At 45.3% G+C, this 288,358-nt stretch overlaps 1 protein-coding gene and 1 long non-coding RNA gene across 4 annotated transcripts; both read right to left on the minus strand.

Annotated features, from left to right (window-relative positions):
* Positions 1-47,114: 47,114 nt before the first annotated feature.
* NTSR1 (neurotensin receptor 1) lies at positions 47,115-207,217 on the minus strand. Its single transcript, XM_014575093.3, has 4 exons — positions 206,116-207,217; positions 94,651-94,852; positions 63,657-63,747; positions 47,115-56,801 (listed from the first exon to the last, which is right to left on the minus strand). The coding sequence occupies exons 1-4, from the start codon at positions 206,788-206,790 to the stop codon at positions 56,552-56,554; spliced, it is 1,218 nt and encodes a 405-aa protein (XP_014430579.2). The 5' UTR covers positions 206,791-207,217; the 3' UTR covers positions 47,115-56,551.
* A 41,167-nt stretch (positions 207,218-248,384) lies between these two features.
* On the minus strand, positions 248,385-279,092 carry LOC112546293 (uncharacterized). 3 transcript variants are annotated; one of them, XR_003089956.2, is made up of 6 exons: positions 279,001-279,092; positions 277,398-277,531; positions 269,393-269,464; positions 262,891-263,018; positions 249,082-249,307; positions 248,393-248,475 (listed from the first exon to the last, which is right to left on the minus strand). It is a non-coding gene; the product is annotated as an uncharacterized LOC112546293 (long non-coding RNA). The 3 variants fall into 3 exon arrangements; XR_003089957.2 differs by lacking the exon at positions 249,082-249,307 and having other exon boundaries at positions 248,385-248,475; XR_012896425.1 differs by lacking the exons at positions 249,082-249,307; positions 277,398-277,531 and having other exon boundaries at positions 248,385-248,475.
* Positions 279,093-288,358: the final 9,266 nt, after the last annotated feature.

Here is a 288,358-nt window from a genome sequence, read left to right on the forward strand (position 1 = left end):
ACCAGACCATAGGCAGGAAGAAGCTGCAGAGCAGACCTCAGAACTTGCTGTTTTTGCCACTTGGATGGAAGGCCTGGTCCCCCCTCTGTCTTCTGTCCATTTTGCAGGAATTTAACGCCATTGACTTCAGAGCAGTCACTCCGGATTTCCACTGGTGTTGGGCCCAGACTCAGCAGAGGCAGGTGAACAGCAAACTCCTCCTTTCCCAGCCTATTTTTGCATAGAGAGGGACTGGGGAAGGCTGCTTGTCATCCCTTCATTTCTAAAGCAGATTGTTCATGTAGACGATTCAATCCATTCAGATCCAGACAGAATGGCAAGGCGTAGCAGAGCTGACAATCATTCCTCTTCTAGAGACAGACCACGAGCCTGACTACACAATAGACACCTACTCGTGAAGTTTCAATAAAAATGACACTGGCAGTTGCTAAGAAAACCTCCGCATGGGACAATGGAAAAAAGGAACTTTGCGCAAAATCTTGCCGCCGGTCTACACTGGCTGCGAGAATTTGCGCAAGAACACTGACGTTGTAATGTACAAAATCAGTGGTTCTTGTGCAAATACTTCGACGCTCCCGCTCAGGGATAAGCCCTCTTGTGCAAGTTTCTTGCGCAAGAGGGCCAGTGTAGACAGCCACGTTAATTTCTTGCGCAAGAAAGCCTGATGGCTAAAATGGCCGTCAGAGCTTTCTTGCGCAAGAGAACGTCTACACTGGCACGGATGCTTTTGCATAAAAGATGTCTTTTGCGCAAAAGCATCCGTGCCAGTGTAGATGCTCTCTTGTGCAAATACTTTTAATGGAAAAACTTTTCCGTTAAAAGTATTTGCACGAAATCTTGCCAGACTAGTCACAGCCGCTGTGTGTCTTTGTGATATGGCCGCCCATCCCCCAGGAACTGGATGGTTATTAACAGTAGAAAAGCACTGGGGGGTGATGGTGGCCCAGTTGAAGAAGACCTAGCCCTTCTGCTTTGACTGAAACATCTTGCTGCTTTGGATAGAGTTAAAAGGAAATCTTTGCCAGAGAAAAGCCAAGGACCAGGTTAGGTGGGTTGGATTATGGTGCTGAAGAGAAAAAGACAGTGAGACAGATAAGGAAGGAATGCACAGTGTAGAGGTTTTGTTTTTCTGGGTGAAATATTGGATCCCCACTTTCTCTGCATATTGATCCAGCATGGTTTGGGGCTGACCTGTGATAGACATCCTCACAGGCAATCCTTTCAGCAAACACTGCTCCTGCCTGAGAAAAGCAGGAGGGACAAATAGAAGAAAAGGTGAATGGCCCGGGGAAAGCAAAGCCGTGTCTCCTGCCCCCTTTGCTACCCTCCACAAACACTGTTCAGATCAACATTGTGTTAATTCCAGCTACTTCCATTAAAGTTGCAAAACATTAAACGGCTTTATCATCTTGGAGAGTCAAATGCTAATGGTTTGTTTTCCTCCAGGTTCGCCTAATGGATCTAATGCACGTCGAATGAGCCAAGTGAATGGCAGAATGCTCCAGGGTTCAGCGACTCTTGCTAAGACTGTCACCAGGAATCTGAGAAAGGCAACAATGCAGAAAGACAGGCTGATAGATGATAGAAATTTTAAAGGGCAACACTTTCCACTGATGCAACCTGTCCATGGTGGGCCCACCTTGGTCTCTGTACTCGAGTCTGGAGACTTTGCAACATGAAGCAAGATGTTTTTATTATATTGAGCGATTAAATCTTGTTGCTTCATACTCTCAGGGTTTTAATCTGTGTAATTAGAACATAGAACTGTGGCAGAGAGAGGCATTACAGAAATAATAATAATCAGCAATTTCACGGGCCAACCCCAAGATATGCTTAGTGGAGTAAATAATTGTGAATTAGGTTGGATTTAATAGACGTGGACTTGACATTTGCATATCACATGAGACCTGATGTGATGCCTATTGAAACCAGTGGGAATACTGACTTCAAAGGCTATTGAAACAGCCCTCGGTGAATGGGTTTTAGACAGAGCTATGCTAGCAGCACATGTTTTCAAAGGAACTAGTAATGATGCAAAGAGAGGTTTTAGTGCAGCCACGTTACTGAATCGGTACAAGGCAGACCCAAAGACATGCCTGGCAAACACTTTTCATGGGGGATACAGTTTCAAAATTGGGCCATTTGTTTGTTTGTCCACCACTTTGCTCATGGATCACTGTTCCTGTGGCAGACCCAGGCCCAGTGGAAATCTAGTGCCAATGTGCACATATTTGCTGCCACGTGCATGAACTAGTGTACAAAAGTTGTACGTGGATGTAAGTGATACTGCGCTGTCTAGTCACAACGGCTGAGATAAGCCCCTTTGACAATTTGATCTTAATTCCCTCATCGACAAAAGCTGTGCAATGTTGGTCCCCCCTAATATGATGTCTGCAAATAGAGGAATTGTTACAGTATGTGAGGGGCTGAAGGATGAAATAGTCAATCCCTGATCTTGTGCAGGGTAGGCAGAATAGAGCAGAACATAGCTGAGAAGAGCCTGGAGAATTTTGTCAGGATGGTCAAAGTGCAGCTATGAAGGCAATGTTGGTTGTCAAAATCAGGCAAGAGCTCGCACATTACAGCATATTGGGCAATCGTCTCAATTTCTCTGTCCAGCTAAATGGACAACCCATCTGAGTTGCCAAGGCCATGAGCGCCACTTGGTCTGTTTTTCAAGGTGAGATCTGAAACCAGATCACAACCCACAACCGACACAGAACATTGACACAATATTTCTGTGAGTAAAATGCGACAAGCCATCTCATGTTCCTCTTCACGTTAACTAAAAATCAAGCATCTTCTTTTCTTGCTCCCCTTGACTTTTGATGTGTCTCAATCTATTCAGCCTGCTAGAAAATGAGCAGGATCTTTTCCAAGAGACTAAAGAAACAGAAAGAGCCACAGTGACACACATACACACAGAGGGTGTGTCTAGACTACAGGGTTTTTTTTGAAAAAAGTGGCCTTTTTTGAAAAAACTGTACCTGCATCTAGACTACCGCCGTGTTCTGTCGACAGTAAATCAAAAGAACGTGGTGGTTTTGTCGATAGTGGTAAACCTCATTCTGTGAGGAATAATGCCTTTTTTCAAAAGTTATTTTTTGAAAAAAGGTGCTATTGCTTGAAAACAAAGCTTTTTCAAAAGAGAGCGTCTAGACTTTCTTTTGAAAAAGCGAGCCACTTTTTCAAAAAATCTTCTTGTTGTCTAAATGCTTTTTTTCAAAAGATACTTTCAAAAAAGCCTCTTTTGAAAGAGGCTTGCAGTCTAGATATAGCCAGAGTGTCTAAAATGCCATTTTTCCACAGGAGCAGAGCAGAGAATAATTTTCATCCCGAGACAATGCTGGGGGAACATCCGGTGAGAAACCTCTTTAGGTACAACAATATAATGATAATCTGACTGGAAAAAAATTGGCTGCTGTCCTAATTAGTAAGCAAATCCTAACTGAAACTGCACACGGCATTGCCATTTTGCTGTATAACTTGCCAGATGCCAGATACCTGCCTTAATGCAAATTGGGCCTGATCTAAAGCCCATTGAAGTTAGTGGAAAGAGGTCAATTGACTCCAATGGGCTTTGGATGAAGCCCGTCAGGAGCTGGTCTTCTACGAATGTCATGATTTCAGATAGCACAGTTCACGGCTTTGTATTGCATCCTGACATACTAGCTCCAAGCCTGACTCGGTACTTGCTAATATTTACAAAAACACACACAGGACTCATTATATATTTGGCTGCAGTCCTGAATACGAGCTAAATAAGCAAGGAGATAGCTATCCTAAAGCAGCCACTTCGGGATTCTTATGTTTAAAATGGTACAAGAAAGAGAGCCTCATCGGGCAATTTTGTGTTACGCTGCTATCAGTCAGAGCCACTTGGTTATGGGCACTTCAGAAAGCAGGTTAAGTGGTTGGGTGGAGAAAGCGAGCAGGAGAGAAAACAATAAAAAACCCAGGTAGAAGATAGGCATAAAGACACAGAGCCTTGGGGAAAATATGATAAATCTTAACTCTACAATTCCACTTTTCATCAAATTGCTTTACAGGCTTTAATGTATTTTCCCTCCCGACACCTGCTATGATGCACCTTTTACAGATGGGAACTGAGGCTCCAGGTGTGTTTACACAGTAAAGAGATCACCCCTGGCAGGGAGTCTCCGAGCCTGGGTCAGCGGATTCAGGCTAAAAATAGCAACATAGATGTTTGCGTTGGTGCTAGGCCCGGGGCACTGAAACTCCAGGAGGGGGAAAGATCCTAGAGCCCAAGACCAGGCTGAGTTTAAATATCTTCACTGCTATTTTCAGTCATGTAGCATGAATCCAGTGAGCTGGAGCTGGTGGACCAGGGCTCCAAGATTCACTGCTGTAGGGTTTGTTTTGTAGTGAAGATTTACCCTCCGTGACTCAGGGTGTGTCTAGACTACAGGGTTTTGTCGACAAAAGTGGACTTTTGTCAACAAAAGTCGACGTAACGTTGACAGAACTCAGCAGGTTTGTTGACGGCGGTAAACTTCATTCTACGAGGAATAACGCCTTTTGTCAACAGAGTTCTGTTGACAGAAGACGTTATCGTATCTACACCGTCCTTTGCATCTACACTCTCATGTCGACAAAGCGGCTTGCTTTGTCGACAGAACTGGATGTAGTCTAGACGCTCTTTGTCAACAGTATCTGTCAACAAAGCCTCTGTTGACAAAAGCCTGTAGTCTATACATACCCTCAGAGAGACTAAGGCCTAGTCTACACTACGCGCGGATTGATGCTGCAGAGATCAATTCACCTGCCATTGATTTATTGCGTCTACTTAGATGTGATAAATGGATCTCTGAGTATGCTCCTGTAGATGCCAGTACTTCACCAAGACAAGAAGAATAGTCACAATCCATGCCAGAGCAGCCCCCCCAACCTTACCATAGGCAAGATGCCGTGGTGAGTATGTTGACTTCAGCTATGCTATTTGAGTAGCTGAAGAAGATTGACAGGGCCAGTAAGTGTAGACAAGGCCAAAGAGAAGAAAGTGGCCGAGCGAGGAACTGAATCCAACTTCCAAGCCTTAACCTAGTGCCCACCTTTCTCTTCAGTGAGAGACTTAGAGAAAGAAGCAAAATTGAATGTCTTTGTGTCAGAATTCTGAGCCAGAGTGAGTGCTGGGTTTCTCAGCAGAGCCTTCTGCATCTCTAGTATTTGGCATCCTGAGGTACAGAAACATTTGTTTTTCAACTCTGATAAAATGTTATTGAATTGAGACGTAGCTTCAATTTTTGCCCAGATGGTGAGATTAATGTGGTGTTTGAGCAGTCTCATCCCAGTGTTGGTCTGTCATTCCAGCATCCCTTGAAATGGCCCTGAAAATAGTTAAAATCTAAGGGATAGTCAGGGTAGCAGAAAAAAGAATATGGAGAGTTTGTGGGCATATGCTTCTAGGCTAGAATGGGGAGAGTGAACAGAGCTGATAAAAGATGTACTTAATTAGATCCATGGCATGGTAAATCAGGTAAAAAACAGACCTTGTCCCTGAAGCCTTTATTCTTATTGGAAAAGAGAAGAGAGATTTGATGTAATTCAATGTACTGCTGTATTTAGTCACTTTTCTGCTCTTCACCAACAAATACACACGTGCCAGCTGTTTCAGCTGAAATAGGAACATGTTAACTGCATTTGTAATGCACATCAAAAGTCAAAATTCTGGCATTCCTGTAACAAAAAAGAATCCAAAATGTCTGTTTCCCTTCTGCATAATTAAAGTCTAAGTTTAGAAAGCTGACTTTTTCTCAGAATTTCCCCCAGGGTGGCCTCCAGCTGGTTGTTATGGCAGTGCATGCATCTCAGATAAATTCTATCACTGTGGCAGAAGTTAATTAATTCCCTCCTCCTTGTCTGTGAAAGAATATAGAACAGTGGGTTTGTCATTTGTATTGCACCTGATCTGTGCCACTGATATCCATGGGAATTTGGCCTCCTGGATCAGGTCTGCTAAAACACTGCTGATTCAAACTGGGCCAAGGAAATTGCTAACTCTCTGTGAAAGGATAATGAGCTGTTTTGATATCAGTTTTGTTGCCAAAAATATGAGAAGTCACCACACTCAGTCAATGCACCAAGGCTGGGTCTATACTAAAAGGGAACAACGAATCAAGATACACAACTCCAGCTACATTAATATCATAGTTGCAGTCAATGTAACATGTATCAATTTTCCCTGCCATCCCCATTGTGGTAGGCCGACGGGAGCAAATGCTCCCGTCGGCTTCCTTTATGCCTTGTGCAAGCAGGAGTACTGGCCACTGGTGGGAGCACCCTCTGAGTTTGATTTAGCGAGTCTTAATTAGACCCACTAAATCAAATTCCGGAAGATCGATCGTGGCAGCATAGATCTTTTGTTTAGTGAAGACATGGCCCAAGAGTATAGACCTGCACTACTTCAAAATAGATATAATAGGTAACAGGCATGTTCTAGTTAATAAACATACACAACTTTCCTTAGTGGTTAATGTGTTATAGTCGTTAAATATATGGCAAACAAGTGGTGGTAGACATCAGCGGTATGGAGTCATGGCACAAGAACCTGATACTATAGTGGTTCTCTTGTGATGGGTAATGGTAGTGTCTGAATCATTACCCTTCGTTTATGCAATACATCCTACAAAGGGCAGCATCCCATTTGTTTTATATGGTTCATGGCAGAGTGACATGTCGTGACATATTTAGACATGTTGCATGAGGTTTTCTAATAAGTGCACATGGCTTTCATGGCTTCGTGTGTGTGCTTGGTGTGGTGTGTGTGCTGTTACTTCTTCACAGGATCACAAGGCTTAATTGATAATATCAGTGATAAACACTGTGTAAATGTTTAGTTATTAAACAGATGACAGCTGTAGCCTCTGCCTGGAAGTGTAGGCTCTTATTCCACCATCCATCATGCTGAACAATATTCTCTCATTGTTCATTTGTATCCTCTCATCTGTCCCATCCTATTTTAGACTCAGACTACAAGCCCCTAGGGGTGGGGTCAGGCACTGCCTTTTCGTTCTGTATTTGTACAGCACCTCGCACAATGGGATCCTTGGCTCATATCTAGGGCTCCCAGGTGCTACAGTGATGCAAATAATAAACTAAGATTTCCCTGGCATTGCTTGAGTCCTTAACTAACTGACATTATTCCAAACTAACGAAGTCCTTGTCTACACTACAAGCAGTTATTTCGACATAATGTCAAAATAATGTCGCGCTGAAGGAATTCTTACTCTGACTCCTGTAACCTGCATTGTACTAGGAGTAAGGGAAGTTGGAGGAAGAGTGCTCTTCCTTGGACTTCCTGCGGTGTAGACAGCGCCAAAAGCTGAGTGAAGCAGTTTTGACTTAAGCTATGCAATTGATGTAGCTCAAGTTGCATAGCTTATTTCAGCTTTAGCCCCGCTGTGTAGATGGCCCCTACAGTACAACTGTCCCTACTACCAGAACTCTCCTTTCCATTTTATGAGAAACAGTCGAATTCCTGGCAACTCCCATTGTCTTGGCACAACCACATCCTTACTTTGCTTTTAGTTATGATAAGAGTAAGCTGCATACCTATAGTGAGTCAGCATGGCCTCCCACTGACCCAGATGAGGAAACTCCCCCAAGGACCCCTTGGTGGGCAGTGCCAGAACCACCCAGTCCCGCCCACAGGAAACAGGAAGGCAGGGCTGGTGGTATAAAAAGAGGAACTCCCAGCTCAGTTGGAGCTTGGCTGCCGAGCAGACCAGAGGTTCTATCCCAGCCCCAGAGGAGAAAGGCTTTGCCACGCTGCCCCCAGAGCAAAGACTGGGTTGGGCTGCAATTTGAGCTATGTCAATTGCGTAGCTTATTTTGAAATAGCTTATTTCAAAATTGGGAGCGTCTACACAGCACTTATTTAGAAATAGAGCACTCTTCCTCCGACTTCCCATACTCCTCATGCAATGAAGGTTACAGGAATCGAAGGAAGTAGTCCTCCTACTTGACAGTATTTCAACATTATTTCAAAATAACTGCTGGCTGTGTAGACGCGAACTAAGTTATTTTGAAATAACGCTAGTTATTTTGAAATAATGTTGCTGTGTAGACGTACCCTGCAGATTTGCTACACATTTAAACAGTAAATAAGAACTAAAGGAGAAAGCAACATAGTATCATTGGCAAGGGAGAAAGGAAATGTCTAAAGTGCAGATCTGAAAATAGATGGAGAAATAATTAAAAACAGCACAATTAATTTTATGTAGTGTCCTTCACACAGAGGATCAGAAAATATTTGGCTGAATCAGTGTGTAGTGAGTTAGGCAGTTTTGAGAATTTTACATCTCATTTTCTGGGGCATTCTATTGTCAGGAGAAAGCGGGAAGCTATAAGAATAGAATCTATTTCCAATGAGCTCTCGCACAGATCAAGGTGAGACCACGCTATCATTAGCAAAGAACTATAAATCAGGCAGCATAAAGAGGTCGCAATTAAGGACTAAGTCAATGGTAAAAATTATGCTTCAGCCGTCATGATACAAAACCAAATTGCTCTCATAAACCCTTCAGCAATCATGTACGTGCTCTGGCACGTGCATATAGTCCTTCATAAGTGTGTACATGTACAGTGCATGTACAAACCACATTGTGCACATAAAGTGGGGTTTGCATCTGCACACTTTTGAATGCACATACTGGATAATTTGCCCCTTAATTGGAAGCACACAGACCTAGGAATGATTTTTCTTTTCTCACTTATGTAACAAATCTATTCTTTCAATTGTTGGGCATTATCTGCACTAAGACAGTGAAGTCAAAGCTGTGCAGTGGATTCTTTAATTATTTTTTGCCTTTGAGTGAAACTAACATCCTTCCCATCAGATTAGCCACTGGGCTCATGTTCAGGGGTACCCGGCCAATGGGGGGGAAGGGAAATCCCTTGTGTTCTGACTCTGTTCTCCAGCAGGAGCACCTGATGGGCAGGGGGAGCCCCTGAACCAGCACCCCAGCAACCTGGCAGCAGTGCCAGGTGGAGGGAGTGAGGTGCCAACCCCATCTCCATGGCAAGAGTACCAGGGGAGAGGGAGGGAAGGACTGCAGGCAGAAGAGATGGGGAGAGACCCTCCCACTTCCTCTGGCCCAGGGCTCCACAAAGTCCTAATCTGCTTCTGCTCCCTACATAAGTCACCCCCAGGAGTGTTTAAGGGTGTGGTAACATGGTGCAGGGAGCAAAGAGTTTGTAATGAAATTTTCGTTTTTAGGGGACTCCATAAATAATATTGTTTCCTTTCTCTCTTTCACAAAAGCAGCCCAGATACTAATTCCAGACTTGAAATCGAATGGCATTTGGGGCCATCGTGGGGGAGGGAGAACTGGGTGGGGCATGAGAAAGCTCGCAAAGCTAGCACACAAGATCCTTGTGAAAGCAGCACAGATCATTTTGGATAGAAAAGAAATGGCTTTTCATTTTGGATAGAAGCGAGCCCATCAGTTCTCAAACTTTTGCAACCTGAGCACCCCCGTTTTGAGGTACATTATTTTTGCAGACCTCAAGCCTGCTTCTAATTTCCCCCAGGGGTGCGTAAACCCTTCTCAGCCCCAAGTCCCACCTCACTCCACTCCAAGGCCCCATCCTTACCCCTCCTCTTCCCCAACTCTTTCTGCTCCCCCCAAGTTCCATCTGTTTCTATTCCTCCCCATCCCTTCCAGCACATCCTATATGCTGCTGAACAGCTGTTCCGTGGCCTGCAGGAGGCACTGCAAAGGAGGGGGAGGAGTTGATCTGTGGGGCCAGTAGCCCCTGACATGACTCACAGACCTCAGTTTGAGAACTGCTAATGAGACAATGGAGAATAATCACTAAGGCTACGTCTAGACTGGCATGATTTTCCTCAAATGCTTTTAATGGAAAAGTTTTTCCATTAAAAGCATTTGGGGAAAAGAGCGTCTAGATTAGCAGAGACGCTTTTCCGCAAAAGCACTTTTTGTGGACAAGCGTCCGTGTCAATCTAGATGCGGTTTTGCGCAAGAAAGCCCCGATTGCCATTTTCACGATCGGAGCTTTTTGGCGCAAAACAATACCGTGTTGTCTACACTGGCCCTCTTGCACAAAAGCATTTGCACAAGAGGGCTTTTGCCTGAACGGGAGCAGCATAGTATTTCCGCAAGAACACTGACAATCTTACATGAGATCGTCAGTGTTCTTGCGCAAATTCAAGTGGCCAGTGTAGACAGCTGGCAAGTTTTTCCGCAAAAGCAGTTGCTCTTGAGGAAAAATTTACCAGTCTAGACGCAACCTCACTGTTCCAGGGAAATGATCAAGCAGAGGTTCTTAGGCCTGGCTTTTCTTTTGGGGATTGTTCTTTGTCCTTTACAACATTGGCACCCACCTTTTGGTGCCTGCACAATGAAGGGCGGGTACAAATTGGAGCGCTTGTATCTTTAGGTACTCAATTTACTTGTGCAAACTTGGTAGCTGTGAACTGATTCCCCTGCTTCTATGTTCCTGGATATTTTTCTCTCACATGCTTGTTTCTTTTTGTGGCCTGTTAGTGTCTTATGACATCCGCCAATTGCACAGGGACAGTCTGAGTCAAGACATGCTCTTTGTTGACCCACAATTTCCATTTTTCCAAAGCAGGCTTGGCTTTTCCTTGGCTACCTAGAGACGACTTCCTGGGAAAGGAGGCTGTCGTGATCCACTGTTTCAGAGTCTGCCTTCAGGAATAACTTGGAACACCCATCAAAGTTTGGTATCTCACTTCATCCACTTCCACCGAGACATCCTACACAGGGTAGTACTATGGTCCATATTACCACTCCCTGTCCTAAACCACCTTCATTTGCTATAAGGACTCTATTCGGGGTTTAAGGAACTTCATGCTTGACTGATGTTAACCTCCTAATTCATCCCTTTCACAGAGGTTCTTACGCATGCCAGCAGATGGAAAGTTAGCTCCTGGCTTCACAGTCTGTGACTTACATCTGAATGCCTCTCTTCATGGAGGCAGTTCAGGGTTCAGACAGTATTATGTAGTTTACAGGAGGGAGGGAAAAGCAATTGTTACAAGCCATTTATCTGCTGTCATATTCAATATAATCAGACTGACTTCCTCAAACCCTAGAGAGGAGGGGAATGGGATGAAAATGAATTAGTACAGACTCGGAGACATGGGCAAATAAAGCCTCGTATCCATCATTATTTGACAGACCCTGTTTCAGGAGGCGATGGGCAGGGCGATGCTGTGTGACTTGCAAAGAGGCTGGAAGCGTCAGCTGGAGGATGCAATGACAAGGGAGACACGGGAGCCATCCTACGGAGCTTTGCGCAAAGGACAAGAACGTCAACAATGACATTTTTGCAGAGGTGATGGAGATGGATTCTCTGCGACAAAGTGTCTGAGCAGACTCAGGCACTCCGAATGTGCAGAGGTCTTCATGAGGGACCACACAGAGACTAATGGTTTCGTAATCATTAATTTGGCATCTTAATCATCTACTTGTGAGTGAGCATGGCTCACTTGGTAGCATGCTCACTAAGTCTGGAAAAGAGGATGATGGAGGAAACTCCTGATCCCAAAGCAAAACACACAAGTGTGGCAAACCCAGTGGGGAGAAAACATGTCTTTGAATCCTTGCTGTTTCACGTGGGTTAGAAATCCAGAAACTATTTGCCAAAAGAGCCAAGGGATTTTTTTTTTTTTTGCCATGGGCCTTCCATGCCAAGGGATCAATCTGCTTTCCAAAGACCAACGCATTATAGTCCCAGTCCCACTCGCAGGCAGGTACGTCTCATCATCCTTATTTGATCGATGCAGAAACTAAAGGAGTTACTTGGGTTGCCCAGACCTCAAACGGAATCCATGGCTGAGTCTGAAATAGACCTCAGGACCAGACCGTTAACAAATATCTGGGCCCAGATCTCTCTGACTTCCAGTTTTATGCTTTAGCCATGTGACTCTTCCTGTCTATTCCACCTAGCTCTTGTTGGGAGGGAAAAAACTCATACAGAAGGCAGAGTCCTGTCCAGTCTGGCTGGGTTAGTGTAATGGTTGATGCTGGTGGTACCTCTCCTTTACCTGGAATATCAAACCAAGGCCATTTCGATTCATCTCTGGTGGGGTGTGCCGGCATCATGGGACTTTATTAAAGAGTAGGTGACAGGCTTGATTGTCTGGATAACATTGCCTTGTGGAGTAAGGGTTCCGTCCTGCAAGGATCTGAGTGCCCTTAACCCACACTGAATGGGAGTTGAAGACTCTCAGAATCTTGCAGGGAAAAGCCCCCAAACTAGATTTTAAAATTCAAGAGTGGCTGTGGTTTGCATGTGCTGTCCCAGTAATTTCACATACAATATTTGGTTATGATGGCACGTGCCTTTGACACACACAACTACGTACTGAACTAGCCTACAGACCTAGTCTTTGAAGGCGGCTGTGTGTGACACTCTGTACCTCGGGGGGGGGGGGGGGGGAAGGTGCTCTGTAACCCTCGTATTCATCATTTGTATACAATTGTGGTATGTCGTACAAAGCATGCCAGGTCAGGCAGCGTGGGAAAGGATATGAGCTGCTGAAAGCCATTGTTCTATGTAAATATGGAGCTCATTAGTGCATACAAAGTTATGCGATTGTGTTGTACAGTTTTCACTAAAATGGGTTGAGAGCTGGGGAATTGCCTAGATATTAGATCCCCCAAGACAAAATTAAGGATCAGCTAACCAACATCCCGGCAGCTGTTGAATAACCCATTGATTATTCACTATCACAATTCAATGACTCACTTGCACAAGGCCACATCAGGGGAATTGCTCCAACCTAGTGGCTCAGCAAGGCTCACCAGACATGCCTGTGCATATGTTCCAAGCACATAGAACAAGGATATAACCCAGGACACTGTGGCCACATGCTTTGTCCTTTCTCTTCTCCCCTATCTGCGCTGAAGGAATGAGAATGCTGGAGCTGAAGAGATGGATCCCCAGGCTAAGAGGAGAAAGCCTGCATATGAGAAACTGTAACCAACCTGCAATATCTGGTGGGGTGAGAAAAACTGCTTAATCTAGGACAGTGTTTCCCGAATGGTGTTCCGCGGAACGTTGGGGTTCCACAAAGTGAAAATAAGTGTTCAGCAAGAAAATTCCATGACAATCACATTTTATGATTTAATAATAATAATAATAATTAATATTTAAGCATTTATGAATTTTATTGAAAACAATTTTCATTTGTGTTTGCCATGAGAAGTGTCCCTGTGTAATGCCAGCTTTAGCCAGAGAGCGGGGACGAGGGTGTCAGTGGTGCGATCGCCTGTTCCATACCACCGTAAATCCCTGTGCTCACGCTCAAGGAGCATGGAGCATGTGGGTGACTGAATAGGAATATACCAGTGTCGTGTCGGACGAAGTCGAAGCTTCAGCTGTCAAACCGGTTGCTTGTATGGGAGCGCTCAAGCAGTGCTCTTGCGAATACTTTACTTAAGTATAGTCACATGATTTCCTGTATTTAAAAATTTAACTGTGACAAATATAAATTCACTACAATCGATTAATCTATGTGCAATTAAACTAAATGTTGATCTCATGACCTTGTTTAGCATTTGTTTATTATTATCCTTACTTATTTGTGGTCTACTTTTTCAGCTCCATATATCAGACAATTATTAGGCATTCTGCAAAATTTAAAAGGGTTCCGAGGCCAAATTAGGAAACGTTGATCTAGGATGTCACCTAGTCTATAGGCTGCAAGCTTAGACGACATGCTTATATTTTATTTTATTTTGGTTACTGCTCTGACTTTTTCCCTATCTCTTAAAATCTCTCTCTTGTAATCAGTATACTTGTTCGACTGTTTCTGTTTGCCAGTGAGCTTGCCTGGAGTGTCTGGTAAATCTGCCCAGATTACAAAGGCTGGGGTATGCCCACTTTCCAGGGACGAAGTAGAGAACCAATTAAACTTGCATTGCTCAAGAAACATTGAGCAGAGGAAGACAGTATATTCCTACGGTAAAAGGCTGGGATGCGGGGGGATCTGGCTGGGGCGTTTCTCATGAGCGGTTCTGGGAGCGTTCCTGCAGTCTATCTGGGAGTGGGGTCCACATGGGGTCACACTGAGTGGTAACAGCACCTGGTGGGGTTTGCTGCTTGCCACTAGCAAGGCTTTGTGAGAGGCAACCCAGAATAGTGAGTAATGAGGGCCCAGAAATCGCACAGTCCCAGGTTGCAGGCCAGACATGCCATCGTGCCATGTTTACTTGCCCCACCACGGCTCCAGAGATCATTACTGGGAAAGTTCTGTGGGAGACCTTGCTGTGAAGGATGCTATCTAAAATCTCCACTCTCTCCCCGTCGACGAAGGAGCCCACCCACTCATCTTCTGAGACTGCTTTCTGATGCCCTCTCCAGGGGGTGGATTTGCTGACAGGCCTTCACTTTCTGGCACAGCCCTTACACCTCAGAGCCTTTGCAGCTTCTGATAGAAACTGAGGTTTTCAAATCCAACCTATGCCAGCTTGTCACACTCATCTTTGCCCAAGGTGTATCCCCTGGTAAATAGTGTGATGAGCCAACGAGAAACAGTCTACATCTTCCTGGGATATTTCCAGGCTCTGGTTAGCTTTCCCTAGGAAAGGCTTAAGGGAAGTGATTGAAACTTACCCTATAGTCAACCTATTGATGGTAACATCAAATGGTTAACATGCAGCGGTGGAGGGGGAAAAAAAGGGAGTAAATTCTCTTTCCAGACTGGCAAGGTAGGTAGGAGCAGGAGTGTTTTAATTGCTGTCAACTTGTCAGAAATGTCAATGGCAAAAATGGATATTTGAAAAGAGAAGAAATTCTCTCTCCACCCTTTCCACCAGCCCATCTCTGAGGGCTGACTTGATATTTGAGAATGTTTATTTCAGCAACTACTGTCACCAGGAATGGAGGAGTGTGTGAGGACAGGCATCCCACGGCCCTGCTTCCTAGTTTATATTTTCCTCTCCAATTTATGTTAGGGAGACATTTTGTTCTAATGCTTTTAAAATATGTCATTATTCATTTTCAAAGACACATTCCCCTGTAGCTTCCAACGAGGCCGGATGCTGTAACTACAGCTTTGTCAATATTATACGAATGAGGCAGGATAATCCATCAATCTGAAAAAAAGTCCCAAACAGCAGCAGCACATATTTGTTCAGGGTTTTTAATACAGAAATATCAGAGAACACCCAATACAGCAAATGTAGTTCCTGCAATATGAATAGCGACAGTATTTCTCATATACAGATTCCATGGATACAGAAACGGGACTAGCCAATGGAGGCAAAGGAAGGTGGGATGGCTCGTGGAATAGTAATTATTTCTAACAGAGATAAGATCAGAAAGCACAGACTGTTGTGCAAGAAGCTCTGATCTGATTCTCTTTTCCTAACTCCTAAGTATACGTGTTTGGGTGCATCTGCACTTCAGGGCTTAACTCGAAATAAGCTATGCAAATTGAGCTATGTCAATTGCACAGCTTATTTCAAAGTGGGGAGTGTCTACTCAGCACTTATTCTGAAATAGAGCACTCTTCCTCCGACTTCCCTTACTCCTCGTACAATGAGGGTTACAGGAGTCGGAGGAAATGACTAGGGGGCTGGAGCATATGACCTATGAGGAGAGGCTGAAGGATTTGGGTTTGTTTAGTGTGCAGAAGCAAAGAGTGAGGGGGGATTTGATAGCAGCCTTCAACTTCCTGAAGGGAGGTTCCAAAGAGGATGGAGAGAGGCTGTTCTCAGTAGTGACAGATTGTAGAACAAGGAACAATGGTCTCAAGTTGTGGTGGGAGAGGTCCAGTTTGGATATTAGGAAAAGCTATTTCATAGGAGGGTGGTGAAGCGCTGGAATGGGTTACCTAGGGACAGGGGCAGATGATCATTTTGTGGGTCCCAGGGCAGCCCAATTTCGCGGGGCCCCCCTTTGCCATGGCACATGCGCGGGACTTCTTGAAGCACTGGGCCCGGGGCGGCTGCCCCACTTGCCCTGCCCTATATCCGCCCGTGCCTAGGGAAGTAGTGGAGTCTCCCTCCCTAGAGGCTTTTAAGTCTCAGCTTGACAAAGCCCTGGCTGGGTCGATATAAATTGGGATTCGTCCTGCCTAGAGCAGGGGGCTGGACTTGATGACCTTCTGAGGTCTCTTCCAGCTCTATGATTCTATGAGGAAGAAGTCCTGCAGCTTGACAGTATTTTGACACTATTTTGAAATAACTGCTGGCTGTGTAGATGCAGACTACATTTTTTCAAAATAACACTAGTTATTTCGAAATAGTGTTGCAGTGTAAATGTACCCTAAGTCTGGCTATGTACTGTGGAGCAGGGCTGTGAGGAGACTTTATGTATGTTCTTTTTTCTTTGCTGTTTTCCTTATCTCACACACAAATTATCTAGTCGGAGAATCCCATTTTTAGAGGGAAGGTTATGACCAAAGATAAATGATGAGTCTTGAGATGGGATCTGAAAGGAAGGAATAGGACAAAAGGAGCTCATCTATTAAATCAGCATATGCAAGATATCACCAATATTTGTAGCTAACAGACTTCTTTGCACTATGAAAGTGAGAGAGAGAATGATTGAACCTTATTGGGAACCTTAACGTTTCAATGTAAAACATACAACAAAGACTTGCACAACCTGCCAAAACAGTAACAACAACAAATCTAACAAAGTAGAAGAGCAATAACCCACAGTCACTGCTCTAAAACTGTTTGTCAGTCTCATGATATGTCTGTCTTCTGATTGGAGAGTAAAAGAAAAACAAGTGGAAAACCTGGAACAGAATCAAGTCAAAATCCCATGGAGGATTTCAGGAAAATAAAGAGAAGTCTCCCTCTTCTTTAGGTAATGCATCTCATAAATACACTTAGAAGGACTCTTTTATTGATAAATGGGTTTTAAATGTCAATTTCACCATACTCACAAAAACTGACAAAAAGTATTTCCATGGATAATAGTTACCATTTACAGAGAGGCAAAGTAAGAACAATGCTATCTGGGAACTCATTAGAGTTTGATTTAAAGATATTTACTTTGCATCTTCTGACATGTGACCTTGACAATTTGTGTTTTAAGACTTATACAACTTTAACTACAAAGCCAAGATGATAAACTAACATATTTAAAATTTAAACACGAGTCTTAGGCTCCAAGTCACGAAAGCATCTCTTCTCAGAGCAACACTAAAGCGTGTGTAATGAGACTTACTTAAGGAGATGCCTAAAATTAAATATCTGCTTACGTGCTGTCTGAATGATGGATTTAAGAATTTAGGGCCAAATTTTAGATGTAGTTAGGCACCTAGTGGGATTTTAAAAAACACCTAAGTACTGTATCAAACTCATGTGCTTCTCTGCATCTTTGGGTGCCACTACATTTAGAAATATGGTACAAGTGCTTTCCTGTGTTAGGCCTTTAATTATTTATAGTTTCTAAGATTAAGAACAATCAATATGTAACCTGGGCTATGTTTTCCTAGCTAGCCCATGCTGTGGAGCTTTTATTGAGGTCACATGGTGGCATGTCTATGTGATCTGAAGGTGCAGAGATTCAGAGGGGAACAAAACCCCGGGGCCCAGACATTCAAAGGAGCCAGAGCTCCTAGAAACTGCTACTGCCAGAGCCTGGAGCCCCTTTGAATTGCTGCAGAAGTGCCACTCTGTATGGCTCTAAGGCAGGGCTGGATTAAGACCTATAGGGTACGTCTAGACTACATGCCTCTGGCGACAGAGGCATGCAGATTAGACTACCCGGCATAGGAAAATGAAGCGGCGATTTAAATAATCGCCGCTTCATTTACATTTAAATGGCTGCCGCGCTGAGCCGATCAGCTGTTTGCCTGCTTAGCACGGTAGTCTGGACGCTCCGCGGTCGAAATCAAAGGCATTTGTCGACCTCCCATCAAAATGCCTTTGATGTCGACCGCGGAACATCCAGACTACCGCGCTGAGCCGACAAACAGCTGATCGGCAGCCATAAAACAATAAAAACAATGCTATACCATAAAATCTCTTCTTTTTTTTTTTGGTTCCCCTGCTTTGCTGGTACCCTAAGCACATGCTTAGTCTGCCTATAGGGTAATCCAGCCCTGCTTGAGGCCTAGTAGGGGATGGGCCATGATGTGGGTGGTGCTAAGGGCTGACTGCCTTAAGCCCTGCCCCCTCTGCACAAGACCCCACCCCTTCTGGAAGCACACAGCTTCCCCTGACACACAAATTTTGCTCTGGGGCCCATGATGGCTGCCAGCCCTGCTGTGCGTGCATATTGCATTGGGAGATCATGCAAGTAGGAATCTGCCTAAAAGACATGCAAAGCAACAGCAAAATCTGAAGCAGAGCTCAATTTGCTCCCTCATTCAGGTCATAGTCAGAAAGTTTCAGAGAGTTAAATTTAGAAACAGTCCTGCCACCTTGAGCTGCAGGGACACTTCACCTTTTCTAAGAAGAATTCATTCATCCCACCATTGCAGGGAAGAAGCGTGTAGTTCTGTGAGTCAAGGCACTTATGACTGAGATGTGAATGGCCCCTGCAAGCAGAATGCCTGTGTAAAGTGAAGAATTGAGCTGAGGCACACAGGGCGCTTTAGAGTTATAGGTTACGGTGGAATTGTCAAATTGCACAATTACCTCCTTAGACTCTTCATCCTATTCAGTAACGTGATGGTGCCGAGTGACTCACTCATCTTTGTCTTGACAGTTGCACCATGGTTTAGTAGCTATTCCTCCCACTCTAGAGAACAGCCAATTTTTACTCCCATATGTGTCTGGGGCTAAAGGTATGGTTGGTTCGAGATGGTTTGTTCAATGCTGCCAAACACAAGAATGGGCCTTTCCACTCCCTTTTGCCCATTAGCTGACTGTGTACATAATATCATCTCTGAAGAGAAGAGCATGCATCTCTGAAGAGAGGCGGCCGTATCTTTGGCTATGTCTAGACTGCAGCGTTTTTCCAGGATACCTCCCGGAAATTCCAGAAAAACCCTGCTGCATCCAAGGAATGTGTCGGCTTTTCTGAAATTTTTTTTTGGAAAAGCAGACATGTTTTTTCAGCATTCCTGTAAACCTTGTTTTACAAGGAAGAAGGGATGTTCCTAAAAAGGGGGTTTTCCCCCCGACATTTGGCCCAGTGTAGATGGGCCAAATGTTGGAAAAGCCTCTTCCAAAAAAATAATTGGAAAAAGATATGCAAATTGTGAACCGCAATTTGCATATACAGTTCTGATAGAACAGTGTAGCCTAGGCACAGCCATTCATTTTAATCACAAATCCCCATAGCTTTCAATGGGATGATCTTGCAAATAGATGTCATAGTGTGGCCAAAGGGAAGTTTCATATCTGGACAAAAATGTTTTTAGGGAATTTGGATATAGATCCCGGCATTGTGTCTTGAGCCTATTTCTAATCATTCACACATGTTTTCATACTGCGTAACATCATTGAGTAATGCATTGAATGGCACAGGCAGTTGTTCATCAACTTTATTGATTTTGAAAAAGCCTTTGACAGCATTCATAAGGATAGTCTTTGGTGTATTCTGAGAGCATATGGAATACCACAACAAGTAGTGCAACTCATTAAGAGCATTTATAACAATTTCACATGCAGCGTGGAGAACAATGATCTATGCTTCGAAGTTAAGACTGGAGTAAGACAGGGATGCATCATGTCTAAAATGCTCTTTAACTTAGTCATAAACTGGGTTATGTGGCTTACAACAGAAGATGAGCCAAGAGGCATCAGATGGACTGTCTTCTCCATATTAAATGACCTTGATTTTGCTGATGACTTTGTGCTGCTCTCCCATACGCAGGGCTCGACAAATAATACAATCTACTCACCTGTGGCAAGTAAATTGTAACCCAGAAGAGCTGGGTTCGGGCAATCTGCACATGTGCAAATTGCCGGACAGCACGGCTGGTGAGCGGGGTTCGCCGTGGTTCAGCGAGCCCTGCCCATACTCATCGTCATATGCAAAAGAAGACAAATTGACTGCACCTTCGGAAAACAGGTAGGACTAAGAGTTAACCAGAAGAAGACAGAAGTCATGACCCTAAATATTGAGGCACCAGCATCAGTTAAGATCGATGGCCACGACCTACCTATCACAGAGAGCTTTACATACTTGGGTAGTATTATCAGGCAAGATGGAGGCGTCAGAAGTGATATCTAGAGCAGACTCAGTAAAGCCAGAAATGTCGTCATGAGTCTGAATGCTGTATGGAAGTCATCACAATACAGCATCCATACCAAACTGAAGTTTTAGCAGAGCGGTGTTTTATCAACACTATTATATGGATCAGAATGCTGGCAGATGACAGAGTATGACCTCAATAAGTTGTTGACTTTTCACACGAGAAGTCTTCAGAGGATTCTCCGTATCTTTTGGCCAAAAATAATTTCAAATCAGGACCTGCTTGTGCAGTGTAAACAAGATGACATGGCTGCCATCATTATAAAAAGACACTGGAGATGGATTGGGCACATGCTCAGGAAAGATGGAAGCTCCATCTCAATGACTGCTGTGCACTGGATCCCTGAAGGGAAGTGGAAATGAGGACGACCCAAGACAACATGGCATTGGATCGTTGAAGTAGAAATGAAGAGCATGAATTACATTTCGGGCACTATTGAGAGGCTGCAGAGACAGACAGAAATGGAGGACCTTTGTTGCTGCCCTTTACACCAATGGGTGTGAAGGACGATGATGATGACACATGTTTTGATCTATGCAGACATTAGGGAGAAAATCTTACAATGTATATGGCCTGGTTTCATAGCTGGCTTCATTGATGATGGACAACAAGTTACCACTTCATTGTTTCATTGGGCTTTCCTGTAGGTAGAGCATCTCTCTGGAAGCTAAGGGTCTGATCCTGCCAACGCAGATGTGAATAACTTGAGCAGGGTGAAATCCTTGGGTCTGTCATTTTTTGGCTTAGTTGCTAAGTGTGTGTGTGTGTGTGTGTGTGTGTGTGTGTGCAAGCATGCGTGCCCCTGTGATGAAAATATGTTTGCAGTTCAGCAAAATGGCGAGGGACACTTCTCCCTAACTAAACAGATTTTTATTACCAGCATTGGCAAATCTTCGGCGTGCTCCATCTGGAGTGCTTTTGGGATGGAAAGTGGAAAACATTAAGGTACTTTTCTAAAACGGGATGTGCAGCTATTTTAAATGAAAGACATAGTTAGCAGCTGAATAGAATCTCCTTTTGTGGCTGCAGAAGTAATTGCAATTGCAGTTAAATTGCATTTCAGTGCATTTTATGGCAGATTTCTTATGGAGGAAATGTACTTTATAAAATAAATAATTTACTCAGGACCAGAACGAATGGGTACAAAACTGCGGGGCGAGAAGAAGTGAGTTGGCTAATGTAGCATCATCTGCTTGACTTTGTTGCCTTGACTGAACACAGCTCCTGTGATGCTCTGCTATTTCATGAGCATAAAACTTTGAACAATGAGTTTCTAGCTTTTCTCTTGCATACCTGAAATTCCAGTGCTTTCTCCCCTCTTCCAGCCACATCATCTTAGGAAATGGGATTTACCTCATCTCGCAAGCTAAGTAAGGCTTGAGGCAGTTGGTTCTTGGCGGGAGACTGACAAAAGAAAAGCCAGACTGATGTAGGCGATTGAGAAAGCAACATCCTCGGATTGCATGTCTGACTTTCAGTACGTAGAGGCTCCTGTAGCTGCTCCCACTGAAGTCCATACTATCTGTTCATTTTGGCAGAAATCCTCTCCTCCCATATAAACGCCAAAATAATCAGGTTCTGCATAGAAGTCATGGGGAGATGAACTCTATTCTCACCTATGGGTTGGCTCAGCAGCCTTGGCTTCTTTCCAGGATACTGGGGGCACTGGGTCATCTTAAAGGTGGATCTCATGGCCTTGCAGCCCACTGTACTAGCTTGTAGGCCTTTTCCACGGTGCCCAGGGGTTGCAAAAATACCTCTAGTCAGCTGCTTTATCTTCTGCACCAGTGTGAAGCCACAGTGTGTGCCAAGAGTGGTGCAGGAAGCCTTGTGCTGTCTCTGCATACACTGTGTGCCTTTCCTTAAAGTAGTGTTTCCCAATTTTATTTGGCCACGGAACTCCTAGAGTTGCCTTAAAAAAAAAAAAGGCCCCTGCCGTCTTTCGTTTAGCAAAAAAAAAAAAAAAAAGCCCTCTCCATGGCTCTGTCTCTTTAACAGGGAGCAGGGAGAGTGCTGGCTCTTCGCAGAACCTTTGCTTTTGCTTCGCAGTTCCCCAGGGTTTCCCGGAGCACCAATTGGGAAACACTTCCTTAAAGACATAGGCTCTCTTAAGGCATCTAATTAGGGTGGCCACATGGCTGGTTTTCAACTGGAAAGTCTGGTTCAAAAGGGAACCTGTCGGTGTCTGGTCAGATCGACTGGCCGGGCATCCAGAGCCTAGTTTCTGTGCTGAGAGGAGGAAGTGCTGAGTCATCACCTGTGTCAGTCCCTCCTCAGCTAGGGCTGCCGCCTACCTGCATGGGGCAGCTGCAGTGCCCAACCCTGGCTCTGCAGGCAAGTCCCACACAGGTAGCGGGTGAGAGGCTGAGGGAGGGGAAGAGCAGTGAATGACAGGAGGAGGGGGAGAGAGGAGTGACTAGGGGGTGGGGCCTCAGGAGGAAGGGGCAGAGAAGGGGTGGGCTTTGGGAGAAGACAAAGGGTAGGGATGAAACCCGGGAGAAGGGCTGGGGTCTGTATGAGACAAGGTGAGGCAGGGTATTGGGGGGAAAGAGTGGGGCAGAGGAGGTTCCAGCCCTCCTGCTGGATTGTCCAGTTTTTATATTTTACAGAGTTGGCAACCCTAGGTACCCTGTATCTTTAATGGCAAGTCAGACCCAATATAATAATAAATAATAATAATAATTAATAATGGATCTGCCATTAAAAAAATCTCCTTATACATGAGTAAACTCTGGTCTCTGCTATGATGCTTAAAAATGATTGTGAAGGATGGAAGAGAGGGGCTAATCTGGAATAATGTTTGAGTGCTGTCTATGACTTGGTTATTGAGATACGGTATACAGTGAAACTTTTGTTATACAGCACTCTGTTAATCAGAAAACTTTGTTAACTGGCATTGCCCCCAGCCACAATACTGTCACGTCTTCAGGTGCATAGGCCTGGCTTGGTTTACCATGATTGACTTAACAATTTTTTATTTAAGAAGTACTAATCATCTTTAACTCAAAATAGAAATGTGAGACCAACTGCCTCACACTACAAAAACGACCAATATTAAAAACTTGAGTTCTACTATTATTGTCCAATGGTTTTTCCTGGGTTGATGGGACCCTCAGATAAGTGGAATTTTTAGATAACCAGAACGCCCTTATCCCCGAATGTGCCAGATAAAACAGGTTTTACTGTAGTTATCTTAGGCTCCTGGGCTCAGCACTGTACACACTAGTTTAGCTTAACAACAGGACTGTTGGTCAACTAGCATATAGGTAAATGCAACAGATTCGTTGCCTCCTGGTAAACATTTCAAGGAGGGGAAGAAAAACATGCCATATGCTACTGGGGCTACTTCCAGGTACCAGCAGAATTACACGACTTGTTTTGCCCAGGCTGGGGGTTAGCAGAGTAAAAGGAAACAAACCTGTAAAAAAGTGGTTCCCTAGAGAGAAGTGAAGGCTGTCAGGGGCTGTTTGGGCGAAATAGGTTGACACAGAGACAGGCCCAGCAGAGATGACTGGATTCTCCTAGACTTCCAGCCAGCGATAAGACTTAGGTGAGATAAACAAGCATTTAGACTGTCTTAAAATCCTTTTTCTCTATGTTTTGCTTTCTTCCTACTGTTAAGATTAATTAATCCGGTCACTATACTAACCACTGGTCACAGCTGCAGAAAGGAAGGTTTGCAGGTACTGAGCCCTGTCCAACCTGCAGAGAAATCACATTAGGTATATACCATCAGGAGTTCTGTGGTACCTTACAGACTAACAGATGAATTTAGGCATACAAGTTCATGGGCAAAGACCCTGTAGGGTAAACTGAGGCAGCCTGGATGTGCTAATAGGCCCCTAAACAGCATGACTCCATCCTGGGAGTAGGCCTGGGAACACCGCAGTCAGGATAAGAGCTGCAGACAGGAAGATGACCCTGGGCACCATAGCAACCACATTCTAAAACACTCGGACAGGACCCCCGTTGGTAACGTAACACATTTTGCTGAAGATAACATTCATAAAATGTGCTTAACTGTCTTGCTTCACTCCTAGATAATGAGCCTGAGAACCAAGCGCTGCACCAACTCAAGGCCATACCCGCCTGCTATATTCAGCTAATTCGAGTTAAGGGCTTTACTTCGAACTCCCATTTCACTGCTGCGTGTAGACGTGGGCAATTATTCCGGGCTAGTCAGTTTCTAAAATGGTGACCACCTGGGAACATGCTAATGAAGCACGGGATATTTAAATCCTGCACTTCATTTGCAATTTTGGTCGCCCTCACTAGCCTTTCTAGTTCAAACTAGGGGGCTAGTGTAAACGTACCCTTAGCCTTTAAGGTGCCACAGGACATGGATACAGTCTAATGTGGCTACTCCTCTGATACTTGGTGTACAGGGGACTGGAGCCTGAGCTAAGTGTGGGAGGATCCACTCCAAGGCAGGTGACCATAAGAGGCCTAATATCTTGAAAGAGGTGGGGAAGAGGGGCGCTCTCAGAGGACCAGGAAGTGGTTGAAGGTGCCATTACACTTTTGGCAATGACAGGGATGAAAAGGGAAGCTAGAAGAGCAGGTCTGATCTTTGTGACTTGTATTCCTGGGACCCTTTATACGCAACTTGAAACAGATCTGACTGGACCAAACACAAAAAACCAGAAAACCATAGCCAGGAAAGGGAGAAATCTAGAAATAAATGAATAAAGTCTCAGCATTCCAGTGATGCTGAAATCTATGTTCTGCCACCCTGTATCCTATCCAGTGATGACATGCGCAATCTGAAGGCAGGAAAGGGGAGATAAGGATTTATTTCAGCTGAATGCCTAACATTTTTTTCTCAGTTCTAAAATAACCTTGTGATAACACTGAGAACAAATTTGCTTTGGGATGCTATTAAGAAATACCATTTGTGATATCTGTTTCACATGCCAAGTACTACGGAAAGAAGTATGAATGTTAACTTGAAACATACAGGTAAATCTTTAGCTTATTGAATACAGAGAAAATCATAATCCATGAATGCACTGCTGATATGAAGCACATCTACAAGAAATCAGTATATTGACTAGTTTTTCTTTGAAGGACATCTCTGTGTATAGAGATTCAACATGGCTTTTTGTTAGATCTTTACAGCTCTTTGGTTCCTCTGTGAAATCCACAAAACACACATGGACATGGGTATGTTCAGTAATCCAGTCTGTGCAAATATGATATTTTTGATGCCCCATCAATACACATGCATTTTTGCGGGTGCACCCATTGTAACACGGCTTTGAAATTTGGCCCTTGAAACACTAGAATATGTATCTTAGCAACACAGAGCAGTTTAGATGAAATGAGGGATGTTAGCAATGAATATTTATATGACATTGGATCCTTAGAGTTGAATTGTGTTTGAGATAGCACTACATCTATTGCTGTTAGATAACAAAGGGGTGGCAGACAATGTAATATAAATATTGCCTCGTCCAAGTTTAGGCCCAGAGAAGAGAATTCATCAACAGTCAAATATGCAGTAGTTTTCATTTTTAAACAATTCCTATTACAGTAACAGATTTGTTACAAAAAGGTAGCAAAGCAACAACAAAAAATCCCATGAACCTCAAAAAGTTGAAGAATAACCCAGTCCTTAGTGTTAAGTCTTACGTTTTCTGCACATAAAGAGCAAAATACACTCTTCCAGTCTGGCTGAATTTTATTTACTATTAAAGAAAACAACAAATATGAGACTGTGTTACTTTGTGTCCAAATGTGTGTCAGGCACCTTGAACTGACTTACAGCCCTTCCCTACAGCAGACAGACTTACATATAAAGGTGCGATAAACAGAAAGCCATTGAGTGATTTAGATTTGTATGTTCATTACATTCTTGAAACTAAAACAAAAGCTGTCCAGGTGATTAGTGATCCTATTGATTGCTAATTACAAATGCTAATTGGAAAACGTGAACATTTCAAAAGAAATGAAAATACTCTTAAGAAATTCTTTTTTTATGAAAATTTCTTTTTTTTAATGGAAAATATGGAATTATATAGCAAGAATAGAAAAATTCTGATTTTTTTATAAAAGAGAAAGGTCATTTATTGTCTCTCGCTATATACATTTTTTTCCTGATGGGCGACAGAATGATATCATCATGTTCTTACGCTCTCTGGCCATGAAAGCAAAAGCAGCCAGAGAGAGGGGTTGGCAAGCACAACAAGCACAAGGAGCAGCCTGCTAGTAAAAATAATTTAAAAAACCCAGATCTATTAATTGCAATGTATTAGTGATGAACAAATGTATAGATCTCTTATACAGCATGTCCACACTGTAGTTGGGAATTCAGTTGGGATCACATGGGCTGAGGATATCCACCGCAGTACATACCCAGGGAGAATTTGTACTCAGCTGGGTAGCCCAAGCTGCGGTCCAGCTCTACTGCTATTTTTAGCACACTAGCTCAATAAGACTTAGCTCTTGTCTATCTATCCATACTGAGAAGAATCCTCCCAACTGCAGACATACCCAAAGACTAGGGCTGTGTCCACATTGGCACCCCTTTCCGGAAAAGGGATGCTAATGAGACCAGTCGGAATTGCAAATTCCGCGGGGGATTTAAATATCCCCCGCGTCATTTGCATTTACATGGCTGCCGCTTCTTTCCGGCTCGGGGTTTTGCCGGAGAAAAGCGCCAGTCTAGACGCGATTTTCCGGAAAATAAGCCCTTTTCCGGAAGATCCCTTATTCCTACTTTCAAGGAATTTGCAATTCCGACTGGTCTCATTAGCATCCCTTTTCCGGAAAGTAGGAATAAGGGATCTTCCGGAAAAGGGCTTATTTTCCGGAAAATCGCGTCTAGACTGGCGCTTTTCTCCGGCAAAACCCCGAGCCGGAAAAAAGCGGCAGCCATGTAAATGCAAATGACGCGGGGATATTTAAATCCCCCGTGGAATTTGCAATTCCGACTTAGCATCCCTTTTCCGGAAAGGGGTGCCAATGTAGACACAGCCTAGATGTTTATCTTAACCTTTTTTAGTCATCTCCCTCCCTTCCTTGTAGGCTATTCTTCTTCCTTCTCCTAGATCCTTGTTCTGTTTCCTGGTCCTTTTGACATGAACTTGGATCCTCTCTTTCCTTTGTGTCCCAATCCCATTTTTTACCACGTATAACACTACTTTCTGTGAGGGTTGAAACAAATGTAATGAAATGATTGTCTGTAAGCTTGGTGCATTTCTGCGGAGACCAAGGAGGGATGGAATGCTTTAAGTTGGTCCAAAGAGCTATTGTGAAGTTAAGCAAAGATCATTAGATGAAAATATTGGTAACCTAACTGTCTTCTGTGCTGGAAAAAACAAACAGATCCTCTTGTCAATAGAACATATATAGAAACACTAAGGCTGTGTCTACACTGGCACAATCTTGCACAAAAACGGCCGTTCTTGCACAAAAACTTGCTGCCTGTCTACACTGGCCGTGTGTTCTTGCGCAAGTAAACTGACATTCTAATGTATAAAATCAGGGCTTCTTGTGCGAGAACTCTGACGCTCCCGCTCAGAAGAGGCCAGAGTAGACAGGCAACATGAATTTCTTGTGCAAGAAAGCCCCATGGTTAAAACGGCCATCAGTGCTTTCTTGCGCAAGAGAGCGTCTACACTGGCATGGATGCTCTTGCACAAAAGCACATCTCTTGCGCAAAAGCACATGCCAGTGTAGACGTTCTCTTCTGAAAGAGTTTTTGCACAAGAACTCTTCTGCAAAAGAGTTTTTGTATGAGAACATGCCAGTGTAGACGTAGCCCTATAGAAGACTAACCCAGTGTCCAGGTCCTTTAGGGCAGGGGTCTGGTAGTGTGGTGTGTGTGCAGGAGTCAGGGCAGGGACTTAGGGATGTGGGGGACTCAGGGCAGGAGGCTTGGGATGTGGGAGGTACAAGAGCCAAATGGGGGTCGAGGAAGGTCTCAGTACAGACCTTCCAATGAGGCTTTCTCCCTTCCCCCTCTGCCCTTGGCCTGGTGGGGCTTTCTCTCCCTCCACCCCAATTTGCTACTCTTTTGGTGATGCAGCTGCCCCTAGTGGTCACTCTGCACTATGACTGGCCCTCCTATCAGCCCCTCCCCTCTCCATGTTATGGAATACAGTCCCATTTCAGGGATATCCCATTTTCCTGGCACAACCGAAGCCTGACCTTGCTTCAAGTTAGGAGAAGAAGAAGCTCATAGCAAACTTGGTGGCACTAGCTCTTATAATTTAGGAGGAGTTCTTGAACAAATGGGCTCACAGATGGACAGACCGACAGATGTAAATTTCTAAAATATATAGTTAGATTATAAGCAAGTAGAGTATCATTATGCTTTCTCTTTCTCCCACGCTTTTCTATGACAGAACGTAGAATCCTTTGTCCATGTTGTCAGCCAAATATGATCATGTAGTGAAATATCTCCTGGTGGTAGGCACAAATTGGATCCAATTTTCAAAAACAACTTCACCTGTCTGCAAAATTTCTGGCCTGACACTTGATGATGAAAAAATAAAAAAGGAGTGGGTTGGAGACGGAGAGAGATGTGTTGTGATTGTTTAGCCTTATCTCTGCTCTAGAGCACTCATTAACAAGTCTGGGGAGCCAAAACCTCATTTGTGCATTGATATTAACAGGCATTGCAAGCATTGCTCTGAGAAATAGACACTTTGGGTGTGTCTAGACTACATGGCTCCGGAGCCATGTAGATGAGTTTACTAGACATAGCAAAATGAAGCGGAGATTTAAATAACAGTCTAGATTGGGATCAGCTGACCCCAGCACCCTTTGTCGTCAAATCCTGTAAGCCTTGTTGTACGAGGCATAAAGGATCTGATGACAAAGGGTGCTGGGGTCAGCTGATCCCCGTCTAGACTACCGCGCTGTGCCAGCAATCAGCTGATCGGCACAGTGCAGCGGCCATTTTGATGTAAATGAAGTGGCGATTATTTAAATCGCCACTTCATTTTGCTATGTCTAGTAAACTCAGCTACATGGTTCCATGATGGAGCCATATAATCTAGACACACCCTCTTATTCTCTTTCTCTGTGGCTCTATCACTGGGGTAGGTTGAGGTTATTTGAGGTTTAGATCTAAGGCCTATTCTACACTTTGGCTGACCTAGCTACATGCCTGAGGGCTGTGAAAAATTTATAGTTAGGTCGACCTAACCCTCACTGAAGAAGGAGACAGTTGGATGGATGAATTCTTCCCTGAACCTACCAGCCACCTCTTGAGGGGGTGGATTAACTACAGAGACAGAAAATTCCCATTCACTGTTGACACTACAGTGTGACAGCAGCATACCTGCAGGGATGCAGCTCTGCCACTGTAAAGCATGTAGTGTAGACAAACCTGAGGCTGCAAGATGGTCTAGTTGCTATGGCAGTAGACTGGGAGTCAGGAAACCATGAATGGAACTCCGGCTCTGCCACACCGAGCCGTCCCATCCATAGACTAGTTTGGGGCAGCCACCCCCCAGCCCTGTGCTTTGGGAGGCTCCATGGTGGCTGACTTAACCATCATATAGATGGGTCCCAAGGAGACCCAGAGGGTTGTCAGGGGGCCTGATATGGGAGAGCAGTAGGGGTCGGTCCCCTCACACTCACCGTGGTGACGAGAGCCGGAGCAACCTAGCAGCCTGCTTTACTCTGCCCTTCTATCATCCTCTCCCAGCCCACTGTGCTCTGCTTTCTGCCATTGCAGAGAAGTGGGGCACAGTGGGCAGGAAGAGAGCCGTGGGGTGGAACAGAGTAGTCTGCTGAGCTGCCCCAGCTCCCACCACTGCGGTGAGTGAGAGAGAGTGACCCCTGCTGCTACCCCACACCAGGCCCTCCTGGTAATCCCCCAGCCCACGTTGCTTGAGGAAAGGGGCTTGGGTTAGGGGTGGAGTGGGGGCAGGGCTTGTGGGAAAGGCTGGGGCAGGGCTTCTGGAATAGCCCTGCTGCCATGGAATTGTTGCACCGCCTCGGGCAAATCTCTTTTCCCTGCCCCACGCGCCCCACCTCCTACCCATTCTCTGGCAGTTTGTTTATTTATAGGGCAAGTGCTTCAGGACTGGATGCATTTGCACAACACCTAGCACAATAGACACCCAATTTTAATGAAGTTATATTACAGCTGTGCCATCATACTAACCACAAAGAAGAAGAGAAAGAGGAGATTTTAGCTTGCATACATGGATCTGTCAAGCCAAACTGGAAAGGTTAAGTGTGGAAGGAATATTTAGTCTGACCTTGTTTGAAATTCTTGGTTGGCAAGTTTTGCGTGTTACTCGGTACTTATAGAATTGGCTTTAGTGATCACCATGTGAATATTAACAGTACACGCTGTCTTAGGTGGGAATGTGCTATTGTGGAGAAGCTTTCTATAGACACAGGAAACTGCAGAGCTATCGTCAAAAAACCAGAATAGATGCACTTCAGTTAATAATGTCTTTTCTGCCTCCTGATTTCATTTTTTTCCAAGGCCTTGTGTACACACAAAAGTTGTACTGGCATACTTAAAGCAGCACAAATTCCTCAGGGTACACAGTTTAGGGAGTTCTGGGATGGAGGTTAGGTGCAGAAGGGAACTCAGGGTAGGGGACTGGGGTGTACGAGAGGGTGTGGAGTCTGAGTGGGAGTTTGGGTGAAGGAGGGGGTTGTGACCTGCGGCAGGGGACTGGGGTGCAGGGCCCTGGAGAGGATTCTGGCCTGGGGGGAGATATAGAAGTGGGTGCCGAATCTGGTGGGGGAGGGGAGTTGTGACTTGGGGCAGGAGGAGGAGGGTGGAGAGGTGGATGGTGGCCTGGAGCATGGAATTGGGGTGCAAGGTCCAGGAGGGGGTATGGAAGCAGAAGAGGATTCTGGACTGGGGGAGAGGCAAAGTGTGTGGGGGAGTGCAGGGCCTCAGAGGGAGGTTAGTGTGGGAGGGGTTGGGGTGCCAGAGGCAGGTTTTGGCTGGGAGGCACTTAGGGTATGTCTACACTGCAAAGTTATTTCAAAATAACTCTCCTAGCGTCTACACAGCCAAACCGCTATTTCGAAATTAAATCGAAATAGCGGCGCGCTTATTTCGAATTTGGTAAATCTCATTCCATGAGGAATAACACCAAATTCGAAATAGCTAATTAGAAATAAGCGCTGTATACATACTTATTTCGAAATAGGGGGCCTCCAGCCCTTCCCAGGGTGCCCTGGTGGCCACTCTGGGCACAGTCAGGAAAACTTCCTCTCCTCTCACCCAGTCCCGGAGCCCTTAAAGGGGTAGAGTCTGGCCACAGTGCCTGTAACAGCTCCAGGCCTGCCAGCACAAAGCCAGCAGTTGCTGCCCCTGACCCAGTAGCCCTACCATGAGCCAGGCAGCCAGTGCCAGCCAGCCCTCCACTGCTCCCCGGGCCCAGTCCCCCAGTTCCCAGGAGCCTGCCAAGGGCCAGAGAAGACGGGTGCCTTCCTAGTCTAGTGCGGAGATCGTGAACCTCATTGAGGTTTGGGGAGATCAGCCATTGGGGAAGGTTTGCTCTGCACTAGCATATTATTTCAATCAGGAAATTCAAACAGGCTTTTACTGCTACTAGTTCCAGAGAGTTCTGCTCACAGTGCGGGTTTTTTGTTAATTGCAAGCAGACGATCTTCTCCAAGGCAGTCCAGGCAGTGCAAAGGAACCAGAATCTGCCTGTCATACCCCAGCTCAGAGTTCTCCCGGTGGAAGGAGAACCCTCATTGTCACAGGCTGCGGGGTGATGCCAGGGAAGGGGACAAGGGGACATATTGGTGTGAAGTACAACGGTGCCATGGCAATCTTCAGTTCTGCAGGCTGCTTTAACTTACACCAGTGCAGATCTGCCCATGGGATCAGGGAGCCCTTGCTGGCTTCCTAACAAAACCCACCCCTAGTCCTGTCACTCTTTTCTGTGCTGAATTTCTCTTTGTGGCCCACGAGTACAAACAGAACCATGTTTGACTCTTAGCCCAATGAAAGCCCATTGAAATGTAATGAACGGCATAGTCTGCTCAGCCATTCCACTTTAGTGTGAATGGCTCCCTTCCAGACAGAGCTGTCAGTTTTTGAGGATATGATTGTATCAATTGACAGGCATTTGCTTGGACAAGGCAATGTACTGGAGTGAATGATTCATCACTGGTAGGGTGATGGGCTAGTGCTAGGCCTTTCTCCTCTCCAGTGGCTTGGATTGCTCTGTTTGCCTGCCAGCAATACAGCCCAGCAGCTCTGGAGCATTGAAGTTGCTGGATAAACAGCATGACCCGTGTTTTCTTTTCTCCTGAGGTTGCCTCATCTTTTTTGTTAAAAAAAACAAAACACCAGCCCTGCAAAGCTAGAATCCTCACCTGGCCGGGTCAAGTGTTCTTGAGCATGGGAGACTGGGGTTACAATGAAGGCCTGGATCTCCTTGGGGCTATAATGAAGACCTGGGACTTCTTCTCAAAGTCCAGTTGAAGACGGGTGTAAGTAAATAGAGTCAGCTTTGGAAATCAGATTTGCTCTTTGTCTCAGGTGACTTGTCAGCCCAGCAGCTTTTGCCTCAATCTGACTTCACATTGAGAATGTGAACACTGGTGTAATTAGCTCCATGACTCAAGTGCAAAGTGCTTACCCACCCACAGGTCTATCAGTGATGTGCTGCAGTAGCTCACACTGACAGCACATCAGTGTCCTGGTGTGCTTCTTGCTAGTCAAGTTGTGTCCCATTCCTCCCATGCTGAAAAGACGCACCAATGGGCAGCAGTCCTCTGCAATTTTGTAGGCCTGTAGGCTGGCTTCATGGAGCAGCTTGTAGGATCTGGTCCTAATGGTATGTTTGATGGAATATGTGAAACAGGCTCAGTTTGCAGTAATTAATTCTATTTTTAATGCGTATTAGTTGGTTGTACTGAGGTTCCTCTTGCCATAAGTGTAGGATAAGGATTAATTTAATCAGGACCCTGTCCACTCACCCTATTACAGCTAAGGCCAGATCTACACTAAAGGGGAAAGTCAAATTAAGACACGCAACTATGTTAATTATGTATCTGGAGTTGATGTACCTTGATTTGAGTTTCCTTGCAGAACCCACAGCAGGAGGCTGAAGGAAAAAATGCACCCATTGACTTCCTTTACTCCTCGCAGGAGTACTGGCCACTGATGGGGGCATCCTCTGAGTTTGATTTAGCAGGTCTTTACAACACTCGACAAATCGAACTCTGGAAGATTGAGCACAGCAGTGTCGATCTTCTCCGGAGTGAAGTCATGGCCTGAGAGTTCATTTATACTCTATGCTGCTTACTGAGGAGCCGTAACCCCAGAAGAAACCTGGCACTGATGCCAAACCATACAAAATGATTGCAGAGGAAATCACCCCATGGCCATTCCAGAACCGACGCTGTTTGTCATTTTCATTGTTCAACTGGAGGTAAATATCAAACCACTGTGATAAAATTTGTGCATGACACATAAATTGGCCGAAAGGTTAACAATGATGGGGAACGGGCTGTCATCAAAAATGATCTAAATTGTTTGGTTAAGCCAGACCCACTTCGAACCAAATGCGTTTTAACACAGACAAGTGCAAAGTCAGAAGGAATGTATGCTGTACCTATAGCATGGTAGACTGTATCCTGGAAAGCAGTGAGGCCGGAAAGGATTTAGGGGTCTGTGATGCAGGAACCCCTGGGTGCCCACTGGTAGAGTATATAGGATTTTACAGGGATTCCCTGGGGCAGATTTGTTCATAATAGTTTACCAAAGGGTGGCATGTAGAGTCCCTTAGTATGTCCCTTAGTATGTCCTCTTTCGAGAGAGGAATGCAAATGCAGCCGAGCGAAATTGCAAATGAAGCGCGGGTTTGAATTTCCCATGCTTCATTTGCATAATGGCATCCGGGCGCTTTTTTGAAATACCCTATTTAGAAAGAAAAAACCCAGTCTAGACGCGGTTATTTTGAAAAACAAAACCAAAAACCTTCTTTCGAAATAATCCTTACTCCTTAAAAAATGAGGTTTAAGGGTTATTTCGAAAGAACTGGGGAAAGTGCAACAAAGAATTACAAAAATGATTCAAGGGCTGGAGAAAATGCCCCACAGTGAGGCTACGTCTACACTGCAATGCTATTTCAGAATACCGGAGTACCTTGAAATAGCTATCCCGCATCTTAACAGCAAGCCCGTTATTTCAGGCTCACTAGTCCAATGTCCCAGTAAACCTCATTCCACGAGGAGTAAGGGACGTTTCAGAATGGTGGGCACTAGAACTCCATACAGTGTTCTGATGTGCAGTGTTCTGCTACCAAATCAGCTCCCTACTTCTGCTTACTACTCCTCTGTGTATCTGCCTTCACACCCCAGCTCAGAGTTCTCCCGGTGGAAGGAGAACCCTCATTGTCACAGGCTGCGGGGTGATGCCAGGGAAGGGGACAAGGGGACATATTGGTGTGAAGTACAACGGTGCCATGGCAATCTTCAGTTCTGCAGGCTGCTTTAACTTACACCAGTGCAGATCTGCCCATGGGATCAGGGAGCCCTTGCTGGCTTCCTAACAAAACCCACCCCTACTCAGAAGCTGGGTCACTGGGGCTTACATTTAGTTGTCTACTCAGTCCTCCTCTCTTCTACTTACATTGCAAGCCTCCTATACAAATAAATACTATTAACTGACATCCCGAAGAAGCCAGTTAAAATAAACTTAGGCCTGGTAATGATTAAGATTTAAGTAACTTGCTCCAAATCCTTTCCTTCTCTTCTCTTCTCTTCTCTTCTCTTCTCTTCTCTTCTCTTCTCTTCTCTTCTCTTCTCTTCTCTTCTCTTCCCTTCCCTTCCCTTCCCTTCCCTTCCCTTCCCTTCCCTTCCCTTCCCTTCCCTTGGCTGTCCTATTACAATTTGCCTTCTCTGGGTTTGCTTTGAACCTTGTAAGCATTTCTTTGGGAGTGGATGCCTTTATTTTTTATGGATACTTTCAGAGGTAAGTGCCTAAGTCTCTTAGGCTAGATGTACATGACCCTGCAGTTATGATAACCCAGTATTCTGGGGACGTGAGAGCAGCTATCCGGTACTTCTGGGAATGGAAAAAGCCGGCCCACTTTTCAAAATGGCACCTCCTATCTGCTCCAGTCTTGTTTTTATCTCAGTATCGGACAGGGGACAAAATTAGAAAAGCAGGTCAGACCTCAGGGGATGAATTACCGCCCACATTAATGGTCTGCTTTTCAACGTCCCCTTGCTCCTGGCTTGAATGAAAACATACGGTTTGTTCTTCTTTCAGACAGGACTATGTTTCAGACAAGCTCTGAGGCTGCAATGAAATTCACAGCCTTTATGCCAGGGGAGGCACTGAGCACGCTATTGTTCCTTAACAAATAAGCACCAGCAACAGTCAGTGTGCATGGGAAGCAAATATCTGGAATGTGAGCTGGTCTTATTTTATTGTAACATGAAGAAATCATTCTGTGGCACCTTAGAGCCTAACAGATGAGTTGGCGAGGAAGTGGGTTTTACCCACAAAAGCTCATGATCCTATGAATTTTTGCTAGCCTCCAAAGTGCCTGTAGCTGTGTGGTACTCACCTCCCACATGCACCCCCTGTCTGGTCAAGTGCGTTTGCCTGCACTGCCTCTTTAAAAGCCTTTTTGGGTACTCAGTCCTCTGGCTGAGTCACACTCTGTGAAATACTCAACCACCTTCCAGGGTATATACTTTACCAGGGGCCCATCTTGGTGCCCCTTGTAGTATCTCTCAGTTCAATCCATTCTCTCCATCTGTTTCCCTCACTCAATAGGGGAGTGGTGCCTCCTCTCCTAGAATATTTTAAACAGCTCTTTACTCTAAGCTGTCTTTGGTTCTGCCTGCCTGCCTGCCTGCCTGCCCTGACCTTCTCCCTTCCAGGTCTGGGCTGCAACTGAGCTGCTGATAGTCCTGCAGCTCCTTTTGTAGTCCCTTCTGGCTCTTGATTGGCTGATTTCTTCTTAGCCACTCTAGCTGCTGGAGGACTTATGACCTTAGGGCCTAGCCCTGTTTCAGTGTTCTACCTGTTGTTTTTAAAGTTACAGATTAACAGGGCTTCCTCTTTGAGACTATAAAAAGAAGGATATTGCTATTGGGTAAATATTCACCTTATCCTCACCAAGAGACCAGTCTTTACAGGGTGATTTTGCAGCACAGAAATAGCAAATATTCACCCCCATCTCTTAAAATCAATGCAGACTTATTAAGGCACCAAAACAATACAAGGAGTCTACACCTTATATTAAGAAAGCACCGAACCGTGCGCTGATAAATGACCTTCCCCTTTCCTTTGTAATGCACACAATGAAGGGAGAGAGAACGTCCTCTATTCAGTCAAACTGAGGACTGGAATCTTTGTTCTTTCTAAACACCAGCTCCAAAATGTGATTGCTGTTTTAATCTGGTAAGTGCCTCCAGCATTTAAGACTGGCAGAGGTGCTGCTAAAATAATGAACTTCTTCCCCCTAAGTGGTATTTTAAAAAATTCTTTGAAAGAGGAACAAACAGAACCAGCCCAGGTTACTAAAAGAACTATGATCTGTAGATCTCCCAGGTTATATACACTGATTTTCAGCAGTTGAGGACCTGGGCCTGTACATTACCAATGCTCAAAGCCATAGTTATTTTTATTCATCCTAAGACTCTGATCCAGGTAAGTCAGAGATTCCTATCCTGAATCAGCAAAGCACACTAGAAGGCAAGCACTGCTGAATCAGACCTCAGACAAGAAGATCTTTCTATTAGCCACGGTAACTAACAAACCTGTTTACCTGCCTGATACTAGTGAAAGGTTTATTACCTGATACTTTTCACTTCTTACAAAACCATACTGAGGGGCCAACATGATATAGACTCTTAGTCCAAGAGAGAGTCACCCTGCAATTATCTGAGGCAGTTTTTCAGAACGTTTCAATGAAAGCACAAAATCTGATCAAAATGCAGGACAATGTAGCACTTTAAAGACTAACAAGATGGTTTATTAGGTGATGAGCTTTCGTGGGCCAGACCCACTTCCTCAGATCAAATAGTGGAAGAAAATAGTCACCCTTTACTATGGGTGTAGTAAAGAGAAACAAGCAATGTTATTTGCTAATAGAAAAAAGTCACCCTGTCTAGAAGAGTTTACTCACTGCTGACATGCCCCCTGGTGGCTGGACGTGGCATAGCAGACTTGCCTCATCTAGTGCCGGCTACTGACAGCCACTAGATCCTTCAGTGGTCTGCCTCTTCTCTTGACTCAGCCTTCTAACCAAGTTACTTATTATCCCACTCCTCTGGAGGTCGCTGATTATATATCAAGCCTGGGACCTCTGACTCTGGGCCTTGTGGCCCTCACACCATCTTGTTCTAGGCCATGCCACCTTCCGAAGCAGGGGTGTAATTTCAGAACAATTCCTGGGGCAAGGGAAAAGTTGCAGCAGCATATAGAACATTATACGTGAATTATATACAATTATCACATAGCCTGCAAACTTGGGGCTGATGGGAAATGGAACATATACACCCCAGAAAAGTAATCGGGGGGGAGAGGGGAGGGCACCAGAAGAGAATTTTAATCTGGGGAAGATACACTAGATCTGTGGTCTCCAACCTTTTTACACCCAGGATCACTTTTTAAATGACAGACCAAGCCAAGCTCTACCGCTCCGCCCCTTCCTTGAAGCTCCGCCCCTTCCTTGAAGCCCCGCCCTCTCTATTCTCCTCCTCTCCATCACTTGCTATCCCCAATCCTTATACTGCTGCTTTTTAAAAAAAGGTTTTTCCAACATTTAGAAGAGGTTTTTCAACATTTGGAAGTGGTGCTCAGCCAGGGTGCACCACGCTCCACATGGGCTGGTGTAGAGAAGAAGCTGCCTGGCCAGCTAGCTGTGGCCTTCAGCCCGGAGGAGGCTGAACCGCGCTCCAGCTGATCGGGAGGCTTCCCCTCTGCACCTGCCCACGTGGAGCTTGGTGCACACTGGCTAAGCGCCATGGCCAGCTGGCCGGGAAGCCGCTTCTCTTCGCTCCTGCCCGGCTGCCCTGCGCTCAGCCCGGGAAGCTTGCTCCAGCACAGCTGGAGCTAGACGCAGCCTACCTGGGCTGAGCGCAGGGCAGCCGGGCTGGAGGGAAGAGAAGCGACTGCCCGGCCAGCTGGCCATGGCACTCAGCCAGGGTGCACCAAGCTCCATGTGGGCAGGCGCAGAGAAGAAGCCGCTGATCACCTGGAGCACGGGGCAGCCTCTTTCAGCTGAAAGCCACAGTCAGCAGGCTGGGGTGTTTCAGCCCTCCTGATCTCTCAGCTCCCACCATTCCTTGCAGCCACTCACCTGTGTTGTTGCTCGGTGAGTAGCTGCTCCTCAAATGAGTAAATCTAATGTAAATGTACTGTGCAGGCGCGCAGTTCAGAGAGGGCTCAAGAGCTACTCTTAGAGCCCCTGAGATCTACCGGTAGATCACGAACTACTGGTTGGTGACCACGGCACTAGATGAAAATTTCCATTTGAAGATTTGGGAGTACAGGGAATTATTAGTTGGATATGGAAAAACGAGCCTATACATTAAGTATTGTTTGCTAAGCTGGATGAAAATTTGTATATGAAATTTTTTTTCCAGTGGAAAAATGCAGATTGGGAAATACCTGAATGTTTCTTGAATGCATGTACATTTTACTGACTATTTCAATTAGAAAAAATAAACTTAAAAAAAATTCTGAAAAAATTAAAATGGTCAGTTTTAGTTCTTTCAAAAGGAAATGTTGTAATTTTTAAGTTTGAAATTACTTTATTTTAAAATTTCCTTTAGTTTTATTTTTCTTAAACCAGAAATGTTTAAAAATATAATACACATTAAATATTAAAATTCTGTCATAAATGGGTTGTTTGACCTGAAACAATTTGTTCACTTTTTGAAACTGCCCCTTGAACTAAAAAATTCATTTTTTGCCTAGCTGTAATTTTTATTACTGTGATGGTAGTTTCTGAGGGCCATCCAAGATCAAGGGCTCCTTATTACTATGCTTAGACACAGCAAGAGACAGCACACAAAGAGCATACAATCTGAATTGACAGATGAAAGCTAAGAAGGAAACATAACAGATAAACTCACTGGTCAGCTTCTGATGTGACTCCAGGGAACTTAACAGAAAAGGCAAAATAAAGTACTTTTCCTTCCCCCTATTTTCATACCGTGCTTTGCCAATAATAGTGTAGACGTAAATTTCACAGTGTATTGTACCAATCTGAGTGAGGGAAAGAGAACATCAGAAAGGATCTCTCCCCCCAGGAGAGAACTTTTGTTTAATATTTATATAAAAGGGAACCCGCCAACATTTGCGGTTCTTTTAGTGCAATCGAAACATCTTCTCAAGGCAATACATTCAGTGCACTCAGGGTTTTTTTCAGCTTTTGTTTACAACAGTTCTAATAGATCTCAGATTCTAAAGTGGATGTTATACTGCAAGGAGCCACAACGTGAGAGCAAATTTAGTGGATTGTTCACAGTTTACAACATGCCTTTACTTTTTTATAGAGAAAAAGGGGACATTGCTTTCCTGTCCTTCAGACTTTCATGTTTTTACCAACAAGCAGCCAAGTGATATTAAAACTTGATGTATTTGTAACTAGAAAACAGATGAGCCAGCCAGTTTTTTCAAGCGAGAGGAAGAATGATTCACTTGAGGAACCAAAATATTATAGTGACTGTATTACAAGGTAGAAGTGTTTGTGTTACATCCAACCAGCTCTCATTGACTCGCCATGCTGCATATCAAATGCTAGCCTTACTTGTCTTTCAATGAGAGTTAGGCACTTAGCTCCCCAAGGCCACCTTGAAAATTCCTGACTTGAAGTATTATGAGAAGATGGCACCACTAATACAGCACCGATAATCAAAAATGTGGGTAGTCCCATAACCTCAAGTTGCATAGCCCCATTGTAGACCATGGAACGTATCATTGACTTCAAGTGGGGTTTCACAAGGCACGTGCCAGGACAGAGGTGCTGGGAGCACCAGGGCCTCAGGAGAATAATTTACACTGAAATCTAGTAGGTGAGATTTATTTGGGGTTTACCAGCAGTGATCCCTGTAAACTGTGCACTTGGGCAGCCACCACGGAGAAATTAGCAGAGCGCTCACAGCTAGGTTTTTTTGTTTCTACAGGTGGTGCACATCCACACATGCCTCAGTGCACACAACAACATTTATTCCACACACGAATGGAAACAATTAGAAGGAACATTGTTTCCCAGTGGTGGAAAGTTTGCAAGACAGCATCAAGCTCTCCACTTTCAGGAAATTAAAGTGGGCCAGTGCAGATCAAAAGTGAGTAGAGCTACCTGATGGAAGAGCAGAATACCACTCTTAGCCTCTGCACCATCTGTGAGTGGAGCTCCTAAGGAACTGTACAGGTAATTAGAAAGCTCCTTTGAATCCTAAGTGGAGACTTCAAGGGAAGTAGCAGGCAAAACAAATCTGCAGGGTCAATCCCACCACACACAGCCGTCCTTGCCCATAGGCACAATATGCAGCTGTGTAGTTGCATAGGGCACCCGAAGATTTGGGGCACCACTGGGTCTTAATGTCCACTCACTTGCCGCTTCCTATCCCATTTCTGTGGCTCTGCTTCCCCCAGGGAGGATCTAGTGAATGTAAAAGTGAAAAGGCCTCCAGACCTATTAGCAGAATTGGTGGAAGAGTGGCAATGAAGCCATTTAGCAGACTGTTTGCATCATGCAAGCAAGATACTAACAAACTTCAACAGGACTGTGACGGGGTGGCGCAACCCTGCACTAACCCCCCAGAGGGCCAGGGGGACGTGGAGCAGCTTTCCCGGCCACAAGGGAAGCCGCTGGGGGGGCGGCAGAGACGCGCTGCCCGGCAGGCAGCTTAACCGGTGGTTCCCCAGACGCTGGAGAGGAGGCTTCTCCTGTGGCGATGGAGACAGCGGCAGCGGTGGGGATACTACGGCCCGGCCGCTTCAGGGTCGGTGCCCCCACTGACCACCCACTGGCAGCCTCGATACCCAGCAACGCTGGCCGGGAGGAGAACCCTAAGAGGGGGCGGGGACAGCTGGAGGAAAAGGGGAGGAGCCGCTTGTGGTACGCCGGCGCAGGCACCGGGGCACCGACCCGGAAGCGGCCGGGGCGGAGTATCCCCGCCGCTCCCGCTGTCTCCCCCGCCGCGGGAGAAGCATCCTCTCCCCTGGAGAGGAGGGGCGGCACTGTCCCTGGGATTAAACTGGCAGGAGCCATAGGACTGGGAAGGAAGGAGGGAGAAGGCGGATGAAGGGACTGAGAGCCTCGAAGAAGCACCGGGACAGAGCGGGAGGGTGGTGAGCGGGAGGGTGAGGAAGCAGCCCAGGGCGGGTGCAGAGAGGAGCCCGCGGGCTGATGTGTTGAGGAACCTTGCCCCGTCAGCCAGGTGAGGGGAGAGAGGTAATTCTCCCCCGCCTTAGGGCCCTGGGCTGGGGTCTGGAGAGAAGGAGGGCCTGGACCCCCCTCACCTCCCCGCTCAGGTGATGGTCAGAGCGACCAGAAGGAGGTTCAGCAATCCTCAGCTCAGTGGAGTCAGAGGAGACTGGGGCAGCAAGCGGGGCAGAGGGACATGACCAGGGCGGTCGGTGTCGGGGGCCCCATGACACGGACTTTATTTACCAAAAGTGGAGTCTCTTTACAAAGCTGCTGCATCCTCAGTAGCTCTCACTCAGCCCCTGCCAATCTTCTTCCCACTCCTTCCTGTTTCCTGTGCTTCCAGACTCCCAACAGCCAATGCTCCTAGTTCTAATCATTACAAGCAGCATCTAAAACACCACATTCCCTCCTCTCTTAAGAAGTGCTCTCAATTACAAAATCAACCTTGTTGTTCTAACCACTGCAACAAATATGCAACACAGGCATTTGCCAACCCTTGGTACAGGACCTTAGTTTAAAATTAATTTTTAAAATATTTCATTAGTGTGTTGCTGAAGACTGTAAAATCCCCCCTCTAAAAATCATCTGCGCCTCCCCAACCCAGGCTGCCATCACCCTTACGGGCACCAGTTTAACAGTATTGCGTAGGGACCCATAAATCCTAAGGATGGCCTTGCCACCCAAGATGCAGCAGGCCAATCATGAGCAGGGTATGCATGCACTCAATCTGTATATCCCTGCATCAGAATGAATAAATCAGTCATGAAAAAATCTGAACTGATTAAGTCTCGAAACCACGTGTTAAATATGATTGTATCCATTTTACAGATGGGCAAACCTAGTCATCAAGTAGTTCAAGGACTTGTCCACAGCCACAAGGCATGTCAAAGGCAGGGAAGGGAATAGAAGATAGAAGGTCTCACTAAATCTGGACTCTCATCTTAAGGTATGCAACACCAGCTACGTAGAACTCATAGCTGGAGTCGGCTTACGTTATGTCAAGTTTGGCACCGTTCCCACAGAGGGATGTCAATGGGAGCAAACACTGACATCAGCTTCCCTTACTCCTCACCAGAGCAGGAGTACTGGACACTGGCAGGGGCACTCTCTGAGTTTGATTTAGTGAGTCTTAACTAGACTCGCTAAATTGAACTCCCGAAGATCGATCGCAGCAGTGTTGTTCTTCTGCTGAGTGAAGAGAAGACCTAAGAAGTCTCCTGCCTTGCAGTCCCCTACTAATACTAGTGGATGTGCTTCCTCTCTGGGACTGGCTGGCATTGACGTTTCACCCATAGGGGGCACAAGTCCCTTTGCTGGCACACAGCTAGCATTTTGTACAATTCAGTTGAACAGTGCATTTCTCTTGGAGTTTTACACTTGAGTGCACAAACACACTTCATGCTCTGTTTCATATTTCACAGCCCACCCGAGGCCTGCAGTAACATCTTCTCCAAGACAGGCATCCTGACATGGCTTTATTGTTTAAATACCCTCATAAATTTATTCCAACCTGATCTGCAGCTCAAGAATAAATTCAATAAGGCAGAGGGGGATTTAAAAGCATTGTAAATACATTAACTTCTTGATGAATGATTATTACATTTTATAGAACCATTTAAACACCAACAGCATTTGTTTCAAAAGGACAAGGAAAGTTCCCTCTTGTAAAGCATGCACATTTGATAATTGAAATGGAAATATAGCCTGATTCAAACTGTTCCTCGCTCCTTGATACTGATCTTTCCCCATCTCTATGAAAAGAAATAGCAACTTTGATTGGCCTTCTGGTTTCCTTCATTTTGATTAACTTGATTCTTGATTGCGCGCATCAACAGGGAAGAGGTTTGCATATTATGAGCCTTGTTCTGTATGTTACATGTATTTTGGTATTTTATAGACTAAATTAAATATGTCGAACCACACCGCTGCAGCCATTTTGTTACTTGTACAGGACAGTATTTTCAAAGGAGCAGGAACCTGGTCTCTATTGTGCATGTACGACTTTCCCAAGGCACAGACTCTGCAAGCTGCATTCTTCCATTCAAGGAAAAGTCAGTCCACCGAGAGAGAAGAATTTTGTTTTATACTTGAATTGCTAAAAAAGTTGCTGTCAATTCCTTGTGCACTACACTGAAAATTCATATTTTTAAAACAGAATTTATTGGACACTAGAAAAATCGATCTGTCTAATAAATTATTGATTCTTTAATAACTGTTGATGTTGGTGGAAATAGTTGCTTCTTGCTAGCCTGCTCATAAATCAGCCGTGAAATGTGTTCTCCCAATTCCAAGTAGCTGCTAATTTCAACCATGATTTAGAAGTTAATTTTCCAACTCTGAATGCCGCCAGATGCTTTTCTTTTTTATGCTTCCATCCAATTTTCTCATGTGCAGAACTCAAATCATTAGGATTGACTGGCTGAAAAAAATGAAGCCTTTACAGGTTTTTGTCATGCATTGCTATGGGAATGACACGGCATGTGAAAGAGACAAGACCTGTAAGATACCTGAGGTGGAAAGTTGTACACTTGGCATTAGGTTTAAGGGCTCTGTTTAGCATATAGGGAAATACATGAGTGCTTTGCGATCACAAAACAAATGTGTGTTATAAAAATTGCTATCCAAAGGGTGAAAACAGAGAATGAGACTGGGGAAAAAAGCAGATTAATCAAACAGCTGAAAGGACAGAGAAAGTAAAGATGTGTTGGTGTTGAAGGCACTCGACAGAGACAAACAAGAGCGGGTGCAATTTCCACAGAATTTCTGTGTGACTTCAGGCAAATTACTCTATTTCTCTGCAGCTTGGCTCTACACAATTCTAAGTCAAATCTGCCTGCCCACTTGATGCCGCTGCGTATGGCTTTGGCTGTCTCTGTCAAACAGAGTCCAGTTTAGGGCAACAAAAATAATTAGGGGTCTGGAGCACACGACTTATAAGGAGAGGCTGAGGGATTTGGGCTTATTTAGTCTACAAAAGAGTGAGGGGGGATTTCTTAGTAGCCTTCAGCTACCTGAACGGAAGTTCCAAAGTGGATGGAGAAAGGCTGTTCTTAGTGGTGACAGTTGACAGAATGAGATGCACCGGTATCAAATTGCAGTGGGGGAAGTCTAGGTTGGATATTAGGAATAACTATTTCCTGAGGAGGGTGCTGAAGCATTGGAATGGGTTACTTTCGGGGTAGGTGGGGGTATGTGGAATCTCCATCCCTAGAGGTTGTTAAGCCCTGTCTGGGTTGATTTAGTTGGGATTGGTCCTGCTTTTAGTAGGAGGTTGGAGTCAATGACCTCCTAAGGTTTCTTCCAATCCTATGATTCTAAATACCTATGGGTATGTCTACACAGCAAAGTTATTTTGAAATAACAGCTGTTATTTTGAAATAACTTTCCTAGCATCTATACAAGCCAACTGCTATTTCGAAATTAATTCGAAATAGTGGAGAGTTTATTTCAAAATAGGTAAACCTCATTCCACAAGGAATAGCACCAATTTTGAAATTACTGTTTTGAAATAAGTGCTGTGTAGATGCTTATTTCTAAATAGGGGGCCTACAGCCCTTTCCAGCATTCCCTGCTGGCCGCCCTGGCCACAAGGTAACTTCTGACCTGATGCCCTGCTGTAAGCAGTTCCGGCTGGCCTTAAATGCGATTCAGCATCCAGTGTGGACGCACTATTTCAAAATGCATTTTATGTGTAGATGCGTTATTTCGAAATAAGATATTTCGAAATTAGATATTTTGAAATAACGCTGTAGTGTAGACATTCCCTATCACTTGCAGGCTTGGGAGTGGGGAGTTCAGACTTGCCTTTCCTAAATAAAACACTCCATCTATAAAGGAGAGAATAGATTCATCTAAGGCCAGAGGGGAACACTGTGCTTGTCTAGTCTGACCTCCTGCCTACCACAAGCCAGAAACCTGCCCTGGATTAATTCCTATTTAAATGAGAGCTGATCTTTCAGAAAAAAGATTCCATCTTGATTGAAAAATTGCCAGTTACAGAGTCCATGATGGCCTTGGTAAATTGTTCCAGTGACAAATTACTTTCACTCTGAAAAAATCTGTCTCTTATTTCTAGTCTGGATTTGTCTAATTTCCACTCCCAAGCATCTGCTGTCATAATACTGTTGTCCGGTTGACTGAAAAGCCCATCATTGAATGGTGTTCTTCATGTAGGGATTGATAGCTAGTAATACAGTCACCCTTTAGTCTTAGAATCATAGAATCATAGAATAATAGGACTGGAAGGGACCTTGAGAGGTCATCGAGTCCAGCCCTCCGCCCTCAAGGCAGGACCAAGCTCCGTCTACACCATCCCTGACAGATGTCTATCTAACCTGTTCTTAAATATCTCCAGAGAGGGAGATTCCACCACCTCCCTTGGCAATTTATTCCAATATTTATTCCAATATTCTCTCGTCTATCAGCCATGTTTCGCAATCCTTTAGTCATTCTCGTGGGTCTCCAGTGAGCCCTCATCAATTTATCGTTCTTGAATCGTGGGCACCAGATCTGCACAGAGGATTCCATCAGCTGTCACCCCAAATGCCAAACATGGAGATAATATAATCTCCCCATTTCTACTTATACAGCCAAGGATCATGTTAGCTCTTTTGGCTGCTGCCCTGCCCTGGGAGCTCATGTCCTCTTCATTATGGTCACTCCTCTACCTGAGTATTTTTGTCATCTGCAAACCTTATCAGTGATTATTTAATGTCTTTTTTTAGTGTGTTGATAAAAAAGTTAATAGCGTAGGGCTAAGAACTAAGCCCTCTGGGCCTCCTCTAGAAACACACCTGGTCAGTGATGATTCCAGGTTTACATTTACATTCTGAGTCCTGTCGTCAGTTTTGAAATCCACTTAATATGTGCTGGTAACTGTCTGGCTTATAATCACACTGTTGCCGGGGAGTCGAGAGCCTCCATGGACCCCTGGGCAAGGAATGTGGGGGGGAGCTGGCTCCGTGCTCCTGAGGGGGATGGGCCTCAGGCAGAAGGGGCGGGGCCAAGGGCAGCCAGCCCTCAGCGCTGCCCTCACGATGGCACATCACACCCCAACTCTCAGAGCCGCGGGCACAGGGCTTCAGCTGGTATCATTGCAAGGGCGCCATTTTGGGTGGGTGGGGGAGGGGGGACCAGTTGTGTGCTCTGGGCCGCGGGTTGCTTTTCATCCTGTTGCATGGGACCATCAGAGAGTGAGGGGAAAGTCCTTGCATTCTGTGCTTGCGTCGCATACCTGGCTGGTGAGCTCCCAGGATGAAAAGCAAGCCACGTCCCAGAGTGCATGGCTGCTGCCCCACACCCCACCTTCCCGAAATGGCGCCCTTGCACCACCGCCACAGTAGCAGTGATGGTGGCCAGGAGCCCTGGAGCTCTTTGAATCGCTGGACCCCAGGGCAATTACCTCCTTCACCCTCCTCCACCCTCCCATCGGTGGGCCTGCATTGTTTTGTGTGGTACTAAGTCAAATACCTTAAAGAAGCCTAAGTATATTATATCAACACTATTATCTTCATCAACAAAATGTATAATGTCATCGGAAGAAGATATCAATTTAGCTTTATGAAATCTATTCTCCATAAACCCATATTGATGGCTACAATTATATTACCCTCCTTTAATTCTTTATGATTAGAGTCCTACATCATCAATTCCATTGTTTTGCCTGGGATTAATGTCTGGCTGATTTGCAACATTGGGTTGAAAGCTACTTGAATTTCACATGCCTAGACCAGAATTGAATATCCCTCTACCACTAGTAAGCAATCATAGAATCATAGAATATTAAAACTCAACAGGACCTCAAGAGATCATCAAGTCCAGTCCCCTACCCTCACAGCAGGACCAAGCACTATCTAGATAAAGTAAGCTTTATCATTAACCAAGATCTGCCACTCAATCATGAGCCTTCAAAATCTTAAATTTGATTATTTATTTTTAAGATCAATGAATTAAAAAACAAAACAAAACAAAACCAAAAAATCACCATGCAATACAAAGGTTAATATCAGAAAGTAGCCGTTCCATTATAGTTTGGTCATAAAATACAGTATAAATAATGGCATGTTACATTTAAATAATATTTTCAATTGCGACGGGGGGAGATTTCACATCCCACTCCTTTCCCCTTGCCAGAGTAACTTTTAGAAATGAGACTGACACAGTCTTAACATTCATTATTTTTGACACATAAAATAAAGCACATACAAATTCTGTTTTTCCAAAAAAAATCACTTTTTGTATTTTCACCACAAGTACAACATGTCAAGTTGCACAGCTTAAGAGATTCTTGAGCACAAAGCCAGGCGATCATAATGAGATTTTGGGTTCTGCTATTTAGCTGCTAAAAAAAAAAAATCCAGACTAGAACAGACAAACTTGTTCAGCTGTAGCTTCATAAAGGGAAATAATTTTAATACCTTTTTTCCCCTAACAGAATTACCTTACAATTCTATTATTGGCAAGATAATACTCAAATTATTGCACACACAAACTCTGCACAGTCATGCTGTATGAATGTCTCTTCTGTTCATGAAGGGTGTATGCTCTGGTAATCAGACAGGCTAAAGGACCTACCGTTTAAATCTAACAACACAAATTGGCTGCAGTAGTAACACACCTTTCTTTTATCTTTGCTTATACATTCAATGCTATGAATGAAAAAGTTTTGGTTTGCTAATGCTTCCCAGATGATCCTTTTGTTTGGTTCAGTTTTTAAAGGGTGAAGTCATTGAAGCAGAATCTTATGCAGCTTACAGAAAGACAAGATCAGCAGAGCATTAAAACACTGTTGAGAGCTGGACCTTTGGTGATAAAGTCCCATCTCGGGGATATTTCTGACTAGAATAATGACTCTGGAAATCTGATTTCACACACTGAGAAAAGGGATGACACTGCTAAGAACACTGTGAAGATAAATGAAACCTTAAAATTACATTTAAAGAAGTGGCCTGGCAGAGTCTCATTAGACTCCAGTCACTTTGAATCCAAGCTAGCATTTCACATCTGTGGGTTCTAAGGCTTCTTTGAATGAAAATGAGCATTGCACCTCACTTGTAGGAAATCTACTTAAATCCAGTATGTCAGACACTCTCCCCTCTACTCCAATAATGTAGCAGTAAAGAAGTATTACAAATAATATGACAAAAAAATAAGTGTGAGTGAATTAATTGTGCTCATTGTTAAGCTCATTCCACCTTAATCAGTTTTAGAGTTCAGTTCATCCCCAAATTTAAGGTTAGCCAAGACTGTAGCTAAAAAGGAGCACAAAGGGAAACAGAGAAAAGTACTAATAAAGATCATTTGTATGTACCCTGAAGTCTGTACCATTTTCTTGTGCCTGCCTGTGTTCTTCTCTCTGGAAGTGTGGGCTTCTCTTTAGCTAGAAAAATGTGCATGCTTGTTTTAAATTGAGTGTTTGAAACTGCCTGCTCACTCCTATGAGTTCCCATAGGCTGTGTCCAGACTCAGCGGTTTTTCCGAAAAAAGTAGCCTTTTTTCGAAAAAACTTCACCTGCGTCTAGACTGCAGCCGCGTTCTTTCGAAATTAAATCGAAAGAACGTGGCTTTTCTTTCGACGGCGGTAAACCTCATTTCACAAGGAAGAACGCCTTTTTTCGAAAGTGCTCTTTCGAAAAAAGGCATTCTTGAATGCCAACAGGGCTTTTTAGAAAGAGAGCGTCCAAACTCACTCACTGCTTTCTTTTGAAAAAGCGGCTTGCTTTTTTGAAAGTACTGCTTGCAGTCTAGACGCTCTTTTTTGAAAGAGGCTTTTTCTAAAGACATCTTTCGAAAGAGGCTTGCAGTCTAGACATAGCCATAGAGTCCAAACCTGGGTCTAAATATGCCAGAGCTTTCACAGAATCATAGAATACTAGAAAATAGAAGGGACCTCAAAAGATCATGAAGTCCAGTCCCTTAACCTTGCAGCAGGACCAAATACCATCTATATCATCCCTGATAGATGTCTATTTAATCTGCTCTTAAATATCTCGAGTGATGGAGATTCCACAACCTCCCTAGGCGATTGAGATTCCACAATCTCCCTAAACAATTTATTACAGCGTTTAATCACTCTGACAGGAAGTTTTTCCTAATGTCTAATCTAAAACTCCCTTATGCAATTTAACCCCATTGCTTCTTGGCCTATCATATGGGGTCTGAAATCATATTCCAAAGTGGAACAGAGTTTCTAGACATTCAAACTTGGTGAGTTGAAGAAAGAATTAGGTTGCAATTCAAATCAGGGTTTTTGATTTAGGCTTGTCTCTGGTTTAGAGTTCATGAACAAAGGTTGATGAACCAGAAAAATGCTTAAGAAAGATCACGGGGTATTTTTAACCTCCTCAAGATTAGTCCTTCCCTGCTAAAAATCCTTAAAGATGTATCCAAATGTCTTTGTTTTCAATTGAGCTCTTTCCCATTTTAGTTCCAACTCATAGATAAACCTAGAGGCAAAAAAAAAAAAAGCCTCTTGCACAAAAATGCCCTCTAATTAATTATGCAAATGAAGTGTGGCAATATGCTAATCTGTGCTTCATTTGCATAGGCTTTTGCACAAGAGGAATGCAGTGCACATGTAGTCTAGGAAACTGACAGGATATACCTGGGGTTGGCAAATACCTGTTCAATGGCTTCCTTACCACTTGAATGGCTCTTTCACAGGTTCGATGTTTTGCTGGCTTTGTTAACTAGATTCTCTCTGGAGGAAGCAGAGGCACAGAACAAGGATAGAAAGAGGCGAGTGGATGGGCATTAAGATGCAGTGGTGCCCCAAATTTTTGGGTGCTCTACCTAGCTGCATATTCTGCAAATGAGTAAGGATGGCTCTGGCACTTATTCTCCTAACTCTCCTATGTACTTCTGAAATCCCATCTTTAAATGGTGTAGCTCCTGTTAGAAGTGTGATTAAAATAATCCTGAGGATCCCACTCCCAGGATCATAAAAATGGTCTCTTTTCCTATCAGCCCAGAGTATGAAGCTGTGGATCATTTTCCCTCTATGTAGGCAGTGTAATAGGGAGGGCAGGTTTTAGATCTGCAGGCTGAGCACTGTATATGGTGATTTGGGGAGATTCTACAGAGAATATGGCCACAGCCAGTGTGCAGTTCACGTTATTTCTGCAGATCAGAACTCTTAATCATCTGGAAGCAGCTTCTAACCCATGATGTTGGCGTGGCTATAATACATCCTGCTATTGTATCATTTCTGCCTGTCCCTGGGGTAAGGCCCAGCTGCAGGTCTGGTGAAATTCTGTATACTGTCACTGTCTGTTTACGTCAATGGAAGTTTGAGGATCGCTAATTTCCACTTTCTGTGCCGACTGCTGAAATTTCAGAATTATTTTTGTCAGTGTTAATTTTTTCTAAACATTCTAGATAGAAAGATTGATCAGTCATTCTAGGACATGAAATGATACAGTCAGACAGACAGGAATCCTGCTTAGATCTTGACCTGCATCTTCTGCAGCCTGAACTTAACTAAGCCTCTTTCATGGAAGCAAATAATATCTTACTGCCAGTTATTTTTGGTTACAAGTTAGGTCCTTCAGACATTAAGTTACTGGCTTTGATAGCATACATGAGTTAAATTGTTCATGCAGCCAGAATTATTTGCAATTAGAAAGCCCGACTAAGCTGAAAATTTGGATCATTAGGTTCATTTCTGATCTGGAACAGATATCCATAGTGCACCTTGTGACTTGAAAACGATGATTTGATGAAAACTTGTTTGAAGCTATATGTGTTCCCTATCTCACAGAAATGCTGCAATGATTAATTATTCAGGGTAAGATTTTCAAAAGCACTTTATGATGGTCAGCAATCAACTATCCATTGAAAGTCCCTATATTTCTATTGGCTAATAGGGATTGGGCTTTTCCTTTATTTTTTTTACTTGGCCCTATCTCCCTTAGTTATATCATTCTTAAAAACCTAAGCATTATTATAGAAAGTTTCTTCAGGTCTCCTAATGCTTTTAAAAATTTTCATAAAACGATTCCTAACCTATCATGGTCATATTTTATATTAAGGTCCTATTTGTACATAGTTAATAAAGGGTAATGAACAATGAATGGACATTTTAATAAATGATGGATCGATTGTTAAATTTTGTTACAGAATCCATTAGAGCAATAGGTTGCTTATCGCTTTGGCTTATAACCATCTGCAACACCTTCTACTAATGTAGATCACATACAGCTCATGTCTGACACATGCTTTTCATAATCCATTTATAAATGAAATCTTCACGTAAAGGGAAACCACCCTCCCTTTTGGTTTTTCTAGGTAAATTTAATAAATTGTGTTTCTAACTAGATAGAAGACCACTGTACATAAAAAATAGACGATCGATCATTCAAAAGTAACTCTCGCACTGCTTCCGGGATTACCATGGGAATGAAATAAAACTGGGATGGGGGAACCTTTTCTGGATCAGGAGCAGCTGGCCCACACAGTGGGAGCACCAGCTCCCCAATGCTGGGGGTGAGGGGAGTCCCATGGGCAAGCTGGGGGCTGGATTCAGCCGCCAGGCCATAGGTTCCTCACCTTGAAATAAAAGAACACGTAAGAGAGCAGAACGTATACCTGGGCGGAGTCAAACGAACCCACAGAAATGTCCATTCTAAACTGAGATTTTCAAGTGGATTTGAACAGCCGGGGACAAAGGGGGCAATTGTCCCAGGGCCCAGTGATTCTAAGGGGCCCGGGGCTCCCAGCTGCTACCGTTAGAGCAGCAGCTGGTGGTGGACAGAGCCCCAGGCCCTGTAGAATCACCACTGGAACACTGCACTGCACGCTCCAGAGCCCCACACCACGCCAGTCAGGGTGGCACCGGGGGAGGCTGTTTTAGGCCTGCCCCTTCCACCCGAGGCCCCACCCCTTCCAGGACCACAGAGCCGATGCCCCCCCTCCCATTGCCTAAGGGCCTAGTAATCCTGTCAGCTCCCCCGTGCACAGCTATCATTTATTAGCCTCTGGGTAGCTATGATTTGCAGCCATGCAGGCATTAGCTCTGTCACCTAAGCTTTAAGGAACACTGGTTCTATATCAGAAAATCTCAGTGGCGGTCAGAGCACTGGAAACTGAGCTTTATCAATCAGGTGGGATGTTTAACTAGGAAAAGGAGACTCCATTTTCAGGATTTTCCTTTTGGCTCTGTAAAGTTAAAATGGGCAGTCTCTTCCATTTAGCAATTAATATTGTAATTAGCTGGCAAGTGTACCTATGTGTTTAACGATTGTTGACTCAGTGAAGTCAGAGCTGTGCAGCTGTTTGTCATAGCCCCTAAGCTGCAGTGAGCTATTGGTGATTCTATTTTATTTCAGAGGATAGGGGATTATGCAGCAGGGAAGGGAATATGCTTCTGAAGCAGATTTAATTCTGTCCTCACTGCCAAAGGAAATTCTGAGTGGCCATGGTGTGCCACGGCATAGCAGCAACTGTCACCACCAAGAAATAACAGTTCCTAAGTGACACTAGGCTAGTTCAAGAATGAACCGTGCTTGGAATACCAGCCAGGCTTCCTTTTAATATGATCTGGCCTGCTCATTTTTCAGAACAAATCTGCAATTTACCGCCTTCTTACAGCCCAGTCATATCGCCACAGTTAATTTGAGCACCACGGAGAGAAAATCAAAACTTCAAAGTGTACTTGCTTGACCTAGATTTTCCTTAGATTTTCCTTTTTCTTACTGGAATTACTGGTCTGCTGGCCAGGTTCTGCTATAACCATTTGCTCAGGAGACAGGGCACCATGTCTGGCAACGTAAGTGATTTTGACAATGTGCAAGTGGGCATGGGCAGTATTGTGTTAACTAGTGCATGGCTATGATGTGGCTGATCACAAGAGCCTGGCACAAGTTGCACAAATCCCTGTGCTGGCTCCATTTCCCCCAGCTCACCAGTGTAATAGCAGAGATTCTCTTTTAGTTTATTATATGGGGCCTGTGATGTTGGTGTATTTTGTTGCATTTGATGGCTGGTAGGTAGAAATGGGAGCATAATTCAAATCCTCAAGCGACATAGCCCATTTGGATAAAAGGTTTGCAAATCCAAATCTAGGGTTAGCTCTGATCCAATTCCCACTTTTCATCTGGCCATAGCTTTGGTTTGCTGCCTGCATGCAGCCATGGTTAAATACAGATTAGCTCCTCACTGCTAGGCTGACCTTTTGCATTAAGCACTCCTTCAACAAAGAGGATTTAAGCCCTAGAATGATGTGCATGCAAGCACCTTTTGTTGGATTGTAACAAGGCCAACCACCTTCCGAGCACCTCTTTGTGGCCAAACCTCACTCTGTGGTGGTGTATGGCTACAGTAGGAGCTAAGCCCCATATTCCCAGGCATTACCTGACTGATCCTCAGCCCTCTTTAGCCCTCTGACTCTTCCAGGCCTAAACCCTTGTTTCAGTCAGGCATCCTGCCAGGAGCCTCCAGATTATGGCTTCATCTCTCCCCTAGTTTCAGAGTCTTTTGTGCAGAGACTTTCACTCACTACCATTCACTGCACTCCAACTCCTCTTTCTACATCATTGCATCCTCTTGGTGCTTTTATAGGGCAGTCACCCTGATCTTTCCCAGGTGCGCCTCATTCCATAATCTGGGTCAGTTAGCTCCAGTCCTTAAGAAGCAAACCATCTGGTCACACTGGCCCATTCAGACCCAACAGTTCTCTCTGCTGCCCCATCTAATTGGTCACAAAGGCAGCGTCTAGACTGCAGGATTTTTTCAAAAAAAGTAGCCTTTTTTCGAAAAAACTTCACCTGCGTCTAGACTACAGCTGCATTCTTTCGAAATTAAATCGAAAGAACGTGGCTTTTCTTTCGACAGCGGTACTCCTCATTTCACGAGGAAGAACGCCTTTTTTTGAAAGTGCTCTTTCGAAAAAAGGCGCTCTTGAATGCAAACAGGCTTTTTCGAAAGAGAGCATCCAGACTGCCTGGGTGTTCTCTTTCAAAAAAGCGGCTTGCTTTTTCGAAAATACTGCTTGCAGTCTAAACGCTCTTTTTTGAAAGAGGCTTTTTCGAAAGTATCTTTCGAAAAAGCCTCTTTCGAAAGAGGCTTGCAGTCTAGACGTAGCCAAAGTGTGTCTACACAGCAAAGTTATTTCAGAATAACAGCCGTTATTCCAAAATAACTATTGAGTATCTACACAGCAATTCCATTACTTGTTTCAAAATAATGGATAGCTTATTCCGACATCTGTAAACCTCATTCTACGAAGAATAACGCCTATTCTGAAATAACTATTTCAAACTAAGGTGTGTGTAGACGCTCTACTTCCGCTATTTCGAAATAGCCCCTCACCAGGGCCATTCTAAGTTATTCCTCCTGGGACTCTAAATCAAGATAGCACATGTACATTAGGGAAGCCTGCCTTGGACTAATTTTGAGGCTTCTCTGCAGTGTAGATGTGCTGTTTCGAAATAAGCTATTTTGAAATAACTATTCCGGAATCGCTTATTCAGAAATAATTGTGCAGTATAGATATACCCAAAGGGACCAGGTTTTGGAACTGGGAATCCATCTTGTTATCTATTAATTCTTCAGCTGTGTTGTCGGTGGCTAGAGCTTGGTAAAGACACCAGTTAAACAAGGTCAGGAAATACAGCTCATTACATCCCAGAACAAGAAAACTGCCCGAGAGTCTTTTTTGTGGTCTTTGTACCTTGGACTTAAGCTTGCCCGTTGGGGTATCAGCAAACTCTCAAATAAAAAAAACCCTGCAGATGGAGAAAAACTGGATAAAGAATGGCAAAGAAATCAACAATCTGTACCCTGCAAAATTCACACAGGGGACTCTGGGCCTCTCCTTCATTCATTCACAGTCCTCACTCATCACGGTCCAGGCATTTGCTCATCTCTTGATAGGGCTCACCTAACTTGTTACCTTTTTCCAGTGGAAAAAAGGATTTGTCTACAAAGCACATGTATAATTGCCCTCTTGTTTGTATTTGACAATTAGATTTGCCTCTATTTAAGCCTTCTAGCCTTTGTCCTTATTCTTATGTATTATGCTATTTATTTGTGGTATGACTTTGCTGAAAGAACCCAGCAGGCTTTGAGGACCCACTGTGCTAGGCACTGTACACACAGCTAACAAAAAAAAGATCCTTGCTCCTTAAGAGCACTGAACGGTATTCTCGAGAGTGACCCTCCCTGCCATCCTACTCTAGGTAAGGCATTGTTATTTCATTCTTTAATTGAGGGTCACTGACGTAGCTTTCCTGGACATCCTGATCTAATTAATCAGATTTCAGAATGAGTTGTATAAATAACTGCCTTGCTCCCTGAGTGCACTATTCCCTTTGGAGTTCCTTATTCCCATTCCTCTTTCTTTTACCACCTCTCAGATTATTTACTCACACACCAACATTCCTTCTAATCTTTTCCATCTACGTGCAGATTTTTCCATGTGTGTTGAATAAATTTTGTTATGTGCACTGAGGCATGTGTGAATGTGCACCACCAGAAGAAACACAAAGCTAGCTGTAGGCACTCTGCTAATCAGCTGGGTGGCATTGGAATTTCTCCTGAGCAGCTGCACAAGGACACAGTTTATAGGGAATGCTGCTTCCCCCCTCAAAAAATATCCCTTCCCTCCCAACTCCCTTGCTCCTCATTAAAGTCTCAGCTCAGTGCCAACTGGAGAAATGAGGTTGAGTCCACAGACTTTTGCATGGCACCTCTGCATGAATAAAAGGATGAAGCACAATATGAGTTGCCTAAGCTTGACATTTATAGGCTGAAGACGTGCTATGGCTTCCCAGAATAACACTGCATCAGAATCTATGCCAGACTGAAGTTACAAAATGCGGCAACATTATTCACAAGAGGCAAGGCCGATGCTTTAAAATAACCCCGACATGACTGGCGGAAGGAAGCCTATTTGTTTCAGCACAAATGACTCTGCTAAACACATTCGGGCTATGGTGAATTTAGAGACCATGCATTAAGGTCCCAGAGGTCTCTCTCACATCTCAAGTCCACATTGAAACACATTCTCTCTTCCTTTGGCTTCACTCGGGTCTCAATATGTAGTTTCCCTAGTGACTTGACTGGAAAACGTATGATTGCTAGAGATGCTGTTGGACTTCCGGGTGAAGGTGGATCTCTTTTTCTTCTTTTTCCACGGCAGGCACAGGAACATGAGCGTGGAGAGGAAGATCTGGCGGAAGTTTGCAGACACCAGGTTGTAGAGGATGGGGTTGATGGCAGAACTGACGTAGAAGAGGACATTTGTCAACATGTAGAAGTAGTGGTAGAAGTTATAAAGGAACCTGATGGAACACAACAAGACAGAAGAAACTTGAGCGGCAAGGAGAGTGAACAACTTGCAGTTCCGAGACTGGAGAACCTGGAAGCCAAATTTGCAATGGTTGGAACACAAGGACTGCCATACTAGATATCATCTGTGGGCCATCCAATCCAACAGTGGCCATCAGTAGATACTTTAGAGGACTTTTAACCCTTCCCCTCTAGAATTCCTAACAGTAGATAGCGATGGAACACACACCTCCTCACAAACATCTCAGTCTAGTCCTTTGACCGTCACACCTGCTCCTGTTTTTCTTTTTATTTGTCCCCCATTATCAACTAGACTCCAGGGTTCAGTGGATCTTCCCATAGGCTGGGAGAAAGCCCCGCCCGTGTCTCGCCCATCTCCCGGTTTCCAATGGGAGTAGAGTACTGCAGGCAACTGGTTTGGGTCTGTCACATTAGACTATCTAAGGTTGGTCAATATTTTTTTTTTCACAATTTGTCTTCCATTTTAGAAAAAAAATGTTTTTTTCTGAAAATGAAGCTTTTTGCTGAAAACTTGACATCGTTTTTTTTATTTTGTCACACTTTCCTCAACATTTCTCACCAATATCTTCACTGACTTTTTATAAAATAACTCATTTTCAAAATTATTCATGAAAAATGTCATTTATCAAAATCCCATTTTTCAGCAACCCAAAGTTTTCAATTATTACTTTGAAATTTTGTGTGCTATTTCTTGCTGATATTTTTACCAAAAGTAATTTCACAAAAGCGAGATAAGTCCATTTCAAACCTGAAATGTCAAACTCTTTAGCTTGCAGTTTTAGCAGTGTCAGTCCCAGGATAGAAAAGACAAGATAATATCATTTGATGAACCAACTTCTGCGGGTGGAAGAGACACCTGAAGAAGAGCTCTGGGCAGCTTGAAAGCTTGTTACATTCTCCAACAGATGTTGATTCTTTAAAAGACAGTATCTCTCCAAACTTCTGAGTGAAATTGTCAACCTGTTTTTCAACCCAATCTAACTATAACCCATGCAGGAGTTCTATCCTCTTCCCATTTTAATCAACTGCAAAACTTCCATTTCTTATAGGTATATAAGAACCAGACTATGGTTGGATACTCATCAACTGGATAAGAAAAGGGTGGTTTTAGTGTGATGTGCAAACACTGTGCACAGAAATGTCCACAGAACTGTATCTCAGACACTGCAACTGCTGTCTCTCATTGCTTATGAGAGTTGTCATAGGTATATGCCATGCTTTGTAAACTCAGGACAATTATTTTTAGTGGTATGGGAGGTTGTGCACCATTCTAAAGCTGTCAACACAATAGCATGAATCTCTGCTGAAGGGCTTTGCTCCATGTAAATGGTTTTTAAGAGTTAAGCCACAGACCTCTATAGAAAACCACAGTCAACCACAATTGCAGAAGCCACATCAGTGTCTCTGATTTAATGGCTACAAATTGCGAGGATATGTCAGCAGTTTAACGCAGCCAGAGGTGCTTGTTTGGGAAAGTGCACATCTTCCAGACTGAAAGAGCTGTCAACAATTATAAAGAAAATGTGAAATTCTAGTAGCTTGCAGTGCTGGTCCCCTTTGTTCTGGCTAAAGGAAGTACTGTGAAAGTAAGTGTCCTTTCAAGCAGTTCCTTCCTAAACATTTTTAAAGATTAACAAATGCTAACGTTGGTCTATTCAGTCCTCTTAAACTGCAGTAGGAAACTGTTAAAATGTCTTATCCCTATAGAAATGTACAAGATTTCGGACAAACATACAGAACATCTTCTGGTTCCTGTTCAGTAAGGTCTCAGTTTTCAAAAGTGACTAGCAATTTTAGGTGCCTTGATTTTTGGTTGCCAACTTGAGACATTGTAAAGGGGCCTGTCTCAAGGATGGTACCCACAAACAGATCTCTTTTGGAAATCTTTGGTTTCTAAAATCAAGAATGCTGCTTAGGGTCATACTTTATATTAAGATTCCCTTTCATAAAGAGGTTAATAAATGATTAATAAATGTTTTAACAAGTGGATAATCAATGGCTGTATATTGCCATAGAGTCTAGCAGGTCAATAGATTGCTTATAACCATCTACAACAAATACTACAGGTTGAACCTCTCTAGTCCGGCACCCTCGGGACCGACCCGTGCTGAACCAGAGAATTTGCCAGACCACGGGAGGTCAAGATTGTCTAGCAGCATTACCAACACTTCCACTGCTTACTGGGCTCTTAGAAGACATTTAGGGGTGAATTAGAGCTAAACAACAGCACAGAACATTGAGAGCCAGGACTGGTGGCTGTAAACAAAGTTTATGGGACCGTGGGAAACTTGGCCACACCCCGGATAAGTGGACATCCAGTTCACTAAAATCATGCTGGACCATGGATATTGCTGGACCAGACAGTGCCGGACTAAAGAGGTTCAATCTGTACCTATGTCTATAACTTGCTTATAACACCTATAAATCATTTATGAAACATCTGTAAATACCAATTACAAGTGAGGTTCTTTGCCTTCTTTTCCGTTTGTTTCTGTAAACATTAACAGAAAAAGGACCCTGCCTCATCTCAGACTCAGTTCCTCTGTACAGGCTGCTGCAGAAAAATGGATGGATGTATTTAAATAAGCACCATTCCCACAGTACACGGAATATCAAGATAATATGAATTAAATGCATAACCATTATGCTGGGAGATGCCATCAGGGTGCAAGCCAGCTAAGATGAGGTAGGATTGGTGGGAGATGTGTTCTACCAGGGTGGAGAGATTATTTTCAATATGAAGGGTCCAACCACTGGATCACGCTCCCTGGATTACTCATTCGTGATTTGGCAGAATTCCTTGGCCAATATGGCTATGTTACACTATGAGCAAGGGGTGTGATTCCTTTGCTGGTGAACACACGCTTGCACTAGCTCAGTGAGAGCTAGCATGAGTATAAATGGCTGTGTAGCGACACGGGCATGGCTAGTGACAGCAGCTGCATAACTGAACTGTGCTGAACACACTCCCCCACCGGTTTCAAGAGGGTTTGTACTCAGCACAGCTCAGCCCTGTCTCTGCAGCCACAGCCTGTCCTATCACAGCTACACTGCTATTTATACTCACCCTAGCTTATGCTGAGCTCATAGCATAGATGTAGTCTAGATAGGATGAGCCTCATTTGCACAGGTGCAGACTTCTCCACTGATCTCCATGGAAGTCTTTCAGCATCCTTGAAAATCAGACCTTTTGCTCTTCTGCCTAGACACAGAGGAAGGATAAAAAGACCAACGATTGTGATGCCTTACCAACCCCAAACCCAGTGGCGGATTTAGAGTTAGTGGGGCCCTATGCTCTGCCTCCTTTTTGCGCTCCCCACTCAGGGACCCAGCCAAGAAAAAGAACATTCACTCTTCCTGCTCCTCCCATTTTTCATTCTTTTGTCTTTATCCTCCTCTATTACAAGCAATAAGAAGTAAATGAAATAAAGTGAGGGGCCTTGATTGTTGTTGTAATCTAACTTTTTTTTCATGGACCGCTAGAAAATTGTTGCAGGTCTCGGGTAGACCACTTATTGATCTGTCCAAATATTGTGTGTACCATTGGCTAACTATTGTAAAGTGCTTTGGATAAGAGCGTTTTGTAAAAAAAAAACCCCATAATCTCTCTGGCCGCGGAGCGCAGCGTCAGGCGCCCCAGTGGCCCTGTGCTGGCTGTCCCAGAGAAGTGGGCAGAGACCCACATGTGCTCTACCTAAAGGTGGGGAAGGGCAGTTCCATCATCTGCTTGAGACTCCCCTCCCCTGGGCTCTCCATTCCTTGGCTGCTCTCCCCCTAGCCCATTTACCAGGTAGCAGGCAGCAGCATGAACAGGGGCTGAGACGCTTCAGAGGATCACTAGGTAGCCACACAGCTGTTGGCTGGGGATAAGTGGTGCTTTCCCACTTCGAAGTGCCACTTTTCTCTGGTTGGCTGTGCGGCTGCCCCATGCTCCTCTAAAGCCTTCCAGCCTGTGTTTGCACTGCTTGCCACGTCCTGCAGGTGAGCCTCCCTGCCCTCCTGCGCCTCCCCCCACAGCCCTTACTGCGGAGGCACTCCTCCCTCCCCCCAACAAAGCTGGACTGCCCCTCCAGGGAGGCCCTGTGTAAGGGCACGGTATGTTTCATTGTAAATCTGCCTCTGCCCAAACCCTTAGCACTGTGTTCCAATCATTACAAATGCATCCTGGGTCTGTAGCTATGAGGTATTAATTGAACAGATTTCTCTTGTTCAGACATGGGCATATTTGTTCATGATCTCATGTCAAACCACCATAAGCAGTTAATTCACCAGCATTACTGATAACTCCCCATTCATAAAATAGCTGTCATTTCAGAACTTTCTCAAAATGAATCCTGGATTTTAAAAATATATAAAAAATGCGAATGGAATACATCAGTCTGTGTTAACTGCTGACAAAGTTGTCTCAAGGCAAATGTTATTGTTACATAACCACTTGCTCCTTTAAGTGCTTTTCTTATAGTAAAGTCAACAAGAAATAACAATTTGCTTCAATGCATGCCTAGAAGTCTATTTTCAAAATTAAATGTAAAATCCGGTTGTTACCAAGCCAGGATATACAATTTGTTTCAGGGGATTGCTCTACCGTAAATCACTGCTTCTTGAGCTTGGAATTTATGAAATTTTAATAAACTCTTAGTTTAGTGGCATTTTAGCATTGTGGAAATGTCCTCCGCTCCTCCCTCTCCCTTTCATCACAGGAAACAGAACTTTTTCAGAAAACAGAGGATAGAATATTGTCAAAGAATTACCAGAGTAATGGTTAGATTCTTCAATGAACATATCTCTTGCCACCTACATCTCAAGGAATGTGGGGCTAGATTTTCAGATTTTCAGAGAGTTTAGGTGCAGAATTGCATGTGCAAAATGCATGCTCTATTAAATACCTGATTTGTATGTGCAGTTGCCATGACTATGCAAAAAAATTGGATTGTTGCATGTACATATAGCTAGTTGGATCTATTTGCATGTGCTATTTTCATCTTTTATTTGAGCAATGTGCATACAAACTAGATGTGCAAGTACAAGTTTAATTGCCCACCTAAACTGTCTGAAAAAATCTGGCCATTGATTCCTGTATGTCAATTCTGGCCTTTTACAACTAACCTTGATATATAACCTACTCCAGTCTTATAAAAGACTATAGACTTTAAGGCCAGAAGGGACCATCTTGCTTTAGTCTGAACTCTTGCCCACTGCAGGCCACTGAACCTCACTCACCCACTCCAGTGGTAGGACCATGACCTTTGAGTTCCTGGAAGCCATCAAATAATGATTTAAAGACTTCAGGTTTACAGCAAATCCAGCTTTTACTCTCATCCAGACCAGCAAATGATCTGTGCCCCACACTGCAGAGGAAAATGAAGAACTGCCAGGATTTCTTCCCATCGGACCTGGAGTGAGGGGGGAATTCCTTTCCAACACCAAATATGGTGCTCCTTTAGATCTTGATTGTGCGATCAAGAACCAGCAGCTGGACAGCTGGGAAAGAATTCTCTATAGTAACTTACAGCCCCCTCCCCTTCCAGTGCTAATAGAAGTCACGGATTCCCAACAATGGCCCACCTCATCATGTCTCTCATCATCCCTTCCATAAACTTGTCGAGCTCAGTCTTAAAACAAGCACTGTGTTCTGCCCCCTTTACTTCTCTTGGAAGGTTATTTTAGAACTTTGCTCCTCTGATGGTCAGAAGCCTTTGTGTAATGTCAAGCCTAAATTTATTGATGGCCAATGTATATCCATTTCTTCTTGTGCCAACATCGGCCCTTAAATGACTGTTCTCCCTTCTGAGTGTTTATCCCTCCGAGACTATCTTATCTCACCATAGCCTTCATTTTGTTAGGCTAAACTAGCTATGCTTGTTGAGTCTCCTCTCATGAGGAGCATAAATATGAAACATTTTATTCACATACTCCCACTTTTTTGTGCCAACTTCTTTAATGTAAATGTGACATAAGCTTGGTCCTAAAATCATTCATTGAGGAATTCCACCAGTAACCTCCTTCCTGCCTGACATTTGACCTTTCAATATGACCCTCTGTAGTCTCCCCTTTAACCAATTCTTTATGCACCTTTCACTGGTTTATCCCCATCTTCTCCAATTTAACTAATAATTTCATATATGGAACTGGGTCATGCTTTACTGAAATCCAGGTAGATTAGATCTATTGCATTTCCTTTATTTAGAAAACTGGCTCTCTTCTCAAAGAAAGAGATCAAGTAGGCCTGGCATGATCTACCTTTTCTAAAACCAAGTAGTATTTGTATTCTGAAATATGCAACCATTTTCCTTTCTGTGGGTTCTCTCCTATGATCTAGAAAATGTAGGATTTTTCAAACTAACTTGTGTTTTGATATGAGCTGCTCTACCTTACAGCTAATGTGCCTCGCTCGGTGTCTGAGATACATACCAACCATCCACACAGTATGGATAAAAATGGACCAATCAAGGATTTCTTAGGGACTGCCAGAGGTGAAAATTGGTCACTCTATCAATGACAGGTGGTAACTTTAACAGGTGATTGCCAATAACAATCAGATGCTACTTAAATACAAGCTAATGTTTTCCATCTTTGGGATCCAGCTATTAAAAGCTCTAATAAACAAATCAAGCTGAAGACAATTTTGAGACCTTCTGAAGTTCATGTTTTCCCTGTAAAACTTTGGGAACAGGTTCTGATCTCCTTATTAAATATCACCATACCCTTGATTGACCTCAAAGATGCTAGTAGTTGAATAAGGTGGTACTCAGTGGAAGTAAAGTTTGGTCCTAAGACTTCTGCAATGGCATGGTACAATTGCATTCTACTTCAAAATACTGACTCACTCTGTCCAGTGATCTGCTGGAACATAGCAAAACATGAGCCGCCGTACGTGATAAGGAAGCCAGCAGACCACAAAGGCAATCACAACAGCACCTGCAAAGTACAAAAATTGTCCATTATTCTTAGCTAGTGGTGTGCTCTTCTTTACTAGAAATAAAAAAGTGATCATGTTTTGTGCACATTTAACACTGTTTTACTTTTAAAAGCACCACAATGTTCTGATGTGCTATAGTTAAAATCAGTTAACAGCTCCAGAGTGATGACCATGGCTTATTTTCTTTTATGGTAGAGTAAAGGTAATGGAAATAATAGAAACTGATTACAACCTATGGTGCAATAGCTGGGTATAAATATATGAAAAGAATTATAATGCATGAAAAGGCAATAAAGGAAGCCTCACATTGTCTAGTTCAGACTCTACTTCAGATCAAGCAAAATCTATCTCCCCACCGATTGTATTTGTATTTTACCTAACAGAAATAACCATAGCACTTTTTCATCCAGTAGCAGGAATACTATGATTTCAGTAGTTCATAGCACATACCTATGTCCCACCTGTATACAGCCATTGAATTACCAAGAGTCCCACTGTGTTAATGATCTTGAAAGGAAGATTTAGCTCTTTGGGGCAGGACCAGTGTTTCCTGTAAGCTGAGCATTTAGGTGGCCACAAGGAGAGATTCTAATGCTGCCCAGATGATTAGCAGAGCACCCACAGCTGGCAGCAGGTGTTTCTACTGGTGGTACACATCTGCACTTGCCTCAGTGCACATGACAAAATGCATTCCACACATATATGGAAAAAAATTGGAGAAAACATTGGGTGGAACCCATCTTTTTCTTTTAGTTGTACATCACCGAAGGGTCATGGTATATGATGGAGGCTCCTAGATGCTACCGCAATCCAAACAATGCATGATACTACTACTACTAAAATCAATAATCAGGCATATTTACCAATGGTAATGTTTTATTCCCAAAGGATTCCTTTTCAGCAGGAGTTTGCAATATACCTGTCACCACACATGACGTTAGATGTGTCAAAGTAGGAACGTTGACAGTTCGGATGGAAATCTTGTGACATGAATGCAGTGGCACAGAAGGAGTGGGTTTTTTTCCTCCTGAGCACAGAAGTCCATTTTAGGATGTGATCCTTCAATTTGTTATTTTAGCAGAAATAAAAATACAATTATTCCAGATCCACTAATTGACTGAGGGAGTTCTGGGATTGTGACCCTAACGGCATCCTAATGCAAGAGGGCAAGGAGCTATTGATATTTGCTAGGGAGTTTCAGCAGGTGAAAGTTCAGTGTATCCTAATTCTTGAATGTCATAAACTGTGAGTGAGGTGTCATGTAAGCAGTGCAATCACTTTTCATGTAGTGGAAAAGTGATCACACTGATCATTTTCTTCCATTCTGTGCGTCCAGTAAATGACCAAGGAAGGAAATGTGGAACTAATCAGACAAATATGGGGAGTGGGGAAGTAGGTTTCTTCCTGACAAAAAACAAGCCCATACTTCCAGGGAGGTGTCATCAGAGTCGATTAGCAATCACGTGGCAAGCAGCCATTTATTTCCAACTTGGAGGGCAGGAACAGAACAATTTATGTTTCAGCAAACACCAGTGTGGAAAGAAACCAGATCAGAACTTCACTCCACACCAGATTCCCTGCCTACTTCCTCACAGCTGGAATGAATTTTACTTTTTGGGAGGGGAACCTTCAGAACAATTTATTTCAGAAGTTCCCTGAACTACGCAAGAGAGAGAAAAAGAACCTTATATTATCATTCACCTAGGAAGACCTGGGAAACCAGCACCTTTACTTTTGCGGGAGGTTCTGATTAAGAGACAGTCAGCCAGTCTGGACAAAGAGTGATTGGTGAGAGAAGCCATCGAAACAAAGACTGTGCCTTGCTAGATTAAGTTTTAGATTTTGATGCATATTCTTCACTTTTGCTTGCTTGTAACTATCTCGACCTTTATTTCTTTTATTTGGCATTGTTTGACCTATGCTCTGTTGTTAATAAACATGCTTTGTTTTAATCTAAACTAACCCAGTGCTCTATTTGAATTGAAGCGATTATTAATTTGGTTCATGAGGCAAGCTGCTGGGTACTGACTCTTTAAAAAGCGAACAGTCCCATATAATTCCTCTGAATGGTTCGGGAATGGCCTGGCCATTGCAGAGCCCACAGGTTTGGGGAAATTTGGGACTGGAGGTGGGTTGGCGTCACTTTGCTAGTAGAAACCATTGTTGAAATGTACGGAAATGGGGCTGGCATGTAATAAGCAAGCTGCTAGAAAAAGAGTGCTGAATTAGCTGTTTAACATCAGAGCTGCCAACAAGGGAGGGAGGGACAGAGGCAGCTGGGGCTAAGAATTTAAAAGGGCCTGGAGCTCCCATCTGCTGCTCCTGCTACCTTAGCAGGAGCAGCAGCCAGAGCTCCGGGCCCTGTTACTCATCACCAGAGGTAAGTGCCTGGTAGTGCTGAAGGGCTGGCTGGGGGAGGTTGTCCCCCCAGCCTTGTCCCTTCCACCTAAGGCCTTGCCCCTCTGGGTCCTGGATCTGGGGCCCCCCAGAGCCCAGAAAATCATGTCCTCAGTCCTGCTTAACACACATACACTCAGTACTCGCTTGTTTGCTGACTGTACGCAGGGCCGTCCCACAACATTTTGGCACCTGAGGTGGGGAGCTCAAATGACGTGCACATATGCACCAGCAGCAGACACAATTTTCTACACTTTGGGTCCTAGTGGTGCCGCCCTCTCCTCCCACAGCCTGGCATCTAAGGAAGCTGCCTCAGTTCTCCTCATGGTAAGGCCAGCCCTGACTGTACGTATCCAGAATGTGATACGTAGCAGCAGAGCATGGAAGGCACCCAGAGTCCCAGGCAGGCAGTGATTCAACCCCTTGCTCATCTGGATCACACCCGAATATAACGAGGCGCCTCTGGCACCTTAGAGACTCCCAGGTGCTGCAGGACTGCACATTGTTTTTGCAGATACAGACTAATATGGCTACCGCTCTGAGACTTTACCTCAGAATATGACAGTGGTTCACAGTATTTGTCTGATTATTAAGAAAATGCCTCTAGCTCAGAAGGAAATCCCAGTGTGGCATGTAGAACCTCTCCAGCAGTATCTCTACTTATATGATAGAAACGATGTGTGAAAATCCAGGGACCCCCCTCTCAACCAGAATGTGTCTCATTATAGGGATAGTCTAGGGATAAATGCCCAGACAAATTTTTAAAAAACAACTTCCACCAAGATACACAGTTAAGGTTGCAAATTACTTTTAAAAACACCTTTAATAGCATGTTAGGGCCTAGGTCTCTCCTCCCTTTAGAGGACTTGATCTACACTGGTAGTGGGACTAGAATCACACCCCTGGAAGTTTTCCAAAATAAAGCAATCAGATGTTCCAGAAATTAATGAAATTTGCAGGTCAGATTCTAACTGTTCGCCATAATTCACTTTAAGAGGCTTCCATTGACACCTTTATCCAAACTCCATCCAAATCAATGGGGTCTTTTAACGGACGTGGATGGGTTTGGCTCAAACCCTTTATCACCTGTCTGAAAGTATTTCTTCATGTCAACTCAGGACCTTGGTTGCTTGGTATTTTGCTTTATGAAGCCCAGAACTATGGCTGGTAGTCAGTCAGCTTTGACTTCACTGATGCTGAAAATGACACACTTTCTATCAGTCCCCAAACATGTTCTTTGTTCCTACAACTCACTAGTTTCAAACATATGACAAAAAAAAAATCAACTGAGAAGCTCCTTCCTGCCAGTAAGATGCAGCAGCGACTAATTCCTTTGGTCTAGCCCCGTCATGTCTCCTTATGCTTTGAAGAGGCTTCCAAAGCGGAGTCGGTCTGTTTGCAAGCTGCTGCAGTGGCCGTAATCAAGTTATGAGGTTAACTGGCTCCGTTTTGATCCATTTGCTGACACTTGTAGTCAGAAAACCAGGATTAGTCTCTAAAGTGCTGCAAAGTCCTGTCTTTTGTTTCAGCTAGACCAGACTAACACGGCTGCATCTCTATCAGGATTGTTCTCGTGAGTCTAGCCTATAAACAAGGGTAATGTAAATGTAGAAGTTGGATCTGCAATCATAAGCGGAGCAATTTTTATGCATTGAACAATAGGCTCTCACAGAGTGGAGTGTGACAGGGAAAGACTGTCAAATAATCAGTGAACCGATGACAAGACAGCAAGAGGGACCAGAAAATCAAAGTGGCTGGGACTGGAAGAGTTCTTGAGATCATTTCCTCCTTGAACCAACTTCCTATCCCAGTGGTTTTCACATGATGGGTCGAGACCCAGTACTAAGTCATGGAATATCAGGCACTGGGTCTCACTGCTGCAGAGGGATGAGGTGACCAGTGGGGGTGCTAAGGCAGCTACCTGCCTATACTGGCACTGCAGACCATGCTGCACCCCAAAAGTGATTGGCAACAAGCTGGGCTCCTAGGTTGAGGTAGGAGGAGAGAGTGCACAGGGCTCTGTGCACCGCCCCTGCCCTGAGCACTAGATCCACAATCCCATTGGCTGAGAACCTGCTGCTGGCTGTTTTTGGGGAATGGCCTGGTCTGCAATGCCAGGAAAAGCAGGAAGCTGCCTTAGCAACACTGACTGGCAGACACTCAAGATAAGCTCCTCTGGCCACAGCTCTGAACCCCCACCAAAACCAGAGCCCCCTCATACAGCCCAAAGCTTTCATCCTCAGTCCCACCCTGGAGCCTACATTCTAGTCAATTATGTTGGGCCACGGACATTTTCTTCAACTGGGTCATGAGAAAAAAGTTTGAAAATCGCTGTCCTATCCTGAACAGTGATTATTCCCCTTTATTCGGCTCTGGTGAGGCCACATCTGGAATACTGTGTCCAGTTCTAGGCCCCCCACGATAGAAAGGATGTGGACGCATTGGAAAGGGTCCAGCAGAGGGCAACCAAAATGATTAGGGGGCTGGAGCACATAACCTACAAGGAAAGGCTGAGGGATTTGGGTTCGTTTAGTCTGCAGAAGAGAAGAGTGAGGGGGGATTTGATAGCAGCCTTCAACTTCCTGAATGGAGGTCCCAAAGAGGATGAAGAGAGACTGTTCTCAGTAGTGACGGATGGCAGAACAAGGAGCAATGGGCTCAAGTTACAGTGGGGGAGGTCTAGTTGGATATTAGGAAAAACTATTTAACTAGGAAGGTGGTGAAGCACTGGAATGGGTCACCTAGGGAGGTGGTGGAATCTCCATCCCTAGAGGTTTTTAAGTCTTGGCTTGACAAAGCCCTGGCTGGGTTGATTTAGTTGGGATTGGTCCTGCCTTGGGCAGGTGGCTGGACTTGATGCCCTCCTGAGGCCTCTTCCAGCTCTAGGATTCTATGATCTTTTAACTGCTCCAGTGGCAGCCAAGGGGGAAATTCTCCTTGATTCATCCAGAGTAGCATGAGACCTACAGAAGTGCTGGTTCACGTGTTGCTGCCGTTGTACCAGGGCCATCTACAGCTCTGTCGCAAATGCAACATTCAGTCTGAGGTTTTTCAAAGTTACTTGCTGGGTTTCCAAGCCCAACTCCTACTGTAATCGCAGCCTCGGTGCCATTTTTGGGGCTCTACGCTCATGACATCGCTATAACGGAGGCGTCTTCCTTTACATGATTTGAGCTACTGATTCGACACAATTAAACCACAAACGTATCACCCTCTCCTTGCACTGAGAGTGTCGTAGACGCTTCCCTCGACCCCACAGTGCCGACAATTCTCTCCTGTGCTCCTCCCAGCCTCAAGTCCTTGGGGTGGCCTTGGAGACCTAGCAGAGTACCTCTGTAATGACCAATGACAACCTTTCCCCATCAGCTGCTGAGGGATCATTCTGAGTCAGAGGCGTAGCGAGGGTGTTATGCATCCCAGGGGCAAAGGCAAAATTTGCAGCCCCTCTTCCTCGCTGCCATGTGGCGGGGCCCTAACCTGGCGCACGGCTGAGCCTGACCCTGGGAGGAGTGGGGGAAGCTTGTACTGCATCTTCCCCTGCCCCCTTCAGTGTGGGGCCGGGCCCCTGTGCACAATAACCCACCAGCAGAGATGGAGGGTTGGGCTGGGGGTGGAGAGGCAGGGAAGAGGCTCCAGCCAGCAGCAGGTGCAGGAGGAGCAGGTGAGCTAAGGGATGACAGGGGGAGCGGAGGGGGGCTAAATTGGCACTCCTCTAGCATGGCACCCGGGGGCAACTGTCCCTCCCCCCCCCTTGCTACGCCACTGTTCCGAGAGCCTATGGAGTGCTAGGTGCCCTCCGCCCACCTCTCGGAGGCACCGCAGTCAGAGACGAGAGTCGGCAAAGGGGTTGCACAAGCAGCTGTAGCAGGAGAGGGATCACTTGATGATTCCCTGTTCAGTTCACTCCCTCTGGGGCACTTGGCCGCTTTTGGAAGACAGGTTACTGGGCTACATGAACCTTTGGTTCGACCCAGTATGGCCATTCTTATAGACTGACAGATGCTGATGATTGACTGGAAAATTGTCTCTCGGTTACTGTGCACTCTGGTCCCCTCCTTCATAGTCGCCTCACTTCAAGTTTACACCAGCCTTATCCCTCTTACCCTCTTTCTTCCTGCCCTAACCCTACCAGCTCCTTCTCTTCAGTGCTTCCCTCCCTTCCTTTGTCTTTCTGTCTATTAATCCCGTCCCAACCCCCAGCCTCCCCTCCCCCCGAATCTTGGCACTTATTGCCATTATCCGTCAGCTAACTCTGTTTGGGTGTTCTTCCCCTCCCCCGCCCCAATGTCTGTCCTGCCTATTTGGATTGTAAGCTCTTCGGGACAATGCCTGTCAGTGCAGTCCTGATCTTGGTTTGGCCTCAGCCACTAGCACAATAAACATGACTAATAATTGTTTTTTAAAAAAATGAGCAGAGAAAGAGCTCCCCTCCCCCCTTCCCAGTTTTAGCCGAGAGATAATGGCAAATAAAATGGGGCATTAATGAATCACGGGCGATAAAGCCCTGTGGGCAGGTGCTGTTGTTGATCTAGATGTTGTTGAAGTCTGAGAATCAAGGGAAAGATTCTTTTCTTACAATGCCTATTTCCAGCACTGTGAGAAATGGCAGGTGCCTGGCAGAATCCCAGCAGGGAACCTTAGTCAAAACTGCATAAAATAACAGCGAGAGAGAAAAATCAGAGCTAAATATAACCATCATATTGCTCTTCATCCCGAATGTGCTTCACAGATGGCAAGGGCAAATTGTTCCTGACCTTTAGGAGGACTCCTATGGGGAGGTTAGTTGGGAAAGTTCCCTTTGAGACCTACAAAGCAACCAGGTGCAGTCTGCAGCCTCCGTATTCAGGGAAGCTCCCCCCTTTCCTAGGTGTGAACAGTGCCCCAGTCCTGAAGACTGGGGGCTTGTTCTCAGACCCCTTCCCTCTTCACCAACAGGGCTGGTGCGCAGAGGGGAGTATGCTGTGCCTCATGAGAAGGCATAGCACTGGGCTCCTTCTGGGGAATGGAGCGCATGAGGAGGAATTCTGCTTTTTGAATACAGATTAATCCTCCATTCAAATCACCCCACATTTGGGCCTTCAGCAACTAACTGTCTTCATGCTCCTGTGGAGTGTGCAAGATACTGCTTGTATCTCCATTGTAAGGGTGGATAAAATGAGTCAGAAACAACTTGTCCAAAGCCGGCATCTGAGCTGGTAGAAGAATCCAAGAGCACCTGCTTCCCAGCCCTGCGTGCAGAGCATTGGACCAGGAGCAGTGCCAGCTGTAGGATTTGCAAGACCAAGACTCAGGTGGGAAGGAGTAAGGGAGAGCTGCGTTGCCAAATGGGGAGATCCGGCCCTGTCAGATGGCATGCTTGCGTGAGGCCTTGCATGTAGCCTATTGTGTTGGCTGTGCCTATGGACAACAATCCCAGCAAATAGACAGGCTAAGGAAACAGAGGAAAGTTCATGAAGTGTAAACTTGAATTAGAGAAGTCCAAGAGATGAGACTGAAAAGTGGAGAGGTCAGACGTTAGCCAAAACTTTGCTCCATTGGGTCTGAGCTGGGGATAAGCTGGCTCTCGACTGTCGTCTCAGTGTACACACAACATGGCACAGGTCCACGATTCATCACCAAGTTAGGACCGATGGGGCATTAGCTTCCCCGGCCCAGGACAGGTACCTCTGGGGAGCATGCCATGATCCCTGATCTTTGCTCTCCCTCCTGCCCACACTCTTGATACTGTTCTGGCATCCAGGCTTAGAGGAGATGGTGTACATCAGTTGGAGGCATGTGATTTTCTTAATTAAAAGTTCAGCTGCGAGATACATGGGGGTTGGAAGAGGGGCACATTTGCAGCGGCTGGCTGTATTCCTCTGGTTGTATGATCACCGTTTGCAACTGTACTTCCAATCCACTGTTAGGGCACCTACAGCTTTGTGATTTAAATCTAAAGAAATAATACAATTAATAAATCCAATGAGGGCCTGATCCTGCCTTGCAGGCCCCTGACCACAGGAGCTGTGCTCCTTACTTTGGTGGCTGCTGGCACAGCCCTTAAATAAGATGAGGTGAAGAAGAAAGTAAGGCCCTCTTGCATCTTTTTAAAACCACCCTTAAAGTCTTCAAATGGGTGCGAAGTCACTTATTCTCCTGCCAGGTCTACACTAGAGGGCAATGCCAAACTAAGATACACAAGTCCAGCTACATGAATAACATAGCTGGAGTCAACATACCTTACTGTGACTTACTGAGCATCCCCATTGTGAAGGTCAATGGGAGAAATTCTCCCATCGACTTCTCTCACTCCTCGCAACCCAGTGGAATATCAGAGTTGATGGGGGCTCCATCAGTGGTCGATCTAGTGAGTCCTTACTAGACCCACTAAATCGAACTCAGAGAGATCGTTCTCTAGAGTGTCGATCTTTTGGGAAGTGGAGATGAGCCCTCAATGGATAACAGCAGGTGCTAGTTCCTCTTAGCAACCCTGCCTGGGAATATGGCAGTGCACCCAAGAAAACAATATTTGAAGAGCTGCAAAGTTGGGAGTGACATTGATAACACCTATGGAATTCACAGGAGGACTGAGACACTAGCTTCAGTTCATGCTGCGGTAATAGTTTAAAAAAATCCAGTAAACACAGACATTTTTGTGCATGAAAAGCAAGGCACATCACATCAGCCAGACCTGCTTTTTTATGCAGCGCTGGGGCTATTTCCCTCCACTGAGCCTTTTCCTTTATTAAACAACATTTACTAAAGTCTGAGTCACAGCTACTGCTGTGCTCCTTCGAGCTCCCCGCTCATTCAGGATGGGAGCATTCTGCCAGCTGCAGCTGTACAGGACCATCTGTATTAGGAGCTGCCCTCAGCAGAGCAGAGAGAGAATGAGACTACAGGGGACCTCAAAGCCCATAACAGAGTGAACCGAAATTCTGTAGCAAAGTGTCCGGACTCTAGTGTTGCAGATGGGAAATTTTGTGTCAGCTTCTCTGAATAAAATAAAACAGGTCATTTTTATTGCATACAAAAAGAAATGATTTGCTCATTTATGCATCCTCTGTGCTATTCATTTTGATATTAAATTCAATGTATTTATACGGCCAGATAACAGCACTGTCAAAACGGTCAGGAAGAAAACAGAATTTTTGTAAAGGGTCTCCAAATAGCATAAAAGGTGCTATCTGCATGCATGTTTTACATACACACACATGCATTTCTCAGGTGCTAACAACTGTACCTGCTTTAGAAATGGTCCCCAGTAGATTCTTTTGGAGAAAAGTTTAAGACTTAGAATCACAGAATCATAGAACACTAGAACTGGAAGGGACCTCAAGAGATCATCAAGTCCAGTCTCCTGCCCTCACGGTAGGACTAAGCACCGTCTAAATCATCCCTGATAGATGTCTGTCTAGCCTGCTCTCAAATATCTCCAATGATGGAGATTCCACATCCTCCCTGGGCAATTTATTCCAGTGCTTAACCACCCTGACAGTTAGGAAGTTTTCCTAATGTCTAATCTAAATCTCCCTTGCTGCAATTTAAGCCCATTGCTTCTTGACCTATTATCAGAGGTCAAGGAGAACAATTTTTCTCCCTTCTCCTTGTAACACCTGTTTAGGTACTTGAAAATTGCTACCATGCAGTTGTACACACAATGGTTTTATACTTATTAAGAGACACTTGTGCTTTGATCTTAAATTGCAGTTGTGCAGCATCTCAGAAAAAAAAAATCTCTACTCTGTTATTTATGATATGTGGCTTTGTGCAGCTCAGCTTAGAAGGCTCTGTCCCGTATCTGACACCCTGAATCCGTATGCTTCAATTTTATTATCAGCTGGATCAAGAATACTTGGGTGACAATCCAGGCCAACTCCATCCACTCCCTGGAGTCCAATTCCGAACAGAGGTCCATGTCAGTTTTTATCTAAAAACATTAAGTTAAAAAGCCTCCTCTTTTATCTCATTCTCTTTTTGAAACCTCTTTCTACTGCCCCTTTTCTTTCATCACACTTTGTTGAGCCAGGTTCTTAGCAGGTGGATTGTAAAAGGACAAATATTGAAACTATTTCTATTGGATCAAAGGAACAGCTACACACAATCCTTTTGGGTTCTTTCAGGGATTTCCTCGTGGACAGGCAGAGACTGTTGATTACCCTGTGGCAGTTCAGCTTAGGTGAGCCTCTAACTTTTAAAGAGAAATAAAGAGTTCATTTAATATCACAGCAGAGTGACAAGTGCACATAGGGTGACAATGTCCTAGGGTCTGATTCAACAGGAAAAGTTACCGTGGGGTTGATCTAAAGCCCATTAAAGTTACTGGGCAAAGTGCTTAGGGGATTTGGATACGATGAAGAGGTTCCAGTTTTGCCTCCAATGAACACAAGGGCTCCTGTTAAATTGAGTTTCATAGGCTCAGGCTTGGACCTATCAAATGCTGATATTTCCACAGTGGAAAAATAGGATTCAGCATCTGTAAATAAAACCATGGGGAACCAGATTGGGGAGAACACAAACACAATCCCCCCCAAACTAATAAAGCCTGTGACAGATTCTTCTATTTATTTGGCCTTCTGTTTTCTTTCTACCGTTTCTACATCTAAACTATTATTTGGTCCCTAAATTATCACATCTGAGGTTTTCTGATATTTCTAAACTTATGACAGCATTATTTTTCTCATCTGTTTGAAATGAAGTGCAAGAGCTCAGTGCTGTTGCTGCAATATTAGCAGTTGGCCATATTTTACTTCAGCTTATTTTTATAAACTAAATCTGCAGTTTTGAAAGATACCTCAGAAGGATTTAGATGGTCAATTCCTATTAAAATTCCTAAGCAGAGGAAGAGCTGAGCCTATAGCAGCTTCCTCTGCTTCCTAAGCAGTTTTAAAAATCTCAGTCTAAAAGTTTATTAAATCTTGTAAACAAAATATTAGATGAACATAGAAACGCAGTTCTATAAAACTGCCTTTGACAGTAAGACTGAATGTCTAACAGAGTAATGGCTGATAAATGTTGAGTGGACAAATGCATACAAAATGTAGCCAACCGTTTTTCTGCATTGTGAAATCTAAAGTGTTTTAAGACACAGTAATACATTCTGTTTTCCATTACAATTTTAACTTTGTAGTATGTATACCCAACAAAAAACAAACAAACAAACAATACTAACTCATGTATCAATCATCCTATTGACAAATCCTACATAAGACAAATGTTTAGATGAAGAAAGAGCGAAAGAAAGAGCAAAAGAAAGAAAGAAAGTGCGATAGAATGAGCAAAAGAAAGAAAATGCAATAGAATGAGTGAAAGAAAGAAAGAAAGAACAAAAGAAAGAAAGAAAGCGCAATAGAATGAGCAAAAGAAAGAGCAAAAGAAAGAAAGTGCGATAGAATGAGTGAAAGAAAGAAAGAGCAAAAGAGCGAAAGAGCGAAAGAAAGAAAGAAAGAATGAGGTTGTTTACTGTGCAGGAAGCCTGCAGCGGAAGCTATGACTTTTGATGGGCATTTTTTTATTTTGAAAAAGAAGATTTAAAAGATGCCATTCTTGATTTTCTCTATAACATGCTAAACTAGATATGAAGTCAATTTTGGGAGATAATTGTATTAGATTACACACAGTATTTTATCTTAGCCTGCGTGGCTGGGAGCTGCTCTACATGACCTAGCCAGTCTAACTTCTAGGAGTATTCACATTGTGTAAGTATAAACGTGGACAAAAGAATGGTTTCTAGAATGGCCCGGACTGCTATTCAATGACCTGAATTCTCACTCAGGCTATGTCTAGACTGCAAGCCTCTTTCGAAAGAGAGCGTCTAGACTGCACGCGGAACTTTCGAAAGAGCAAGCTGCTTTTTTGAAAGAAAGCACCCAGTGAGTCTGGATGCTCTCTTTCGAAGAAGCCCTATTTACATTCAAGAACGCCTTCTTTCGAAAGAAGCACTTTCGAAAGAAGGCGTTCTTCCTCGTGAAATGAGGTTTACCGCCGTCGAAAGAAAAGCTGCGTTCTTTCGATTTAATTTCGAAAGAACGCGGCTGCAGTCTAGACGCAGGTGAAGTTTTTTCGAAAAAAGGCTACTTTTCCCGAAAAAACCCCTGAGTCTGGACACAGCCTCAGTGTGCTGAGTGCAGGGAATTACAGGCGCTATGAACCACCTCTGTTCCCCTCCTGTATTCTGGGGACTCTGGGAATTGTATGGTTCCAGTGAAATCAACCTCAGGGCTGTTCTAACTGATGCTCTGCCCCTAAGGTTTGCTATGGGCTCTGGGAGCCAGAGAGTTGTTGGAGAGGAGTGTGTCTTGGTGCAGCTCTTCCAGACCTCATCCTGCCACTTCCAGCTCAGTTTGCCACCAGGCTCTCTGCACTGGGGGGGGCCACAACTCTATACTCTGCTTGTGGGGGAGGGGGGAGCCCACAACTCTATACCCCACTTGTGCTGTGGGTATTTCCTGGACTTCTTTCTGCCCTTTTAGTGGCCCTTTGTACCACCAGATTGGTATAGAGAGGCCTTAATGGACTAGGGATCTTGTCTCTATAATGTTGTTTTATCATTCTCCATAGCTCCATAGCCTAAGGGTGTGTCTAGATTACAGGGTTTTTTGCGAAAAAAAGTGGCCTTTTTTCGAAAAAACTTTACCTGCATCTAGACTACCGCTGCGTTCTGTCAACAATAAATCGAAAGAATGCGGCAGTTTTGTCGACGGTGGTAAACCTTATTCTATGAGGAATAATGCTTTTTTTCAAAAGTCATCTTTCAAAAAAAGGCGCTATTGCATGAAAACAGGGCTTTTTCAAAAAAGAGCATCTAGACTCTCTTTCGAAAAAGTGAGATGCTTTTTCAAAAAATCTGCTTGTCTAGATGCTCTTTTTCGAAAGAGGCTTGTAGTCTAGACGTACCCTAAAGGAGCTCAGTGTTTGTTTTCTTTACTGTCTCTTTTTGGCTGATATTGGCAAACCTGGATTGTTTTCTTTCTTTGAAATGAATGTGGCTGGTGGACACTTGAGCAAAGGACGAAACACTTTGGCTACACAGCCTGTTTCCCAGCCTTATCTGAACTAAACCTCTCAGCCTTTGGAGAACCAGTCACTCAGTAGCCATCCATCGACAACCACCATTCAAAGGGCTTGTCTTGACTTTCCCGGAGATTGACGTGTGGGCGATTGATCTCATCGGGTTCGATTTAGTGGGTCTAGTAAGGACCCGCTAAATCGAGCACTGATGGCATGCCTGTTAACTCTGGTACTCCACTGGGTCATGAGGAGTAAAGGAAACTGATGGGAGAGTTTCACCTGTCTACCTCCTGCAGTGGGGATGCTGCAGAAATTCAACGTAAGGTACATTGGATTCCAGCTATGCTATTCTCGTAGCTGGAGTTGCATATCTTAGGTCGACTTTCTCCTGTAGTGTAGACCTAGCCAAAAAATGTGAACTCTGGTATGTAATAACATCTCATAGTGTGTAATGGGGCTTACATTCAGGATTTACTTAATAATGCGGATTTCTGGAGAGATGGCTTCAGAGGTGCTGGAACAATTTGTATAATGGGGTTGCTGAGAACCATTGAGCCAAACTGTAAACCCTGGCTATAATGGAAACCACTTCAAGCCACAGGGTGCTGCAGCATCCCCAGCAACCATAGTCCCAGTACCTATGGGTGGCTTTTATATATTCCAGGCCCCTGGTTTTTATATGCTTATTTAATTGGTGCCTACAGAAGTGTGTCACAGGTCCCTCGCTCTGCCGATCTACATGGGATATGATTTGTGACAGCCCCCATTGTGGCTCATTAACTCAAGCTGTGTCAACCCATGCTTCTAGTTCGGGAGATCCCAGTGGGACAGCCAAGACGGTGGCCATCACACCACAAGAAGAGAAGATATTACACAATGGAGAACAAATGCTACCATATTCTTTCAGACAAAAGACAGTCAACACTGTTAGCGCCTGCAGCAGCTAGGCAGTCACTGAATACCACCGCAATTCTTGGAGAACAGGTCGGACTCACGTGGTGCAGTACATTACGTGCTTCCTGTAATATTTACCCAGTTGAATTAACGTCTCTATGTGTGGGCATGACACCGGAAGAGCTGAACCTATAGCAGCTTCCTTTGAAGTCAGCTGGAATTGAAGACATATGGCAGCTTACAAGAGACAACCCTTGCAGGCTGCTTTAGAGGGTGGTTCGCTGGAGTAAACACCAGGTTTGACAGCTCTAAGTGCACCTGAGATGCTGATTTCAGTTCCAGCAGGTTCAGCTCAGCTCTTAATCATTCCAAAGTAGATAAACTGAGATGATTTTGGGTAGATAAACTGTTGTCATATCTTTTGGAGAAGACCTTAGAATCCAAGGGCCCAACCCTCTTCGACCACAGAGGGCCACTGATCTCACTGGGACAGCTGGTGTAAATGTTTGCTTGGATTGGGCTCAGAGTTGCCCAGTTGGATTATATCACACATGAGGACCATCAGTTCTCATTGACATCCATAAACTCAGTGGTGCCGCTTGTCACTGGTCTGCACTTTGGGCCTGATCTGGACTCTGATGGAGTCAGTGGAAAGACTCCTGCTGACTTCAGTGGGCTTTGCATCCAGCCATATATCAACTATCTGCATGGCAATTGCATTTCGGTGGGGAAATGATTCCTAGCCATATGCATCTTATAAAATAATTAATTAATAATGTAATAATTATTAACAAATAATTAATAACCACCCCTCATTGTGACACAGAGGCACATTGGTAGTTCACTATTCCATGTCAGCAACTCTTGTCAGACCTAATATAGTCAGTACACCTAATACCCTGTTGTCATGATATATACCCCAAAAGTGGCATAGAATGTATCACTGGGGATACATCTAACCTACATGGCTCCGTCGACAGAGCCATGTAGATTTGTTTGTTCGGCAAAGGGAAATGAAGCCGCGATTTAAATAATTGTGGCTTCATTTAAATTTAAATGGCTGCCCCGCTCTGCCGATCAGCTGTTTGTTGGCAGATCGGGGCAGTCTGGATGCTCCCCTGCTGACTTGAAAGCCCTTTATCGACCTCCCCGGTAAACCTCATCCTGCGAGGCATAACGGGGAGTCGATAAAGGGCTTTCAGGTCGGCGCGGGAGCGTCCAGACTAGTGTGCTGAGCCAACAAACAGCTGATCAGCTGTTTGTCGGCTCAGCTCAGCAGCCATTTAAATTTAAATGAAGCTGCGATTATTTAAATTGCGTCTTCATTTCACTTTGCCGATCAGCCTAATCTACATGGCTCCATCCCTGGGATACTAATTGATCACTGATAATTAATATTCTCATGTGAGGTATGTACAACGTGCTTAAAAAGAACTGTGTTTATGTGCTAGCGCATTATGTTCTTAAAATGTGTTTGGCAAGCAATACATAAGCACAGTCAATAACAGCCCAGAGTGATAATCTTGGCTTTTATCTTTTATGGTAGAGCAAGGGTAATGGAAATAATAGAAATTGGTTACAACCTATGAGGCACTACTGGCATATAAATAGAAGAAAAGAGGCATAATGCATGACAAAGACACCTCACATGGTCTATTTCAGACTCTGCATCAAGCAAAATCTGTCTCCCCACTGATTGTAGTTGTATTTTATCTTACAGAAATAACCATAGCACTTTTTTCATTCAGTAGCAGGCATATTATGATTTTGAAAGTTTATAGCACATACCTATGTCCTACCTGTACAAAGCCATTGAATTCTCAGGAGTCCCACTGTGTTAATGATCATCAAAGATGCAGAATTAAACCGTAATGCAACAATGGATAACTTAGGCTACTGAGTGGGCTACAAGAATGGCCCTCCATCTCAGTGGGCTGCAAGATTGTTGTAATCAAGATGGGATAGGATAGTTTTGCTCACTGTACTTGCGTTCCTAGTATTTTGGGGCTGTGCCGATAGAACCGTAGCAGCGCTTTGATTGGATGCAGGGGGAGTGCATGGCTCTCACAGTCAGTGTTTATTTATTTATTTAAAACATTTTTACCCTGCCTCACTATTTAAAATATTCGAGGCAGCTTACAACATTTTAAAAACACAGTATAAATATACATAAAAAATTAAAATACGAGACCCCAGGGAGACATAAAACCTAAAATCTGCGAAGACATCTCAAGAGGAGGGACACACACACACAAACACACGCACACACAGACTCAAACACCAATAAAAGCATGAGTAAAAAGGGTTGCTTCAGCCTGGCACCGAAACAATGCTAGCATTGGCACCAGGCTAATATCCCAGGGGAGAGAATTCCACAGCCTGGGAGCAAAAGCTGAGAAGGCCCTTGCTCCATGTAGATGTTAATCTTATCTCCACATGTGGAGGAACACGAAGCAGAGCTTCCCCAGCTGACTTCAATCCCTGGGCAGGTTCAATCAGCGCATACATCACTTCACATGCCCTGGCTTTACGTGTGTGTCACATTAATGATACTGGTAGGAAAAAAACCTACATGGACGGAAACCAGAGGAATCCAACAACCCTGGGCAACAGAAAAGAAAATGTCTTATGAGCACAGAACCCAATGAGCCGCATGTGGCCAATGGGCCACAGGTTGCCTACCACTACCCTAAAGGCTCAAGCAAACTCTCCCAAGAAGTGGGCCGTGTCCACGAAAGCTCATACCATCTACATGTTTTGTTAGTCTTTAAAGTGCTACCAGACCATCCGTTGTTCTTTAAATTTCTCCCAAGGCGTACTTCACCCCACACTTAATAATATTTTTTTGTTTGTAAGAACCCACTTGGAGACATGGAACTGAGAGCTGACAATTTTTTATTGTGTCACTCATCTACTTACTAGCTGGTTATTGTGTCATTGATAACACCAGGAGGTCTGACCTGGTGCCCTGGTTTCTTTAAAAGGGACAGGAGCATGGGCTGCATTCCCCACCCAACCCTATTCTGGCTGAGCCCACCTAGTACAGTATCCAACATAAGCAAAGACTTTATCTGTGTTCACTGGCATGTTTTAAATATCAGGTACTAAAATACCAGTTGTTATTGTTTTTAAAGCATATATTATCTATGTGCATCAGTCAATATGCAAGTACTTTTTAAATGCTGAAAATATTTTTAAAAAATGAAGAATGAATTAAAAAAGGAGGTACTGAATGGTGAAATGTAAGAATTATTTAGCCTGTTACTTGACTAAATTGGCTAAATATATTTGGAAACAATTGATGTTACTTTTTATTTAAATCAATGAATTAACAAATTAATTACCTAATTAACAAATAATTGAATAAATTAACAATTGATGTTAGTTTTTCTTTAAATGCTTGCCGCATTTTACCCACCCCTGACTTAACATCAAGCCTGGTTTCATGGTTCATTCCAACAATTTCTAACCTACTCCTTCCTGCTAACCCTAAATGGCCTACTTCAGACTCCTTTTCTGTTACTATCTCACTTTATTGTCCACACCATTTCAAGTGACCACTATAAGCTGTGTTATGCCTTATCCTTAACAATCTGGCCCAACTTGTATTTAGCTCAGACAGTTTGATTTCCTTCCCATGCCCTGATGAAGAGCTCTGTAGCTTGAAATCTTGTACCTTTAAGCAACAGAAGTTGTTCCAATAAAATATATTCCCTCACCTACCTTGTTTCTTGCAGGAGCGGCCCTAGACGAGCTGTCGGCAACTGGTGCCCTAGGCGAAATGCACGATCGGTGTGCGATCGGCGCTCCCACCTCCAAAGCCCTCAAAGGCCGTTTATCTCGGCACCCTAGGCGACTGCCTAGTTCGCCTGTATTGACGGGCCACCATGGGTTTCTTGTAATGGCTTTTACATGAGAAGAAAAAATAATCTGCAGCTAACAGATGGCAAGATTTTACACAGTGCAGGCTGGATATTAGGAGTGTGTGTGTACACACACACACACATACACACACACACACACACACACACAAGTCTCAGGTCTTACTTTGCTGTTGGCAGATAGTGGATTTGTTTAGGCAAAAGATTACTACAGAACAGAGCTGAGCTGGGGACAGACTTACCTGGGGCCTGGGCAATGTCAGGGGGGCCTGGCTCCAGGCCCCTGGAAGGGGCGGGGCCTCTGGTGGAAGGGGCGGAACTATGGGCTAGCCTTCCCCAGCCAGCCCTCAGCACTGCTCAGACCACACTATGCCACAAGGTGCTCTGGTAGCAATTTAAAGGGCCCAGGGCTCTGGCTGCTGCTGCTGCTATGGTAGTAGAGGTGGTGGCCTGGAGCCCGGGACCTATTTAAATCGCTGGGCTCTGGGCAGCTCCCTACCGCTCACTGCCGGTGGCCTTGGAAAAGAGTCAAATGAGTAGAACACCAGGCAACAAAGCTGCACAGAAGTTTCCCACTTCTTAGAGCATCATTCAGTCCTCATAAGGTGACACTTTTCAGCACCATTTAATAATTATTTAATAATTGTATTTAATAAACAAACAACTGGAAGGAAAATGTTTGCAAGGGGAGGCACAACTCTATACATTCTATTCAAGGAGACTGAGAGTGAACATGCTGACATGCGGAGGAAATTACCCAGAACTGTCCTCATAAGATATTGGAAAGGAGCCAACTCCTTGAAATTTGATTCTCACACCCACACTGGCAGCTCGGTAGGACTAATAGATGAAACCCACGCATTTAATGAAATTTCAGTCCGGTCTACACAACAGCCCGGCTCATACATTCTTTGGCTCTGAACTTCCTCATTAGTTAGGACACAACTGAAAGTAAACGTAGCCAAGAAAGGATGTAAATGCCAGCAAAGAGTGTGAATGATGTTCTAATCCATGAGATACTGACTCTGAGCTCATTCACGGTTTCCTCATAGACAAGCACTGCACGCGTTGCTGTCGGTTCAAAGCCGCAGTGCTTTAGTTTTGAGGTTAAAGCCCCTGCAGGCAGGCAACCTAATGGCATGGTGGGGGAGTGGGGAAAGCTGAAGAGACGGGAATTAGGCGTGGATGTTTTAAGGAAGGAAAATGCAGATGTTGATCTCTATGGCTGAAAAAGGGTTGCAAAACCTGGACCTGGGTTTTACAGAGTGGGAGACACTCAAGATAAACCCCTCCTGCCCCTGCCCTGCAAAGCTGGAACCCCTTCTTACACGCCAAAGCTCGAATCCTCAGCCCCACCCCAGACCTCACACTCTAGTCACATTATGTTGGTTCGTGGGTGTCATGGAGTGTGGGAGTCCATGGGCCCTGCACCCCCCTCTGCAGCCAGACGTGACTCGCAGCCAACAGGTAGAACAGGTTTATTCGTTGACAGGGACACAGTGTAGCATAGGGTTGATGTAAACATCGGGACCAAGAGCAGCCAGTATTATTCCTCTCAGGGAATGTCTAGACTATGTGCGGCTTCCAAAAGAAGATATGCAAATTCGAGACAAATTTGCATATCTTCTTCCATTTTTTTCCCCGGAAGAGGCTTTTCCGATATTTGGCCTGTCTACACGTGGCCAAATATGAGAACCCCCCTCTTTTGAAAGTCCCCAGTAAACCTCCTTTTAGGATGGAGGTTTTTCTGATATTTGGCTCCATGAAAGAGGGATGATAGAGGGTTTTTTCTGATATTTGGCCCCATGTAGACAGGCCAAAGAGTGGAAAAGCCTCTTCTGGGGGAAAAAATGGAAGACGATATGCAAATTCAAGCCGCATTTGCATAACTTCTTTCAGAAGCCGCATGAAGTCTAGACATGCCCTCAGGGAGACGGGGTCTTGGGACCTTCTTCCTCCCCCCTTCCTATTCTAAGCCCTTTTTCTCATCCTAACAGAGCCAAGACTGGCTCATCCCCCAGGCCCTAATCCCTAGCCTGGTGTCAGCCCTGCCTACCCCTTTGTCTCCCTTCCTGGGCAGGAGTTATCTCCTATGTCTGGCCCTAAGGAGTGAGAGGCCAAATACACTTCTGCAGTGAGTCATCTCCCCTCCTCCAGACAGTGTTGCAGTGGCCAGGACAGTAGGAACCACACACAGCACAACAAAGCAATGCAAACCCCGCTACGTCAAATCTCAGCAGTACAATCCCCACCACGTCACAATGGGCATCAACAATTTTCTTGAAAAAAATGTTTGAAACCCATTGGTGTAGACCTACAGGGTCCAAAGAACAGAAGCCCAGTGTGGTTGAGCAGGTATGGATGTGAACTCTGCGACATCTTGTGCACTCTGCCCCCCAGGTTGCATCTAAAGCAAAACAGTTGCATACTTCTCCACACTAAGTGCCGTGATTCACAGATACACTTAGACCCTGACTTTTGGGGGAAGGGGGGGTCTACCTTAAGCCAACCCGAAATCAGACCTGAACTCCTAACATGAAACAGCTTCTCTGAGCGTTGGCCCTAAATCTTCAAGAAGAAAATTTGCCTGGAGAATAAAAATAAAATAGTAAATAATAAAAGCTTCTTTACTCGGAGAAAAGAACCACGCTTAAAGTGCCCAGTGTATTGGAGACACTTAGGATTATTCTAAACTACATGGCTCCATCGATGGAGCCATGTAGATTAGGCTGATCGGCAAAGTGAAATGAAGACGCAATTTAAATAATCGCGGCTTCATTTAAATTTAAATGGCTGCCGCGCTGAGCCGACAAACAGCTGATTAGCTGTTTGTCGGCTCAGCGCTCTAGGCTGGACGCTCCCGCGCCGACCTGAAAGCCTTTTATCGATCTCCCCGTTATGCCTCGTAGGATGAGGTTTACCGGGGAGGTTGATAAAAGGCTTTCATGTTGACAGGGGAGCATCCAGACTAGCGCGCTGAGCCGACAAACAGCTGATCAGCTGTTGGCTCAGCGCGGCAGCCATGTAAATTTAAATGAAGCTACGATTATTTAAATCGCGGCTTCATTTCCCTTTGCCAAACAAACAAATCTACATGGCTCCGTAGACGTACCCTTAGTTCTGAACATATTCTTTTATAAGGGAGTCACTTTTGGGAAATGAGAGGTGTAAATTTAGTTTTTTGCATTCATTTTCATGAAAAATCCACTTTCCTTCATCAAAAAACTGTAATTCAGTGCTGGTAAAGGGCAATGCAAAGTGGTGGGGATGAGGGAGAAAAGACAGAGAGCTGGTAAACAGAAATAGGCAGAAGTATTAAAAATAGAACCAAATGTTAATCCATTAAAGTGCTTATATGGTTTCCACCGCTGTAATATCTAAATGTCTCCCACACACGAATATGTTTCTCTTCCTACGAGCACTGTAAGGTATTATTACCCATTGGTTAAGCGAGGTATAGAGAGATTCCATGGCTTAACTGTGGTCAGAGAGGAAGACTGCAAGGAAGCTGGGAAGTGAACAATGTTGCTATGCCACCGGATCCTGGCTTGTTGCTAAGCCACCGGACCATCTTTTCTGTCTCACCAACTGCTAGACAAGACAGTGTTCTGCATGCCTCAGCTGCCATCGGAGCCACCATCTGTTGAGCTGCATCTCTGGGAACAATGGACCTGAAAAATCCTAGGGTGACAGATTGGTTCCATGGACATCACTAGGAGTTTTGTCTTCAAGGGGGCTAGGATTTCACTCCTTGATCGACAAGACCTATCAGACCTCATAGCAGCCACAGTGTTTCAACTTCAACCAAGGTCATGATGAGTGTTGCTGTAGGGAAAACCCTCAGAAAAAGGTCACACTCACTGGGCCACACACCCATGGCTGTCCCCATGTCCAATAGGGGAGAGGCTTCTTTTATTAGAATGTTTTATGTGTCATTTTTGAATGGAGTTTACACTCTCCCCATTTAGACTTCAGATTCCTGTGTTCCATTAAGTTAAGATGTCCATTCTGCCATTGGCCGCTCTATTTCCAGGTTTGGGATCTTTGATTTGACCTGTGTCTGAACCACAGCTCTGCACAGAAGTAAAGGGAAGAAAGCAATCTCTGTACTGCCTCAAGTGTTATTGACTAAGCTATTTTCCATTAAAATGCTGTCAGCAGTTTTGCTCTTGGCTTCATTTATAAACTCTACCGCCAAGAGTGTGTTCATGTGAGCACATGTGCTGAATAGATTTATGGAGTCTGTGCAGAAAGCAAGAAGATAAATCGTGTTAACCACAACCACACAACAATGGGCAATGAGAAACTCTCAGCATCAGTTCAATAGGCACCCACAATAGCCTAATTTCTCCAGGGAATTATCATGAACACACCTGCCAATGATAGGTTAGACATCATAGGCCCTCCGACATATGGCAATTGTCTGTGTAACTGAAACAACTGTGTGCAAATTGGATCCCATTACTGCACATGGAAATTTGCCTGGGTCTGTTTACAAAAGCTGGGCCTGGCTATCTACCTGAAACATATTTCAATTATTCAGACCACTAAGCGTTGCAACATTTGGCTGGAAATCATGCAAGTTTTTCCAGATTTCTGATGCATCCCAGGTTGGTTTGGCAGCAGCAATTGTCTTTCTTGTGGTATTTTGTCTGTTGCTGCTCAAAAGCATCGGAAATGTAATAAGCGCCACTCTGCAAAATCGTGCAGGAGGAAATGCAGGGAAATCTAGATTTGACACATACATTACCTCTCCGGCATGGCTTTCTGCCCCCAGTGTGGACTCACCCTAAGAAAAAGCAGATATCTTGTGGTTTCCACAAGGCGACCAGCTCTGGGTTGCAGCAGGAGCTCTCTCTCTAGCCGGTGCAGTCTGCTCAAAGAATGCACTGATTCAGCACTTCCCCAGCTACTGTGCTCACACATCCTGTTTGTCTGGTATTGCCTGTTTATGGGGCAGGCTTTCCTGTGGCAGGGAGGAAGTTGCTGCTCCTTTCTACCAAGGCATTCTAGATACACTAGGGCTGTGTCTACATTGGCCCCTATTCCGTAATCGGGATGCAAATGTAGCACTTTGGAATAGGCAAATCCGCGGGAGATTTAAATATCCCCCGCGGCATTTGCATTAACATGGCTGCCACTTTTTTCCGGCTTCTAGATAAGCCGGAAAAAAGCGCCAGTCTGGACGCGATCCTCCGGAAAATAAGCTCTTTTCTGGAGGATCTCTTATTCCTACTTATTCCAAGTAGGAATAAGAGATCCTCCGGAAAATAGCTTATTTTCCGGAGGATCGCGTCCAGACTGGTGCTTTTCTCCGGTTTATCTAGAAGCTGGAAAAAAGCGGCAGCCATGTTAATGCAAATGCCGAGGGGATATTTAAATCTCCCGCGGATTTGCCTATTCCAAAGTGCTACATTTGCATCCCGATTACGGAATAGGGGCCAATGTAGACACAGCCTAGAGTTTAAACAGGAATTATTTCATGGAAGTTCTACGGGCCCATGCTATGCAAGAAGTCAGACTAGTTGATCATGCTGGTCCACAGAATCTGTGCCTCTTTCGCAAGGAAAGGTACTTAGGTGGGACCAAGTCCATCCTGGTGTAACTCTACAGTTAGCCCATGAAATCCTATTCCCCCAGATACTGTGTCCTCACCAAATCTTTTCCAAGTGTTTATTGAAGCTCACTGTTAATATAATATAATACATGGAGATAAACCATCTCATAGAGCTGAAAGGGACCTTGAGAGGTCATCGAGTCCAGTCCCCTGCCCTCACAGCAGGACCAAGTACCATCCCTGACAGATTTGCCCCAGATCCCTAAACAGCACCCCCAAGGATTGAACTCACAACCCTGGGCTTAGCACTGAGCTATCCCTCAAAGCACTGAGCTATCCCTCCCCCCATTTATTGGCATGCAACCAGAGTGGCTGATTTTATTAGTGTCATGGCTCAGACTATGCTTTTCCTGCATATGGATACACAATGTGGGCTGTGGGAAAGGGTGCAAAATGCAATCTTTTGCTTGCCTGAGCACATGGAGTGTGTGGGGCTACAGCTGGCCCCATTTCCAAAGGGAACAGAAGAGGATGGGTAGGAGGTGTAGTCTATGACACTTATTAGACCCATTCCACATGTGTCCTGGGGAGTTCTGGGAGACGCACTGAGTTGGCTGGCCTTGCAGATATCATGACTCAGTAAAACCTTCAGTACCAGACTGTAACTATATGGCACAACTGAACTGTGAGTGGCATTAGAGTAAGGGTACGTCTACACTACACACTTATTTCAAAATAAGCTATTTTGGAAGAAATACTCCGAAATAATGTTTTTTTAAATAGCACATCTACACTACAGGGAAGTCTCAAAATTAGTCCGAGGCAGGCTTCCCTAATGTGGATGTGCTACCTTGAATTAGAGCCCGAGGAGACACTGGAGAGTAATTGGTTTGAGTGGCCCTGGGGAGGAGCTATTTCAAACTAGCAGAAGTGAGGCGTCCACACGACAGCTATTTTGAAATAGCTATTTCAGAATAGCGTTATTCCTTGTGGAATGAGGTTTACAGAAGTCGGAATAAGCTGTCCATTATTTCAACATTATTTCGAAATGATGGAATCGCTATGTAAATGCTCGCTTTGGTATTTCAAAATAACGCTAATTATTTCAAAATAACGGTGCAGTGTAGACACACCCTAAATGTGCTGATGGAGCCATTCCTGAGATGCTCCAGAATGTCGTCCCTCCTTCTCCATCCTGATATCAAGTGAATGCTGGAACTCTGCCCAGCCACAAAACCAATTGACGTGACTCCCAAAGCGAAATCTCAGCAGCACTGAGATGTGGTGGGTGATTCGATCATTAGAAACATAGATAGTTGGGTTTGTGATGACCGGGAGAACCGTATGGTCACTTGCCTGCCTGGTGTGAAGGTTGCGGATCTCTCGAGGCATCTAGATAGACTTATGTGTAGTGCTGGGGAGGAGCCGGTGGTCGTGGTACATGTTGGTACCAATGACATAGGGAAGGGTAGGAGAGATGTCCTGGAGGCCAAATTTAGGCTGCTAGGAAAGAGACTGAAATCCAGGACCTCTATGGTATCATTCTCGGAAATGCTTCCAGTTCCACGCGCAGGGCCAGGTAGGCAGGCAGAGCTTCAGAGTCTCAATGTGTGGATGAGACGATGGTGTAGGGAAGAGGGGTTTAGATTTATTAGAAAATAGGGACACTTCTGGGAGAGGGGTAGCCTATACAGGAAGGATGGGCTCCACCTAAACCAGGGTAGAACCAGACTGCTGGCACTAAACATTAAAAAGGCCGTAGAGCAGTTTTTAAACTAAGAGATGGGGGAAAGCCAATTGGTGCGGAGATGCACGTAAATCGGAGGGAGACTTCTCTTAGAGGAGAATCCATTGATAGAGATTCTCTAAGCTGTAGTCAGAAAGAGAGGAGGGGAGAGGACAAACCATGGGCCAGAGCAGACAAACAACCACATTTTAAGGAATCCAATGCATCAGGGAAGGGCAGACAAATAAGCAGTGGTAAATTTTTAAAGTGCTTGTACACAAATGCTAGGAGTCTGACTAATAAGATGGGTGAACTGGAGTACCTCATATTAAATGAGAAGATTGACATAATAGGCATCACTGAAACCTGGTGGAATGAGGAAAATCTGTGGGACACAATCATACCGGGATATAAAATATATAGAAAGGATAGAGCAGGCCGGGTGGGTGGCGGAATGGCACTGTATGTGAAAGATAATGTAGAATCAAATGAAATAAAAATATTAAATGAATCAACACGTTCCATAGAATCGCTATGGATAGTAATTCCATGCTCCAATAATAAGAAATTAGCAGTAGGGATATATTACCGACCACCTGACCAGGACAGCGATACTGACATTGAAATGCTGAGGGAGATTAGAGAGGCTACCAAAATAGAGAACTCTATAATAATGGGAGATTTTAATTACCCCCATATTGACTGGATACATGTCATCTCAGGAAGAGAAGCGGAGATAAAATTTCTCAATGGCTTAAATGACTGCTTCTTGGAGCATCTGGTGCAGGAACCCACAAGGGGAGAGGCAATTCTCGATTTAGTCCTGAGTGGAGGGCAGGATCAGGTCCAGGAAATAACCGTTACAGGACCACTTGGGAATAGTGACCATAATATAATAACATTCAACATTCCTGTGGTGGGAAGAACACCTCAGCAGTCCAGCACCCTGGCATTTAATTTCAAAAAGGGGAATTACACAAAAATGAGGAGGTTAGTTAAACAGAAATTAAAAGGCACAGTGACTAGAGCCAAATCCCTGAAAGCTGCATGGAAACTTTTTAAAGACACCATAATAGAGGCCCAACTTAAATGTACACCCCAAATTAAAAAACATAGCAAGAGACCTAAAACAGTGTCACCGTGGCTTAACTGCCATGTAAAAGAAGCAGTGGGGGACAAAAAGGTATCTTTTAAGAAGTGGAAGTCCAATCCAAGTGAGATAAATAGAAAGGAACATAAATACTGTCAAATTAAGTGTAAAAATGTAATAAGGAAAGCAAAAAAAGATTTTGAGGAACAGCTAGCCAAAAACTCAAATAGAAATAACAAAATGTTTTTTAAGTACATTAGAAGCAGGAAGCCTGCTAAAAAACCTGTGGGTCCCCTAGATGATTGAGCTATAAAAGGAGCAATCAAGGACGATAAAGCCATTGCGGAGAAACTAAATGATTTCTTTGCTTCAGTCTTCCTGGCTGAGGACGTTGGGGAGATTCCCGAATCTGCACCGTCCTTTCTGGGTGATGAATCTGAGGAACTGTCCCGGATTGAAGTGTCATTAGAGAAGGTTTTGGAACAAATAGAAAAACTTAATGTTAACAAATCTCCGGGACCGGATGGCATTCATCCAAGGGTTCTAAAAGAACTCAAATGGGAAATTGCTGAGCTATTATCTGTGGTTTGTAACCTATCCTTTAAATCGGCTTCCGTACCTAATGACTGGAAGATAGCTAACGTGACACCAATATTTAAAAAGGGCTCTAGAGGCGATCCTGGCAATTACAGACCGGTAAGTCTAACTTCAGTACAGGGCAAATTAGTCGAAACAATAGTGAAGAATAAAATTGTGAAGCATGTAGAAGAACATAATTTGTTGGACAAAAGTCAACATGGTTTCTGTAAAGGGAAATCCTGTCTTACTAACCTATTAAGAGTTCTTTGAAGGGGTTAACAAGCATGCGGATAAGGGGGATCCAGTAGATATAGTATACTTGGATTTTCAGAAAGCCTTTGGCAAGGTCCCTCACCAAAGGCTCTTGTGTAAATTACATGGCCATGGGATAAGAGGGAAGGTCCTTTCTTGGATTGAGAACTGGTTAAAAGACAGGAAACAAAGGGTAGGAATAAATGGTAAATTTTCAGATTGGAAAGGGGTAACTATTGGTGTACCCCAAGGGTCAGTCCTGGGACCAATCCTTTTCAACTTATTCATAGATTATCTGGAGAAAGGGGTAAGCAGTGAGGTAGTAAAGTTTGCGGATGATACCAAACTGTTTAGGATAGTCAAGACAGAAGCAGACTGTGAGGGACTCCAAGAAGATCTCACCAAACTCAGTGACTGGGCAGCAAAATGGCAAATGAAATTTAATGTGGATAAGTGTAAAGTAATGCACATTGGGAAAAATAACCCCAAATATGTACAGTATGATGGGGGCTAATTTGGCTATGACAAATCAGGAAAGGGATCTTGGAGTTATCGTGGACAGTTCTCTGAAAATTTCCACGCAGTGTGCAGCGGTGGTCAAAAAGGCAAATAGGATGCTAGGAATTATTAGGAAAGGGATAGAAAATAAGACACAGAATATCTTACTGCCCCTGTATAAAAAGTATGGTACGCCCACATCTTGAATACTGTGTACAGATGTGGGCTCCTCACCTCAAAAGAGATATTTTGGCCTTGGAAAGGGTTCAGAAAAGGGCAACTAAAATGATTAGGGATTTGGAACGGGTCCCATATGAGGAGAGGTTAAAGCGACTGGGACTTTTCAGTTTAGAAAAGAGGAGACTGAGGGGGGATATGATAGAGGTCTATAAAATCATGAGTGGTGTGGAGAGGGTTGATAAAGAAAAGTTATTCATTAGTTCCCATAATAGAAGAACTAGAGGACACCAAATGAAATTAATGGGTAGCAGGTTTAAAACGAATAAAAGAAAGTTCTTCTTCACACAGCGTGTAGTCAACCTGTGGAACTCCTTGCCAGAGGAGGCTGTGAAGGCTAGGACTATAATAGAGTTTAAAGAGAAGCTAGATAATTTCATGGAGGTTAGGTCCATAAAAGGCTATTAGCCAGGGGATAAAATGGTGTCCTTGGCCTCTGTTTTTCAGAGGCTGGAGAGAGATGGCAGGAGACAAATCGCTTGATCATTGTCTTCGGTCCACCCTCTCTGGGGCACCTGGTGTTGGCCACTGTCGGTAGACAGGATACTGGGCTAGAAGGACCTTTGGTCTGACCCAGTACGGCCTTTCTTATGTTCTTATGTAATAATGGGGAAGGAGCTGGCTTTGATAACCGTTCACCACCACCAGGAGCAATAAATGAAAGAGAAAGTAACCTTGTCCCTCAGAGAGAAATTAGAACACTGGCCAATCCCTCTCAAGATTAAAAAACCAACCAGTCCTCAGGAATTTAAACAATCTCCATCAAGACATCAAGTCCGAAAGTAGAAGCAGTAATGAAAAAAAAAAGAAGCCATATATGTTCCTGGTGAAATCAGTGAACATTCTTGTTTCAAATGTGCTGTGAAAATGCAAGTCAATTTTTGCAGGTGGAAAAAATATTTCATCAGATGTCTGAATGCATGAAAATTCATGATTTTGTCACAAGTTTAGGATTCTGTCATTTCCCCCCACAGAAATGGTGAAATGGCAAAGCTGAACCCTGGAGCAAAGCTGTGAATATCTGTCAAAAGACAAAGCAGGTGAGGTGATATCTTTTACTGGACCAACTTCAGTGGGTGAGAATTAAAAGATATCTCCTCACCTACCTTGTCACTATACTCTCCTGCGACTGACAAAACTGCAACAACACAACACCCAATATCTGTCAAAGTCTCTTTTCACACACATATGCATTTTAAGTGAAACATTGATTCTTCTGTACAGCTCCAGTAAAGTGAAGAAAAAGTTAATCGCAGTTATTGATTTTATTCTATGGTAAGGAAAATTAATTGGACTAGGAAATGCCAAGGGATGGATTTTGAGAAGATGCTTCAAGCAAAAATCTAATTGCTTTTGCCTGCACAATTACTGTAACTACATACACAAACAGCATTAACTTTACATGCAATTTAGATAATTGTTCACATATTTTATATTCACTGTCTCATGTTTAGGCTAGCCAAAGTACAGATCAAAATTTTTGAGAGTACAGATTATTCTTAGCCTCTTGCTGCTTAGCTCTTGATCTGCTGGTAAAACTTCAAGTTATAATTAAAACGGCTTCACTATTTACACCCTGATTTTGGAAAGCACTCGCATTTGGGATTACACTTTAGCACTGGCTTAACTTTCAGCATATGCTAAAGTGCTTTTCTAAATAAGGATTGACTTAATGATGTTCTTAAATGCTTCTGCAAATTATCTTGCAACTGTAAAAACTTAAAGTTTGTCATCTGCTAGCTAGCGGTGAGACACAGAACAAGTAGCCTGATCAGTCAAAAATGGAAAAAAATAATTCTGCAGAAAACTCAGAAGTTGTTTCCACTTCAGAATATTTTTTTGCTTTTTTAAAACTTGATTTTTAACCCCGAGCACAGTAAGACTAAATCTAGACTGCAGAGTTTTTGCACAAAAACTCGCAGATCATCCACTCCTCAAGTGACAGAATGGAGGGGTTTTGTGCAAGAGTTATTCCTCTTTCTATGAGCAAGAGCTCTTGTGCAAAAAGGTGCATGTGGTCAGGGAACTGCCTCTTTTTGTGCCAAAAACCCCTATCGAGAAAAGCACAAGTGCCATGGCGGCCATTCTGTGAATACCTATCAGAGCTTTCTTTCGAGAGAACATCAATGCAGTCTGGACACTCTCTTCTGCAAAAGCGCATTGCTTTTTCGACGTGCTTTTGCTGTGTGGACGCTCTCTTGCGCAAGAAATTTTTGCAAAAGATCCCTTCCAGAAAAAGCTTCTTGCACAAGAAGCCTGTAGTCTAGACATAGCCTAAAAGAAGTGATATCCAGGAGGCTGGTTTTCCTTATGTTACTCCAGCTTTTCTAAACAACTCTAATTTTGAATACCCACTGAGCAGCAGTTACTGAGTTTTATTTTTTGTGTGTTTGTGTCTCTTCAACTTTTCCACGGTTGAGAATTTGGAAAAGATAGTGAATGTGCAAAAGGAAAATGAAAAAATAAAAGAATGAAAAACTCTCAAAGCCCTAGATACCATTCATTCTACTGAATTCATTGGGAAACATGGGGGAAAAGGGAAAGGAAAAAAGATAAAGGAGAAAAACAAAACAAACAAATAAACTAAAAATATGGGGATTTAATGAAAAACTGGAAAATGTTGTAAAACCAAAAACATTTGGTGGAAGTTTTGGGCTTCAAAAGATGCCATTTTTCATTAAAAAATAAAAAAGATTTGGAGAAAAACTGCAGCCAAAGCTAATGCTGGTATCTGCAGTTCTATCAGGCTGGTCCCAGAACATGTTACTAATTCATTCAATGTTTAACATCACAGATACATACGCAGGACTCTCACTCCGTGCTTCAGAGCTTGCACACGGCTGGGCTCCATGGACATGCTGAGCATTGTCTGCTGTCCTCCAATAATGCAGACCTGGTTTTCTTGTGCCGCTTGCTTGAACATGACAATGAGCTGGTTGGCAATGATGCTATTCAGGATCGAAATGACGACCATTGGAAACACAAAGGAGATGAACGTGTTCACCTGCAGGAGATATAAATGGCAAACCCACATGGGATATCAATGAGGAGATCATATTTGATTTCACACGGTATCAGCTAAACAGCCATCTACTTACGCTACACATTTAGCTTTTGCAATGCAGGGCTTATTGCATAGCGGGGAAACTTAACCAACAGGGAGATAAATTCACTCAGGTGGCAGAAAATTGGATGCAAATAGCTAAATCAATCTTTCTCCCATTATGGTGCCTTGCCTCTATATCAGTGAAATGTATTGATGGAAATAACCTATTGATCATTTTATCCATATGACCAGTGGGATACTTCTCAGTACATGGTAAGCTCTTATCAATGTTTTCTGAACAGCAGTTTCTGATTGCATTCTTTCCTTATCATGGGCAATTCGTGGGTTCATTTGTCATCTGTCTCATTCAGAATATCGGTGTTTCCGTGTAGATTTAATGACAGTTTTTTTGGTTAGCAGATGATCAAATTATCCAATAACCCTTGTGCTCTAAAGGATTAAAATTGATCTCAATAAATAGTGGAAGCTGTATTGTTTTTAATAGAAATTATTTGGTTCCTGGGGTTTTGATAAAATTAAATGGAAGATCAAATTAACTGGTGATTGACTCAAGTGGAAGGCGCTGTTAACGTCAAACAGAAACATTTGTGCATTCTTACTCGAGTAGCCACAAACTCAGTCAGGAAGTAAACTTAACAAGCAACAGCTTCAAGAAAATTAGAAGCATTTTCACTGGGGTGGGGAATCTTTTTTGGGGTCAATGGCCGCTAACCCACAGAAAAATCAGTCAGGGGCTAAACACACATGAGAAGCAGAAAGAAAACACCTCACTGACCTGGCCCCCAATTGAGAAGCAGAAAAGAAAGAGAGAGAGAGAGATTCATCACACTCCTTTTGTGCTCCAGCCTCATGGGCGAGGGTGGGGGTTCTGAAGCTCAGGGCTTACCCCCAGGGATGGATTAACTCTTCTGGGGACCTGGGGCTAGTAGATTTTGTGAGGTCCTTCTTGGCTTTGGAACTGGGCCAAAAATGAGGGATTCAGTGTGTGGGGAGTAGCTGCTGGGGAGTGAGATGGGGTGCAGGGTCTGGATGGGAGGCAAGGTGCAGGAATGAGGTGGATGGGAGATAAGGTGCAGGAGTGGGATAGAGGTGGGGTTCGGGTGGGAGGTAGGGTAAGGAGCGAGGGGGGGCCTGGATAGGAGATAAGGAGCAGGAATGGGATGGAGGTGGGGTTCGGGTGGGAGGTAGGGTATAGGAGCGAGGGGGGGTGAGGTCTGGGCAGGAGTTAGGATGTAGGTTGTCCTTTGATGATAGGACAAGAAACAATGGGGCTTAAATTTCAGCAAGGGAGGTTTAGATTGAACATTAAGAAAAGCTTCCTAACAGTCAGGGTGGTTAATCACTGGAATAAATTGCCTAGGGAGGTTTTGGAATCTCCATCACTGGAGATTTTCAAGAGCAGGTTAGACAAACTCCTGCCAGAGATGGTCTAGATAATACTTGGCCAAGATAATAAAGTGTGCAGGGGGCTGATCTAGATAACCTCTCAAGGTTCTATTATTCTTTGATTATTATGGCATGACTGAAAGCCAATTGAGGTCAACTGGAGACTTTATACTCCTAGACTATGGCATCTGTACATTTGTACTAACTGAAAATGTCATAGTTCTAGGATAGATAGTTAGCATTTATATTTAACTCTACATGGTTGGTAATATTGCACGAGAAATGTGTAGCTGTTCTGTGATCATGCTTGGATCTTTTGAAGCCTTTGTCCAGAAAGCTCAGATTTTTATTTGCCCTTTTTATTTGGTGAAACCCAGAACGGAAGATGAGCTACAGCAATTACAAGGAAATAATTTAAACAAGGATTCTATAGCTATCATAAGCCATAAGAGCAGTGTCCGAGTAGTTTAAGATATCTACATGGAATTGTTTCCATCTTAGTCTGCAAAGAATCACAGGCCACGAACCTTAAAAAAATTAATGGATCCAAAAGTTTTAAAATTTCAAAACATTTACAATATTTAAACCCTTTGCTATAAATGATTGAAACCATTAAACCCGTTTTGTTAAGACTAAAAATTATAGGGATTTTTGCCAGTGTCAAAATTAGTCTTTTAACAGAGATAATTCTGATTTGATTTCCCAAAATAGTCAGGTCTCTATCACAGCTAATGGTCTAAAAAATTCAAATTCCATCATTTCAAAGTCAAACAAATGGATGGTAACTTATTTCAAGAGTGGTTTTGTAGGCTGTTATTTTCGTCAGCTATATCTCCATCCAATTCAGACACAGTGACTACCCACTTGAGTGATGAGTGCCTTATAAATGTCACGAAGGGATAGACAGATACACATGCTAGTTAGTTTTATGAATTATTTATACCAGCAAAAATGCAAAACAAAATCCTACATAAATATTCAGATACCATTACATTTGATTCATAAATATAAGAAAGATAGAAGTTTACAGGTGGAACCTCTCTAGTCTAGCATCTTTGGGACGTGACTGGTGCTGAACCAGAGAATTTGCAGGACCATGGGAGATCTATATTGTCTAGCAGTATTACCAACACTTTCACTGCTTACTGGGCTCTTAGAAGACATTTAGGGGTAAATTAGAGCTAAATAATAGCACGCAACACTGAGCGCCAGGACTGGGGGCTGTAAACAAACTTTAAGGGACAGCGGGAAATTTGGCCACACCCATGATAAGTGGACAGCTGACTAATCCAAGACCAGAGAGTGCCAGACTAGAGAGGTTCAACCTGTAGCTTTGGAGAAGAGCGACATAATTGTTCTTATGTATTTCTCTTTAGCTGGACCAAAACCCTATATGCAATGCATAGCAATTAGTCCAGAACCTAATGTACTGTAACAAAACTGTTTTGGGGCCAGCTCTGTTCAATATCTTCATCAACAATTTAGATATTGGTATAGAAAGTACGCTTATTAAGTTTGCAGATGATACCAAGCTGGGAGGGGTGGCGACTAATCTGGAGGATAGGGTAATCATTCAAAATGACCTGGACAAATTGGAGAAATGGTCTGAGGTAAATAGGATGACGTTTAATAAAGAAAAATGCAAAGTCCTCCACTTAGGAAGGAACAATCAGTTTCATACATACAGAATGGGAACCGACTGTCTGGGAAGGAGTATGGCAGAAAGGGATCTAGGGGTTATAGTGGACCACAAGTTAAATATGAGTCAGCAGTGTGATGCTGTTGCAAAGAAAGCAAACATGATTCTGGGATGTATTAACAGGTGTGTTGTGAGCAAGACATGAGAAGTCATTCTTCCGCTCTACTCTGCGCTGGTTAGGCCTCAATTGGAGTATTGTGTCCAGTTCTGGGCACCGCATTTCAAGAAAGATGTGGAAAAATTGGAGAGGGTCCAGAGAAGAGCAACGAGAATGATTAAAGGTCTAGAGAACATGACCTATGAGGGAAAGCTGAAGGAATTGGGTTTGTTTAGTTTAGAAAAGAGAAGATTGAGGGGGGACATAATAGCAGTTTTCAGATATCTAAAAGGGTGTCATAAGGAGGAGGGAGAAAACTTGTTCATCTTGGCCTCTGAGGATAGAACAAGAAGCAATGGGCTTAAACTGCAGCAAGGGAGGTTTAGGTTGGACATTAGGAAAAAGTTCCTAACTGTCAGGGTGGTCAAACACTGGAATGAATTGCCCAGGGAGGTTGTGGAATCCCTATCGTTGGAGATATTTAAGGGTCGGTTAGATAAATGTCTATCAGGGATGGTCTAGACAGTATTTGGTCCTGCCATGAGGGCAGGGGACTGGACTCGACCTCTTGAGGTCCCTTCCAGTCCTAGTATTCTATGATTCTATGAAAACAACCAGCTGTGTTCCATCTTTAGCTATCCATTCAATGAGGTCTTACTTGGCTAATGCTAGCAATAATAGGGTATGTCTAGACTACATGGCTCCATCGATGGAGCCATGTAGATGAGTTTACTAGACATAGGAAAATGAAGCGGCGATTTAAATAATCGACGCTTCATTTACATCAAAATGGCTGCTGTGTCGTGCCGATCAGCTCTTTGGCGGCACAGCGCAGTTGTCTGGATGCTCTGCAGTTGACAACGGAGGCCTTTGTTGACTGCTCTGGTAAATCTCATTCCTAGATATACCTCATTAAAGACTACCTGCTAATTTGTCTTGTTCTGAACATACAGTCATTTTCTACGAAAAATTCCTGTATCTTGTAGGGAAAAAAGATGTCATGTTTTGTGGGCTTCCAAAGTGCCTCACCTTTTGAAATCTACTCCAAAACCTCAAAGTGCCCATAAATATTAAAGGTCAGATTCTCTTCCAGTGCCAACTGGCACAGTTCCATGGAAATAAATTGAGTTGTGTAGATTAACATTCAGTAAGCATCTGGATCTACTTCGGTAAGCATCCTCATGCACCTTTGAGGTAGGGATAAATGTGTGGCATAGAAAGGTAAAATGACTTGCTCAAATTCTCAGGGCAAGCCACTGGCAGAGCGAAGAGAAGAACCCAGAGTTCCTGATTCCTGTTTCTGTTTCTCTAATCAGAGGTAGGGAAATTATTTTGGGTTGGGGGCTGCTGATCACAGAAAAATCAGTCAGGAGTCACACAAAAGTAAGAAACCCCCTCCCAAAACCCTGACCGAGAAGCAGAACAAAACTCCCCACATTCCCCTTGCACATCAGAGCCTGGGGGTGGGGGGGAGGCAGGGAAATAGATTTTGTGGGTGTCCCTGCACTCTGGGGTGGGACCAAAATGAGGAGTTCAGTGTGTGGGAGGGGGCTCCTGGGAAGCAGGCTTCGGGTGTGGGCTTTGGGTGGGAGGGAGGGTGCAGGAGTGGGGTGGGGGTTGGTGAGTCTGGGAAAGATGGTAGGGCTCAGGAGCAGGCTGGGAGCGGGCAGGAGATAGGGTGCAGGAGAGGAGTGGGTGTAGGGTCTGGGTGGGAGGGAGCTGCAGGGCTGGAGTGCCAGCTCCTCAATACTGGGAGGGGAAGCCCTGAGCCTCGGGAACCAGATTCAGGAAGCTGGGAGCCAAATCTGACCCTTGGTTTGTAGGTTCCCTACTCCTGCTTGATGGAAACACATCTTTCTTACCTGATGCATGGATACTGCATTCACTAAGGGGAAATATTTTACCTGCCTATCTGAATTTCAGAGCTGACTAACTTTAAGCTAGAAATATTTGTTTTGCCCTTAAACTGGCCCTACACAGAGCAATCATGTAGGAATCATGTAACATCTTGATTGAGCTTTTTAAAGTCCTATTTCTTTACAAACACCTAATTGCCATTGTACACTCTTCAGAAAGCCCGAGGGACTATCTGGAAACTTATTGATTTTTTCCCTTTAAGAATTTATAGTGGCAAGACAAGAAAATCAGATGCTTGGCGAAAGGCAGTTTACTTGAAAGATTATTTTTTCCTTTCTCGATGCATGTCAGGTCTTTGGTAATAAAAAATAAAAATAGAGACAGAATCGATGCTTCCCCCAGAGGCAAATGATTTTAATTTCTATCCAAAATTATTTACAATCACATCCTCCTGAAAGCAGTGAATGCTGCTAAAAGCCCATCTCCTTCCTCTTAGCCCTAATTATTCTGTAGTTTTATTCTAATTGGGTTTCTTTTCAATCAAATTCTATGAGCTCAGCCCCAAAACTGAGCTGAGTGGTTGTCCAGTGCCACCTCGTTTCAAGAGAAAGAATGAAATTGCTCATCATGCTTGGTCCAATTCTTGGAAACCTGCCATTATCCATATGTATCTGGCTAGCTTGCCTGCATGCATGTTGGGGCTTATGCATCCCAATTGTGCTTTGGGCATGCATGTTAGAGCAAGAAAAGCCGCCTTTGAACATTTGGCTGTAAGTGAATGAAATATTTCTCCAAGCATACGTCTTCTTTAGGGGGGAATTCTCTTCCCCGGGACTTTCGCCTGGTGCCAACGTTGGCACTATTTTGGTGCCAGGCCAAGGCCACCTATTTCATCTGTGCTTTTATTGGTGTTTAGGTGTGTGTGTGTCCCTCCTCTTAAGGTGTTTTAGCAAGTTTTATACCTCCCCCCCCCCTTTGGGGTCTTGTATTTTATTTTATATACATTTATTAGACTCATAGACTTTAAGGTCAGAAGGGACCATTATGATCATCTAGTCTGACCCCCTGCACAATGCAGGCCACAGAATCTCACCCACCCCCTCCTAGAATAATCCTCTCACCTATATCTCAGGGTATGTCTACACTACAGCGCTAATTCGAACTAACTTAGTTCCAATTAGTTAATTCAAACTAAGCTAATTCGAACTAACGCATCCAGACTAAAAAAACTAGTTCGAATTTGCGTTTTGCTAATTTGAACTAGCATGTCCACATTAAGTGGACCCTGAACCGGGGTTAAGGATGGCCGGAAGCAGTGCCGGCAGGGCATCAGATGAGGACTTAGAGCGTGGAGCTGCTGCCTCAGGCTAGCCGAGGGCTGTGCTTAAAGGGACCCGACCCCCACCCCGGACAGACAGTTCTCAGGGGTGCCCCGCTTGCAAAGCAGTCCTGGCTTGGAGTGCCCTGAGTGCCCACACTGGGCACATCACAGCACTCGGCCATCAGCCCAGCTGCACTTGCCGCAGGCTGCCATCTGGGGAGAGGGGACAATTGGAGGGCTGCAGGAGAGCTTCTACCCCCAGAAGTCCGCAGAGCCAGCCCAGTCCTCCCCATCGGGGGCTCGTACCCCATTCCTCTCTCACCTCCTTTCCCTTACCCTTCCCTAGCCCCCCTTCCTGATGTACAAAATAAAGAAAACATGTGGTCAAAAATAGAATCTCTCTTTACTGAACAAAACTCGGGGAGACTGGGAAAAGGAGGTGGGAGAGGGGAAGAGAGAGGGTGGGAGAGGGGAGGGCAACTAAAATGATCAGAGGTTTGGAACAGGTCTCATATGAAGAGAGGCTAAAGAGACTGGGACTTTTCAGTTTAGAAAAGAGGAGACTGAGGGGGCATAGGATAGAGGTCTATAAAAACATGAGTGTGGTGGAGAGGGCATCAAGAAAAGTTCTTCATTAGTTCCCATAATAGAAGGACTAGAGGACACCAAAGGAAAGGAATGGGTAGCAGGCTTCAAACTAGTAACAGAAAGTTGTTCTTCACAAAGCAAATAATCAATCTGTGGAACTCCTTGCTGCAGGAGGCTGTGAAGGCTACAACTAGAACAGAGTTTAAAGGGAAGTGAGATCAAGTCATGGAGGCTGGGTCCATGGAGTGGTATTAGCCAGGGGGTAGGAGTGGTGTCCCTGCCCAAGGTTTGTGGAAGGCTGGAGAGGGATGGCACGAGACAAATGGCTTGGTCACTGTCTTCGGTCCATCCCCTCCAGAGTCCCTAGGGTTGGCCGCTGTCGGCAGACAGGCTACTGGGCTAGATGGACCTTTGGTCTGATCCAGGACGGCCATTGTAAGCTCAGGGCTCAGGGTCGGGGGTCTCAGTGGACCACCTTGATTTTCATGCACACCTGTTCCTGGGTGGCCAGGCTGGCAGCTATCCTGCCCTAAATGGCCACTTTCCTGTGCCTAGTGCGGAGGTCGTGGACGAGGTCCACGATGTCCGCACTAGACCAGGTGGGTGCCCACCTCTTGCGGTCCCGGGCAAGCTCCCGGGAGCTGCCAGCCTGGTCCCAGGAAGAGGGGGAGGGCTGGGGGGCATCGGGTGGCTGGCTCGAGCCATGCCAGGTGCAGGATCTGCTGGCTGGGTGCTGGCAGGCTTGCACCTGGCACGGGCACCGTAGTCAGCCCGTGCCTCTTTAAGGGGTTTGGGGCCGGGAGGGGGGCAATAGAGTTTCGCTGGTGTTGGCCAGAGTGGCCAGCAGGGAAAGCTGGGGAGGGCTAGCCTCCCACTAGTTCGAATTAAGGGGCTACACACCCCTTAATTCGAACTAGTAAGTTCGAACTAGGCTTAGTCCTCGTGGAATGAGGATTACCTAGTTCGAACTAAGTGCTCCGCTAGTTCGAATTAAGTTCAAACTAGCGGAGCGCTAGTGTAGCGCCTATGAAAGTTAATTCGAACTAACGTCCGTTAGTTCGAATTAACTTTGTAGTGTAGACATACCCTCAGATATTAAAGCCTTCAAATACTTTGAAGACCCCAAGATGCAGAGAATCCTCTAGCTGTGATCTGTGCCCCATGCTACAGAGGAAGGTGAAAAACCTCCAGGGCCTCTGCCAATCTACCCTGGAGGAAAATTCCTGATTGTGTTTTTAAAAAATGGTGTAAGCCACCTCGAATATTTTCAATAGAGAGGCGGGGTAAAATATTTTAAATAAATAAATAAAATAAATGATGCCCGCTGGAAAGTTCTCATTGACTCTGACAGAGGCAGGGTCAACCCCAATGCTGATTCAACACAGTTGAATGCACACACAGCTCAGACTCTGATGCGCTATACCCAGGCAGCATGTGTACCACTATTCTTGAAGCCATGCAAACATTCCTGCAATGGAGCTTCCATTCTTCCCCACCTCTGCTTGTTGGTGTGCCACACACAAACACCCTTTTATCTGAGCTCACACAGAAGTCTCTCTTCAGAATAGGAGCCGATAAAAACAGGCCTGGCCTACCACATTTGGATCTAAATTCAAATCCCCTCCACCTCCAGCCCTTAGCACTTCCTGGAGCATGCTGTGCAGTGCTCCGGTGGGGATTTTAAGGGTATGGGGCTCTGGGGGCCATCACTACTGAAGCAGCGGCAGTCAGGAGCTTTGGGCCCTTTTGAATCGCTGGGCCCTTTATGGGCCTGACTGTTTCTCCCTGCCCTATATAAGACACTGAGGAAAGCAGTTCAATCCTCGGCCGCATCAAACTCGTGACTCAGGGTATAGTTTGGCAGGATTGTCCAACAGACTGGGCCCTGAACACAGATGCATAGGATCTGGTTTCAATTCCCAGCTCAGCCACAAACTTCCTGGGCAACCTGAGTCTACGAGAGTGCCACTAAGGGCAATGAGAGTCACATAGAAATGGCTGAGGAGGAAGGTGGCAAAACTGGCTCGAAGCCTTCAGTTGGAGACTGAACTGGCATGTGGTCCCAGTTAGAGCTGCCACAGGGCTCTCTTCTCTGCTGTAGCAGCATTCTAAGAAAATCCTCGCTGTGGAGGCAGCCTTTTTTGGTCCACAACAGGAACTTAACAGCTTTATCTTACCTCTGGAGACAGGGCTGGCCTTACCACGAGGGAACTGAGACAGCCGCCTCAGGGGCCAGACTGTGGGGGGGCACCACTACGACCCAGAGAATTGAGACCTTTCAAAGTTTTGGCCCAAGCAAGGGGACATAGGTGTGTCAGTTGAGCTCCCTGCCTCAGGTGCCAAAATGTTGTGGGCTGGCCCTATCTGGAGACTAATATCTGTTTGCCTAGCATCTTGTGTAAGAAAGCCCAGTTCGCTCCTGTAATGCAAATGGTCGTAATCATAAGTACGGTTAAACAACTGGAAACTAATGTCATTTGCTGCATATATTAACTCAAGAGAAGAAAAGCTGTAGAAGACCTCCAGGAAAATTATTTTCTCTGTGCTTTGTCACTATCCTGGGTAACTGAATACAAGAACATTTTACATAAGGACAGAAGAACATAAGATCGGCTATACTACATCATACTAAAGATCCATCTAGCCCTGTATCCTGCCTTCTGACAGTGGCCAATGCCAGATGTCCCCAGAGGGAATGAACAGAACAGATAATCATCAAGTGATCCATCCCCTGTCACCCATTCCCAGCCTCGGACAAACAGAGACTAGGGACACCATCCTTGCCCAGCCTGACTAACAGCCATTGATGGACCTATCCTTCAGGAATTTATATAGCTCTTTTTTGAACCCTGTTAAGTCTTGGCCTTCACAACTTCCTCTGTCAAGGAGTTCCACAGGTTGATTGTGTGTTGTGTGAAGAAACACTTCCTTTTGTTCGTTTTAAACCTGCTATCTATTAATTTAATTTAGTGACCTCTAGTTCTTGTGTTAGGGAAGGCATGAATGACTCTTCTTTATTCACTTTTTCCACACCAGTCATGCTTTTATAGACATCTATCATATTCCCCCTTAATCTTCTCTTTTCTCAGCTGAAAAGTCCCAGTCTTATCAAATCCCTCCTCATACGGCAGCCCTTCCATATCCCTAACCATTTTTGTTGCCCTTCTATGAACTGTTTCCAATGCCAAGATATCTATTTTGAGATGAGGCGATCTCATCTGTATGCATTATTCAAAATGTGGGTGTACTATGGATTTATATAGAGACAATAAGATATTCTCTGTCTTATTCTCTTATGTCCCTTCCTTAATGGTTCCTAACAGTCTGTTTGCTTTTTTGACTGCTGCTGGTCTAAAAGTTAATGCTACAACTTTCTGTATTTGCTTAAGTTGGTTTTGGACTGTCTTTTAGAGTACAACAAATGAGTCTATTGAATTGCTTTCCCTCCTAACACCACCTTTACTCTCCTGATGACATCCCATTATTTTCCATTTAGTTGCTCTTAAGCAGATTTCAACCACTTCCTTTCCTAATTTAGTAGCATTTTTGTTCCTTCTCATTGGGTCAGACTTTGTTTTCAGCCACACCAGTGTTAAATCCCGAATCACTCCATTGAAATTAATTTATTGTGGCGTTACAGTGGTTTTATGAATAGCAGACTGTTGGTCTGGTGATGGACTGAGGAGGGGGTCCAACCCGTGGAGTTGTACATTAATCCTTCTCTTTACAAAATACTCTTTAAAAAATGGCGAAGGAAAATATACTCACTAGCAGTATAATCCTTAGCAGGAAGATATGTCTACCGTGATGAGTCTGTTTGCTGAAGAATGACAACTTCTTAAATACAGAGATGAATGTCTGATTACCTGATGTGTACAAATACCTGACAGTCATAGTTTTAGGTCCCTGTTTGTCAAAGTCCTGGCTGCGACAATTTAGCTAGAGTTGGTCCTTCTTTGGGCAGGGGGTTGGACTCGATGACCCCCTGAGGTCTCTTCCATCCCTATGATTCTATAATTCTATAGTTGTTCTGACTCACCGAATTCCTAAAAATATTGCTTCCCAAGCCCATACAGACTGTTATCGGTCTCTAATGTTGTGCTTATGGCCTGTTTTCGATAGTTTAGGTGCTTTTAAAAATCACAGTAGGTGCCAATTTGTATTTCCCGATTCCCATTTCTGTTTCACTGATCGGGGTGGGGGGGGGGGGTCTAAATACCTTTGAAAATCTGGCCCCTTTTCTTCCTACATGTTTGTACCGTGCTTACCACGTGATGTCCCAACCTGAATGGGCATTATTGCAGCTCAAATGATAACGGAGTGATTTGTTTAGTTAACCTTTACACCCTTCCTGTTAGGTGCACCTGAAATTGACATTTTGGAGACCCGATTTTCTCTTCAGCCCCTAACTCCCACATGTACAACAACATATTTCACAGCTAACAGCAGCTTGACAAGAAGATGGAGGAGCTGGCTGTGGCTCCATATGCTTAGGAGAAATAAACCAGATGGAAATATATAAAAATGAAATCAAATTTCTGATAAAAATAGTTCATCAGCCCAGCACAATCACCTCAATAAAATCAGGCTTCTTTGAAGTTTCTTTGAATGCTGCTCATGCAGCCGTGAGCATGGGGTTTCATAAAGGCACAGTGATGCTTAGAAGAGACTAGCAAACCCACAGAGAAACCAGATCAGGGCCCCATCCAGTTCTGTTGTCGGGATTTTTCCTGTAATTGTGGTTGCGAGTCTAACTCTTCTGTATTCAAAACAAAAACTCCACCGGTCCCTGCTGAGGGTTATTTTGAAGCCTTGTGCTTTTGCATAGTCTTCCACTGAACTGTTCTGCTCATGTGGTTTCCCTGGGATACCACTGAGGCAGACTTGAATTTATTAGTGACATCAATAGCTAAGATAGACACATCACTTCATTTAGCGACCCTGAGCAGAAATGGATTCTGTAATTTAGAAGCCCTGAAAGGTTCATTAAATGACCCTGCCCCCCTCCCCCCGGCTAGTCCCAGGATGGCTTTGATGGTGCGCTCCTCTCACAAACTCTTTGTTGGGCTTTTCTATTTTTAAGGGGAGGTGGCTAAAGAAATCATTTTGCTTGGACATATTGTGCATGCATGCACGTAACAGAGGGTGCAGTGGGTTGCATGTCTACGCCCGAGGTAAAATGGATTCAGCTGAGCCAAATGGGGAGCACATGGGAACCTGTGAGTGCTTTGGTGTGGTGACCATGACACATACCAAGAGGCAGGACAAAAACCTACAAGAGGAGTGTGGAGCTTAGCAGGACACTAGCAGCTGTGTCCTCAGCAGGGCCATCTCTAGTCATATGCAAAATACATGGCCAAATTTTTGGGTGCCCCCAGAGGTGAAAGGAAGCGGGTGCACCTGGGTGCACAAGCTCCAGCAAGAGCTGGCTCAGCTGCAGCAAAAACCAGCCAGGAGCTTTTTAAAGAACTGGCAGGGACCCAAGTTGCAATAGGACAGTACCTGTAAGAAATTCTAAATTACTTGTACTACTGGGTACCCCTATGCAGCTGTGTGTGCTTGTATGCCCTCGGATGCTGCTGGGCTTCTCCCTGCCTCTTCCCCCCATGTGCTCGTGGCCAGTAGGAGCCGGCTAATGAGGGCTTCCTTCTGCCAGACTGGGGCCAGAGAGAAGCCCCCAGCCTCTGCAGCTCTGCTCTGGCTCTAGGGAAGCCCTCAAGTCCTGGTAAGCTGTTGGGGGAGGTGGGGAAAGCAGGCTGGGCGGGGCAGGAGGGAAGCCCCAGTTCTTGGTAGGAGCAGTGGGGGGGGGGGGGGTCGGAGGGAACCCCCAGATACTAGGCCCCTGGGAGGAGCCACACAGAGGGTGTGTGTGTGGGCGGGGAAGAGACTCTGCAGACACCTGGCAGAGGCTGTGCAGTGGGGGAAGTACTAGGACCTGGCAGGAGCTATGTGGGAAAGGAAGTGCCAGGTGGGCACAGGCCCTTGGCAGGTAGGAATCATGAGGGAGGGAGGAGGGAAGTGCCTAGACCCCGGCATAAGCTGAGAGGGCCCTCTGTTGTGCAGGGCCCCATAATTTGTAAGGACAGCTCTGGTCCTTAGATGCACAGTCATCTACCCATACCCCATCTTTTAATTTTTTGTAGACATGAGAGGCACAAAGAGAGTTTGAGAGTGTCTGTTGTTCAGTTCAAATACTGTGTCCAGTCTGACTCACAGCCACATTAAAACCAGCCTCACGGGGCACAGCTCAGCCACAAGCTGTTTGGCCTACTGCTCTAAGCAGCATAAGAACCATGCAATGGTTTGCTCCCAAGAGCAGCATGCTAACACGGCCAGGTCCATCTGTGACAGACAATGTTTCCATCCTGGGACAACCCTGAAGCATGAGCCTCACCTGTGACTTCTCCTCTTGACAGGCAGGTACCAAAGGGAGAGAATGCCTCTGCATGAGAGAAAAACCAAGGAGGGGGATTTTCAGCCGCTCGGGGTTGTGGCAGAAAGAGATGCATTGCTGTTAGCACTGAGGATTAGCCAAAACGGTGGACGAGGTCAGAATGGAAGCAGGTAATTCACAGAGCCACTCTGTCCAGGTAGTAGCACTAATGAATTATGGACTTGTTTTGCAAGATGCTATGTGTTCCTTTCCATGCATTCAGAATCTGGACCTCAGGAATCACATCTCCTGACAAAGCTGCCCAGCTATCCTATATTTTCAGTTGCATTTCATTTTCCCTTTAAACAGCCTCCAGCCACAAAATCTCTTCACTGACAATCTGGAACATGAAGCACTTTTTCCACGGATGCAGCCAATGGAAGTTCCAAGCGGATATTCAAAGCAAGAGGCATTAGCAGGCATTGCAGTACTTGGCTTTCACCTTAGGCCATCCTCCTCTTCATTTTTGTGACATTTGGTGACTGTTGTTGTTATGTTTAAAGAAGAACCTCATTGCCCTACAGTGGTTTCAGGAAATGTAGTTGACTTGCTGGGAGGAAGATTGTGACTAAATTGAGATAAGTCAGCTTCTCTGGATAGAAGCCTGATAAAGTGCCAACCCAAGTTGCTTGAATTACATTTAAGTGACAAAATCCAGAATCTTTTTTCCAAGCTTGATACAGTCTTAAACAGTTCCATTGTCTCTGACTCACAATTTCCTCCTGCCCCCAAAATGGGTCTCATAAGCCCACTTGCCACATAAAACCAATTGTATTTTTAAACAAAGCCTTCAGAACGGATCTACAATTCTTTGCAAATTCTCTTTGCCGCAGGACCTTGCTTATTTATAGTTCAAACTAGTCTGGTATCATTTGGACATGGAAAGCTGAGGCATTCGAAATATGGCCGAGAAAAGCCAAGAACCATGAGCATGAAGCAAGTTGGCTTGAGATGAAGCATAAGTGAGAGAGAGTTGAAAATGAAAACATTGCTATAATAGACCAAGATAGATGGCTAATTGGAGCCTGAAGTTACGATAACTTTATCCTGGCAGAGACTCGGGCTCCTATCAAGTCGCAGTAATAAAGTTCAATGAAGTGACTCAAGAGGAAGATTTGCCCCTTCCCCCTTGTTACATGATGAAACATGGAGGTCACAACAGAGACAAACATTTCATTTCTCAGATGCCAAAGCAATGAGACAAGGACACAGTTGTCTGCCATGTCAACTGGCTGAAAATAAAATAGGGACAAGGAATGGGACATGGCCAAAATGAGGGATAATTTCTGGCAGTGAGTTCTGAGACTTGGAGAGACCCAATTTTCTTTCTTCTTTGAATGTGGGAAGTCTGATGACTGAAATAGAATATGCTGCAGAGGGGAGTGAAAAACAGTGAGCCACTAAGAACATACCTGGAGAGGCAGCTTTTTCCATACCTACATTTCCTCACATCAACTATCTCTTCCGGAAGCCTTCAGCTTTGAGATAATCACACATCTTGAGGGGTGAGAGCAGCATTGGCTGAGAAGCTCTTGATTTTCTTTCAGCGAGGACATTTTGGCATTGATTCTCTACCAATACATCAGGACAGTGGTTAGAACACAGGACTGTGGGAGACGTGGATTCAGTTCATGCTCCAACAGAAATATCTAGTGTGACTCTGGGCAAGTCCTTTATATACTCTCTGTACCTCAGTACAGATAATAGTGCTTCTCTACCTCACAAGGGTGTTGTGAGGGTAAATGAATCAAAGAGTGCATCTACACAGCACCCTAAACTTGAAATAAGGTATGCAAACTGCGTATCTTATTTCAAATCTATTTTGAAATAGCTTATTTTGAAATTTGGCGCATCTACACAGTGCCAAATGTCAAAATAATGTGCTATTTCGAGCTATTCCTTATCCCTCGTGCAACGAGGTTTACCAGGATGGTGAAATAGCACACCCATTATTTTGAAAAATATTTCAAATAAGAGGTTGCATGGCTATTTGTTTCTACCCAAGCCATGTAAACATACCCAAAGTGTGTGAGGTGCGTAGATATTACAGAAATGGGCACTATATAAATATCTAGCATACAAGGGCCCTCTTGAATTCCAAGAGTACAATTTGTGAAATGATCATTAGTGCTGCTCTGTTTAAGGGCTTCTTGGAATATCTGAATGTGCTGCTAGACTCTGCCAGTAATCCCGTCATTCACTTTTTGTTTCTTAGCAAACCAATTAAACCATATATCTGAAATCAAATAATCTACCACATTCTGGCAGCTCACCTAATTTCCAGTGGTAATTAAAAGTAAATTAGTCTCCTTCTGATAGTGGAGTCTTTTATTGTTAGTGTACGTCAATCAGAAAAGCATATTCTCCTAGATCAACGTTTGGTTGCTAAGAATCTTGATAATTTGATGCAATGAATTTTCCAGTTCTCACATATGGGTCATAATTTATTTTTTTTAACTGGTGGTGATTATCAGCCCTTAATAATTAAAACAAACTGCGATATTTCATGCTATGACAATCACAGGATGACACACTTCAAGAAAAAGAAAAAATACACTTGAATTACAAAGGAAAATTCATTTGAGAGGGTAGTGATTGTCTCATCTCACCCACATAGTTGTTACTGGGGATGAGGTACATCCCATATTATGACAGGTGTGTGTAGGACCCATAGATCTTGAAAAGTGTATTGGGGCTGGGTATTGATCACCAATGGAACTCACACAGAAAAATGACAAAAGACAAAAACCCCCATGAGAGATCACTTTTCAGAAAGTGGTCACTCCACATCTGACCTCGCAGTCCTCATCTTCAAAGGAAACGTGCACAGCACCTTCAGACAATGAGCCTGGAGCTTAAATTCATCATTTGGTAGACACTAAAATCATAGACTTAATGAAGACACTGAATTTATGGGTTCTTACGACAATCTATAACCCAGTCTCCCCTCCCACCCTTTTGTGCTCTGACTGCGTAGGTGTTATCTGTCTGCTTCACTTTGACTGGTCTCTTACAATACATGCTTACTCTTGTGCAACACAATCTGTTCCACCGTGTATTTAGCTGTGATACACGGAGTACCATTCCCAGACCTGAAGAAGAGCTCTGTGTAGCTTGAAAGCTTGTTCTTTTTCCCACAGAAGATGGTCAGTCCAGTCAAAGATATTACCTCCCCTACCATGGCTCAAATGGGAATATGGACTTTCAGGAACCGTTAGAATGCATCTCCGTTATTTCCTTCAGCAATTCTCGTAAGGCTTATTTTTGGACTTTTCATTATAGAACAGTGTGTTTTAGTACAAATTTGTCAGGTTTTATTGAAACTGTGTGTCCAGATCAAAACCACCAATCTGGAAGGCTGGAACAATGTAGGAGATTCACAGAAGATCTATAAACAGAGAAGCCTGAGATATTCAATCAGAGTCTAATAAATACCAACAGGAACCTGCATAGCTGAGTGAATAAGGGCACTGGCATTAGTCTGTGGGAATGTGAAGACCTGTATTCCAGACCTTATAGGTTAGCAGTAGAAATGGAACCAAGTCCCAAAATGTACTTAGGGACTAAAAACTTTAAAGGGATGGTTGGATTTAGATGCTTGGGTCTGGACCCATCTCTAGTTATAACTTAAATGAATTTGATTGTCTCATTCCTGATATATGCTTGTCTAGAACACCCAGACGTTTTGATGCACATTGACGTGATTGTCAATCTCGGATCAACAGTGCCTCCGCACTAGACAAGGGATTGCTGTGGACAAGGCTCAGCGTTCATGGTCATGAGGTAATTGAACATGTAGAAGCTATGTTTGGATAATCCCATTCCTATCATTTCACTAACTGTATCAAAAAGTGATTAGCAAATTAACAAAATGGTTGATTATAATGCCATACAATTACAGTGCTATTAAAAACAATGCAATTAACAAACAATGTAACAGGTTTATCCAACTAGTGACACTTTATAGAAACCCACTGGTAGGAAACCTTCAGCACTTGGATTATATGGGAAGCCATTAAAAATAGCAGAACGTAGGTGTACTTAATCCTGCACCAGCACTAAACAATGAACTAGGTGATCTCTTGAGGTTCTTCCAACCCAATATTTCTATGTTTCTATCCTCCTCTTTGTGGTGTGATTTAAGAAAAACCATCCAACAACTTTATGCCTCGGTCTCCCCCACCTGTAAAACAGTGGCAATAATACTTTACCACTTTTGAAGTACTTAGAAATATAGCTGCCAAATATTATTGTGAATATAACCCTACAGATACTAAGATGTTATAACTAAAAAACCTCACATCAGTAGTGTCCATGTTTTGCATCCAACAAAAAGACTCTTCTGAGAACTTGAATTTCTGTACAGGGATCTCTGTAGTCCAGAAGAGTTCCTTTAATTGTTTTGTTTTGGGAATCATATGCATAGACCAAGAGGGTTCAGGAGAAACTTAATTCCACCCAAGCTAAACCTTCTCAACAGAGTGTTAAATATCATCTGGAGACATTTAAAATAAAGGTTATAATGATATGAAACATTGTTCACATGCACAGCCATCTGATGTCAAAATATTATAGTCTGCTCTCAGTTACAGATGTAACCTTTGAAGTTATCACACGGCACAGATGTGATAGGAGGGATATACAATAGCATCATGCTACATATCTTAAAGAGGCGGGGGGGAACTAGTGTTAGTTTTGTTTTTGTTTTTTCTTATTTTATCTATAGGAATTAGTCAAAGAACCTTCTCATAATTATACAGCAAAGTACAGGAAATGTTTTAAGAGTAAACGAAAGGCCTGATTCTTCTATTGCTTACACTCATGTAGGGGCTTGTCTACACTATGGAGATCAACCCTCCAGAGATCGACCTTCTATTATTTGATTTAGCAGGTCTTGTGTAGACCCCACATCAATGCTGAGGGCAGTCCCCACCAGTTTCTGTTGGCCTCTCGCAAGTAGACACCATGGTGGCTCGACTTAAGGTAAACTGAATTCAGCTATGCATTTTGCGTAGCTGGATGGTGTACCTTAATCTGACCAGCCTAGTCTAGTGTAGACCAGCCTTAGATGAGGAGAAATTAATCCCCTTGAGGTCAATGGAATTACAGTAATGTAAAACTTATTTAAACTCATTTAACTCCTTGCCAGAGGATGCTTTGAAGACTAGGACTTTAACAGGGTTCAAAAAAGAGCTAGATAAATTCATGGAGGTTAGGTCTATCAATGGAATGGGTAGGAATGGTGCCCCTAGCCTTTGTTTGTCTGGAAATGGATGACAGGGGAGGAATCACGTGATGATTACCTGTTGTGTTTATTCCTTCTGGGACACCTAACAGGAGAGCTAACAGGAGAGCTAACAGAACAGCTAACAGGAGAGTTTGGAGAGGGAGTTCTCCAGGTAAAAGAGGAGTAAAAACGGGACCCTTGTGGTAAGTGGCTGTCTGGAGTGTGTGTTTGTGTGTGGGGGAGTTATTTGCAGTGTGCTGAGCTTGTGTTTGTCTGGTTGGTTGGTTTGTTTGGTTTGTTTGTTTGAAGGAGCTTCTAAAAGGTTTGAAATCTAGAAGCCTCTGTTAATTGGCTGAGCCTCAGTCAGGGGGAGGGGCTACCAGAGCTATATAAGCCTGTGACTCAGCGACCAGGGAAAGCGCGACCAGGAACAGCTAACAGGAGAGGGAGTTTAGAGGGCACTAGTGACTTCTGTCCTTCTTTAAAACCTAACTCTTAGAATAATCTATACTCCAGATGTTTAAAAAGAATCCCAGTTTATACTTAAACTTATTCATTACAAACATGGAGACAGAAGCCCAGCAGCAGAGTGGGGGCTATCCTGTTTATTGTGTCGAGTGTAACATGTATGATTACCTGCCCTGTGGGCGGGTGGTGTATGTGTGCACCTGTTGCAAGGAGCTCCTGATCCTCAGAGACAGAGTTCGGGCTTTGGAGGACAGGGTGGCTGAACTGGAGGAGCTAAGGGAGGTAGAGAGCTATGTTGATGAGGCTTTCCGGGACACTGTAGTACTGTCCCACCTCCAGTCTGAGAGCCCCAGTGTTCTTAAGGAGGATGAAAGTCTCAAGGGAACAGAGCATTTAATGGGAGCAGAGGGAAACCATCCCGTAGTTGGGACCCTCCTCCCAGAGGATGTTGCGGTATCCTCTCGCACTGAGGATACCTTTGATGGGGAGGGAATGCCAGTTAGGAAAAGGCAGGTGTTAGTAGTGGGTGATTCGATCATTAGAAACATAGATAGTTGGGTTTGTGATGACCGGGAGAACCGTATGGTCACTTGCCTGCCTGGTGTGAAGGTTGCGGATCTCTCGAGGCATCTAGATAGACTTATGTGTAGTGCTGGGGAGGAGCCAGTGGTCATGGTACATGTAGGTACCAATGACGTAGGGAAGGGTAGGAGAGATGTCCTGGAGGCCAAATTTAGGCTGCTAGGAAAGAGACTGAAATCCAGGACCTCTATGGTGGCGTTCTCGGAAATGCTTCCAGTTCCACGCGCAGGACCAGGTAGGCAGGCAGAGCTTCAGAGACTCAATGTGTGGATGAGACAATGGTGTAGGGAAGAGGGGTTTAGATTTATTAGGAAATAGGGACACTTCTGGGAGAGGGGGAGCCTATACAGGAAGGATGGGCTCCACCTAAACCAGGGTGGAACCAGACTGCTGGCACTAAACATTAATAAGGCCGTAGAGCAGTTTTTAAACTAAGAGATGGGGGAAAGCTGATCGGTGCGGAATGCACGTAAATCAGAGAGAGACTTCTCTTAGAGGAGAATCCGTTGATAGAGATTCTCTAAGCTGTAGTCAGAAAGAGAGGAGGGGAGAGGACAAACCATGGGCCAGAGCTGACAAACAACCGCATACAAAGGAATCCAATGCATCAGGGAAGGGCAGACAAATAACCAGTGGCAAATTTTTAAAATGCTTGTACACAAATGCTAGGAGTCTGACTAATAAGATGGGTGAACTAGAGTACCTTGTATTAAATGAGGAGATAGACATAATAGGCATCACTGAAACCTGGTGGAATGAGGAAAATCTGTGGGACACAATCATACCAGGATATAAAATATATAGAAAGGATAGAGCAGGCCGGGTGGGTGGCGAAGTGGCACTGTATGTGAAAGATAATGTAGAATCAAATGAAATAAAAATATTAAATGAATCAACACGTTCCATAGAATCGCTATGGATAGTAATTCCATGCTCCAATAATAAGAAATTAGCAGTAGGGATATATTACCGACCACCTGACCAGGACAGTGATACTGACATAGAAATGCTGAGGGAGATTAGAGAGGCTACCAAATAATAATGGGGGATTTTAATTACCCCCATATTGACTGGATACATGTCACCTCAGGAAGAGAAGCGGAGATAAAATTTCTCAATGGCTTAAATGACTGCTTCTTGGAGCAGCTAGTGCAGGAACCCACAAGGGGAGAGACAATTCTCGATTTAGTCCTGAGTGGAGTGCAGGATCAGGTCCAGGATATAACCATTACAGGACCGCTTGGGAATAGTGCCCATAATATAATAACATTCAACATTCCTGTGGTGGGAAGAACACTTCAGCAGTCCAGCACCCTGGCATTTAATTTCAAAAAGGGGAATTACGCAAAAATGAGGAGGTTAGTTAAACAGAAATTAAAAGGCCCAGTGACTAGAGCCAAATCCCTGAAAGCTGCATGGAAACTTTTTAAAGACACCATAATAGAGGCCCAACTTAAATGTACACCCCAAATTAAAAAACATAGCAAGAGACCTAAAAAAGAGTCACCGTGGCTTAACCACCAAGCAGTGAGGGACAAAAAGGTATCTTTTAAGAAGTGGAAGTCCAATCCTAGTGAGATAAATAGAAAGGAACATAAACACTGTCAAATCAAGTGTAAACATGTAATAAGAAAAGCAAAACAAGATTTTGAGGAACAACTAGCCAAAAACTCAAAAAGAAATAACAAAATGTTTTTTAAGTACATTAGAAGCAGGAAGCCTGCTAAAAAGCCTGTGGGTCCCCTAGATGATTGAGCTATAAAAGGAGCAATCAAGGATGATAAAGCCATTGCGGAGAAACTAAATGATTTCTTTGCTTCAGTCTTCACGGCTGAGGACGTTGGGGAGATTCCCAAATCTGCACCGTCCTTTGTGGGTGATGAATCTAAGGAACTGTCTCGGATTGAAGTGTCATTAGAGGAGGTTTTGGAACAAATAGAAAAACTTAATGTTAACAAATCTCCGGGTCCGGATGGCATTCATCCAAGGGTTCTAAAAGAACTTAAATGGGAAATTGCTGAGCTATTATCTGTGGTTTGTAACCTATTCTTTAAATCGGCTTCCGTACCTAATGACTGGAAGGTAGCCAACGTGACACCAATATTTAAAAAGGGCTCTAGAGGCGATCCTGGCAATTACAGACCGGTAAGTCTAACTTCAGTACTGGGCAAATTAGTAGAAACAATAGTGAAGAATAAAATTGTGAAGCATGTAGAAGAACATAATTTGTTGGACAAAAGTCAACATGGTTTCTGTAAAGGGAAATCCTGTCTTACTAATCTGTTAGAGTTCTTTGAAGGGGTTAACAAACATGCGGACAAGGGGGATCCAGTAGATATAGTATACTTGGATTTTCAGAAAGCCTTTGACAAGGTCCCTCACCAAAGGCTCTTGTGTAAATTACATGGCCATGGGATAAGAGGGAAGGTCCTTTCTTGGATTGAGAACTGGTTAAAAGACAGGAAACAAAGGGTAGGAATAAATGGTAAATTTTCAGATTGGAGAGGGGTAACTAGTGGTGTACCCCAAAGGTCAGTCCTGGGACCAATCCTTTTCAACTTATTCATAAATGATCTGGAGAAAGGGGTAAGCAGTGAGGTAGTAAAGTTTGCAGATGATACCAAACTGTTTAGGATAGTCAAGACAGAAGCAGACTGTGAGGGACTCCAAGAAGATCTCACCAAACTGAGTGATTGGGCAACAAAATGGCAAATGAAATTTAATGTGGATAAGTGTAAAGTAATGCACATCGGGAAAAATAACCCCAACTATACGTACAGTATGATGGGGGCTAATTTGGCTACGACAAATCAGGAAAGAGATCTTGGAGTTATCGTGGACAGTTCTCTGAAAACTTCCACACAGAGTGCAGCGGCGGTCAAAAAGGCAAATAGGATGCTAGGAATTATTAGGAAAGGGATAGAAAATAAGACCCAGAATATCTTACTGCCCCTGAATAAAACTATGGTACACCCACATCTTGAATACTGTGTACAGATGTGGTCTCCTCACCTCAAAAAAGATATTTTGGCCTTGGAAAGAGTTCAGAAAAGGGCAACTAAAATGATTAGGGGTTTGGAACGGGTCCCATATGAGGAGAGGTTAAAGCGACTGGGACTTTTCAGTTTAGAAAAGAAGAGACTGAGGGGGGATATGATAGAGGTCTATAAAATCATGAGTGGTGTGGAGAGGGTTGATAAAGAAAAGTTATTCATTAGTTCCCATAATAGAAGAACTAGAGGACACCAAATGAAATTAATGGGTAGCAGGTTTAAAACTAATAAAAGAAAGTTCTTCTTCACACAGCATGTAGTCAACCTGTGGAACTCCTTGCCAGAGGAGGCTGTGAAGGCTAGGACTATAATAGAGTTTAAAGAGAAGCTGGATAAATTCATGGAGGTTAGGTCCATAAAAGGCTATTAGCCAGGGGATAAAATGGTGTCCTTGGCCTCTGTTTGTCAGAGGCTGGAGAGAGATGGCAGGAGACAAATCGCTTGATCATTGTCTTCGGTACATCCTCTCTGGGGCACCTGGTGCTGGCCACTGTCGGTAGACAGGATACTGGGCTAGATGGACCTTTGGTCTGACCCAGTACGGCCGTTCTTACGTTCTTATGTTCTTATCTTGCATTGGCCACTGTTGGCAGACAGGATACTGGGCTAGATGGACCGTTGGTGTGACCTGGTATGGCCATTCTTATGTTTTTATGTAAATGAGAAGAGAATCCAGTGTCTACACCTCAAGAAAAGGAAACCGAGCAAAAGAATGTGTTCCCTTTCCTCCACTAGACATATCCTCAAAGCTGTGAGTGTGGGAAAGCTGAGTAAGAACTGCATATTCATATGCTGATTCAGATCCCTTCCATCTGAATAACTCCATTGGCTTCCCCGATTTAAACTGGTGTAAGTGAAAGGAACACCAGGATGAGTATGTTTAGTTGTACATCATATGTTTCAAGAGAGGCACTACCTTTTATTAAAAAAAAACAAAAAACAAAAAAAAACAGGACTATGTAGCACTATGTAGCTGTTTTTTGTTTCAGCTAGACCAGACTAACACGGCTACATTTCTATCACTACCTTTTATAAAGGCTGAAAGGCTTTTAACACTAGACATACTTCTCTATACTCCTGGGGTAGAGAGTTTGTCTAATATCTTGACACAGCAATCGGTATTAATGGTCACATCCCTGCTACTTCTACAGAATACCGAAGCAAAACACACCAATCACGGCCGACGGAAAGCAGGCCTTTAGTAAGATGCAACATGTGGTACACTTCAGCTCACTCTGGTAACCAATTTGGGAATGGGGCATCTAGATCAGTAGCGGCATCTGGACAGGCTCAGCCATGGAGCAAGTGTAACCCACATCCCTGCTGGGTGCCATTCGCTGACCCAGGGAGTGGCACTTAAGACCACTTACAGAGAGAATAATGAGTCTGCTCTGCGGCCTTAGCTGAGAGCCAGCTGACTTTTAACTCAGACTAGAGAAGCTCATGCACTAACCTCCAGAGGTCCCAGGTTCTGTTCCACCTGTCGGGGTTACACAAGCAAACTAATTTTAATTTGTATCTGCATGAGGAAGGGGCAGCACAGTGTCTTTCAAAGGAGTCTGAAGACAGTTGCCTGAAGACAACCTGTTAGCTGACAATCTGTAGCCTCCAAGTCCCATCTGAGTTCCAGTGGTTTTAATGGATTAACTCACACTGGCATCCAAGGGCCCAGAATCTGATATCCGCTTCTCTTTGTATGTCAGTGTAACTCCACTGGCCAACCTCACTGGACTGTTAACATTTTCCCAGCTCAGTTGACATGGTTTGCACCACATTAACAAGTCTCTTTTGCATGAAAGATGGAACCACCTCACTGGGTTTTATTAGAAGCATTTGTTGATCCTGCTTTAAAAATATCTTCAGTAATTGGGTTTTTATGAGACGGACGATTTATTGTATATTCATGCTAGCTGATTGCTTATATCAAAGTATTTTCGTCTCTTTTGTCTTTTTGGTTGGTTGGTGTTTAAGGTAGGTTTTGTTTACATAATACAAATCTGCATGTCTCTGTGGAGTTTAATGGTATTATGCAAATATTTCCAAACTTCACCTATGTGCTTTAAGAATTACAGCAACGACCACATAGAAGAGAGGACATGCTGCACGGCAGGCCTTGTTCTATGTGGCTGGAGATGCAGGGGAGCCCTGGATGGTTAACGACCCTCTAAGTTTGAATCTGTCATTCAGATATCTGCTCTATTGTCTTCCAGACGCTGACCCTAAGCAACTGCTCTGCCTATGGCTCCCACGTAGGCTTGTTCTGTAAGAGCACTTGAATATGAAAGGAGAGAACAACATGATCCAGTGGATAGAAAACAGGGATGGGTGTGGGGTGAACCTGAGAGATGCTACTGACCATCCACAGACTACGACCTTGAATGAGGCCCTTTCTCTATGAGTCTTCTATAAAAAGGCTACGAGCCTGCTTTGTAAAGTGCTGGAGGTAAAACCTGGTATATTAAGTGCCAATTGCTTTTAAATGCCACAGACGTTGCTACTATGCACTAAGGGGATATTAAAATAATTTAATTAAGTAATCATGTAACTGCTTAAATTTTCAGCAGTTACATGCGGGAGGGGATGGGGGAGGAGAGGAGGGAGTTGGCTTTCCAAAGGTGGTGCACATGGGAGCCTGTTTTTAAGCCAGCTATTCATGCATACCAGCTCCTGTCTTACCCCGCCCTCCTCCCCGCCTTGCTGCTGCCTCTGTATCTGAGGCAGCAGAATGGGAAGGGAGCAGGCAGCTCCCTGGGAGCCATTGCATGTGGGGACATGGCTTTTAATCCAATTCTCCATGTGTATTGGGAGCCTGCATATAACCATGAATGTTAACCAATGAGCTCAGGCTCATTGGCTAACCCTGTACACAGGTTACACTTTCACATCCCTACTGTGCACCTGTGTATAGTTTTCTGTACATGCTATCTCAACAGGCACAACAGCTCACTCGGAAGAGAAGCAGTTTTCATGACCGAAATGGAAGACACCGTAACAGCGCTAGGGCCCCTGGAAGTTGAAATTCAGTTCAGAGCAAACACTAGCTACAAAGTTTTTGCAAACCACACATCTGGTGTCTGTTTACCATGTGTCTGCTCCACACACGTTAGTTGCTCTGGGATCTGCTTCTGATCCATTGGTGGGATACTTGCATTGCATCTTTATCAGTGTGGCTTCAGTACAGTGTTGCTTTACTGGTTACTGTAGCTTATCACTTTACAACAATGAGCAACCAAAAACTGAGTGCCTGGTTGATACCAGTTTAGATACCGTTTAAGAATGCACAACGTGGAGTATTTTAAACCCCCTCTGAATCCTGCTTGATGGGAATGCAGAACAATTAACAATCTGGAGAAGGAAACTGAATTATACATACAGCAGGAGTTAATTATATGCAGAGCACATAGAAATAAGCCACTTTTCCACAAAGGAACCAATATGTCGGTGGTTTTGCCAACCTTCCCAAACCTGTCTCCCTTCATGGAGAATTCACTTGAGTATCTGAAACAGCAGCTGATGCAAAACAACTCCAAGGTGCCACTTACTAGGAATAGGATTTACACAATCATCCAGGTGCTGAAAAGTGGTAGCATTCTTAGGCTTGACTGAATACCTGCGGACATTATTTCCTTGTGTGGTCAAGATCTTGAGGTCTGATGCATTTTCGCATAGGTAGTGGCAATATTATGGAATGATGATAATTATTTTAATCATAAATGATGGTTGTATCTGAGTTATAATTGGGGTGATTAATTACATTGATCCTATTTTGCTTGCAAATATGAGTAAAGACTATAGGACATAAGACTACCCAAAGGGAGGGCCCAAAGAGGAAGGAGCCAGGCTATTCTCAGGGGTGGCAGATGACAGAACAAGGAGCAATGGTCTCAAGTTGCATTGGGGGAGGTCTAGGTTGGCTATTAGGAAAAAATTATTTCACTAGGCGTGTGGTGAAGCACTAGAATGGTTTGCTTAGGGACGTGGTGGAATCTCCACCCTTAAGAGGTTTTTAAAGCAAGACTAGGATGCTTTAAGTTGAGATTGGTCCAGCTTTGTGCAGGGGGTTGGACTAGATGACCTCTTGAGGTCTCTTCCAACCCTAATCTATGATTTTGTGACATGGCCAATAGGTTAATTAGCCCTTACTTTGTTTCTCAGGGTCTTGTTGTTGATAAGCTATTTGCTTACATTTGTTGCGTTACTTTTGGCTGAACTGAAGTGTAACATGAACATTTCCCCTTTGATGATGAAAGCCTTTGTTGAGACAGCTTTTTTACAAATAGCCACATGCTAGTCTGTGGGGAAGGGGAGGAATAAACATGTGCCTTCAAACGATAAACGAAAATTATACTTTAAATAATACATCAGTGCAGTGGGCTTTCACTTTTCAAAGCCTGCTGGGAGTTTGATCTGTCCACCCTTTTGTAAAGGGGCTGTTACTCTTCATCCGTCACAATGCATTTAATTTTTTATCCAATCTCTGCTATTTGTTTTCTGTCTATATATTTTAATGAACATTCATGTGACGGTCAACACTCATAACATTTAAACAATCTAGTCTGAATACAGATCCCTATGGACTGTGGAGTTATAAGACAATTTTACATCTTTCCTTTCTTCTTTTTTCCCTTTGAAATAGGTGGAGAAAACCAGTGTCATTCAGAGGGTGGCCACTTGTCAAAAACAAAAATCGACCAAACAAAAAATCCCTACCTGTTCATTGTGCTCCCTGAAGTTCTGACTGATTCTGCCTTGCTGATGGTAACTAATGATGTCTTTGTGAAACCCGAGGCCTTGTCTACACTTACTGGGACATAGGTGCTATGGAGATCGATCTCCAGGCAGTTGATTTAGCGGGTCTAGTAAAGACCTGCTAAATTGACCACTGATTGTGCTCCTGTTGACTCCAGTATTCCACCAGGTCAAGAATAGTAAGGGGAGTCAATGGGAGAGTTTCTTCTGTTGACCCCCCCTCAGTGGGGACTTGTCAGTAATTCGAGTAAGGTACATTGACTCCAGCTACGCTATTTACATAGCTGGCGTCGTGTACCTTAGTTCAACATCTGCCCCAGTGTACACCTGGCCTGAGAAGAAAACCCGCCTGCTTCTTATGCTGTTAAACATGAGTGCAAGCTTTCTGTGAAAACTGACACATTTTTTTATTGTATGGGCTTTGTAAACAGATTGGTATAGAACACGAGTGAGCACACTATGGCCCGCAGGCTGCATCCAGCTCATCAGCCATTTTAATCTGGCCCTTGAGCTCCCACTGTGGAGTGGGATTGTGGGCTTTCCCTGCACCATGCATGTTGGCAAGGGGGGGTAGTGCTTACCTCCATGCAGCTTCCAAAGTAGTGCCATGCCCCCCCTATGATTCCTACGCATAGGGACAGCCAAAGACTCCACACGCTGCCCCACCCCAAACACTTCCTCCACAGTTCTCATTGGCTATGAACCATGGCCAATGGTAACTGCGGGGGTGGTGCTTACCCATGAGGCAGAGAGCAAAGCTGCCTACCAAAGCCTCTGCATAGGAGCTGTGGGGAACATGCCAAAGTTCCAAGGAGTTGCTTAAGGTAAGTACCACTCAGAGCCTGCACTCCGACCTCCTCCTATGTTCCAACCTCCTGACCCAGCCCCAAACCCCATCCTACTCTCCAAACCCCTTGATCCAAGCCCATAGCACTCTTCTGTCCCCCAACTCCCTCATCTAGTTCCAAGCTGCAATGACAGTCAATTATCCTTTTTTCCTCTCATTCTCTGAATTATTTATTCCTGAAAATAATCAGCATAACGACATTGCGCAAGAGGGTTTTTCTTGCGCAAGGGATAGTGTAGACAGCTCCTTCTTGTGCAAGAGCCTCTTCCGCAAAATGGCGGCTCATTAGATATGCAAATGAGGCTCAGCAATATTCCATGCTTAGCTTCATTTGCATAGCTCCGGTGCAACATTGCACCAGTGTAGACATAGCCCAAGTGGTACAGGGAAGGAAAAGGGGTACAGGGCAGGAAAACCCCTGTACCAAAATCAATCTTTTTCCTGTGCAGAAATGAGGAGTTGGTGAAAGGGGGAACCTGGGCCACCCTCTGCTCTGGGTTCCAGCCCAGGGACCTTGTGATAGCAGCTGTATGTAAATGTATCTTATCAGCTGCAGGACAGATTTAAATCCCTGGGTCACTTTCCCAGCATGTTCTGTACCACAGGTTCTTCCTCCTGGTACCTGCATGCACTTTCTCCTCCCAGGCTCTCTACAACACTTTCTCTCCTCAGCTCCTTCCTCACACTGAGCTAACAGAAGGGAAGCCTTTTTAAACCAGTTTCAACTGGGTCTTAATTGGCCCCCAGGTGTTCTGATTCATCTGACTCCCTTGAGTCCAGAAGCCTCCTAATTGAATCCAGGAGTTTTAACAGGCCTTACTTTGATTGATTCTAGCAGATTCCTGCTAGTTCTGGATCTGTCCTTGTGAGTCTACCTTCAGATCAAGGACCTATATAATCCAGGGCTCACCTCTATCACTCTCCTGTAGCCCTCTGGACTGACCCCGTCACAACAGTAATTTGCTGTTGATATAGGTAATTTCCTTGGGCATACAATAAAACCACTAGTAATTAAGAAAGCAGTAATTTGCTGGTGGTGTGCATTATTTCCCTACTCTGGTTGTACAATAAAACCATACTGTAGCCCTAAACACATAAATTTAATTACTGGTTTCACTCCCTTGTCAGCCTTGGGGTCAGATTAAGGTTTTACAGGCCCAGTCCTACGCTCTCAGTTTGGGGAGTCATTTGTTGAGATCAGAATTCCAGGCTCCATTAAAAATATTTCTAGCTCTCAGAGCTGTAAAGAAAAGTTTGAAAACATGAACTGAAGGGTGCCCGCTTGAGTGTGCAGGTGATCTGAAACAATTGGTCCAAAAGATATGAACTGCCGTTCTTGCGAACTCTGAAACTTTCTGCTTCCACAAAGAACAAAGTGTTGTTTGTGTGCATGTTGGGGTGGGAAGCATGGGATGTGTGCGTACAGCCACTGATTACTTTAATTGGGCTCTGGTTGGTCTGCACTGGTGTGGTGAATTAAGCTTGTGCCTAAATTCTTTTCACAAAGATGACAGTAGAGATGCCAATGAGAAATTCAATCAAAAGGAGGTCCCGGAGGAGCGTTAGTAAAGAGTGGGAAACAGAAAAATTGACATTGGGCATGATTCTGATCTGCCAGATCCTGCTGCAATGGAGCGCTTACTCCAATGAGATCAATGGTGTTGCACCAGTGTAAAATTTGAATAAGTGAGATAGGAAAACATGAGACATGTGAGACCAACTACCAAGAATGCCAGGGATAATTTATCTGTTGGTTTGCCTGCAGGATGAAACATTTTAAAGCTATTTGAAATGGTTCATCGATGATTAAGAGTCACATTAATACAGATGGTAAAATACCACTACATCAGGATGAAATTCAATAAGGAACAATAAGGAGCAATCAGTTTCACACATAGGCTACGTCTACACTAGAAGGTTTTTGTGCAAAAACCAGTGGAGTGTCCACACCTCAAGCACGTTTTTGAGCCAGTAAATCAGCAGAACAGAGGGCTTTTGCCAGTAGAGTTAGTGCTCTCCCCACGAGGAATAACTCCTTTTTGCACTACGGCTCTCACGCAAAAAGGCAGGCGTGGATGTTCTGGAGGGGTTTTTGTGCAAGAAACGCCTATCAGCAAAAGCACAGGTGCTCTGATGGTCATTCTGTGAACGGCCATCAGAGCTTTCTTGCGCAAGAGCGTCCATGCAGCGTGGACACTCTCTTGTGCAAAAGCACATCGTTTTTGGGATGCACTTTGAGGTCTGGATGTGCTTTTGCACAAGAAGTTTTTCTGGAAGATCTTTTCTGCAAAAGGCTTCTTGCACAAAAACCCTGCAGTGTAGACAAAGCCACACAAAATGGGAAGTGAGTGTCTAGGAAGGAGTACTGCAGAAAGGGATCTAGGGGTCATAGTGGACCACAAGCTAAACATGAGTCAAGTGTGACACTGTTGCAAAAAAGCAAACGTGATTCTGGGATGCATTAACAGGAGTGTTGTGAACAAGACACGAGAAGTCATTCTTCTGCTCTATTGTGTGTCAATTAGGCCTCAACTCCCCTTCTGGATGCCACATTTCAGGAAAGCTGTGGAGAAACTGAAGAAGGTCCAGAAAAGAGCAACAACAATTATTTCAAATCTAGAGAGGGAAGATTGAAAGAGTTGGGTTTATTTAGTCTGGAAAAGAGAAGACTGAGAGGGGACATGATAGCATCTTTTAAATATCTAAAAGGGTGTAATAAAGAGGAGGGAGAAAAATTGTTCTCCTTAACCTCTGAGGACAGGACAAGAAGCAATGGGCTTAAATTGCAGCAAAGGAGGTTTAGGTTGGACTTTATGTAGCCAAGGTTCAGGGTGTTTCAGCAGCAGCCCTGGGAACTACAAATTGTGGACTACAAACTGTTCTACTCTGCGGTCAGGCTACCCTGGTACCTTTTGGTGTTACAGTAATGTAAATGGGAGTGATTTTTTAATATGTATATACTGGCAAAGCTCCTACTGCAGATACAGTTAGGCCAGCAATAAAAGTGCTTTGGCTAGTGTAGCTTATTTCTTTTGGGGAGCTGATAAAAACTCAGTATTGTCCTTACCCATATGCAGAATATGCACCTGCGTAGGGCAGCTGAAAAATTGGGGCACCACCAGGTCTTAATGTTCACCCACCTACCTCTTCCTATCCCTGTTCTGTGGCTGCTGCAGTCTTGTGAGACTCCCTCCAGAGAGGATCTAGTTAACTGAAAAGTGAAAAAGCCTGCCAGATCTCTGAGCAGTACACAGAACCTGTGAAAAAGCCACTCAAGTGGTAATGAAGCCATTTAACAGGTATATCCTCTCAGTTCCTCAATTTATGGTGTTAGTCTACAGGACCTTAGTTTTAAATTTGCTTTACAAATATTTCATCACTTTGTTGCTGAAGATTATCAAATCAGGAAAGAGATCTTGGCGTTATCGTGGACAGTTCTCTGAAAACTTCCACGCAGTGTGCAGCGGTGGTCAAAAAGGCAAATAGGATGTTAGGAATTATTAGGAAAGGGATAGAAAATAGGACCCAGAATATCTTACTGCCCCTGTATAAAACTATGGTACGCCCACATCTTGAATACTGTGTACAGATGTGGGCTCCTCACCCAAAAAAGATATTTTGGCCTTGGAAAGGGTTCAGAAAAGGGCTACTAAAATGATTAGGGGTTTGGAACGGGTCCCATATGAGGAGAGGTTAAAGAGACTGGGACTTTTCAGTTTAGAAAAGAGGAGACTGAGGGGGGATATGATAGAGGTCTATAAAATCATGAGTGGTGTGGAGAGGGCCGATAAAGAAAAGTTATTTATTAGTTCCCTAAACAGAAGAACTAGAGGACACCAAATGAAATTAATGGGTAGCAGGATTAAAACTAATAAAGGAAAGTTCTTCTTCACACAGCGTGTAGTCAACCTGTGGAACTCCTTGCCAGAGGAGGCTGTGAAGGCTAGGACTATAATAGAGTTTAAAGAGAAGCTAGATAATTTCATGGAGGTTAGGTCCACAAAAGGCTATTAGCCAGGGGATAAAATGGTGTCCTTGGCCTCTGTTTGTCAGAGGCTGGAGAGGGATGGCAGGAGACAAATCGCTTGATCATTGTCTTCGGTCCATCCTCTCTGGGGCACCTGGTGCTGGCCACTGTCGGTAGACAGGAGACTGGGCTAGATGGACCTTTGGTTTGACCCAGTACGGCCGTTCTTATGTTCTTATGTTCTTATTATAAAATCACATCTCTAAAAAATTGTTCCCTCCTCTCCCCCGGGCTGCCATCAGGCATAGGGGCACCGGTTTAGTAGAACTGTGTAGGACCCCATTAAGCCTAAGGACAATCATAGGACAAGACAGTCATAGGACTGCTGAATACGGGCTGTGCCTACAAGAAGCAGGTTTGCCAATACAGCTATATGTATAAAACCTTTTCTAATGCAGACTAGGTCTCGCGACTGTTATGAACCCAGTGCAAATCTCAGCTTCCCACAGAGCCCTGCTTACGAGAAAAGAAATCTATGCATTATCATCTAAGTCCTATCATGGAAGAGCAGTGTCTGTTTCAAATAATTTTATCTCAATATAACACTCAGTGCCTAAATACTGTGGTGTTGGCTTCCTATAAATGCAGATAGATTTTGTGACAGTATTAGGTGATTAGCCATAGCCTAGACAATGCTACCAATCACTATGCCAGGGAAATCTGTGCTTCCTGTAGGACAGTGTTTCTTAAAATTTTTAAGACCGAGGACACCAAACAATAATTTTTTTTATGAGGAACACCAAGGATTTTTTGTTGAGGGGAAAAATAAGGGTTGCCTGCCCCTTTAATGGTAGCCGTTTTGAACTGTTGTTCTCCACGGCACGCCTCCGACTGCCTCGTGGCACACCAGTGTGCCACGGAACACAGTTTAAGAAACACTGCTGTAGGACAAAAGAGCATTTTAAACTCTCTTAAGTCCATGTTTCCATTCTAGTCCCTCTCACGAGTATATTCAGGTCACTTTTCTCAGTGCAACAGCATTTAACAGAGATTTGTCTCTTCATAGAGCTGTTCTGTAGTTTTGACAATAAGCCGACCACAAACTTCATTCAGGCTTCTCTGCAACTTAAGAGAATCAAGTTTACATTGTAACTTCCAGTATTCCAGATGGTGCAGCAACAAATTTAATGCAAACAAATGTTCTAGTAACGCAGACCTTACCACTGGTCCCCATCCAGCTGACAGCATGAGTAAGCCTCTGGCAAATAGCTGCTGTGATAATTGGGCCTAATTCTGAGCGCAGTTGGGAAAAGTGAATGGGCTGTTCCACCCCTTTGGGGTCCTCAAAAAAAACCAATGGACCATTACACTCACTGGCTGATTCCAAGAAGAGAAAGGAGTGAGTCTGCCAACATCGCTGCCCCCGGGCACCAGTGTTCCCTGCAAGCTGGGCACATAGGAGAGATTCAGATGCTGCTCCACTGATTAACAGAGCGCCTACAGCTTTTTTTTGTTTCAACCGGTGGTGCACATTCACACATATCTCTGTGCACAAGCAAATTGATTCCACACAAGGATTGAAAAAATCCATACGTGGACGGAAAGGATTAGAGGGAACATTGCTTGGCACCATGGATCTTCTTTATCATAATCATGGGAAATATCATGACGAGACTGGGCCAGAAGGAGGGACCCAGATGACATCACCACCTCCACTGGCTCCAGCTAAATCCCTACCACAACCGGAGATCAGACTTTGTCCCTCCATACCTCATGTGTCCTTTTCCTTCTCTTATTTCTTTTTTTCCCCTATCCTTTCGCTTTCTCTCTAATACGAGGCTGGTTCAAACAGCCCAGGCCAAATATTTCTCAACACTGCTGTAAGCCTGTGACCAGGGAGGCAACTAAATGGTACGCTCTAAATAGCTTGAGGCTTGTACAAATTTGCCAGGCCCTGGAGTGTCTGATAAGACTGTTACTGGCCCTGTGTTTTTCCGCTCTGCACAAGTCAACAGCAGAGACTCATGTGCCTCTTCTGTCTTTGCTGTTCTTTTCGCTCCCCTGTTTGAGTGTGTTTGTCCTGTTTTGTCTTCTAGGAAATAGGGCAGCACTTTCACAGCAACAGCTCTGACAGCACCAGCTCATTTCAACTGACTCCTTCCTCAAAAGGACTGTTATTACCATTTTAATACCATCTAAAAATCTGTCACACAAAGGGCTATTTCCTTCTAAGGGCTCTCTACAGCCAAAGAGAAAGGGAACATGGGATGGTGTTGAAATTAAAGCCATAATGTTTTAAACAGTTTCACCATCTGTTCTTTAATAAGGTCACATCTCCACTTCACAGAAGATCACCACTGCCACGATTGATCTTCTGGAGTTTGATTTAGAAAGTCTAGTTCAGACTGGCTAAATCGAACGCACAGTGTGCCCCTGCCAGTGTCTGGTACTTGTGCTCTTGTGAGGAGTAATGCTACCATCATCCTCCCACTGTGGGGACACCACCAAGCTTGGTTTAAGGTAAATCGACTCCAGCTATGAGCTGCCGGGTCTAGTGTCAAGCTGGCCAAGAGGTTAACAGTATCTGACTGGTTTATATGTATAATAGAGTGTCATGGCAATATGCAGGCTGAGGGCTCTGCACGCCAAACCTTTTAAAAACTATTTCATATAGGGCTGTACCTGGGTTAGGCTAACACTTTTGGCCCATATATTCCATCTACATTCATGCAACATTACATAAGGTATGCACTGATTGGAATTCCAGAATTTAGACTTCTCTCATCTAGCAACATGTGTGGGACCACAGATGTTGATAGACCAGAGAATACTGGATTTGGGAGGTTCAACCTGTACTATTAGGTTGGATTCTTTTGCGCTGTTTGGGCATTTCCTGTCCTGGACATCATCAAGAAGGGGACAATCCTGTGTCTATTTTGAAAGACATGGAGGGTCCCCAACTGCAAAACCTGAGCAGATCCAGTGTGTAAGAAAGTCCAGGTCAATATGGAAGCTATTGTGCACACTGGCTCCCTGCACAGAATGTTTCTACTTCCACCTCTTAGGCTCCGTCTGCAAGAGGAAATGAATTGGCCGGGGAAACCATTTTCAAATCTTCAGCTAATGGTTTTCCAGTAGGGGCTCTCTTGCTTATCGTCCTTCCACCTGGACATGCAAGACCTCCTTCAGCCTCTGATCTCCTCAGGGCAAGAACTTGTGGCTAGGGCCTAGTGGATGGTGTGTGCTACTGTAATCAAACAGCAGCAGCAGCGGTGGACAAGATCACAAGTGATGTTGGAAGAATTGATTTGGCATGATGGCCAGTGGGAATCTGTGGTAATAATGCTCCAGTTACCACACTGCCAGTCATTACTGCATTCTCTTGACAGTGCAACTGTAGAACAGCATATGAATGCCCTGTACCACTTCCCATATCTACATTCAGCTGCAGGTTGCCTTGAGATTACTGTACCCATCCCACCTGGGTTATGAGAGGGTTGCTTCTGCAGCAATATCCCCTGACAGGTTCCTGTGACTGACTTGTTCAGAACCTCAGTGGCTGTATTAATCTGATATCACATCCCTGCTGAACACAACCTCCCTCAGTTTGTATACGGGTGTCATTCAGAGCCAGAATCTTGGTTCTTTCTTCCTTTTCTCCTGTCGCCAGTGACCAAAACTGAATCTATCCATTTGATACAAAGATGATCACTTGTTTTTCATACCGACTACTACTCTTACCGCCATCTGAATAATATGCTCATTACATAAAATAAGCGAATTAAAATTAATTAATTTTTGTTACATATTTTTGGATACCATGATTCATTTGGGGGTACAAACAATTAAGTGTAAGTTAAGCCCCATTGATCTTTAAAGAAAATGTACGGTAATGCCGTCATGCTGTTACAAAGCATTTTCCACTGATTCTGTAAAACCATTTCACTTTTTAGCGCTCACTTTAGAAAAGATTTTTATGCGCATAAATCTGAACAAAAGTGACAGTATGTCAAAAAGGGTGCTTTGTGCATTAGTGGGGGCATTTACAGGTCTCACACGTCGCTGCTGGAGAATGATGGACATGTACAGCGAGAGAGACAGAGTATTCAGGTCTGTCGCTCAGATGATAGAATGGAAATGGGTCTGATTTGGAGGAAAAAGAATTGGCTGCCATTTAAATGTCTGTATCCCATTTTATTTCTTGTGTTATATAAAGTAAACTACAAATGGCTCTGACAAAAAAATAGGGAGGAAAATGTGAATGCACAATTGCTTGGGATGCTTAGGGCCAATTATTTTTTTTTTTAAAGAAGGCTCAAGGTCCATGCACAATTTTGTACTTACTTTTGAGTGAGTGTTTACTGTGATTGAAGGTGCAAAACAGGTGGCTGCACATGCAAATAGAATCTTAAGCGTCTATGTGTCATTTGCATGTGAAATACACCAATTTGCATAATTACTCATGCAAATGTGCACAGACCTCAGGACTAGTTTTTTTTAAAATGTGCCCCATTGGTCTTTTATGGGAATGTAAACGCACTCTCTGCAGCGGCTACTAGAGGACTGCAGAAGGCATCAGTCCGTGTCAAGAAACCTCCTAAAGAAGCTGTACACAGCTGTAGAGATGGGAGATAGGTTAGTTGTACAGAGGCGCAGGATCTCTTTAGACCAGCAGCCTCCAACCTTTTTAACTACAAGATCACTTTTTCAATTTAAGTGCAATGTAAGATCTACCTAAACCCAAATACCCTTGCCCCACTTCTTTCCCGCCTCTTCTTTGAGGCCCTGCCCCTCTCCTCCACCCTTTCTCCGAGGCTTCCTTCCCCATCCTCACTCACTTGCACCAGGCTGGGGTAGTGGGCTGAGGTGCAGGCTCTGGTCTTGGGCCAACGGGTTTGGAGTGCGGGAGGAGCTCTGGGCTTAGCCCAGGGTGAGGTATTGGGGACCAGGAGGGGTTTCAGGGTACAAGTTTTGGGAAGGAGTTTGGGTGCAGGGGGACTCACGTCTGGGGCAGGAGGTTGGGTGTAGGAAGAGATTCAGGGCTGGGATAGGGGTTCAGGAGCAGGTTCAGGCTGGGCACCGTTTAACTGAGGTGGCTTCCAGGGTGGTGGAGCAATGGGGTTAAGGCAAGCTTACTTCTGCCTGGGCCCTGCACTACCCCTGACATTTCCTATGGTCCAATACCCCACTGAATTCCATGACAAAAGCTCACCCAACTTCAGTGGTGTAGTGCGTAAGAGAAAATGCAACTTGCTTTTCCTAAATTAATTTTTTTTAAATCTGTTTAAATTAGAGATGGAGCCGACATTATCCTTTGATGCCAAACTCTCCACTACTTAGGCCACTGCAGAATCAGAAGCCTAACACTGCAGCTCATGCCTGTGTGGAGTAGCTGTCTGGGCTGTGTAAGGATCTGGGATGCAGCTGCGGCGAACACAAATCATTCTCTATTGGGCAGAGTGCGGCTGGGCCCAGACTGCAGCTGGTTGCAGTTCACAAAAGGCCCTTGTTGTTGTGTTATCTAGCGATATCTGTGTATTTTAGAGGTCTGTGTCTGTGTACGAGTCTCTTTGTTCAAGAACTCCTCCTAAACCGGGGGTGGGGAACCTTTTTAGTTGGGGGCTGCTGATCCACAGGCCTCCCCCCGATACTGGGGGAGGACCTAAGCCTCAGGAGGTCAGATCCAGGCAACCCAGGGGTCGCATTCAGTCCCCAGGCCATAGGTTCCCCACCCCATCCCTAAATGCTCAGCTCTAGGATCACCAAATTTGGGATGCAGATTCCTTTTCTCCTAGCTTAAAACAAGGTCAGGGTTTGGTTGTGCCAGGACAACCAGAGCCCCAGCACATGGGAATGTTTTCCATAACATGCAAAGGGAGGGGCTGCTGTTCCGAAGGACGTGATATGAGAGTGGCCACTGGGGGCAGGGAGCCTGCAGGGGAGAGCTCTCCTGCGGAGTGTCCACTGGGGGAAGCCGTACCACGAAGGGAGTGACAAGCAGGGCTGAGGCTCCTCCATCTTGCCTGCCAGCTCACTGGGTAAGTAGCCCCATTCCCTAAACCTTTCTCCCCATCCTGGCCTTTGGCCACAGAGCAGCAGGAATGAGGAGGGGGACCAGAAAAAAGGCCCTTGGTGGCCAGGGAGAGGACTGGGGAGGGGGGGGAGAAAACACCCTGGTGGCTGGCTGGTGGGTCTGGGGAGAGAGGAAAAAGCCATGTTGGATTGGATTTCTTACCCTAAGCCCTTCCTCCCCCTCAACCTTCACTCTTGCAGCATCCCGCCCCAGCATCCTGCACTCCTCCCCCCCCCCCCACACACAATCCCCAAGGACTTGCCCTGGCTCCTGCACACCCCCACACCACCAGCTCCCTTCCCGGAAGGACCTGGGCAATGCCAGATAAATCTGGTAGTATGATCTATAAATGAAGATAATACACTTTTTCAATACAAGCTTTAATGCAAGGGCTCGTTACTCATTAGAACAATGGCTTCCCCAAAATAGAAACAGATGCTGGCCCGGACAAAATAGTCTGGGGAACAGAACTCTAGAGGAGAAGAGGTGACCTAGCATCATCAAGTATGGAGCCAAGTTTTTCCAGCTAAATACTCAGTCAGTTTATTTTTTAATACAAGTAATTGTCATTGTCCTAAAATATTTGGCTTAAAGGCTGATAGGACAAAAGCGCTATTCTTCTGGGGAATTTTCTGAGGACCAAAGAGGCTTATGTTTTAGTGTTATGATGGCTAATCAAGAATTGTTCTCTGATTTATCCTCTAAAGGAAAGCCTATACACTATGACATTTAAATTATTCCAGATTTGCAAGTCCAATATTGCCATAAATATTCATAACTCCCAATTTACTATGTGGGGCGGGAGTTATTTTTAATTTATTTTCTCCAACTAACAAATAACTTTAGGGCATGCAAATGCAAAATAGAAATGCCTTTGTTTGTTGTCTTTGTTGCCCCACAACAACTAAGTGGCAAATGACATTTCTGGATTTTATTTTTATTTATCATCTTGCATGCCAAAAATAGATGGTGACTACCTCCCTGATCCACTTCATTAAGGACATTCATGAAAAGCTTGCATGACATGGATGTTGCTGGATGGCTCCGCCATAATTTTGTCAGTTTGTCATATCCATTACTTTGGGAAATGAGAGAAATTCAGTGCCAATTTCTGCAAACTACTACTACAAATCAACACAGAGTGGATGGCAACCAATGAGTGACCCATAACTGCAGGCTATACACTGGATTGCCCATTCTATTTTTCACTACCGGCCAGTGATAGCATGTTTGCTTCCTCGTTTGCATAACAAGGAGGGTTTGGAGTTGACAAAACTGTCTTCATATGCACTAAATGTAGCTTGGCAAAGACAGACAGACAATATTTTGGAAAATTAGAAACGGTGCTGTAGGTATGGTTACAAAGGAACTTATGAAAGTGTCCTTAAAACCCTGGCCAGTTTAGGTTTGATGCTGAATGGGAGTGAAATTTACATGGAGGAGATACATTTGCAAAGCACAGCTTGAAATCAGGACTTCTCTGCAACTTCCAAAGCAGTTTACAAACTGTGGGTCCAAACCTGAGGTCCTCAGGCAAAACTCCTGTTGACATCTCCAGGACTGTTGCCTGGATAGTGATTCAGGATTAGCCCACTACTCACACACTATCCCTGTAATACAGGCATCCCCGCAAACAGGATCCGCATCATGCTATAGTCTAGTTCTGTGTAAGGCTATGACTGCCCTGGGAAAGTTTGGCAACAAAAATGCTGTCGAAAATTCTCACTTGGGAATCAGCCAGAGAAGCCAGGAGGGCATTAAACTAACAGTGCAAGAGTAGGACCCTCAAGAGGCAAATGTAATACAATCTCCAATGCAGGTGGGTGGGGAACTTTTGGCACGCTGGACACACACTGCTCGTCTGGGGTAGCCCCTGGCGACCATTGGACATTTGTTTTTCTGAGTGTCTTCAGGCACAGCTGCCCACAGCTCCCAGTAGCTGTGGTTCACTGTTCCAGGCCAATGGGAGCTGTGGAGAGGGATGGCCTGGCCCAGGCTGCTTCCCATAGGTCCCATTGGCCAGGAACAGCAAATCGCTGCCACTGGGAGCTGTGAGTGGCTGCACCTGTGGATGCTCATGTAAACGAAGCATCGCATGGCCCGCCAACGGCTCACCCTGGCAAAATGCATCCAGCCCCTGGCATAGCTGGTGAATTATATGAATGGGAGCCACATTTTAGCATAGTGTAGAGGCTAATGTAATCCACACACCTAGGCTACGTCTACACTGGCATGATTTTCCGGAAATGCTTTTAACGGAAAAGTTTTCCGTTAAAAGCATTTTCAGAAAAGCGCATCTAGATTAGCAGGACGCTTTTCCGCAAAAGCACTTTTTGTGGAAAAGCATCCGTGGCCAATCTAGACGCGCTTTTCCGCAAAAAAGCCCCTATCGCCATTTTCGCGATCGAGGCTTTTTTGCGGAAAATAAATCTTAGCTGTCTACTCTGGCCCTTTTGCGCAAAAGTTTATCGGAAAAAGACTTTTGTCCAAACGGGAGCAGCATAGTATTTCCTCAAAAGCACTGACAATCTTACATGAGATCGTCAGTGCTTTTGCGGAAATTCAAGCGGCCAGTGTAGACAGCTGGCAAGTTTTTCCGGAAAAGCGGCTTATTTTCCGGAAAAACTGGCCAATCTAGACACAGCCCTAGTGTGGTTCACTGTCCCATGCAGTAGCACCTAGACCACAGCAACACATAAGAATAAGAGACCTCTATAGCAGTATTTCCCAACTGTATTTGGCCAGCTCCACCATTGCACTTCATCACCAAAAAAAAAAAAAAGCCCCACCGCATCTCTGTCTCTTTAAGAGGGGTCGGAGGAGTGCTGGCTCTTTGCAGAACCCTTGCTTTTGCTTCGCGGAACACCAGAGTTCCAGGGAGCACCAATTGGGAAACACTGCTCTATAGCATGGGCTGATAGCCCGTTGGCTTTTAGCTCAAAGTGTAGAGGCTCCTGTACTAAGCTCCAGAGGTGCCAGGTTCAAATACGCCGGTTACACTAACACATTTAGGAATGACATGAACTGCTTCGTGTTGACCTAATGCTGTAGTGCAGACCAGGCCTAAGTAACTAAATAGCAACTGCTATAATCTCATGAATAATTCAGTTCAGCCCTGCATGTCTGTATTTGTACATTGACTCTCACAAGCATCTGGCCTCTTGCACTCCATTTCAGTAACCAAAAAAGTGAGCTGCATTTCTTATCAGAACATTTGTAAGACAAGTTCATTTTACACTGGGTTTTTAGAGACCTGGAGTCACTTTGCTGATCATGAAGTGGCAAAAAATTTAGCCTGAACAGTTCAGAACAGCGAGAGATCTGTTTAAACCCTATCAAAGGCAATCCAAGCGAACCTGACAGGCAAATATCTTTGTACACATCAGTCTCAATAAAGGCAAATTGTTTTTTCAGTGAAACATTCTTCTCATTTTCCTGCTGGATCATTTCCTCAAATTTCACTCTGATACCTTTTAAAATGCAATTAATTTCACTACTTTTCTTCTCAAGAAGAAGGCAGAAATGAAAAACCATCAGTTTTCATTTTCGTGTGTCCAAAATGTACCATTTTTTTTAAAGGCCAATAAGCTGCAAAAAGAAACAACACTCATATTGGCCCCTTCTGCCCTTAAATTGAGGATTGATTTCTAAGCCTAAGGAGATATTGCTACTACTAGGAACTGTCAGTGCTTTAACTAACACAAGAGACAGGTAGCTGAATGCTAATGTTCACAAAAACATTGTAAAATAACCATTTAACCCTCCTATTTCACAATGAACCACAAAACCAGTGCTAGACACCACATATTCAAACTGGATCCTGGTTTTGCTTTGGGTGCTGAAAGTTCCAAATTTCCAGGCATGCGGGGTTTGAGGTTCAGGCTTTTCGCTGCCCCAAAACAAGACAGAATTATAGAATACTAGAACTGGAAGGAACCTTGAGAAATCAAGTCAGTCTCTTGCCTCAGGGCAGGACCAAGCACGGTCTATATTATCCCTGATAGATGTCTGTCCAACCTGCTCTTGAATATCTCCAGTGATGGAGATTCTACCACCTCCTTAGGCAATTTATTCCAGTGTTTAACAACCCTGGGTATGTCTACACTACCACCCTACACTACCACCCTAGTTTTAAATGTCCACTAGTGCGGACTCTGTGCCCGCGGCTACACGCGGCATGAACTAGATAGTTTGGACTAGGCTTCCTATTCCGAACTATCTGTATGCCTCATGGACAAAAAATCTTCCCCTGCATCTAGACTGCTGCCACTTTCTTTTGAAAGTAAATCGAAAGAACGTGGCAGTTTTTTCGACAGCGGAAAACCTCGTTTTACAAGGAATAATGCGGTTTTTTGAAAGTGCTCTTTCGAAAAAAGGTGCTTTGTAATGCAAACTGTGCTTTTTCAAAAGAGAGCATCCAGACTGCCTTTGAAGTAGGAATAAGAGATCCTCTGGAAAAGGGCTTTTTTCCGGAGGATCGGGGCCAGTTTCTACAAGCAGGAAAAAAGCGGCGGACATTTTTATTTAAATGCCGCGGGGGATATTTAAATCCCCTGCGGATTTCCCTATTACGACCTGGAAAATTAGCATGCCCCTTTCGGAAAAGGGGCCAGTATAGACGTAGCCCACTTGTTATGCCCTTCCAGCATGACTGTGAACTGTTAATAACTACACCTGGAGGCAAAATTTACCTGAAGGTAAAATCTTGGTCCCATTGAGGCCAATAGCAAAGCTCTCATTGATTTGTCAAATAAACTTTCACCCCTGGAAGAGGCTAGCTGGCTGGTGTCTGAGAAACTTTTATGGATCAGGGAAGAGTTTCAGGTGACTTTCTGAGCTAACTTTTGGTGAAACCCAGAAAAAATTGGGTGTTTTGGTCAGAATTTCATAGTGGGCATTTGGATTCATTTGACCCCCAAGCTCAAAGCAAGACTCAGCAAGACACAAGAAAGAAAGAAAGAAAGAAAGAAAGAAAGAAAGAAAGAAAGAAAGAAAGAAAGAAAGAAAGGTTGTCAGTTGAGCTCTGCTGATTTACACCATCTGAGGATTTGGCCCTGTACATTTACACACAAAGCAATGTAGCAGAAACGGCCTCGAGAAGAGCAACAGAAGCAATTAGAGGCTTAGATGAAAAATCACTGTCTGAGCAGAGATTTCAAATATTAGGGATTGAGCAGATGGATACTGGAGAAATCTGTCCACAGCTAGTCAGTGAAGAGATGTGAGACTGGTTAAAGGACTGGAAAACATGTTTATTGATGATAGACTCAAGGAACTTAATCTATTTAAGTTAAACAGGAAGTTGATGGGTGACTTGATCACAGTCTATCTACAGGGAGAACAGAAAATTGATAACAGGCTCTTCAATCTAATAGATAAAGGACAAAAGTCTGAAATGGCTGGAAGTTGAACCTAGACAAATTGAGACTGTAAATAAACTGTAAAGCTTGAACAGTGAAAGTATTAACCATTGGAACCATGTACTGAGACGCCTGGTGAATTATCCATCGCTGGCTATTTTAAAAATCAAGTTTGGAATTTTTTTTAGCGATATGATTTTGTTAAAAATAATTACTGTGGGGAACTTGAATGGCCGGTGTTATACAGGAGGTCAGACTATATGATCACAGTGGTCTCTTCTGGCCTTAGGATCTATGAATCTAGGCATGCACTTAAGGGCTTTGCTGGATCAAGGTCTTTATGTGCCAAAGCAGAGTCACTGTGCTTAAATCAATTTGAAAACTGCAGTGCAGACAGCTTTTGATTATCTTTTAACCCCCGATCTTAATGCTTCTCTATGATTTGAAGAGCCATAATGAAATGTTGACCTTTCAAAAATATTGACAAGAATCGGTTTGGACGGATTGTGTCTGAACTACAAGTTCTACTTGGAATATTAAAGATACTCATTCAGAACTTCAGTTTGAATTCCCATCTGTTTTTCTAGTCAACCTGTCCTATTGATATAGGAAAACAGACCCTGGAGCCAATACTCTTAGCAGAATATTAGAACCCTCTTTAACTTTTGAGTCAGTAAAACATATGAAGAGCCTTTCAAGTGACAAGTTCTCATAAATAATTCTACCTAATAGAAGATATTTTGGTAATTGCAGCTTTTTAAGTTCAAACGTCAAGTGTGGAGAATTCTCATTAGCTCACGTGTTCAGACACTAATGAATTTGCATGGAGGAATGCAGGCCAGGTCTACACGAGGGGAGAAATTCAATTTAAGATATGCAACTCCAGCTACGAAAGTAACATAGCTGGAGTTGATGTACCTTAAATCGAACTTCCGCAGCTGCCCCCACTGCAGGAGGTCGATGGGAGAAAATTTCCTGTCGACTTCCCTTAATCATCAAATGCTGACGGCACTATGCCAACCCCGATACTCCACAGGGCCATGAGGAATAAGTGACCCACTAAATTGAACCCTGGAAGATTGATTTCCAGAGCATTGATCTCATGTAAGTATAGACAGGACTGGAGAGAAAGGAGAGAAAGACTGAATTTATTTAGCACTTTACGGACAAGGATTTCCGAGAATTTCCAACCATTCATTAAGCAAGCCTCACCACTCCGTAGACGTGAAATAGATCTTATCATCACATTTTACGGGTGGAGAAGAAATTGAGGCACAGAGAAGCTAATGGAGCTAACGGAACAAAACTAGATCTGGTCAAAGACATTTTTGTGCAAAAGGTTTCACAAATCTTTTATCTGGTTTTTGTCATTAAAGGAAATTTTTCCATCTGGTTTTAAAGAGAGGAGCCCTGAGTCCAAATGTCTTGCTCTAACCTCTAGCTACCACTGCTCTTCAGAAGAGCAAAGATACAGCTAACAAGGTAGAAAACATACCATAGGCAGGAACGCGGATCATGCAGATTAGCCACAAATCAGTATAGGATACAGATGAGTATATGTAGAATGTAAGTACTGCTTACTAAGGGTATGTCTACACTACAAAGTTAATTCGAACTAACAGACGTTAGTTTGACTTAACTTTGATAGGCGCTACACTAGCGCTCCGCTAGTTCGAACTTAATTCGAACTAGCGGAGTGCTTAGTTCGAACTAGGTAAACCTCATTCTACGAGTACTAAGCCTAGTTCGAATTTACTAGTTCGAATTAAGAGGTGTGTAGCCCCTTAATTCGAACTAGTGGGATGCTAGCCCTCCCCAGCTTTCCCTGGTGGCCACTCTGGCCAACACCAGGGAAACTCTATTGCCCCCCTCCTGGCCCCGGACCTCTTAAAGGAGCACGGGCTGGCTACGGTGCCCGTGCCAGGTTCAAGCCTGTCAGCACCCAGCTAGCAGACCCTGCAGCTGGCACGGCTCGAGCCAGCCACTCGATGCCTCCCAGCCCTCCCCCTCTTCCCGGGACCAGGCTGGCGGCTCCCGGGAGCTTGCCCGGGACCGCAAGAGGCGGGCACCCGCCTGGTCTAGTGCGGACGTCATGGACCTCATCCACGACCTCCACACTAGGTACAGGAAAGCAGCCGTCTAGGGCAGGAGAGCTGCCAGCCTGGCCACCCAAGAGTAGGTGTGCATGAAAATCAAGGTGGTCCACTGAGATCCCCGACCCTGAGCCCTGAGCTTACAATGGCCATACTGGGTCAGACCAAAGGTCCATCTAGCCCAGTAGCCTGTCTGCCAACAGCGGCCAACCCTAGGGACTCTGGAGGCTATGGACCGAAGACAGTGACCAAGCCATTTGTCTCATGCCATCCCTCTCCAGCCTTCCACAAACTTTGGGCAGGGACACCACTCCTACCCCCTGGCTAATACCACTCCATGGACCCAACCTCCATGACTTGATCTCACTTCTCTTTAAACTCTGTTCTAGTTGTAGCCTTCACAGCCTCCTGCAGCAAGGAGTTCCACAGGTTGCCTCTTTGCTTTGTGAAGAACAACTTTCTGTTACTAGTTTGAAGCCTGCTACCCATTTCTTTCCTTTCTGTCCTCTAGTCCTTCTATTATGGGAACTAATGAAGAACTTTTCTTGATGCACCCTCTCCACCCCACTCATGCTTTTATAGACCTCTATCCTATCCCCCCTCAGTCTCCTCTTTTCTAAACTGAAAAGTCCCAGTCTCTTTAGCCTCTCTTCATATGGGACCTGTTCCAAACCTCTGATCATTTTAGTTGCCCTCCCCTCTCCCACCGTCTCTCTTCCCCTCTCCCACCTCCTTTTCCCAGTCTTGCCGAGTTTTGTTCAATAAAGACAGATTCTATTTTTGACCACATGTTTTCTTTATTTTGTACACCAGGAAGGGGGGCTAGGGAAGGGTAAGTGGAAGGAGGTGAGGGAGGAATGGGGTACGAGCCCCCGATGGGGAGGACTGGGCTGGCTCTGCGGGCTTCTGGGGGTGGAATTTCTCCTGCAGCCCCCCAATTCCCCTCTCCCCAGATGGCAGCCTGCGGCAAGTGCAGCCGGTCTGATGGCCGAGTGCTGTGATGTGCCCAATGTGGGCACTCAGGGCACTCCAAGACAGGACTGCTTTGCTAGCGGGGAACCCCTGAGAACTGTCTGTCTGGGTTGGGGGTCGGGTCCCTTTAAGCACAGCCCTCGGTTAGCCTGAGACAGCAGGTCCACGCTCTAAGTCCTCATCTGATGCCCTGCCGGCACTGCTTCCAGCCATCCTTAACTCTGGTTCAGGGTCCACTTAATGTGGACATGCTAGTTCGAATTAGCAAAACGCTAATTTGAACTAGTTTTTTAGTCTGGATCCGCTAGTTCGAATTAGCTTAGTTCGAATTAGCGCTGTAGTGTAGACATACCCTAAAGGAGGAGCTAGAATCTGGCCCAGTCTCAATTTATTTGTTTTTTTTTAATGAATAAGCAATTGCTCAGAGATGTGCAAATAAGTTCTGTTATTCTCAATATGAAGCTAATTGTGAAGCCTAATCATGGGAATTTAGATATCAGCCTTATAAATTATTTCATTGGTAGTATGTTATTAAAAACATAAGAATGAACATACTGGGTCAGACCAAAGGTCCATCCAGCCCAGTATCCCGTCTGCCGACAGTGGCCAATACCAGATGCCCCAGATGGAGTAAACAGAACAAATAATTATCAAGTGATCCCCCTCCTGTCATCCATTTCCAGTCTCTGACAAACAGAGGCTAGAGACACCATTCCTACCCATCCTGGCTAATAAGTATTGATGGACCTAACCTTCATGAATTTATCTAGCTCTTTTTTGAACCCTGTTAAAATCCTGGTCTTCACAACATCCTTTGGCAAGGAGTTCCACAGGTTTACTGTACGCTGCATGAAGAAAAACTTACTGTTGTTTGTTTTAAACCTGCTACCTGTGTTCAAGAAAGAAGAGAGCTGGCTGCAGATTAGCTGATGTCCATGTACACAAAGGCATAAGGAAGAAGAGGGAAATTCATAGTGTGAAGAACTGCACCTTTGACTATAAGTAGCAGTGGTTTGACATCTCAAGTTGGCAGAGTTGGGTTTATGGGTGCAGCTTGTTTTTTGGACAGAGCGTGGCAGAGCAGCACTCCATTCTCCCCCCACACCCACAATTCAATCCTTTCTTTTAATATAGGGTTGCCAACTTTCTAACTGAACAAAACTGAATACCCTGACCCCGCCCCTTTTCCGAGGTTCTGTCTGTTCCCTCCATCCCCTCACCCTCCATCACTTGCTCTCCCCCATCCTCACTTGCTCATTTTAACCTGGCTGGAGAGGGTTTCTTTTCACTCAGGTGTTCAGTTGAAAACTGAACACTTGGAATTGCTCAACCCTTCCTCTTTGCTGCGCCTAAACGGGACTAGGATGTGCCTGTGAGGGAATAAAAAGGAGTGAAACATTCCCTCCATTTCAGTTGCCTAGAATTACAGGCTCAGAAATACCTGCATCCTGCTTCAAAGACATTTTAACACCAGACTTGAAAGAGAATCCTCTGAACTGTCATGAATGCTTACATTTGACACTTTACGCCTAGGTCTTAACAAAGACATTAATTATCTTACCCATTACAAAGATAGCTTCCCCAATTATCACCTCTAATATCATTAGCTCACAGACATTTACCTCCCCCCATCCCTTTTCTGTTCTGAAATTTGATTTATCCTTTTCAAATGTGTTCATTGTTTTGATTGTATCCTTTTGGTATATGTGGTCATGCCAATTTTCTTCCACTATTTGATCTGAGGAAGTGGGTCTGGCCCACGAAAGCTCATCATCTAATAAACCATCTTGTTAGTCTTTAAAGTGCTACATAGTCCTGTTTTTTTGTTTCAGGCTCAGAAATGTTTTCCAGATTTGCTCCCTGCTGCGTCTTTGTTTATAATCAGCCTGTGAGTGATACTGTCAGGGAAGAGGAAAGACACCCAAGCAAAAACAAATTTGTGCCAACCCAAGGGAATTTTCTGTGCATCAGTTTTACTGCTGCTGACAATGTCTCTCTTTCAGATGCTTTTCTAATCATTCTGCAGTCTCCCTGCTTACACTTCCAATGAAATGCAGCAGAATCACCCCAGTCCGGACAGCCCCACGTCAAGAACCACTTCAGACTTCCCCTCCTTCTCTTTAGCCACTGTGTCCTTCATCCACCTGGTCTCATGGACTTTGTCTCCACTTTCCCTTCTCTCTTTTTTTCTTATTTGCCACCTGTCTCACCACTGCTCTATTACATTGCTGATGCAAGATTCTGCACCTCTGCTTCCAAACTATCACCCCAAAAAGCCTCATTGTTCCTCATCATGCCTATTGAGTCCAATCTCATCTGAAAACTTCTCTTCCCCCATGCTTATAGCTCTGATGTTTTTTCCTCCATGCAGTACATTTTTAAGGCCGGAAAAATGTATAGGGCAATGGGACCACACCCACTGATGCCAGCACAAGATCTGGTCCACTCTTTTCATGACAGATGTATTGTATGTATGTTCTTTATATTGAAAAACTGCATGTCAGTGGCTAGTGCCACAATAACCCATTCCCCAAGCATGCTTTCCACCTTCCATGTGAATTTCTGCCCATCGCTACCCACCGGAAGCAAAGGCAAGCAGGCTCTGGAGTAGCCTTACATAAAGAATCTGAAAACTTGTCCTCAGAACTTTGAAACAACTTTTTATTTAGAGTTTGCCTACGCATGTAATCCAAGCAATCCTTGTAATCCCGAAGTCAGAATTAAAAAGCTGAATGAAAATGGACTGAAATCTTTCAAAGGCAGGAGATCTACTTCTGGTCCATCAAAAAGACATAGGCAATCCCTGCCCCTACCTCACAACTATCTGTAAACCAGGGAACAGACAGGAATAAAGGGGAACGATAATTAATGTAAAAATAGAGGCAATTTTATCCCCCTATGATTTAAGAATAAAAATAAGGGCCTGATCCAAAATACACCAGGGAAACAGAAAGACTTCCAGGCTGTGTCTAGACTGGCCAGTTTTTCCGGAAAACCAGCCGCTTTTCCGGAAAAACTTGCCAGCTGTCTACACTGGTCGCTTGAATTTCCGCAAAAGCACTGACTTCCTACTGTAAGAAATCAGTGCTTTTTGCAGAAATACTATGCTGCTCCCGTTTGGGCAAAAGTCCCTTTTGTGCAAAACTTTTGCGCAAAAGGGCCAGTGTAGACGGCTGAGATTTGTTTTGCGCAAAAAAGCCCCAATCGCGAAAATGGCGATCAGGGCTTTTTTGCGCAAAAGCGCATCTAGATTGGCCACAGACGCTTTTCCGCAAAAAGTGCTTTTGCAGAAAAGCGTTCGTGCCAATCTAGACGCTCTTTTCCGAAAATGCTTTTAACGGAAAACTTTTCCGTTAAAATCATTTGCGGAAAATCATGCCAGTCTAGACGTAGCTCCACTGATTTCAGCTATGGATCAAGCTGCAATATTGTTGTGCATCTGGAGTACACCACTTGCGTGGTGGTTTGCTTGTTTGTGCTATCTATGAAAAACGAAGCTTCAGAGAGGAGGAACCAGAGAATTGTTCGTACTAATAAATCTCTCTAGCTTATGTATATAGTAGAGACAAGTGAAAGAGTTTGGTTGTCAGCAGCAAAGAAATATGAGCAGAGAGAGCGATCCATTAAGACTGGTATGTTAAACAAAAATTAAATGACAGCAAACACAGAGTGGATTGCCTGCTAACTTTTTAAAGTACATTTTGTACCTGTTTCTACTTGTTAATTTCCCTTCTGGCAAAGGTACATTGTTAAAAAATGAACCTGATTCCCTTCCATCTTGTGTTGATGTTAATGACACAGTCCTCACCTGAGCTCCAGGATCCAGGATGAGAAAGGTGTGAAATAGACCAGCTCGTGTCTTTCAGTGATTTGCCTGCATTAGCAGATTTATAAGGAGAACCATGGCACCCCCTAAAGCGAGGTACTAATGGGTTTGTTTATATACTGCACTGCAAGCATAAAAAATACAAGACCTGACAAACAGCCATGTGTTATAAGGATACATTAGTAAAACGGAGTGGTCTAACTGGCTAGATTAATCACAGGAGGAAATCTTGTGACAGCTGGATTCTGAATTGTACTGATCTATGCCTTGTAAGCCACTCATCAGAATATGCTATAGGGCCCCCTTTATGCCCCCTCTAGAGAGGATGTGAGATTGTTGCAGACACCAGCTACAAGGCCTGGCTGTTTAGCCATGGCTGAAGCAATTAATGCTGTTTAGTTTTTTCTTGTTTTGTTTTGTTTCAGAGGTCCCCCGTATCTAAACCAAGATGGCAGCTAGCAATAGGATCTAGTAAGGGTGACTTGACAGACTGAAAACTCAGCATTCTGCCCACCTCTAGGTACATGGAAATGCTAAATGGGGTGTGGGGGGAAGGGGAGGAACCGCGGGAGAATGCTGATTCAGCATTAAATCAGTGTGGGGGAGTGTTAGGATCCCAGGGTACGTCTACACTACAGCGCTAGTTCGAACTAACTTAGTTCGAATTAGTTAATTCGAACTAAGCTAGTTCGAACTAACGCATCTAGAACTAAAAACTAGTTCGAACTAGCGTTTTGCTAGTTCGAACTAGCAAGTCCACATTGAGTGGACTCTGAACAGGGCTTAAGGATGGCCGGAAGCAGTGCCGGCAGGGCATAAAAGGAGGACTTAGAGCATGGAGATGCTGTCTCAGGCTAGCCGAGGGCTGCGCTTAAAGGGTCCCGACCCCCACCCCGGACAGACAGTTCTAAGGGGTGCCCCGCTTGCAAAGAAGTTCTGGCTTGGATTGCCCGGAGTGCCCACACTCAGCACATCACAGCACTCGGCCATCAGCCCGGCTGCACTTGCCGCAGGCTGCCATCTGGGGAGAGGGGGCAATCGGGGGGCTGCAGGAGAGCTTCCACCCCCAGAAGCCCGCAGAGACAGCCCAGTCCTCCCCATCGGGGGCTCGTACCCCATTCCTCCCTCACCTCCTTCCACTTACCCTTCCCTAGCCCCCCTTCTTATTGATGTACAAAATAAAGATAACGTTTCTTCCAACATTGACTCTGTCTTTATTGAACAAAACTGGGGGAGACTGGGAAAAGGAGGTGGGAGAGGGGAAGAGAAAGACTGGGAGAGGGGAGGGCAACTAACATGATCAGGGGTTGGGAACAGGTCCCAGATGAAGAGAGGTTACAGAGACTGGGACTGTCCAGCTTAGAAAAGAGGAGACGGAGCGGGGACAGGATAGAGGTCTCTAAAAGCAGGGGTTGGGTGGAGAGGGTGCATTCAGAAAAGTTCTTCCTGAGTTCCCATAAAGAAGGACTAGAGGACACCAAAGGAAGGGAATGGGTAGCAGGCTTGAAACTAGTAAGAGAAAGTTGTTGTTGTTGTTGACAAAGCAAATAGTTAACCTGCGGAACTCCTTGCTGCAGGAGGCTGTGAAGGCTACAACTAGAACAGAGTTGAAAGGGAAGTGAGATCAAGTCATGGAGGTTGGGTCCATGGAGTGGTATTAGCCAGGGGGTAGGAGTGGTGTCCCTGCCCAAAGTTTGTGGAAGGCTGGAGAGGGATGGCACGAGACAAATGGCTTGGTCACTGTCTTCGGTCCATCCCCTCCAGGGTCCCTAGGGTTGGCCGCTGTCGGCAGACAGGCTACTGGGCTAGATGGACCTTTGGTCTGACCCAGGACGGCCATTGTAAGCTCAGGGCTCAGGGTCGGGGGTCTCAGTGGACCCCCTTGATTTTCATGCACACCTGGTCCTGGGTGGCCAGGCTGGCAGCTCTCCTGCCCTAGACGGTCACTTTCCTGTGCCTAGTGCGGAGATCGTGGACGAGGTCCACGATGTCCGCACTAGCCCAGGAAGGTGCCCGCCTCTTGCGGTCCAGGGCAAGCTCCCGGGAGCCGCCAGCCTGGTCCCGGCAAGAGGGGGTGGGCTGGGGGGCATCGGGTGGGTGGCTCTGTGCCGTGCCAGGTGCAGGGTCTGCTGGCTGGGTGCTGGCAGGCTTGCACCTGGCACGGGCACCGTAGCCAGCCCGTGCCCCTTTAAGGGGTCCGGGGCCGGGAGGGGGGCATAGAGTTTCCCTGGTGTTGGCCAGAGTGGCCACCAGGGAAACCTGGGGAGGGCTAGCCTCCCACTAGTTCGAACTAAAGGGCTACACAGCCCTTAGTTCGAACTAGCTAGTTCGAACTAGGCGTTAGTCCTCGTAAAATGAGGTTTACCTAGTTCGAACTAAGCGCTCCGCTAGTTCGATTCAAATTCGAACTAGCGGAGCGCTAGTGTAGCACCTATTAAAGTTAGTTCGAACTAACGTCCGTTAGTTCGAACTAACTTTGTAGTGTAGACATACCCCCAGTGATTTTCCTGGACACATTATGGCATTTCATAACCAAGATATTCCTTGCTGCAGCCCTATTTCCAGTATTTCATTCTCCATTATCATTTGATAGGTGACTGTTGGAAGAAGGTCTTAGATTTGGGATGATTTACATTTCGAATTACCCTTAAAATGGCAAAAGGTCTAAATCCGAATCTCAGCTTGGCTCTCAGGCTGTTTAGACTCCTGGAGCAATCTAGAGTAGACAGACTCACTGCACCTCTCCAGTGTGACTACAACTAGGAAAGTAATAAAACAAAAACCAGGAGGAATTTACACGAGAGCCAGGAAAGGGAACATCGGCAACTCGCAACAAAGTACACTAAAAGTTGAGAGGAAGGGGGAAGAATTCTGTGCTCCACTTTCTGCTCTATTCTATACAGAACTACGATGTTCTGAATTAGAATTAAGAAGAAACCTCTATAGAAGCCTCATCCGGACAGGTGGCAGTTGACTCCTGACTAATGAAAGCCTTGCAGACAATCATGACAACCAACTGTTTAATAAAAGAGAAATGGCGGTTTCATAAGATGAATTTTAGTGATGAAGAATTTAGGCTATTTTCAAGGTATAATGTTACCAATTAGATCCTACTCAGTACAAACTTCTGGGATTGCAGTCAGAAGTCCTTGTGAAGGCACCTCCAACCGGTGCTCCTCTCACAAAGCAGCACTAATTTATGCTAAAATATTCCTGCCAAGATTTGCTTTGTTTGATTTATTTTAAAAGCTATGCTGATATGTGACTCAAACAGGTGATCACTCAGCTGAGTTCCTCAAAGTGGCACCCTGCAAATCAAAATAATCATAACCCAAACACCCACAGTCCATGTAATCAAACCCACTGTCACAATTCACTGTGTCATTGGATGTTGCAGCTCAGAGTCTAAAGATTTCCTGGGTCTGTGCATTCAGCTACCTCTGCAGCTCTAGAGGCATTCTCTCTGACACACAACAATTTACAACGGTCTCATTTTATGAGCCAGTAATCTGGCAACTTTCACAGCTGCTAAAATCGATAGGGACAAGTTTTTTTTTTAATTACAGATTTTAAATGCCTCAATTTTGGAATGCCTTTGGTCAGACACATTAAAGAGACCTTATTTTCACAGGTATATCAATAGTGACTTTTGAAAATCTTGGCCATAAAGAAGAATGAATGAAAAATAATATTAGAATTAAACTTTGCAGTTTACAGATGTTAGAGGGCTCATTAGTCATAACACTGAGAAGCGTCTAAGCACTGTCTAAAGCCAGATCACTTTTTCCGTGTGATCTGCCTGCTATTTTGAGAGCAATTATATTATGTTACTATAGCATCTTGGCAGTCATTGGTATAATCTGAGCAACTATAGAAAAGCCCCGTTGTAACTTTATAATTTATTTGAGGAATGTAATCAAATTTTACTCACTTCAGTACACATGAAAATGAGAGGCTGATTGCCTGGCACTTACTGCATCTGATTTATGCTCCTTGGCTTTACCGTCACCTCCTATCACAATTTACCTCCTTTCTGTTCTGTCTAGCTTCCTTTTGTTCCACCTTTGCTCTCCTTTGCTCACCCCAGCCACTGAATTACCATCGACTTCAGTGTCCTCTTCCTACTCTCATCTCCATGCAGACTCCAAAACCTTTCGGTGAGTCTATATCTCCTTCCTCTTCTTCATGTCCATCCTCAAAAGCTAAGAAGGAAGGAAAAAGTTCTCTGTTCTTTTAGGAGGTTTATCAACCTGGTCCTCCACACCTAGATGTCTACAGTGTATCCTTGTAGCCAAGAAGACTAATGGCATATTAGTGTGCATTAGAAGGAGCACTGCCAGCAGATCTAGAGAAGTGATTATTCCCCTTTATTCAGCACTGGTGAGGCCACATCTGGAGTATTGCATCCAATTCTGCCCCCCCCCCCCCACTATAGAAAGGATGTGGTCATATTGGAGGATGTCCAGGGAAGGCAACAAAAGTGATTAGGGGGGTGGAGCACATGACTTATGAGGAGAAGCTGAGTTGATTTGGGCTTGTTTAGTTTACATAAGAGAAGAGTGAGGGGGGATTTTATATCATCATCATCATCATCAACCTGGGCTCAACTCCCATTGGTGTCTGATGCCTCCCTCACTATTTCCTTCCATCTTTCCCTGTCCAGTGCGGAGTGGCTTAGTTTCTGTAGATTAGCTTCGCACCAATCTACTATATCATCTACCATCATGTCCATCCTCAAAAGCTAAGAAGGAAGGAGAAAGTTCTCTGTTCTTTTAGGAGGTTTATCAACCTGGTCCTCCACACCTAGATGTCTACAGTGTACAGATGTCTCTGTGGGGTCTGCCTCTCCTATTTGGACCATCCATTATGCTGAATACCAGGGTCTTAACTTTTCGCTCATCGTTCATTCTGCAGATATGCCCACCTTTAACTAACTGAAGGGGGGTTCCAAAGAGAATGGAGAGGCTGTTCTCAGTAGTGACAAATGACAGAATGAGGAGCAATGGTCTCAAGTTGTAGTGGGGAAGGGGGGGGGTCTAGGCTGGATATTAGGAAAAACTATTTCCCTAGGAGCTGGTGAAGCACTGGAATGGGTTACCTAAGAAGGGGGTGGAATCTCCATCCCTAGAGGTTTGTAAGACCCAGCTTGACAAAGCCCTGGCTGAGATGATTTAGTTGGGGTTGGTCCTACTTCGGGCAGGGGGTTGGACTTGAGGACCTCCTGCGGTCTCTTCCAACCCTGTGATTCTATGATTCTGAGATTCTAAGTGTTCATAGAAATTGAAATAACAAAAGAAAACCCATCACACTAAGGCCGTGTCCAGACTCAGGGGTTTTTTCGGGAAAAGTAGCCTTTTCCTGAAAAAACTTCTCCTGCGTCCAGACTCAAGCCGTGTTCTTTCGAAATTATTTCGAAAGAACGCGGCTTTTCTTTCGATGGCGGTAAACCTCATTTCACGAGGAAGAACGCCTTCTTTCGAAAGTTCCTCTTTCGAAAGAAGGCGTTCTTCAATGTAAAGAGGCCGTCTTCGAAAGAGAGCATCCAGACTCGTTGGGTGCTCTCTTTCGAAAAAGCGAATTTCTCTTTCGAAAGATCCGCCTGCAGTCTAGACGCGATCTTTCGAAAGAGGCTCTTTCGAAAGATGCTTTCGAAAGAGCCTCTTTCGAAAGAAGCCTGCAGTCTAGACATAGCCTCAATGTGCACATGATAGGTCATTTCCCTATTCTTAGGGCCAAACTCTACTCTCACTTACTTGGGTATGAATCTGGAGTATTTCCAATGACTGCAATGGAATCATTCCAGGTTTACACTGGAGTAAGTGGGATTAGTATTTAGACCAAATTCTGTTTATTTAGATACTCTTTTTGGAGTACTAACCTCTTTCTATGAACCTTGTCTCTAATGTAAGAAAATTGGGACCGGCAACTCATCAGCAACTGCGGAAGTGCAGGATAGGCAGGGCACAGAGATAGACAACACAGTTGTAAAAGAACATTTGAGACATTATCCACAGCTACCTTGGTGGAGATGCCCTTGTTTCCTAGCAAAGATGCAAGCAAAGCCTACCTCGCAAACTTTTGCTGCTCTATAATTAATCATGGACAAGCAATAATAGAAGCATTGGAAGGAACCATGTAAACTCTGCCAGCGCCCATGCATGGGTGAAAATCTTGGCCCTATGAAATCAGTGACAAAGCTTCCACTAACTTCAGAACCTGGGGGCAAAGCTCAGCTCCCCTGAACCACAAGCTGCAAGCATCCTCACTCTCTCCATCCACAGCCTCTCCTGATCTGAGACCATCCGTTGTGCCAAATGAGCAATTTTTTTAAGCTTACACTTAAAGGAGGAAGGGGCAGTTGCCCTGGGACTTGGCAATTGAAAGGGTCTTGGGGCTCCTTGCCTTTGCTGCTGCTACAGCGGCCAGAGCCCTGGGCCCCTCTGAAGGCTCAGACCCACCTCTTTTGCCTGAGTCCCCGCCTTTTCCAAGGGTGTGGAGCCACCGCCACCCCCCTCACACACACACCTTGCCCAGTGAGGCTGGTGACTCCTCTGCATACATTGATAGCTACCCAAGGGAGCTAGGTTGAAACCTTCCATCTGTGAAATAAAGTTGCAGCCAGTTTTCTGGAAGCTGTGAGCTTTATGAGTTAGCTAATTCAGTCATACAATCTGTATTGCCTGTACGTTCACAGTGCATTGCCTCCTCCCACTCTTTGCCTAGTATCAAACTAAAAAGAATTATTTTAAAATAGTAGCTAATGGCAAAGACTTCCTGCTGGTTTCTTCTGACTTAGTCACTGAATGATTGCAGCTGAGAAATCTGGCATCTTTAAAAAAAAAAAAGGCGATGGGGGCGGGTTGAGGGGGGGAACTGGCCTGTAAAATAAAAGATATGGGTATCTAACTAGAGACCCGACAAGCTAATCAAACAGCAAGGAAATTTGTCTCATCTTCATCTCAATCAGCAGCAAGGCAGATCTTCATTTAGACACGTATTCATTGCTGAGTTACTTCAACAAAGGAAAAAGTGATAAAGGAAGGTTGGAAGACAGGTCTGAAAATGAGTTTTATTCATTGCAGGCTGATGGAAAAAGAGAAAGCACTGATTATTTCTGGCATATGACAGTCCTGATGTTGGCTTCCTAAGGACAGGAAATAGCCTGTATTATCAAAAAATAATTACACAATCAAGGGCTCCGAATGAGACCAGAACCTATTGTGGAGAATAAGAAAGCATCATTATGGTCATTCACTGGGGCTATGTCTAGACTGCAGACTTCTTTCAGAAGAAGCTTTTCTGGAAGAGATCTTCTGAAAAAACTTCTTCCGAAAGAGAGCATCCACACTGCCAAAGCGCATCGAAAAAGTGATCTGCTTTTCCGAAAGACAGCATTCACATTGAATGGATGCTATCTCGCATTTAAAATATCATTACTGTGGACCGAGTAGCCACCAGAGCACTTGTGCTTTTTCCTCTTTCCTCTTCTTTTGAAAGAACTCCCTCTTCCCCATCCACACACGCCTTTTTGCGAAAGAGCTCTTTTGGAAAAAGGCTTCTTCCTCGTAGAAAGAGATTTACCAATATCAGAAAAACCCCTCTGTTCTTTTGATTTTTTTTCAAAAGAACGCGATTGCAGTGTGGACGTAAGTGAAGGGTTTTTTTTGAAAAATGGATGTTTTTCAAAAAAAACCTCTCTAGTGTGGACATAGCCAGAAAGAAGGAAAGAAGCAGCATGGTCTTATGAACTAAACCAAGTTCTAATATTGAGGAACTACTACTAAGTCCTGCCCCTGACTCTCTGTGTGACCTTGGGCAAGTCACTCAATCTATCTGTGCCATAGGTTCCCTGTCTGTAAAATGGGGATGGATAGGATGGAAATGCCTCTGAGGGACTCTGTGAGGATTCACCAGACACAATGCTTGTCAATCCCTCTCAATGTAAGAGGCCAAATGCTTAACTGGTGTAAACTGGTGATGTGTATAGAAATGTCCAGTGGAGCTGAAGATGTGGCCCATAAAATGCTGTTCATGTACAAAATATTGTAATATCTGCAGTAGAGGCAGCCAGAGACTTCACACAGCAACACCTGCGTTGGAGCATTAAACAAACCGTGCCACTCACAAAAAGAATCCAGTTCTCTTCTCTACCACTGCCTAACAGGTAGCTCATTACAATATTATTGGGGCTCTTAGAAACAGACTTTCAGCAAAGAAAGGTCTTCTCTTTACCCCAACCCTTATTTTACGGCTTGCATTTTAAGACATTGGCATGCACATCTGACTGTTTAGGTTGCCTCTGCTGTTTTCATTATTGTATGTGAAGTTGCAATAATCTCTCTCTATATTTTAGAAATATGTGTATTTGTCTGTCTGTGAGTCTGTTTGTTCAAGAACTCCTCCTAAATGGTAAGTTCTAGGATCACCAAATTCGGTATGCAGCTTCCTCTTATCCTAACTTAAAGCAAGGTCAGTATTTGGTTGTGCCAGGAAAATGGAAAGTGCCTTGAATGGGACTGTTTTCCATAACATGGAAAGGGAGGGGCATAGAGATGAGGGACGCAATATTGAGAGTGGCCACTGGGGGCAGTGAGCTCAGGGGAGAACTATACTGCATAGAGAGCAATGGGGGCCACTCCCCCTCCAGCTTTTGGCCACAGTACCAGGTGGGTGGAGAAAGGCCTATGCCATCCAGGGAGACTGGAGAGAGACAGAAGGCCCCTGGTGCCTGGGGGAGATAGTAGGCCTCTGGAGCCAGGATGGCTGGGGGGCAGACAGAAGGCCCCAGATGGCTGGGGAGGCTGGAGGGAAGACAGAAGTCTCATCGTGACCGGTGTCGCTGGGGGGAGACAGGAGGTTCATGGTGGTCAGGGAGGGAGAACTGAGGGCAGACAAAAGACTTCTGGCAGCTGTGGGACCTGGGGGGGAGGAAGGGAAGACATGTTCGCAAGCTCCCTAGTCGCTGACTCACAGCTTTATAAAGCCCTGGTAGCCCCGCCCCCTGACTAAAGCTCAGCCAATTAACAGAGGCTTCTAGATTTCAAACCTTTAGAAGCTCACAGCTTCCAGCTGCTGGCCACAGCACACGCTACAAACAAACCAAACAAACACAAGCTCAGCACACAGCAAGTAACTCCCCCCCCCCACACACACACTACAGACAGCCACTTACCACAGGGTCCTGTATTTACTCCTCCTTTACCTGAAGGACTCCCTTTCAAAACTCCCTGTTTGCTGCTCCTGTTTGCAAGCTCCCTGGTCACTGACTCACAGCTTAATGAGGGACTCATTTGCATGAGTCATTATATCATTTGCATATTTTCTGCCAATCCGTTTTTGCGCTAGGGGTTTTTGCGCAAAAACAAGCAGTGTGGACGTTTTCTTTTTGCACAAAAACCCATTTTTCCACAAGATCAGTATACCTCCTTTTTTGGGGCATAAGGATCTTGTGGGAAAAGAGGGTTTTGCGCAAAAAGAAAATGTCCACGCTGCTTGTTTTTGCGCAAAAACCCCTACCACAAAAACGGATCCACAGAAAATATGCAAATGAGATCACAACTCATGCAAATGAGTCCCTCATTCGCATAGGGAAAACTCGTAGTGTAGACGTAACCTCAGTGTAGACATGGCTATAGACTATGCAGTGGTCTATCCCAAAAGAAACAGGTTTAACAGAGACTTGGACACAGACCATCTTTGTTGGTGGGCTCCTTCACTGTTTCTACCTCCCTGAGAGCCATGCAGATCACTCTGAGGTGACAAAGGAGACCTGGTACCGAGCATCAGTGCAGAGGTGGAGAATAAAGAACCAGTCGTCTAAAATGACTACAGACGCGGCTAAACAAGGTGCGACACCAACACTGCCATGCTTGAGATGGGGTGGCTAGAATCAGCTCATTTGAGTGTCTCCTTGCTGCTCTAGCAGGTGTTTCTGTAGCCCTGAAGCATGTGTGCTTTTATAGGGTATTTTTAGCAAGCTTAAGTTTACAGAAGGTGAAAGAGAAGGAAAGCATCTGCATCTGGAAGCAGTCATTCCAATTCCAGACTAGCAGGAGTAACAAATTGACTTATTCATGCGTGAAGCCAACTTCTTTCTTTTTGTGTCTCTCACCCTCTTTTAACACTTCCTGGATGTTGGGAAATCATTGGCATTGTCACCAGTTATTAAAACTCAGAAACCAAGGCTGTGGGAGACAAGAGTCATTCTCAGACCCCTTTCTCCTCCCACCCCACCACACTAGACTGCTTGCAGAGTCTGCCTCGTGCATTATTTAAGCCAATGCACATCAGTCACTTATCATGACAAAAGGACAGAAAGGAAATCATTTCAAATGTCAGGGAGATCATCAGTCGGACCACAAAGCCTCAGGGATTTATAGTTGAGGACTGGTCCCCCACCACTCCTCCTAATGAGAGAGAGAGTGTGTGTGGAGGCGGGGGAGGGGGAGACCTCACTGAAGTCTGGCAGTCCACAGTTTAACATTCTTTCCTGCAAACAGATTCCACTTCAAGGTGGGGAGGAGGTTGGGTGCACAGACACTGTCAAGCAATTTCAAGACATCTCGCAGGACGGCATCCTAATATTTTGAGCCCAGCAGGAGATGTTTACTCCACTACCTGGAACCTGCTGGTGTTAAGAATGGCAACTCGAGAAGATACCCGGAAGTGGAAGGGGAAGATAGTAGAAACGCTTCGAAATGGGGTAGCCATCCAAAATGGTGGCAACTCCTCAGCAAGCAGTCTATTACCTTTGCTTACTGCATGTACAAACACCACAATAGCACCAGGAAAAGTCTGTCAGAAGATATGCTGATAATTCCCTGGGCTACTCTGCATGTAGGCAAACAACAGGCTCTCAGTGAAATGCACTGTTGGGGAGGCAGGGTTTTTGCATGTGTCATTCTGCCATCTTGACACTTTGATTTGCCAAGGACCCGAGACTGCTGACTACCCATCATTATCTATGGATCTCACTCACTTTGGGGTTTTTCTTATGGATGTTTGACAACAGTCCCTTTTTCTGTGGACAGAATTTACAGGCCCTTGACAATGAAATAAAGTTAATTGACATTATTCTCATGTGTTTAAAATGAAAACTAACCAAACAAAACTCCGTTCACTTTGGGGTGATGATTAGGTTCCTCCCTGGAGTGCAAGTAGCAAGTGAAGCAGCTACAAACAAGATTGTTCTGCCTTTTCTCCAGCAGAAATGAACTAAATAAACAATTAAAATGTACTCAAGACCCAGCCTGTTTTCTCTTCATTTTGCAGTTTAATATCCAAGATGCGTCACGCCAAAGAAAACGTAACACTGAAGTCACAGTCTGATTATTGTTTATTTTCAGTTGATACTGTAAATTACCAATCTGATACTATTCCTAGTTCTCAAGGAAACTAAGGACTTCAACCTCTCTTTCTTTAAAATCCCAACTGAAATGTATTGAGCAACAATGTTTTAATGAAATGGAAATGGAAGGGCTACTCAAGAGTGATGGTGTTCTGCCAGCGTTGGAGGTTACTCAGTTCCTTATAATTACTTTGATAGAAAATGCCTGAAGGAATGGTCAAGCATCACTGCTTTCCTAACAATATTTTATCTCTTCCACTCACTCACATTAATGTGAAGCAGGAGCATCTAACTTCTGAAGCAAACAGCTGCCACTGCTGTTAAACTGGCCTTTGGGAGCTCTGAATCAGCTTCTGGCCCCATCTTTGTTGTATTGTTCAGGGCTATCTGCCCTTGTTCAAAAAGCATAGCAAGTTCCAGCTGTGGTATAAAACTAGTGTTGGCAGAACCTGGCACAAACCCTGAAATCTTGACTCCACTTTACCGGAAGATCAATACTCCAGCGATCGATTTTCTGGGGTTCGATTTAGTGGGTCTAGTAAATACCCACCAAATCAAATGCTGAGGGTGACCCTGTTGACTCCAGCTAGGCAATTCATGTAGCTGGAGTTACGTATCTTGCATTGATATTCTCTTCCAGTGTAGACCTGGCCTGAGAGGTATAGAAACACCTCCTAAATACTTCATGACTGGATGAAAATTAGACAAGAACCAAATTCACAAAAGTGGATCGATCCTTTTTCCTGGATATGGTAGAAGGCTGGGTCATGGACCAATTCTGAACTTACAGCCAGCCTCTCTTTCTTTTAATGGACTGAACCAACACCTACACAGTGGTTGTCCATGAAAAGGCTAGTCCACCTGAAAGATAAGAAACAACTAGTGTCAGCTAAAAGTGACTCTTTTAGTCAGAGAGAAGATATTCTTGCTTTTTGCTGCACACGGTGGAAAGTTTTACCTTTACTGACTTTTCCTGGCAGGGGTCATTACACAAACACTCCAGAATTATAAGGAAGCTCAGATCTGGATACGTATAGTATCCAGATGTTGTTGGTAGAGCCAATGGCTACCACATTTAATGTAAGAATGTGAAAACCTACTGTGAATCTTGATAGAAATGACTAATGTTCTGCTCACCAAAGAGAAGTTCATTGACTTTCTCCCTTTCCCAAAAGGGGAACAAAAGGTCACTTCATTAATTTAGTTGGAATACCAAGCATTTCCGCCATGTCTCAACAACACTAATAATCCACAGCCTGATGGGATCTCTGTTTATTTTATCATTGAGTTTTCGCTCTGGAATTGATAATGTGGTTCCAGACATGCTTGTTTTGTTCACCTTGAAACCAGGCCGACTTATCCATTAGGCACAGTAGGCACAGTGCCTAGGGCCCACGATACTTTTAGGGGCCCACGAAAATGTTTTAATTTCTTTTAAAATCAGAAGAAAAAAAATGAACTTTTAGGGTCGAAGAAAATGATTTAATTTTTTTCTCACATCAGAAAAAAATGAAACTTTCAGGGCCCACGAAAATCTATTACATTTTGCCTAAAACAGAAAAAAAAATGTTGAAGTGTTTAAAGTTATATCAAAAATAATTTTTAATATTGATATTGTGGTGGGAGGGGCCCACGAAGGCAAAAGTGCCTAGGACCCACGAAAGTCATAATGCGGCCTTGCTTGAAACAGTATAAATGGCAGCAGTGTGAGACCGGAAAGCTGGGATGAACTGCTTTCATAACTTCTTATTTGTACTGTGGGGTGGCAGAGACATAGTGTAGTAACCACGTACAATACAGCAACATATCAATTTTGAACTGTGAGTTACCACAGGTCTAACCTTCACTAAGTACAGAGAAAAAGCTGTGATTACAGTAGAGTAATTCCTGGTAAATGGTGACTTTTTACATGGCAATCAATGTACTTTTTAATATCTCCCCAGCTGTATTTTTCCTTTTGCAGCCTAATCAACTCCATTGCAGCCGGATGTTTGACAAGTCATAGTTAGAAGTATGAATGCAAGGCAAAGGCGGGTTTTATTTTCAACCATATCTCTGGTCTTTAAGAAGAATAGCTGTGCTTTTTCCCAGCAGCCCCAGCAATTCATTCGTTATGATTCACTGTATAAAAAGCAGCTTTAATTGAGATTACTTATCTTCATCTAACCTTCACAGAATAACAAACAGTTGTATGAAAACACAATACAAAAATAAGCACTATCCCTGTGTGGAAATTAATTTCCCAAAGCTTTCTGGTATTTGTCAATACTAATTGCAAATTACAATACTAATACTCAAACTCAGTGTTTTCTCTCCCACGGTATCCTTCAGCAGCGATGATTACATGCTCTTACACAGTAAAAACAATTCAGCTTAATCTCGGTGTTACAGCTACCTTTACAATAATGCAGAACGTATTACATCGGCAAGCCTGCCAGGAGGTGAAGTGTCTACAAGATGATGGATATTTTACCATTGCTACAAACTACTAATATTTTAACAACATAAAGCTGTTTGGCTCAGGGACAGTCTCAAGGTCTCCTAGACAATCTCCTCGTATTAAGGCAGAATTGAGTATAACTAGTCCATCCCCTTGTGCTACGGTAGAAATTAGTGTAAGTACTTCATCCCTGAGATGGTATACTTGCTAGGGGGTGTTGTGAAGACCAGGACTTTAACAGGGTTAAAAAAGAACTAGATAAATTCATGGAGGAGAGGTTCATCAATACTTATTAGCTAGGATGGGCAGGAATGGTGTCCCTAGACTCTATGGGTGTGTCTAGACTGACAAGTTTTTTCGCAAAATCAGCTGCTTTTGCGCAAAAACTTGCCAGCTGTCTACACTGGCCGCTTGAATTTGTGCAAGAGCACTGACTTTGTAATGTACAAAATCAGTGCTTCTTGCGCAAATACTTTCACGCTCCCGCTTGGGAAAAAGCCCTCTTGCGCAAGAATACTTGCGCAAGAGGGCAAAGGTAGACAGGGAAGAACTGTTTTGCGCAAAAAAGCCCCGATGGCTAAAATGGCGATTGGGGCTTTCTTGCACAAAATCGCGTCTAGACTGGCCATGGATGCTTTTGTGCAAAAGCATCCGTGCCAATCTAGATGCGCTTTTGCGGAAATACTTTTAACAGAAAAACTTTTCCGTTAAAAGTATTTCCGCAAAATCATGCCAGTCTAGACGTAGCCTGTTTGTCAGAGGCTGGGAATGGATGACAGGAGAGGGATAACGTGGTCTATTCGTTACCTCTGGGACACCTGGCATTGGCTGCAGTCGGAAAACAGGATAATGGGCTTGAAGGACCTTTGGTCATTCTTATGTTCTTATGAGTGGTGGGTTTTTTAAACCTGTTCTACAAAATCTCCAGTACCAACCTTGTTTGGTAACCTGTTCCAGTACTTACCTCTCCTAATAATTAGAAAGTTTTTCTTAAAAGCGAATCTGAATATTTGTACAATGAACAGGCACTGGAGGAAGGATTATCTGTTAAATGTGGTCTTCCAAAGCCTCCTTCTAAGGGTATGTCTACACTACAACGTTAATTCGAACTAACTTAGTTCGAATTAGTTAATTCGAACTAAGCTAATTCGAACTAACGGATCCAGACGAAAAAACTAGTTCGAATTAGCGTTTTGCTAATTCGAACTAGCATGTCCACATTAAGTGGACCCTGAACTGGGCTTAAGGATGGCCGGAAGCAGTGCCGGCAGGGCATCAAAGAAGAACTTAGAGCGTTGAAATGCTTTCTCAGGCTAGCTGAGGGCTGTGCATAAATGGTCCCGACCCCCACCCCGGAAAGACAGTTCTCAGGGGTGCCCCGCTTGCAAAGCAGTCCTGGCTTGGATTGCCCGGACTACCCACACTGGGCACATCACACCACTCGGCCATCAGCCCGGCTGCACTTGCCGCAGGCTGCCATCTGGGAAGAGGGGGCAATCGGGGGGCTGCAGGAGAGCTTCCACCCCCAGAAGTCCGCAGAGCCAGCCCAGTCCTCCCCATCGGGGGCTCGTACCCCATTCCTCCCTCACCTCCTTCCACTTACCCTTCCCTAGCCCCCCTTCCTGATGTACAAAATAAAGATAACGTGTCTTCCAAAATGGAATCTGTCTTTATTGAACAAAACTGGGGGGAGACTGGGAAAAGGAGGTGGGAGAGGGGAAGAGCGAGGCTGGGAGAGGGGAGGGCAACTAAAACGATCAGGGGTTGGGAACAGGTCCCATATGAAGAGAGGCTAAAGAGACTGGGACTTTTCAGCTTAGAAAAGAGGAGACAGAGGGGGGACAGGGTAGAGGTCTCTAAAAGCATGAGTGGGGTAGAGAAGATGCATACAGAAAAGTTCTTCATTAGTTCCCATAATAGAAGGACTAGAGGACACCAAAGGAAAGGAATGGGTAGCAGGCTTCAAACTAGTAACAGAAAGTTGTTCTTCACAAAGCAAAGAGTCAACCTGTGGAACTCCTTGCTGCAGGAGGCTGTGAAGGCTACAACTAGAACAGAGTTTAAAGGGAAGTGAGATCAAGTCATGGAGGCTGGGTCCATGGAGTGGTATTAGCCAGGGGGTAGGAGTGGTGTCCCTGCCCAAAGTTTGTGGAAGGCTGGAGAGGGATGGCACGAGACAAATGGCTTGGTCACTGTCTTCGGTCCATCCCCTCCAGGGTCCCTAGGGTTGGCCGCTGTTGGCAGACAGGCTACTGGGCTAGATGGACCTTTGGTCTGACCCAGGACGGCCATTGTAAGATCAGGGCTCAGGGTCGGGGGTCTCACTGGACCCCCTTGATTCTCTTGCACACCTGCTCCTGGGTGGCCAGGCTGGCAGCTCTCCTGCCCTAGACGGCCACTTTCCTGTGCCTAGTGCGGAGATTGTGGAGGAGGTCCACGATGTCTGCACTAGCCCAGGCAGGTGCCCACCTCTTGCGGTCCCGGGCAAGTTCCCGGGAGCCGCCAGCCTGGTCCCGGGAAGAGGGGGAGGGCTGAGGGGCATCGGGTGGGTGGCTCGATCCGTGCCAGGTGCAGGGTCTGCGGGCTGGGTGCTGGCAGGCTTGCACCTGGCACGGGCACCGTAGCCAGCCCGTGCCCCTTTAAGGGTTCTGGGGCCGGGAGGGGGGGCAGAAGAGTTTCCCTGGTGTTGGCCAGAGTGGCCACCAGGGAAACCTGGGGAGGGCTAGCCTCCCACTAGTTTGAATTAAGGGGCTACACACCCCTTAATTCGAACTAGCTAGTTCGATCTAGGCTTAATCCTCGTAAAATGAGGTTTTCCTAGTTCAAACTATGTGCTCCGTTAGTTCAAATTAAATTCGAACTAACGGAGCGCTAGTGTAGTGCCTATGAAAGTTAGTTCGAACTAACTTTGTAGTGTAGACATACCCTTAGTGTGGGAGCAAGTTTTGACTCTCGGGAAAACACGCTGTGTTAATGTCAGGTTACTGCCTTATGCAAGGTTACGTCCAAAGGCAGCATCAAGACAGTATGATTTGCTATAGTTTGCACTCTTCTTTGGGATCCGGTTAGAGCCGGAGTGGGCAATAATTTTTGGTGGGGGTGTGGGCACCAAGATTTTGGTAAGTGGTTAAGAGCCACACTTTTTGGTCGAGGGGGTGCAGGGTTTATGGAGGAGGTTAGGTGCAGAAGAGCCCACGAGGTAAGGAACTGGGGTGCAGGAGATGGTGTGAGGTCTCAGGAGACGGTGTGTTGGTGGAGGAGGGGGTTGTGACCTGGGTCAGGGGATTGGGGTGTAAGGTCAGGGAGGGAGTGTGGGTACGAGTGCAAGAGAGGGTTCTGGCCTAGGGGAGGAGTGTAGGAGGGGGTAAGGGTTTGGGAGGGAGCTGTCACCTGGGGCAGGGCCGCAGAGGGTTTGGATGCTTGAAAATGCAGGTCACTCCCTCCACGTGGCTCTCAACTCAGGCTGCCCCATCTCTCAAGCCAATCTCTCAGCTCCAATTGGCTGGCTGTTTCCAGCCAATAAGAGCTGAGAGATTGGCTCAGGTCAGTTCTTATTGGCTGGTTGTTTCTGGCCAATAGGAGCTGAGGATTGGGCTGGGGGCAGGGAGATCACATGAAGCCTCCCCCTCCCAGCAGAGCAGAGAAACACAGCATCTGTGTTGAACGTGGCAGCCACATGTGCCCAAAGGTCCCAGCAGGGAGCGCCCGCGGGCCAGATCCGGCCCCAGGCGTATTTTGCCCAGCCCTGGGTTAGAGTCAATTCTTGAGACACAGTTGCTTCCTGCGAACTGGGCTGAGAGTCCCGGAAGAAGGGACTGCCCTGCATGAGGTTTGGTGGCCCTCTATCAGGACTGGTGGGCTACGTCTAGACTGGCATGATTTTCCGCAAATGCTTTTAATGGAAAAGTTTTTCCGTTAAAAGCATTTGCGGAAAAGAGCATCTAGATTGGCACGGACGCTTTTCCGTAAAAGCACTTTTTGCGGAAAAGCGTCCATGCCAATCTAGACACGCTTTTGCGCAAGAAAGCCCCGATCGCCATTTTCGCCATCGGGGCTTTTTTGCGCAAAACAGTTTTCAGCTGTCTACATTGGCCCTTTTGCGCAAAAGCATTTCCAGAAAAGGGCTTCTGCCCGAACGGGAGCGTCAAAGCATTTGTGCAAGAAGCACTGATTTTGGACAGTAGAATGTCAGTGCTTTTGCGCAAAATCCAGCGGCCAGTGTAGACAGCTGGCAAAACTTGCCAGTCTAGACGCAGCCGTGTTGTATGTGTGTAAATAAAACAAGTTACTTTCGGAATATACCCGTATGCCACATCACTGGTTTCTTCTTCTAAACTGAATCTAAGGAGTTGGTGTGCACTAGTCCTTTGGAACAGCAGGCCTGGTATTTCCCTGAGAGTGTTCAGTGGCTAAGGGCTGGACACTTGGAGGATCCAGGGTTGGCATGCATCTTTTGCTTGCTGCACAGAAAAAGCAAAGCCTGGAAGGTAGTGAGTGAGCAGCCCAGAGCCTGGTGGTTACAGGAAGCAAATCCACAGCAGCTTCAAACACAACAGCTTTACACTCAGGGCAAGTAGTGGTAAGGTACCCTGGAGGAGCAGCACAGTCAGTTTCATCCCATTGCTCCTAATTACACTCTCCCCAGAATGATTTGTCTGCCTGTTGGGTGCCAACACCTTCATGTACTAGTAGGTTATTATCATTGTAGCAATCTGTATCCAGCTTGGAGGGAGGAGCCTAGGCTATGCAGGAGGGTAAAATCTGGAGGAGGTACCAGGAAGTCTGTAACCACAGTTGATTTAATAAAGAGACGATTTAGTATTACAAGAATGGATGCCTCTTGGCTGTGTCTAGACTGGCCAGTTTTTCCAAAAAATCAGCCACTTTTCCGGAAAACCTTGCCAGCTGTCTACACTGGCCGCTTGAATTTCCGCAAAAGCACTGACTTCCTACTGCAAGAAATCAGTGCTTTTTGCAGAAATACTATGCTGCTCCCGTTCGGGCAAAAGTCCCTTTTGTGCAAAACTTTTGCGCAAAAGGGCCAGTGTAGACAGCTCAGATTTGTTTTCCGCAAAAAAGCCCCGATCGCAAAAATGGCGATCGGTGCATTTTTGCACAAAAGCGCATCTAGATTGGCCATGGATGCTTTTCCGCAAAAAGTGCTTTTCCGTTAAAAGCATTTCCTGAAAATCATGCCAGTCTAGACGTAGCCCTCGTGTTACTACCTAGCATACAACCAAGAAATTACCATTTCTCCCACATCTTAGTCTTTAATTACACACTTCTTCTAACTAATTATCAATTTTTAAAATCTTTTTTCCTTAATTTCAGTTTGCTTGGTACTTTGCTGACTGACCCATTTTCCCCTGCCCTAAGTAGTCCAGAGAATGTAAGGTAAAGTTTCTTATTACTGATTGAAAATCCTAAGGCTTGGGAATCTCAGAATATTAGCTGAGGTGGCCTTTCGGACAAGAACAATGAAATATGAGCTATAGTAAATAAGGGTCACGCATTAAAGGAGAATTGCATCACAGGCAGTAATTAACATATGGCATTTAGTACAAGAGAAGGTGATGCTAGATTGAACATGAATTAGCAGGACTCTGGAGCCTGCTTTGATTAAAAACCAAAATCTCCTGAATTAAAATGATACAGATTTCTCTTTGTGTTGCTCCCACATCTTCAGTACATTAGTAGAAGCTGAAAACGCCCCTATTTTTAAGTGCATGTAATGGTGGAAAAATCATGTACTGAGCTGCAATTTCTCATGCTTATTCTCACTGTGAGAGGGACGTGCTCAAGGGAATGTGTGTGCACATGGGGTTGCACTTCTCTATTACATTATGGAGAAGCTGAGGCTGGGCCACTCATGACACGAGTGAGAGGAAAGCTCATTTGCCAAGCCTACCCCTAGCTGGACCTCGATGCAGCTAAAATCTGTACCCCCTGATTAAATAGTTGCAAACACATCTTTGCCCATTTCTTTTCCTAGGGTTTCCTGACCACTTTTCTCTTGGAAGGGATTAATGTCACCAGGTTAGAAAGGGAACCAAAAACATGCTCCATTTGCCCATACAAATGAATCTCCTGTGTAAACACTTCTGAACAAGTATGTTTAAAAGCCCTATCAATGTATATAGTTTTACCTACTGTTTGCAAGAGAGGGTGGGATGTTAGCACAATAACTTCAGGCCTGTTCCCAGGAATTCCTATTTAAAGTGCTATTTGTTGTTTTTTAAGTTTAACTCAGCTACCCCCTGAAACTTTCTTCCTGTTAAGGAGATTTCTCCCTTGGAGAGTCTGAATTTAAAGAGGGCACTTTTAACTGATTGGGGCAGGCTGTCTTATAGGAAAGAAGCACCAGGGCTCAGAGTGTTCTGGGAAAGTAGCTCTCTAGAACAGGAAAGAGTTTTCACACCTGTTTTCAGTCTGGGTCTGACTACAGGGGGGATTAACCAGTACTAAGGTTAGGGGAAGCCTGTCTAAACATTATCTAATCAGGTCACAACGTTGCTTTATGTTTTCAGTTGAAACAGCAGTCTTGAGGGAGTTGGTGACTGTTTCACACTGCATCTAAGTTCCTGTGTTAAAGTGGGAGACAAGCTGGAGATTATGTTTGTGTGCTTTTTACAGCACCCAGCAAGGACTCATTAGGTGATGAACTTAGATGACCTAATAGGCCTTTTGCACTTAGTTCTGTGATTCTTATGGCCTCAAGAGTTGTCAAATGCCTTCTTATGTTGCCTTGGAGGACAGTATCTATCGGTCATGCTGTTGAGATAACACAGGAAGAGAAAGCTCCTCTGTGGCAACATGACATCAGACAGCAGCTGGCAGACTAGGAAGATTTTCTGATATTTGCCAACTGTTACCCAGGTCACTTCAGTTCCACAGCAGGACGCAATCTGTCCCAGACACCACATCCACTCTGAATGTCTGACAAGGGGGGGCAGAGATCTCAGTCATTTGTGAGAGCTTTGCCTTCCCATCCCAGCAGATGGGGGTCCCGGGGCAGGTATTAACTGCTTTATACCTGCCTTCAGCTCTGAAGCAAACAAGGCCCGTGAAAGAATCATAGGGTTGGGAGAATAGTGATAGAAGTGCTACATAGTCCTGTATTTTGTTTCAGGGTTGGGAGAGACCGCGGGAGGTCATCGAGTCCAGCCCCCTGCCCAAAGCAGGACCAACAACAACTAAATCATCTGAGCCAGGGCTTTGTCAAGCCAGGACTTAAAAATTTCTAGGGATGGAGATGCCACCACCTCCCTAGGGAACCCATTCCAGTGCTTCACCATCCTCCTAGTGACATAGTTTTTCCTAATATCCAACCTAGACCTTCCCCATTGTAATTTGAGCCCATTGCTCCTTGTTCCATCACCTGTTCCCACTGAGAACAGCCTCTCTCCATCCTCTTTGGAACCCCTCTCCCCCCCCCCCTGTAGTTAAAGGCTGCTATAAAATCTTCCCTCACTCTTCTGTAGTCCAAATAAGCCCAAATCCCTCAGCCTCTCCTTATAAGTCAACAATGGCCTGCCTTCCACCCAGTGGTGAGGGGGAGGTTAGTGGTGGCCATACCCCTCTGTAAGTAACCCTTTAGGGAGGCCGTAGATCAGTGTTTCTCAACCTTTTTTTTAATAAAGTACCCCTTTTTTTAAAAATGTACCCCCAATACCTACAGTTTTCAGACACACAATTTTTTTACCATTGCATCACATTTGTTTAAACAACTTAATCATAGCCAGGTGGGTGATGAAATTTTTGGGTGTAAAAAGTAAAAAAATAACAAAGTGCTGAAAAACTTAAAACAAAAATTCAGTTTTCTCCAAATTTCAGTTGTGTTGACGTACCCCCCAAACTTCTCTTGAGTACTCTAAAGAGGCTCGTACCACTGGTTGAGAAACACTGCTGTAGATCAGTGGACACCAACCAGCAGATCAGGATGGACTGGTAGATCCTGGAACCTCTGACAGGGGATCTTGACTGGTTTGGCTGGATGGCTATTAAGCACTAGCACGTTAGCTGCCCATTTCCCCACTGCTATGTTTTTTCCTGCCCTTTGCCTTGGAGCTGCACCCCGGGATCCTTCTGCTTGCTCTGCAGGATGGGGGAGGCAGAGAAACAGGCACTGGTGTCAAGGTTTCCCCCTCCCCCCGTACCTTATGTCCACAGGGTGAGCAGAGCGGGGCAAGGGTATTTGGGTTTGAGGTAGATTCTGGATTGACAAATTAAAACAAACAAAAAAAAAGATCTTGTGCTTTAAAAGGTTAGTCCCGTTTTATCCAGAATAGAACTTTTACTGGGTAAATTTTGGCTTTATCCCTCACAGGGACTCAGGGGACACTCCTGTCCTGGACTGGGTGTCAGCCCAGAGATCAAGTGACACATGTGCTCTTTGACACTGACCCTGTTATGGAGGCCAACCCGTTTACCTTTTCTGAGCCTCAGTTTCCCCATCTTTGTAAAATGCATTTAGGTCAATGGTTGAGAAGCACTACCAGTGGGTCCCAAACTTTTCAGCATCATTCCCCCTTTTTGATTTTTGAGACACCCTCATCTCCCCCCCCCCCCTCGGAAAAATAAATAAACAAATAAATAAATACATAAATAGCAAAACTTGTTGAACAAAAAAAACACTAACCGAGGCCAAAAAACAGTCATGGATCCTTGAATTCCCAGGACCAGTGTAAAAAAGGGTGCTGGTACTCCAGGGGAAAAGCTGTGCATGTTCCGGTGGACACCCGAGCCAGGAAAACCAGAGAAAACTGGACATTTCACATGGTATTTTCTGACTTTTTTTACTGGATGGATCGGACTCTTTCTTGGGGAGGGGACTGATCAGGGGAGGGCTGGGTCACCTAGCACTCCCCTGGAATTTCTTCACTCCCCCCCAAGGGGATGCGCCCCCCAATTTGGGAACCTATGCACTAGAGGAAGTGAATGACAGAACCTGTGACTGCACATCTTGCTGATCTGACGGTTTAGACTGGAAATTCTTCGGGGAACTTTGTGCTGTGATTGGACAGCACCTAATACGATGGAGTTCTGCTCTATGATGGGGGCTTCCAAGTGCTGCTGCCGCACACACACTAATGGTTTTACAGAGCCGTGTGTGTGTTGGTTAAAGAAACTGGCTACATTTGTGCTACTGACACTGTGGGTTAGGTGAGACGGCTTTTTATTTCAGGGCTGCATTTTTGATGGGCAGACATCAGTGGCAGATGCTGAGGCAAGTTTCCAAGTAAGCAGCGATGCCAACATCTTAGAGAGGTCCCCTTTTCTTGTTTAGTGCAGGGGGCCCCAGGCCGACCCTGTGTACTGGCCTGGAGCACAGTACATCACCACACAGGGCCGCGTGGCATCCAGTCAGGCCATGTAAAAACTCCTGCTATGGACTTGTAATGGATTAGGATGTGGTGCTCCCTCACAACACATTAATTTACTCTGACCTGCTTGAGCAGGGCTGTTTTGCAGCCCTCGTGGCACTGAGGAATAAAAACGGATTAACCGGTCGAATGGAGAAGCCCACGTTCTTTGCCATGCGGAGCAAAGCTTCATCTAGCAAATGCGTTTCAAACTGTTCCAGAAATGCCGTGCTGGCGCAAGGAGGACAATGTAACAGTACAAGAGAGGCAGGCTGTGGAGCAGGTAACTGGAAGTAAAGGTAGGGAGAGAGGGATGCAAGCGCCTGTGATTCTGCTGGTGCTGAGCGTCTTCTGTTCAGTCAGTGCTGGCAAAAAGCAGCCAGAACCTCACACGATTGGACCCAGGCAAGGAAGTTTCTGCATCCATCTCCCCTGTGAGGGCAGCACGCTGTTTACCAGGGAGCACTCACAAAGCATGAATCTAGCCCACCCTGGTGTCCTGGCTTTCTTTAGATGAAAGCTACACATCCTGCAATGACACAAAGTAACTCCCCGCATGGTCTGGCTGTGAATATGCCTCCTGTAATATCATGCCTACAGATATTGAATATGCCTCCTGTAACATTATGTCTAACATATATTGGAGAGTTTCTCTGTCGGTCTGTTTGTTCAAGAATTCCTCCAAAAGAGGAGCAGCCCTAGACTAGCTGCCAGCAACTGGCGCCCTAGGCAAACCATGCAATCGGCGCCCCCACCTCCAAACCCTTCAATGATATTGTGCCACCATTTGGCGCCCCATTTAACTTGGCACCATAGGCGACCGCCTAGTTCACCTATATGGATGGGCTGCCCCTGCTCCAAAACACTGGGGCTATGTCTACACTTGTGTGATTTTCTGGAAATGCTTTTAACGGAAAAGTTTTCCATTAAAAGCATTTTTGGAAAAGCGTGTCTAGATTGGCAGGATGCTTTTCTGCAAAAGCACTTTTTGTGAAAAAGTGTCCATGGCCAATCTAGATGCGCTTTTCCGCAAAAAATCCCCGATCACCATTTTTGTGATCGGGGCTTTTTGGCGGAAAACAAATCTCTGCTGTCTACACTGGCCCTTTTGCCCAAACGTTTTTTGGAAAAAGACTTTTGCCTGAACGGGAGCAGCACAGTATTTCTGCAAAAGCACTGACAATCTTACATGAGATCGTCAGTGCTTTTGCGGAAATTCAAGCGGCCAGTGTAGACAGCTGGCAAGTTTTTCCGCAAAAGCAGCTGATTTTGCGGAAAAACCTGCCAGTCTAGACACAGCCTGGGAGCTTTGGACCACCAAATTCAGCATTCAGTTTCCTCTCCTCATGACTTAAAGCAAGGTCAGGGCTTGGTTGTGCTAGGAACATGGGATGTGCCAGGAATGGGATTGTTTCTCATAAAGCTAATCAGAAAAGAGACGGACTCACCAAGTCAAGTAGAGTCGTCAAAACTGACATAACGGAGCGAATGTTGGAAGAGGGCTGGTGGGCTCAGGGAGGACTTGCAGAGTGCCATCTCTGCCCACCGACCCAGGGAGAGTTGCCGCAGCAGCTCTTTTCAGGGCTGGTGGGTGTCTGTGCCTCACCCCAACTGTGGCAGGGCTGTGCTAGGAGCGGGGGGGAGCAGGAATGGGCAAAAATTCTTGGCCTCCCTGTAAAGGGAGGGGCCTAAAATAAAAGGGGTGGAGCCAGGATGCTTCTGGGCTTTCCCACCCACAGACCATAATTGGGTGGGAGAGCCCTTTTGCCCCCCTCCTTCCCACTAAGCACCTATGCCCCTGGCAAGGCAGGAAGAGGCTTTGCACACTCCCCCACCTCCAAGCTCTGATTGGCCTGTGGGCGGGAGGAGCACGCAAAGTTCCCTATGCCTGTCAAGGAACACACAGCACTTTTCTAAGTGCCGCATGCTCCTTGCAGGCTGGGGACAGGGCGGAGGAAGCTTTATGTGCTCCCCACCCCCAAACTCTGATTGGCTTGGGGGCGGGGGAGTGTGTGAAGCCCTCTCCCACTCTATGAGGAGCATGTGGCACTTTGAAGTGCTATGTTCTCATGCAGGGCAGAGGAAACTTTGTGTGCTTCTCTGCCCTCAGGCTCTAATTGGACTGGGGGCTGGGGGAGCGGCAGGGCCTCTGTGGGCTGGGTCGACCTGCTTGGTGGGCTGGGTCCAGCCCACGGAGGCCCTTTTGCCCACCTTTGGCGGGGAGGGTGCCTTTCCTGCACCCACAGCCACATCTGCTCCATGGTGGGGTCAGAGAAAGGAGTACCTCCCCCACCCAGCCATGGCACCCAACCCAGAACTGCCCCAGAGCCATGGTCCTTCTCATGGCTTTCACCTAGCCTAAACGGTACTTGGTCCAGCAAGGGTACATGCACCCTTCCCTCAGCTCTCCCGCTGGAGCTGCAGTGGCCATGGAAAGGCGCTTTTCACCTGGCCCCAAGCGGCTGCTGTGAGGGATGGATGGGGTAATCCACTCTCCCTGGGGCAGCCTGCATCCTGAACCTCTCACCCCCAGCCCTATCCCAGAGCAATGATTTGAATGAAGCCTGGACATTTTCATTTTATTTTCCAAAAAAAACCCCTCCAAAATCAATTGAGTTAAGGATCCGAGCAACTTCTAGTTAACAACTTCTAAAAATCGTCTAGTTTTGTATAATTGTCTAGCACCATGTAGATCATCCCTGACAGATGTCTGTCTAACCTGCATTTAAGCATCTCCAATGATGGAGATTCCACAACCTCCCTAGGCAATTTATCTTGGCGTTTAGTCACCCTGACAGTTAGGAAGTTTTTCCTAATGTCCAACCTAAACCTCCCTGGCTGCACTTTAAGCCCATTGCTTCCTGCCCTGTCATCAGAGGTTAGAAGAATAATTTATCTCTCTCTTTGTAACAGTCCCTTCTCCATCCTCTCTTTTCTAGACTAAACAAACCCAATTCTTTCAATCTTTCCCTCACAGGCCATGTTTTCTAGACCTTTAATCATTTTTGTTGCTCTTCTCTGGACCTTCTCCAATTTCTCCGCATCCTTCCTGAAATGTGGCACCCAGGACTGGATCATTAAGAGACCTAAATTGTCACTTATGCCCATGGAAAGTGGATGCAAAATATCACATCAGAGACGTTTGGTGCTTTTCACTGGTGTAAGTGACAGACAGCGGTAAGGCAGTTGTGAGTCACACTCTCCATGCTCCCTTGGAAGCAGGAATTCCTTGTACACAGCAGAGCCCTGATGGGCAGAATAAGCAAGGTGGGAGGAAGAGTGGACCAGAGGCCAAATGCAAAAGCTTTTAATGAAACCAGAATGAGGTGATGAAATATTGCATGATATTCTTATTGATAAACTAGGCAAATATAACTTAGATAGGACCACGATAAGGTGGGTGCATAATTGGCTGGATAACCATAGTCAGAGAGTTGTTGTTAACAGTGCTAAATCCTGCTGGAAAGGGATAACAAGTGGAGTTCCGCAAGGGTCTGTTTTGGGACACGTACTGTTCAATAACTTCATCAATGATGTAGATATTGGGATAGAGAGTACGCTTATTAAGTTTGCAGATGATACCAAACTGGGTGGGGTTGCAACTTCTTTGGAGGATAGGGACATAATTCAAAATTACCTTAGCAAGTTAGAGAAATGGTCAGAGGTAAACAGGATGAAGTTTAATAAAGAGAAATACAAAGTGCTCCACTTAGGAAGGAACAATCAGTTCCATACATACAAGATGGGAAGCGACTGTCTAGGAAGGAGCATGGCGGAAAGGGATCTAGGGGTCATAGTGGACCACAAGTTGAATATGAGTCAACAGTGTGATGCTGTTGCAAAGAAAGCAAATATGATTCTAGGTTGTATCAACAGGTGTGTTGTAAGCAAAACTCGTGAAGTCATTCTGCCGCTCTACTCTGCACTAGTTAGGCCTCAGCTGGAGTACTGTGTCCAGTTCTGGGCGCCACATTTCAAGAAAGATGTGGAGAAATTGGAAAGGGTACAGAGAAGAGCGACAAGAATGATTAAAGGTCTAGAGAACATGACCTATGAAGCCAGGCTTCATGAACTGGGTTTGTTTAGTTTGGAAAAAAGAAGATTAAGGAGGGACATGATAGCGGTTTTCAAATATCTAAAAGGGTGTCACAAGGAGGAAGGAGAAAATTTGTTCCTCTTGGTTTCTGAGGACAGGACAAGGAGTAATGGGCTTAAAGTGCAGCAAGGGAGGTTTAGATTGGACATTAGGAAAAAATTCCTAACTGTCAGGGTGGTCAAATATTGGAATAAATTGCCAAGGGAGGTGGTGGAATCTTCCTCTCTGGAGATATTTAAGAACAGGTTAGATAGACATCTGTCAGGGATGGCGTAGACGGAGCTTGGTCCTGCCTTGAGGGTGGGGGGGCTGGACTCGATGACCTCTCGAGGTCCCTTCCAGTCCTATGATTCTATGAAAGTCCGCCACTTTTCACCTGATAAACTCGTCCTATGTACGTGCCAAAGAAGAAAATAGCTCCAGATAATTGCTGGGCATGGGAATTTGTTGAGATTCATTTTTTTGATAGCTTGCATGAAATGAAAGTGAGCTACCTACTTAGAGATGAAACTTACATCGATGGCATAGACAGCGATCAGCAGGTTTTACTTTGGATCCCATTTCAATCTCTCCTGGGGATGGGCAAGGGGAGAGATTTGAGTACTTTAATGTACTGGCTGACTTCTCTGGGTCATAGCTGCCTGGCTGTGTATAAGAGTCTGCAACAGTAGATGTACGAGACAAGGAGATCCAATATTGCTGAGTATCTTCATTACACACCTGGAGAGAGCTATGGACAAGATTAAGGAAGAGGTAGAAGGGATATCAGTGCATGGGATGAGAATTAACAACTTGAGGTTTGCAGATGATATAGTTATCATCGAGGAAGATGAAGAAAAGTTTGCGAGGATGGTGCACATGATAAATGAGGAAGGGAAGAAGTATGGACTGATTATGAATATCAATAAAATGAAGATAATGGTATTTGGAAATAAGGAAATAGGAAATAAGATCAGTGTAGATGAGATCGAACTAGAGAACATAGAGAAGTTCACGTATTTGGAGAGCAACGTGACCTAAGACCTAGACTGTAAGAAGGAAATAGCGACTAGAATAGTGAAAGCAAAAGCGAGTTTGAAGGCGATGGATAAGATCTGGAAAAGCAAAGCACTTAGCTTATGAATGAAGCTGAGCGTCTTGAAAACGTGTGTATTTAGTAGCATGTTGTATGGATGTGAGACATGGGTGATAACAAAAGATTCGAAGAGAAGGATATTGGCATTTGAGAGGAGTTGTTATAGAAAGATCCTGAGACTAGGATGGATGCAGATTACCAATGAGGAATTATATAGAAAGATACAGCCGAAAGAGAACCTACTGCAGAAGGTTATACAACGGAAGTTACAGCTGTCTGGGCATATCTGCAGAATGAACGACGAACAAAAAGTTAAGACCCTGGTATTCGGCATAATGGATGGTCTGAATAGGAGAGGCAGACCCCACAGAGAATGGGTAGACGATACAGTAGATTGGTGCGGAGCTAATCTACAGAAACTAAGCCACTCCGCGGTGGACAGGGAAAGATGGAAGGAAATAGTGAGGGAGGCATCAGACACCAACGGGCGCTGAGCCCATGGTTGTTGATGACGACGATGACAATGATGATGAACAACACTAGCTCTTGGAAACCTCTCAGACAGGCCTGGCTGAGCTGCACTAAGGCACTTTTCTGTTTGTCCAGTGCTGGCACTTACCACTTATATGCTGCTCTGAATCCCAGTGACCAGACCCTTCCATTAGGGATCATGCCATTAGCTGGGTATCACCGGACACTGTGCTCTAGCCAGATCCCCAGCCAAACAGGGAAGTTACCCCCTATGTCTGGGAAGGGTGAGATGCCTGGGTTATGCCAGCCTTGCATTGCTAAAGGAATCCACACTTGTTCTATTTGGGCAACTCGCCACTCTCTCTGTACTGCTGGAGTCCTGCAGGTGCTTGGTCCGTTCATTTAGGCTATGTCTACGCTACAAGGTTTTTGCACAAAAACCCACAAAGCGTCCATACCTCAAGCGTGTTTTTGCACTAGAAAATCTGCAGTCAATTGACAGAACAGAGGGCTTTTTGCGGTGTAGGTAAACCTCCTTCTACGAGGCATAACTCCTTTTTGCACTACAGCTCTTGCGCAAAAAGGTGTGTGTGGATGCTCCGCAGGGGTTTCGTGCGCAAAAAGAGCCTATCCGAAAAAGCACAGGTACTCTGATGGCCATTCTGTAATGGCCATCACAGCTTTCCTGCTCAAGAGCGTCCATGCAGTATGGACACTCTCTTGTGCAAAAGCACATCACTTTTGTGATGCGCTTTGAGGTCTGGATGCGCTTTTGCGCAAGAAGTTTTTGCGCAAGAACTCTTCTGCAAAAGGCTTCTTGCACAAAAACTCTGCAGTGTAGACAAAGCTTTAGATGCCTAAATGGGAAGTCAGGAGCATAACTCCAGGCATCTCTCTTAGAAAAACATTGGTCTAAGATTTTGAACTCTTCAGGGCAGGAATCCATCTATCTGTCTAAAGCACCATGCACATGCACCTGAATGGCATTACCTACTACTATATATACTTGAGAGAGTGTTTGTTTGTTTGTCTGTTTATAATAACTTCTCCTAAATGCCACCTCTGTACACACACACACACACACACACAATACCCTGCCCCGAGCCCCTCCTCAGCCCCCAGCCCTGACTCCTGCACCCCACAGTCCCCAGCCCCCTGCCCTAATCTCCTCCTTAAGGATCAGAGCAATGCTGGGTAAATGTGCTAGCATAAAAATAAGACTGATAATGTACCAGACTCACTGTTTTTCTCTATAAAGTATTTTTTCAAGCAGTGACTTTTCACCTGACTGTTGTTCGCAGTACATGATACCAGGGATGGCTGGTTTATTAACAAACTATGAGCCACATTTTTGAAACCTCTGACTGTTCCCATGCAAGCCGCAGTAAAGGCTGATGTAAACAGCAGGATTTAGATGTCTACCCCAATTGCCAGGGCCGCCGGGTCGTCAGATGCATTAAGTCCCATCCCTTGTGCGTACATGCCATGGATTGTAAATTAGAGGCTGCTGTACAAATGTGGCTTAATGTGTATATGTCCCTGTATTCCTGACACAGCTGTTGATGAATTGTAAATAGGAGGGGGAAATATATGTGATTTTACATATTAAATCTAAATATCTATTTAGAGTAAAAGCTGTACTGAGTGATTCCATATAGGTAAGAGCAATTCATTATGAGGTGGATTTTTTGAAGTGCATTCATATGAATTGATTGGATGTGTTAGGGAAGTAATAGAGCGTGCTTCTGGTCTCTGAGTATATGAAGTAATAAATAGCTTGGGCAAATGGTTAAATGTCAAATCAAAGCTCAGGCATTTGATTACAGTGTGGACGGGGGGGGGGAGGGGGGAGTGAAGGGAAAGCTGGGTATTTACTGCACCAGGAAGATGATGCTCCTGTAACAAGACAAAAAAAATCCTTCAGAGCTGCAGTGAGTGCAGGGGAATGAGCCTTCTGCTGGCGTTCTGGTGCCCTCCTGGGAGTGGTGTGGATGTTTGGAGGAAGAGCTACCTGAGGGAGGGTATGTCTACACTACCCTCCTAGTTCGAACTAGGAGGGTAATGTATGCATACCGCACTTGCTAATGAAGCCCGGGATTTGAATTTCCCGGGCTTCATTAGCATAAGCGGGGAGCCGCCATTTTTAAATCCCCGCTGCTTCGAACCCCGTGTAGCGCGGCTACACGGGGCTCGAACTAGGTAGTTCGGACTAGGGTGCCTATTCCGAACTACCGGTACACCTCGTTTCACGAGGAGTAACGGTAGTTCGGAATAGGACCCTAGTCCGAACTATCTAGTTCGAGCCCCGTGTAGCCGCGCTACACGGGGTTCGAAGCAGCGGGGATTTAAAAATGGCGGCTCCCCGCTTATGCTAATGAAGCCCGGGAAATTCAAATCCCGGGCTTCATTAGCAAGTGCGGTATGCATACATTACCCCGCTAGTTCGAACTAGCGGGGTAGTGTAGACATACCCGGAGAGGTTTGTGCTGGAACAAATGTTGTGACTGGATTCACTCAGAGCCAAATACTGCGGTCTGGCACTGCCACTTAACTCCTTGGAAATCAACAAAAAGGTTACAGGAATTCAGCCTGTATGGTGTCTTGGGGCTCAGAAGCATCAGGTTGAATTTTTTAAAAGGCAACAGCAACGAGAGGTGTGGGATCTTACAGGTAGCCCCAGAAGTACTGGACAAGGGGACAGACCAGTGTTTTTTCCCCATCCATGCGTGGAATAAATTTTGTTATCTGCACCGAGGCATGTGCGAATGTGCACCACCTGTGGAAAACACGTACTACCAGTGGTGGGCATTCTGTTAATCAGCTGGGCAGCACCTGAATCTTTCCTGGGTGGCTGCCCAAGTGCTCAGCTTACAAGGGAAACTCGGCCAGACTGGAGGTGAAATCACTCTGTCTCCTCAGCCATCCAAGTATTTGAGCACAAACCTTTGTCTGAAGGTAGGTATCACTGTGATTTGTCACAGAACACTGTGCTTCTGACTGTCTCATTGTGTGCTGCCCACTAATCCACCCCTAAATCCCTGGGCCACTTTCAAAGGCTGCTGGCTTGTTTTGATCCAGCCTGTCAGAGGGAAAAGCTTCATTTTTTCCCCTACAACATGGAATTTCCCTACAATCTCAGGTGTGTCTGTAAAGCTGCATGGTTTCGGTCTTCTTGGTCCTTGGACCTTGACAGTGCTTGGTCCTGCCATGAGGGCAGGTGACTTGACTCGATGGCCTCTCCGGGTCCCTTCCAGTTCTAGTGTTCTATGATTCTTTGTCAATAAAAAACTCCAAAATGATAAATAGTGCCAAGAAAGCCCAACCTTTGAACGGGGTCAGAGTCCTTCTTAACTACCCTCTTTACACACACCAGGCCTGCTACTTGAGAGCACTCTCCTCATTTTTCCCCCCCGATTCTCTTTCCTCTCCCTGGGTATGTCTACACTACAAAGTTAGTTCGAACTAACGGACGTTAGTTCGAACTAACTTTAATAGGTGCTACACTAGCGCTCCGCTAGTTCGAATTTGAATCGAACTAGCGGAGCGCTTAGTTCGAACTAGGTAAACCTCATTTTACGAGGACTAACGCCTAGTTCGAACTAGCTAGTTCGAACTAAGGGCTGTGTAGCCCTTTAGTTCGAACTAGTGGGAGGCTAGCCCTCCCCAGGTTTCCCTGGTGGCCACTCTGGCCAACACCAGGGAAACTCTATGCCCCCCTCCCGGCCCCGGACCCCTTAAAGGGGCACGGGCTGGCTACGGTGCCCGTGCCAGGTGCAAGCCTGCCAGCACCCAGCTAGCAGACCCTGCACCTGGCACGGCACAGAGCCACCCACCCGATGCCCCCCAGCCCACCCCCTCTTGCCGGGACCAGGCTGGCGGCTCCCGGGAGCTTGCCCTGGACCGCAAGAGGCGGGCACCTTCCTGGGCTAGTGCGGACATCGTGGACCTCGTCCACGATCTCCGCACTAGGCACAGGAAAGTGGCTGTCTAGGGCAGGAGAGCTGCCAGCCTGGCCACCCAGGACCAGGTGTGCATGAAAATCAAGGGGGTCCACTGAGACCCCCGACACTGAGCCCTGAGCTTACAATGGCCGTCCTGGGTCAGACCAAAGGTCCATCTAGCCCAGTAGCCTGTCTGCCAACAGCGGCCAACCCTAGGGACCCTGGAGGGGATGGACCGAAGACAATGACCAAGCCATTTATCTCGTGCCATCCCTCTCCAGCCTTCCACAAACTTTGGGCAGGGACACCACTCCTACCCTCTGGCTAATAGGACTCCATGGACCCAACCTCCATGACTTGATCTCACTTCCCTTTAAACTCTGTTCTAGTTGTAGCCTTCACAGCCTCCTGCAGCAAGGAGTTCCACAGGTTAACTATTTGCTTTGGCAACAACAACAACTTTCTCTTACTAGTTTCAAGCCTGCTACCCATTCCTTTCCTTTGGTGTCCTCTAGTCCTTCTTTATGGGAACTCAGGAAGAACTTTTCTGAATGCACCCTCTCCACCCAACCCCTGCTTTTAGAGACCTCTATCCTGTCCCCACTCCGTCTCCTCTTTTCTAAGCTGAACAGTCCCAGTCTCTGTAGCCTTTCTTCATCTGGGACCTGTTCCCAACCCCTGATCATGTTAGTTGCCCTCCCCTCTCCCAGCCTTTCTCTTCCCCTCTCCCACCTCCTTTTCCCAGTGTCCCCCAGTTTTTTTCAATAAAGACAGAGTCAATGTTGGAAGAAACGTTATCTTTATTTTGTACATCAATAAGAAGAGGGGCTAGGGAAGGGTAAGTGGAAGGAGGTGAGGGAGGAATGGGGTACGAGCCCCCGATGGGGAGGACTGGGCTGGCTCTGCGGGCTTCTGGGGGTGGAAGCTCTCCTGCAGCCCCCCAATTACTCCCTCTCCCCAGATGGCAGCCTGCGGCAAGTGCAGCCGGGCTGATGGCCGAGTGGTGTGATGTGCCCAGTGTGGGCACTCAGGGCACTCCAAGCCAGAACTTCTTTGCAAGCGGGGCACCCCTTAGAACTGTGTGTCCGGGGTGGGGGTCGGGACCCTTTAAGCGCAGCCCTCGGCTAGCCTGAGACAGCATCTCCATGCTCTAAGTCCTCCTTTTATGCCCTGCCGGCACTGCTTCCGGCCATCCTTAAGCCCTGTTCAGAGTCCACTCAATGTGGACTTACTAGTTCGAACTAGCAAAACGCTAGTTCGAACTAGTTTTTAGTTCTAGATGCGTTAGTTCGAACTAGCTTAGTTCGAATTAACTAATTCGAACTAAGTTAGTTCGAACTAGCGCTGTAGTGTAGACGTACCCCCTCTCCTGAGGCACATGGAGGTTGGTTTGTCTCTTACCATAATTTAGAGTCATTTCAGGGCTGTTTGCTGCTAAAGAGATTTTATACGAGCATCAGAAACGTGTCAGGCTTATGTCTTCTCTCCTCCCACCAGCCACAGTAAATGGTGGTGCCAGCTAGGAATTCTCTATGCTGCAAAATACTTAGTTCCAGTTAAGGCAACTTCACAGCCCTGCTGGGATGCAAAAAGGTAGACCCACATGCTAGAATTTCATTCTAGAGTCTGTCACTTGAAGACCACACACTTAATTCATGCCTTTCATACATTCCTTCCACTTTGAAGTCACGTATCCAATAGCTGAGCTTTATTTCTCTTTCCTTCCAAAGACAGATTATCAAATTCCAAGCATAGCATAAGAGATCAATGCCAGATCTCGAAGGGTAATTCAGTTTCTGAATGTTCAGTGTCAGGACAAACAGCTGTGACAAAGCACAGGAACAGGATGGAGTGGTTATAAAACGAAATCGAGGTGAGATTTTTTTTTCCAATCAGCTTTTTTTCTCAGAATGAAACAAGTAAATTATAATTTACAAACCGTCTTCAGAGGGTGAAATGGTACCTCCAGGAAGAACCATTAAAGGAACATTAGCAGTAAATTATACTCTTTCAGAGTCAATGTGCATCGCGTTTCATAAGACAGTTTCCCCAAACTCTTAAAGCAGCAGACAAAACAAGATGATGTTAGTATTGTTAGCATCTCACCGTCATACTAATGAAGTTCCAGAAGATTTAGCCGGCTCTGATCCTTCAGGGCAGGGGGTGAGTAGTGCAGGAGTCAGGGCAGGGGATGGGGGAGTCAGGGCAGCAGATGCTCAGGGCAGGCATTTGGGAGCTGGGGGTGCTCTGTGCAGGGGTGGGGCTGCAGGAGTCAGGGCAGGGGGTTGGGAGGTGAGGAGCACAGCGCAGGGGTGGGGGTGAAGGAGTCAGAGCAATAGGTGGGGGCTTTGTACAGGGATGGGATCCAGGAGTCAGGGCAGGGGGTTGGAGTTGGGGGGGGCACAGGACAGGAGGTAGGTAGTGCTGGAGTTAGAGCATTTGGTGGAGAGCTCAGGGCAGGGAGTGGGGACAGCCAGTGGCTGCTCCCCAGTGCCAACCTGGGGGTATGCTGCCTAGCTTGCCATTGGCGTTGCTCCCTGGGGTCAATCTGGGGCTATCAGAGCCATAGGGGCACGCTTGCTTGCTGCCCCCTGTGGTTATTCTGCAGTATAACTGTTCCTGCTATCATAGCCCTCCCTTTCCATTTGGTGAGAAACAATTGCATTCTACACACATCCCATTGTCCTGGCACAACCAAACTCTGACCTTGCTTTAAGTTATGATACGAGGCAGTGGCATACCAAATGTGATGGTCCTTGCTCTTACCGTTTAAGAGGAGTTCTTGAAGAAACAGACTCACAGATGGACAGACAGATGTACAAACTCTCTCAGATATATAGTAGATAGACTGATTAATTTCATACTTAGCCCGAGCAGGATATATTTCCTTGAAAGGATGGTAGCTATGAAATGAGGCTTCATTTATTCAGCATTATACGCTCATATTCCTCTTTATATTGAGGTAGCAACTTGGAATCCCAATCAAGGAACAGGTCCCGTGAGAATTTACCCGCCACTTAGCACAAAGTCCCGTTAAGGTAGGAAAGGTTAATGATGGCCCGTAAACAGGTCTTTGACCTATAGACCAATCATAGACCTTTCAGCCTAAATGGTATGAGCAATTTAGCCTCTTTAGGGAGTGAGATAATGACTTCTACTAATTTCAGCTACCGAGACAATGGACCACCGGGCAAGGCCTAATCAGAATCTGAGCCATGTGCGATGTTGTGGTCCCTGACTGCAAAGGATGAGGCTAGGGAAGAAATGCGAGCAGACAGTAAGTGAAGCAATTGTGAATACAACCCCGAGAGGGAACTGAGTCAGAGCTCCATGGGGCACAGACTTGGAAGTTGAGAGCAAAGAAACTTCCTCCTTCTGCTTGATTCATAGTGTGTTCAGGGAAACAAGACTTTGTGTACATTCCTGTAAATAAACAGTATTGTACCAAAGAATATACCTCACTCTCATCATCCAGTTCTCTTTGAAAGGGAAACAATCTTGCAAGGCCCAAATATTGCTAATTACTTGTGCTCAACGGAACAACAGAACGCATATGGCCACCATAACCACAGCGTCTGACCATCTCACAATGTTTAATGTGTCTAACCTCACAGCACAAATGTAAAGGGAATAATATCTTCATTTCCAAGATTGGGAAATGAGTCACAGCTAAGTGACTTGCTCAAGGTCACCAAGTAAGTCTGTGTCAGAGCAGACACTTGACCCCCCCAGCTCTCTCAAATCTTAAACTATTGGCCTCAGCACTAAACCATTGATACTGAGACCACTGTGGTGCAAGAGCCAAATGAGTGATCAACCTTATTCAAAAGAGCCACAATCGTGTGAATTCATTGGTTCATTTACTAGAGTACTAGCAGTGTCTTAATAGCACATGCTGCAAAGTAAAGAGCCACTTGTCCCTGGAGAGCTTCGGTCGGAGTATCGCGGCACTAGATCGTCCTTTCTGCCCCATGGATCAGCCACATCAGACAGGAGGGAACCACTGATAGAACAAGATAAATGGCTTCGGACTGTGAAGTAATGAAACACGGCCTAGCGGAAAAGCAGAATTCTCAGCTCTCTGCTAAGTGATGCTTCTAGTGGATGGTTCTTCCTAAAGAATAGACGTAGGATTTGAAAATACAACTTGCCTAGAGACAATAGCTGAAATGACAACATTCTAACCTGGCACAATATTAACTCTATTTGCAAAACAATGAAATTCAATCATGGAATAGGAATTTCTCATCTGGGATAGACTCATAGTGTAGTGGATCCTCTAACCTTTTTCTGCCGTAGGTGCTTTGAGAAAGGTGCAAGGTATCCCAGTGCAGACAATCCTAGAGTCACTCACTCATAAGGGAACCTTCTTCCCAATCATAGCCAAAGATTCATTGGTGTATGCCCTTAATCATGTAGTTTTATTGTCCCGCCTAATAATGCTTAGCCATCTAATAATTAGCCTGAACTAGCCATTTCTTAAAAATCTCCCCGGCCTCTCTTCCATCTTGTGGCAGGAAGTGTGGATTATGTAGTGTAGAAAAGCACTTCCTTTTATGACTTGTGAATGTGTTGCCTTGCTGTGTCCTTGAATGGTATAAATGATTAAATGAGGTGCAAAACTCGGGAGGAACTGAATCATAGTGGCTACGTCTAGACTGGCATGATTTTCTGGAAATGCTTTTAACGGAAAAGTTTTCCGTTAAAAGCATTTTCGGAAAAGAGCGTCTAGATTGGCACGGACGCTTTTCCGCAAAAGCACTCTTTGCGGAAAAGTGTCCGTGGCCAATCTAGACACGCTTTTGCACAAAAAAGCCCCGATCGCCATCGGGGCTTTTTTGTGCAAAACAAATCTGAGCTGTCGACACTGGCCCTTTTGCGCAAAAGTTTTGCGCAAAAGGCACTTTTGCCCGAATGGGAGCAGCATAGTATTTCCGCAAAAAGCACTGATTTCTTACAGTAGGAAGTCAGTGCTTTTGCAGAAATTCAAGCGGCCCGTGTAGACAGCTGGCAAGTTTTTCCGCAAAAGCAGCTGATTTTGCGGAAAAACTTGCCAGTCTAGACACAGCCCCCGTGTCTAGAATCCATGCCTTAGAAACCACTTTAGAGTGCAGAGGGAGAGGGGAGCCGCCTACGGTAAGTCTCAACATCCATATCAAAGCAAAAGTTAGAATCAACAGGCTTCCTGCAGAGGGATGGAGGAAAATCTTCTAAAGCAAGGTAAAACCATTTCTCGCTAGACTGTGCTGGCCTTACCAGCAATGACCCTAGATTTATCCAAGGGGAGTAATGATGCCTGGCGTGCACAGGAGGTATTGTAGAGAGAAGAGGGGAAAATGTTGCAGAATTCAGATTACTACCAGTCTGGTCTAGGATGCCTGCTCGTCTATTTTCTATAGTTATAGAAATGGACTTGGCAATGTGAACACTGAAAGGCTTTATGGAAGAAATTTACTGCCGAGGATGCAGTAGTGGGAAAATGTTAATCCACTGGCTGGGTGTAAATTCTGAGTGGGGAGAACACAGGCAATGATACTTCCTAGGCAAATGGCTTCTCTCTTACTGCAATTATTCTACGGCACTGGGCTATGTCTCTTGTCAGCCACAGCCATTTTGGGCAGTAGATGTCACGTGTCCCACCAGGGAGGTGGAAAATGTTTCAGGATCCCACCTTGTGAAAATTCTGGCAGGACAAAACTTACCAAATGCCTCAGTTACAAATGGAGAGTATTACACTACTGATCAAATATGAACGGCCGTCAGCATCACTGTGATGTTCATGCTACTCCAGGGGTGGGCAAAAGGGCCTCTGAGGGCTGGATCCAGCCTGCCAAGCCAGTAGATCCAGCCCGCGGAGGTCCTGCCACTCCTCCTCACCCCCAGGCCAATCAGGGCTTGGGGGCGGGAAGACTATGTGAAGTCTCCTCCCACCCTGCAATGGACTCAGCACTTAAAGTCAATCACCAGCTGCTGCTCAGCAGGTGGTTGACTTTAAGGGCGGCGCTCCCTTGCAGGGTGGGAATAGGGAGCGAGAGACTTCATGTGCTCCCCCTCCCCAAGCCCTGATTGATCTGGGGACAGCAGGGGGGAGCACATGAAGTCTCCTCCCACTGCCAGGGGCACAGGTACCTAGAAGGAACTGCCAACTGTTCAGAACAGCTGGCGGTTCTCTCTGTGGGGGGGGCAAAGACTTTGCATGCTCCCCTACCCCCAGACCAATCAGATTATGTGGGTGGGGAAGCATGGAAGTGTCCTGGCCCCGCCCCTTTTGCCTGAGGCCCCGCCCCATCCAGGGTGGCCCGGGGCCACTTCAAAAATTTCGGAAGTGGCCCAGGTAAAAAATTATTGCCCACCCCTGTGCTACTCCCATTGCAGCTACATGAGTAAATGGCTTGGGTTGTTGGATTTGTCAAAGTGTGGAGAGCTTTCAGGTAACTGCAAGCCAGACTCTTACTTCTGCCCCTGTGAAGGCAATAGAAAAGTGTTCCTTGGCAAAATCAGTTTCCGACGTGGAGATAACCAGATAGCAAACATGGCAAAGGAGCAATGCAGTCCACAGACCACACACAACAGATCAGCGTCTTGAAGTAGGACAGGCAGGATTCCATGAACAATGTAAATGTAAGGGGACTGTTACCCCTTACTAAAACTCTGTGGGAGTTTTTTGGTTTACCAGCTTCAGAAGGGGAAGGGTTCATGAGACTGACAGACCCCAGAGACAATGGAAAGCAGTCAACACTCCAGCTCAGCCTGACTGACAGGTTGTAAGTGGGGATTGTTCTGGCTCTCTCTCTGAGCAAACAGGGAGCTGAAAGAGCAGAGCGAGCTGTGTGCAGGAGAAGTCCTGCAAAGACAGAGATCTGGAAGAGGAGTACAAGAAGAAGTCCTGCAGCGACAGAACCAGACACAGACAGGCCAAGCAGTGCAGACCCTGTGTTGAGCAGCAGACTGGCAGTGCTCAGAAAGCCAAAAGGAACAGAGAAGCCACACAAGGAGCTGGAATTGGCCAAGCTGCACAGCCTGCAGCTGGATGTGGTGAGCTACTGGGACCTGCAAAGTGTGGGGAAAGGCTCTGGACTGGGAGAGGGGTCTGGCCACTTAGAGCTTGAGGCTGTGTGGTCACTGCCAGTGCAAGCGTGTCCAGCCTGCAGCCCCTTGCAGCACTTCCAGGGCTTCTAAGGAAGAGACTGTGAACTGTCCTTACACTCTGCAGACTGTTGTGTTGATGTCCCTGTGCTACAGAGCAGGGCTGTGTGTTCTCATTTAACCATTCTCATTGTTTCTTATTCTATTCTCTTTAATCAGTTAATGTTTAATAAATTGTATTTGCTTTGAACCTTATGAAGTGATCACTGGGCCAAGAAGGCCTGCAGTGTAAAGAGAGCACCTCGGAGTGGGGACACCCTAACTCCTGCCCCTAGTGACTACAAGGTCGGGGATTAAGCCCCAGGAAACCTGGGCCCAGCCTTGTTGGGGTTTCGAGGGCTCTGCTACTCAGGAGAGTGAAGGGGGAGCACTCAGGATCAGGGAGCCGTGGGGTAAAGGAAGTGGGAGCGGGGACTCAGATCCTTTCGCTGGTTCATTTCACCGGGGTGGTATAGAAGCCAGGAAAGTTCCCCACAAGAGCGGGATCATTCCCCCGCTTACATAATGAGAAAGTGGCACGGAATCCACTTACCTCACTAAGTGGCCATCCAGTGTGAAAAAAGAAACATATGTGGACTTGTGCATCAATGGACATCATTTGCAAGAGCCTTATATATTGAACATAGTTCCACAGAAGTGGGTGGGGACAGAGTAATGAAGTGAGCTGTTAAGTTTTTCCTCTCTGCAAGGTAAGTCTGAATTTAGTTTCTACAAATGCCTTCAACAATATTAACATTGTCAACTGGAAACTGTGTGTGGAAATAAAGGGGTTTGGAAGGGCCAATTTATGAGGCTCAGCAGAGCATGTGGGAGGCGTTCCAAGAAATCTACCTTTTTACAGCCTGTCTCTCTCGGTTCGTTTTAATGAACTGTTTGGCATGCACAGCCATTGTGATCTCTCCCAGAGACCACGAAACAGCATGCGACTCCATGCAGCCTCAGTGCCCCAAGCAACAGCTTCCAAAGGCTGTGCTCACCATAGCCTGCCTTCCTGCCATTGTGTTTGCACACTGGAGAAAACGTGCTTCACCACAGATCTCCAGCTCAGCCCCTTCCATCCCCCAGCTAGGAGCAAATGAGGGGTTGAATGGGTGGTCAATCGCTGCATTCTTTTTCCTGGCTGAGAAAGAAATGGCAGGTAGTGCTCTGCTTGTGACGCATGCTTGTCCCTAAAGCGAGAGAGACGCTCCATCTGAGGACGATATGACCAGAAGACACAAACTTAAAATGGAACTGGCATGTGACATGGCTAGGGTGGGGACATGGACAGTGGGTGAAGGTAGGGCTGGGGAAGGCAAGCCCCCAACCCCGCCCTCAGCCCCGCCCCTTCTGCCCAGGCCCCGCCCCATCACGGGGTGGTGGAGCAGCACGCAGTTAAAGCTTCCAGAGCATGGGGAGGGTGTGCGCTTGGGGGGCCGCACGCTCCGCCCTAGTATGCCTATGTAGGCATTCCTGGGGGCGGAGTGTGGGTGGGACTAACTGTGCATTCCCTGGCACCCGTGGGTGGGGAGATGCTTATGGGTAACATTGGTAGCCCTGTAGCAGGGACACATGGTATGAGAAGTTGGAGATTTGCAGAAGGTTCTGCAGTTTCCCTCCTATCAAGGGGAGAGTTGGGGCAGATGCTAAGAACCGTGGCAGAAAATCTGGAACCAACAGGATGTCCGGCAACTATTGCTATCAACAGCAAGGCCAACACTCCCCCGCTCCCCACGCCATCCAAAACAACAAATGTCACTCCTCCCTCTCCTCCGAATAACTCATCAGGTCAACAGATTTGATTACCAGTGTTTTAATCCAATGTTTTTGGTCCTTTAAAATCAGATAGATACCATCCACAGGAAGCAGAGAAGCAGTGGATGCTTATCACAGGAAAGGCCATTTAGAGCATGTGTTACAAGCTGTAGGTTTGCCTCTGGTTTCCTCCCTAGGAAAGATCTCGGTAAAAATCAAACTGTCACACAAAATCATAGAAGGCAACATTTCGCTTGGCCTAATCAGATAGTTTTGCAAGAGCTTGTTCCCTCCCTGCAGCCAAGGAAAGAGAGACCCACAGATGCCAAATGCTCAGCTTGTCACTTGATGCCCTTCTGGAAAGTGCACAGCTATGGAGATGATAAGGATGGTACGGGAACCTGAAGAAAATTGCTGTATGCAGAGGGAAAAAATGGATCAGAAGGGGTTCTTTTTCAGGCTTTGTGAAGTTCAATGATAAATGGTCATTCACATAGGGGCTGGATTTTCACATGCACAATTGCACATGTAAATGACCTGTTATATGCCTAACTGGCTATGTGTATGTGAAAATTATGCATGCACAACTCCACTGTCTTACGCTTTGTGTTGCCACTTACACTTTATACCCGATCAGACAGAGTTTCGCACTCACTTTGGAGGAGCATAAATGATGACACAAAATGCAAAAGAGAGGAGAATCAAGCCCGGAGGCTTTCAGGAATCTGACCCATTCACTCTTTTTATATTTAAAATCCTGATTTTATTTGACTTAAAAAAAAAAGAAATCAGCATGTTTGAATCCATGAAAACCTTACAGTCCAGACTAAATGGTCAGCATATCCTCTGAAAATGCAACTGCAACATGTGTGCTTCCCATGCAATAAACCTGCAATTATGCCCGCTACCGGCAGATGTGGCCACATGTACAGAGGGGACTCTTTCGGGAAAAACATGTTTCCCCTCCATGATCCCTATTCTTATACTATTATTGAAAATCTAGAAAATGGGTAACTTTTTAGGATACTCGTGCAAACTGAGTCTAATCCCGCAGGGTAGGCATTGACTTCAGCAAGTTGCCTGATGAGTACAAAAAGGTGCTGTGATGTGAATGTCAACATTACAGTCTGCTCAGTAACAATATCATAGAATCATAGAATACTAGGACTGGAAGGGACCTCGAGAGGTCATCGAGTCCAGTCCCCTGCCCTCATGGCAGGACTAAATACTGTCTAGACCATCCCTGATAGACATTTATCTAAGCTACTTTAAATATTTCCAGAGATGGGGATTCCACAACCTGCGTAATTTATTCTAGTGTTTGACTACCCTGACAGTTAGGAACTTTTTCCTAATGCCCAACCTAAACCTTCCTTGCTGCAGTTTAAGCCCATTGCTTCTTGTTCTATCCTCAGAGGCCAAGATGAACAAGTTTTCTCCTTCCTCCTTGTGACACCCTTTTAGATATCAAAGACCTCACACAGCATACCGAATCTGTGATGTGTAATGGCCATAGAACTTGGTGGTTACATTTTACCCCCGGATTAACATCATCGCAGATGCCTAAGTACAAAGGAGTCTCAAAGAATTGTCTTGAGCAAGAAGTGGAAGCTCCTTGGACAGAAACTGTCTTCTTTTGTATTTGAATGGGGCCCAGATGGTTGGGCGCAATACCAGACAACCAGAATGATTTTGGTATATGTCAATGAAAACAGAGGCATCAGGAGCCATCATCTGGGCCACTTCCTGCTGGCATCTGTGGAAAGACTCCCCTGGAGCTCAACAGGAGGTGGATTATGCCCCTGGCAAGAGGGCAGCATCAAAGGGCATGTAGGAGGCAGCACATTATCGTGAGGTCTGAGATGATCATGCTAGAGGTGTAACATGTAGCTGCATTCCTTTAAAGATCAGAGAAGAAGGTTAGATGTGATACTCGCTAATGCAGCGTTGGCACTCGGGAAGGGGGCTGAACAAATGCAGATGCAGAACGGTAACCTGTGACCCAGATGCAGAACTGTATCCCATCACAAATATCATCTGACTAGGGAATGTAAGAGTAGGCTAATCAACTCCCTAGGGTGCCCCTGCATGGCTTCCATAAGGCAGTGAAATTACATGAACACTTGGGGTTCAAAAGGCCCCTTTCTCTCTGACACAGACCGCAAGATGTCTGTGTCCTTTGCTGGGATAGATTGTGCTGTGGATGAAAGTTAGAAGCATCTCAGGCTGAGCATAAAGGCTACGTCTAGACTGCATCCCTCTGTTGACAGAGGGATGCACATCAAGCACATCGAAATTGCTAATGAAGCAGGGATTTAAATATCCCGTGCTTCAATAGCATAAACATGGCTGCCGCTTTTTTTTAAATGGAGCTTTTTTGAAAAAACGGCAGTCTCAAAATATGAGGTTTACAGGATTTGTCGAAAAAGGGTTTATTTTTCGACAGATCCCCGTCTAGACTGCCGGGGGGGTTTTCGAAAAAGCTCCATGTCGAAAAAAAGTGGTGGTCAGGTTTATGCTAATGAAGTGTGAGATATTTAAATCCCTGCTTCATTGCCTAAATTAGGCAATATCGACATGCCTAACCTACATCTCTCTGTTGACAGAGAGGTGAAGTCTAGACATACCCAAAGACTGGGCAACTCCTTCTTCCTGGCCCAGAAAAGAAACAACAAGAAAGATTTCAGTAAGATGTTCAAAGCAATGCTAAAATGAGGATTTGGTGTGTTTAATACAGGTGGAACCTCTCTAGTCCAGCACTCTCAGGGTATGTTTACACTACAAAGTTAATTCTAACTAACAGACGTTAGTTCGAATTAACTTTGATAGGCGCTACACTAGCGCTCCGCTAGTTCGAACTAGGTAAACCTCATTCCACGTGGACTAAGCCTAGTTCGAACTTACTAGTTCGAATTAAGGGGTGTGTAGCCCCTTAATTCGAACTAGTGGGAGGCTAGCCCTCCCCAGCTTTCCCTAGTGGCCACTCTGGCCAACACCAGGGAAACTCTATTGCCCCCCTCCCGGCCCCGGACCCCTTAAAGGGGCATGGGCTGGCTACGATGCCCATGCCAGGTGCAAGCCTGCCAGCACCCAGCCAGCAGACCCTGCACCTGGCACGGCTCGAGCCAGCCATCCAATGCCCCCCAGCACTCCCCCTCTTCCCGGGACCAGGCTGGCGGCTCCTGGGAGCTTGCCCAGGACCGCAAGAGGCGGGCACCTGCCTGGTCTAGTGCAGACATCGTGGACCTCGTCCACGACCTCCGTACTAGGCACAGGAAAGCGGCCGTCTAGGGCAGGAAAGCTGCCAGCCTGGCCACCCAGGAGCAGGTGTGCATGAAAATCAAGGTGGTCCACTGAGACCCCCGACCCTGAGCCCTGAGCTTACAATGGCCGTGCTGGGTCAGACCAAAGGTCCATCTAGCCCAGTAGCCTGTCTGCCGACAGCGGCCAACCCTAGGGACCCTGGAGGGGATGGACCGAAGACAATGACCAAGCCATTTGTCTCGTGCCATCCCTCTCCAGCCTTCCACAAACTTTGGGTAGGGACACCACTCCTACCCTCTGGCTAATACCACTCCATGGACCCAACCTCCATGACTTTATCTCACTTCTCTTTAAACTCTGTTCTAGTTCTAGCCCTCACAGCCTCCTGCAGCAAGGAGTTCCACAGGTTGACTATTTGCTTTGTGAAGAACAACTTTCTGTTACTAGTTTGAAGCCTGCTACCCATTCCTTTCCTTTGGTGTCCTCTAGTCCTTCTATTATGGGAACTAATGAAGAACTTTTCTTTATGCACCCTCTCCACCCCACTCATGCTTTTATAGACCTCAATCCTATCCCCACTCTGTCTCCTCTTTTCTAAGCTGAGAAGTCCCAGTCTCTTTAGCCTCTCTTCATATGGGACCTGTTCCAAACCTCTGATCGTTTTAGTTGCCCTCCCCTCTCCCACCCTCTCTCTTCCCCTCTCCCACCTCCTTTTCCCAGTCTCCCCGAGTTTTGTGCAATAAAGAGAGATTCTATTTTTGACCACACGTTTTCTTTATTTTGTACATCAGGAAGGGGGGCTAGGGAAGGATAAGTGGAAGGAGGTGAGGGATGAATGGGGTACGAGCCCCCGATGGGGAGGACTGGGCTGGCTCTGTGGGCTTCTGGGGGTGGAAGCTCTCCTGCAGCCCCCCAATTGCCCCCTCTCCCCAGATGGCAGCCTGTGGCAAGTGCAGCCGGGCTGATGGCTGAGTGCTGTGATGTGCCCAATGTGGGCACTCAGGGCACTCCAAGCCAGGACTGCTTTGCAAGCGGGGCACCCCTGAGAACTGTCTGTCCGGGGTGGGGGTTGGATCCCTTTAAGCACAGCCCTCGGCTAGCCTGAGACAGCAGCTCCACGCTCTAAGTCTTCATCTGATGCCCTGCCGGCACTGCTTCCGGCCATCCTTAACCCCGGTTCAGGGTCCACTTAATGTGGACATGCTAGTTCAAATTAGCAAAACGCTAATTCGAACTAGTTTTTTAGTCTGGATGCGTTAGTTCGAATTAGCTTAGTTCGTATTAGCGCTGTAGTGTAGACATACCCCCAGGACTTGACCGGTGCTGATCCAGAGAATTTGCCAAACCATGGGAGCTCAATAGTGTCTAGCACATTACTGACACTTTCACTGTTTACTAGGCCCTTAGAAGACCTTTAGGGGTAAATTAGAGCTAAATAACAGCACAGGATACTGACAGCCAGAACTGGTGGCTGTAATCAAATTGCATGGGATTGCGAGAAACTTGGCCGCACCTATGATAAATGGACATCCAGCTAACTGAAATCATGCTGGAGCATGGATGTTACCAGACCACAGAGGGTCGGATTCAAGGGGTTCATCCTGTAGGAGGAAGTGTAAAGATGGCAAATGTAAAAATTACACTCAGCACAGTTCAGTACCAACGATCCCCCAAAGCTTTTCCCTACCAGACATGACACCTGTGTTCTCCATCATCGAGACTGCTAGATGGAAGCAAACCCAGAACCCATATCATATCTCCATAGCTCAAGCCGGATGCAGGTCAAGAACATTACCCGTTCGATGGGCATCAGAACATGCCCACGGCAAAGAAACAGAAGTAGGTCTAAATGTCAGTAAGTGAAAGTGCCATCTGTTTGGCTCAAGCAGATGCTGTACAGAGACCGCAGTAAAATCCTTTCAGGGAGGGGTGGGGGAAAAGACAATTAAATAGCTGTTTTAAATGATCCAGAAGAAGATCAAAGCAAACTGCAGGGTTTGCTTTCCTCTGTGGAGAGGAGCCAGTAGATTAACTTAATCTTTTCTACTTTTTTTGCAAATGGTCGGTGGGAGGAAAACCTAAGAGCTAAATTGATCTGCCACAACATTTCCTTGTGCTTTTATTCCCTACCGCTGACATCTCTGAAAAAGAGAAACCAAATGAATTAAAACCAGTGCAAAAATATTATGTAAGAACTGCCACGCTATGGCAATCCAAGTAGTTACGTAAAGCAATGAAACCACAAGCTTGTTTAATTTTGATCTAGCTATAATGATGTATGAAGTGCAAAGGGGCTAGGATTAGTCCTCTTGGGCTAATGTAGCACATGGCAACACAAATCAGCTGCCTTTGTCGGTATGGTTGCTCTGAGCCGCCGACATCTCACATGTCTAATTCTCAGCGTGACAAAATGTTTTATCATCAGAAGGAACCATTCAAATTGAGGAGACTGATTCTTCGCTGTCCTGCCCCTTGAAGAAGGACTTGTATCTGCCAAGTATCAGAGGGGTAGCCGTGTTAGTCTGGATCTGCAAAAGCAACAAGGAGTCCTGTACAGTAGCACGTTACAGGCTAACAGACGTATTGGAGCGTAAGCTTTCGTGGGCAAAGACCCACTTCATCATGCATCTGACGAAGGTGCTACAGGACTCCTTGTCACTTTTACATCTGCCAGAGACAGTGCAGATCGGAATGTACACAATAGCATTTTGCCCCATTTGACACTCGCTGCATACAGGTGGAAACCCCCAGTTTTGGGGTCCCCCTTTATTCAGCACAACAATTAAGCATAAAACTCAATGAGACTTAAGCATGGGCTTACAATTAAACAGGCGCTTAAACACTATTCTGAACTGGACTATACCTGACCACGAGACGCAAGACAGTAAAGATTCAAGCCCCATGGCTTGGCTATACACAAACATTGTACCACGTTCACTGTAGCAGGCCAGTTAGAGTGTGCGACCCCTTTAGTTTGGACATTGTTATATCTGGATAATGCTGCTTTATATAGCTCTTCCCATATGGGAAGCTATACCATATAAAGGTAGGGTTGTACCAATTTAACTGCATCCATTCTATAAGTTGTACTGGTATAACTATTTAAGTTAAAAAAAATCAAACAGACTCCTAACTAGGGGAACCCAGCACACCTGCTGGGGCCCTGGGCAAGGTGGGGAGACTGGCTCCATATTCCTGGAAGGGGCAGGGCCTTGGGCAGCTGGGGTGGGGTTGGGGTCAGCCAGGTCTCAGCACTGCTTAGAATACACCACGCGAGTCCTCCCCTCCTCCATCCAGCACTCATAGCTGCTCTGAGTGCACCACATGACACTCTAGTGGTAATTTAAAGAGCCCAGGGTTCTGGCTGCCACCGCTCCCGCAACAGATTTTTATTTGCAACAGATCCTGTGCAAAATATGTCATGTAGGGTGTCTATGGAAAGGTTATGAGTTGCTGGATATGATTATGCTATTTGTATGCACGTATCATTTTTGTATTTGAAGGTATGAACATGAGCTATGTACCTGTATTTCAAATGATTGGCCCATGTGGCAAGTCCCATGAGGTATTTAGGCAATACATTGTGCAGGAACTACTCAAGCTGAAAGGACCATCAAAGAACACTCAGATCACAGTGGGCGATGGAAGATGCCCATTGGCAGCTAATGGACTTTCCTATGAGCGTTCTGTATGGGTAATAGCTTCTGCTGTGAGTAAACAAAATCAGGCATGGACACGTTACTTGCCCATCTGACTCCAAACCCCATCTTGTTCCCTGTCATAGAATCATAGAATACTAGGACTGGAAGGGACCTTGAGAAGTCATCGAGTCCAGTCCCCTGCCCTCATGGTAGGACCTAGTAGGGTATGTCTACACTACCCTCCTATTTCGAAATAGGAGGGTAATGTAGGCATACCGCAATTGCAAATGAAGCCCTCATTCCACGAGGAGTAACGGTAGTTCGAACTAGGAAGCCTAGTTCGAACTACCTAGTTCGTGCCGCTAGTCTCGCGGCACGGGGTTCGAACCAGCCGGGATTTAAAAATGGCAGCGCCCGGCTTATGCAAATGAAGCCCGGGAAATTCAAATCCCGGGCTTCATTTGCAATTGTGGTATGCCTACATTACCCCGCTAGTTCGAACTAGCGGGGTAGTGTAGACATACCCGTACTGTCTAGACCATCCCTGATAGACATTTATCCAACCTACTCTTAAATATCTCCAGAGATGGGGATTCCACAACCTCCCTGGGCAATTTATTCCAGTGTTTAACCACCCTGACAGTTAGGAAGTTTTTCCTAATGTCTAACCTAAACCTCCCTTGCTGCAGTTTAAGCCCATTGCTTCTTGTTCTATCCTCAGAGGCCAGGAAGAACAAGTTTTCTCCCTCCTCCTCCTTGTGGCACCCTTTTAGATACCTGAAAATGGCTATCATGTCCCCGCTCTATCTTCTCTTTTCCAAACTAAACAAGCCCAATTCTTTCAGTCTTCCTTCATAGGTTATGTTCTCTAGACCTTTAATCATTCTTGTTGTTCTTCTCTGGACCTCCAATTTCTCCACATTGTTTTTAAAATATGGCGCCCAGAACTGGACACAACACTCCAACTGAGGCCTAATCAGCACAGAGTAGAGTGGAAGAGTGACTGCTCGTGTCTTGCTCGTAATGCAACTGTTAATGCATCCTAGAGTATTGCTTTTTTTTTTTGCAAAAGCATCACACTGTTGACTCATATTTAGCTTGTGGTCCACTATAACCCCTAGATCCCTTTCTGCCATACTCCTTCCTAGACAGTCACTTCTCAGTCATTTCCCACCAGATGTGCTGAGGGTTTTGTTTAGAACAACGGATTCCCCTCCATATTACAGAAGCTATAGAAGGCCCTGGAAACACCTCCATTTTGTGTTCCAGACTCTGGACTTATACTAAAGGGAGCATTCTAACAAAGCAATTGGGGACCTTCCCATGATCTGGAAGCAAACAGATACTTGATTTAAGCCAGCAGTTTGTTCCATCACTGCTACAAGCTTGAACCAAGAACTCTGCAATTATTGTAGATATTTGATTCCTTTAGCTAATGTTAACACTCACCATGCTTTCTTTATATACATAAATCTTTAGATTTTAGATACTAAAGGATTGGTCACAATGTGATTTTTGGGTAAAATCTTCGTGACATAATGACTTGGATGTTTGGCTGGTCTCTTGGGATCAGCCCCTGTTATTTGAGGAGACTAGTTGTAAATAACCTCTCATCTTTAAATCTAGTCTTTTTGGGGTGATGCAAAATAGGAATGTTTCATTAACTGCTTTTATGACTTCTTGTTAGCCAGGGTGGTGAGCAGAAGTTTGCCTTTGTAGTTAGTTTGGTGTACCTAAGGGGAGAATAGCCCACTCATTGGGGGGTGCATCTGCCCTATTTCTCAGCAGTGTGACCTCAGTTGTGGTGTTCTCAGTTGTGACCCACGAAGGCATGATTATAAGGTCTGAGTTTTATCCTGCTTCAAACTAAGATGTATTTACTGTCAGCCGACGGTCAGGGCAGTGTGTGTGGGTATGTCTCCTAAGTCTTCAACTGCTAAGACACGAAGTCTCGTCGCAGTGGGCAGCCCAGAAGGCTGAAAGGAGCCCCGAGTGTTTAACGTCCGTGACTTTACTGCTAGGACCGAGGTCCCGTCGCAGAGGGTAGCCAAACAGGCTAACAGACGCCCCGTGTGTAGGAAGAGCTTATTAGACCTTAGATTTTAACTGCTAGAACACAAAGTTCCTTCGCAGCGGGCAGCCTGGGAAAGGCTGGAAAGGTGCCCCAACGGATCTTGTCACCTGGGAGTGACACAGATCCAAACGCCCAAGCTCTCCCTATGTCTGTCCCTTTAATAAACCTGTAACTGTTTAAGTTTAACCTGACTCCTTCAGTTGCTGTAATAGAACCAAGCACAATTTAAAAGAACTTCAGCCGGTCATAAAGGGACAGACATAGGGAGAGCTTGGGCGTTTGCATCTGTGTCACTCCCAGGTGACAAGATCCGTTGGGGCACCTTTCCAGCCTTTCCCAGGCTGCCCGCTGCGAAGGAACTTTGTGTTCTAGCAGTTAAAATCTAAGGTGTAATAAGCTCTTCCTACATACTGGGGTGTCTGTTAGCCTGTTTGGCTACCCTCTGCGACGGGACCTCGGTCCTAGCAGTAAAGTCACGGACGTTAAACACTCGGGGCTCCTTTCAGCCTTCTGGGTTGCTCGCTGCGACGAGACTTCATGTCTTAGCAGTTGAAGACTTAGGAGACATACCCACACACACTGCCCTGACCGTCAGCTGACATTTACTTAAATTGCAAATTATGGGATGGGGGGAAAAAGTCATCACAGCTTGTCTTCAAGATACCCACTCCTGGCTGCCAGCATTGGGGAATAGGACAAGGAGGAAAGAGGAAAGACTGCGAGTCCTTTGCGCCCCAATGATTTCTGGCTGCTAAAATGGCTCCTTTGGGCTGAGTGTGTCAATTGCCAAAATCACCACTTTTGTATGTACACATGCTTGATCCATGCTGAACATTCCTACCTCAGCTCAAAATCATGCCCATTAACTTTCCTTAGGAAAGTATAGAACAGGGCTACTCAACTTTGGAAGCCCCAGGGGCCACAATGATACTCATAGCACATGCCCAGGGCCGCAACTTAAGTGTGGTTGCCTATACATGCAAATATATGCAAATAGCTTTTCACATTGACTGGCATGAATACAGTCAGTTCTGCTGATATTAATAAAATGCAATATTTACCCAATTTCCACCCATACGACAGCACTTTTAATGAACAATGACAGTCCAAGAATTTAACTACTAAAATGCATATCAACAGAAGACCATTATATTGACTACTTTTTTGTTTTGGCTCCCACCCGGAGGCCGCATGTTGAGCCCTGCATAAATCCAAACTGCACCACGGACCACAAACAAACGGGCCACAGGCTGCATGTGGCCCTGGGCCATGTGTTGAGTAGCCCTGGTAGAGAACATAAGAGCTGCAGGGAGGTCAGTGGCAGTGCTCATAATCTGAGAGGGCTGAGGTTCATGTATAGAGCTCACCGAAGAAATACATTTATAAAAGAGAGACTTGAAGGATGGAGGTGGGGTAGCATCTGGGCTCAGCAGTAGGGTCCAGGAAGCAGTGAGTTTCATTAGCAATAAGAGAGGAAGCATGCGGGCAAAGCCGCTGACATCACAACTTTGAGGAACATACTGAGAGGCCAAGCTTACATGCTGAGACTCTACAGGCCCAGTCTTGTATTTTGGATTCCCTAGTGGAGGAGAAGGCCTGGAAAAGATCCAGGAGTGAGCAACAAAGATGATCAAAGAGATGGCATGCAAGCCACAGGAGCAAAGGCTGAAGGAATAGGGTATGTTTAGTTCAGAAAAGAAGAGATTAAGGGGAGAATATGATGGCGGTCTTCAAATACTTGAAAGGCTGCCATAAAAAAGATAGAGAAAAGATGTTCTCTTTTGCTACAGAGGGCAGGACAAAAGTTAAAGGATCCAGACTGCAGCATAGCAGATTTAGATCAATTTTCTTCCTAATGTTAAGAAGAGTAGGACAACGGAACAGACTGCCTCGTGAGTTGTGGCATCTTCTTCACAAGAGGTTTTCGAAAGGAAGCTGGAGAGCCATCTGTCTTGGATGGTTTAGACAAAACAAATCCTGAGTCTTGGCAGGGCTTAGACTAGATGAACCCTCATGTCCCATTCTAACCCTATGATTTTATCCTGAAAACTGACTCGCTTTTTCCAGTTCCACTCATTCAGGTCCCCTAAGGGCGTCCTGGATCAGGCAAGAAATTGAGAGCAGGCGGAAATAAAACAGAGTGGTTAGTTATGAAGCCCACTCTTTCATAGGAAGGGTAAGTCCCTTAACAATCTGCAGACTCTGTGACACATAATAAACAAGAGATCTGGAGAGATGGGCAAACGACTTCCATACAAGGATCATGGGACTAAGAGCTGTGTTACTATAACTGCCCGCCAAAACCTCTGAAGAGTCACAGAACAGGGCTCTGTATTGGGACCAAGTTGTAAGAAAACACATGTGCATTTTGAGAGGCGAATTCTCATCTCTGATTTCACACCCCAGCACAGATGAGCATTGAAAAACAGTTTTTTTGCCCCCAGTTGCATAGAATTGTGCAGATGGGACACAAGCCACTTTGCCTGGCCCCTTTTCATGCATTTTGAGCCCTTTCACACTGTCAAGCATAGGCCAGATCCTTGAAGTCAATGGGATGACACTATTTTCCTGCAGCTCAGAGTTTGTCACCTTGGCTATATCTACACTGGCGGCTTCTTGCGCCAGAAATATGCAAATGAGGCTAAGCGTGGAATATCGCTGAGCCTCATTTGCATACCTAATGAGCCACCATTTTTTTCAGAAGAGGCTCTTGCGCCAGAAGGAGCTGTCTACACTGCCCCTTCTTGTGCAAGAAAAACCCTCTTGCGCAATGCTGTTATGCTGATTATTTTCAGGAAGAACGGCATTGCGCAAGAGGGTTTTTCTTGCGCAAGAAGGGGCAGTGTAGACAGCTCCTTCTGGCGCAAGAGCCACTTCTGAAAAAAATGGCAGCTCATCAGGTATGCAAATGAGGCTCGGCGATATTCCACACTTAGCCTCATTTGCATATTTCTGGCACAAGAAGCCGCTAGTGTAGACATAGCCCTTGTGTTTTAGCAAGGAGATTTGCACCAGCTGTGCAGACAAATCCAGGCACATCCACACATGTCAGACACTGTGTATCTGGCCACAGTGAATTATAGTCATCCCTAAGGTTGCGTCTACACTGCACCCATAGATGGGTCTGGGCTGTTTCCTCCCTTCCAACATTAGAGATGACCCCAGGCAGCACATATTTAGGTGGTGAGGTGCCGCTGGCTGGAATAAAGGCTCCCCCCAGGCAGATCAATAGGCATGCATGGTATCATGGGAGAGCTGTCCTATTGTGAAGAAAAATGGACCCTTTTTTAATAAAGACTGAGGGCAAAGTAGCTTTGGATCTATTGCAGCACAAGTAAATAGATGCATAACTATGTGTAAAAATTGTTTGCAAAATTGTCTGTCTAATTTGCATTTGCAATGAATGATTAATGTATAAATTGTGCAATGGCTCATCGAGTGTGACTACAAGTTTGCACACAATCCCCATTTGGCACACAATTTCACACGTCTTTTCCTTATGCAGCTACATGTCTCTCTTGTTGGAAAGTCAGAGCCATGGACAACAGCAGTGCCATGAAATAGCCAAAGGCATTCTGGGTATTAACATGCAAAAAGAGCGGACAAACATCCCACTCAAAAAACTCTTCTTCCTGTTCCCACCATGGTGAGTAGCTTTAAAAGCCTACTCCCAGCTGAAGTGGCATCAAAACATTAATTTGCCTGTATGGAAATGGCTTTGAGAGGTACTTTAGTGTATGTGAAAAATTGGCTGCCGTTTCATTTATAGGATGGCTTTCAGTTAAGTATTCAACAGACCTAAATAACATAGCTCCAATGGACTTAAAGCCTCTTGCCAAATTCAAGACGGAGGCCAAAATGCAAGCCAGATGCACTGCACTAACAAATAGAGCAACGGCTGTTCAATGAAGATACGTGATCGATTATAAGCAAAACAAGCTGCAAAGATGGTGGTAAACAAACCCGGGAAACATCACTATTCCGTAAGATTAAACCTCAAAGGCTCTCCAGAGCTTACCCCTTCCAGGCGAGATGCAGCTATGAGTTTAAAGTTCTGCATTACCGCTCATTCAAACCCCCTGCCCGCAGTTATACCAGCCAGGTTATCTCATGTATTACTTCAACTGCATGTATTATTCCTTAGAACGAACGAGCATTTTTGAATTATTATAAAAAGATTAAATAATTAACCTTCAGTAACACCTTCTTAATTAAGAAGTGTTAAAGCATGGGGCATATACTAAAGACCGGGAATGAATATTGGTTCAATTTACTGACTCACAGACCTTAAAGGCCACTGTGATCATCTGGAATAGTAATAGAGATGTAGCCGTGTTAGTCTGGTCTTGCTGAAACAAACGACAGGACTATGCAGCACTTTAAAGACTAAAAAACCGTCTTGTTAGTCTTTAAAGTGCTGCATAGTCCTGTCTTTTGTGTGATCATCTGGTTTGACCTCCTGCCAGGCCCACTGACGAAGGGGCTGGGTGTAGGGAAGGGAGCCACTGCACCAAGCCCTGGTGATTTTAAAGGGACCCAGGCTCCTGGCCACTGCAGTTGCAGCAGCAGCAGCAGTGGTCACAGTGCTGGGCCCTTTAAATCACCACTGGAGCACTGTGTGGCACATTCCAGGCTGTTCTAAGGGCTTGGGGTGGGAGTGGCATTGCACGCTCCGGGCAAGGCTGAAGTCTGGCCAGTGCCACCCAGAGGATTCAGGGGGCCTGGGGCAAAGTCATTTCAGGGGCCCCTTCCATAAAAAAAGTCTCAGACCTCAGACTTCAGACATTCTCATGGGGGCCCCTACGGGGCCCAGGGCCTGGGGCAAATTGCCCCACTTCCCCCCCCCCCCCCCGGCAGCTCTGAGTCTGGCTGTCCCACCCCCCCCCCCCCTTCTGCCCAAAGCCCCGCCCCTTCCCAGAGCCCAGATCCACCTCCCCACCTTAACCATGGTTCCAGCATGACTGTCAGTTCCCCTGCCTCCTGCCCATTACAGGCCGCAGAACCTCTCCCACCCACCCCTGTAATAGACTCTTAGCCTCTAGCTGAGTTGCTGAAGTGTTCAAATCATGGTTTAAAGAGTTCAAGTTATAGAGAATTCACCATTTACATTAGTTTAAACCTGCAAGTGAGTGCCCCATGCTGCAGAAGAAAGTGAAAAAAAAACCAACCCCAGGGTCTCTGCCAATCTGACATGGGGGGAAAATTCCTTCATATCCAGAAATATTGTGATCAATTAGATTTGAGCATGTGGACAAGACCCACCAGGCAGGCACCTGGGAAAGAATTCTCTGTAGTAACTCAGAGTCCTCCCCATCTAGTGTCTCCTCTCCAGCTGCTTCGTTATGTTCATGAATATTCTTCTAATTTAATTGTGAAAATGTTTGCCAAAACCGGCACATTTTAAGCAAATGTTGATGAATATTTGCCGAAACCCCAAATTTTAAATAAACGCATACCAATATTCACTCTAGAAATTGGTTCTAAGACAGGCATGTTCATCCAATTGGGGTACAGAAGCAATATCGTGTATCTGTGTGTCTAATAAAAGATATTCAGCCCAGCTTAAACAGGTTTTTTTGTTTTACACCTGGCTTGAAAGCTGTCAACCGAAATTATTCCATTGATGGCAACCAATTCACAACCAATATCTGAGAATCAATTGACTCATGAACAAGTGGAAGCAAATCATAACTCACTTGCAGACAACCTGCAAGAGGAAAAGTGATTTATTTGAAAGTATTTACCCAGCTCTGATAAGTGCAATATCATTATTTCCATTTTACATGTGGAAAACTGTTGCACAGTGAGGTTAATTGATTGGCCCAAGGCCACAGACTTGAATGTTGTGAGAGAAGGCATTGTCACTTACTGTGCCACTCAACTTGATTACTGCACTTCAAGCCTGACTTCATATCTTTACTTGTCCTCTGCAAAAAACTTTTTCCCCTCTGCTGGCTTCCAGAGCCGTGTGCTGGTTTATCATGTGTTTAAAAGGAACTAAACTGCCATTACACTAGCTTCTTGCAGAAGCAATTCAGCATTTGAATCTAGGGCCACGTCTTCACTAGGGAGAAGATTGACGCTGCTGTGATTGATCTTCTAGAGTTCGATTTAGTGGATCTAGTGAAGACCTGCTAAATCAAATTCAGAAGGCTCCCCTGTCGCCAGTCGATACTTCTGCTCCTGCAATGAGTAAGGGAAGCTGATGGGAGCATTTGCTGTCATTGGTCTCCTGCTGTAGGGACAGCGGGGAAACTTGAATCAAGATACATCAACTCCAGCTACGTAATTAACATAGCAGGAGTTGCGCATCTTAATTTGAACTTCTCCTTTAGTATAGAACTGGCCAGTCTCCAGATCTGGACGCTGCTATGCCACATCAGTGAAGAGCAAGCCTGCTACTGATTTATATTACATATTACCATGATGTCCTCTTCAGGTTTTTTCCCCAACTTTTTAGTGATTGAGTTAAAGTAGAAAACCACGAGACAAAAGGTATGTTTTGCTGCACTGGTCAGTTAGAACGCACACAGTGCTGCATTCCCTGTCATGTAATAAATTAATGCCCCTGCACTTTCATGTTTGGAATAACACTACACTGACATCCCACAGCACAGAGATATATATACTAAACAATGGTGATTAAAGCTGCTTAAACATGTATTTAATCTGTAATCTCTGAAGATGCATATTAGGAGATAAAACCACCTCTTCAGCCCTATAGCTGATGTCATTTTAATTCTAAGCAGAAGATGATTTGAAATACAAGGTATTTGGACTTCAGCTGCACTTGTCTCCCAGTAGGGATAGCTTGCATCTCCTCAGAGATAAGAGAAGTTTGAATAATTGCACTGGAAGTAGCGGACGTTAGAATGCCAGAAACTACTTCACCAAAAAATGGGCTGTTTGATCTGAAATTGGAAGTTAGATATTATACTCTGCCTTCCTTTCAACATTCATCTCTCAGCCCTTTTAGTGGAAGAAAGAGTGCTAGTTTGCTTCCGACATAATTCCCTCTCTACAAACTAGTCTGAGGAGTGTTTGAAAAGAAAACATTTATTGGACACACTGTGACATACTCTTTTAAACTCTAATTGGCTACAGATTAATTCCCACCCCTCTAAAAATTCCTTTCTAGAAGACAAGACCCTGAAAAGTTTTCAGATATGTAAATCCCTGCATGGATGCAAAATCTGTATCCACATCTGCATCCATATGTGCAAAAATTTGCTGCAGATATCTGCATCCACATAACGGGGTTGTGGATACCTGTGGCTATAAAATAGTTATCCGAGGATTTGCAGGGTCCTACGGATACAAGATTGGCATCAACAGAAAAGCTACAGAGGCTGATTTCTCTCTTCTTCCCATTCATACCCAGTTTTCTTACATTTCCAAGACTATTGCTCCAGTGCATGAATTAAAAATACTTCCAAAAAGTTAAAGTAAAATGTGCATAAGAAGATGGAACACTGATTAAACTGTGTTATCCTTCATTCTGTTCCATACACTACACAGTGTTAGATCTTCAGCTTCTGTAAACTGGCCTAGCTCCTTCGAAGTCAAAGACGCTACTCTGATTTTTTCCAGGTGACAATTTGGATAATATACAATATTGCACCTTGGGCTTAAATATCATCTTTTTGCCTTGCAAGTTAGTTCATTTCAATTTTTTTTATTGTGACATGAGTCACAACTTTGTGAAATTACCTTCTGTTGCCATAGGGAGGAAATAACAATGATATCAGAAGATAAATACAATTTGACGATTGGGAAAAAGGAAATGCTTCCTTGATAGCATAACAAGTTGCGAACAGGCACAAGAGAAATGATACAGAACTCAAAAGTCAGAGTAAAAGGGTGGGATTGTGTTTATGACCGGGGTGCTGTAAAGTGAAAACAGTAACATACAGGACACATGAGGCCAAGTTCTCATTCAGTGGAATTATGCCAGTTTGCTAATTGAGGGGATGGTCCCAATTAAAATGATAGCAATAAACACCAGGGATATTACTAAAATGGGGAACTAGCCTTATTTCACCCTGAATTTACAGAGAGCTGAGTTCCCAGTCTCTACTTTGGAAACTATTTCTGTCACTTGTTGAAGTTTGTCAGCAGCAGATATTGGACTTTATTTTGAAATCACTAACACCTGCATTTGCGTGGGTGTAATTCCATCAGCTTCAGTAGTGTTACTCCTCATTTACACCAGTGCAAGTTCAGAAATCAAGCACCATGACAGATTAGAAAAGACCTTTGCTTCTTGTATGCACAAACATTAAACAGGATGGATGGATGCTTTTGTTCCCAGAAGTAATCTGACTTCTGGATAAATTGCACTGGGGAAGCAGGAAAGTGATGGGTTTGTCAATTATTCTCCTCCCACCTCATCCCCTCTTTGGCCAGCCAGCAGCCTGCAATAAAAGTAAAGCACCTGTTTCCCTGGAGCAACACAACTCTTCAGAGGCCATCTCACCGGACTCACTCTCCGTCATACGAGTGCAAAAGGTGATTAGAACTGAGCCTTGCACAGAACAGACTACAAAGTTTTTCTGGTTTTTAATATCAGCTAGAGCAGTAGTTCTCTGCCAGGGGTCCTGTATCCCTGGGGATTTGTAGAAACCTTGCATAGGGTACGCATCACATCTAGATCAGCGTTTCTCAACCTAGGAGGGGTCGTGATTCTTGGGAGTGTCATAGAATGGGCTTAAGGGGATCTCAAGTGCAAGGCCAGCTTTATGGGGTGGCAACCATGGCAACTACCTAGGTTCCCACCCCACAAGGGGCCCTGCCAAGCTAAGTTAAATGCTTCAGACCAGGCTCACGAGTGAAAAACAGGCTCAAGTTTCACACTGCAGTGTAAGTACAATATTTATATTGGGGGGAAAAAATAAGAATATCAGCAATTGTCCAGTAATAGCGAATGGTGACACACTTGTGTTTCTATGTCTGATTTTCATAGACTCATAGAACACTCAGGCTATGTCTAGACTGCAAAGAAAAGTTGGGAAAAAATACACAAATTGCGAGCCGCAATTTGTGTATCTTTTTCCACTTTTTTTTTCCTGAAGAGGCTTTTCCAAAATTTGGCCCATCTACACAGGGCCAACTTTTAAAAAAAACTCCTCTTTGGGAACATCCCTTCTTCCTCATACAATACCTTCAGTATCCTGGAAAAGCTCAGCAGCGTAGACATAGCCTCAAAGTGGAAAGGACCTCGAAAGGTCATCAAGTCCAGTCCTCTGCCCTCTGGACAGGACCCAGCACCATCTAGATCAGTGTTTCTCAACCAGTGGTACAGTACCCTAGGGGTACTGTAGAGAGGTCTGGGGGTGGGGGGAGAGGGGATACGTCAACACAACTGAAATTTGGAGAAAACTGAATTTTTGTTTTAAATTTTACAGCATTTTATTAATGTTGTACTTTTTACACCCAAAAATTTCATCACCCGCCTGGCTACGATTAAGTTGTTTAAACAAATGTGTTGCAATGGTAGAAAAAAATGTGTATGGCTGACAACTGTAGGTACTGGGGGTACTTACAATTATTGTTTGAAAAAGGAGGTACTTTATTAAAAAAAAAAAGATTGAGAAACACTAGTCTAGATCATCCCTGATAGATGTCTGTCCAATCTGCAAGTACTTTTGTAAGCAAGTAGTTTTTAAGTGGGGTGAAGCTTAGGGAGAGGGGGTGAGGCAAGACAAATCAGAGCCGTAGAAGGGGGACATTTGTCTGGAAAAATTGAGAACCACTGAGCTGGAGCGCTGCCTTTCAACACCACCAGATCTACGGGTCAGCGAGTGATCGTGCTCTGTAGTACTGGTGTCAAGTGTTGTTCTCTAGGAAAGCCAGCAGCTGCTAGATTAAAAACCAACCAACAAAACAAAAACAAAAAAACCACCTCCATCCATCAAAGCACTTTCCTGCTCCCTGGTCTCCAGCGTGTCTCCAGGAACTCGCCCCCCCCCCCCCCCCCCCCGCAGGAATACGAAGGAAAGCCGGGAAACTCACCTGGATGACCGTCTTAAGCGAGGACGTGTCCACGATGGTGGTACAGATGAGAGAGTCGGGCTGCAGGTCCCTGCGGTAGATCTCCCCCATGGTGAAGATCATGGGAATGGCCAGCAGGAGAGAGGCCACCCAGATGCCGCTGATGAACTTCTTGGTCCTGCTGCGGGACATGATGCTCTTGGCTTTGAAGGGGTGGCAGATGGCCATGTACCGCTCCACGCTCAGGCTGGCGATGTTGAGGGCGGTGGCGTAGGTGCAGGCGTCCCTCAGGAAGTAGTAGCCCTTGCAGACGGCGTCCCCGAAGGCCCAGGGGTGGTGCACCCAGATGAAGTTGTACAGCTCGATGGGCATGCAGAGCAGGAAGATGAGCAGGTCGGAGAAGGCCAGGCTGGCCAGGTGGTAGTGCACCGTGCTCTGCAGGTTCTGCAGGGACTTCTTGCGCACCAGCGTGTAGGCGGTGATGGAGTTGCCCACGGTGCCCACCAGGAAGAGGGCCAGGTAGATGACCGTGACCATGACTTTGGAGTAGATGTCGGTGTTCACGTCCAGGTCTTCCTCGTCCGGCTCCTTGGAGGGCAGGTCCGAGCCGTTGGAGACGTTCCCGGCCGCCTCCCAGCCCGTGGGCTGCAGGTGGAAGCGAGGCTGGGGCCAGGCCGGGGTTGCGTTGGGGTGCATGGCCGGGGATGCTCGGCGAAGTGGTCCCCAGCCCGGCGCGCGCTCCGCCCGGCTCCGAAGCGCCGCTGGAAACTTGGCTGGTTTAAATGCGGCGGAGAAGGCGGCGCCCGGGCTCCAGCCCGGCGGAGCGCGAGAGCCCGCCCCGCGCGATTCACAAAATCCCCGGGAGCCGCCGCGATCGCTCGCCCGCCCGCTCGCTCTTCCTCCCCGCTTGCGCCTCCGTCTCCGCGCTGCGCCGCTCCCCCGAGGCGAGCAGGGCAAAGGCTGCTCCGCTCGCTCGCCCGCCGCCCGGGGAAACTGCGGCCAGCCGCGTGCCCACTGGCGTGTGATGTGAACCAACTGGAAAAAGGGAAAAGCCGGAGCCTGGCGGATCCGGCTCGTTTGTGCCCCCGCCCCCGGGCTCCAACGGCGCCCTCCCCCCGGGGAGCCAAGCCGGCTTCTCTTGCTGGACCGCTGTGAAGCCAGCCCCCGCTGCCCGCCCCCAGCACCAGTGCCTCTAGCACCCGGGTCCCGCACTCGGATTTCCCCGGCAGCCAACCAAAGGTTGACCCTGCGCTTCCGAGTGATGCTAGCTCCTAAACGCCTCCCTCCTAGGGCGCCGAGACATTCCCCAGCCTGGTGCCCCAGCGCCCATAAAAACCCGGAGCCAGCCTAGCCGGAATGTTTGGCCCAAACCTCACTTTGTGCAGTCTAAACAGGGGATGGGGAGCCAGCTGGCTTCATTGGAAAAAAGCTGGACTCCAGTGCGCCCTAGCCCAGGTAGGCTGGATCTTGTCTATGCTTAATCTTAACCACCCCTTTCCCCTAACTTTGGTGATCTAAACAGAGGGGGGAATAGCAGGCCCTAGTGCTGCCAACCCCTCCTCCTTCCCCCAGCTCTTCTTGCAAACAGGTGGAGCGTCAGGAAAACATGAATCCAGTGGGGGTTGGATTTCCATTTTTTGCTCCCAGATTCCAAAACTGGACACTTCTTGGCCTTCCCACACAGCCAGAAAAATGCAAACGCCAGCTCATCGGAGCTACACAAACACAAGGATATGGCACCTGGCTCTTGTTGGATTATCTAGCACATTTTGGCCCAGATGTCTTTAAATTCTCCTGGATAAAGAGATCAAGTGTCGCTGCTCCTAACCTTGCTATTTAACACTTAATTAATTCATTGAAAGTCAGCAGGGTCTAGCAGATCCAGCTTTTTAACCTTTCTCCAAATAAATTTGCCTATATGTGAATAATTCAGCATGGATAAAAGATGTGGGTTCAGTTCCTGCAGTCAACCTTTTCCCCAGGCTTGGAACCTGCTGCTAACTGACTAGTAGAAGGAATAGGTAGAGCCCCACGTGGATACAAAATTTGTATCCACGTCTGCATCTGTTGCCACAGAAATGAGTCATGGATATCTGCATCCATATCTGTAGAGGCAGATAGCTGTACATATAAAGTGGATAGCTGCAAATTTGCAGGGTTCTAGATACAAAATTTGTATCCACATCTGCCTCCATATCCACAAAAATGACTTACGGGTGTCAGCATTGGGATCCTGCAGATATAAAGCAGATATCCACAGATTTGCAAGGCTCTAGGAATAGGAACCCTCAGGGCTGTAGATCACTTTTGGAATCAGAGACTGTAGGAGCACAGGACACAGCGTGATGGACACCCCACAATCAAAATTATTGTTACAACAGCAAGCCTGGAAAAACTGTTAACAGACAAGCAAGGGCCAGGCAAAGGATTTTGTTGCCAGCATGCCTGTCCACAGTTTCCCTGCCACACCAGGATTAAACATCCCACACTGCTGGGTAGCTAGAGTGAGGGGGATGAAAAGAGGGAGAGAAGTTTTGTCTTATTAGAATAAACACTGTAGCATGGCTCACTTATCTGGGGTATGTGTCTACATCACTCAGAAAGAGCGGAAATAACCAATCTGTCTGAGGCTGCCCATGTGTTTGGCAGAACTATTTCATGATGAAAGGAAGCCAAAAATAAGATCTAAAAATGGTTGCCTCTGTTGTGTATGGTTATGATGTATCAGCACCAGGTTATAGCACAGCTAAAACACACACACGTGTGTGTGTGCACATGACACACAAACACACATACTGGTTTTTTTCTGATTTCTCCCTAGCCTATATCCTCAACGTTTCAGGAATTACAGCATCTGAGTCAAGGCCTTTCTCCAAAAGCTCCATTTCAGCCATAGGCTGATGGAGAAACAAGACTGAAGAAATTGCTAGAGGCAAAAAATCTCTCCTGTTGTACTTCATACAGCAGCCATGGGTGTCAGCAACAGTGTGTGCTAGTCTAGCAATTCTCAGCAATAGGAAGTCTAGCTCAGGGGTTCTCAAATGGGGAGTCAAGACTCCTAGAGGTTGAGGAGCAGGAACTGACAGCCCCAAGCTGGCTGTGTACAGAGGAGGGAGGAGAGTGTCAGACATAAGCCCATTAAATAAAAATTAAATTAAATTACCCCTCTTCATTTTTAATTGGAGGGGAGGGGGATTGAACTCAGAGGCTGCTGTGTGAAAGGGCTGCCAGTACAAAAAGTCTAACTGGATAGCTCTGTAATGGGACAATTTACACTTTCCTGCCAGAAATATTGGAGAAGGCAGAGACCTTGTGGATAGGATGGATTCATGGTTAAATGGATCTTTGTAAGAGCCGCCAGTCATTTTGTCAATGCCTCAGCTTACACTTTCCTTGACTTATTTCAAGAAGTACGTCAGCATTCTTCAGCAAACAACACCACAGGTGCTCCTGAGTAGCTAATTGCCTATGTGCAATATTTGATTTGCAATTATTATTGGCTGGTCCCATAGGTCCCACAGTAGCATTTCAGTTACCTGATGGGATCAGCATCGACCTTCCGTCTGATTTACCTCCCATAAATTCCAAAGGAATTTTCCATGGATATTCTTCACCATTTATTAGATATTATGTGTTTCCACCAGCTTTCCTCTCTCTGGTCAATTGACAGACTAAAACAAAGGAGGAAGCTGGCTGAATTAGCATAAAGAATCTTGCAAACAGGTGGGAACTGTTTTGTGGCCCTCAACTCTAGTGAAGCATATTGGCCTAAAGAGTGGGCAATATCCCTTTAATGTTGACATCTTGGAATCTTTTCTTATGCCATCTCCTTGAAGAGGGAATTATCTTTTAGTCCCTGGGGCTAGTCTGCCAAGGGCTGGTACTTCCATCACCCACCAAAACACCCCCCACCTGATCATTCCTTCTGGCTTCCAGGGAGAAGTCTCCTGGGTAACTTCTTGAGCTACATCTGGAATGTTTAAGAGAAACTAAGGAAGGTGGAACATGAAATGAATTATAATTAGTGAAGTCGACATCACACAGTCATTCTAATTGGTCCGAGGCACTTAAAGACTAGACAGACAGCTCAGCTGATCTAACAAGTGAACATTTCAACCAATGTAATATTATAGGGACTGAGTCAAAGCTCACAGAAGTCAGTGGAAATTGTTCCCTCTCAAGAGAATAGAATCTGCCAATTAATCCACATTTGTTCAGATGGGCCATCACTGGATTGTTTCATGATCACCTCATGGCAGAACTTTTTTTGTGATTAACCATGTAAGAGTGAATTGGTCTCCCCCTAACCGCAACTCACCCATCTATTAGGCTGCCTGCGGTTTGAAATGTTTGAGAGCATCTGCCTGTGTGGAGAAAATTCTCAGTTCCGGAGCATGTTTCAAGTTTCTGTGCTCTGCCAATCACAGATATTTTGGAATACAACCAAAAGAGTACCCTGTATCCCACTCTCGCCTCATAGCAGCTGTCACCGGGAGCCCAAAGCCCCTGTTTCTGTGCTTTATCTCTGCTCTGAATACCATCCAGCATCACCAGGACAATTATGAAAGTGACGGTTACAGAAATATCAACCCAGCTGGTTCTATTGCGCTGTCTCAAAGGTTACACTATTGCCGTTGATTTAAACTCAATAGTTTTACAGGCCACGATAGTTCATTTTAATTTCTTGAGCGTTCAGCTCATAAAGGTACATCCGAGGAATCTGTGTCCCTTATATGAACAGCTGGTGCACTCAGTGCATTCTCTTTTAATGTCAGCAAACGCCTCCATAAGATGTTGCTAAGTTAATTGATTTAATATATGCTACTAAATACTTAGCAAGTCTGCTCCAGCCATACATGGCTGAGGCATTTTTTGTTAGCATAAACAGAAGCTCCCAGACCCTTGCATCTCTTTCACCAGGCTGGAGCTATCTGAAGTGCTGGTGTAGGTGAAATACAGCAACTCTCTCCAATTTGGGGGGAGGGGAGTGGTCCTGAGGTTGTCTAGTAGGTGAGGAAAAATGGAAATAACCTCAGTGTTTTGCGTTATGAAAGTGCAGAGTTTCCTTTTGATTTTTTGTAAGTGGCAACAGATCAAAACAAATATTTGATATGAAAGGAATCTGGAACACCTAAGAGTTTCAGGGAAGGGGCCGTTTTAATAGAATGTATTTGTATGGCAACGGGGCCATGATTTAGGCCAGTGTTTCTCAACCTTTTTTCATAAAGTACCCCTTTAAAAAAAAAGAAATTATAAGTACCCCCAGTATCTACAGTTTTCAGACACACAATTTTTTTTTCTACCATTGCAACAGATTTGTTTAAACAACATAATCGTAGCTGGGCGGGCGATGACATTTTTTGGGTGTAAAAAGTTCAATAATAAATCACTGTAAAACTTAAAACAAAATTTCAGTTTTCTCCAAATGTCAGTTGTGTTGACATACCCCCCAGACTTCTCTCGAGTACCCCTAAGGGTGCTCGTACCACTGGTTGAGAAACGCTGATTTAGGCTTTGGTAAGATAAAAAACCAGTTTTTTTTAAAGGCTCCAAATGCAGCTCTTGAACAGACCAGCCATCAGCTTATGATGAAGAGGAGACTGATTCAGAATCAATGGATGCTCAAAGTATCAGCCCTTGACAAACTGATGGGGGGGGGAGAGTTTATTTTCTTCTGTGCTGATATTTTGTAATAGAACTTTGTAACACATTTTGTAGCAAGCATTTATAAAAAGACTTTAAGGGACCCTCTGGGTTCCAGAGGCATTTGTGTATACAAAATATAGCAGGCTGCTCATAACAGAAATGGACACTGCAATCCAGGGTAGAGTTTTGTCAGGTTTACGTTGTTAAAGGGGCCTGTGTGTAAAGATCGCACTGCCCTTTGAAAAGCCAGACAAGCAACCCCAACAAAACTTCGCTGAGCCCATGTCAAAATGTAAGATCTGGCCTGCTTCCGCCAAATGGAAAGAAAGGTCTAAGGTGGGCTCTCTCCATTTAAACATGAGAGTTGAAGAAGGTTGGGCAGCCCTCACTCCATAGATAATGGGAGCACTCATCTTAGAAATCCTGCCCTTCTCCACTATCTTCCACTGCCTCTCATCACATCCCTCTTGTAGCGTCTTGAGTGAATTCATTAATTCCCTACAGCTGGTGCAGACCTGAGACCCAGCAAATCCCTGACCCCCAGGGCAAGCAGCTGTGGTCCTGTCTCTGGCCAGAGGGAAAGTTAAGCCCTTCTCTGCAACGCACTGTGGAGTGTCTGTCGAAAACCCCTTATAACGCACCAGGGTTGTTTCGTGACCAGGAAGCCAGATGAAGGAGTTGGCACAGAAGTGCACTGGGCATGGCTTGGGTCTCTTTCCAGTGAAGGGATTCTGCAATGAAGGAGATAAGAGCTCTTTCCTGCCAGCCTTAGGGGAAATGGCGCCCTGGGCACACTTGTGTTTTGGTGCCCTTGACTTTTGTGGGCGTAGCACCACCCATTTCCCATAGCACCCAGGGGCTCCCTAACCCTTGCACCCCCCATTCTGTGCTCCCTGCATTGTGCCCCCTTGCTCCTAACCTCTGCACAGTGCCCTCTTCATCCCAAGCCCTGCACTTCCCTTCCACCTGTGCCCCACACCCCAGCCCTGTGCTTCCAGCATGTCCTGCCACACTGCTCCCCTGCCCGGTACCTTCCCCCACCTTTGCCCAGCAACACCCAAGCCCAGTTGCCTCTCCCCCTCTGGCTACAGAACCCTGGGCATGGGTCCAGTGTACCAGCCCTAAAGCCAGGACCTTTAACCATGCAGTCTCCAGGCAAAGGAAGCAGATAGGATTTGACAGGAAACGTTCTCCCCTGGCACACCTAAACCTCCACCCTAAATCCCCACTGTTTGTTTCTGAACTAGTTGACCTTTCAGCTAAGCCAGCCTCTTTTTTTAATATATCTCGTGTCTGTGTGTCTGGGGCTTAAAAGAGAAGGAATCATGAAAGCAAGAGATGACCAGCCTGAAATGTTACAGCAAGGCATTTACTTATATCATTCAAGAAAATGTCACCCCAAAGACGACGTCTAATCACTCTACCTGGGCTTTAAGCAGAGGTCCCCCTGAGCCTGAAAGAAAAGCCCCCAGATTGCCAAAAGAATCCTCCCAATTCCCTTTTATGTTGACCTAATGTGATGCAATAAAAAATATCAGGAACCATCAGGAACTTTGATTCTGATTAACCCTCCTGCAGTCTGATTTCCCCAGGCAGCGTGCCTGTGAAGGCAAAGCTGTGCAGAGACCTGGCCTTAAGAAAACAAGGCTAGTTTCATTTTCCATTAAAGTAGCAGCCTATTAGCCATAAACACATATCGGGACAATTTCTGACTCACAAGGCTGGACTGATTTACAGCTTTGAAATACATCTGCAATGGGAAGTCTCCCCCTTCTCCCAATGTCCCTTCCTTGATTGCAGGAGCTTGAGAGCCGAGAGTGGATTGTGAATTCACTGTTTTATGGAGAATACTATCTGTGCAGAATGAGCAGTGAAAGAAGAAGGCAGGGGGGACACTGAGACTTCTAAATGACCCATGCTAATGGTGTTATTGCATGTTTCATTTTGCATGTGCTTGAAAATGCCCCTCCCTCAAGGATATTGAAAAATAAAATACAGATGGCTGGGGAATAAAGGTTTCCAGTTGTGCTGTATCTAATTACGGACTAGATTACTCTGAAATGATTCAATGAGAGCATTTTAAAAGCAAAACAACAGACAGGTGCAATATTTATGGGACTTGGCCTTCATACCAGACAAACAGGGACATTGGAACCTCTTTAGTTGCAAAACTCTTCTGGGGGTGGTGAAGCAAAGAGGGTTTGCCATATCAGAGCAGAAGAATGGGCCATTAGTCCACTACCATGTCTCCCAGGGTGACAAATGTTGAATACTGTAAGGCTATGTCTACACTGGCCACTTATTCCGGAAAAGCAGCCGCTTTTCCGGAATAACTTGCCAGCTGTCTACACTGGCCGCTTGCTTTTCCAGAAAAACAATGACGATCTAATGTAAAATCGTCATTGTTTTTCCGGAAAAACTATGCTGCTCCCGTTCGGGCAAAAGTCCTTTTCCGGAAAAATTGCTCCGGAAAAGGGCCAGTGTAGACAGCTCAGTAGTCTTTTCTGCAAAAAAGCCCCGATCGCGAAAATGACGCTGCCAATGTAGACGAGCTTTTTCCGGAAATACTTATAATGGAAAACTGTTCTGTTTTAAGCATTTCTGGAAAAGGGTGCCAATGTAGACGTAGCCTAAAGGAAGGCATACCCTGCCCGCCAACTTCCCCCAACATCCATGCACTCGCACTCACACACACACATGCACACACAGAGAAATGCTTCCCTGCTCCCAAACCACTTCGGTCCCAGAGTCGCATGTGGCAAGTGGCAGTTCATGCTGCCAATCAATGAAGGATAAGTAAAACGCATGATGGAATCTTGTCAATATTGCACTTGCTGGGTGCACTTCAATTGTGGTGTTAACACCAGGGAAATTAGAGCATTGCAGCCAAGGTGGATTTGACCCATTCTGTCAAACTCGTTATTTGGTTGGAAGATTGATTTTTCCAGGTGTTCGGTCACATGACATAAGATATGAACTTGACACTAGACTGACGCCAATGCAGATTTTCATAAAACAGGCAGCCAGTCAAAGCCGAGAGTAACGTACACATTCTCCTACAGAGGAATTTCATTGGCCAGTTAGGGTGAGAGAGCATGGAGTTGGTATTAATCTGCAAATTTGACACTGTTTCTCTGGGCTTGAACAAATACATTAATTGGATGTCACATTATAAAGCCAGTTTCCCCTGCCTTTAACACTGCAGTTTTACATCAAAAGCTAATTATGAGACACTTCCAGACCACTTAATTAGCCTCATTAGCACTGGTCCTACAATTGAGAAGTACCCCACTCCCCCCTTATTTCTACTCTAGCTCATCATCTCATGAAGTGAGTTTTGCCCGTGAAAGCTCATGCTACTATATATATTTTTGTTAGTTTCTAAGGTGCCTCGGGACTACTCATTGTTTTTCCTGGCAGCAGAGTTACACCAGAACTCATGTGTCTTCCTTTTCAGTCACTATGGGCTTCAAGGCTCTCCCTGGAGCAGCTTTATCTTCCCTGGAGACTGTGAGAAGCAGGAGGCGTTTTTGGCTCTACTCATCCCCTGCTGGGAATTCTGGGTTGGGGGCGGGGGGTGACCAAGCCCTGCAGCTGTAAGGAGGCAGGACAGAAACAAAGAGAGGGCCCTGCCATGATTTGCGATAAGGAGAATGAATTTCATTATTTTCATCTTTTAAAAAAATTGATGATGTCTGACATCCTGGTGGTTTCGCATATGGGTGGGTAGGAGGGTAGCAGCTGAATAATTTTCACTGGAAAAAAAATCTGTAGTGCTACCAGTGTAATGCCTGGGCCAACACTGGGAGCTGACAGAGGGCAGGAATGCACAGTGATGCTACGCAGACACAAAGGACCAGATCAGTGAACTCCCAGTCAAAGCTTTCATTCCCTCAGGGCTGGTGAGGTCTCTTCCTCCATACGAACAGATTTTTAAAAGCCTCCTTCTGAACTCGGATCAGCCATCGCTACCTCCGGTACACTCACAGCACACAGGACGGGATTTTACCGTAGTGATTATGTGCATTGAAGGTTACTCTGTGGACTGATGCAGAGATCCCGCTTTCCTTTGCAAGCTGAGAATGTGATACTAAGCTAGCCACAGTGACACCTAAGAGGCAGACTAGGGGCTTAAGGACAATTGCAGTCCTTACTTAGCCCTCAAATCAGGCAAATCTCATTTGAAAGTGAATGGAAGTATGGGTCAACTAGAAACTGCACTATCTCGCCCAAGATCTCCATGTGGCTATCAATATGTGGATTTATACACTTTATACACCCTGGGGGGTGGGTATCATAGGCAGAGGAAGGCGTTGCCTTCCCAAAATGCCTGGTGAGGCTCCCCTCATGCTTTACATATAGTAGGTCCCCTCCTGACTGCTCCCGGAGCTTCAGGCAGGCTGGCTGGGAGCTGTGTTGCACCCGGTGGGGTGCTCCAGCAGCCCAAATCTGGGGCTGGACTCAGGCTGGGTTGGAGAGTTGACTGGGTGGGGTTGCCAGGGCCAGCTGGCCACACCACCCTCCCAGCTCTTGGGCACCTTGGGGGCAGCTGGAGTGGCACTGCTCAGCAGCCCTGGGTTCTGGGGCCAGTGGCCACAATGGAAGGGTGGGGGCCAGTGGGTGCAAAAGGATGCCGCTTGAGGATTAGCCATAGTTTGCCTCCCCGAGCCAGGTGTTCACCCACTGCCCATGGCAGGCACTTACCTTGGAAAGAGGGACATAGAGTTTCAGCTGCCTTTTGTTTTCATAAGAAACAGTGACCTCATAAGAAATGAGGTCCCATAAATTGTTCAAGTAACAGACACAGTGAAGATTCCTCATGGCAGCCAGTGCAGACAGAGTGTGCCACATACAGGCAGTCCCCGGGTTACATGGATCCGACTTACATCGGATCCCTACTTACAAACGGGGTGAGGCAACCCCGCACTAGCTGCTTCCCCCCAGCAGACCAGGGAGACGCGAAGCTAGCGCCCCCCCAGCACACCAGGGAGACGCGGAGCGGCTTTTCTCAGCAGACACCTCAGCTTGAGAATAAAGGACTGAGGGAAGTGAGGTGTGGGAGAATAAAACTGAGCTCTGGAGAAATGTTTGGCTAGAGTTTCCCCTACAATATGAACCAGTTCCGACTTACATACAAATTCAACTTAAGAACAAACCTACAGTCCCTATCTTGTACGTAACCCGGGGACTGACTGTACAGGGTTGTGCGCACACCTACCCCCCCCCCTTTTGTCTGGCAACATGGAAATAATCAGTTTTACCATAGGCACAGACATAATGAAGAGGTACAAAGAATTCCAACGGGACAGGGAGAGTTTCACTGCATACAAATTGCACCCGTAACAATTCTGAAGGGAACGCATCCGTTGCTAGAGATTAAGCTCGTAGGTGTGTGTGGCTGCTAATGCTTGTGTGTTGTTGCATGTTGCCATTCCGTGGAAGGACCCGTCAGAGTTTCCTTCATTTCCAAGTTGTTTCATTTTCTTTTCCGCGTCTCAGTCTTGGGTGATTACCTGTCAGCTCCCTGCCTGCACTTTTGTCAATAGCACCACTTAGTGGCTTGTTCCACAAAACACATCATGGTCCATCTGTTGAAAACATTCATATGTAGAAGGCACTGGGTTTCTCAGTCCTGGCTTTCTCTCCTAACTGCATGATAACCAGGGTTTTCACAACGGCTCTGCACCCACCCCTGGGCCTGGTTTTCAAGAGCGCTCACCCCCCTGTAGGCACCAGAATATGTGGTTTGGTTTCAGCAACCAGTGTGCTAGTTCTTTTGAGAGGCTGGATGTAAGTGTCCCAGTAAGAGCTGATGGGAGTTGAATGCTCTTGAAATCTGGCCCCGTATAATTTTGTGATATGTATGGAGCCCTGAAAACAGCAGACATTTCTAATAGCAGTAACAGGGGCAAACAACCAACCTAATCGTTCTTCACTTTAGGGTAGGATTATAAAAGAATTTGTATTAGGCTGGTGCTAGAACCTGGAGGTTTACTATAGACCTCTCCAGCTCCCTAAGGTCTGACTTGGGTACGGATATGGGTGTCTCTAATAGGACGAGGGAGATAAATACTTTGGGGGATTGTGTCTTAGTGGGAGACTAACTTCCTGGATATAGACTGGAGAAGAAATGCCAATAAGACTGGGTATAATAGGGGACAGTTTTCTTCATTGTCACTGAACTGCTGGGTGTTGCTGGTGGCCTGTGATGCACAGGTCAAACTAGAGGATCTGGGTGGTCCCTTCTGGCCTTCAACTCTGTGACTCCAGTTGGAAGATGCAGCTCGATAAATTCATGAATGAGGTTATATGACAGGGCTGCATGGTAGAGCAGCAGCATGGACTCTAGGACCCAGGAGAAACCTCTGCCCCGATACAAAAATATAAAGAAATATTGTCCAGTTTTGAGGAAGTTTGCCTGCCACCAGCATTAACATGGTTTTCTTGTGTGAATTTTCTATCCTTTGCTGAAAAGATCATGGACTAATAAAGCTTTTTTTCTCCATGTGCCTCATGATGTTCAGTTTCATACTCCTAGACACTAATTATACAGAAGCCAAGGACAGGGTAGGCCCACTGCTTAGTGAGGAGGGAGAAGCAGTAACAGGAAACTTGGAAATGGCAGAGATGCTCAATGACTTCTTTGTTTCGGTCTTCACCGAGAAGTCTGGAAGAGTGCCTAACGTAGTGAATACAAGCAGAGAGAGGGTAAGTTTAGAAGATAGGATACACAAAGAACAAGTTAAAAATCACTTAGGAAAGTTAGATGTCAGCAAGTCACCAGGTCCTGATGAAATGCATCCCAGGATACTCAAGGAGCTGATAGAGGAGGTATCTGAGCCTTTAGCTATGATCTTTGAAAAATCATGGCAGACAGGGGAGATTCCAGAAGACTGGAAAAGGGCAAATATTGTACCCATCTATAAAAAGGGGAATAAGAACAACCCAGGAAACTACAGACCGGTCAGTTTAACGTCTGTCCCAGGGAAGATAATGGAGCAGGTAATTAAGGAAATCATATGCAAACACTTGGAAGGTAATAAAGTGATAGGGAATAGCCAGCATGGGTTTATGAAGAACAAGTCATGCCAAACTAATCTGATAGCTTTCTTTGATAAGATAACGAGCCTTGTGGATAAGGGAGAAGCGGTGGATGTCATATACCTAGACTTTAGTAAGGCATTTGATACGGTCTCGCATGATATTCTTATTGATAAACTAGGCAAATATAACTTAGATAGGGCCACGATAAGGTGGGTGCATAATTGGCTGGATAACCGTAGTCAGAGAGTTGTGGTTAACGGTGCTAAATCCTGCTGGAAAGGGATAGCAAGTGGAGTTCCGCAAGGGTCTGTTTTGGGACCCGTACTGTTCAATATCTTCATCAATGATGTAGATATTGGGATAAAGAGTACGCTTATTAAGTTTGCAGATGATACCAAACTGGGTGGGGTTGCAACTTCTTTGGAGGATAGGGACATAATTCAAAATGACCTTAGCAAGTTAGAGAAATGGTCAGAGGTAAACAGGATGAGGTTTAATAAAGAGAAATGCAAAGTGCTCCACTTAGGAAGGAACAATCAGTTCCATACATACAAGATGGGAAGCGACTGTCTAGGAAGGAGCATGGCGGAAAGGGATCTAGGGGTCATAGTGGACCACAAGTTGAATATGAGTCAACAGTGTGATGCTGTTGCAAAAAAAGCAAATATGATTCTAGGTTGTATCAAGAGGTGTGTTGTAAGCAAAACTCGTGAAGTCATTCTGCCGCTCTACTCTGCACTAGTTAGGCCTCAGCTGGAGTACTGTGTCCAGTTCTGGGCGCCACATTTCAAGAAAGATGTGGAGAAATTGGAAAGGGTACAGAGAAGAGCGACAAGAATGATTAAAGGTTTAGAGATTATGACCTATGAAGCCAGGCTTCATGAACTGGGCTTGTTTAGTTTGGAAAAAAGAAGATTAAGGGGGGACATGAGAGCGGTTTTCAAATATCTAAAAGGGTGTCACAAGGAGGAAGGCGAAAATTTGTTCCTCTTGGTTTCTGAGGACAGGACAAGGAGTAATGGGCTTAAAGTGCAGCAGGGGAGGTTTAGATTGGACATTAGGAAAAAATTCCTAACTGTCAGGGTGGTCAAATATTGGAATAAATTGCCAAGGGAGGTGGTGGAATCTCCCTCTCTGGAGATATTTAAGAACAGGTTAGATAGACATCTGTCAGGAATGGTGTAGACGGAGCTTGATCCTGCCTTGAGGGCGGGGGGCTGGACTCGATGACCTCTTGAGGTCCCTTCCAGTCCTATTATTCTATGATTCTATGATTCTAAGCCGGCTCTCCAGTGTCCACGCTGTGATCAGGCATAGTGTGCAGTGGCTGTGTCAAGGAGACAGCCATGATCCCCTGGCCTTTAGCCACCCAGTTCCAGTGGCATTCAGAAGAGCAGGGGACCTGGAGATTGGGTAAAGCACAGCCAGCTCCACCACAGTGCCTCCCGCCCTCAACTTGCCCTCTCCCAATTATGCCCCGGGGTGGGACAGCTGGTGTGGGAAGTGGCTATGCTGCCTCTGCCAACTTAACACTGGGTGGATATCCCCCCGACCTGGACCGGAGTCTCCGAAGGGAATTGCCAGTCAGCTTCAATTCACTTTGTGCTGCTAATGCTGAAGTGAAGTTAGCAGAACTGAGAATCTGGTCTTTCCAACCAGCATCTGAACTGCTGCAAACTAATCTTATTTATAGCACACTGCTCAGCTCATTCCTGGTATTCTTTCAGTTAAGATCCTACATCCTCCCCTTTTGTCACCCCACAGTTGCCTTGAATTTGCCTGAGTTCCACACAATAGCAATAGCCCAAAAAACAAAAACAAAAAACCCTTCACACTTGTAGAGCCAGGTTTTTCCAAAGGGGTCTGTGCCCACCAGCTCTTACGGTCTACTTTTGGGTGCCTAAGTGGGAACAGAGTTCTTTTGGTCATCTGGCCTGTAATGTTTACTCTGCTTATATGTTTACTTAGATGTCCTTCGGCAGGTTTACTATTAGAAGCTCTGCATGGGCTACATTATGCAACATTTTACTCTCATTGAAGAGCAGTTACTTCCAGGAGGAACACATTCATTTCAGTGAAGCCAGGTCTACACTGAAGGGGAAAATTGACTTACGACATGCAACTCTAACTATGTTAATTACGTAGCTGGAGTCAACATATCTTAAATAGCATTTTTGCACCATCCTCACAATGGGAAGTCAATGGGAGCACACGCTCCCATCGGTTTCCCTTACTTCTCACGAGGAGCAGGGCTATCAATGCTGATGGGGGCATCCTCTCAGTTTGAATTAGTGGGTCTTCACTAGACCCACTAAATCAAACTCTGGAAGATAATCGAGGTGTTAGTTGCCATAACAGGAAGGGACAGTGAGAAGTAATTTTTTTGTCATTGTTTCTCTCTCACCTGGACAAAACCCAACATTCTGTTGTAGCAAGAAAAGCCAAGAAGGAAACTAAACAGTGTTCAAACAGGAAAAGAATTAGACTCTGAGGGAAGGTGGCCAAGAGTACCCATTGCCAACAATTATTTGCGCAAGAACTTGTGCAAAAAGGGGTTTTCGCACAAAAAGGAAATGTTGACACTGCTTGTTTTTGCGTAAAAACCCCTAGCACAAAAACGGATGGGAAGAGATTATGCAAATGAAGTGTGAGAAAATGCTAATCCATGCTTCATTTGCATTGCCTCTTTAGACGTAGCCTGATTGCATTAGAGCACAAGGATACAAAGAGAATACACCAAAGCAGGCTGATGGTTAGCTAGCTTCAGTCACCAAGGGAAAAGGCATGCATTGCACTTAATGTTCTTTTCCAGAAGTCCTTACATTGATGCAGTGCTGCACCCCCCTGAAAGGCCCCAGAGCAATGGTCACATTACTCCCCTATGTTCCATGGGGCTGGAAGTGGCAAAGATAAGAGCTTCCTGTCTACATAATTGTGAACCCAAAAGCAAGTAGGAGAAGCAAGGTTGCTCTCGTGGCATCTATCATCCCCTGGAACGCAAGAATTAGGAGTCACCAAATGCAATTAATAGATCGCAGGTTTAAAAACAAACAAAAGGAAGTTTTCTTCAGGCAACACACAGTCAACTTGTGGAACTCCTTGCCAGAGGATGTTGTGAAGACCAGGACTTGAACAGGGTTCAAAAAAGAACTAGATACATTCATGGAGAATAGGTCCATCAATGGCGATTAGCCAGGCTGGACAGAAATGGTGTCCCCTAGCTTTTGTGTATCAGAAGCTAAGAATGAGTGATGAAATGGATCACTTTATAATTCCCTGTTCTGTTCATTCCTTCTGGGGCACCTGGCATTGGCCACTGTCGGAAGACAGGATACTGGACTAGATGGTCTAACCTTTGGTCTAGCCCAAATGGGCCTTCTTATATTCTTATGGAAACTCATGGGGATAACTAAGTATGGACGTACATGGGTTTCTCAATTTCTTTTAAAAAGCCCCATACCTGAGGTGAGCTACAAGCATTCAGTTCATGGCAGCAACAGAAGCTGAGTTTACATGACAGGTGCGAGAGGGCTAGGGACAAATGTGGAGACACAGGACCTCCACACTGACAGGTCGTGGCTTCCTTCAGGTGCTCAGGTGCTCTAAGATCTGCATAGATCCCCATAAATCCATAGATTTAAGGAGCCAACACCCCTGCCGCTCTCTCCCTATTCTATGATGCTAGGAAACCCTACACCTCCAGTGGAACCATTCAGAAAAAACTCCACTACTGAGTTCTTGCAGAATTTCCTATCCCCTTGAAGCTTTCCCTAGCATAGGGGACAATCTAGCCCAATCAGTACTATCATTTCACCACTTTGTACCTCTCAGTGCAGCTACCGCTGTCTAAATAATGAAGCCAATTCTACAGATTCCACTGTTGTAAAAGATTTATCTCCAGAGAAATAGCATGATTAGACGCCAACCCAGTGTCACAAAACTTCCAAGAGGAAGATTCAAGTATAGTCAGAGTGTAAAATCAATTCTCGGTGAAACTACTGGGCCAAATCTTGGGCCCAGGCATGCTCCTTTGTGTTGCTCCAGCCGTGTAAAATAGCCCTAAATTATGTTAAGTGGAGGGGGATTCCAGGGGTTAGAGAAATCCCATGGCGGGCACCTCCATCCTTCATGTCACCACACAGTGGGGGTGTTAGGGGCATACTGAACGAAGGGAACACAGCAGGAGTGCACCCACACTTCTGTGATTCTCAGATACAGAAAGGCTCCTTGGGAATCAATGCAGGTGATTATAATTTAGATCAGACCTGACACTGCTCTGAAGAATGCTGCGGCAAGGTGGAAGGGCTGGCCTCCAGCAGCTCCAGGGACTGGGGAACAAATAGGTGACTTGAAGTCAACTTTCCTTCTCTTGAGTTCCCCTCCATAGATATGTTGAGCAGAGCTCTGGTGCAGCTAAGGCTCTGCTCTGGTATTTCAGAGAAATAGGTTAGGAATGTGCAGTCTGGTTTATACGATTCCATTTTAGTTTCCAAACTTTTTTTCTTTTCTTTTTTTTTGCAGAAAGGTAAATGATAACACTTACGTCTGCCTGAGCCAGAGAGAGATCCGCTCAAATCCCCTTTCGCACTGTGACATCTGAAGCCTCTGGGAGAGAATTTTAAGCCAGTGAGACCTGATTTACAAATGAGCTCCAGGCTAGATATCCAAGTGTCGCGCACTCAAGTGCTGAGGTTCTCAACAGAGCTGTGCCCCCACATTCCCATTAGGACACAGGCCCACATTTGCAATAATCCTCCCATGTACTGAGTGCTTTTGAAAATCAGCCACCGACTGTCGAGCAGCTCGGGGAGCTGTAGGGACTAAATAACTCTGCAAATCAGGCCTTCAAGAAACAAATCTTTGGTTAATTGGTAGAAAGGTGTTTTTTTTTTTTACACTAAGGATAGAAATCTCAGAAAACACTTCTTTCATTTTCAATATTTTCAAGCAGAAAAGCCCAACAAACAAACAGTTCGATGGTTAGAGCCCCGAGCAGATACAAAAATGTGGCTTCGCATCCAATCCAAATCTGCCAACTTCAACTCATCATTCAATTTGCCATCCGGATTTTACCTGCATCCGCACAGCTAACTATCTGGAGGGGTGGGGGAGAGAGCGCAGATGAGCAAGGAGGGGGCAGGGCTGTGCAGGGAAGGGGCAGGCAGCATGGGACTAGGGGTAAGGAGAAGCAGGGTCTTGGGGTCAGGGCGCTGCAGCTCAGTGCTCATCCAGCATGGGAAAAGCCAGCATTCAGCTCCTCCTGCAGGGAGGTCCAGGACGGAGCTTGTTGCATTGTTTCTCTGACGGCAGTGCCAGGGCCTGCCCTAGCGCCCTTCCTCCACCTGACAGCCAGGCGGAGGTGAGGGAGAGAGTTCTGTGTGGGTATCAGCTGCACTATCCACGGATATGAAGCCGTTATCTGCGGATATGCAGGGCTCTATCTATTGTGACGTTGAAGGACAAATCATTCCATCTATTCAATTGCAAAGAAAAGTACATCTTCCATCTGTGCTCGTGCTGTAGAAAACAGTGTCCTTTCTTTGAATACATTCCCCCATTTGTTTTCAGAGGAGGGTTGTGGGGGGGGGGGGAGAGGGAGGGTGGGCCGCTAGTTGTACACAAAATTGTAAATACTCTGAGAGATTTAACACAAAAGAAGTGGCTTTTTATGATGCCAGTGGTAGAACTAATTTTAATTTCTTACTGATTCCCAAGGCAGATAAGGATCATACTGTGAGCAGAAATACCATGTCTATGCAGAATGAAAGTAACAGATTGGTGGAGGATACCAAGAAAATGACTGCTCATGGGAAACAGAAAGGTTTAGCTTTTCCAAAGTAACTTGCAAATAATATTTTGGGGCCCCAAAATCATGTGACTGTATTTATTCATTTTTTATCCTTCATTTTCTCACTTTATTTTGAAAAATGTTGGGAGTGTGGGACAGCATAAAATGCTACCTTGCTTGTTGAAATCATCATTCTTTTACTGGTTCAGAGCATATTTAAATAACACTTGGTCTCCAGGTCACAATGTTTGCAGGGTTTAAAATATAAAGTCTATAAAAACATCCTTGTCCTATGCTGTCTTAATCTGAGGGCTGAAATAGTTTATTCAAATTTCCTTGTCATCATGTCTGCACAGCTGCCTATATAAAAATTGAATCCTCTTCCCATGCCAAATCTATACGATTTATTATTGGATACTTGAAAGCTCTTTTTGGTATACCCCATCCTCCTTTCACTTGGCTGTTTATGTGGCAAAAAATCGAGTTGCTCTGAAAAAATGCACTAATTTGAGGGTTTGTGGTTGCCTGAGCATGATTTATTTCCCTTATGAGGCCTGTTAAATCAAATGGTGCCCGGTTTATATCGTTCCATAAGCTTTTCAGACTTTTTGTTAAGCCCTGATTCTTGTGCTATTGTTAAGCTATCTCTATGCTGAGCACTTCCACAGGGTATTGGTCTCAAATTGTCAAATACTACAATCAATGGTGACATATTTAACAAACCAGCTCTATTGTGCTTTCCCTGAAAACACCTGGAATGGGAGCATGCCCCAAGACATCCCAGGGTGAAAGAGCAAGGGAAGGTATACCCCGAGTGCAGTAAATAATAGCATGGATTTTTAAAGATAGGCCCACACAACTGCATGCATGTATCTGAGCACATGCATGCCAGTTAACTCATGTGAGGCCATGTGCAAATAGAGATATGTACTTACAAAGCCCATGTACTGGTGTGGAAAGCAAAATCCTTCACCTTTAGTGCAGTCCATGACTTTAATGAAGTGCTCAAAATAGAAAATGCTGCCTACTGCCCAAGCTTGCACATTGGAGGAGAATGTCTAGAAACTGATTTGGTGAGATGGATGCATACATATAAATAATTGCTGAATGTCAAGCAAAGTAGACTAACGATAGGGGATGAAAAGTAGGCTAGAAAAATGAGAAGGTGTCCTCCTTTCAAAATAATGACATCAACAAAGCAAGCAAGCCGTACTTCACTGCCTGATAAATGTAAAAGCACTAGTGAAGTTAAATGGCACAAAAATAATGCTAAGGAGGGGGTGCATGGATCCGCATTCATGTCGTGCTCCTTGTTAGTACCTGGCGTGGCTGGATAAGCTAATGATCCAACCAGCAGATCAAATTCAGTGCTGATTCCTGATCATGTGCACATTGTGCATATGCTAAGCAGAGCCCTCACATGGGGGAGGGGGGAAGGGAGGAAGGAGAAGGGTACATTTTACTAGGCCCAGACTGCAACCCCCATTAACATGACTAAAAAATAGAGGCTAAATTGTAGATCAGCGTGATTCAACACACGGCCGTTTGTTTGCGGCTTGCGGTGCGGTTTGGGTTTACACGGGGCTCAACACGCGGCCCGCGGGTGGGATCCTTTGAACGTGGCCTCCCCTGGGAACACGCTGCACAACGACAAGGCGTCTCCCAGACGGGGTGAGCATTGAAAGATGCAAGCGGATGGGCTGGCTGGAACAGATGGATACAGGGTGTTGGCATTTCTAGCTCCCAGGGAGAAGGGGCCAGGAGTGCCAGGGCATTGTAGGAAGTGCTTTGTATTCATGTCCATCAGTGTGCAAGAATAATTTGCATATATATTTGCATGTATATGCAACCACACTTAAGCTGCCACCCTCAGCATGTGCTGTATCATTGTGGCCCCCGGGGTTTCCAAAGCTGAGTAGCCCTGTGGTAGATCATGCGTGAGGATATTTATGGAAACGTAGACCCCTGTATCTATGATCCTATTGTCCAGATTCTGTGAGATTTGCTGGTGCCAACCAGAAGCAGGATTAGAGCAGTGTCAAGCAGGCCCACAGGGAGCGGGGCGCAAAAGGGGCAGTTGCACCTGGGCATGTTGATTCATAGGGGCTCAGGTCTCCCACCTGCTGCTGCAGTAGCAATAGCAGAGGCTGAAGCCCTGGTCCCTTTAAATTGCTGCTGGAGCATCACATCTCATGTGCCGTGAGGCTCTGAGGACTGGGGGGAGGGAGGGGCAGTGTAGTGGTCCAAGAGTCATGGAGAGTTGGATGCCCCAACCCTGCCCCTTCCACCCAAGATTCTGTCCCTTCTGGGAATGCAGAACCTCTCTCCTCCTCGCACCTTGCCCAGGAGCCCAGGGAGGCTGTGGGCTCCCCTGGTGTCAAGCAACATTTTGAGAAGTGCGTGGCTGGGCATGTGGGCCTAGCCCAGACCCTTCTCTAGATCAGACAGTATGAGTGTGTGCAGTTAAACTAGCACCGGTCCTTTGCGACTGTAAGGCAGAGGGATCTGGGCTCCTCTCCGTGACATGGTCAATCGGCTCACGATCAAGAACTACCAGTCCCAGAGTTCCTTGTGCATAGGCAGGAGGAAGGGTGAGCTAGTGGGAGGAGCAAAGCAAAGCACCATGTAACAGTGGGAGCCAGTGCTGCTGCTTCTCCGGATAGGATTTTCAGGCCCCAATTCAACGTAAGTGTCTATTTCACTCAGGCTATGTCTACACTACAGAGTTTTTGCAGAAAAATGTCTGTTTTTCCCCGCAAAAAAACTCGAGCGTCCACAACTCAAGTGTGTTTTTGCACAAAAAACTGAAAGAGCAGAGGGGTTTTTGCGGTATCGGTATTCCTCTTTCTACGAAGAATAACTTCTTTTTGCAAAAGAGCGCTTGTGCGAAAAGGTGTGCGTGGAAAAGGAACAAGGTTTTTTTTGTGCAAAAAGAGGCAACTGAAAAAAGCACAGGTGCCCTGGTGGCTATTCTGTAAATAGCAATCAGAGTTTCCCTTTGAGAGAGTGTCCATGCAGTCTGGACGCTCTCTTGCACAAAAGCACATCACTTTTTCCATGTGCTTTTGCAGTGTAGACGCAAGAAGTTTTTGAGGAAGATCTCGTCTGCAAAAAGTTTCTTGTGCAAGAAGCCTGTAATGTAGACATAGCCTCGGGCTGGGTGTTATGTTAAACAAAAATAGCCCAGAGGGGGCATTTTTCAGAAATGTAGAACATGCAACAGCCATTTCGGACTTAAACCAAACTTTTTTCCTGGCTCATGAGATTGTATGCATGGGGAGAGGGATTGTGGTAGGTGTGTGGGAAGGGCCCTGTGTTACAACTTTGTTTTGGGCCTGAAAACATGTTTGGGCCCTGGTGCTAAGAAGAGGGCTCTAAGGTCACCTGGCACTGGGCGAAATGCAGTTCAGTTAACTACAAGATTTCTTTGAACTCTTTGATTCTCTGGACGACTACTTGGAGTCCTCCAGCAATTGTCTGGCAACTTTTGCTGATCCCAGTCTGCTGTGTACCTTAAAATGGATAGTTCAGAAGTACCTTGTGAGAGTTGTGGTCATTGTTTTTTCTGCTGCTACACAGACTTAAGAATCTGTATGACAGAGTGCCATCCAGGAACAAACACAAAAGGAATGCAGATGAAGAAAGCTCGACAAAGTATAAATGGCAGAATCTGCCCCAGATTAGCTTGTATAGGGTTATTACTTTAAGTGCATATAAACACATGCATGGGTGCACATGCAAGTACATACAGGGTACCTCTTTTTCATCAAAGTAGTCTAATTTTTTAAATTATATCAGCAGTCAGAATCACTTCTTCAGGATTCATATTGCTTTGTGTTTGACTTTTGCGATCTTAAATTGTCACTGCCTCGGAAGAGTTACTTATATGTAATTGTATGAGACCTTCATCTTGTGCCTACTCAGTGTTTACTAGACAGTGTCTCAGAGGGTATGTCTACACTACCCTCCTAGTTCGAACTAGCGGGGTAGTGTAGACATACCCAGAGATAGCACTTCAGTGCAGTGTCTTGTTGAGGGATAAGCGGAAGCACTTGATAGGGTATCACAATCAGAGTAGATAAAGGGTAGTTATTTTTTTTAAGCATCAATCAGATTACCATTGCCTTATACTGGAGAGCAAATCTCCTTCAGTAACTCATAATTAAAGATGGTTTTAATACAAACAAGAGTTTTTGCCTTTGCATCCCAGTGAGGAAGCGCACTATAGTGCCCTATGACATCAGCATCTGTTGCCATGGGAATGACAATATCACAAACAGGATTCTTATCTCCACATACAGATGCTGTAATCTGAAGTCTCAGAAAAGATTGACAGCAGGAAACATACGTATCTCCAAAAAGAAGCAGTGACACTCTAGGAGGCCCTATTAGGGTGGTTAGAGAGAAGAGCACAAATAGTGGTAGTTGGAGGAAACTCTTTGTGTGAATTATAAGTATGGTGCATGAGCTTGTTGTGACTAAGGTCTTGTCTATACTAACCCCTGCCATTGATATAATCTGCATGACTTCAAATAGCATAGCTGACGTCAATGTCCTTATGGAGGGTTTTATGTGCAGTACGGTCAGCAGAGGCTGCTTTCCTATTGAGGCTAGCTGCTCTGCTCATCCTGGTGGCATATTGGTGTCAATGGGAGAGTGCTTGGAGATCGATTTATTATGTCTAAGCAGACATGATAAATTAATGGCCGGTGAATCAATTGCTGCAGCATCGATCCCCGGCGTAGTGCAGACAAGCCCTGTCACCTGGATCAAAGGAAGGAAGCTAAAGAGAACAGATGCTTCATTGAGCTGAGTGCTGACCTTTCCTGGATAAAATGATACCAGAACGAAAGAGCCAATCAAAGGCAAATCAATAGCAATCTGAATGCTCAATGTGAATTCTGAATGGGCAGCTCCCAATCACTGAAATCAATGGGAGCAATGCCCATAGTGAAAGGCTGAATTGGTCCTTACTAGTTACTTTATGACCTTGACCTCACTACATTTAATACTTTGTCCATGATCATTACCAAATCGTTAGCCCACCTCCAACTACAAGGTGCAATTTTGCCACTGCAAATAATTGTGCTGGTAATTAATTATGAACACAGTTTACTGTGCATATGACTACTAGGTGGTACGTTCAATTTTGTAGTTAAATGCTGAAGAACTATGAATTGTGCCTACAGTTAACTGTGGCTGAAAAGTGAAGCATTGTAATTTTTAGGTGCAATGTTTTTCAAATCAGACCCTTTACCTTTAAAGCTAAGTTTAACAGTTTCCATGCATCAGGATGGCACTCAAATACCATGGCAATGAACATGAGCTTGATGGATAAATATATAATCATAAACTTTTGAAATGTACATATGCAAATCAAATGTACGGGCAAACGAGACAAGCACTGAGAATAAGATGCAACACTGGAACTCCCTCCCCTTACTTATCAGCATAACAGTCTACCAAATCATGATTCGATGACTTGGCCTTTATAAGTTGTGCATTTTGTATTCATTTTGGTTCCTTAGAAAGTGGAGTATAACTGGCATAATAGTAGATTAAACTGAAGCTCATAAAAATGACTCCATGGGGACTTGTATTTTCATGCATTTTGAAAGTATATGCTTTCCCCCTCTTCATATCTATAACTTAATGGAGCTCTTTCATTTCTCATGAATCCCTCAAGGGAACCCATAACAATCTCTTATGGGACTGTTGTTGACTACAATCCTAGAATCTTACAGAAATGTAAGAAGCAATGGATAATTTGCTATATACAAGAGATTTGAAAAGATTGCTGCACAACGACAGCCCGGAAGGGAACTTTTGCAATACCTAGCTACCTCCACCAGTCTTTTATTGAAATACAAAGGAATAAGCTCCATGAGGGATCCCATTTTGGTCTCTTAAGTACAATAAAAACAAACATTGGGGGCCAAATTTATGATTCGAATGGAGTTCTGCCAGGAATGAACATGACACACCTATCAAGGAAAACCCAAATTTAATGTAGCCCCAATTCTCAGTGGTGAAATTTTCCAAAGGACAATTAGCTGCCCAAATCTTACTAATTCCCACTAATTCCTTAATCCTTAGACAAAACCCAAGGTACAAACACTTCAGTTTAGGTGACTGCCATTGTTCCTTTCTCTCGCCCAACGCCTACATATGGTTGGTCTCAATTTAGAAAGGCAATAACACAGAGCTCTGCTGTATACATGGCAACGAACATCCTCGCTGCTTTATTTTGGCTTTGTGCAACCTCAAAGATTATTAAAAAACGAAGAGAAAAATGGAAGTTTAGTCCATTCAGGTAGCCCCAGTAATTAGTCTGTGCTTTAGCCAGGCTGCCTGCTTTACTCTGCTGCTTCTGATGTATTTTGGGGGGATTGAGAGCTAAGTAATTCTCCTGACTGGAGGAGATGGAGTCCCATATTTAAGGGTTGCATTCAAGTGAAAATAAAATAAAAAGAGGAGCGGAGGGAAAGATTTTCTGTAAATCCTTAATTTGAATGAACAGCTACATGGCGCCTGGTGTTACTGATCCAGACAGGGAAAAGAAAGAAGCAAATTCCTTCTCTTTTTACTTTACCTCTTCGGAGCGATTAGATGGATTATTAGTTCCGAGCGTTCTCCTGTGAAACAATTATCTGTTGAATCACTTTCCCTTGACAAGCTCCTGCACATCCTCCCACCAATCTCAACTGTAACACTGCAATTTGATAATTCCCCTTAGGCTGCGGAGCTGTAATATTTTGTTCCTCTGATATGGTAGCTGGTGATAAAGAGAAGAGTCTGAGATTGCTTTATTCCATTTCCCCCCAGCCGGGAGAGATGGCCGTGGTAAAGCTTCCCTCCACCATATGAGCTCTATTACACACAGCAGTACAGCAGATATCATCCTCTGTATTATATAGGGGCTGGTGAACTTTTTTCCTCTCCCCCTTTCAGTCCAGCCACTGGACAGCAATGCACCAGGTAGGGCATAGATGAGAGGAAAAGCTGGCAAAGCTAAAGAAATGTCAGATTTCAAATAGAAAAGCTTCCTATAATTTCTAAACACCAAACCCCAGATGCACAAAGGCATATAGGCTTCTAACTTCCATTGATTTCCTAAATACCTTTGAAGGTCTGGAGCTTCCTTCCCAGAACTCTCAGGGTACGTCTACACTGCAACGCTATTTCAGGATACCAGAGTATCCTGAAATAGCTATCTCGCATCTTCACAGCAAGCTCATTATATCAGGCTTGCTATTCCGATGTCCCTCATTCTACGAGGAGTAAGGGATGTTTTAGAATAGCCCTTTATTTTGAAATTGAAATAAGCTATTTCAAAATAGCATTGAAATAAGATACGCAATTTGTGTAGCTCAAATTGCATTTCTTATTTCGAGTTACGGTGCAGTGTAGACACACCCTCTGGTCGGAGACATTATCCAGTGATGGTTCTGTGGGCAGTAAATACCTCATGATACTTTTCACAAACATGCATTTTGGCCACGCTATCTTGGTTTAAGTTTAATTTGGTTAAGTTTATGTTTCACCTAACTAAGGGTATGTCTACACTACCACCCTAGTTTGAACTAGGGTGGTTAATGTAGTCAACCGAAGTTGCAAATGAAGCCTTGGAGGAGTAACGGTAGTTCGAATTAGAAAGCCTAATTTGAACTACCTACTCCGTGCTGCGTGTAGCTGCGGGCACGGAGTCCGAACTACCGGGGATTTAAAAATGGCGGCGCCCGACAAGATGCAAATGAAGCCCGGGATATTTAAATCCTGGGCTTCATTTGCAACTTCGGTTGACTACATTAACCACCCTAGTTCGAACTAGGGTGACAGTGTAGACATATCCTGAGTGGCTCCAGTTTTGATAGTCTACTGCAAAGGTGGGGAACATACAGGCCGGGGGGTCCGATCCGGCCCCCACCTTGCCTCGATCTGACCCCGAGGCTCTTGCACCTCCCTCCTTCCCAGCCAGACGTTTTCTGGCAACCATCTTCCACACCCTGAACCCCTCCTTATTAACCCCACTCCAGAGCCTACTAGCCAGTGCCCCCTTAGTGTCTGGTGTGCGAGGGCAATATGGGGAGTTTCTTTCTGCTTCTCTGTCGGGGGGCCACACCAGTGACTTTTTTTTTTGCTTCTCACTTTTGTGTGGCCCTCGACTGATTCTTCTATGGGTCAGCGGCCTCCAAATCAAAAAAGTTCCCCACCCCTGGTCTCCTATGATGTAACATCGCTCTGTGATGTTAATTCTACCTGTGGCTGTGTTTCTTTGGTAGGAGAAGAGATTTATATTCATATGCTATTTATGAAGTGCTGTAGGAACGGCAGGTATTATTCTTAGAATCATAGAATCATAAGACTGGAAGGGGCCTCAAGAGGTCATCGAGTCCAGCCCCCCGCCCTCAAGGCAGGACCAAGCTCCGTCTACACCATCCCTGACAGATGTCTATCTAACCTGTTCTTAAATATCTCCAGAGAGGGAGATTCCACCACCTCCCTTGGCAATTTATTCCAATATTTGACCACCCTGACAGTTAGGAATTTTTTCCTAATGTCCAATCTAAACCTCCCTTGCTGCACATTAAGCCCATTACTCCTTGTCCTGTCCTCAGAAACCAAGAGGAACAAATTTTCTCCTTCCTCCTTGTGACACCCTTTTAGATATTTGAAAACCGCTATCATGTCCCCCCTTAATCTTCTTTTTTCCAAACTAAACAAGCCCAGTTCATGAAGCCTGGCTTCATAGGTCATGTTCTCTAGACCTTTAATCATTCTTGTCGCTCTTCTCTGTACCCTTTCCAATTTCTCCACATCTTTCTTGAAATGTGGCGCCCAGAACTGGACACAGTACTCCAGCTGAGGCCTAACTAGTGCAGAGTAGAGCGGCAGAATGACTTCACGAGTTTTGCTTACAACACACCTCTTGATACAACCTAGAATCATATTTGCTTTCTTTGCAACAGCATCACACTGTTGACTCATATTCAACTTGTGGTCCACTATGACCCCTAGATCCCTTTCTGCCATGCTCCTTTCTAGACAGTTGCTTCCCATCTTATATGTATGGAACTGATTGTTCCTTCCTAAGTGGAGCACTTTGCATTTCTCTTTATTAAACTTCATCCTGTTTACCTCTGACCATTTCTCTAACTTGCTAAGGTCATTTTGAATTATGTCCCTATCCTCCAAAGAAGTTGCAACCCCACCCAGTTTGGTATCATCTGCAAACGTAATAAGCGTACTCTCTATCCCAATATCTACATCACTGATGAAGATATTGAACAGTACGGGTCCCAAAACAGACCCTTGCGGAACTCCACTTGTTATCCCTTTCCAGCAGGATTTAGCACCGTTAACAACAACTCTCTGACTACGGTTATCCAGCCAATTATGCACCCACCCTATTGTGGCCCTATCTAAGTTATATTTACCTAGTTTATCAATAAGAATATCATGCGAGACCGTATCAAATGCCTTACTAAAGTCTAGGTATATGACATCCACCGCTTCTCCCTTATCCACAAGGATCCTTATCCTATCAAAGAAAGCTATCAGATTAGTTTGGCATGACTTGTTCTTCACAAACCCATGCTGGCTATTCCCTATCACTTTATTACCTTCCAAGTGTTTGCATATGATTTCCTTAATTACCTGCTCCATTATCTTCCCTGGGACAGACGTTAAACTGACCGGTCTGTATTTTCCTGGGTTGTTCTTATTCCCCTTTTTATAGATGGGCACAATATTTGCCCTTTTCCAGTCTCCTGGTATCTCCCCTGTCTTCCATGATTTTTCAAAGATCATAGCTAAAGGCTCAGATACCTCCTCTATCAGCTCCTTGAGTATCCTAGCCATGCTAAGGGCAGAGGAAATAGAAGTTGCATATTTTTCTTGCAACTCGTTTAGCAAAGCATTGGAAATGGTACAAAAAAGGCTGGAAGGGTGAGGATATAAAGATGGGAGCTGAGTCGCTGACGTGGAACATTTGGTTTTGTAAAGGTGATAGGCTGTTTCGCTGACACCACCACATTCATGGAAAGTCACGAGTTGCAGAAATGCCTCAGCTCCAGTGGATGGGGAATGAGAGGCAGCCCATGGACAGACTGCCTAGGAGAACCTCCCCCGCTTTGCAACCCTCACTCCTCGACAACGTGGAGAGTGATTTGTAAGTACCAAGGTGCATGGATCCACCTTCCTGAGCTTCCATTGGAAGAATTTGGCTGCAGGTCCTTGGAGTACTACAGCATATGGCTTCTATATTGTTTTGTATCCTGGCCCTAGCTTGGGAGAAATTTCCACCCTCACCCTAAGCCTCTTCTGGGAAGGTCTTTGCTGAGCAGTGACACCGATGAAAGAAGACAGCTTGAAGCTAAGGTGGTTCATATCTGAGCTGGGACTGCAATTGCAAAGGGAAGCATTTACATCTGCAGTCGCAGACACTGCATGGAGGAAGGCTGAGCAGATGTTTCCCTTGCGGGGGGAGACAGACAAAGCTGATCACTCCCGACTGGGAGCTTTGCACCTGGAGAGAGGCACAGGCAAAGAGGATAAAGCCCTAGGAAGATGGGACTAATGAATGCAAGAAAGAGAGATCTCCTATCAGTGAGGAACAGATGCAGAAAGTCAAAGACAGGCTTTATGCTTCCTTATGAAGCCATCTAGAAAAATGAAATCCTGCAGAGTCAAAGTCTCCCTGACCCTTTGCCCATGCTCTTCACTCACACACGTCAGTCATTATTATTTAAATGCTAGACTCTGGGGGAAGGCGTGCAGGGATTTAAACTGGATTGCTTCTACGGGGCGCATCAAACACACACATATTATATTGACCTATGTGCATGCAAAGAAATAAGCAGCAGTATATATTCACCGTTCCAGTGAACTGTACCTTTGATCCATCTTGAATGCGGGCTCCTTAACTTTATGGGGGGAACATATGCAAAGCAAATAGACATGCTATAGGGATCAGTGTTCCCTGGAAGGTGAGTGCTTGGGTAGCCACTCAGTAGAGAATCAAATGCCACTCAGCTGATTAGAAGAGCATCCACAGCCAGCAGCATGTGTTTCTACTGGTAGTGCACATCCGCACATGCCTTGGTGCACGTAACAACATTATTCCACACATGGATGGAAAAACATTAGGGAACATGCATAGGGACACGTGTATGACCTCACTGAGTTTGTGCACTGTATGTTAGGAGGAAATAGCATAGAAGAAAAAGGGGAGCAGCGAGCTCCTCCAGACCCGGGGGCCAGGTGAAAGGCCCAGAACTCCTCCCACCCGGAGCTACAGTGGGAAGAATGAGTTCCTCCTGCAATGGGGCTTTGGTGTGGGATGGAGAACTCCTCCAGTCTAGAGGCATAGGGCAGAAGGAGAAAGAGGAAGTTCCGCAAGCCCTGGGTTCCTGATGAGGAGTGCAGAACTCCTCCAGTCTCCAGGCTGTGGCAGGGCAAGTGAACTCTCCAGCCACGCATATAGCACTTTTCAACAATAGATTCCAATGAGCCTTACCAGGGAAAGTAAATATCATTGGCTCCTGCTTGTAGCTAGGGAAACCGAGGCACAACAAGGTTAAATGACATGTTCTAGTTTATGTACTGGATCAGTGGCAGAGCTAGAGCTCGATCCAGGGCCCACACTGCCTCCCTGATCATTGACTGACAACCCCACATAAGGGTCTGTGTGATTTTTTTTCCTTAGATAACAGTATTGTTGCTGTATGGACTACTCCTTTGCTCCCTCTCAAAGTAACCAGCTAATCTATTGGGTTAATAAGCACATACAAGCTGGTATTTTCCTGGCTTCCCAGGCTGTGTCTAAACTACATGGCTCCATCGATGGAGCCATGTAGATGAGGGTTGTAGGCAAAGGGAAATGAAGCCGCGATTTAAATAATCGCGGCTTCATTTAAATTTACATGACTGCTGCGCTGAGCCGACAAACAGCTGATCAGCTGTTTGTTGGCTCAGCGCGCTAGTCTGGACGGTCCCACGCTGACCTGAAAGCTCTTTATCGACCTCCCCGTTATGCCTGGCAGGATGAGGTTTACCGGGGAGGTCGATAAAGGGCTTTCATGTCGGCAGGGGAGCGTCCAGACTAGCGCGCTGAGCCGACAAACAGCTGATCAGCTGTTTGTCGGCTCAGCGCAGTAGCCATGTAAATTTAAATGAAGCCGCAATTATTTAAATCGCGGCTTCATTTCCCTTTGCCAAACAAACAAATCTACATGGCTGTGTCGACGGAGCCATGTAGTTTAGACGTACCCCCAATGACAGTCTGTACACCAAAACTAATGGAGAAATGACAGAACTAAAATCCCCAAATGCACTCAGACCTGAGAGTTCCAAACGACATCTATAAGGCTATTTACCCATGTACCATTCCCGTGTTTCATTCTCTGCATTCATCAGCACAGAAAACAATAGCTGATAGTTACCCAATATTGTTTTGGGTTTTCAGCAAGCAACCATAAAGGACACCTCCCTTACCATCACCTGCCTTCTGCACCTTTTAGAAGTTACATACAAGCGAGTGGCACTCAGATAGGGATAAAATATATAGATAAAATGGGCTTACTGCTTTTAAACAAATTTTGCCATGAAACAGGCAGTAAGTAATGGGATTTCATCGGCCTACCAAGAAAGGTAAGTCATGCGAGGTAAGTTTTAGGAGTTCAAATGTAGTTAGCTACACTTGGTGGCACACAGCAAAGGAATGAACTAACAGCTCAGTTTGTAATAGAAATGTATGTAACCTATTATTATTGTTCAAGGCCATTGTTTTTAGAATCAGGCTCAGCTTTATCAATGCCGTAAAGAATATAATTAATTATCTCTGGTCCTGTTTTTCAGTCTTCCTAATTGCACCTGACTTCAAACCAAGCACAGAACTTATGGCGTGCATATTATTTGTTATTTTAAAATGTACACTGGAGACTTCTGGTATTTTAGCATAGTAGACAGAGTGCAGACAATATAGAGCAGGGGTGGGCAATACTTTTTGATCAGGGGCCACTTCAGAAATTTTTGAAGTAGTCCCAGGCTGCCCTGGAAGGGGCGGGGCCTCAGGCAGAAAGGGAGGGGCCAGGACACTTCCAGCTTCCTCACCCACAGACTGATTGGTCTGGGGGCGGGGGAACTCACAAAGTCTTTGCCCCCCCTTCAGGGAACTGCTGGCTGTTCTGAACAGCTGGCAGTTCACTCTAGGTGCGCCTGGTGGTGGGAGGACACTTGGCACACTCCCCCCTACTGCCCCCAGATCAATTAGGACCTGTGGAGGGGGAGCATGGGAAGGCTCTTGCTCCCAGCCCCTGCCCTGCAAGGGAGCACTGTGCTTAGAGTCAACTGCCTGCCGAGCAGCAGCTGGTGGTTGACTTTAAGTACTGAGCCCCTTGCAGGGCAGGAGGAGACTTCATGTGCACCCTTCGCCCCCAAACCCTGATTGGCCTGGGGGCGGGGAGAGCAGCAGGGCCTTCACGGGTCAGATCAACTTGGTTGGCAGGCCGGATCTGGCCCGTGGAGGCCCCTTTGCCCACTCCTGATAGAGAGGCAGGTGTGTTGGAAATTCAGCCCAGTCAGAAGTTAACCCTCTTTCCCCCTCTGCATTTGTGCCAGTCTGCCCTGCGAAAGGGGCAGCCTGTAGCTGCCATGATCCACGAGCAGGCATGGGAGTGAATTGTGCAAGAAGCACCATGCCTCCCATGTTCTCTCTCACACTGAGGTACAGAGTAACGCCCAGATCTTCAAAGATATTTAGGAACCGTTCCCCCATCAAAATCAACAGGCGTTAGGCTCCTAATCCTTTCAGGGAGATGGGCCTAGGTAGTTTTATAGCTTCTCAAGGCTGGGGGGACTATCACAGTCATCTAATCTGACCCACAGAACACAGGCCATAATCTTCCCCCAATCCTCATCAAATACATGGAGTAAGCTAACTCCCTGCAAGGCACTCAAGATGGAAAGCGTGTTGTGTTCAACCAGTGAAACTTTATGTGTGGATGAGGCCTGTGGGTTGGACCATATGTCTATTCAGGTAGAACCTCTCTAATCTGGCACCCTCGGGACCTTATTGCCCAATTAAGGGAGGTCAATATTGTCTAGCACAGGGGAGAGCAATAACACAGCAGCAGTTCACTAGGCTTGGCCCCTGGCGGGCCCCCCACTACTATATTGACCTGAACGGCCACAGGTACTGGTGATCCTGTTGGCCACGGATCACTCTTCCCAGCCAATGAAGCGACAGGAAGCAGCGTGAACCGGGACAGCGCTGCCATTGGCTGGGAACAGCGCACCGTGGCCAATGGGAGCTGCGATCACTGGGACCTGAGGCCATGCCCTGGAAAGGGAGGGGCCTTGTGTAGAAGGAATGGGGCTGAGGCTAGGCACCCTTTTGTACCTCCCGGAGTGCACAGGGCGGGGCTTCAGCAGCGATTGAAAGGGCCCAAAGCGCTGGCTGCTCCTGTTGCAGCAATGGATGGGGCTCCAGCCCCTTTTGTATCGCCAGACCCCAGAGCAGTTGCTCCCTTTGTCCTCCCCCTCCATTGGCGACCTGATGTGCTCATTTAATCCATCTGCGGAGCACCTGGTGGGGAGACGATAGTCACGGACTAGTTCTACCGCCTGACTCATTTGTCAGCCAAGCTGCCTTAATTTGCTAGTGACATAGGTCAGCAATGAAGTATTTCCCCCTGCCCCCAGACCTAGGAAGATCTGAGCAAATGCCCTGAGCCTCCAAGTTACAGAGCTACTCTGGGCTTCTCACGGAGTGGCACAACTGAAGACTCACTTTTAGCCCAGGGTTGTGCTTGACTGCTCAGTTTAGCCTTTCAGGGTTGTGCGCGCACTGGGGGAGGGAGGAACCAAAAGGCAAAGAGGAGCCATTTTTTATGGCGCGCGAGATGAGCTGTAAAAATTTATGACGTCTTTAAAATCTCCCAGTGCAACTTAAAAAGAAACGGCCACGCTTCATCCTTCCTATCCACCTTCAGGAGCTGCTGAGCCCTATCTAATGATACCCATCCTTCTGTGTGTGCAAAGACACAGAGGTGATTTTTCTCCTCAGGGCTATTGTCCTCTCAGGAGAATGCCCATTATTAAAGTCGACCTTTGGCTCCGGTCCCTGCAAGGCTCCATGTGGTTTGTTTGAAGCTCCCAGATTTTTTCTCTCTCTTGACTCTTGGAGAGAGAGCCAGAAACTAGATGGATAAAAGAAAATAATAAGCTGAGCGACAGTGGGAATACTTTCTTTTAAGAAAGCCAGCAGGAGAAAAATCACTGTTTAAAAAAAAAAAAAAAAAAAGCCCTGCACACGATTATTTCAGTTGTCCAACATGGGGTGCTGGCCTTTGCATAACCCACTGGTGAGTGCATTTTATGGTTCCACTTCCACACCGATCCACCTGAGCACGGGGCCAATGGCCAAACAGGACCCCAGGGTTGGCAGTAGAGCCCTCAGGCAGCAGCAGGCCCAGTGGCTGGGATCCTAGGCAGCAGGGGCACAGAGCTGTCAGACCCTCGGCGGTAGGGTCATGGGGCCAGGTCACCCAAAACCGGAGGGTGCTGCACACCTACTTCCTGCACCTATGAGTCCTGTTTTAGTTCCTCATGTGTTAGCCAAGGTAGCTGGTGTATTGAAAACTGAGTAGGAATTGTAAGCTATTGCTTTAATTTGCAAGGAGTTTCCTGACTAATGGGCTCTATAGGGAAGCATGTGATTAGACTCAGTCTGCTCAGTGCCAGCCTGCAGCAAGGTGGGCTAAGTTGTCCCCCTCTTCCTTAAGGAGCAAACTGCTTGGTTTCTCTCTGGTTTGGGGTTCTGATGCATTTAAAGTCCTGGATTTTAAGAAATAAAGTTGCGTTATGTTGCAGCCTTCCTGACAAAGTGCTTTATGTTGTCTAAATTCTGTTTGTAGGCCATGAATGTAAGAAAAGCAACCATCACATCTGTTCTTCAAACAGCCCTAAATTACCGCTGAGCTCAAGTAGCAGCTCTGCATTAGGAAAAAGATCTTGTTCTATGGTGTAAGAATTTTCCTTTCCCCAAAAGAATTTGGCCTTTGTAACAGTTATGTAAGTTTCTGTGTAAACCAAATCTACCATTAACACAAGAAATGGACCTGACCTGGAACCCAAATCAGGCCAGAAGTCATGATACAAGCTGATGGTAACCAGATTTTCTAGCAAAGAAAGAGGAAGAAATAAGGTAGAAGGGGAATTAGACATGAGCCATAAGGAACTGAAAACAGGGTGAGGAACAATGAGAGTGACAGGTGAATATTTTGCCTCTTTGGCTTATATTTCAAGAGTGCCACATTTTGAAGTCTGTTTGTAAAGGTTAGCACTGAATGAGATTGTGATCAGAAAACAAAATCCATGACCATATAGTAGTACATTTTAGGCTGGACTTCTCTCTCCTCTTACTCAGTCTTGGCTTATTCATGCACAAAACTGTCCACTTGCAAAGATGCATCTGCACTTTGCAGGTGCAATGTGATACTAAAACTTCTAAGGATTTTAGGATGCTTTGAATGTTCTCCCATGTCAAAGCAACAAGGACAGGATTTAAAAAAACACTCATCTGATTTAGGAGCACAAATCCCATTTAAAGTCAATGGGACTTGTGTTTCTAACTCACTTAGGTGCTTTTGAAAATCCCATCCTAAATCCCTACATGTGAAGAATTATTAGAAACTCAACAATTGAAATCAAAATTTGTCAAGAGAAAAGATCCATTTCAGCAAACTTTTCCATCAGCAAAAATCAAAATGAAATCTTTTTTTTCCCCAAGGTTGACACTAATATCTTTTGTGCCATTGCAGTTTCTCATGGCAGTTGTAGCTCCTGGTTCCTTCTTTTCAGCAGGATTATATCTCTCATGATGCACCATGGTCCTTCCGGTATCTGAGCTGCTGCCATGCATCAAGGGATTCCATGCTTTGACATTTCCAAGACAAAATTTTACATAACTTTTGGGGTTTTCCCTTTTTTTGTTATTTTTTTGTTCCAAAAAAATGTTGATGTTGTAACATTTCTTTCCAATTTGGGATGCAAACAAGTGCTGAAATAACTGAATTTCCTACAAGCTGGAAATTTCATTTTTGATGTGTTCTAGCTCTGTGAGCTGGAAAAATCTACCTGTTTCTGGCAGCCCTCAATGTTATGAAGGAGAAATGTGATGGGCTACAAAAAATTAAAATGTGGAGAACAAAGAATCAGAAATTGGAAGGTAAATTGACCTCACTAATGATGGACAGGAAATGGCATGAATATCAAAAGATTACTGGAGATGGTCTCAATCACACCATCTATGCCATTAAAAGAACAGACTGATTTTTTTCCCATAAATTGTTTACCAAAAGTCTTCAGTTTAATTTTTCCCTTTTTCATTGTTAGCATTTTTTCACCATTTTTCCTTTTTTTCTATCTCGCCTCTGAAAAGAAAGAGAAAAGAAACCCCCCTGCCAAAATTTATAAAATAAAAATCACCAACTGTAAGATTTCTCAGGGTTTTTTGTTGTTGAAACGCACATGTTGCCAATCAGTTTTTTTCATAATAAGTTTTTGAAAAAAGAATTGATGTCATTTATTTTTCAACCAATGTATTAATTATTTCCCACCTGGAAACCAACCCACAGAGTGATTCAAGATCACACACAAAGCATATAGTGGAACAAGGAATTCAATATAGATATCCTGAGTGCCAGTTCAATGATGTAACTACAAGACCAGTCTCTTTCATAGCTGTAGGCTTGACTAGCTGGGTCTTTCTGCCTCCTCTGTACTCTTAGGTGTGCATTTTTCCCCTGATTCTTTCATCCTTCATTGATAAAGTAGACTTTAGCTGTCACAGATGCTGACACTCTTATTTTCATTTTAAATAAAAGGCTTGACTGGCTTGTATCAAAATATAGATGGCAAGAATTGGCTGATTAAGGTGGCCATAATTTGTATACAGACACTTCAGATGATTGCATCACACTGCCAGCTGCTTGGAATGTAACCTGCCCCCTGCAATTTATCACAGATATTTTTAATGGGTTCCTATATTTCTGTAAAGTTGGATCTTCATAGATCACTGCTCTTGCTGGTTGCCTTAGGATTTCTGGCTGAACCTCTTATAGACAAGTAAGGCCATCTGTGTCTTTTGGACTACACGTTCTTTCTTGTTATGGTGTATTAACTGAGGTTTGACTTAAAAACTGCTTTGGCAGATAGTCAACAACTTACAATAAGACACAGCATGTTTCCAGCTTTCTAATGAATGAGGCATGTGTGTTGTGTTTTTGAGATGCTCGTGAAACAGTGAGTAGGAGTATCTGGTGAATTCAGCTGTTACAGAAGCTCCAGATCACTGTTAAGTAAAGCCACTGGATCATCACTGTTGTGTCAGTGGGGCTATTTATTGGATCTCTCCATTCTATGGTAATGCTTCATTAAGGAGGAAAAGACTAAGGCCATGTCTACACTAAATGGAAGATTGCCACTGCCACAATTGATCTTTCGGAGTTTGATTTAGTGAGTCTAGGTAAGACTTGCTAAATCAAACTCAGAGAGTTCCCCAGCCAGCTGTTGGTATTCGTGCTTATGCAAGGAGTCAGGGAAGCCAATGGAAATATTTGCTCCCATTGACCTTCCACTGTGGTGACGGCAGGGAAACGTGAAACAAGGTATGCCGACTCCAGCTATGTAATGAATGTAGCTGGAGTTGTGTATCTTCATTCAACATTCCCTATGAGTATAGAACTGGCCTTAGGAAAGAAAAAGTTATAACTAGGACTGTGAGGAAATTTCAAGAGAATATGAGAACTAACCAGTCAGTTTATTCATTGTTGTTATGATAATTTGAATGTTTGGGTTGAAGACAACTGACCACTTTTAACAGAGCACTAATATAGGGTAGACAATGTCCATGTGAGCAGTTATGACATGGTATAACAAAAATAAACTCACATTGCACTTGATCTCAAAGTGTTCTACCAATTTTAATGAAACACCACACTACCTTCATAAGGTGATCATTGCCCAGGTTTTCCAAATCAACTAAAGCACAGAGAAGTTAAGTGATTTGCCCAGTCATACACTCAAACAGCGACCGAGTAAGAGCAGAATCTGAGCGTTCTAAAACTCTGCCCATTGCATTATCCACTCTTGAACAGTATGTTTCAATAATAGTAATAACCACCCAGAATTCTTCTTGCCAAAGCATCTCATTGTTATTACATGTTTGCCAACCGCAGAAAGTTCAAAACTCATGTGTTAGGCTGGCCAAAAACATGAGACTGGGTTAATAAATCACAAGATTTAAAAAAGTAGTAAATATAGAGATATCCTTATTAGTTTTCTGTTTTATGAGTGTTGAGAGGTTCACATTGTAACTATGATTGCTATAAACTTTCTTTTCTTAAACTGAAAGCTGAGAGTCTCACAAAATCACATGAATCCAAGAGATGGAGCTTTAAGAAAAACATCAGTTATTGTGACACTCAAGTTAAACTTGCAAGAGTTGTCCACAGGTTGCTTTTATGCAATAAATGTATGAAATGATACTGTAGAAACCAGCCAAACTGCAGTTACTTTCCATTATAGATAGAAAGTGACTTATCTTCCATCATCTGTACATATAGAGTTATTTTAGGATTTTAAAAGAATTTCATACTTGAATGGACTCAGTTTTCTCCCAACATACCAAACGATTGAAATGACATTAAAAACTTCTGCGGACGTACTAAGCAAATATCTGTCTATGTATGTATTGAGTATGTATCTGTCTACGAATTTATAGTTTTATAGCTGCACCCTTGGGAATCCTCTCTGGAAATTTGGTCCTTAAGGAGGAAAATTGCTGAACAGCAATCAAAACTAGTGAGGTATAGATCATGGATGGGCTATAGGTTTGCATTAAAAGTGAACATAAAACTTTAATTCAAAGACAAACCAGATCTGTACAGATTGAGACCTTATATGGTGGGGATAAAAAGCACAGAAGTATGTGAATTTTTTTCTCACCCATTTGTATTTTCACACACTTCCCACTGGGACAAGAAACAAGAAGTACGGCGATTGAGTGAGAGAGGTCAATATTGTAGCATTTCCAGTATGACTAGAAACAGAAAATACAGAAAAATTCATGAGAAAACCCTGTTCTCCAGAGATTTATATTTCAGTTTTGCAGACCCAGGTGATTCAGCTAATTTCATGTAGTCTGATTCTGTTGTTTGTCTTCTGGGTCAAAGACATTTGAACTCAATGGGATCCGTGTTCGGCATTCTCCACATGACTCCAGGCACCTGGCAGGATCACACAGGTTGGACAGCTAGAAAATGCAGGGCAGCTAAACTCCCATTGTCCCCAGCACCTCCTCAGGATTTGGTCCCACAATGTTGGTTGCTTGAGGTTTGCCTCTCACTAAGCCCAGTCATACAAGTTTATTTTTTTCTAAAAAAAAAATCATTATAACATAAAACCTGTTCTTTGTTTTGTGACAGCAGCTGCATATAAACGGAATGGGAGACTGCACATTGCCAAAGGACAAAAGACACTGATAAGCTAAAATGCTTTGATTACAGAGGTTGTGTTTTTTTACTCCCTGGCTGTATGGATGATAATAATACAACAAGAAATTGTTCCACTTAAATGGTATCACACTTCATGGGGATGCATACTGTACCTTTCCTTAATGGTGCCGAAAGTAAATCACTGTGGTGATTGAAAGAATAGGTGAATCAGAATAGCACTGAATCCCCGATTAAAGGGAAATGTTTCCACTAGAGAATCAGGGAAGAATGAGAGATGATAATTGATCAGAATCATTTTAGAATTACATTGAGCTTCCCAATCTGTTGTATTCACCTGTTACATCTTTGTGTTATATCTACATTGTAAACTGTTTGGGGGCAGGGATAGTCTTCTTGTCATATGTCCATATAGTGCCTAGCACAATCTGGATGGACCCTTGAGATACTCTAAAGCAGGGGTGTCCAAACTTTTTTCAAAGAGGGCCAGATTTGATGAAGTGAACATGCGTGAGGGCCGACCATTTTGCCTGACATTCTTTGAACCATTAAAATTAAATGCAAATTAACTATTTTATGCAAAGTTTATTGCAAACGGCAAACGACATAACACCAACTATACATGTTGTGTCCAAATATATTTATAACTGATTTAGACCAACTGACATTAACTGAGATTTTACAATGTATTCATCTCAATTGAAAAAAAAACTTGCCTACACTAATGTGAAGGGTGAAACTGAGATCTGGACTGCAGTACATAGGCTAGGTCTGGTTCAAAGGCAGTGGTTTTGATGCGCAAAATGTCACGCAGGTGAGAGTCACTTAGTCTTGTCCTCACGCGGTTCTTGTTAAAGTTCATAGCAGAGAATGTCTTCTCACACATATATGTTGAGCCAAACAAGCTCAGAATTTTCTTAGCCAATGTTCGAATCTCTTGAAACCGGCTCTTATCCAGTTGGCGGTAAAAGTTCACAAGAGAGAGCTGTTGGTGACGACTGCGTAACTCGCTGTCACAATGCAGCTCAATGAGCTCGAGCTGCAGCTGATCTGGAGCATCCTCGGGGTCAACAGAGAATGGAGAGGAGAAAAGGCTGATCTCCTTTTCAATAGCTGCAAAGTCCTGAAAGCGCCGTTTAAACTCCCCAGCCAGAGATGCAATGTCTGCTGCATACCTGCTCGTTTGCGCACTGATATTGTCCTGTGGAAAACTGTTCATTATTTCCTGCAACGCTGAAAAATGTATGGTATTGGGCTGTGTTTGTGACAACTGCCTTATGAAAAGTTGCAGCTTTGTCCCAAAGGCTTTGAGGTGTGAATAAAGCTGGTTCACCGCTGCATCTTTCCCCTGAAGACTCGTGTTCAGTACATTCAGATGCTTTGTTATGTCAACTAGAAACCCCAAATCAGCCAGCCAAATAGGATCAGATAGTTCTCGCATTGGTTGTCCCTTTGTTTCCAAGAATTCTCCGATTTCCTTTCTGAGAGAGTAGAAACGCTGCAGTGCAGACCCCCGACTGAGCCATCTTACATCGTTGTGATATAAAACATCTTCGTATTCAGCCTGGATGTCCAGTAGAAACTGTTTAAACTGGCGGTGGCACAGGGCTTTAGAGCGAATAAAATTAATAGTCTTTAGCACCGGTTTCATAACATGATCATATTTGAGATGTTTAGCACAGAGAACTTGTTGATGAATGATACAATGGAGTTTAATAGCTTTGCCTCCTTCTTCGATCACCTTGTTACAGATTAGGGTTGATAATCCACTTCGTTCACCAACCATGGCAGGTGCCCCATCAGTAATAATCCCAGTAACTTTGTTCCAAGGCAGTTTCATGTCATCTATGGCGGAACTAACAGAAACAAATAAATATTTTCCTCTTGTTTGGTCCGTAAGGCTCTGGAGGTCAAGTAGCTCTTCAGTCACATTCATTTCATCGTCCACCCCTCTCATAAAAATCAGCAACTGAGCTGTGTCAGATAGGTCCGTGCTTTCATCACAGGCTATTGAAAAGAAGTCAAAGTCCACTCCTTTGGATGTCAACTGTCTCTTAATATCTGATGAAATCTCTTCAATTCTCCGTGCTACAGTGTTACGAGCCAGGCAAATGTTGGCAAACTCTTGCTTCTTCTCGGGACAGATATTCTCAACCATTTTCATAACGCATTCTTTGATAAAGTCACCCTCAGCAAAAGATTTGCAATTTTTAGCAATTAACGTTGCCACCTCATAGCTCGCCCTTGTGGCATTTTCATTTGACTCACGGGCTCTTATGAAAAATTTCTGTTGTGACATTAAAACAGCTTCAAGTTGCTTCAACTTTTCACTGCGGTCGTGCCCTGTAAGCTTGTCGTATGTGCTATGTCTCGACTGGTAGTGTCTCTTGACATTAAATTCCTTATAAACAGCCACAGTCTCTTGGCATATCAGACAAACACAGTGATTCTCTATTTCAGTGAAGAAATATTCCACTTTCCACCTGTCCTGGAAGCGGCGGCCCTCACTGTCAACTTTCCTTCTCTTATTTACAGTCGCCATTTTTTTAAATTGACCAGAAGGGGAAGGGATCATGTGAGCGCAGTGCCAGAGGTTTAATACACTGCCCAAGTAATACACTGCACTAATACACTGCCCAACAAGAATTCTCTTGCCTTTGTGGCTGTTTGTGGCGAAGTCTCTAATGATGAGCTCCACGTGCCTGAGCCCGTTTGTGGCGATGTCTCTAATGTTCGCAGTTCCACGTGCCTGAGCCCGCCAGGAAGCTGACAGTGCGCAGGGCCAATCACAGATACTGAGCTTGAGCAGCTGCGGAGTCCGTCCCTGATCTCAGCAGCTGCGGAGTCCGTCACTGCACTCTCAGCCCCAAGGTAGAGGGCTTGCAGGGTCAGAGGCGGGCGGAGAGCGCAGGGCACGCTGGCCTCATGGCGGCCCGGGGGCAGGGCGAACCCGTAGCCAAGCGGGGGAGCGGGGCTGCGGACGTGCCCTACATGGAGGACTTTAGGACCGCAGCGGCCGCCATGGACGGCGGCGGCGCGGCCGGAAGCGGCGCCAGTCAGAGGAGCGCCGGGGAGCCAGGAGAGGGGGAGGAAGCGGGGGCTGTCCCTGCACTCTCAGCCCCAAAGCGGAGTGCAGGGGCAGGGTTTGGGACCGTGGCGGCGGCGGCGGCGGCCTGAAGCGGCGCGCTGAGCGCGCCAGTTAAAAAAAGCACCGGGGAGCCGGGAGAAGCGGGGGGCCGTATTAAATCCGACCGCGGGCCGCATTTGGCCCGCGGGCCGGACTTTGTACATGCCTGCTCTAAAGCAATACAGCAAATAATAATAATTAATGAACAACTGATGAATATGTTTCCATTCCAGGCTCAGCATGCAAATGAAACTTAATGTCTGAAAAGAAAAAGATGATAGAAGACATATTATTGTCATGATGTGTTTTTGTTCCTTTAATAAAAAAAAGTCCAACAAAAGGAATCTATACAATCCTACATTGACTCTGGCCATGGGGGATTGTTCTCACTCTCTCTCTCTCTCTCCCTCCCTCCCTATCAGAGCATTAATGAATCCCTGAGAAGGTTTTGACGTGACTGATGTGTCATCATTTGTCTACACTGCAATTAAACCCATGTCAGCTGACCTGGGCTAGTGGGGCTCCAGGGCTATAAAACTGCAGGGTGGATATCTAGGCTCAGTGTGGAGCATGGAGCCCAGCGTTCCGACCTGAGCACCAGTCTGGATGTCTAATTTTTATAATCCCACAGCCTGAGCCCCACGAGTGCTGGTCAGCCATGGGTGTTTAATTGCAGTGTAGAAATACCTCTGACAAGGACTGCACACGATTCCTGCTATAACAGCTGGTGCAATTTGCATATCCAGATGAAGGACCATTTTGCTTTGTAAGGACAGCCCTGGTTGTGGAATGGCTAGGGAGCTTGCATACATTCATATGTTAGCAAATGAGTTAGAATGCAAGAAGACATAATTTCCTCCACTAACCTGATGTAAATTAGAGAAGAGGTGAAAGGCCTACAGGGAGCTGTTTTTCTCCAGGGACCAGCTTCCACCAACCAGCAGGGGTTGAAAGCTTCAACACAGAGGAGATAGCACAAAGAAACCAGACTGCAGAGAGATTGCACAGGACTCCGAATTTTTAAGGTACATCTACACAGCAAAAGCAGTGCACAGGTTAGTTTTCCTGAGTGAGCCTGAACCCTTGTGATGCCTGTAAAAATAGCAGTGAACATAATACAGCGTGGGCTAGCGAGCCGCGTGCTTTCCCAGAATCCATGCCAAGCTTGTGCTACTCACACATACAGCATGGACTTGGGTGCTATACTTAACTGTGCTGGATTCATACTAGCTTGCGGAGGGGCTGGCAAGCCCAGGCACAGCTCCTATTGGTTCTCCCTCAGGAGGGATGTTTGGGTGGGGAAGTGATGTGGATGAATCAGGGAAGGAATATGAATAGCCAATAGATATGAGCTACATGGATCCACCAGCCAAAAGCCTTACTACTACCAGAGCCCATGGCCCCTTTATCTTTCTAAGTCAGTCTATCCCTTTGCAGAGGTCAGTGCAGCCCTGGCTTATCATTGGTCCATGAACTGCTTGTACCATGTGAAAGCCTTGCTATTGGCTCCAGCACTGTTTTCTAGAGCCTTCTGTCCCTGCCCTTGAATCAAAGCATGCTGGGAAATGTAGTCAGGGGACTCTGGTAGCCATTACAGTTGGGCTATGTCTAGACTGCAAGCCTCTTTCAAAAGAGGCTTTTTCGAAAGATACTTTCGAAAAAGCCTCTTTCGAAAAACAGCATCTAGATTACAACCAGTACTTTCGAAAAAGCAAGCTGCTTTTTCGAAAGAGAGCACCCAGGCTGTCTGGACGCTTTCTTTTGAAAAAGCACAGTTTGCATTACATAGCGCCTTTTTTCAAAAGAGCACTTTAAAAAAAAGGCATTCTTCCTCGTAAAATGAGGTTTTCCGTGGTCAAAAAAACTGCCGCGTTCTTTTGATTTACTTTTGAAAGAACGCAGCAGCAGTCTAGACACAGGGGAAGTTTTTTTGAAAAAAGGCCACTTTTTTTCGAAAAAATCCTGTAGTCTAGACACACCCTTGTAGTCCTTTTGGAAGGGTCTCAGAGGCTAAATTTGGAGCTAGAACTGGCATCCGCATCTTATAAAATTTCCCAGCTGCGCAGCTGTGTTTGAAGATGGAGGCTTATCTGAAATCCAAAGGTAGCTTGTATCTCTAAAAATGAGAAGCAAGGGAATGCAGCCTCTTTTGGGCACGTCTCCCTCCATTCCAGCTTTTATGGCTTTTCGGTTTCATCCTAAACCCTTTTCCCTATCTCCCACTTTTAGCTACTGCAGCAGCAATTCCCTCTCAACTGGAAGTGGAAAGAAGAAAATACTCTAGTCCAAGGCAGTCACTCCTTTGGACGTTAATGAGAATTATATGGGCACGTGGAAGAAACAATACCCTGCTGAGGGTACGATCAAGTAATAACAGGAGCGTTAAACCTTTCCCATCTTAAAAAGCCACTTTGTCACTGAACTGAGACAATGACCCCTTGGAGAATTAGGGTATGTCTACACTAGCCACCCTACCTCGAACTAGGGTGGCTAATGTAGTCATTCAAACTTGCAAATGAAGCCCAGGATTAAAATATCCCGGGCTTTATTTGCATGTTCCCGGGCGCTGCCATTTTTAAATGCCCGGTAGTTTGGACTCCCCACCCACGGCTGCACGTGGCACAGGCTAGGTAATTCGAACTAAAGCCCCTAATTTGGACTATCATTACTCCTCTGCAATGTATGCACCCGGGAACATGCAAATAAAGCCTTGGATATTTTAATCCTGGGCTTCATTTGCAAGTTCAAATGACTACATTAGCCACCCTAGTTCGAACTAGAGTGGCTAATGTAGACATACCCTTAGAGAGGATTCAAAGAGGTTATATTCCTGCAATGCTTAATAGTGGCAATTTGAAATTTTTCCATGTAGAAACCGGGGTGGATATTATTGAAATGCAAGAGAGACCCAGTGCTGGGTTGATATGGCTGCTGTGGTGCTGTGATATTGTTGTTGTTCTGCTGAACGGTGCTGGAAGATACCAGGAAGTGTGTCTCAACTGATGGGCACTCACAACCCTTGCTGAAAGTGTTTAATGTGCTAGCCACTCTTCATTCTGGGAATACATTGATGCCTAGCCTGAACTTGGCCCTCAAGGTCTAGGGCCAGGAGGACATGATGAGGGCCTTGGGTTTCATGCCAATGCTGATATTCTGGATGCTGTTGTCACGTTTTCGGTTTCACAAAAGTTTTCCTCTTTTTGACAAAACTTTGTTTCCCAGATTTGACTCTAACAGCCATGAGATTATTATAAAAGCCTCATAACACTTAGTCCCAAGTGGCATTAGCTGGGAAAGTGACATATGATGCAGCATATGGCAAATGTGTATTTAGAAGCACAGAAAATAGACAAAACTCATTTGGGGTCAAGAACTAATCAGACAATGTATGCTTTAAGTGCAATGCTGATGCCACTGAAGAAGAACATTATATTAAAAACTGTATTTATAAACATGATTAAATCCAGCTGTGCACAAAAGGCTAGACAAACATGAAGGAGGCAGGGAAAGAGTCTGTTTTGTAGCAAATTGTCTCCTCTTTCGCATCATCAAGGCAAACTCAGTGGCTTTCGTATCAATACTTTATATAAAGGGCTGTTCATAGTTTGTGTAGTCAAGTTCATGGAGGAAAAGAAAGTGCTTGTTTTATTCTACCTAATTCAGAGCTTTCTATATTTGGAACAGACTCAGAAAATACCATTTTAGACCCCGAAGAAATTCCTTTATTGGAGAAGAATTAGGGCATTAGGTAGAAACATCACTTTTAAACAAAATCTTATAAGCATCTTGCAGAATTGATGGGGTCTCTTGTTCACCATACAGTGTTTCAGAAAACCAGGAAATCTTCAAAAACACAAGCTGAATAATATGGATAATATTGCCATAGCTTGGGATCATGGTATAAAAATGATGGAATCTCAAGAAAATGGTTTCATTTTTATAATATTTCTGCACCGTGTTAACATTTTCTCAACCCTATTGCTTCTACTTGGGTAACACATGCCACGCTGCACATGCATATGTAACTTTCTGTCTTTCCAGGATGCAGAATATAATGGACTTGATATTGATTTCATGTACTCCAGTGTAAATAAGTATTAACCCAAATAAATTCAGTGGAGTTACACTAATATTTCTGCAAAAACCCCTTACACAAAAAGAAACTACAGAAAATATGCTAATGATGTCGTGACTTATGCTAGTGAGTCCCTCCTTAGGATATTTTCTGCCGCAAAAACTCGTAGTGTAGACATAGCCATAATCTTCCACTTATTCTGGTAGCCATTGCTTCAATTCCAGAAATGGGTCCAAGACTCGAGTATGAGTGAGACTGACAACACATGAGAATTACCTTGGCAGCAAAACCCATATGGTGATTCTTTTTTGTCTTCTGATACATGTTGTTATCATTCCACCAGAGCAACATGCCAGATGGCTCAATGCATTTTTCAGAATTCCTTCTCTCCTCTCTGCACTATACGTTAATCTGTCTTCCAGCAGCTTTTTAAACACATTTTATATAGCCTCAAGCTCATCACAGTACATTTTAAAGCTTCATTCTCTTCCTTGTTTGATATCAGCCTGGATTTGATCAAATATTCATACAATCTGCCCTGTAATTGAGTTGTGATGAGGTACCCAGTTTTCATTAACTCGGATGAAATAATTAAGTTAGAGATGGCAGCATTTCTCCATTCTCCTCTGGGTTTTGTGGTCATTCATCACTTTTTCATGCAATAAGTGATTGCCAGAGAGCTCAGTATGGTGTGGACATGCTGAGTTGCTGAGTGCCTAGCCCAGTATAGTAAGTGTTTAACTGTAAGCACATCATTCATTTTACCGCAGGCTATGGGAATATGCACATGCTTCAAGATAAACAAGTGCTTGAGTGCTGTGCTGGATCAGAGAGTACGTGTATGATTCCAACTCCTGCCAAGATGCTGGTATCTGCAAATCCCAGCCCTAGATCATATCAGCTCCTAGATTTAGGACATCGACTGTGGTATTACTGGCTGGTAAAACTGTGAGACTATTTGAGACAACCATGAAAGTCATTGGGCAGGCAAACCTCTATCAAAAGACTTTTAGGAGACAGAGTTTATGAACTTCAGAAAGATCATAGTACAAAGGGAGTTTTCTTGAGTAAGGACCTGAGGTCCAGACTAAATGATTATTGAGCAGAGAAGTCACCATGAGCTCAAGAGATGGGTCTTGTCTATGTCAGGTCTTGTCTATACTAAAGCTGGAAGGTGGGCTTGAGGTATGCAACTCCAGCAACGTAAATAACATAGCTGGAGTCAATGTACATTAAGAAGAGTTTTGGTGCCCTCCTCACAGTGGGAGGTCGATGGGAAAAATGCTCCTGTCAAATTCCCTTACTCCTCATGACTGCAAGGAGTATCATGGTCGACAGGGGGCACCCTCAGTGTTTGATTTAGCATGTCTTTACTAGGTCCACTAAATCGAATGCAGAAAATCAACCGCTACAGCGTCAATCTCGAGTGCAGTAAAGACATGGCCTCAGAATGCGCAGCCAAGTTGCATTCAGAACAGGGTCTCCAAATTTCTGCACTTCTCAATTGGGAGATCTAGGCTTAGAAAAGTTGCTGGCAGCATTCCAACCCTACTGCGAAAGTTCAGGACTTTGGGGTTTATTCCTTTTTTTTCTAAACACACCAGCTGGTTGGCTAAGAGGTGGCATCAATTAATTAGCAGAAAACTGAGCAGAAGGTAGTCTGTGGAGAATCACTAGTACAATGGAGCTTTCTGTTGAAGGCAGCCAAGCTAATGAAGTCACAAGATGGGCTGCTGAAAAGCTCTGTATTGATGAATGAAGATGAGCCAAGCCAGTGAGAAAATTCTGGCATCACATCCAGACAATCATGGAGACCTTGAACATTCCTCTGTGTATGGCTATATAAGGTCATAGAAGGATGAGATTTTTATCATTGTCCATAAACATTAACTTTACCATACACACATAAACTTATGAAAAAAATATTCCCATGGATGATCAGTGAAATTTGCAGATAGGTAAACTAAAAAAATGCTGCTTGGGAGCTTAGTAGAGTTTGATTGAAAACAATTTACTTTGCATATTTTGACACGAGTTTGACAATGTGTTTTATCTGCTTTAAAACTAATTGTGTGAATCTCAGCTTCTACTATCATTAAATAATTATTGTCTGACTCTCCCATAATTTGTCATGATGGTAAAAAAAAATGTAACAGAAATAAATAAATAAATAAATCTTCCTCTGTGTTTTAGAAATGTACATTTGTCTGCTTTCTGTCTGTCCATGAGTCTGTTTGTTCAAAAACGTCTCTTAAACGGTAAGAGCTAGGACCATCAAATTTGCTTTGCTGCTTTCTCTTATCATAACTTAAAGTAAGGTAAAGGTTTGTGCCAGGACAATGGGATGTATCTCATAAAATGGAAAGGGAGGGGGTCTGGTAGGAGGGACAGTTATACTGTAAAATAACCACAGGGGGGTGGCAACAGGCCAGAGATGGGTACCAGGATAGCTATAACCCCACTGGGACAGCTTCTGCTATATATTACAGAGAGTGTGTCTGTTTGTGTGCCTGTCTGTTCTCCAGCCAGGGCCATGCACTGCTCCCCTGGCTGTGCTACAGACAAGCACTTCTCACCTTGCCCCACGCTGCTGCCATGACAAAGGGCTGGGGTTGTCCTATTTCCACAGGGTACTGAACCCCTCATCCTCAGCCCCACCCCAGAACAATAATTTAAATGACGAAAAACAAAACTTATTTGAATTAAGGATCCAAGCAACTCCAGGTAAATCTTTAAACAAACAATTATCCATCAAAATTATTTATGCTCCCCTCTACCCGAAATTATACAGGCAGTCTGGGTCATGGCTCAATCTATGTGTTCTCTGGTTTGCCAAGGTTTACTGTCTGCAGAATGGTGATTTAGTTTCTAACGTCTCTCCACTGCCCATTAAGAAGCATGGCCCTGTTCTGAGAATGTGAAATTCACTTCCAAGGAAAGCCTTATGCAAAGAGGGTACCCTGCATTAACAGCTTACGTAGTGCTTACGGCCTTGGATGAATGCTTTCCGCACTTTCCGTCTGAGACCAATCTCTCACCGTTCCTACAGGCTATGGAATTATATGCTTATTACTGGGGATGGGGGCCTTTGTGGGTTAATGCATTAGGATTCCCTACCTCAAACCCTGGCTTAAAGCCATGTCAGTGGAAGCAGTCTGCTGTCATGCTGTTCTCTCATTGTGTATATCACAAAACTACCAGATGATCTGATGTAGCTGATAGGCTGTGCTACCCGGCATTTGAAGAGTGCATGGGGGCAGGGTTCCAGTGTAAAACAAAGGTGCTTTGGAAAAGCTGGATGAGTGGGGACAGCAACATGCAGATTACACCCTAAACATTGCTCCAACCAATACTATCCAAGGAGAAATTTTGACCCATTTAAAAGATACACAAGAAATAGACTCATTCCTGGGGCTTCTAGTATGAGAGGCACAAAGGCTAGAGGATTATCAGCAGCTATTAAAATGCATTTAGCTTTACTCTCTACCCAAGAGATCAATCAAGTTAAAAGGGAAAAATCTCCAATTTTAACTGAATAGAAAGCTCAGTTAAAGAATCACGAAACCCCTAGAAACTGCTCATGGTATCTATGAGTTTAATAAATAGCCACAAGCTAATAAATGCTTTCACCAAATGCTCTTGTCTTGCAATTCACTGATGATTCAGACCTTGCCTGTGAAATAGGCTGCTGCCTTGATCAGCATTAACGGTACAGGATGTTAGAAGATATTCTAAGGACTCAGTCTTTTACTCAGGTTAGCTCCAGCTGAAGACATGGGTTCTGAATACCCACTGAGCATTCAATGGGACATGCAGATGCTCAGTATCTCGTTTTGGCTGTCATTGTAAATTACTTGGTTTCTGGCCCAGGTCTCTGAGAGAGCCCATGAAGTTCTTTATCACTTTACTCCCTGTGCGGTCAGACGCCTCAAGATCTCCTTTCTGACAATCCCGAGCAAATTCTCTCTCTAGGAATGCAGTGATCACCCTCTCCATACACTGTTTAATATTCCCCCCTTCCTGCTGCAAGATCCTCTTTTCACGTCTTCACATTTACCTCTAATTTGAAATTAAAAGGACATGATCAAGCAACATGCATGGCACCGACAGAATTGAACCTGGGACCACTGGAGAGTAGCAAATGTGCCTCTATTGCATGAGCTTAAAAGCCTCTGAGCTTAAGCATGAGCTTAAAAGTTCTCTGCTAAGACTGTAGAGAAGTTTCATTATTCTCTCTGTAAAAGGCTGCAATGCCACAAGTTGGAACAGTGCATCCTACCCAGCAAGTATGTGGGTTAGACATGCAGAACCCTATGCTCTACTTTTCTGTTACCATGGAACAAATTATCCAGGAAGGTTAGACTGGGGGATTCAGCATCTCTCTGCTAGGATAAGAAATCATCATTTCATTTTAAAACCCTGCACATCCACCTAGACTCAGCTACTATGGGTGGAAAGAAAAATCAAGGGAATTCAAAGGGCTGAATCATAAGCACAATAATAATATTGCCCAGGCAAGGAAACCACACAGTTAACAAGCTGAAAACTTTGAATAGACGAAGCACAAAAGCAAAAAAGCTATAAGCAGAAATATGGGAAATCTTGACCTTCATGAGTAAGTAATTCTCACGCCACAAATTCCCAGTGATCTCTCTCTTTTAAAAAAATAAAATAATAAAGGATTAGCTGAGATTGTGACCCTCATTGGTGGATATGGGCCTTGCCACTGTCATCCACGGGTGGGTCTCAAGATTAGAGTATTGCATTGCACGCTACATGAGTCTAGAACTTAAAATCACCCTGGTACTCTAACTGGTGCAGAATGCAATCGCTTGCTTCCTGAATAGGGCAGCTTGCTGGGCGCATATGAAACCACTGCTCTGGGACCTGCACTGGCTACTCATTGGTGGAGTTAAAGGTGTTTGTTATGGCCTAACTGAAGGATCATCTCTGTCCACATTGTTACAGCTACCGTCAGCTGTGTGCCTCAGATGGAGCCTTCTCATTAGGAAAAGAAAGAGGACACTGGCAGGCTGTTCTGTGATTGCCCCAAGACTCTGGCTCTTCAGTGAAATAGCCCAAATTTTGTGACCTTCTGGGGACGTTGGAAAAGATACCTGCTCAACAGGATTTGGGAGCAGGGACTCAGGCCAGACTTCCCAGAGCATGAAGTGGTAGAAAAAGGTTTCTGTAGGAGGTGACTGGCCAGCTGGATTCCTGCTTTAATGCTGCTGGGATTTTATTGTGTTAACTACGTTAGCGTGCCCTGAAGTTTGGGAAGGCATCTTTCTACATGATTCAAGTCTAAATAAATATAAAGAACTATTACTGTGCTTATGATAGATGCTGGGGAGACAGACCTAGAAACTGAGATTCTTCTTTTTATCCATTAACCGGTATGAGCAGAGCTCGCTTCCCCCAAATTAGCACATACAGGAAAAGAGACTCCATGTGTGTTTAGACCATAGCTGCGCTTCAGACTGTTGCTGGCATAGTAATGTTGGTTAGGGGCATGATGTTTAACCTTTTAAGACTAGCAAAAGCCCTAGAAGTAGATGCCGATAGACTGGCAAAGAAGTAGATGCCGATAGACTGGCAAAGAAAGGCTTTAGTTGGGAGAGCTGATTTTGTTTGGAGAATGGGTGTAAAGCTGGGTCTACACTACTATAGCTAAACTAGCAAATCTTTTCTAGCGTTAAGAAGGCCTTAGTGCTTGGCCTCCTTTCTTTGGCCTCTTTCCAATACAACTAACAATTGCCACTCACCTCACGCAAGCAGCCCCCTTTGGCTAAATGCCTGCACCTGTACTCCCTGCTGTAGCAGGCCTCTTGCAACCAAGCTCTTTGGCCAAGTCTGAGCCTCTTTCGCTCCAAGGAGGATCTGCCTCACTGGCCCAGCAGCTGCCTTTAACTGGCTTGCTGGGCTCTGATTGGTGGCTTCCTTTGCAACACTCTATTTTTCTTGCTGGGCACATTGTGGCAAGGCCACAAGCCTCCAGCAGGGGGCTTCAGGGCCTGGTCCAGCCCATCACAAGCACTGAGAACAGTAAATGGATTCACTATTCATATTCATGAGACGGTACCCAGCCTTGATGGCTAAGAACCAGAGGTAGATTTGAGCCAGTGACCTGGAGGTAAAAGGCTTAGCATCATGTTCATACTTCCTGAGTCAGCCAGGCCCCCACAACTGCCATCCACTTTGAAACACATGCCCTCATTTCAGCAGGATCCATGAGACATGGGGTTCAAAATGTTCTTCATACACATCACTCTATGTATTACAATGTTCCTAGACCAGTCATTTTAAAGACCACTATCGTTTCAGATAGCTAGACAGTTCAGATTGGCAGAAAAACTGTAAACACAAAAGCGAGATGATTTGATATTTGAGCATGACCTGATACACTTAGGAAGTTCTTCAGCCTCAGAGCCTGATACTCGTTAATGTCCCACATTTTACTCAGCTTGTAATCCTGTGGAGGAAAGCCTGGGACCATCCAATGATCAAAGAACATTTGAAATGACAGTCTGAGGACAAAAGGAGAACAGCACCTTTTGTGTCGGACTAGCGTGGAAAAAACAGGCAGAACTGGAGTGCACACAAGTGCAGTAAGTTATTAATAAAATCTTCTTAAAAACACAGGGAGCAAATCAAGATACACTTCACAAAGCCTCCGGTAATTTGTTTCAGGGGCATTCTTCATGCAATTAAGTATTTTTTCCCATTGCTATTTCACAATCATGGCTTATTAAATTTTGCTGCTTCACACTGAGTCAAGTAATAATTAATTAGTCGTGAGAGGGTTCTCTAATTAAAAGTATCCTCTCTGCTGCTATGACTGTTTTAATGATATTCATTAGGATTAGCACCAGCAACACAAATGGAAGAGGCTATTGTTCAATCAGCTTTCTGTCTTACATATATTTACAAACAGCAGTGACTACAGATGTAGGCCAGGTCTACACTAGGAGGCAATGTCAAACTAAGATATGCAACTCCAGCTACATGAATATCATGGCTGGACTCAGCGTACCTTAGATCGAGTTGTCACAGCAATTCCACTGTGATGGTGGGGGGTGAAACTCTCCTATTGATTCCCCGTACGCGTCTCGATCCGATGGAGTACCTGATTCGATAAGAGCACGATCAGCAATTAATTGAGTGGATCTTTACTAGACCCACTAAATCAACCCCTGAGGGGTTGACCCCTGCAGCGTCGATCTCCTGGTAACTGTAGACAAGGCCTAAGAGCCCTTCTCTGGGAAACCCCTACTTCCTTTGAAGAGAATGCAGTGCATACCTCCTTCCAGGGCTGGGTCCTGTGTTAGTGCTATCAATGTCCCTGAGTCATTCTGCCCAGGTAGCTTTTAAAGACTAGACTGTAAGCTTTTTGAGGCAGGGGCTATCTTGTTGTTATCCGTATGTATGGCACCTAGCACTATGGGGCCCTCCTCTCTGATGAGGCCTCTAGGGACTAGAGTTCCAGGAGACCTGCTTTTAATCTGGAAACATTCTATTGGGCCTGCTTCTGATGTCATGCTGGTGTAAATTGTCACTCTGTGGCTGTCAATGGCCTTACACTGGTGTAAAACCAATGTCTATGAGATTGGGATAAGACCCATTGCTATCATGAGCAGTGGTTGTATGGGTATGAGTATGGCTTATTCGTAGTTCATGATCATCCTGTTAGACCTCCTGTACATCTCAGGTACCAGAAACTTCTCTCTCCCATCCTCACCCCTCCTCTCCTGTCAGAGACCCTTAACCTCTGGCAGAGTCAGGGAAGCCCTCAAATCTTGCTTTAAAGACTTGAGGGAAGTTACAGAGAACTCAAACCAGCAAGTGACCTGTGCCCCACACTGTAGAGGAGGGGAGTCCTCTTTCCAGAGTCTTGTGCACATAAAGGCTGCAAAATCCAGCCAGAAGGGGCTACTTAGGAGAGACTGGGCAGAGACTAGCACAGGTTATACAAAAAGTGTGGGATTTTCAAAGCCTGTTCAGTTTAATATGAACTGAGTGTGAAATTCCCACAGATTGCTTTGAAAACTTTGGCCTAAAGTTCCAATACATATAAGCAGTGTTTGTGTAAGTGGAAATCTGATGATCCAGATTCAAAGTAAAGCAAAAGGTTGCTTTCCCAGGCAGCAAGGAAAGAAGTGTTCTTCCTACTGACGTGTGATTCACGTTGATGATTTGTCGGAAAAGCTGTGCAGTTGTTGCTGCATTCCAAATGGGCTTCCTGAACAAGAGATTGATTTGCACACAAAGAAATCTTGCCTTGTTTATGCAAGAAGTTTTTGGGGGTGCTATTTGTGTGTGTGCGTGTTTGGGTCTATCTTACCTCTCGTGAAACATATCATCTTGCAAAATGTGCTGAACAAAGATAACCTGGTGAAAAATATCCTCATGGTTTTTAGAGGCAAAGTAACCAATCTTGATATTGACACTGAAAAATAGCAAGTGGTTTTGAGACACTGAATGATGAGGCTATTTGCCATATACTGTCTCTGGAGACTTTATCTTAGGAAACAAGGGTTTTGATTTTTTAAATTTTATACTCACAAATCAAATAAAAAAGCAGCAAGAAAATGTAATCATACCTAATTATCTACCCTTCACACCAACTGGTGTTCTTTTCCTTCATGTTAGTTGTAATTATCAAAATGAGCAAACCAAACGGGATATGATTTTTTGAATCTTAGGTAAATTCACAGAAAAAAATGTGCAACAAACTAGGAGATGATAATCAGCTAAGTGATGTAAATGAATGGTACGTGAGTGGCTATTGTTGCAGTGTTGCATGCAGTGTTGCTTTTGGAAGCTCCTGTGTCTTATTCATAGGTATGGGATCCCTAGGGATGCAGAAACACTCATAACAGAGACACACAGTTAACATGTGTGCACACAGAGTCAGGGTAACTCACAATGCAAATGCCCAATATGATTTGGCATTTGTTGGCACAATTACCTGACTCGTGCACATGATTGCAGTAAGCAGGCATGCAAAACACATATGCTAATGTAATATAAGCTTCTGGAAATTTAGCTCTACAATGAAGATTTTCTATGGCACTTACTGCACGATGACCAAAAAGCACTGTACTGAAATTGAACTGAAATTAGCATGGGCAAAATGAATCCTAGAATCCTAGGGCTGGAAGAAACCTCAGGAGGTCATCGAGTCCAGCCCCAGCTAAATCAACCCAGCCAGGGCTTTGTCAAGCCAAGACTTAAAAACCTCTAGGGATGGAGATTCTACCACTTCCCTAGGGAACCCATCCCAGTGCTTCCCCACCCTCCTAGGGAAATAGATTTTCCTAATATCCAACCTAGACCTCCCCTTGAATACAGTGGAAGTTTAGCCTGAGTACAGAGATCAGCAGTACTCCTTCCTAGATAGTCGCTTCCCAGTCTGTGTGAAACTGATTTTTCCTTTCTAAGTGGAGTACTTTGTATTTGTCTTTATTAATCTTCATCCTATTTACCTCAGATCATTTCTCTTGTTTGTCCAGATCATTTTGAATTTTCATAATGAATCCTACTTTCCATATGATTACTAATGTTCGGAGAGGAATGATTTAAGTTAATTACGCCTGTCTCATGCTAGTTTATTGAAAGGTAGGCAAAACCTTCCAGCACCCAGTTTGATTTTGGGAGGCATTAACATTTGGAGGTTGACCAAAAACGGATCTGAGCCACTAATGTAATTAAGCATGCACTTAACTTGAAGTATGTGGTTAGTTTCATTATAATATCAACAAAATTTAACTTTGGAAATCCCCTTGAACTGTGGAAAAGGCCAGATTCAGCCATGGGCCTGCTCAAGTGCTTAAAATTAAACAAACACTTGAATGTTTTGCTGGATCAGGTTCAAGTTCAAGTCTGAATCTAAACTTATCAAAGTTCAATTGGGTTTGGATTGGATGTTTGGATTTGAATGTATATTAGAGAGAGGGATCTGAGCTATTAGAGTTCAGATCTCAATCCAGATATGCACTTCCATGTGCCCAAACCTCTCACTTCTGGGCCTAGAGGTTTTTATATGCCAATTAGGTGGGGTAGCCAAATGAATCCGATGTTCCATTGCCACTTTAGCTCTAATCTCTTTTTATTTTGATTGGAAATGCTAACATGGGGCTCCCTTAACCCCACTGAAAATGTCCTACACCGTAATGTTTGTTCAATGAAATGGCAGCTGGTGGATTATTTAAGTTTTGTGCCTTGGAAATTAGAGAGGGGCATTGCTTTAGGCATCCGCTAACTTTGCGAAGCAGTGGAAGTTAAAGAAAGCCACACTTGTGTTAATATTGCTATTCCACTGCAAAGAAGAAAATTTAGCATGATCTCTCTCCAGTGCCTTATTAACTGCCTGCTTTCAGTTATAACATTTATCTGCTGCAGATTGGAAGTGATATATTTTCACTCCTTGCAAACAGCTGTTCTGGAGTTTTAATTACATGCACCATTATAAAAAGAATCCCAAATCAAAACACTTGGGGGGGGGGGGAGATTATTTTTCTCCCCCTTTAAAAACCACAATTTGTGTTTAGATTTATCTCTATAAACAGGATATTAGAGAAGCAAATGTGATAACACTTACTTTAATGAGTGCTTCATGTCTAATCCATTTTAGCATTTGGATGCTCTCAGCTGGCTTCTGCAGTAATTACATTTCCATTATCTTTAATTCATAACTTGATCTTTCATTACAAGCAATTTCTTCCTTTCCTTTTTTTAAAAAAATATTTTTTTATTTATTGCTTGTATTTATGCCTTTGATGCACTTTACTCTGGGAAGTTCTAATACTGGGTCTAGTATCAACAGCATTCTGGCTGGGTTTTTTGAGAGTGAAAGAAAAATGCAGACAATTTGCACTGTGAAACCTCCAAGGGATGATGCTATTACCTTGAAGGACTCCTGCACAGTTTTTCCCTCTCGGAGTGAATTTTTCATTCAATGTACATTCATTCACTGATGCAGAAAAAAAAATCACACTGAAGTTTCCTTGCATAATGGCTTTGGAGAACAGTTCTTTAGGAAATGAGGAACGTTTTTATCATGCTATCGGCTCAGATATGCAGACCCAATTACTAAGCAACGGTCAATAAAAAAAATCCAGGCTTTCTCCCGAGCAGCTAGAGAAGTGGTATCTTCATGTGCAACTCTCAAAGTGCTAGGGAAAAAGCTGATGGGTGAGGAAGTAATTTTTTTTTTTTGGAACATTCCACTGTGATACAGGACGAGACGTTTTCCTTCTCTTTATATCGCGATATATGTCTGGTAAGTCTTAAGTCAAGATCTGAAAATAAAACAGAGTTTTTCAAAGAGAATGTAAGGACTTTAGGAAATGGCACTTGCTATGGTAATCTTGATTAAATAATATACAAACATGAGATCGGGTCACACTGTTCAGAGCAGAATTTCAAGCTGGTTTCCAAAGTCGGTGCAATATCCCCCAAATTCCTTGCATTCCCTCTGAGAAACTCTGATTATTCTCACATCTGAGTGAAAGACTTTGGATGGGAGCTCACAGTTTCAAAAACAATCTTGCGTATGCGAGAGTGTGTGTGTGTACACGTGTGCAAGGCAGGACAAAGCCAGGGAACAAAGAGGAGGCCATGGAACCACAAAGTGACAAATGAATTGAACTTCATACTGGTTAACACAGATCAAGATAACTGCCAGCAATGAGTTCCACATTCAACTTGAAGTGTGTAATTTCTATTTCACCAGCACTACAACTGCTCTGTCAACCTTACATTCAATTATATTCAGCAATTCAGGTCAATGCCAAACCGGTTTGCCCTGCTAGCTTGCTGCCAATATATAGAGCTTTTTCATTGGATAAGAAACAAATATGTCAAAATCATGTGCCTAACTGCTAGCACGCAGCGCAAAACCATGTTGTCATGGCGATTGCTTCCGATGGAGAGTGAATAACAGGAAGTTATTCAAGCAACCTACCTGAGATATTTTTCTCTTTTAGGGGCTGAGGAAAGGTAAAAGCTCGCTGATATAACCGTTGTTTCCTATGTTACCCAAGGTGACAGACAGCTGCTTGAACAAAGTGAGTGGCAAAGGATGTGGAGAGATCTCCCATCCATCTCCAGCAATTAAGAGCATGACCTTTATGTTGGGATCCAGGAACTCTGAAATATCTAAGCAGCTCATACCTATTTTTAATCCACTGATGGGATTTTTATAAGAAGTCTGTGAAGGCTAGTGCATTTCTCGAGGATTTGTTGTAAACCCAAAGAGCCTTAAAGATGAATGGAGACAATTTTTTTACAAGATGCAGGCAAAGTTCCAGACCAGAAACAGTGTCTGTTTACACTGGCTTCACCAAAAGACCAGGGTCCACTCACAAGGCCCTTTTGCTCATCGAGAGAGGCACAAAGGGGACTTAAATCTGCTTTAAGGTAGTGCTGTGGATTCTTCTGCCACAGGCATAGTTAGAGCTGGTCATGGCTCGCCTCTCCTGGTCTAGATAGTTCCTTCCCAACATACAGGGGGCGGGAACTTGTCAGGAGGTAGACCATAGCATGATGTGCCTCAGATACCTTGATTGAGACAGCAGTTCCTTGGGATTCTGTTCTTACTTGTTTTGGGGTTAATTCAGTCTTCCAGAGACTCTAGGATCAGGGGGCAAGGAAGGTATTGTGAAGACGCTCACACCTTCCCACTATGGTGCACTGAACTTTGTTTTGGTCCCCCTGCGTATCTAGTTCCCAACTCCTTTTTCAAGCTATATAAGAGTTCTGATCTTCAGATACACCGAGCTCTCATTGGCCATGTCTACACTAGGAAACTATTTCAAAATTACTAAATTCAGCTTAAGAACTCCTGCTTTAACAAATTCGAACTAGAGTGTCCTCACTACAGGGAAGCATCAAAATTAATCCAAGGCAAGCTCTGTTACTGTGAACATGCTACCTCAGATTTATAGCCCCAGAAAACAGTCTAGGGAGTGCAGGAGGCCTTCCAGCCCTGGTCTGCACTAGGGAGTTATTTTGAAATAGTAAGCGGAGCGTCCACACTACCCAGCCCATTATTTCAAAATAACAGGCTAGTTATTTCAAAATCTCTACTCCTGCTTTCCTCGGGGAATAACGCATATTTCAAAATAGTTATTTCAAAATAGCATTAGTGTGGATGCTCCACTGCTGCTATTTCAAAATAAGTATTCTCCAGAGTCATTCAAAGTAGTTACTTACCAGTGCTTCCTGGGGCTCTAAGTCGAGGTAGCACATCTAGAAGAACAGAGCCTGCCTTGGACTAAATAGCATGTCCCCATAGTGGGGACATGCTATTTCGATTGTGTTATTTTTGGGAGTTATTATTTTGAATTTAGTTATTCTGAAAGAATTTCCTAGTGTAGACATGCCCCTGGAGGCCAATAAATTCAAATTAGCAGCACTGGAGTGTCCACGCTACCGTTATTTCAAGACTACTATTTCAGAATGAGTGTTACTCCTTGTGAAAAGTAGGAGTACAGAGTTCAAATTCCATGGCCCATTATTTTGAAATAACAGGCTTGGTAGTTTGGATGTATTGCTTATGAATTCGTACTTTGGGGGGGGGGGGTATTTTGGAGTAAGTTCCTCATGTCGACCAGGGACTATAGAGCCATTAAGAAAAACAGATGGTAGACCAAAGGCAGCCACATGCAATGCTAGGACTCATTTGCAACAGAATGTGTTTCAAATTCACTAACTGGGAGGCTGTTTTCCTCCTGCAATTTAAACTAAAACCAGATATAATGCTGGGGAAGGCAAGAGTTAAAAGAGAAGCAAGGGAAAAGAAAGAACAAATAAATGGGAAAACAAGAAGAGCAGCCTAGGAAACTATGATTCATTGAACAATTGATGTGAGATTCAAATCATAATGTTCCAAGCCCTGGTACCTTTTCCTTGGCTTCCGACAATGCACCACAGTCAATGAATGCAAAAATAACTCTACAAATGGGATTGTTTGCAAGTCTAAGTGGGAGTGCTTTGGGAAATGGCTCTGCTTCAAGGAAGAGGGAAGAAAATATGGTGATAATTATTAAATCCCTAGTGCCTGATAGTATCCATTCCGCTTTGCCGTGTTTATTTTTGGACAAATTATGGCTCGTTCTTGAAAATAAAATAGCAGATAAGGCTTTAAAGCAGCTGGTCACTAGACAGAGGAATTGTTAAAGGGTACATCTGTTCGATGTGTGTTGTGTGTCCCAGTCTGTGCCAGCTTCAAACAGGATCTGTTACAATGGCAGGAAACTAGCCTGCTAGCTCAATTTGAGACAGGCTTGCTCTTTAGCTCTGCCGGTCCCCAGTTCAAGCCCTAGGGATTATGGTTGTGCTGGACGCAGCTGCATTGAGCACAATGGTACATGTGTGTTTTCAGTGGCACGTGGAATACAGACGTTGCTTGCCTTCATTGCCTGGGTATCACAGCATAGATGGTGAGACGTGGCTGAGTAGAGCAGAATGTTCTCTGTGCCTGAATTGTCAGGGGGTAGCCTACATGGGCTCTCTCCGTACACATGTCTACACTGCAGGCTTTTTGCGCAAGAACAGCCGTTCTCCCACAAAAACTTGCAGAGCGTCTACACTGCATGCCAGTTCTTGCGCACATAAATTTACAGTAAAGCGTTGTAAAACAGGGCTTCTTCCAGAAGAGTTATTCCTCGCCCAACAAGGAATAAGCCCTCTTGCACAAGAGCTCTTCCACAAGAAGGCAGTATAGACAGGCAACATGAATTTCTTGTGCAAGAAACCCCTATGGCTAAAATGGCCATCAGAGATGTCTTGCACAAAAGAGCGTCCATACTGCCATGGACGCTCGTGCACAAAAGCACATCTCTTCCACAAAAGCACATGGCAATGTGGACGCACTCTTGTGGAAGACCATTTACACAAAAACTCTTGTGCAAAATGGTTCTTGTGCAAGAAGCCTGCAGCGTAGACATAGCAAGGCAGATCTTCACATAGGATTGTTCTGCTTTCTCCTTGATGTTGGAGACTTTCCCCGCCATCTCTTCCCTGGGTTAGCCATTCAGTGCAGGGTTGCTATACATGTAATGCCTGCAGGGGCAGCCCGAGGTGGGCTGCTGGCAGTTGGTGCCCCAGGTGGAAGGCACGATCGGCACCCCCTCCTCCACAGACCTCAATGACATGAAGTCATCATTGGGCGCCCTGTTTAACGCGGCGCCCTAGGCGACAGCCTAATCGGCCTATACGCACGGGCTGCCCCTGAATGCCTGAATTCTACACTCCCCCATCAGCATTAACATGATTATGGAGCAGTTTGCACTTCTGGCCCCTTTCTGGTCTCTCTGGGGATGAGTGACCGTGTTGACAATCCTGGGCTGGCCCGGCTCGTGCTAGCACTCTCAAAATGATTGGTGAAGTTATGGCTCAGGATCTGAAGCCTAAGGTGGTGGGAGAAGGCTCCAAAGAGGGTGGGTGATCTGTGGGACACCTAATTCAATGCAGAACACAATTTGCGCACCTGGAGAAAAAGGTCAGTTTCGGAGCTTTTGGTGCATGTTTTGCACTTCTCACATTTATTTCAATTTTTTTTTATTGGACATTGGAGTTAACTTAAGAGTGGACATGGTTCTCATATAGCAACTTTGTGCCTTAGAGAATTTGGCTACATCTACACTGGCGGCTTCTTGCGCAAGAACTCTTTTGCGGAAGTGTTCTTGTGCAAAAACTCTTCCACAAGAGAGTGTCTACACTGGCATGTGCTTTTACACAAGAGATGTGCTTTTGCCCAAGAGCATCCATGGCAGTGTAGACGCTCTCTTGCGCAAGAAATCTCTTATGGCCATTTTAACCATAGGGGCTTCTTGCGCAAGAAATTCATGTTGCCTGTCTACACTGCCCTCTTCTGGAAGAGCTCTTGTGCAAGAGGGCTTATTCCTCATGGGGAGAAGAATAACTCTTCTGGAAGAAGCCCTGTTTTACAACGCTGTACTGTAAATTTACTTCTGGAAGAATGCTCGTGCAGCGTAGACAGCCAGCAAGTTTTTGCGGAAGAACAGCTGTTCTTGCACAAGAAGCTGCCAGTGTAGATGTAGCCTTACAGACTAAACAGCTTTAGATAACATAAGAACAGCCACACAGGGTCAGACCAGAGGTCCATCTAGCCTAGTATCCTATCTTCCATCAGTGACTAATGCCATATGTGCCAAAGGAAATGAACAGAATAGAGAGTCAACAAGTGATCCATCCCCTGTCGCCCATTCCCAGCTTCTGACACACAGAGGTTATGGACACCATTCCTATCCATCCTGGCTAATAGCCACTGATTGACCTATCCTCCATGAATTTTTCTACCTCTTTTTGAATCCTGTTAAAATCTTGGCCTTCACAACATCCTCTGGCAAGGAGTTCCATGCTGTGTCTAGACTACATGGCTCCATCGATGGAGCCATGGAGATTAGACAGATAGGCAAAGGCAAATGAAGCCGCGATTTAAATGATCGCGGCTTCATTTAAATTTACTCGGTTGCCGTGCTGAGCTGACAAACAGCTGATCAGCTGTTTGTCGGCTCAGCGAGCTAGTCTGGACACTCCCCTGCCGACATCAAAGCCCTTTGTCGGCAGCCCCGTTATTCCTCGTGGGATGAGGTTTACCGGGGCTACCGACAAAGGGCTTTGATGTCGGCAGGGGAGCGTCCAGACTAGCGCGCTGAGCCGACAAACAGCTGATCAGCTGTTTGTTGGCTCAGCGCGGCAGCCATGTAAATTTAAGTAAAGCCGCGATCATTTAAATCGCGGCTTCATTTGCCTTTGCCAAAAAAACAAATCTACATGGTTCCATCGACAGAGCCATGTAGTTTAGATGTACCCCCACAGTTTGACTGTACATTGTATGAAGAAGTACTGGATTTGTTCACTTCACCCATCACCAAGACAAACTCACCTCTGGGACTAGATGTGGGTGTCATTATAAAGGTGGGCATAGCACTTTGAAGACAGGAAGTGAACTTCTTATGCAGTTAAGAAGCGGGGTTTGTACCCCTAGCAAAGTGAGGTTTGGACCCCCAGCTAGAATTTGGATGTGTATTGATCCTCTTATTGAAAACCACTACTAGTCTTGCAATACATACCATAAGTTCTTTAATGAATGACTATGAACAGTCCAGACATTGGCTTTCAGTCTCTCCTAAAAGATCATTGTACTGAAAAACAAAAACACAAGATGCTTAAACAATTTGAGCAAAGATTTTTGCAATAACCTCCCTTTGTCTCTCAAGCAGTAGAAGACTGGTAGGAGATATGGCCAGAATTTGCATGCTGGAATCTGGAGCATGAATAATTCGATGTGCTAGACCTGCTAGGATCTGATGTTTCCTTTATAATGTTCATACAATAACAGCAGCTGGTGAGGGCTGAAAGAGCTTTCTGGCAGGTCTGTTTTAAAATTAAGCCAGGTATTGGGTATCTGGGATAGGTTCACTGGGCAAACCATGATGTTAGCAGTTATTGATGGCATAATGGCGCCAGGTGTGTAAAATTTGGTAAACCTTATGCCAAATGAAGAGCTATTCCTCTGTTCCCAGTAACTAGAATCACAACGAACAGGCACGGATGGAAGAGAAGAAGCTGATTAAAGCCCTGTCCAATAACAACATTCCCCAGCCCTAGAATCTCAGGGGTCAGTGTTAATGAGCAGGATCCACGAGGAAATGGGCGCGTTTGATGTCGTTCGTGCTTCCTGCCACTGAAACAGAGCCAGATTGTGAAGCAAAGGAAAACAAGCATGGTAGCCGATGGGAAAGCAGTGCCGCTTCAAAGCCATCACGCAACAGAGAGATGGTGGCACTGCAGGGGAGTTTCCCACCGACAAACTGGCCAAGAGATTAGAAACTGTTTGTAACGCCACACTGAGGGAGGGGTAGTCAGCTGCCGCGGAGGAGAAATGCTATAAGGCAGGTGTGCTCGCTGGGGGTAGGCAGCAGCCTGCAGTGCGACAAGCAGGGGGAATGTGGAGAGGTTTGGGATCTGCATCCACTCTTGTGGGCTGCATAGCTCAGGGTGACAGGCTGTGCTCCTTGAAGTCAATGGCACGCATGCCTGTTGACTTTAATGGGGCAGGATCGCGTCCTGGCCTCCTATCCTGGCCTCTTTTCCCCCGTGTCTCGGCATTGCCTTCCCAGACTGCATGCTGCTCCCTGTGGCCAAGAGAAGCCATTAGTCCTCTTCTTGTCTCCACCCCAATCCCAGCCTTCCAAAAACAAGCTGATGTGGTGCAGGCCCCTTTCTGGGTCATTCACAAGAAGCAGCTGTTCTCTTTGTAGGGGATGGGTTTGCAGAGCACAGACCCCTAGGGTACGTCTAGACTACATGCCTCCGTCGACGGAGGCATGTAGATTAGCCAGATCGGCAGAGGGAAATGAAGCCGCGATTAAAATAATCGCGGCTTCATTTAAATTTAAATGGCTGCCCCGCTCTGCCGATCAGCTGTTTGTCGGCAGATCGGGGCAGTCTGGACGCGACGCGCCGACAAAGAAGCCTTACTTGATCGGCACAGGTAAACCTGGTTTCACGAGGCATACCTGTGCCGATCAAGAAAGGCTTCTTTGTCGGCGCGTCGCGTCCAGACTGCCCCGATCTGCCGACAAACAGCTGATCGGCAGAGCGGGGCAGCCATTTAAATTTAAATGAAGCCGTGATTATTTTAATCGCAGCTTCATTTCCCTCTGCCGATCTGGCTAATCTACATGCCTCCGTCAACGGTGGCATGTAGTTTAGACGTACCCCTATAGATCATCCACAGAGAGATCTGATGGCACAAGCTTTTCTCATTCCCACCAGGGATTTCCCTCCCCCCTCCCCAAGGGGTGTATACCCCCCTGAATTTTCCCAACACCCCCCCCAGTTTTGTGAACTATGGTGCCGTACAGCCCACCTTCACCCTCACAGCCTCCCCCCTCATCAGCCCTGACACCCCCCCTCATTTCAATTCTTGGGGAGGCTACTGATTCCCACGCATGGAAAGACAGATCTGTCTCCTTTTGCCTGTTCGCGCAATGGGATCCTGGAGATGAGGCCTCCTCTCTTCCAGGGTTTCTGGGCACGGGCTTCTCAAGTGCAGAAGCTTCCTCCCTGGCTAGTACTGCCCACGACGTCGTGACACGGCAGTGGAGTTAGTCACCCCAGCATCACAATGCAGTGATGCACCATGGTGAAGCATGGCCTCATTCCTGGTGAGCCAACGGTGAAATATAGTCCCTTTTCCCCAGCCAAACGGAATTCCCGATGGCTGAGAGTTGTACCATGGACTTGGACACCACTGCTTTGGGCTCCAGCTGCTGCCGTTCCCATTACCCATGCCTGCAAAGATGGAGAAACATTGAATTCTGTAATTCAGTGACTGCAGGTGGTCACCTTCACAGCCTGTCTGATCTAAGTGTAAGCAGGGGCTGAACTGCTGCTTGCTGTCAGCCAGCTGAAAGGAGGGGTGGGTGTGCCCACTACAGTTGTTTAGCTCTACAAGGTAATTAACTGTTAACTGTTGACATGTAAATACTGCTCAGGAGAGAATCCATGGTGTGGCTATGTAAATCCCATTCAGCCAGGGCTGATGGAGGGTCAGTGTTGGAATGGAATGTGGAGAATTGTATATAATTTGGGACTGTTGTGGGGGTCACTAATCATACTACCCCTAAATGTGGGAACTGTAAAACATGCCACCAGTGCTTGCAGGAGAGACACCACCATCATGGTAAGAGGTCTCGGAAGAACAAGCCTCCCCCCTTCCAGAGTTGAGTGAACAGAGCTGGGGGAAAGGGTTAAAGGACTTGAGTCAGCCTGCTTCACACCTGCCAGGTGTGAGCTATAAGACTGGCCCAGCCTGCACCTTTCCCCCTTTGTTTTAAGGACAGACCTAAAGCAGACTCCCTGAGGAGTCTTTTTGTTTGCTAGTCCAGTGAAAGCTGGATTCATTTGAGAGCTGAAATCACTGGTTTGGCTGAGAGTTGAAATCACTAAGCTGAAATCACTGGTTTGGCTGAGAGCCAGACCTACTGCAGCCAGTAGAGTGGCAGCAGGCGAGGAGCGGCGACTAGCGGCGAGGCGTGGCACGGCGGCAGGCGAAGAGCAGCCATCAGCGGCGTGGCGTGGAGCGGCGGCAGGCGAGGGGCGGCCATTAGCGGCGTGGCGTGGCGTGGAGCGGCGGCAGGCGGGGAGCGGCGACCAGCGGCGTGGTGTGGAGTGGCGGCAGGCGGGGAGCGGCCATTAGCGGCGTGGCGTGGAGCGGCGGCAGGCGAGGAGCGGCCATTAGCGGCGTGGCGTGGAGCGGCGGCAGGCGAGGAGCGGCCATTAGCGGCGTGGCATGGAGCGGCGGCAGGCGAGGAGCGGTGACCAGTGGCGTGGCGTGGAGTGGCAGCAGGCGAGAAGCGGCGACAGGTGCCCAGCGGAGCGTCCAGAGGTGTGGGACGAGACAGCTGGTGAAGCGTAGCGGAGTTTCGTATAAGGTGCCCCCTATCTATCTCCCCACCCCCATTTCTACCCAAGTTGGGAGGTAAAACCCTGCGGGTGAACTTTGGGACTCTGGGTGGCACAGAGACTTGTGGGGACAGAGACTTTTGGGGAGTCGGTGGACTTCGGGCGAATCTTGGCCGGGGTGGGGGCTCATGTTTGGGTTATGAACTCTGTTTGTGGTGTTTTCCCCAAGCTAATGCCATATGAATTCTTCCTCTGTTTCATTAAATGTTCTTTTCCTACACTCAGACTCAGTGCTTGCGAGTGGGGAAGCATTGCCTCTCAGAGGCGCCCAGGGGTGCGTGAATTTCCCAGATCACTGGGTGGGGGCTCGAGCCGGTTCTTTGTGAGATTGACCCCAAGATATTGAACCCAGCCCTGGTTCCTGCCAGGCCTACCCGGCAGAAGGGCTACATAAGTGGGCAAGCAATCAGCACAGAACCAGCAGTGGCAAATTGTCTGCAGTCTGTCCTAAGGCACATGAAAGATCTGTTCTGCATTGAGATGCAAAACAGCGAAGGGCATCCTGATAGACCTGAGAAGGTAACTGGTGTGGAATAAATTCCTTGGGCCAAATTAATCCCCTGTGTAAGTGCAGCTCTCCAAACTCCTGACAAGTGAACTATTACATTCTCTTTAATAGAACCGCCCCTCGCACATCCCACTGGCCGGGAACGGGAAACTGTGGCCAGGAGGAGCTGTTGGGGGTGGTGCTGGAAGAGAAAAGCAGCGTGCGAAGCCATGTGCCTCTTTACCCCCACTCCTGGGCCCACAAGGGCTGTTTGGCCCCTTCAGGAGTGACATGTAGAGCCCTGCTCAGGAGATGCGGCAGCCAAAGGAGGGGAGCCTAGTGTCACCACTCTGAGAGCCAGTGCCCCACACCGGAAGTTCCTCCCAGCTGTGCAGCTGCACCAGCCCCAGCCTGGCTACCAGCAGCACTGTACTAACCCAGACAGGAGATGCGGCTGGTGGTGGGGCAGGGGACAGTACAGCTGCATGGCCAGGAGATGTTAGCATGGGGCGCTGGCTTCTGGATGTGGCAGCACCGTGTTCCTCTCCTTTGGCTGCAGCGTGTCCTGGGAGCAGAGCCCGGTAGATGAGTGGGTGCTAATGTCTATCTGCAGGTAGGCATTTGTATCTGTGCATGAGTCTATTGTGGGGTCGGAGCCTCAGCCTCCCTGTACCACCGACCTGGAGCCACTGGCGATAAGTGCCACCCTCCAGGAGCCCACACCACAGCCCCCAGTCCTCTCCCAGAGCAAGCACCCCCTCTTGAACCCCTACTCCAGTACTGCTTCCCTCCCAGAAGCCCACATCCCCACCCTGACCCTCCTCTGATAGCCAGCACCCCAAAATCCCATCCCAACACTGAGCCCTCTCTCATAGCCAGCAACCTGTACTCCCTCCTGAACCCTCCTGCAACCCAAGTATCTGCCCCAACCCTGCCCCTCCCCAAGCCAGTGTAACCCAGATAGCTTCCTGAACCTGCACCTCTGGAGCTTATTGCATGAGCCTCTACCACTTGAGCTAAAAGACAGCTAGCTCTCAGCTAAGGCTGTAAAGAACACTCATTCTCTCTCTAAGTTGTCTAAGTGCCACTCCATGGGCCAGTGACCACACCCTGTAGCTATGTGGGTTACACCAGTGTTACATATTTCCTCCTTCATCCCAATCCCTAGCCTTTACCCCCTCTCACATCTAGCACCCCACACCTCTGTGTGCACCCAATCCCCAGCCTGGAGTCCCATCCCAGGGCCAGCACCCATACCCTGGGAATGGCTAGCTCATTACATTCAGTAATTTTCTCCTTTAAGTATTCTTACCTTCTTATCACTCTTGGAAGTGGGCCACATCTATCCTAATTGAATTAGCCTCATTAGCACTGATGTAACACTCCCATCTCTGTATGCATGTATATACCCCTGCCAACTGAAGCTTCCACTTCATGCATCTGAGGATGTGAGCTGTAGACCATGAAAGCTTATCCCCTAGGCTACGTCTACACTGGCCCTTTTCCGTAAGGGGCATGTAAATTTCACCTATCGTCGTAGGGAAATCCGCAGGGGATTTAAATATCCCCCGCGGCATTTAAATAAAAATGGCCGCCGCTTTTTTCCGGCTTTTAAAAAAGCCGGAAAAGAGCGTCTAGACTGGCCCCGATCCTCCGGAAAAAGTGCCCTTTTCCGGAAGCTCTTATTCTTACTTTGAAGTAAGAATAAGAGCTTCCGGAAAAGGGCACTTTTTCCGGAGGATCGGGGCCAGTCTAGACGCTCTTTTCCGGCTTTTTTAAAAGCCGGAAAAAAGCGGCGGCCATTTTTATTTAAATGCCGCGGGGGATATTTAAATCCCCCGCGGATTTCCCTACGACGACTGCTGAAATTTACATGCCCCTTCCGGAAAAGGGGCCAGTGTAGACGTAGCCTCTAGTGTCCTAATACATTTTTTTAGGCCTTGTCTATACTGGCACGTTTTGTCGACAAAACAGTGAAAGCGTACAAACTACAATGCAACTTTTGTCGGGAAAAACACCTCGTTTTGGCAACAAAAAACTTCCACCTCTGTGAGAGACTTTCCCCTGCCCTTTATTGTTGACAAAGAGCTAGTGTGAGCTCTGCTTGTTTTGTCAAGAGAGCTAGCTTCTGTGAATGCTCACCACAATGTTTCTGTCAATGCCTCCCGCAATACTTGCCCTGATGGCCCTGCTCAGTGTTTTGTGATCTCTGGTGCCCTGCAAGCATGCACCCCTCTCCCCTTTCAGAGCTCCAGGAAGTATCTGGCAGCTGAGTTAGCTGTTCCATTTGGTAAACAAAGAACAAATAGTTGGAATGCTCCTGTTCTGCCTTGCTAGGCACACAGTGGCAGGGGGAGAGCTGGAGAGACTGCTCTGCTGCTTTGAGATTCCTCAGCATCGAGAGCTCACAGAGCTGTGAGGAAATCCCAAGAAATGCAGGGATCAGTTCTGCCTTCCCCCAGCACTGCACTGTGGGATGCTTAATGCACATCCCCATTGCTTTGCTCTTATCTGGTGACAGGAAGCTAGCAATGTGGCCATGAAATGCCAACAATAGGAGGCAGAAAAAAATGGTTTGACCATTTTTCACTTTTGGCAGCTTTTGCATGTCAACAGCACTTTTGTCACTGAACCTTCCCAGTGTAGCCATAGCCCTAGTCTTTAGGGTGTCACTGGAAACTGTTTGTTTTTGCTGAAACAGACTAATGTGGCTACCTCTCTGAAACTATCAGAGAAGAGACATTCGTAATGAGAGCAGCCTTTCTGTTTAACGATGACCTTAACGAATTAGACATGCAGAACACCAATAACATTGGTTTGTCTAATTAGATTAATAAAATAGGAGTGGAGCCTCTTTATTTTCCTGCAGATTTACAGCATGTGCATCCCAAAGGGCAGCACCCATATGGCTTTGGGAGGCACCTCAGGGACAGCTCCTTTCCCTATGCACCTACAGTCTAGTTAGGAACAGCTGAGGCTTTATTAACAGTACCTCCTTATTAGGCTGACCAGATGTCCCGTTTTTAAAGGAACAGACCCGTATTTAAGCCCTCCTGCAAGGTGTCCCTACTTTTTTTTAAAAAATGGGCCAATTGACCCATATTTTAGCCTCTCCTCTCCCGTTAGTGCTGGGGAGTCCTGTTGCCGGCTGGATCCTTGCTCGCCAGTTGGCCACTCACCAGTGGGCATGAATAAAGCTGGTGGTTGGGCAGAGCTGCAACGTATGGAGCCGACCACTCCCCCGCTGGCCCATCAATGCAGTCCCTGCTGTGTGCCTCCTCTTAGGAAGCAGGCCCCCCTCACCTGCTGTCCCACTGCCGGACATCACTTGGTGTGGTGGTTGATGAGTGTGGGCTAGCAATGGGCAGTTCAGTGTCATCTCTGCTGCCCACCCATGGGCCCTTTACCTGCTTCCCCCCTCACTGTCCTTTCCCTGCCGTACCCCTTCACCCTCCCCTACCCAGTCTTGCTGCTTTTCCATATTCCCAGCCTAGCAGGGTGTGCCCTGCTCCCGGTGCTGGGGGGAGAACCAACCCCTGGTCAGATCATTCCAATTACTAACAGTCTGGCTGGCCGGCTCCTCCCTTCCCCCGCTGCCACTGGCTGGGCTGGCACCAGGGAAAGCTCAAGACCCTACTGTCCAGGGCACTGTCTAGGAGGAGCCATGCCCTGTTTATGCCAAAGCCCCACACAGCACTAGCTCAGCAAAGCTCCTCTGCCCCTCAGCTAAGCTCTGCAGAGGGGGGAGGAAGCTATTTCCAGTCTGTTTTGTACCCTGACGACTCCACGGAGCCCCCAGGCCAGGGTGCTTAGCATCCTCTTCACTCACTGCCCCCACCCTAAGTTCTGCCCCCAGGACATGCAGGCCTGCTTTGTGCCCTAGGCACCCTCTCTGGCCAGGTTGGCTGAAGCTCCTGCAGACAGATTCTCTGAGCCCTAGAGCACAATGCATCCCTTAGGGCTTAACCCCTTCCTGTCCGAGTTTCAACAGGGCTCCGATTACTGAAAGGAGGGCAGTCTCAGATGAGAGGTGGATCAGTTCTTCAGGGGTCCCATTGCCTGGTTTCTGTCCGAGTCACTTTTCTGTTGGGTCCCATGTCCCAGCTGGGTTTCCTCACCTCTAACATAGCAGCCCTTTGTAGAGCCGGTAAATCCCCTTCCTGGCCAGCTGGCCGATGTCCTTGGTTGGGTCACGGATGGACCATTACAGCAAAGCCACCAAGCTTCCTAGTTTGGGAAACTGTGCTGAGTTCTAATGGAAGGGAAGGAGAGGGGGCTCCATCAGCTTCTACTGTCAGCTCCCAAACTCCCCTGGGCTAGGAGTCTTTCTCCTCTAAGACTCTCTGCTGGAGACACTGCGGGAGAAGAGCTATAGCTAAACCCTCAGCTCCGTCTGCTCCCCAAGGGATCCTTGAGCAAGGGTGTGGACAGGGCCCTTTATGAGGACTTGTACCTCCAGGAGGACAAGAAGGGACCCAAGGCTGGGCATGAACCTGGTTGGAGCTGGGATTGGAACATGGTGTCTTTAAAGTCTCAGAATCTCCACTGAACAAGGAGAAGATGAACTTGACTCAAGTCTATCTCATTCCCTGCTCTGACTCTGCCTTCCCAAGGGGATACTCACAGCCCCTGCAGCTGCAGGTCCTACAGCCTACTGAGGCCAGCCTGGCATCAGGAAGCCAGGGTCAGAGGTCACTTATGTCAAATTCAGGGAGTGGGATAGTGAATGAGAAGTGGGCTCTGCTGCTCCTCACGGCCTTGGCTCTCTCCTGGGACACGCTGGACCTGATGCAGAAGCTGACACACAGTGGGAGAAGGAGGCAGGTCAGGATCAATAGACCGGCGCGCATGCTGTGCAAGCGGGCCCACTCCCATTCCTGGGGCTGAGACTTGTGCTCAGAGGGTAATATCTGGTTCATTGGTCATAGCGCTTGAAAAGGGGATTGTCACAATTTGCTTTTGCCTCGCGAGACTGGGACAATGCTCAGCGTCTGGCCTCGTCCCGTCCTTTTTGAACTCCTGATTCACGGACAGCTCATCAGACTGGAGACAGACCTCTTGCCCCATGTTGGCAGGAAAGCCCTTGATCAGAGTAAGGGTGTGACTGAGGACAATTCTTTCCCACCCTCCAAATCTCAGTGCTGGTAGGAAGGAAGCGCTGACTCCCTTCCGTAAGCAGCATCTCCTGGATCTCATGATGGAAGTGGGGGAGGTTGGGCAGGTGATTTGAGGCTTTCGCTCCGAAAGCCAACCAGGACCCTGACTTGAAGTTCCATTTTCTTCTACTGTCCCTGAAGGAAGAAGGGCCCAATATAGGACTGTCCTGTTTTGACCAAGGATGGCCCAATGGGGTCCAGGCTAGGAGGACAGACTGGTAAATGGATTCCCAGTCTCTCCTTTCAAGTTGCCCCGAGAACTAAAATAAAACTTCCCCCTGCCTCCACCTCCAACCATGCTCACGCCCATGCTGTATGGAGCCTGTCCATTTCTGAGGGCTCTGCCAGCAGTTTCCCCAGCAGACAAGGCCTTCTGAAAAGGAAGGGGAAACCATGGGTCACAGTTGGAAAATTGGGAAAACTTCTCCATGTCAATATCTCCCTGCTCGGTCAATCAGCATTGAGATTCTAAGAAGTGGGAGGCTAAGAAGTCTCAGCAGATGTTTCAAAGAATGGCCCCGGTCACCACCAGAGGGGATCAGTCTCAGAGCAATTCCAGACCCACCTCTTTGGGACGACCTCCCACAAAACTATAAGGGAAGTGTGTCTCTGAAGTTGCCCCTGCCTTGCATCTGTGTCCTGCCTGGCTGATGTCAGAGTCTCTCTGTGAGGTCACCACCTCCCTACCACTGTCCCCCAATAGGCTGAGGTCCTGCAACAGGCCTTTGTGATGTCACTGCCACACCCACCCCCTCCCTTCTAAGGCTGGTGTCCTGACCTTGGGCAGCATCTCTGGATGTTTGAGCAGCTTCCCCTGCTTCATCCCACTTCATGACAGCTGAGTCTGGGGATCAAGCTAACTGCACACTAAAGCCCCAGAGGCTGCTCCTCAGCCACACTCAGTTTGTCATTTATTAGTAGACGTTAAGACCAGAAGGGACCATTAGAGTATCTAATCTGACCCCTGAATATCCCAGCCCTCCTGCATATCACAGTAGATAAGTTTATCCAAGCACTCACCAGAAAGGCATCTAGTCTTCATTAGAGGACATCAAGAAATGGGGAGTCTGTCACTAGCTTTGGTGGTTTGTTCCAATGGTGACTCATCCTCACTGTGCAATATTTGTGCCTTATTCCTAATATGAATATGTCTGTTTTCACCTTCCAACCACTAGGTTTTGTTCTGCCTTTTTCTGGAACATTAAACAGCCTCTAATACCTCCAGGAAGGCACTTAGACACTTCCATGGAGTCACCTCTCAGTCTTCCTTTGGCATTGCTGTGGTGTTCAGTGGTGAAGGGGCTCCACACGACTAGGGAATGCTTCAAAGGGGCTTGAGGACTGGAGTGCTCCTGTTTTTGCCCTGGCTGGGCAAAAGAAAGAGTTCAGCCTCCAACCCCAGGATCTGGCTTCACACCCCCACTCTGCCAAACTCTCTGCATGGTCTAATCCCACCACTTCCAGGTTTGCACAGTGGGCATGAAACAGCCCCATCTCCCAGGTGATTTCAGGTGGCTCATGTGTCCTAAAGGAGGAGGGAGGGGCTCATCTGCACAGCTTTGGGGGGGGGGGGTGTCCCATCCCCACCTGCTGCCCATTCATGGCGTTCGCTCTCTGCCCCATGCAAGTGCTCAACAACCTCAATTGCCATGTGTGGAGATTGGAATATTTCCACTCCCTGTGGTTTCCACACAGCCAGGACGTCAGCGTCATCTATCGGGACCATGCTAACAAAGCACAGCCCGGTCCAGCTGCAGTCCTTCCATCCTGCCCAGGGGTCCAGGAGGGACACATGCGCTGGCAACAGTCCAGAATCGGTTGAGATGCAGCTCCAGACCCCAACGTGGAGGAAACCACCATGCTGGAGAGCACCCGTCATGTCACAGGGAGGGTCAGGCTCAGGGCGTTTTGCTAGACTCCTCTCCCAGGGCTGGCATCACCTCTCTTTTGGCAGACTAAAGAGGGCCCTGCCTGGCCGGTGCTTGGTGGAGTCTCCCAGCGCACTGAAAGGACTGGTGCTGATGAGTTGGTGGCATGTCGAGTCACTCCCGTAGGGGGTGCTGTGCTGCCACGGGTGTCCTCCTATGGATGGGAGGTGTGACTGAATCCCATATCCAGGGTGACCAGATGTCCCATTTTTAAAGTGACAGTCCCATATTTAAGCCCTCCCACCGGTATCCCTACATTTTTTTTAAATGGCAAATTGACCGGTATTTTCTGTTGTGTCCCTTCCACTAGTATTGGTGGGTCCTACTGCTGGCTGGATCCTTGCTCCCCTGCAACCCACCCACCCACTAGTGGTCGGGGGGGGGGTCCAGTGGCTGACAATGGGGGTCAGCGTGCAAGGCTGGTGGTCAGGCAAGCTGCAGCGTACAGGGCTGGCTGAGCCCCCTGCTGGTCCATCAGTCCAGTCCCTGGAGTGTGCCCACTCTTGGTCAGCAGGCCCCCTCTAGCCCCCACCCTGCCTCATTTCCAGCCAGCACTGGGCTGGTGGCTGCTGCAATGGCAGGCAGGTGGTGGCTGGTTACATGTCACCTCTGCTGCCCACCCATTGGCTCTTTACATGCTTCCCTCTTACTGTCCACTCCCTCTTGTGCCCCTTCACCATCACCCTCCCAATCCCCCTGCTCCTCCATATTCCCCACCCCACAGTGGGGCTCCTGGCTCTGTGTGGAGAACCGGCTGCTGGTCAGATCATTCAGCTTCCCAACAGTCTGGCTGGCCGGCTCCTTCCTCCTCCTCCTCCCCACTGGCACTGGAAGCTCAAGCCCTCTGGCCAAGGGCAATAGCCAGGAGGAGCCATGCACCATAGCCCCACACAGCACTGGCATGAGGAAGCTCCTTTGCCCCTTAGCTAGGTTCTGGAGTGATGGGGAGGAAGCTATTTTGCACCCTATTTTGGACCTGATCTTTCATTTCCACAGGCAACAGTGCTTAGCACTCTCATCACACACTGCCCCTACCCTAGGTCCTTCCACCATGGAGTGTGGGGCTGCTCTGTCCCCTAGGCATCCTCCCCTGCTGAGCCATCTCTCTGGCTGGGTTGGCTGAAGCCACTCCAGTCAGGTTCCCTGGGCCCTGGTGTTGAAGGCATCCTTAGGGCTTAACCCCTTCCTGCCCACGCTGTAGCCAGGGGACAGGAGGCATCTGGGTTACGTCAGTGGCCAGCAGCTGCTTGGGGGAGTTAGCTGCCTTTCTACACTGTGCGGGCAGGAAGAGATAAGCTGCCTCTAACCATAGGCAAGTGGGGGATGGGAGGGAAGAGATGACCTCTGGAAAAACCTGGACCAGGCCACCCCTCCCTCCATCTCTGTTCCACTGGGAGCAGCTCCTGTCCCTTCCCTCCCACACAGTGCCAAAAGGCTGCTGCTGGCCATTCTCTGGTGTGAACCCTGAGAGAAATCACAGGAGGGGCCATGTGACCCTGGCATGTCCCCCACATGTTGCCTTGAGAAGATGTGGCACCAGGTATCAGGAGAGGTGGGTCTGTCCCAGGAGCCCAGCCAGGCATGGAAGGCTGGATCAGGTCAGTTAGTCACCCCCATCCCCGGGTAAGAGAGGTGTATGGGGCTGTGTGTGTGTCACCTCTCCCGTGCAAACCTTAAAGATAAGAAGGTAAATAAAAAGACTCTGCTATGCAGTATTTTTTTAAAGGGGCTCGGTGAACTTGCTGTTCATTTGAACATTTATGCTGCCTAGTTCTGATTGATTGTCACTGAACACACCTGAGTACGAGTAATTTTACCAGGTGTCCCATGCTCAGCATAGGGAAATATTGTCACTCTCCTTCTTGTGCACTTTTGGGGACCACCAGTGGAACATGGCCAGGGGGTGATTCCCTAGCTGCAGAATGAGGTCTCTGTAGAGGTCCCATGAGGCCATATTTACTGACGTCCAGACCTCCAGCTAGTATCATGATAAGGCCACATGGGCAGGCAAGTAAATAGGGCGATAAACAGAGCTATGGCCCATCTTAGGACTGATTCCTAGTGACAGAGCAAAGCTGGTGCCCAAAAGCTTCACAACACAAAATGTTTGTGAAGCTGAGAGTGAGGACTCAACTCCAAGTGTCCAAACCATCTTCATAGCCAATCTGTGACCATCACAATGGGGCCGGAAGATGAGTGGCGGGTTTCCCCCACGAGGGACTGTCGCTCAAGGGATTTATGTTGTGCACAAATGGACCCCTTTCCGGAGGCAGCTGCAGAGACAAACCATAGAGATCTCCAACATAGTGATGACAAAGGAGCGCCGCATCCAATAGAAATGGTGTAGACTGCACCACAAGATCAGATGAAAACCGCTACCCAAGGGTACGTCTACACTACAACACTATTTTGAAATAACTAGCGCTATTCTAAAAGAACTTCGTCCGCATCTACACAGCAGGCAGTTATTTTGAAATAGTGTCAAAATACGGTCAGGCTGGAGGACTTCTTAGTCTGACTCCTGCAACTCTCATTGTAAGAGGAATAAGGGAAGTCAGAGGAAGAGTGCTCTATTTTGAAATAAGTGCTGTGTAGACAGACTCTCCCTATTTCAAAATAAGAAACACAATTGACGTAGCTCAATTTGCGTAGCTTATTTCACGTTAAGCCCTGAAGTGCAGACACACCCAAAATGGCCCTCCAGCCACAATCATGAGTCTAAATGTTAACACTAACTGGTGGGCCAGCAAATGCTCCCTCACCAGAACAGCCGGATACTTAAACCTGCCATATTCTCAGGTAGCGCCCTGCAACTGAACAACATCACAGCTCTTCTTTATGTGACTCTGGCTAAGGCACATTTAAACATTTTAGGAAGCAAAAAGAGAAATCCATTCCATTCTAAAGATGCAAGTGAAACAATTTATATTCAGGAATATAACCCACAAGGCTTGCTTGGGTTATCATGCAATGAAGAGGAACAGAATGTTTTAAGACGTTACTAAACAAGCGCTAATCATGCATTAAAAAGCAGAGTTTCCACGCCACATATCAGAATCTGGGGCTATGTATACACTATGGAGTTTTACCGGGATGCCAGAGGTATCCTGGAAAAACTCCATCGCGTCCAGGGAATGCATCTGCTCTCCCGACATTTTTTTCGGAATAGCAGACACGCTCTTTTGGAAGCCCTGTACATCTTGTTTCATGAGGAAGAAGGGCTCTTCCGAAAGAGGAGGTTTTTCTGAAATTTGGCCCAGTGTAGATGGGCCAAATTTTGGAAAAGCCTCTTCAGAAAAAAAGGATCAGAAAAAGGTACACAAATTGCACTGTGTGTAATGTAGACAAAGTGTAGTGTAGACATAGCCTGGTTCTTCTACTAATGCATGCTTTCTTCACAGAAGTTGGTTCTCTGTCCATGCACCTGAATTAACTTTTAATGTTTGTCATTCTTCCAGCTGAGCATTAAATGCAGGTCCATTAAAAAAAATACTGGGTCAGATAACATGTAACTGTTTCTTACCAACCTTAAAAAACTAGGGAGTTTAAACTGAAAAATGTGTGCTAGGAGTTTGGCAAGCTATTCTCACAATCCATGAAATTTCCACAAGATAAAATAAAATAAATGGTATGAACTGATAAAATTTACCCTGGAGTCCTGAAAGCTTCATTGTGATTGTGTATGCTATACTTTTCCTGCTATATATACATAGAGCAAGCTACCTCTCTGTAGTTGATAGTCTATTGATTTCAATGGAAGTCAGCAGCCTAAATATCCTAGCGACCTATCACAATGAGATTTTCCAACTTGATCAAACAGGAACGTTGGTCCATCATGATGGGCAGTGAGTATAATAGACCAGGAAGGCTCTGAGGGTATGTCTACACTACCACCCTAGTTCGAACTAGGGTGGTAATGTAGTCAATCGAAGTTGCAAATGAAGCCCGGGATTTAAATATCCCGGGCTTCATTTGCATCTTGCCGGGCACCGCCATTTTTAAATCCCCGGTAGTTCGGACTCCGTGCCCGCAGCTACACACGGCACAGAGTAGGTAGTTCAAATTAGGCTAATTCAAACTACCGTTACTCCTCGTGGAACAAGGTGTAATGGTAGTTCGAATTAGAAAGCCTAATTTGAACTACCTACTCCGTGCCGCATGTAGCTGCGGGCACGGAGTCCGAACTACCGGGGATTTAAAAATGGCGGTGCCTGGCAAGATGCAAATGAAGCCCGGGATATTTAAATCCCGGGCTTCATTTGCAACTTCGATTGACTACATTAACCACCCTAGTTCAAACTAGGGTGGTAGTGTAGACATACCCTGACTCCCCTAGTGCTGTCACAGCCACTGGACCCCCAGTTGCAGGTTTTGGGGAAAAGTTTTTGCTTTATTATGCCTCATGCAGTTTCCAGTGTGGCGGAGGAGGTGTATGTGCTATTCAGCTTCCTGGGTTCACTCAGAATATCCTTGGACTCCGCCATGGAACCTGAATGGGTACTAGCAGACCAGAGCCATTTTCCCCTAGGACAGCTTGGAGTTTAGAGAGGGGACGCCCGGTGCAGCTGGCTCGGGGCTCCTCCAGGCATGTGGGGAGTGGTTTGGGGCTACAGCTGCCCTGAGACTCTTCCGACTGAGCAGGGTGCTTTGGGGTCCCCTCAACAGGGAGAGGGATCTGTCTGCAGTGGGATGTAAGGGGTCTTAGGGCTTTAGCTAGGGAGGGGAGGGTGTGCATGGAACGGGAGGAGCAGGGTCTAGACTCCACTAAGAGATGCTCCGCCTGCCGCCAATGTCTGTGTGACGGGATGGGCGGCCTCCACCCCGCAGAGGCAGACCCGCCCCGCACTGAGTTCGCGGTCACCCTCGTGCTCCTGGTGGCGGCCCAGGAGGCGCAGGTGGCATGCCGCCCCTGTATGGCTGCTGCCTCTCAGCTGAGAGGTGGAGGAGGGGCCAGAGAGAAGCGCTGGCTGGAGCGCCGAGGCCAGGCGGAGTTACCTGCCGGCCGCAACGTGCACAGCAGGTGACGTCACGCCGGGAGGACGCCGGTGCGGTGTTTTAAACCCGGGTAGGATGCCCAGAGGGGAGGAGGAAGCCCGGGAGATAGAGGCAAGTGGGACTATGCCCAGGAGAGCGAGACCCAGGAGGAAGGACACCCCCCCGGGGAGGTGGGTGCGGAAACACTCGGGAAGGGAGTCATACGGCGGGAGCTGGTCCCACAGAGACAGCAGCAGAGCCAGCGAAGGACTGGGGTGGGGTAGGAAGTAGCCCAGAGTGCGGCTTGGAGTCGGTGAGCCGGTGAGTTGTGGGCATTAGCTCCGCCGGCTGGACGGGATCTAGCGACCCTGTCCTTAGGGCCCAGGGCTGTGGCACATGTGAGAGGGCGGGCCCGATCCCCTTACCCCCCACATCCCGGCAATAGCACCTGAAACCAGCGTCAGGCACCGGGGGAGGACAAACCAAGAGTACTGAGAACCTACCCAGAGGGGGGGAACGTGAGGGGGGGCGGCTAAGCACGCATCTGACTGGGGCGGGCTGGCCCCCCACTCGTACAGTCTGTCATGTTAGTTTTAATCAGGACAGATGACCATGTCTGGCAGTCTATGAGAACTGTATTTTCTACACAGTGCATGTTTACTGAACCGATTGCTTTTGCTGTCCAATCTGAGGGGGAATCGGGAAGTAGCCCAGGCACAGCCAACCATAGTCTGGCTGTATCGGCACCTGTGACTGAGTCAGCGGGTAGCGGGTAGGATCTCTGCTGGCCCGTTGGCAGATGGAGCTGCCACCGTGAAGGCCCTGGGCTGGGATGCAGTGGAGCAGGTGGGCCTGTATCCCTCCTGCTACCCGACCCACGGGTGGGAGTCTCTCCCTCCCTCTGCTGTTCTAGGCCAACCACGTGTGCTTGTTGGCTCTCCCCCAGAGCCAGGAGACCCGGCTCTTTGTTTGCAGCCTTGCCTTGAGCCACGGCCTGGGCCTAGTGTCTGCTGCTTGGCCTGAGCATAGGCCTGTCCTCCTGAACTGTTTGTTGTTTGCTGCCCCACCCTGATATAAGGCCTGGACTGACAGACTAACAATGGCCTGAGCAGCTGGTGGCGATTGCTCCACCCTGAGATAAGGCTGGGCCTGAGAGACCATGGATTGCTGACTCAGCCAGAGCCATCCTGAGTCGTACTGCTTGTGACCTGGCATGCTTAATTGTTGGCTTGGTCTGATCATGGGCCCGAGTCCCTGGACTATTGGGGCCGGCCCTGAGTGAGGGATCAGTGTATATCAGCCATTGGCTCGACCTGACCAAAGGCCCGACCCCCTGGAATATTTTGAGCAGCCTAGCATGAGGGCTGGGGCTTTCTCACTATGGGCATGGCCAAACTATAGGCCTGAGCCCTGGCTTAGTGGAGCAGCCAACTCCGCACGAGAGACTAAGTGGGTGTATACTGCAGCGGAGTGGCCCCCACTGACCCGGGGCAGGGGGAGGAGAAGCCTTCCTAGAGCCCTAGAGGTCTACAATAATACAGTTCACATTAACACCACAACTTCTCAACAATAGCTGTTCAACCATCAGTTTGCAGAATGTGTCTGGTCCAAATAACTCACCCAAATGACTGGCTTGAACTGGCTGCAATTCTCTAGCGCCACTTGGTTTTAAAGCAAGTCAGAAAGAAGAGCTATTCATACAAATGTCACTCAAAACCCAATGGAAAGCCTGCTCCGTTCAATAAGATATTTTCTATTGAACTCGATGGGCATTTGTCCTGGCCTCCCATTGCTGTTTCTGTGCTCCAAAGAAATATTTGGTATCATCTCAGGAACATGCCAGCCTTGTTCAATATCATAAACTAAGAGCTTCCTGATGAAATCGACTTGCTTGTTCTCTTACAGCTGAATTCTTTTCTCACCTCAGTTTTCACACCCAATAACTCAGCTGAATTCCACCAAATTCTTTCCACCTTTAGAAGCGAGAGAAGGCTAGTATCTGAGAAGGACAAGCATCAAACCTTGCCTGCCCAGCTCAGTCCTATGCTTCTCTTACGAAACAGCTTTGCTGTCCCAGTGGATTGGTGCGCTCGCCTTCTCTGTCAGAGCTAATCGCATAGTCATCTGCGCCCCCCAGCTTGTCCGTTTGACCTGTTGTTCAGCATTGGGAAATTAAAAGTTGGAAACTGAAATGAGGTTATAATACGGTGAGTAGCAAGTCTGGCCGGAGCAAAGTTGACATCCTCCCTCTGAAGCCCTCAGATGGCGGAGAGAAGAGGGTGCAGTCAGGCTTGCTGATGGGAGTGGTAAAAGGACCAGTTTGCCCTTAGGTCTGGTGATTCACAGAGGCCTAGGGTTTCTTACCACCACTGCTGCTGCAGCAACAGCAGCAGCCAGAGCCCCGGGTTCATTTGAATCACTGTCATGTCGGCGCTCCATGCGGCTCGGAGGGCCGGGGAGGAGCGTGCTATGGTCTAGCAGGTGCTGAGAGCTGACTGCTCTCAGCTCTGCCCCTTCTGCCGGAACCCCCACTCTTTCTGGGGGCGCAGACCCACCCGCCCACAGACACACCTGGCCCTGGGGCCCACGGTGGCCGTTGGCCCTCTTAGGTGCAGTCGTGGCTAAGGGGGACTGGCATCAGGGTGCTTTGGCCTACCCTCCAATGAACACTACACAGGGATGTGTAGAATGATAGTTGCGTCCGCCCCATAGTTTATGTCAGTACAAAAACCTCTAGGAAGCCTGTTTGGTTGGGCTAGCCAGAAAGGAACATAGGAAAGACCTCTATACATTCACAGATATTAGTGAATATGTGCTAAACACTTTTCATATTAGTAAGAAGCCTCGTTATGAAAACCCTGTTCACAGCCATATCCCCAGTGTGCCAGAATGCAAGTCCAGAATGTGACAGGAAGGAAAGCTGGTCGATGTGTGGAGGGGATCGGGAGGAGCGGGGCTGACTGGGGGAGATTGGTGGGAAGGGGGGTGGCCAGCGGGAGCGGGACTGGTCGCGGGAGCTCA

This window comes from Pelodiscus sinensis, chromosome 18 (genome assembly GCF_049634645.1).
Source record: "Pelodiscus sinensis isolate JC-2024 chromosome 18, ASM4963464v1, whole genome shotgun sequence".
Taxonomy (NCBI): Eukaryota; Metazoa; Chordata; order Testudines; family Trionychidae; genus Pelodiscus; species Pelodiscus sinensis.

What these genes read in the sequence shown, in the direction of transcription:
- NTSR1 (XM_014575093.3), bottom strand. Translation starts at nt 206,790, where the DNA reads ATGCACCCCAACGCAACCCCGGCCTGGCCCCAGCCTCGCTTCCACCTG. An exon ending in GCACGGAGTGAGAGTCCTGC is followed by an intron (nt 63,748 to 94,650) that starts GTATGTATCTGT and finishes TGTACTTTGCAG; the next exon opens with GTGCTGTTGTGATTGCCTTT. An exon ending in CCAGCAGATCACTGGACAGA is followed by an intron (nt 56,802 to 63,656) that starts GTGAGTCAGTAT and finishes GTGTTCCATCAG; the next exon opens with GTTCCTTTATAACTTCTACC.